This window comes from Coenobita brevimanus, chromosome 30 (genome assembly GCF_032717465.1).
Source record: "Coenobita brevimanus isolate Jiangsu-jjx chromosome 30, ASM3271746v2, whole genome shotgun sequence".
NCBI classification, from domain to species: Eukaryota; Metazoa; Arthropoda; class Malacostraca; order Decapoda; family Coenobitidae; genus Coenobita; species Coenobita brevimanus.
The window spans coordinates 29,713,544-30,001,901 of NC_136983.1; the positions used below are offsets into that span (position 1 = coordinate 29,713,544).

General features: G+C 40.9%; 1 protein-coding gene across 1 annotated transcript; it reads right to left on the reverse strand.

Moving 5' to 3' along the window:
* Window positions 1–43,675: 43,675 nt before the first annotated feature.
* Window positions 43,676–166,090, reverse strand: LOC145395275 (synaptic vesicle glycoprotein 2B-like). Its single transcript, XM_080268955.1, has 13 exons — window positions 166,006–166,090; window positions 154,192–154,245; window positions 137,737–137,898; window positions 125,713–125,875; window positions 116,904–117,025; window positions 116,231–116,336; window positions 99,783–99,915; window positions 96,985–97,160; window positions 92,107–92,185; window positions 89,899–90,082; window positions 65,448–65,607; window positions 46,816–46,943; window positions 43,676–43,731 (listed from the first exon to the last, which is right to left on the reverse strand). Exons 1-13 carry the CDS (start codon window positions 166,088–166,090, stop codon window positions 43,676–43,678), a joined length of 1,608 nt encoding a protein of 535 aa, XP_080125081.1.
* Window positions 166,091–288,358: the final 122,268 nt, after the last annotated feature.

The window sequence follows — 288,358 nt, forward strand, 5'->3', positions numbered from 1 at the left end:
TTTGTGCATACAGCCACATACTTACTCTTTGCATCCAATTTTTTTTCTTATATATCTATATATATATATATATATATATATATATATATATATATATATATATATATATATATATATATAAAAGGATGAATAGAATGTTTATCTATTATACAGTATATACCGTAAAATATTGTCTGTGTCTAATAGACAGATGAATGCAGACGTTAATATGCAATAATTGCTCCATCCTAACTAGACGATACCAATTGTGTCTAGATACATGTCCAGTCTCTTTTTAAATATATTTATGGTACCACTCTCAATCACATTCCCAGGGAGTTTATTCCATTCGCTTACAACGGAGTAAGTGAAGAAGTTTTTGGTTGTATCAAGATTAGCCCTCCTTGCTTGCAACTTCATACCATTTCCTCGAGTTACAGTCTCGGCAATTACTGTGCATAGCTTGATTGAATCAGTATTGCTGAAGCCTTTTAGAATTTTAAAACATTTAATCAGCTGTCCCCTGAGTCTCCGTTTTCTAAGAGAGAATAGGTTTAATTCCCTGAATCCCTCGAGATATGGTTTATTCCTCAGGGATGGGATTAACTTGGTAGCCCTATGCTAGACCGCTTCCAGTATTTCTATATCTTTAATTAGGTGAGAAGCGCAAAATTGCACTGCAAACTCTAAGTGTGGCCTGACTATGCTTTTGTATAGTGGGATTACAATATCTTTGCTTTAATATGTAAAATGTCTTTTGATGAAGCCTAGAACCCTGTTGGCTTTATTGGCTGCAGAGATACATTGATTCGAACATTTCAGATCGTCTGAAATTAGTACCCCTAGATCCTTAACTAATGAGGACTTGCTAATGATTTGGCCCTTCATTTCGTAATCATACCTTTTGTTTTTCTTCCCACATTGCAGTACCTGACATTTACTTACATTCAATGGTATTTGCCATTTCTCTGACCAGCTGACAATTTTGTTAAGGTCTTTTTGAAAGCTAATTTTGTCTTCTTCAGTTAATATAGTGTTGCCGATTTTTGTTGCGTCCGCAAATTTTGAAATGAAGTTGTCTAGGCCAACATCGATATCGTTGATATACATAATAAATCGGACATAAGAACATAAGAACATTATCAGAACTCCATATTATAATTACAAATCATAATAGATAGATAGATGAATAGATAGATAGACAGCTCTATGCGAGCCTGGGAATGGGAAATGAGCTTGCAAATTACACTGAGGAAAGCTGACGATAGTGGCCAGTAAGGAGATGATGCAGTTAGTTGTCAGCAATCCACCAGTGAACAAAGCCCTAGTGACCATACACACACATACTCACACACAGGTTTTTAAACTTTCCATCCACAAGGAACACACGTGATACGTCTCCTGTTTCACCAGAATTTAGGAAAGAGAGCTCAGAAGGAGACAGGCGATAGAAGAGACAGGTCGCAGGGAGAAGGGCTTGGCAACTTGAGAGAGAGACAGAGAGAGCGAGACAGAGAGATAGCTAGCGGGACTGGACTCTATACTTCGCTCTGTGTGAGAGACTTGTTAATATTTCCAAGACAAATAAAAATAGTCCCATACTATTCTTTACCTCTCCTGTCACTACATGACAAACGGGAAAGAAGATTATCTACTACAAGCTACTCCAGTATAATAACCGCTCGTCCACAAGTCTAATATATATATATAACTCAACTACAAGTAACCACAAAGGAACCACAAAGTCTTTTATGACATTTGGTGGCAGCGGTGGGATACGGACATCGTCTCCGAATCAAAAGCAAATTTCTACAAAAGCAGGCGTGACTCTACAAGATTAGCTTCAGCTCTACAGTGAATTCCTACAAAATACAGCCTACAATGCAAATAGCCTACAAGTCTACAAAACAACTCTATAATCATCACGTAACTTCAAGCAGCAACAAGAAGAATATAAAACAAAGCAAGTAAAGAAGAGGAAAGACCAAAGCAACAAGCACACAAACCCCCACCACTCTCTCCCGCCTACCTCCATCGCTGACGCAGAGGTCAAGACGACAAAGCAAACACCAAGTCCATATTCACAACTCATCTTACTCATCTTCACTCAAGTTACTCATCGCTACTCATTCACTCACCACAGCTACCAGTGTGGGAAGCCGACGTCACCATGTGCTGAGATGACATCACAACGCGAGTCTGCCATGCCAAGCAACGTGTGACTGACACCATGCGCTTCTCACCCACTACTCATTACTCATTATTCACATAGCTCCTACTCATACTCATTTATTTTCACAGTTAAGTTGGAAATTCGACGTTCTATGCTGAGGTTTGCCTGGGACAGCTGTTAACCACCACAAGCACCAGGCCCTGGAATTTCCTGAGTAATATCGTCCATCAACACACCACTAGAATTATCAAGAGATCTTCAATCAAACCTGTATTTTTCTTCCGAGATCGACTTTTGTATCGACACACCTCTACGATCTGTATCAAGTGGGTAAAATTATACTTACTCATTTCTTCTCAGTGCTAAAATTAGCTATATTCAACTTATTTACTCATCTATTTTGCTAGGACATAAATAAACAAGAGGCGTATTTCATAACACCATATCTTAATGACAGGAATATTTTCGCCACCACCCACGTTAATACCAGATGACACAATTTGCCACAACAACAGACTCACAATTAAGAGAGCCCCAAGGCAACACACCAGATGACACACAAATTGCCACAACATCAGACTCACAATTAAGAGAGCCTCAAGGCAGCCCACCCCTTGTACAAACCTCACCACACACTAAATATCGAGAAACAAATACGGCAGTTTCAGATGATGAGTGGGAAACCACCTCTGACGTAGAAAGTGCGGACTTTGCCGCTACCTTGCACACGTATGCCAATACACTTAACAGGGTTCACCGGTCCGGTCGTACCTATTCCACCATTCCCTCACACAACGATAAACACGTCCAAGTTGAATTAACAGCAAACAGTAAAAATGGGTCAAGAAACAAATACCGCTGATCTAACAACCACACCTCACGTGTTTGTGTATCACGAGGATAAAACTGCCCCAAAATTCTCTGGCACAGACAAAGATCGCATTGATGTCATTTCATTAGTCAGTCAATGCGAACAAATGTTCATCAAGCGCCACATAATAGATGAACAAGAGAAAATTGCTATTTTTTCATCTTGCATAAGCCAGGAAAGATGTCCAGCGAGCAACTTGCTTCGCTCCGACAAGCTCCACCGTGCTAGGACATATGATGAATTTAAAACTGAATTTCTGAAGAAATTTTCTGGAGGTATGAACTTCTTGCCAGGTATAATTCCAGAATTACATAAAATTGTAGATCTTGTAAGGGAGCACACTACAAACCATGTGCTCAGTGAAATAACTGCTTTTGTCTCCACAATCAAGAGAACTTTATTAGCTACATTGGAAAATTCTAATTGGATAACAGATGCTGGAAAGATGTCCCCAGACCTCGTCGTGTACATCATTGGTTATGTAGCTGCCTTGTGTAAATTACCTGATAGGACCCTTAACCCGTCACGTCCAGAGCCTTTCCGCACCTATGACATCCCCCAGTCCTGAGCATGTTTTTGGAAAAAAAAATTTTCTTATGAAACTTCCGCTTAGGTCGAGAAACTATGGAAAATCTTGAAGAAAGTGGTCTCTGCGGTCTATAAGTGGTCTATACAGGTGCGGTTTCCCCCCGCAGGTATCGTATTCTGTAATGGGCTGGATATGCGTTAACGTTTTCTATGGTAAGGAGTAATGGGACAAACAACACACAACACCTCTACATTTATTGAATTTGTACTAATAAACAATAACAGTAACAATATAATGTATTTCAGACACATATATACGAAAAATAAGCATTGTACCATCGCGCGAGCATAGCGAGTTAGGTCCGAGTCGTATCATGCTATCTGCTAATTTTCTGTTATGAGTCTACCAATCATTTTTTCTACTTGTATACTTCTGTTTCAATGACAATTTACCAATTACAACTGTTTGTAAGTGATTTCAGATGTTTTCATTCATTTTGATGACATGCAGCATAAGTTTAGCGCACATCAGCTTAGTAAGCGCACTCACTATGACTCGTATTTCAACATACCAAATTGTTTTATCACTTTCCAATTATTTTCCCATTTACATAGAACCTTTCCCCCACCACTGTGAAGGTTTTCAATTATTTTCATTCATTACGAGGGCATTTAGCGATATGCTAGCGCCTATTCACGTAGCAACCACGATCTCAAACACTCGTGTTTCATCATCTACTTTATTTATTCACTCCAGTTATATTTTCCCACTTACATTACACACGTTTACACCCCTCCAATGCACTATACATACTTACTGCCATTATTTATTCAAGTGAGCGTGAGAATATCGCCTGAAAATACCCTCGCAAGGAATGTTACGTCATACATAATACTCACACACTTATATACTAATTCACTCACACACTTATATACTAATTATTCACTTTATCACTTGCTGACTTTTATTTTGACTAATACGTGCCTTATTCATTCGACTAAGCGTCAGGAAATCTTATCTTTATAGACACGCTATAAATAATATTTGACTTTGGAAATACATCATCATATACAATAATTTGAACTTATATTATACCCGTAAGAATGTCACATAATAGAAAATTTATAATAAGGGGCCGTATTTATTGCACTGAGCGACAGAATATCGCATCAAACAACCCTCTCTATGTAAGTTTCAACTTAGGGCAGATTTATATACTTACACCCAATGTTTGCACTTATGTTCTACCCGTAGGCACTTTATACTAATATTTGGCGATCCACATGACTGATATTTTCACAGAGCGTCTGTCTGTCGCATTTACATCATAATTTCTGCGTCCTTTCGCATTCACACCATGCTAAAATTGCAGCAACGTGTGATATTCACTAAAACATGGGTGAATACACAGACCCACGTCACACTGCACGCACTCATAGCGGGTGTCCTTCCTCTGTGTCGTGAGTCTCACCTGGGAATGACTGCACACGTGACACCTGCGCTGGGGCCTAGGTTTGTTGGGCTGGGGCGGGATAGGAGTGGGGAAATGGCGGGCGGATATTCTCTGGGGAGTGTGGGTAATAGGGGCAGTGCGGGGGCGCTGTTGGGGCCTTTCAACAGCATACTTTGCAAAGATTTCTCGTGTGAGCTCCCTCACAAACCCTTCAAAGGTTTCCTGAACTCCTGTGGTCATGGCGTGAAGGTGGTGGCAATTCAGAGCAGTGATATCTAGCAAGTGAAAGAACAGTTTTTTATACCACTTCATCGTGGTCCTGGCACACTCTACCGTCGATATCATGGAGTCTGACTGGTCCACGAGGCGCATGTTTATATTATAGTCCATGACACATTCAGGTTTCCAAAGACGACGCCTGCTCTCGCTATGGTAATCAACAGAATCAGTACGGTGCATCAAGGGCCGGTGAACCGTGGACAAGAGGCTTACTTCTCTGTTGTGGTTCCACATTGTTGCAAGGATGTTGTTTGCTTTGAAGAAGACAACCTCACTCCTTGCAAGTTTCCGCCCTACCTTGACCATGTGACGCCGGTTCACCTTTACGGTTCCACAGACTCCCGTTTCATGTCTGTGAAGATAACGAGCGAGAAGAGGGCTAGTGTACCAGTTGTCGAGATAGAGAACGTGACCACGATGAAGGTAGTCTTGTATCATCGTCTTTACCACTGCTCCAGAAAGTCCTATACTTCGATCTTCTATTATGTCTGTCTGTGCACCGGTGTACAAGACTATGTCTTGCACGTATCCAGTCCTACAGTCACACATAACAAAGATCTTGAACCCAAAACGGTGCCTTTTGCTGGGTATATACTGTCTGAATGAAATATTGCCTCTCCACAACACGAGACTCTCGTCTATGACGAGATCTCTATAGGGATAGAATGAGGATCGAAAGGTTTGCCTGAGGTGATCAAAGACCAGCCTAATTCGCCTCATTTTGTCCGTGTTGTTTGCATTTGCAGGGTCATTAGCATCATAAAAATGGAGGCGACTTAGAATTTGTTGAAACCGATTACGGCTCATCACTTGACCAAATATGGGGGTAAACATAACAGGGTCCGTAGTCCAGTAAGCAGGAATTCTATTTTTTCTTATTATACCCATCAAAAGGACAAGGGCAAAAAATAAGAACATTTCTGGAATGGAGACAGGGTAATCATAAATCATTGAATGCCTACTCCTTGTTCCCAATCTTTCACTTTCTAGCCGCTGGCCGCTTGCAAACAGGTTTGTTTGAAGCACGATCTGATCAACGAAGGCCTCACTGAAAAACAGGTGGAAAAAATCCAACCTGCTTGAATTACAGTGAATACCTGGTGCAATGCAGCCAGATCGCCCCTGCTCAGTGAAGGGGTGAATGAGGGGAGAAAAATCACTCCCATCCTCCCAATCCCACGACACAAATCCCTCGTCCCCATCACCTCCTTCGTCTGGGTGGGGAGGAGATCCTGGTTGGGGAGGTTGGGGAGAAGGAGTACGGAGGGCTTCCCCACTGTCACTCCTCTTCCCTCTGCCTTTACCCTTTCCCTTTCCCTTACCCTTACGGCCTTGAGGAACATTAGGGGGCTGTGGGGATGAAATAGTTTGATATTGGGGAGCAGAAGACGTGCTGGGGAGTGGTTCCTCCCCACCTTCCCCTTCCATTACCACACCACATGCTCTCTCATGCAACCTTGCTCGACCACGTGTTAGGGGATATTGGGGAGCATAAGACGTGCTTTGGAGTGGTTCCTCCCCACCTTCCCCCTCCCTCACAACCCCACGTGATAAGGAACACACCCGCACTGGCCCACGTGATCCACTCTGCCGCCTCACACTGCGTAGGGAGAGCAATGACTCACCCACCTCACTCTCACTTTCCCTAATCCCAGGAATGTCCATTTCACTCCCCACTCCCTCCACTTCACTTCCTACCGCCCCAAACAGAATGCTTGGCCCATACCTGCTTAGACGATGTGGTGTGCGCTCTGGGCCACGATGCGTAATCACCTCCCGCCCATACCACGTGGCAGCACGTCCCACGTCTCCGTCCTCGTCCTCGTCCTCGTCCTCGACCTCGAATTTGGCTTCCAAGGCACGCTGGGGATAGGGATATGACATACCACGTGCCTTCTTTGCCTCCTGCCCCTCTCTAGCAGCACGGTAAGTCACGTACTGCCGCTTCCTTGGTGACGGAACTTCCTCGTCACTGCTGGTGGTTTCTTCCTCCTCTGGCTGCACATAATCTTTGTCCATCTCCTCGTCATCCAGTGGGGAATCACTGTCGCCGGTAAAGGTGTCCAGGGCGACTTGAATTTCACTCTCTGAGAGACCTCTCTTAGCCATGTCTGAGCAGGACCGTGGCTACCAGGTGAGTGGACGAGTGGTGGGCTAGCGCGGGTCGCGCGGGGTCGCCGAGTGTCCCCGCCTGGTGGCAGGTAGGGGAAGGTCAGGCGAGGGTACGTACCGCAAATCAAGAGCGAAATTTGAAAATTGTCGAAATTATGCACATTGCAATTGCACGACGTACTGGTACGTCGCCGGGACTGGCAAATGCAAATCGTGGTGACGTACCCATACGTCGTCGGGATGGGGCGGGTTAAGATCGCCAAGACGATCGCGTACACCCCAGGAATGTGCTTGCTAGTCTTAATGAATGAGGTAGAGATGCAGTGCAGTAAAGCAGGTATGGTCGACACACATGCACATTCTGGTAGAATGAGGGTGCCTGAGACAGTATTAGCTGTGAAAACATCTACAATGACCCCAAACAGAGAACAAAATCGATCGCGACCAGAAATCAAGCAGGCCAAACAAGCAAACGTGACAAGGCCTCGTTCCCAGACGCCTTCCTACAGGCAGTTTCATAAGTTTTCGCGTAGCCTGAGCAGATCTCGCACCATAAACAACACTTCTTAAGGGGAATCACCTCGTAGGTCACAGTCAAGGGATAGGTCCATTCTATGTCATTATTGTGCAAAACCAGGACACACAAGGTATGAATGCTTTATCAAGGCAAAAGAGGACAAACAAAAGACCCAAGGATTTGGTCCTTACTGTAGGAATGATAGATACCAAGGGCACTGGACCAGTGATTCCAAAACAGTAGAAAAATTTGTGTCTATGTTCAAATCGGGGAAAGACCGAGTCTTGACAAAAAACGAACAAATGTAAAGAAGAACAAGGCTAAACTTCACATAGGAGGCATGTTGGGAAATGAGTGTATCTTGATACCAGCTGTATGTGAGGATCAAAACGTTTCCTTATTTTTAGATACAGGCTCTCCAGTGAACTTAATAACACATGAAGAACTAAATAGAATTCTTAAAAATAAAAAGAAAGTAACTTTTCTGGATGAAGCTGATTTAGATTTATACACAGTAGCTGGACAAGAGATTACAGTGAAGGGTATGATAAGATTAAATATCAGTTTCACAGAAACTACAAGACCATTCTCTGCATTTTTCTATATTGTTGAAAACTTAGCAATTAAAGCTCATATGTTACTGGGCTTAAGATCCATGAGAGCTGAGAACATAACTATACTCCCACAAATGAATGGAATGGACTTTGATAATGAATTCATAGAGGAAATAACTTCAGAGCCCTCACCGATTGGTAGAAGAGAGCCAAAAAGAATTGGTAATATTAAAGGCTTAAACAAAGATACACAAACAGATGAGTGTATAGATCCACTCCCACCACCAACCCCATCCTCCAGAATTAGTGACTCAGATAACAGTACTGATTTATCAATGTTTCCACCCCATCTCACTAATGATTTAGTTATACCACCTAATTCATACATGAAGGTTACCATAAAGAGCAAATTACGAAATAGTACTGTTCTTGTTTCAGAAGAATTATGTAAAGTAAAGGGATTGTCAGTAGAAAACGCATTATGTCATACGAACGACGAAGGGCAAACTCAGATATTCATAATTAATCACATGAATGGGGAAGTTCAGTTGAAAAAGGGAACTTGCATAGTTAATATTGAAAAATGTCCCACCCCTGTGAAGGAAATAGTTATAGCTGGAGTAACAAGTGAAATAAAATCTACGGATAGAGAAAGAATAAAAGAGAATTTAATTCACTCAGGTGAATTTGATGAAGAAAATGATTTGTTAACCCTGCTGGAAACACACAGGGACACCGTAGCATTGCCTGGAGAACAATTAGGGTGTACTAACTTGATTAATCACATGATTAATGTGCACCCAGAAACACCACCAATTTTCGTACCAGCTTACCGCATACCACACTCCCAACGTACACTTGCAAATCAGTATGTCGATGAAATGTTAAAACTTGGAATCATTGAGCCTTCAGTCTCCCCGTGGAATGCCCCCTTATTCTTCATGCCCAAACGAAATGGAGAAATGCGTGCGGTAGTAGATTACCGTAAACTAAATAATCACACAATCCCAGACAGATTTCCCATGCCATTGCTAAGCGATGTTCTACAGAATATTGGTCCGGAGAATAATATATTCTCGACCATCGATCTCCTAAACGGCTACTATCAGATTCCGGTATCTAAGGAGTCACGTAAATACACTGCCTTTTCAACAAACAGAGGCCATTATCAATATACAAGAATGCCAATGGGACTGAGGACAGCCCCAGGCACATTCCAGCGTCTTATGAATTACGTATTGTCCGGAATTTTAGGACAAGGAATATTTGTTTATCTTGACGATATTATAATCGCAACGAAGAATATTAAGGATCATCTCAGGAAATTAGACTTACTCTTACAAAAGCTTAGTGATGCTGGATTAAAAATTAAACTTTCTAAATGCAAATTTTGCTTTAAGGAAATAAGTTTCTTAGGCCACAAATTAAGTTCTGATGGTATTCACACCACTGATGACAAAATACAGGCAGTGAGAGATTTTCCTGAACCCACTACGACTAACGAAGTTAGACAATTTTTAGGTCTGGCTGGGTACTATAGGTCATTCGTACCACAGTTCTCTCATATAGCCTTTCCTCTATTCCAACTACTCAAAAAAGATGCTGTATTCCAATGGGAAGAAGAACAAAAAAGGGCATTTAACAATCTAAAAATTAAACTAACAAATGCACCTTGTTTAGCATATCCAGATTACACAAAATCATTTCTTATTTGTACAGACGCATCAGTTAAAGGATTAGGGGCTGTACTGATGCAGGAAGATAAAAGAGGAAAGAATCAACCAATTGCATTTGCCAGCAGACAAACAAGAGGTGCGGAGAAAAATTATTACACTACAGACTTAGAGGCACTTGCAGTGGTTTTTGCATTACAAAAGTTTCGAGATTTGGTATATGGTTACGAAATCCACTTATTCACCGATCACAAACCACTGGTGGGTATGTTTAAAGAAAAATTCCTTTCTGGGAGGAGAGCAAGATGGAAATGTACAATTGAAAACTACAATGTACAAATTCATTATATAAAAGGTAAAATGAACATAGTAGCTGACGCATTATCTAGGAACCCAAACACAATTCAGGTCGCGGCGTTAGATCTCAAAGGAAATATCCCAAACCACGAGGATATCGCAAAGGCACAAAGACTTGACCCAATATGGTCTAAAGTAATATACAAGTTAGAAAGTGGAGATGACATACAATTACCCAAACTGCATGTCCCACTTGAACAATTCACAATGGTCAATAATACATTATACAAAATTAACTCTAAACAACCAAAACGCCAAAGAATTACTAACCAGTTGGTAGTACCTAATGACATGATACCCCAAGTATTACGATTGATACACGACAGCCCACATGCAGGACATCCTGGAAAGGATAAGACATTCAACCAAGCCCAGCTATTATATTACTGGCCTTCATTACGAAAAGATATAAACAATCATATAGACAGATGCGAATCATGTGCGAAACACAAAGGATACCCAATCACACCTGCACCGATGGGTAATTACCCTGTACCACATCAACCATGGGACGTTGTCGCTGTTGATTTACTCAAGATGCCATTATCATACAATAATAACCTATACTTTTTCGTAGCAACGGATCATTTTTCCCGTTATGTCATTTTAGCTCCAATAAAAGATAAGACAGCAGAGACAGTAGCAAAGGCAATAACAGATAATGTAATATGTCGCTTTACTACCCCAAAGGTACTAATAAGTGATAATGGAGGAGAATTTATTTCTGAGATCTTACAAGAAATATGTAAACAATACAACATCAAAAAGGTTAACGTTTTGGCCTATCACCCAGCATCGAATGGGTTGGTAGAGAGACAAAATAAAAAAGTATTAGATGTGCTACGACACATTCTCAGTGAAAATTATGCAAGCTGGGATGATTGGATTCCCAGAGTAGAGGCCTCAATTAATGGGTCTATAAATAAATCCATCGGTGACACACCACATTTCATTATATATGGCACAGATAAAAAATTACCATATGAGCTCCTAGAAGGTGACAGCATGCCTATATACAATTACGATGATTACTCTAAACTCCGTTTACGTGAATTCCAGGACATTCACAAAAGAGTCAAAAAACAATTAACGATGTCCAAGGAAGAAATGACGGAGGCATTTAACAAGAAGGCAAAAGATTCACCTATCAGCTTAGGAGACATTGTTTACGGTGTCATTCATACGAGAGACAATAAATTATCCCCAAAATTTGAGGGCCCATACAGAGTAATTAACATAAAAGCAAACAAAGTTTTAATTAAGTCACTTTCAAGTGGCGAGGAGAAACAAGTTCATTTTGACCATTTAAAACGAGTTTCAAGGGAATTATCACACAATTATTCAGCCTCGGATACAACCGAACAGGTGAACGTACCTCAAGAAACCAAGCAAGAACACAACAATGATTACAAAAAGAAATTAAGGTCATATACTAAACAATCGAACATAGGTGCAACTGTTCCAATCAAATCTACAGTACATCATTTACGAGAATTAAATATCGATTTAAACTCCTTCTATAAATGAAATAGCAATCAACCGTGACGCTCATCATCACTATCATCGACCACAGCATTATAGGAAATTAATTGATTTTTTTTTTTCGGTAGGTTACGATGAAGGGACTTATGCTATGGATTCTCCTCTACATAGCAAGAGGATATGCGCACTTAGACCCCAAACATATAGTGCGACAAGGATGCCTCATAGCTCCAACGGCCACGACTACAATCGTTAAGGACGTCATGAGTACTGAAATAAGTCTAGATTACTTGTATGACTTACCTACTTATCTAGACAGACTTGCGACGCCGATGCGAACTCTGGACTTCATGATAGGAAATTATGTTTCACGAGCACATAACACCAAGGAAGTGAATGAAATGGTAAAGTTAGCAAAATGGAAACTAGAACAGGCGAAGTCAACTATGCTCGTCATGATCCAAGATCTCCCATCTTATGGAACGGAGGTACTGAGCGACAGGAAAAACATCACACGTACTCGCCAAAAGCGAGGTTTGTTCGACCTGTGTGGCGCAGTTCTCGGGAACATCTTTGGATTGGCTACAGAGGATGACCTTAAAGAAATAAACAACAAATTTAATAAGATAGCTCAGGTACTAACATACCAAGATGAATTCATCACAGGACAGAACTCAGCAATGAAGACAATTGTGAAAAATCTGAAACAAGCAGAAAACATAGCTCTCGAGAGTGTAGATAAAATAAATGAATTGGAGGGAAACGTTACACTTCTCCATCATCACAGAACATATTGACACGATTCTACTACAATTAGATAACACTAGAGATCGTTTCAGGGCACTTATGCAAGGAATTTCGAATGCTGGTGATGGCAAGATAACAATTGACTTACTCCCAGTTCATGAGCTACGTCAGATAGTTAGTCAAGGCATACATAAACATAAATTGAAGCCGTTGTTCCGCAGTAGGGAATTTATGCAATATTACCCGTATTTAGAAGCAACACTAACACCAACATCAGTGGTACTTCATGTACCATTCATCACTGAAGACCTGTTCACAGTATACCAAATACACCCCTTCCCCTATATTAATAACAACACTTTGGTCATCATCAACATCAACACAGACACCGAACTCATCATGGTCTCCAAGAGACGGGACACTGTCACTTTCGCAAGTGAATCAACGATTGAACGAAAGTGCCGCACATCCTTACATGCTGTTCATCTTTGTCCTGCGTACATTTTCACATTTCAGCCTACTGATACAGTCCCTTGAGAAATGGCTATCATCAGAAATGACAATATTCATCATCATTGCAACTTCACTTTTGCTCCAGATAAACTTGTACACCATCAACGCATTGGACACTCACAGTTTCTTTATTTCCCTCATAACACATCAGTTTACATAGTCTGTCCAGATATACCACCATCTCATACATCAGCATCAGGATTATACATAGCACCAGACTACTGTGCGGTATTTACACCAGCCATGTCTACTTTATCCACCATCAATCACTATGCCATTCTCAATCATACACACAAACATTTCCACCCACTACCTGATATGAACTTAAACATGAGCACAAGTATTAAGCTGACTTCACCTAAGTTTGAAACTATGCAGCTGATCAATGAAACAATGAAGCCCTGGGAAGATTTGAGTTTGAGTATGTTCAACCCATATTATGTGTATAGCCCAGCACCTACTGTCTTTATAATCGTCTGCATTGTAGTTGCAGTACTGCTGTTCGCAATGCACAGAATGCATGCAAGAATTGCTAATTTGGAGTCATTATTTAGTGGGGGTAGACTTAACATCAAAGTTAACCCCCCTGAATGAAGTGTATATATTTTGTATATAGTATTAATTATATATATATATATATATATATATATATATATATATATATATATATATATATATATATATATATATATATATATATATATATATATACAAAGAAGAATGACCCATGTATGGCAGACCAGTACCATTATCTTTAAATGAAATATTAATAACTCTTACCATAATCTTAATTTTAAACTATTTTTTTTTTCTTGCATGTATGCATTTCACAATAATAACCCAAGTACATACTGTATTACAGTTCAATAATTTACTTTAATGCATTTATTCAAATATGTATACAACTTGTTTAAAATGTAATATTACTGAATAATCACTTTTTACTATAAACATTATATGTATACAATATTCATACAATTATGTTACTTTTACAATATTATGTATTTCACTTAATTAGCTTATAGGTTCATTATAATGTGTATATAATATATATTAATGTTAGGACTATTAACTGTCGATGGCACGCCATTTTCGCGTGACCGAGCAGATATCAGAACTCCATATTATAATTACAAATCATAATAGATAGATAGATGAATAGATAGATAGACAGCTCTATGCGAGCCTGGGAATGGGAAATGAGCTTGCAAATTACACTGAGGAAAGCTGACGATAGTGGCCAGTAAGGAGATGATGCATTTAGCTGTCAGCAATCCACCAGTGAACAAAGCCCTAGTGACCATACACACACATACACACATACTCACACACAGGTTTCTTAAACTTTCCATCCACAAGGAACACACGTGATACGTCTCCTGTTTCATCAGAATTTAGGAAAGAGAGCTCAGAAGGAGACAGGCGATAGAAGAGACAGGTCACAGGGAGAAGGGCTTGGCAACTTTAGAGAGAGACAGAGAGAGCGAGACAGAGAGATAGCTAGCGGGACTGGACTCTATACTTCGCTCTGTGTGAGAGACTTGTTAATATTTCCAAGACAAATAAAAATAGTCCCATACTATTCTTTACCTCTCCTGTCACTACATGACAAATGGGAAAGAAGATTACCTACTTCAAGCTACTCCAATATAATAACCGCTCGTCCACAAGTCTAATATATATATATAACTCAACTACAAGTAACCACAAAGGAACCACAAAGTCTTTTATGACAACATAAGAAGAGAGGATAACTGCAGTAGGCCGGTTGGCCCAAGCTAGGTAGCTCCTAGAAGAGTAACTGAACTACTAGAATGAGATAAGGACAGCAAAGAAGAAAGCTCTCCCCTGCCCTCCAAACCCTCCAGCCGAAGCCGGCTGGAAAAAGTCAGAAAGAACACCACACAGTATAGAAAAACTGGCGTGGACATTTTACAGGAAAGTGTGAAAGGAGAATAGACACTATCATAGGTAACCTGAAAAGGAAAAATTATGAATTAGTATTGGTTATAAGATTTGCTTTTTTTCTATATCCACCCCTTATTTGTCATATGCTTATCTACCCTATGCTTGAAACTCTCAATGGAAGAGGCAGCAACTACTTTACTAGGTAGCATATTCCATTCGTCTACTACTCTATTACCAAACTAATTTCTAGCTATTTCCTTATTGAAACGGAATTTTTCTAGTTTGAAACCATTATTTCTAGTTCTATCCTGTATGCTAACTTTAAGTACCTTGCTAATATTTCCCTTATTTGTACCCTTCATTCACTTAAACACCTCAATTAAGTCTCCCCTTACTCTACGCCTCTCTAGCGAATGCAGACTTAGTCTTTTCAGTCTGTCTTTATATGACAGGTTCCGGACGTCATGTATCATTTTTGTCATTCTTCTCTGTACATTTTCTAACGAATTAATATCCATTCTATAGTAAGGACACCAAAATTGTACTGCGTAGTGTTACGGAACAGAGAAAGATAATGTACACATTAAGTGAGAATACTAAGAGTCACTACTGTCCCGTAAGTTCCAGGTTCAAAACAAAAGAGTTAGGTAAAATTACAAGTTAAAGTATAATGCTCAAACTAACAACAAAACATTCAGGTCTCATAAGGATAATGTAATGGCAAAAAACAGGTTAAATATATGGTTAACTGCAATAGCCTCTAATAACAAGAAATTAGCATGAGTAAACTTATCTAAGTCAGCCCTGTTAAAATGAGATACCAGATAATACTCAGTGAATGCCAGATATATCATTACAGATACAAAACATTATTAATGATGGCTGACAATAAGAACCTTACATAAATTACAAAAACCTTACTAGGCCTAAGAACTAACCTTATGCTACACAGTACAAGAAAAAATGCAACAACAGTTATACTCAAATTACACACAGCTGCTAGATGGTTGGAGACTTCCTGAGCACTCACAATAATAACAACTGTACAGAGGAGGACAGAGATGTGAACAAAATGAGGAGTAGATCTAAGTGGCAATAATGCAGAGACTGAGCTCATTATATAGGGGCCAACAGAGCTTGATACAACTTGTAAGAAGGACGGCAAATGAAGCCATAGGGGACAAAGAGCTGACAATCCTACTCTGAACAACAGAAAGGACGACTTACTCTACTATAACGGTAGAAGGGGGGGACTGAGGCAGAACACGCTCGTGATCAAACATGCAGCATGCTGTGCATTAAAATTACACAAAGGATGATGAAATCATAGGCTATGTAACACCTCCCCACAAAGAAAAAGAAATTTACAAAGGAAAATTCTTATTACTCTAAAACAATCTGTCTAAAGTCTAGATAAGCAATCTGCAATAACATTTTCTTTCCCCTTGACATGTTGTATGTCTAATGAATACTCCTGAAGAAGCAGACTCCATCTTGTCAATCTCTGATTTTTATCTTTAAACTTACTAAGGAATTTCAGTGGGTCATGATCGGTATAAATGACTATGGGGTCAAAACCAGAACACAAATAAAATGAAAAATGCTGTTAACCCAAAAACAAGGCCAAAAGCTCTTTCTCAATAGTTGAGTAGTTCTTTTGAGGTGGAGTGAACTTCTTACTGTAATAAGATACAGGGTGTTCAATACCCTGATCATCCTCTTGCAGCAAAACAGCCCCAGCTCCTTTATCACTTGCATCAACAGCCATCTTAAAAGGCTTAGCAAAATTTGGAGTAGCGAGCACTGGCTGACTCAATAGGATAGCTTTAAGTTTGTTGAAAGAGGATTCACACTTATCGGTCCAGACAAATTTAACTCCCTTTTTCAGTTGGTCTGTAAGTGGTGATACAAGAATTGAAAAGTTAAGAACAAATCTCCTGTAATAACCTACCATTCCCAAAAATCTTTGTAGCTCTTTCCTACTTTTAGGTCTGGGAAGATCACTTATAACCTGAACCTTAGCTCCTGGTGGTGCAACATGTCCATCACCAATTACGTACCCAAGGTACTGAACTTTAGCTTGACCAAACTCACTTTGATAAATTAGCTACAAGATTAGCCTGAACCAAACGCTCAAGAAATTTACTGACATGGCATAGGTGATCTTTCCAGTTGTCATTGAAGATTAATACATCATCAATATAAACAACACACCCTGCCAAACCCTCTGTTACAACATTCATGAGCTTCTGAAATGTGGCTGGTGCATTCTTCATACCATATGGCATTACAGAACATGCAAAAGTCTTTCCTAGTGTTACAAAACATGAGATCTCCCTAGCACGTTCAGTCATAGGTACTTGCCAGTATCACTTTAACAAATCAAACTTACTTATGAACCTAGCCTTTCCGATCTTGTCTATGCAATCTTCCACGCGAGGGAGAGGGTAAGTGTCTGTTTTGGTTATCTGATTAACACATCTGTAGTCGATGCAAAGCCGCTGTGACCCACCTGGCTTAGGGACTAGAGTGACAGGAAAACTCCACTCGCTCTGACAGGGCTCAATCATCTTGTGGTCCAACAGGTAGCCAAGCTCTTTCTGGATGAGAGGAACTTTCACTGGGTTCACACGGTAAGGAGGCAATTTAATTGGCTTTGCATCTCCAACATCGACATCATGCATCAACACAGTGGTTCTTCCTGGAGTGGCACGGAACACTTGCGGGTACTCCTGCGGTAATGCCGAAAACTCCTGCCTTTCCTCGGGAGGTAGATGAGAAAGCTTAGTCTGGAGATCATTCATGATATCAGGATTCTTCCACAAACTATCACTCAGGCTCATACTGCATGGGAGAGCTTCACTTGCAGACTCGGGTGGAACAGCTACAGTGCAGACTGGATTATTTTCGTCCTGCCTGTGATATAACTTTAGCAGGTTGATGTGACATAGTTGCTTGTTCTTTCTACGATCTGGTGTGGCGATGACATAGTTGACATCACTGAGTTTCTTCTCCACGAAATAAGGACCACTAAACTTGGCTTGAAGAGGTTGCCCATGAACCGGTAGCAGAATCAAAACCTGATCTCCTGGCTGAAAGTGGCGTAACCTGGACTTCTTATCATACCAAGTTCTCATCTTCTGAGCAGCTCCTAAATTCTCTCTCACCAGCTGTAAAGCATTGGACAGCCGTTCTTTGAACTTCATCACATACTCCAGCAGGTTGACGTCATCTTCCTCCGACAGCCAGCATTCCTTAAGTAACTTAAGGGGTCCTCTTACTTCATGGCCAAACAGTAGTTCAAAAGATGAGAAGCCCAGTGATTCATTTGGAGATTCTCTTGCAGCAAACACAACAAATGGAAGACCTTTATCCCAGTCTTTCTGATGTTCCAAACAGTATTTCTTGAGCATCGATTTGAGTGTTTGATGATATCTCTCCAATGCTCCTTGGGTCTGGGGATGGTAAGCTGAAGACGTGATCTGGGTGATGCCCAACTCTTTCAGAGACTGCTTGAAAACATATGACATGAAATTACTTCCCCGGTCTGACTGTACCTCCTTGGGCAGACCAAACTTTGTGAAGAACCCCAGCATTTCCTTAACCACGTTCTTTGCTGAGATATTTCTAAGTGGAATGGCTTCAGGATAACGAGTAGCCATATCAATTAGGGTCAACACATAAGAAAATCCTGAAGAAGTCTTAGGAAGAGGGCCCACAATATCGACCAACACACGGGTGAATGGCGCCTCAAAAGGAGGAATGGGAACTAGAGGTGCAACCTTTTCGGTCTGATTACACTTCCCCACAACTTGACAGGTGTGACAAGACTTACAATACCAGGAAACATCCCTGAAGATACCTGGCCAGTAGAAGTGTTTCAAAATGCGTGCCACAGTCTTCCTCACTCCAAGGTGTCCTGCCAAACTGGAATCATGAGCCACTCTAATGATATCCTGCCTACAAACACGAGGGATGACAACTTGATGTACAACCTCCCATTCATAGTCGGTTGATGCTGTTGGGGGTCTCCACTTCCTCATAAGTACTCCTGACTATATAATAACAAGTAGAAGCACCAGCTGACTTCCTCACTGCAAGCAGAGTTAGCAAGACCTTTGAACTCAGGGTCAGCAACCTGCAACTCAACCAACTCTTGACGAGACAAATTATCAACACTACGGGGTACTGCCTCATCTGGTGAGTGGTCCAAATTAGCAAGAAAAGTGTCAGCTAGGATAACATCATCATCATCATTATCGTCTAAGTCACCAGTAACTTTAGACTTAGCCCTAGTGACAGCACATGCAGGGAACACATCAGGGACATCACAATCTTGGGTCGCAACCACTGGCTCACTAGACAACTGAGGAGCTGGACACACTTGACTTCCACCAATATCATTTCCAAGTAAGAAAGTTACACCTGACATTGGGAGTGTCTCAACCAACCCAACCATAACGGAACCATTAACAAAACCAGACTCTAAATTCACTCTGCACAGAGGGACAGAGAAGTAATTATTCCCTACACCTTGTAAGATTACAGTTTCATCAGAGGAATTAACATTAGAGCCTAGAACACTGGTCAGCATAAGGGATTGGCAAGCACCTGTATCACGATATATTGTAACTGATTTCCTGTCATTACTGTCCAGAGGACTGACAAAACCATCAGACAGGAAATTAGCACATGAACTCTTGAGAGTGTCACCCACGTTACTGCTCAAAAGAGGAGCTCCATCATGAGAATTTAAGTTACTCCTCAAAGCAGGTTCAGTTAACTCAGTTAAAGAATTCTGGGAACTCTCAAGGGTGGACACTAGACCAATTGACTGAATATTTAAAGACTCCTTTTTGTTCACATCACGCTGTCTCCTGAAACAATCTCTCCGTAGTATGACCAAGCTTACTACAGTAAGTACATTTACTTTTCTGAAATCTAGAGGTGAAGCTGGTATTTACTTCCTGAGAAACATCATCTTTATTCTCTTTCCTGTTACCTGTACTCTGAGTAGAGGCAACGTACTTACTCTCAGCTTTCCCTTTTTCTTTAGAATATCTCTTGTGAGTGAGAACATATTCATCAGCTAAAACTGCAGCATCAGACAAATTATCTATTCTTCTCTCATCAAGATATAGGCTTACATCTTTATTAACACACCTCTTGAAGTCCTCCAGCAAAATCATCTGCTTAAATTTACCAAAATCAGAATTTACATTCTTAGAATTTAACCACTGCTCTAACAGATCTTCTTTGATTTTTGCATACTCAACATGGGATTGCTTATCTTGCTTATAAGTTGTCCTAAATTTTACTCTATAGGCTTCAGGAACAAGCTCATAGGCCTTAAGAATCAAGCTCCTAACTACATCATAATTATCAGATTGATCCTGAGGCAAAGATGCATAAGTTACTTGAGCTTTACCGGTGAGAACAGTTTGAAGGAGTACTGGCCAATACTTTTTGGGCCAATTAAAACCTGTAGGTACCCTCTCAAACAACTGAAAATACTTTGTTAAATCAGATTCATTAAAAGGAGGGACAAGTTTAACATTTTTAGCCACATCAAAATCATCAGAGCTAGATGATCCAGTTCCACCTTGTTTCATGCGATACTCATGGTCTGCCTGAATCCTAGCTAGTTCAATTTGTGCCTGAGCCTGTATCTGTGCCTCCTGAATCCGAGCCTGAGATTCAGCCTCCTTAGCATTTGCTTGAAATTCAGCCTCCTTAACACGAGCCTCCTGCAGGGCTAGCTGTAATTTAGCTATTTCAATCTGCGTTTGCTCATTTGCAGGAGTTACATTAAACAAACTCTTATTAATCATGCCAACAATTTGATATTTAGAATGATGAGAGTGAACTGCAATTCCCAATTGTTGAGCAACAAGCTTAAGTTCATTTTTTGTTCTGTTTTCTACATCACACACTGTTTGCACATTTGACAAAAAATCTTTGGCTTCATCAAGCGTAGTAATAGTAGACATCATGAATAAATCACAGTCACAAAATATCAAGCAATATCCTTATGATAATATCCTGAATATCCTGATATGAGGTCGCCAAATTTATGTTACAGAACAGAGAAAGATAATGTACACATTAAGTGAGAATACTAAGAGTCACTACTGTCCCGTAAAGTTCCAGGTTCAAAACAAAAGTGTTAGGTAAAATTACAAGTTAAAGTTTAATGCTCAAACTAACAACAAAACATTCAGGACTCATAAGGATAATGTAATGGCAAAAAACAGGTTAAATATATGGTTAACTGCACTAGCCTCTATTAACACGAAATTAGCATGAGTAAATTTATCTAAGTCAGCCCTGTTAAAATGAGATACCAGATAATACTCAGTGAATGCCAGATATATTATTACACAAAATATTATTAATGATGGCTGACAATAAGAACCTTACATAAATTACAAAAACCTTACTAGGCCTAAGAACTAACCTTATGCTACACAGTACAAGAAAAAATGCAACAACAGTTATACTCAAATTACACACAGCTGCTAGATAGTTGGAGACTTCCTGAGCACTCACAATAATAACAACTGTACAGAGGAGGACAGAGATGTAAACAAAATGAGGAGTAGATCTAAGTGGCAATAATGCAGAGACTGAGCTCATTATATAGGGGCCAACAGAGCTTGATACAACTTGTAAGAAGGACGCGCAAATGAAGCCATAGGGGACAAAGAGCTGACAATCCTACTCTGAACAACAGAAAGGACGACTTACTCTACTATAACGGTAGAAGGGGGGGACTGAGGCAGAACACGCTCGTGATCAAACATGCAGCATACTGTGCGTTAAAATTACACAAAGGATGATGAAATCATAGGCTATGTAACAGTAGTCTAAACGTGGCCTTACTAATGCTAGATAAAGTTTCAGTATTACTATTGATGATCTATTGCTCACGTTTCTCGAAATAAATCCTAGGACCCAATTTGCTTTATTTCTCACATTAATACACTGTTGCCTTAGTTTAAGGTCGTTACTAATCATAACTCCTTGATCCCTCTCGCATTCCGATTTGCTAGTTTCTTTGTTATTTATGCTGTATTTAGTGTCTCCAATGGTCTTGCTTACGTTAAGTACTTTGCATTTTTCAACGTTAAAATCCATTTGCCAAGGTTCAGACCATTTGGACAATATATCGAGGTCTTTTTGTAAGTTATGGCAATCGTCAGTCGAGTTAATGATACACCCTATTTTTGTATAGTCGGCAAATTTGCTGATGCTACTATTGACTCCTAAGTCTAGATCATTTATATATATAATAAATAATAAGGGACCGAGTACTGAACCCTGTGGTACACCGCTATAGTCTCACCAATCTAAAACCAAGGTTTGGGTGGGGTCTGGCGCTGGGTGCAGCCATGCCATACTTCCTAAACGAGCGATGAGTAGATTCTGTTATATATGTAATAGGCATCACAGATAGGTACACACATACTAATACAATATAAACGTAAGTATTCTAGCATATCAAAGGAAGGTAAACTTGTAATGCATATGGCTCTTGTACATCAATAAAGAAACGTGGCATACATATTTTACAGTGGTGCTGAAAAAAATGTAGTTACTTTTATCGACTTTCACGGTAGTTCTAAGTTGGGTAAGTAATGTAACAATTACGTTTATAATATAATTTGAAGGAATCATTAGAACATACGCTATTTTCTTAATAGAAATAAATAAGTTAAAACACTCACGAGCGGCAACATCCAGGCCCATACTGGGAGTTAATCCATTGGAGGGAGATTTAAGCTTCTGTCACGTGCTTCCACTGTTCACTTTGTTATATATATAACTTAAATTATATTTATAACTTAAATTAGTTTGTCTTTACACACACACAAAACACACACACACACACACACACACACACACACACACACACACACACAGAAGTGGGTGAAGTCATGTCAGGCCAGGTGGCGAGGTGTGAGCGGACGAACTCTAACGGTGTCAGGTCAGCCACTACCCAATCAGAGTATAGGAAACAAGGCAACGCTGTACGCCGGGAAATCCCCGGCTGGACTCCACCCAAACCTTGGTTTTAGATTGGTGAGACTATAGTTACTAATCCCCAATCCGACTTAGTTCCATTTATTAATACTTTCTTCTTTCGTCCTTTCAGCCAGGATTCTATCCATTTTAAGATATCGCCGTCTATACCGTGTGCTCGAACCTTTCTAACTAACCTTTCGTGTGGGACCCTATCAAAAGCTTTACTAAAGTCCAGATAAATAACATCATAAGCTTTATCGCTATCTACTGCCTCATAGACCTCCAAGTAGAATGACAACAAGTTTGTGAGGCAGGATCGTCCTTGCCTGAATCCGTGCTGACTTTCGTTTATAAGATTAAATCTTTCTAAGTGTTCTCTAATCTTATTTGCCAAAATTGACTCTAACATTTTTCCTACTATTGACGTTAGACTTATCGGACGATAATTCGACGCAGCTGATTTATCACCCTTTTTAAAGATGGGCACTACGTTTGCGGTCTTCCAAGCCTCTGGAACTTCTCCTGAACTTAAAGAGTCATTAAATAACGTTAAAAGTGGCTGACATAATTCTTCTTTGGTTTCTTTTATAATTTTTGCATATATATCGTCCGGACCTGGCAATTTTTGAGGTATTAACTTATTAATTTCTTTCAATATGTCCTCCTTACTAATGGTTATTTTACTAAGAATATTTTCCGTATTCTCATCGTAAATATTTGCTGCTTGAGGGACCAGGTCTAGATTTTCCTTGGTGAATACTGATATGAAATAATTATTTAGGACGGAGCACATTTCTTTATCTTCACTGGTAATGTCACCTGATTCTGTTCTGAGTGGTCATATCATATCTTTATTTTAGGTACGGTACATTTGATAAAAACCCTTGGGGTTTTCTTTAGATTCACTTGCAACCTTAATTTCATAACTTCTCTTTGCTTTTCTTATCTCCCTCTTTACTTCCCTATTTAAAATCGTGTATCGGTTACGTAAGTGTTCCTCTCCACGTTTTATTTTTCTATATATTCCTTTCCTTTGGCCTATGAGAGATTTTAATCTGTTGTTTAACCATCTTGGTTCTGAATTATTCGTTCTAAACGGTTTTGAAGGGATATATCTGTCTTGGCCTCCGTGTATTATATTTATTAACTCGTTATATTTCTCACTGGTCGAACGTCTGCTTGGTACCGATCCCTGAGGAACACCACTGGTCACTGGAGCCCAGTTTGACTCCACTCCATTTATAACGACTCGTTGCTTTCTCTCACTTAACCAGCAACGTATCCACCAATGAATATTTCCGTCAATTCCGAGTGATCTTACTTTTGTCATTAGTTTATCATGCGGCACTTTGTCAAAGGCTTTCTGAAAGTTTAAGTAGATTATATCAAGTGACCTGGTACAATCATTCATTATAAAAAGTGTATTGTAAAACTCAATTACATTTGTCACGCATGATCTCCGTGTTCTAAAGCCATGCTGGCTGTTCCTAATTACGTTATTTGTTTCTAGGAACTCAACTATCCTATCTCTAATTAATGATTCGAGGATCTTTCCCAAGACAGAGGTTAGGCTAATTGGTCTATAATTACCTGGTTGATCTCTACTGCCATTTTTATATATACGAGTCACGTTAGCCAGTCTCCAGTCTACTGGAACCTTTCCTTGTTGTAGGGACTTGTTAAAGATAGATGTTAGAGGACCACATATTACGTCCACCACATTTTTCAGTATTTTAGGGTAGAAATTGTCTGGACCGGGAGTCTTATTACTGTTCAATTTATTAAGTTTATTTCCCACTGCATTACTGCTGATATGCATATCACTTAGTGCGTTTTGGATTGACATTTGATGCTCTTCGCTGGTGTCATTGGCGTCTACTGTGAAAACTGAATTGAAAAACTTATTTAAAGTAGAGGCAATTTCCTGATCGTCCGAGATAAGAGCACCCTCGTCGCTGATAAGTGGACCAACGCCCTCCTTGAGTCTCTTATTGCCGTTAATGTAACCATAAAAAAGCTTAGGATCCGTAGAACATGTTTTTGTTATATCAATTTAAAATTGTCGTTTAGCTGTTCTAATGAGTTTTTTAACTTTTCATCTACTACTGATATATTGCCTTGTGACTAATTCACTGGTGTGACTTTTAAGCAAAGTGTGGAGACGGTTTCTTTCTTTAACTGCTCTGCTAATATCGGCATTAAACGACGCTGGTTTGTTTCTACCCTTGTTTTGTCTAGATTTCATTGGCACGTACTTGTTTTGAGCGGTCATGAATACGTGCTTAAATTCTGCCCACATTTCGTTTACATCATTAATTCTTTCTGTGTGTTCAGCTAGTGTACTCAGGGTGTCCCTTTGTCATAAAGACTTTGTATCATAAAGCAGCGACTTTGTATTTGCTTGTAGAGGCGTATATTTTAGACTTGTGGTCGAGCGGCTTTTATATCTTGTAGTAGTTTCCCCACCAGATGTCATGTAGTGACGGGAGAGGTAAAGAATAGTATGGGACTATTTTTATTTGTCTTGGAAATATTAAACAGGTATAAGAGTATAATTCCCGGGTAGCTACCTCCCTGTCTCGCTATCTCTCTCTCTTTCTGTTCTAAGGCTAATCTCCGTCTCGACCTCTCTCTAGGGTCGCTTGTCTCCTTCTGTCTAGCCTGTTCGGTGGCTAATCTCCGTCTCGACCTCTCTCTAGGGTCGCTTGTCTCCTTCTAAACTCTCTTTCCTAAAATCTGGTGTAGCAGGGGTTCCTCATGGTCTTTGTTCACGAGAGGACTGCTGACAGCTAACTGCATCATCTCCTTACTGGCCGCTGTCGTCAGCTTTCCTCAGTGTAAGCATGTTTAGCATTGCTCGATTCTCGCAGACACAACACCTTCTCATCATTTGACTTCCTGCTTCTATCTGTCTCTCTATCTATCTATTTATCTATCTATCTATTATGATTTGCAATTATAATATGGAGACCTACCACATTGCTCGGCCGCGCGAAAATGGCGTACCATCGACATTTAATAGTCATAATATATTAATACATACAACATACACATTATAATGAACTTATAAGCTAATTAAGTGAAATACATTATATTGTAAAGTAACATAATTGTATGAATATTGTATACATATATTATTCATAGTAAATAGTGATTATTCAGTAATATTACGCATATAATTGTGCAATGGTAATACTGCAAGGTTATACATTACATATTTGAGTTATCACTTTAGTAATGTCTAATATTTCACCTAACTTGTATGATGATACTGGTAATACAGAATTGTGCTATAATTGTATGACTTATAATATTGTACTAACATTGTGGTACTACATAATTGTAACATTTTATGAATTGTTACCAAATATTGTGTTAATGCATAATTGTGTTGGCCTTATAATTGTAGTTACATAAAAGTTACATCTTGTTAATGCAACTGTTTTGTCGTTACATAATTGTTACATATCGTTTGTAGGTACATAATTGTTGTTAAAGTTACATAAAAGTTACATCTTGTTAATGCAACTGTTACATAATTGGCAAAGTGTAACATAATGCAATCGTTTGTCGTTACATAATTGTTACATATCGTTTGTAGGTACATAATTGTAGTTAGTGTAACATAATGCAATCGTTTGTCGTTACATAATTGTTACATATCGTTTGTAGTTACATAATTGTAGTTAAAGTTACATAAAAGTTACATCTTGTTAATGCAACTGTCACATAAATTGGTACATATTGTTTGTAGTTACATAATTATAATATGGAGTAACAAAACTGTAATAACTGCAGTCCTAACATATGCTGCGGTCGATGATAGTGATGATGTGTCGTGCCACTTGTATGTGGAGACAACAATTTGCTTTTTTGTTTGTAGTTTACGTGGTATTTTGACTTATGTAGTAACATTTACACTTATTTTCATTTGTTTGTTATGTGATCTTACTCTGTTTCTCTTTTTTTCTTTCTTACTTTTCTTTCTTTCTTTTTTATATGTATTGATTTTCTATAGTTTGTTTTTCTTTGCTTGTGTACACTTTTTTCCATGTTGTTCATGGTTACCTAATTGCTGGCTAATTTCCTTGAGATACTTTTTTAAAGTTTAGTTTATATTGCACAGAGATTATAAAATGATATTATATAGTCCCATATTTTGTTATTTTATATAAAATATATATATATACACTATATACAGTATTAACTATACACACTGACTTGTTGTTCACCTGTACCTATCGTGAGTAATATGTGTGTCAGCACTGTGTGGAAATCATTGTCTTCACGATTGTGTTGAAGATGTTCACTCTTGCTAACGGCATTTGTGTTGGCCATTTTTTTTTTTCTTCTCTAGGTTACCTTGTAACTTAATTTGTCTGTTTCCACTAGGTAGCTTTAATTAATAAATGTTTAATACAGTTCTTTTAATTGCTCACTGAGTAACTGTGATTGTATATTTTCTTTATTACTTTGTAGATATAATTAATGTATAGTTGTATGTATGAAACACGTATTTTACGTAGGTATAAATGGTAACACTCGTTGGTAGTAAATAAATGTTATAATAAATGAATGAATATATACAGTGTAGAATATTTATTGTTGGTGATTATTTAGTGTTTGAGTTATGCAGATAACTGAAGTAAGTATGTGTATTTAAACTGTAACTATACAGCACGTTTTATATGTTTGTGCAGAAGCTTATTGTCTATCACTGTGTATTGTATAAATGAAGTAACTATGTAACTCACTAATTTTACCGTGGTGGGAATGGTGTGAGTGGTGGTGCAGGTGGTGTGTTGACTGACGTGGCGTCTGTTCAGCAAGCACGCATGATGACCTCAACTTCCCACACTGGTAGCTGTGGTGAGTGAATGAGTAGCGATGAGTAACTTGAGTGAAGACGAGTGAGTAAGATGAGTTGTGAATATGGACTTGGTGTTTGCTTCGTCGTCCTGACCTCTTCACACCTGCGTAAGCGTTGGGGGTTGGGTGGATGTAGCAGAGAGAGGAGAGTGAGGTCTGGTGGTTATGAGTTGTGAGTCGTCTCTCACTCTTCGTTTGTTTGTTTGTTTGTTTGTATGTTTTCTTTCTTTCTTGATGTATTCTTGGTCCTTTTTTCTTGTGATTTACTCGTTGTAGGATGAAGACTGCCGCTACTTGTAGGTGCGTGTAGAAGATTATACAGACGACGTAGAGTTGTTAATTGTAGTTGATTGTAGATGGCTGTAGTTCGCTTATTCGTCGTAGACTTGTAGACTATTTGCACTGTAGGCTGTATTTTGTAGGATTCAGTGTAGAACTGAAGCTAATCTTGTAGTATCGGTTGCTTTTGTAGAAATTTGCTTTTAATTCGGAGACGATGTCCGCAGATTTGCTGGTTTGTCGTTAAGCTACGTGCAAGGCGTCGAGTGATCTCTTGACCTCTGCATCAGCGTAATGATCTGGGAGACGGAGGGGGCAGGAGCTGATATTGTTGGTTGTTGTCAATCTTGATATTTTGTAGGAATTTAATGTTGATTCGTAGACGAGGTTCGTATACGTTCGCTGCTACCAAATGTCATAAAGACTTTGTAGTTACTTGTAGAGAAGTATATTTTAGACTTGTGGTCGAGCGGCTTTTATATCTTGTAGTAGTTTCCCACCAGATGTCATGTAGTGACGGGAGAGGTAAAGAATAGTATGGGAGGCGTGGGTTCGTATCCCACCGCTGCCACCAAATGTCATAAAGACTTTGTATCATAAAGCAGCGACTTTGTATTTGCTTGTAGAGGCATATATTTTAGACTTGTGGTCGAGCGGCTTTTATATCTTGTAGTAGTTTCCCCACCAGATGTCATGTAGTGACGGGAGAGGTAAAGAATAGTATGGGACTATTTTTATTTGTCTTGGAAATATTAAACAGGTATAAGAGTATAATTCCCGGGTAGCTACCTCCCTGTCTCGCTATCTCTCTCTCTTTCTGTTCTAAGGCTAATCTCCGTCTCGACCTCTCTCTAGGGTCGCTTGTCTCCTTCTGTCTAGCCTGTTCGGTGGCTAATCTCCGTCTCGACCTCTCTCTAGGGTCGCTTGTCTCCTTCTAAACTCTCTTTCCTAAAATCTGGTGTAGCAGGGGTTCCTCATGGTCTTTGTTCACGAGAGGACTGCTGACAGCTAACTGCATCATCTCCTTACTGGCCGCTGTCGTCAGCTTTCCTCAGTGTAAGCATGTTTAGCATTGCTCGATTCTCGCAGACACAACACCTTCTCATCATTTGACTTCCTGCTTCTATCTGTCTCTCTATCTATCTATTTATCTATCTATCTATTATGATTTGCAATTATAATATGGAGACCTACCACACCTTAGGCCGTTAAAATCTGCGTTTTTATAGTCCGGCATCTTAGTTTTACTTGTACATTCATTATGTAAGAGGTTCATGGAAAATCTTATGAGATTATGATCGCTAAATGCTAGATGTTCACCCACAGTGAGGCTTGAAACCATATCTTCATTTGTAGTGATAACAAGATCTAAGATATTGCCCTGTCTTGTCGGTTCCGTGACACATTGAAATAAAAAGTTATTCTTAATGAAATCTGTCATACTTTTGTCATTATTTCTGCTACTGGTAACTGAATTCCAATTTACTGACGGCAGGTTGAAGTCGCCGGCAATCAATGTTTAGTCCCCATCGAGAACTTCCTGCAAGGTACTATATAGTTCTGTGTTTTCCTCTGGAGTATGAGTAGGACGACGATAGACTGTAACAATATTTATATTCATATATTTTAAACGTAAGTTGACACAGACCAGTTCGGTGTTCTGTCCACTTAAGGTTACCTCTGTTGGGTTTAAGTGATATTTTACATATATCCCAACACCACCTCCTAGGCGTCCATTTTCTCTGCATTGATAATGAAATTTATACGAGTCTAACTGGTATTCAGATAATAAATCTCTATTACCTATATGAAGTTGTGTTTCTGTTATGGCTATTATATGACATTCTTTGACACTTAGAAGGATTTTGATTTCATTAAACTTGTTTCTAAGCCTGCGAGCACTGAATGATAATACTTTAATTTGCTCTGCAGTTGGCTTTGACTGAAGGGCTAATCCAGATACACCATCTCCCCGGGAATTGTGATTTAGTTTCTCTGCGTCAGTGAAGGGGTGGATAGGGAGGGAGAGGAGGGGGAGGGTGACTGTGCGACTGTGGGATTAGGGGGGGGGTGAGGTGAGGGTGAGGGGCGAGGCTGGGGTGATGGGCGAGGTGGGAGCGTTCCTGAAGTCCCCAGGGGGCGCAGGTGTTTCCGTCACACCTGCATTCTAGTGGATTTAAAAAACGGCCATATTTATCAATTGGCCCATCTCTGCAATTCCTTTCGCATTTAAGTGTACACAGTCTTGTCTAAAGAGGCTTGGCTTTTCAACAAATCTATTCCAGACATCATTGAAATATATGTTTTCTCTGGTACAGATTTCCTTAAGGGCTCCATTAATTTCCACTACCCTGTTCCTGCAGTAAGAATTGGAACGTAGCCTTGGCAATATACCATTCACCACGCACTTATCTGACTTATTCTTCATTGCTTTTAGAAGGGCTTCATATTTCTGCAAGATATTTTTGGTGGAAACTCTACCTCCGTCGTGTGCATCGTTTGTTCCTACATTTACTACAAGACATGCATCTCGACTGACTGGTGTACTTGCAATGTCTTTGGTGATCATGTCAATCTTGCTGTCAGGTACAAACTTCACTGATCTTTTCTTGCCTTTATTATTTGATGCAAAGGCAGCGCCCTGACCTCTTAATATAGAGTCACCAACCACCAGTGTGGTGCTCTCCCTAGTGCTGAATTTGGTTTCGTGGTTAGGCTCACTTGCTTTGTTTATATCCTGGCTTCTATGTTTAACATTCTTATGGATGACTTGTTTTACTCTGATATTTTCCCCTTCATCACAAAGAAAGGAAAACCTGTTGGATGTAGGAATTCCGGGTGTTATCTTAGGCGTTTGTTTACATATTCGTTTATTACTTACTACTTGAAATGCTTGGTCGGCTGAAGTCGTATTCAGGGGGCTTTCCTTCACTTTTTTTACTTATGCCTTGAGGTTTGCATTTTCCTGTTTCAAATCCTCAAGTGCATACCGATGACTTTTAAGTGTGTTTTCTAGATATTGAGTCGTATTCAGGGGCTTTCCTTCACTTTTTAAAGTTCTGCCTCGAGGTCTGCATTTTCCTGTTTCAGATCCTCATTTGCATACTGATGACTTTTGATAGAGCTTTCTAGATACTGAATATTCTCATTGATCAGACACATGAAGCATTTTGCATCGGGCCTTCCGAATTTCGGAAACCAATCATTGTAGAATTTGTTTCCACATGAGGGACAAGGGACTCGTACGGGGGGCATGTTGATGTTATTTACTAAGTTAGGGGAGGGGACACAACTTAAGCAAGTAAATAATTAGGAGAATTGGGGTTAAAGTTAAAGGAGATAATTAAGAAAATATATTATGGACTTCCATTTGTATAGTGGATGACCGTTGAGTCGGGCCGCACAGGTGGGCAGATTAGGCCTCGGGAGGAGAGGTGTTGTCGGGTCACAGGTCAGAGAGAGAGAGAGAGAGAGAGAGAGAGTCTGACAGAGAGAGACTGAGAAAGAGAAAGAGAGAGTAAGAACGAGAGACAGACAGAGAGACAGAGAGACAGACAGACAGACAGACAGACAGACCGTAAGAGCGAGAGAGAGAGAGAGAGAGAGAGAGAGAGAGAGAGAGAGAGAGAGAGAGAGAGAGAGAGAGAGAGAGAGAGAGAAAGAGAGAGGCAGAGAGTCTGACAGAGAGAGACTGAGAGACTGAGAAAGTGAAAGAGAGAGAAAGAACGAGAGAGACAGACAGAGAGACAGACAGACAGTAAGAGCGAGAGCGAGAGAGAGAGAGAGAGAGAGAGAGAGAGAGAGAGAGAGAGACAGACAGACAGACAGACAGACAGACAGAAAGACGACAGACAGACAGACAGACAGACGGACGGACAGAGAGACAGAGAGAGTGACTGAGACAAAGAAAGTGAGAGAGAGAGCGAGAGAGAGAGAGAGAGAGAGAGAGAGAGAGAGAGAGACAGACAGACAGACAGACAGACAGAGACAGACGGACAGAGAGACAGAGAGAGTGACTGAGACAAAGTGAGAGAGAGAGAGAGAGAGAGAGAGAGAGAGAGAGAGAGAGAGAGAGAGAGAGAGAGAGAGAGAGAGAGAGAGAGAGAGAGAGAGAGAGAGAGAGAGAGAGAGAGAGACTGAGAGACTGAGAAAGAGAAAGAGAGAAAGAACGAGAGAGAGAGAGAGAGAGAGAGTGTGTGAGAGAGAGAGAGAAAGAGAGAGAGAGAGAGAGAAAGAGAGAGAGAGAGAGAGTTAAAGAGAAAGACTTAGAGTGAGAGAGAGAGTGAGAGTTAGAGAGTGAGTGAGAGAGAAAGAGTGAGAGAGAGAGAGAGAGAGAGAGAGAGAGAGAGAGAGAGAGAGAGAGAGAGAGACAGACAGACAGACAGAGAGAGAGAGACAGAGACAGAGAGAGACAGACAGACAGACAGACAGACAGACAGAGAAAATGAGAGAGTAAGAGAATGAGAGAGAGAGAGAGAGAGAGAGAGAGTTACATCGAGTTCCATAAATACACAGACCACACAGACCTTACGGTCCCTACGAGATGGTCCGGCCTTAATACTAATATACCTTAATACTAATACAGTGCATAAGAGCAGGAGAAAAGGATAGCACAGCAGAAGGTTCTCTCCCCCACCCTCCAGACCCTCCGGCATTTACGTATAGGAAACAAGAGAGGAAGTAATACCTTGCAGGAATGAAAAACCTGAAGGAATTGTATAGGATCGGCAGAAAGTAGAATAATATTGAAAAGGAGAATTTGTGCATACAGCCACATACTTACTCTACGCATGCAATTTTATTTTTATTTTTTTTATATATATAAAAGGATCAATAGAGTGTTTATCTATTATATATACCTTAAAATACTGACTGTGTCTAATAGACAGATGACTGCAGACGCGAATATGAATAATTGCTCCATCCTAACTAAACGATACCAATTGCGTCGAGATAAATGTCCAGTCTCTTTTCAAATATATTTATGGTACCGCTCTCAATCACATTCCCAGGGAGTTTATTCCATTCGCTTACAACAGAGTAAGTGAAGAAGTTTTTGGTTGTATCAAGATTAACCCTTCATATCATTTCCTCGAGTTACAGTATTGGCAATTACTGTGAATAACTTGCTTGAATCAATATTACTGAAGCCTTTTAGAATTTTAAAACATTCAATCAGCTGTCCCCTGAGTCTCCGTTTTCTAAGAGAGAATAGGTTTAATTCCCTGAGTCTCTTGAGGTATGGTTTATTCCTCAGGGATTGGATTAACTAGGTAGCCCTACGCTGGACCGCTTCCAGTATTTCTATATCTTTAATTAGGTGAGGTGCCCAAAATTGCACTGCAAACTCTGTGTGGCCTGACTATGCTTTTGTATAGTGGGATTACAATATCTTTGCTTTTATATGTAAAATTTCTTTTGACGAAGCCTAGAACCCTGTTGGCTTTATTGGCTGCAGAGATACATTGATTTGAACATTTCAGATCGTCTGAAATTAGTACCCCTAGATCCATAACTAATGAGGACTTGCTAATGATTTGGCCCTTCATTTCGTAATCATACCTTTTGTTTTTCTTCCCACATTGCAGTACCTGACATTTTCTTACACTGAATGGCATTTGCCATTTTTCTGACCAGCTGACAATTTTGTTAAGGTCTTTTTGAAGGCTAATTCTGTTTTCTTCAGTTAATATAGTGTTGCCGATTTTTGTGTCGTCCGCAAATTTTGAAATGAAGTTGTTTAGGCCAACATCGATATCGTTAATATACATAATAAATAGGACTGGTCCAAACACCGATCCCTGAGGAACACCACTGGTCACTGGAGCCCAGTCTGACTCTACTCCATTTATAACGACTCGGTGCTTTCTCTCACATAACCAACATTGTATCCACCTATAAATATTTCGGTAAATTCCGAGTGTTCTTATTTTTGTCATTAGTTTATCATGTGGAACTTTGCCAAAGGCTTTCTGAAAGTCTAAGTAGATTATATCAAGTGACCTGGTACAATCATTCATTTTAAAAAGTGTATTGTAAAACTCAATTACATTTGTCACGCATGATCTCCGCGTTCTAAAGCCATGCTGGCTGTTTCTAATTACGTTATTTGTTTCTAGGAACTCAACTATCCTATCTCTAATTAATGATTCGAGGATCTTTCCCAAGACAGAGGTTAGGCTAATTGGTCTATAATTACCTGGTTGATCTCTACTGCCATTTTTATATATACGAGTCACGTTAGCCAGTCTCCAGTCTGCTGGAACCTTTCCTTGTTGTAGGGACCTGTTAAAGATAGATGTTAGAGGACCACATATTACGTCCACCACATTTTTCAGTATTTTAGGGTAGAAATTGTCTGGACCGGGAGTCTTATTACTGTTCAATTTATTAAGTTTATCTCCCACTGCATTACTGCTGATATGCATATCACTTAGTGCGTTTTGGATTGACATTTGATGCTCTTCCATGGTGTCATTGGCGTCTACTGTGAAATTTGAACTGAAAAACTTATTTAAAGTAGAGGCAATTTCCTGATCGTCCGAGATAAGAGCACCCTCGTCGCTGATAAGTGGACCAATGTCCTCCTTGAGTCTCTTATTGCCGTTAATGTAACCATAAAAAGCTTAGGATCCGTAGAACATGTTTTTCCTATATCAATTATAGTTTAGCTGTTCTAATGAGTTTTTTAACTTTTCATCTACTGCTGATATATTGCCTTGTGACTAATTCACTGGTGTGACTTTTAAGCAAGGTGTGGAGGCGGTTTCTTTCTTTAACTGCTCTGCTAATATCGGCATTAAACGACGCTGGTTTGTTTCTACCCTTGTTTTGTCTAGATTTCATTGGCACGTACTTGTTTTGAGCGGTCATGAATACGTGCTTAAATTCTGCCCACATTTCGTTTACACCATTAATTCTTTCTATGTGTTCACCTACTGTACTCAGGGCATCCCTTAGGCCGTTAAAATCTGCGTTTTTATAGTCCGGCATCTTAGTTTTACTTGTGCATTCATTATATGAGAGGTTCAAGGAAAATCTTATGAGAGAGAGAGAGAGAGAGAGAGAGAGAGAGAGAGAGAGAGAGAGAGAGAGAGAGTGGGAGAGTGAGAGAGTGAGAGAGTGAGAGAGTGGGTGTGAGAGTTAGAGTGGGAGAGTGAGAGACTGAGCATGAGTGAGAGTAAGAGAGAGAGAGAGAGAGAGAGAGAGAGAGAGAGAGAGAGAGAGACAGACAGACAGACAGACAGACAGAGAGGGTTGTTAAAGGTGTAGATAAACTCACAATTCCTAAGTCCATTATGAGAACTATTAGGAACTAAGACACGTTAGGCTTTTTCATTGTTCAATGAGCTCTGTAACATGGTATGCAGACCAAGCTCATCTAATGCTCGTAACTTTTCCATTGAGTTGCATTAATAGACTGAATGATTGCGTTCCCTCGCAGGTTTAAAAAGGTGTGTGTGTGTGTGTGTGTGTGTGTGTGTGTGTGTGTGTGTGGCCTTATCTGAAACTTGCCAGCACTTAACGCTGTACCTGTTGCCTGGATACACTAAGCCTCACTCATCTGGATGCAACAAATATACCTTGGAATGATGATGTGATAGTGAATACCAGTAAAATACTCGGCCACGAAGCGATAGGACCCCCAGTTCGATGTCTGAGGTTACTAAGAGACCGTTGGACATAGCACATCCTGTTCACGCGACAGTAAGCACACAAACTACACATTAAAACCAGCGGTTGCTTCCTGACAATTTACAGCATTGAAGGGACGACAACAATGGCGTGTTATTGACTTTTTTGCACCTAGAAGAACGCAATATATATACTGACTAGAAGGGGTATCCGGAGTTGCCGGGTCAAAAAGGGGAACACTCTAATCCTATTTGTTTTAGCTCAATCGTTCTTCCTACTCCAGAAAGACCATGTACACTCGTGATCACTAATCTCTGACAAGAGAGTTAGCCAAAGTCGTGGCCAGGCGTAGGCTACACAGTCAGACACACTCCACCATCGTTTCAGAAAGGATTAGTGCTTCAATGAACAATTTTCTAAGCATCACTGAAGCACTTTTGTTTCACATATTATATTACTTTCTCAAGTATTATATGCATGGTAAGAAATAGGCAAATTTGGTCATAGCTGTTATTTTTAGTCTGTGAATGAGTGCGTGATATTTGAATTTCATACCGTGTTTTATTAATCTGTTTATTATTTCACTGACCTATTTCTTGAGGCGAGCCTTTAATCGAGCTGTTGGTAGATGATACCAGAGAAATATCCACGATTGCCACAGCAACCGGCATTCACACTGCATATTCTAAGTAAGAATGCTTTATAATACATCATTGACAAAAATTTACTATTACTACTACTTTGTACTGAATGTTTTTCTCTAGAGATAACAGGCCCCGTTGCCCATAGATATAAATAAGCCTAGATGCCGCATGACACTACTTTAGATGCGTCTGCGCGGCCGCCATCTTGGAACGGTCGAGGCAGACGATGTCGTGTTCCTGACGATGATCAAAGCTAACCACTATTTACCTGGAAATGCAACAGCACTGTGCTGCTTTTGGGTGTAGAAAACGTCGGAATATATCTACAGTGACACCAATAGCAAGAGCGGCTCAACTGTTTGGTTATGCAAACGTCCCTCAGCTGCTTCTCTATCCTCCGAAAGGAGGATGGAGGGTTGCAGAAGGGGAAATTAAGCCTGCAGTCCACCAAGTTCACGTTTCAGATGAACCAGGAACCACAACCACTACCACCACAACAACAGCCACCACCATAACAACCACCACCACAGCCGCCACCACCACCACCACCACCACCACAACAACAACAACAACAACAACAACCACTACCACAAGCACCACATCCACCATTACAACTATCAACACTACCACAACAACATCACCAACATCCACATTCGCCATCATAACAACAATCACCACCAAAACAGTAATCACCAGCATCACAAAAACAACCACCACCATCACAACAACAACCACCACCATCACAACAACCACCACCACCATCACAACAACAACCACCACCATCACCACAACCACCAGCACATCAACCACCACCATCACAATAACCACCACCACAACAACAACCACAAACCACCACCACCACAAAACCACCATCACTACAACAACCACCACCACAACAAAAACCACCACCACAACAACAACCACCACCACCATCACCATCACCATCACAACAACCACCACCACCACAACAACAATCACCACCACCACCACCACCATCACAACAACCACCACAACAACCACCACCACAATAACCACCACCACAACAACCACCACAACAATAACCACCACCACAATAACCACCACCAAAACAACTACAAAAACAACCACCACCATCACAACAACCACCATCAGTACAACACCCACCACCACAACAACCACCACAACAATAACCACCACAGCAACAACCACAACAGCAATCACCACAACAATAACCGCCACCACCACCACCACAACAACCATCATAACAACCACCACAATAACAACCACAACAACAGTCACAACAATAACCACCACCACAACAACAACCATCACCAGAACAACAACCACCATCACAACAACGACCACAATAACCACCACAGCAACAACCACAACATCAATCACCACAACAATAACCACCACTACAACAACAACAACCACCACCACCAGTGCAACAATCACCAACACAACAACCATCACCACCATAACAACAACAACAACAACCAACACAACCACAGCCACCACCACCACCGCCACCACAGCAACAACGACAACAACCACAAAACACATCACCATAACAACAACCACCACCACTACAACCACCACCACTACAACCATCACCACAACCACGACCACCACCATCACCACAAGAGCAGCAACAACTATAACAACCATCACAACAATGACCACCACAACAACCACCACCACAACAAATACAGCATCCACCGCCACCACCACCACAACAACCACAACAGCAACAACAACCACAATCTCCACAACAACAACCACCATTATAACCACCATCACAACCACCACCACAACAACCACCACTAACATAACAGCAATCACAATTAACACAACAACCACCACCATCACCAACACAATAACCACCACCACCACAACAACAATAACCACCATCACCACCTCCACCACAACAACATTCACTTTCATAGTCTGAATTCGCTCTAAAAAAAAAGCCCCACTATTACATGCTTAACCGCTCCAACATGGCGGCCGCAAAGACACATAGCCACTGTACTGAAGAATGGGCGATGCCGCATCTAATCTCATTTATATCTATGCCGTTGCCATCCAGTGGGAATGGTTGCCCTATTCCTACGCGACGTGTTAGTCGCATGTCCCCTCTGGTCAAAATGTGTGCCAGTTAATGCCGTTAATTCATAAATAATTATTACGGTATATATGATGCCAGTACCCACATATAGTGCACATGTTTTTTTTTACTTCTTGGAAACTGCTAAATTGCAGACTGATTGAAGAAATGTCGGCCCCTGTCAATAAACACAGATTATTTTATTATGGAGGAGGAACTATAAGAATATGGTAATATCAAAGATATGAGGAGTAGTACGCTTCAGATCACTTGGTTACAGTTCTTTGCCCCGCCCACTAGTGCGGAGGCTGTGTTGGAATCCATGGCTCGTGTGTGGTCATAACACTGCCCGCCACGCGTCCCTGGTCAGAGATTAGTAATCATGAGTGTACCTCTTATGCTTTTGAAGAGGGATTATAAGAGGTCCAGGAACTATCTATTTCAGCTTTTGCAGACTAATGCACAGTCTTAATTTGTGCGCACTTGTTTACTATTACCGATGACTTCAAATGACATCCGACCAGTGACCTCAAATGACCTCGCAGATCAACTTCACATATCCTATGTCTGAACTGGAGGTTATGTGAGTCTCCATGTCAAAAACTGGACTACAGGGGTACTCGACGTTGCCCGGGCCAAAAAGACGAACACTACCGGTGACCTCAAATGACCCAGATCTGAATGTTGACCCCCTTAAAACCATCCTTGGGTTACCCTGATTCAGAATATATATGGGTCTGGGGGTCTCTGGCCCTTGGTTTGGGCGTGATTGAAGGACAAACAAACAAACAACGTGGATCTTTTATATATACATGGTTCTCTATTTAATTGATCTTTATAGTGTCTGAAATGACCTTTATAGTGTCCGGAAATAGTAAACGTGGCACCAAAACTTCATGGGCAGATTGAACCAACAACGATTAGGATATCGACAATAATTCTGTACACCTTAACATAACAAGGGAAAGGGATGGAATATAAATATCAGTGTAAAACTGAATTTTGGAACCAACTATAAAAACTAAAGAAAACAACTAAAAAGAAAAGGGAAATTAAAAAAGTAACATGATGACAAGCAGGTTAGAAACATTCAGAGGAGGTGAGCAAATGCAATTTCCTTTATAAAGATGATCACTCAATGCCCCGGGGGACAAACAATCATTACCAAGAAGTAAATCAAGTCGGCAGGTAACGTCCCTCCCACGACACAGCTAAAAGTGTGGAAGGTCGCACAGTATGTTTGATTTACACAGATGAAGAAGTCTCATCATATCGGACGTCTTTGGAATGATGCATGGCCTTAGCCTTCAAAAACTGACTATCTTTGTTCTGACTGCAAGTGCCTCCAGCTTAAACTTGACCCGTCTGCCAGTAACACAAACTGCAGACTGGCCTTGCTTACGGAGTGGCAATAACCGCTAACATGACAATTAGTTTACCGGAACAATTAATAAGCGGGTAAGTCCATTCAAATGAAACATGCTCCGAACCATAACCGCGTTCGAAACCGGAAAATAAAACACATGCCTCTACTGAGATGGCTGTTTTGGTGCATGGTGGCTTTGCGCCCGTTGTCTGATGGATATTCTCCAGTCATTTTACCTTTGGGGCTCTAAAATGAATAAAAGGTCTTATCCGAAAATCTTATAAAGGTGTTGTGGGGCACGAAGCCAAGGTAGCATGCACAGACACTTTCAGGCTTTGTGGCTCAAAAATAAAGGTGTGGGGTCGTGGTAAAAAAAAAAAAAAAAAAAAAAAGCGGTAATAATACGGAGATTCTCAACACCACCAATATCGAGAACTGAAAAAGAGAAAAAAGAATCTATAAATAATAATAATAATAATAATAATAATAATAATAATAATAATAATAATAATTTGTCTTTGGAATATGCAAAAACTGAGTATATCTCGTAGTGTACAGGTAGCCTGGCCACGTCCATGAGTGTCTCCGTATCATTTGCCATATGCCTGTACTACTGTATTTATGCTACCTAATTAAGTTTCCAAAGTCCTTATAACAATGACGTGTTTATTATGGGGATGTAAGAAATGATCACAGTGTCTGATAATGGTTGGACAAATTTGTTGTTCAGTTACGTGACAAATTAACGAGCTGGTTAAAAGGGCAAAGATGGACAAACGGTTTACTTAATAGCCTACATCCCTTCTCATTTCGTTCATATCTGAGAATAGAATCGACTTTTAAAATACGTAATGATACTCTCACACAATACAACAGTGGTCTAGGCTGGTTCAGGATTTTTTCTTTTTTTTCTTTCAATTTTTTCTCCCCCCTCCCCCCTCCTTTTTTTTTTTTTATAAATAATTCTGTGCTCGTATATGCTTCCGATGCTGGCTATGATGTGAAGTAGATGAAATATCTCTGAGAACTGGATCAAAGTAGAAATAGGCTACACTGTAATATCCAATATCACAGTTTTTTTTTTTTTTTTTTTTTTTTTAAATGAGGATCAACCAGTGGGAACAAAATATTAGTGCTGATATTCATTCTTAGCATGTTGTTCCTGTAGTGATGAGTGAAGAATTAAGGCGCTTACTGATATGAAGGAAGTAATACTGTGAGTCAGGGGTAGGGTAACACTATTAAGGAAGGGATATAATGATGTATTTATCTAACAACAAAGTAGGAAATCCTCACATTTACAATAATATTACATGTATAGCGTCACGTGTCATGTGGATCTTAAAGTATATTCTGTGTTCACATGGTAATGCCTGAGGGGATAACTGTAAATAGGTTGGAACTGGAAGCTATGAAATGCCTGGTTTTAACCCACGTACATCTAGAGTTATCCCACCAAATTTTTTTCACAGTTTGTTACCTCTCTCTGATGGATGGTAGCTAGGTACTGCTTCTACGAAAAGGTGTTTCTTTAAACATCTATGGAATAATTGTTATACACAAGAGATCAATAGAAAAAAAATGATAAGAAGAGGATGACTGGTAGACGACAAACATAGTTCAGGAACAGGAAGAGCGAAAATGTTACATGTCAAAATTGTAAAAGTATAGTGATCAAAATGCAGGAGAGCTCTCATTCACAAGTGATGCAAAGTTTAAAACAAGCTTAAGTTTCATCACTGCGGAATTCATTTATGACATCCAAATGGTGTGGAAATAAATATAAGTTTGCTAGTACGTAATTTGTCGTAAAATTACAGTTGGGCAAACCACTCTAATATGGCAAAATATGACTAATCACCCCCCCCATGGAGGTTATGTTTTACCCCGCGTGGGTTAGTTTGTCTGTCTGTTAGCAGGATTACTAAAAAAATTATTAACGGATTTTGATGAAATTTTGTGGCAGGGTGGGCCATGGACCAAGAAAGAAAGGGTTGAATTTGAGGGCGGCTCCAGTTCCGGATTCGGATCCCATATCCACGGATCCGGATGCGAGATTACTAAAAAAAAAAAAAAAAAAAGTTATGAACCGATTTTGATGAAACTTTGTGAAAGGGTGGGCCATGGGCCAAGGAAGAAATTATTAAAATTTGAGGCGGATTCGGATCCGAGTCTGGAGTGTCCCGCACAACGTCTCCAAAAGTTCTGAATGAATTTCAATGAAATTTTTTGGCAAGGTAGGCCATGGACCAAGAAAGAATTAATAAAATTTTGTGGCGGATCCGAATCCGGATCTTTTTTAATGGCAATGGCATTGGCTGAGGTATCAGCTCTCTGAGTACATTCAAGTTAACCATGGTTCCACCACGAATCCCATGAGACATCTAATGTAAATTTACCATGTTGGTTACGGTCTAAAATAGCTTCTGAATTACTCTTTTTCGCAACCTTTTAAACCAATTACTATAAAGTTTATATTTTATGGGGAAAAGGATTATATAAATAAGAGTTCTAATTTTCAGTGCAACGATTCCTCTAGTTTAAGGTGCAGTATAAGTGAGGCGGACGTTAGCAATGTCTGGCATGCCTCGTAATTACCTTACGTAACTGCTCCCAGTCCATCGACTGACCAAAAATCACGCCACAGGAGTGCGGTGAGACAAAAGTGGCATCATCAACTTTTCACCAACTGAAAAAATCCCACACTGGCATTTACAACACAAAGTTTAAATAAAAATGGAACGCTATATCAGTATGTATGATTGAGGAAGTGTCATGAATTCATCCACTGTGGATTAGTATTTATATTGATGACAAATTTGTTGCTTCAAAAGTACACATGGATGAGAAACACCACCACGACAGCTTGTAATAACTTTAACTTGAGACGTTTTCAAATATATCACTGCATCAGAAGACCTAAAAACAATAATACACTTCAGCTGAATAAATTTAATAGTTTGTGCGAACACTGAATTAAAATAACAATTATGTTATAAGATATCCCAGGAAGAAAGACATCACTCAGTAACTGAGTAAAAAGTGAGATAACCTAATCAGCTAAGACTAAGTCTACACAATAAGACTCTGGCAATCAAACTGAATATGATTAATATATTTATGAATAACAAATCGGTAAATACATAGCTGTTGTAGTGAATCTTTACCGATAGTGAGTTTGTGGACGTATGTGTGGAGTGTTTCCATGATGGGACAATTGCACAAGCTTCCAGCGAGGACAAAGAAGGATGAGCGGTTGGTGAGTGATCGTCTACGTACGAGTATGTAAGTGCTTCTGATGGCACTTATCAAAGGATCCTAAATGTTCTGGTGTTGTTATTCCTTGTTCTTCCATTGCTGGTACTTTTTTTAATACCACTCGTGTCAATGTAAGGCATTTGTAAAATAGTCACGCTTAATCCATTGAGCTTCTGAAACAAGGTTTATGCAAGGAAAAACACAAATCTTCAAAAAAGCCTCCTGTATATGGTCCTTGAAAATATAAGAACAACTTGATATCCATGAAAAGTGATGATGAGGCTAGTAACTGGCGAGCCCTTCTCCACACGCCTTTGAACAATCAGGATGCTTCAGTACGTAGTTGCGGTTATGATGGAAATATCATTGCAGTGCTACTCTGACTGTGTTGGGCAGCATCAGGCCACAAAAACCACCACCTGTTGGCAATAATAATGCTAAAGATTATGGATAAAATAAAATGGGTCTCCAGTGTTGGCAAATGGAATACACAAAGATTTTGTCTATTTACATTTATTTAGCTTTCAGCCAATCCGTGGTTACCCATTTTCAGGATTATAATGAGCCCAGGACTTGAGTAGTCATTTTAGATACTTATATCAAGACTGATCAGTCGTTCACTTTTAAGCTGTGTGACGGCAAAAAAACTCAACCATTATCAGAATTAAATCCTCATGTACCACACCCAGTTAATGTGGCTTCTTTATACCATTAGACCACCAGGTATCCATCTATTGGCTAGCCTACACAGGCCTCACCCGGCCTCATTAATCTATTATAAATAAAATCATAAATTACATAAATAAAAAACAAATCTAACCATAAATCAGTAACATGACTTGTGATGGATATTCGGGTGAAATATACTTACTGAGAGTGGTGAAATACCAGTTGATTCATACAATGGCTAGGATACTGGATGCATTTGTTATAAAACCATACATACAATATATATTTATTTTCCTCATGATTCATATGTTTACTACCCTTGGAAAAGGCACAATAATATTGCGCAGCTCCTATCCCTGTTCCACTCGCACAAACGTCTCTCAGCTTTGTCTCTATTCCCCAAATGAAGAATGGTGGACTGCTGCAGAAATGCAGCTATACACCGCAGTTCAGCAGGTTTACATTCAGACGAGTCAGGGGCATACCTACAACAACCACCGCCCATGATCGAAGAAAACAAACCATGTTTCCATCAGTCCCATGGTCATAAATCTCGATGGGAATATACCGAATACTGTTTAACCTCGGTTGCAAGAGAATGAAATGGCACTTACATCCACCTCGCGGCACTTAGTACCAGGGAGTTTCTATGCCCGGGCCCTTGGTGGTTTCTGCTTTTCTTCCGTCATCCTCATTATTCTTTTTTCCACCAGATATTTTCATCACGTCAAGCTCTCATTTATAGTTAGATTACGGCACGTCCAGCGTAGTCATTCATAAACAAAGTCATTCATAAACCTGCCCCACTGCTGTCTGTGGTGTATGGCGCAGCCAAACACACCTGCACCGCTCAACATGCTGGAGCTGTATGACCTATGTCTCCTGTGTCACCTAATTTCTACATCAGTAGAGATTATCCTGACATGATCAGCACAGTAACCACCGCTGGGCTGTATGGGATTATATCTGGACATCTGTAATCTAATATCATGTCAAGCATTTGACTGTTGACTGTCCTGTTAGTGCTCTACACAACACTCAAGGTGGAAAGTCCGCATATTGTTTCCTTAACTGCCAGAGTGAATCCATCAACCATGCTATTGTGGTGTGGGAGAGGCCAACCGAATTTCACTGCGACATATTCCTGTCATTACACCTTCGAAGATACCAACCTCTCACAGTCCCTGTGTTACCGGTGTTTTCATACACGGCATGACGCCTGTTACTACCACTATGAAGAAAGATGTGGGTTGTGAAGTGGCACCCATTTGACCCAATACTCCCCTGTACAACTCACTGCCACTGCTCACGCCCCCATCCATCCTACAATTGACTTGCTGTCATTTGAATTCACAGAATTGCTTCGTAAACAAATCTCACCAATTCCCAATGATGCCTACCCTCACCATCTGCACTCGTCGGAATTCTTGTTCCCAGTGTAGACGTGCCAGCATCACTGCATGAAACATGAACTGTCCACGTTGGCACTCTGCCTGTCCTACTCCTTCTAATCCTGTCACCACTTCTGCATCTTATCTGATACACCCTCATAAGTTCATCTCAACCCCTCCCCCTTCCCATACACGAAAGCAAGCTGCTCTCTCCCCGTCTCCTCCCTTATTTCCCTCACCCCTGCCCCAGTCTTTCAGCAACAAGCTGCAGCCACTGCAACAACTGCAACAACAGTATAGTCATTTCCATGATCTCAGCACAGTCGTCTATCTTTGCCTGCTTCACTGCCTGCATTGCTTATCTTCTTTCCTGCTTATACCATGTTTGTCAACCCTCGCTGCTTCTCTCCTCCTCCTCTATCTCTCTCCCCGAAATTGACTTAGCTCTCAACCTCTCATACAAGGAACCTATGTTTATGTTACATTTCCCTCTCCCTCCTCCCCTGCACTGTCTCCTGCCCTCTTCCACCCTGACCCTGCCAGCCTCTCTTAAGGCAAGTACACATACAGGACCACCTCCCTCTTCTCACTTGCCACAGATTAAGGACACAAATCTAATGGGTTGCAAATTACTCTTTCACAACATCCAATGACCTTCGCATCTCCCTAGTTGCTGTGGGCCACGAATTCATTAATCATTATGTGCTGCAGCTCAACCTGCTAGATCCTCTGAATGATTTATGCGATAATGGTTCAAGTGAAACATGTAAACATACTCTTATGTATTACGTTAATATTACTTTATGTTTTCTTTCACTACAACAGTTTTTTTATGTTCGCAGTATACACCGAAAATTTCATAAAATTTACAAAACTATCAAATAATTCTTCAAATATTTTAACTAACTACTTGCATATTTTTCTCATCATTATTCCCTAATATTTGCAATACGCATATACCATTGCAGGAGAGTCAGCACACATATTTATCTTCCCTTTTTCACAGCTTCTCATCAATGGGCGTTGGGTCATCAGACGTTACAACTTTGGAGCGCGAGTTATCCAGCTTATATCAGCTAGATTCAAACGAGTGTTGTAAATTCTGAAAAATATGTATACATGTCCCAGCACACAAAGGTTAAATGTTTGTCCACCAGCAACGGAGGAGAGGGATCAACAGGCCTATTACTGTCTGGGATCAAGCCATACTCCTCTTCTGAAGGCCCAGTATCTCTGCTTGCATTGCTTCCTCTGTTGTTAACTCTATCTGTGGCTTAAGAAGCACATTTTCAAGAAGCTTTACAAAAACAGCCACTTTTATTCTTTACTACATGAGGAGCTTGTACATATTCACTTTATAAGATTACAAGCAATATGCTATTCTAAAAATTTTCTAACACAAATGACTCTGGTAGTGTTACAGTGCAAAGTGTTGACACTGACCTATAAGGAGTGATGCCACCAGGAATAATGGAATGGCACAGTAGACGTCCAGCAGGTAACCAAAAGAAATAACCCCAGCTATGGCTCCTAATCGTCCAGTCAGGGAAATCACCGCTAGTGCCGTTGACCTTGAAATGTAAAAAGGAATTAGAATCTAAGGGCTTCAATCTGACATATTTTGTGCATATGCAAGACATGTATAATATTATGGTATATCATAATTATCATGTCTAATACACAGACCATTCAGTCTTGGTCTGTGGGTATATGATGTAGTAAAGTTAGAAAAATGAGTCAGGCTGAAAACAATCGTTGTTGGAATATGAAGCAATTCTACACGGAATTAAATTATACACAAGCGGTATTCTCAAAACTCATTATGAATATTTCGAAAGTGCTTTGCGTTATTTAACCCGTCACGTTCCAAGGTTTTCCGCCCCTCCGACATCCACCAGTTTGGAAAAAAAATTTTTTGGCTAAAACTTCCGCTTAGGTTGAGAAACGAAGGAAAATCACAAAGAAAGGGCTTACCACGGTCTATAAGTGGTCCATACAGGTGAGGTCCCCCAAGCCAGGTGTCGTGTTCTATAATGGACGTGCGAGGCACTCACGTTTTCTATGGTAAGGAATACTGGGAGAAAAAACACACAACACTTCTATATTTATTGAATTTGAACTAATAAACAATAACAGTAACAGTATAATCGATTTCAGACACATATCCATGAAAAATAAGCATTGTACCATCGCACAAGCATAGCGAGTTTGGTCCGAGTCGTAACATGCTATATGCTAAGTTTCTTGTATCAGTCAACCTATCATTTTTCTACTTGTATACTTCTGTTTCAATGACATTTTACCATTTACAACTGTTTGTAAGTTTTTTCAGATGTTTTCATTCATGATGATGACATGCAGCATAAGTCTAGCGTACATCAGCTTACTAAGCCCACTCGCTATGACTCGTACTTCAACATACCAAATTGTTTTATCACTTTCCAATTATTTTTCCATTTACATAGAACCTTTCCTCCACCACTGTAAATGTTTTCAATTATTTTCATTCATTACGAGGGCATTTAGCGATATGCTAGCGCATATTCACGTAGCAACCACGATCTCAAACACTCGTGTTTCATCATCTACTTTATTTATTCACTCCAATTATAATTTCCCACTTACATTACACACGTTTACACCCCTATACTGCACTGTACATACTTACTGGCATTATTTATTCAAGTGAGCGTGAGAATATCGCATGAAAATACCCTCGCAATGAATGTTTCGACCAACATAATACACACTTATATGGTAATTCTTCACATATATTACACACTTTACCACTTGCTGACTTTTATTTTCACTAATATGTGCCTTATTCATTAAACTGAGCGTCAGGAAATCGCATCTCTATACACACGCTGTGAATATTTGACTTAAAATATATTTCAGCACTTACAATAATTTGAACTTATACCCGTAAGCATTTCCAATAATAATAATTATATAATTACGGGCAGTATTTATTGCACTGAGCGACAGAATATCGCATCATAAAACCCTCGCTATGTATGTTTCCACTTATGGGTTATTTATACACTTACATACAATTTTTGGACTTATGTTATACCCGTATGCACTTTATACTAATATTTGGAGATCAACATGACTGATAATTTCACTGAGCGTCTGTCTGTCGCATTTACCTCATAATTCCAGCGTCATTTCGCATTCACACCATATTAGAATTGCATCAACGTGTGATATTCGCTGAAACATGGGTGAATACAGAGACCCACGTCACACTGCACGCACTCATAGTGGGTGTCCTTCCTCTGTGTCGTGAGCCTCACCTGGGAATTACTGCACACGTGACACCTGCGTTGGGGCCTAAGTCTGTTTGGCTGGGGAGGGATAGGAGTGGGGAAATGGCGGCCGGATATTCTCAGGGGAGTTTGTGCAATAGGGGCAGTGCGGGTGCGATGTTGGGGCCTTTCTACAGCATACTGTGCAAAGATTTCTCTTGTGAGCTCCCTCACAAACCCTTAAAATGTTTCCTGAACTCCTGTTGTCATGGCCTGAAGGTGGTGGCAATTCAGAGCAGTGATATCTAGCAAGTGAAAGAACAGTTTCTTATACCACTTCATCGTGGCCCTGGCACACTCTACCGTCGATATCATGGAGTCTGACAGGTCCACGAGGGGCATGTTTATATTATAGTCCATGACACACTCAGGTTTCCAAATGCGACGCCTGTTCTCGCTACGGTAATCAACTGAATCAGTACGGTGCATCAAGGGGCGGTGAACCGTTGACAATAGGCTTACCTCTCTATTGTGATTCCATACAGTTGCAAGGATGTTGTTGGCTTTGAAGAAGACAACCTCATTCCTTGCAAGTTTCCGCCCTGCCTTGGCCATGTGACGCCGGTTCACCTTCACTGTTCCACAGACTCCAGTTTCATATGTGTGAAGATAACGAGCGAGAAGAGGGCTAGTGTACCAATTGTCCAGGTAGAGGACGTGACCACGATGAAGGTAGTCTTCTATCATCGTCTTTACCACTGCTCCCGACAGTCCAATACTTTGATCTTCTATTATGTTTGTCTGTACACCGGTGTACAAGACTATGTCTTGCACGTATCCAGTCCTACAGTCACACATAACAAAGATCTTGAACCCAAAACGGTGCCTTTTGCTGGGTATATACTGCCTAAATGAAACATTGCCTCTCCACAACACGAGACTCTCGTCTATGACGAGGTCTCTATAGGGATAGAATGAGGAACGAAAGGTTTGCCTGAGGTGATCAAAGATCAACCTAATTCGCCTCATTTTATCAGTGTTGTTTGCATTTGCAGGATCATGAACATCATAGAAATGGAGGCGACTTAGAATTTGTTGAAACCGATTACAGCTCATCACTTGACCAAATATGGGGGTAAACATAACAGGGTCCCTAGTCCAGTAAGCAGGAATTCTGTTCTTTCGTATAATACCCATCAAAAGGACCAGGGCAAAAAATAAGAACATTTCTGGAAGGGAGACAGGGTAATCATAGATGATAGAATGCCTATTCCTTGTTCCCAATCTTTCACTCTCTAGGTGCTGGGTGCTTGCAAACAGGTTGGTATGGTATACAATCTGTTCCACAAATGCCTCACTAAAAAACAGGTGGAAAAAATCCAACCTGGTAGAATTACGGTGAATTCCGGGAGCAATGCAGCCAGAGCGCCCCTGCTCAGTGAAGGGGTGAATGAGGGGAGAAAAATCACTCCCATCCTCCCAATTCCACGCCACAAATCCCTCGTCCCCATCATCCCCATCACCGCCTTCGTCTGGGTGGAGAGGAGATCCTGGTTGGGGAGGTGGGGGAGAAGGAGTGCGGAGGGCTTTCTCACTGTCACTCCTCTTCCCTTTGCCTTTACCCTTTCCCTTTCCCTTACCCTTACGGCCTTGAGGAACATTAGGGGGCTGTGGGGATGAAACAGGGGAATATTGGGGAGCATAAGACGTGCTTGGGAGTGATTCCTCCCCACCTTCCCCCTCCCTCACAACCCCACGTGATAATGAACGCACCTGCACTGGCCCACGTGATCCACTACGCCCCCTCACACTACGTAGGGAGAGCAATGACTCACTCACGTCACTCTCACTTTCCCTAATCCTCCCTGCACTTTCCCTTTCACTCCCCACTCCCTCCACTTCACTTCCTAACTCCCCAAACAAAATGCTAGGCCCATACCTGCTCGTCCGACATGGTGTGCGCTCTGGGCCACGATGAGTGATGACCTCACGTCCATACCACGTGGCAGCATGTCCCACAGCTCCGTCCTCATCCTCGTCCTCGAATTCTGGTTCCAAATCACGTTGGGGATAGGGATAGGATGTTGCACGTGCCTTCTTTGCCTGCTGCCCCTCTCTAGCAGCACGGTAAGTCACATACTGTCGCTTCCTGGGAGACGGAACTTCCTTGTCACTGCTGGTGGTTTCTTCCTCCTCTGGCTGCACATAATCCTTATCCATAATCTCGTCGTCCAGTGGGGAATCACTGTCGCCTGTAAAGGTGTCCAGGGCGGCTTGAATTTCGCTGTCTGAGAGACCTCTCTTAGCCATGTCTGAGCAGGACTGTTGCTACCAGGTGAGTGGACGAGTGGCGGGTTAGCGCGGGTCACGCGGGGTCGCCGAGTGTCCCCGCCTGGTGGCAGGTAGGGGAAGGTCATGCGAGGATACGTACTGCAAATCAAGCGCGAATTTTGAAAATTGTCGAAATTATGCACATTGCAATTGCACGACGTACCGGTACGTCGCCGGGACTGGCAAATGCAAATCGTTGCAATGTACCCATACGTCGACGGGACGGAGCAGGTTAAGTTGCACTCACTGAAGTACTGACCTTCGCAAAATTCCATTCGTTTTCATTAAATTATACCACTGCCACATGATCCTACATTACCCCATATCAGGTGACTGAGACGTGGCTGAGAGTAGTGTTACATCATGACTTTTTTTCATTTTATCTTAGTGTCCATAAAATCTTACTGAAACTTAGATATAAAAAATTTCAAGTACTGTAATTAGACATAAAGTTTTAAGTTTATAGTAGTGCTGCACTCAGGTGCCTGCTCTCTCCTGTCCTCCATACTTCTTTCCTTCCATCCACTTCTTTCTTTTCTTCATTCTTTCCTTGTCCTTCTGCCTATGGGTGACTTTACACTCCCTCTTCTGTCTTTCTTTCCTTCATTCTTTCCTTATCCTTCTGCCTATGGGTGACTCTACACTGAGTGACAAGCTGAATGGTTTTTTGTACACCAGCAAACCATTTACTATGCTGGGTGGTAACCATGTAATCAAATTTTGGCGCAAGTTAACTTTACAATTCCTCTTCAGTCTTTCTTTCCTTCATTCTTTTCTTTTCTTTCTGCCAATAGGTGACTTCACTCTGAGTGACAAGCCAAATGGTTTCCTGTACACCAGGAAACCACTTAATTCCCTGGGTGGTAACCATATAATCAAATTATGGTGCCTGGTGATTTAGTGGGTGATTATGGTGCTCCAATTGGATTGAGCTGATGAAGGTTTATATCCAAGGGATGGTTAGGGTTCATTGCTCACGTAATGCCACTCAGGGATGAGTGAGGCTGGTCACTCTCATCATAAATGTCATGACCAACTTGCCTAGCTCAAGGCTTCTATGCTCCTCATGGGGCAACGGAGGATTGGATGATGATGATGATGATGATGATAATAATATATTTAATGAGTTTACTTACATACCACAACCTAACCTAGTGGTGTTGCATCAACCTGCCCATAGAAGTATGTTCTAGAACATTCTATCATATTCTGGCTTGGCCTAAGCAGCAACTCCCATAGCACATACAAATGAAAAGCCACATCAGTTATCGGATATTCTTGCTAATGATTAAATCATCTCAAGTTCAGTATATCAATACACCGTCTCCAACAAACCCCGACTAAACAAGATAAGACTCTTAGATTGTCAGGCTATTGTTATGGTGAAATACAGAGCAGTGTTACATCATACAGCAACTAAATACTGTAACTAACCATCGTGCTTGGTCTCTTTCTAGGTTTTCGTTTGTGGAGTTATTTAGTCCTGTCTTGGCACGTGCGACCCAAAAACAGCATTATGTGTGGTTGATTGGCTTTCCAACTAAAGTGATACCCCATTAATCGTCTCCCATCTTGGCAAGAAGTCTTGCAGTGGTATTTCAACTTACACCAATGCCAAAAGTTGGAAGTAAAGAGTACAGCAACACAAGTTGTTCACGAAACAGTGTGTCTCTGGGAGAAGGTGTGAATCCCTACTGTAGAAGTGCAGAATGTAATTTCTAAGTTGGAAAAGAAGGTGATGCAGTACCAGTCTATTCTTTGGAGAAAAACTCGATGACTTCCACCACAGATAAAGATAGAATATGAGTTTCAAGCGAACCTCAATGATTTATTTGATACCTTCCACATCGAGACTCTTCAGCTGGTCAAAGTTCCAGAGGAGAGGGCATTCCTCAGAGCACGATGGGAGCCAAGGAGATGAGGCTTCATAGTCGGCGTTGACAAAGTCCTAGCAGAAATAAAAGGAGTGGGGTCTTCAAAGTAACAAGTCGATGACAAAGAGAGTCCACCAAGAAAAAAAAACAAAAAAAAAAACGATCAGCGAGACAGGAGACTGTCGAGTTTCCAATCATACCTGCCGAACAGCAGCGACAGCAGCGGTGATGAAGCCAGTGATGGCAAGAGTGGTGGGACTTCTTCTACTGCAAAGAGGTTGTGCCATGCAAGGAACTTCGTTACAATGGAGCTAACTGCAGCACTTGACCATGTTAAAGAGTGACCAATCGGCATTTCATGTATTATCCGCGGCAGCTTCTGCCTCGGGTCATGAATGCTCATAGCTGGCAATCAGTTGTTCGTCAATCAGGAGATGTAGGTGAACCCAACAGAAGACGATTGTGGAGAAGATCTGGGAGTCTTTTGTAGTGACATGAGCCTAATTGTCCATTGGGATGGGAAAATCCATACAGATGATGGGTAGGAGAAGGATGATTCAACCTGTGTTCCTGTCATTGTCAACGACACAAGAGGAATTGAAAAGGTTGTTGGTGTACTGAAGATTTCTACGGGACTGGACAAGCAAAGGCTAATACTGTGATGCTGTGTCTCAAGGACTGGGAGTTCTCTGAGGTGGTCAGTATGAGCTTTGATGCGACATCTTTTAACACTGGATCAGCACTTGGTGTATGCACTCTCCTGCTGCAACAGCTGGAACACCCAGTATTTGATTTTGCATTCCGTCATCACATCTTGAAATCTTTGGCCCGACTTCTGGTCCGGATATACCCATATTCGAGTGTTTCCAGTTAAGTTGTAAAACCATCGATCAAGAGAAATTTAAGCCACTGATGCCCGTTGATCTAGATCCTGCAGTGGCCAGCACATTTTGCAGTTGCAAAGAATAAGTTGTGTCATTCTGCATCAAAGAAGTCGAAATTGCACAATCTAGAGATTATTACCATGAACTTCCTGAGTTGGTCACCATTAGCTTCGGTGAGCGTCCACCAAGGGCATCTTTCAACTTCCTCCAGCCAGGTGCCCTTCACCGTCCAAGTTGGATGGCCCACACGACCTATGGAATCAAGATGTATTTGTTCTGAGCTCAGTTTCAAATGACTGCTGCTGAGCTCAGTGGCCTGAGACAAGAGTATTGTATAACAAACCCTAATTCGATGCTCCATCAGCCATTGCTGCTCCAGCTGGAGATCTAGTATTTTTGAAAGGACTGCTCTCCTAGTCTGATTCCAGCATTGCCACGGCCCATAGCAAAAAACTTGCCAATCACCTGCAGTACCCGAGTTCAAAAGACAGCCGGACTCGCTATAACCGATAGGATGATTCCCCTCGATGTTAAGTGTAAGATGGTGGTCGCTCTGAAGAGCACATTTTGACCTAGCAGCAAAGGAAGTAATCACTAATAAGACTGTAGTGACTTCATCACATCTGACCCAAGCCTGATTATTGAGGCATTCGACATCAAGAAGGACTTCCTAGAGAGAGACATTGGTGACTGGGAGGACTCCTTCCCCTGCCAGTCAGCAAGAAAGGTAATGGGCTCGATTGCTGTTGTAAATGACTTTGCCGAGTGTGGAGTAGCTCATATCCAGGACTATAATGAAGTCATTACAAAAGACGACCAGCAACGTGAATACCAAGTGCAAGTTGCTGAGTGACATTGTCACCAATTTCCTAGCACGAACGAAGCAGGAACTCCATGTAGCCATTCCTGGATATATTTATTGCTTGTGAAACACACTCGTTTAAAATACCTTTGTGGTGTTTTATTCTTACTTGATAAATTGTTAATAAACCAGAATAACACAAATGAAGTGTTTTCGCTCCTTAATTATCCCTCTGAAAAATGTAAAATTTCCTATAATATCTATTTCAATATCGAAACCTGCAACATAGTTATCCTTCGACTCGGAGACCAAAAACCCGTTAATATTAACCGCACGTGTGACAGTAGTTAATGAAGTCGTTTGTGGACAATATTTGACACCAACCATTTTCTTATTTGTACGAACTATTTTATAAGGAAACACATTTAGAAAATTACTTTTTTGGTGTAGGTGTGCTACTGAGGACCTCCCTGATATACACTGTACCAATTACAAGTTTGATGAGTCCACTCTCTGCCCTCACATTTGTGGGCTCAGTTTCAGTAACCTTCAGTTTTTCACACTTAGATGATGAAATATTTTAATCAATATCACTAAATCCCAATATTGTGAGTACGCTCAGAAATAAGGAAATCTCCCAGTATTTCTGCCCGCTATATGAAGACTTCCAGTAGCAGGGATGACTCTGTCCTTTGATGCCAGATGCCTTGTAAATGTTTAACTTAATTGCATTTGCCGTCTTTTCCTTAAGAAAAGTTAGATCATGGGAAGGAAATTAAGAAAAAAAATATATCATCCAGGAAAATGAAGCACAGCTATGGAATTCGAGAGCACCTATAGAGTGTGTAGAAAGCAGCTAAGACTGCAACAATATACACGGAGGAAGGCCAAATGCAGAGTACATGATCCAGTTTATTTCAACGTCTCGTCCACTAGAGTTTCTTCAGGAATAACATCAGTGGACAACACTGCACACCTTGAATGGTCCCCGGCCTGACTGGTGACTTAAACACGAGTAAACAACCTTACACTACCTGGTTAACTTGGCTACATGCTCGTTAGGAGGTATGCCAATGGCTTCGCTAACATAAAGAATCCATTATTTTGGCTAATATTACATACATTTGCAACGAAGACAGACCCATAACATCTACGTTTCATGGTACTGTCTACACAATTAATCATTTTAGAAATTTTCCAGTCGGCATTATGGCCTTTGTCAAACCTATGTTTCACAATCGCATTATTCATATTGAAAAACTTCATGTCATATTTTTGTTCCATCAACTCGTTTCTCTAAACCTCGAAATGTTTCTCCAACATATACTTCATTACATCCTGACCAAGGCACGCTGTAAACTTCTGCCTGGCGTACATCCTGTCTACTCTTTTTCTTTTTCAATAAATTGCCCACTGTTACAGAACCGAATCTCATAACACTAATACCAAACTTATTTAGCGGGGGGAAACATTACTAGCTATAACGGTATTAGGAAACATGTTCCTGTTATTACATTTCTCTTCTTTCTTTTCTTGTATGAATATTTTCAGCCTTCCTCCAAACCTTCATGATAAAGTAGTGAGGGAACTTCAGCTCAGTGAAAGCATTAGAAATATTCTTATATTCCTCCTGTAGACATTCTCTCGAACATGTCCTCAAGTCTCGAAGATAAAATCCAATGACATCACCTAGTTTAGTCCTGTTATCCGTAGCAGAATAAAAATGTAATAATTTTCCTAAAAAACTTTGAACTTCAACCTGTTCTCGACTCTTAATAACAGTACATCTAGGTAAGGCAATCTCTTGTCATTCTCATGTTCTACCGTAAATTTTATACTATTTTCTGCACTATTTACCTGATCTAAAAGCCTGCTCAAATCTAACCAACGAGGAGCTATCACAAGTACATCGTCTACGTGCCTAAGCTTAAACTACCTCTTTGGGAACATGTCGTTGATGCTAGTGGTTTCTAGAGTATTAAAAATATATTAGCTAAAACTTGGCTGAGGGGGAACCCCACTGCCATCCCTGCTATAATACTAATAATTAAAAGTGAAGCAACAGTTAGAAACACAGAAGTCAACTAAACGAAAAAAAATTTTCACAGGCACAGGTAGATAATCATCATCAGCGAGTACATTTCTCAGTACATTAATGGCCTTATCAGCTGGTGCATTAGTAAATAATGAAACAACATCGAAGCTGGCCAGTTGCTTATTTCTTATGGTTAAGATTTGTATCCTGTTGATTAGATCGCCAGAATGCTTAAGGCTATTGCCATTGATGACACTAACTTTACCCGGCATTGCTTTAGCTAACCTGCCTGCTAGTTTATTTAGTAAACTTCCAATTCCAGAAACAATTGGATGAAGTGGCACGTTAGGTTTGTGTAGTTTGGAAAGTCCATAAATATATATGCAGGAGAATGAATCTTTGGCAGAAGCCTCAACATGCTTTTCCCACCAGTTTTCGAAAGAATGTTCTAGGGATAAAGAGGCAATAATTAGGTGGATGCCAATGTGTCCCTGAGTTATAGGTCTGGGGCGGGGGGGCTAGGTTTACGATGGAAGAGTTGAGAGGTAGGATGGGACTGGAGTGTATTGGTGTTGTGATGAGGGGGGGTTGGCTGAGATGGTTTGGGCATGTGGAAAGGATGGTGATGATAATTGGGTGCAGAAAATGAGAAGTGTTAATGTTGAGGTTAGGGTATAGCAAGAGGTAGATCGAAAAAGACCTGGGACAGGGTCACTGATTATGCCCTTAGGAATAAAGGACTAACCAGGGAGGCTGCCAGAGATCGTGCAGCATGGACAGCCGCCATTAGGTAACCCCTTGTGGTGACCAAGGCCAACGCGCGCAAGCATGTTGGAGCCTTCAAAAACGAAACATTATATTCCCCACTGACCTGTTCCTACGATGGACCTATTATCTCACTACCCACCCACCCACCAACCCATCCCACCTACCTTGCTGACCCATTCACCCACCTGCCCTACTCATTCTCCCACCAACCTTCCCACCCACTCACCCACCCTTCCTGCCCGCACGCTCACCCACCATTGCTGTCCCACCACACACACCCAACCCACCCCACCATCCACCCTCTAACCCACTCCACCTAGCCTGTCACCGCACACCAACCCATCCACTCAACCCTGCCAACCCACCCCACCTGTCCTGCCCACCCCACCAGTCTGTCCACACATCCAACCCCTTGTAGCTAATAATGATATGGCTGTAGAAGTTAAAACTTTACAGTAATTCGCTACCATATCTCCATCATGTTGACTTGATTAATTTTAATTACTGTAGTCCTAATGTCGGCCATCAGGGGTGCCACACTAGCATCTGTAATGCCATCATCATAATCATCATCATCATCATATCATCATCATCATCATCATCATCATCACCCGGACCTCCTTTCCCTCCCTAGGGCGGGGTGAGGAGTAGCAGCGTCCAGACAGCCAAAGACTGACCAATTCAATGGACCACGCTTCCATTCACACATCATTCAAGCCCAAGGAATCCTGGCTTCATCTGGTAGGCCAAAAGATGGGAATGCCCATCATCCACTCACTCAGTGTAGTAATGCTTTATGGTCCATACACTGGGTGACAAGCCAAATGGTTTCCTGTAACCCAGGATACCACTTACTCTGCTGGGTGGTAACCATATAATCGAGGTTTTTGGCCGGGGTAAGTGTCCCCCAGATTTCCCTATCTACAGTATTATTATCAATAAATAATGGCAACTGTAATATATACATGTAAATTCGTCGAGAGAAGTTAGAGCTGTTTATATATATATATATATATATATATATATATATATATATATATATATATATATATATATATATATATATATATATATATATATATATATATATGTATAAATATATGTATATATATATATATATATAGATAGATAGATAGATAGATAGATATAGAAAGATAGATAGATTTTTTTATAAATAACAGAACGGAGGAAGGAAAAACTGAATAAAAAAAAAAAAAAAAAACAATCCATACACCAGATTACTGGCGTCCTTCGTTCATAAAATATCTGTAACAGACTTGAACAGCTGTGGGTTGAAATTTGGAGAGAAACAACACTGGGGAAGCGAATTCCAGAGAGATGCAGTTCGAGGAATGAAAGAATTCTGAAAGGCAGAAGTTCTGCAATATGGCTGAGTGACATTCCAGTCATGAGCGCTACCAGATGCCCGTGTAGCACGAGGGAAGGCATGGAGAGGTGGCACCATGGACGCAACTTCGTCTGAGCATTTGCCAAAAAAATATCTGTAAAATAATGCAAGGGAGGCAACATTCCTTCTTACTTGCAGGGGAGGTAGTTTATATGTAATGACAGGGTTGTTAATGATTCTAACAGCTTTGTTCTGAATTTTGTCTAGCTGTCTTAATGCAACCTCTCCACAACCTTTCCACAAGGGTGAGCAATATTCAAGCTGAGAGCACACATGACTCTTATAAATTATAGCTAACTGCACATCGGCGAAGAAGTTACGGACTCTGTACAATAATCCAAGTTTCTTTGAGGCGATTTTAGCAAGTGATCTGACATGAGAGGTCCAGCTGAGGGCACTGTTAAGTGAGACATCAAGAATTTCAATACTTTTGGAGATGGGAATATTAGTAGCACTGAAGGTAATGTATGAATCTGGCAATATCTGTCTATTAGTAAACTGCATATTTTTAGTTTTACTAGCATTAAAAGAGACAAGGTTGTTTTGTCCCCATTCACTGATCGTAGATAGATCTTGATTTATGGAGATGGTTGTACTGAGTTGAGAGGTAGAGATATTAGACTTTGTAAATGGGTGTCTGAGTGTTGAGTCATCTGCATATGAGTGAATGGGATTGTGGATGACAAATAAGAGATCATTAATATGAACCAGAAAAAAGGTTGGCGCCAGAACTGATCCTTGCAGCACGCCGGCGTTAATTGAGTGGAAATTGGAATATACATCATCTACTTTTACTCTTATTTTCCTGTCACTAAGATATGAAGATATCAAAGGAACAAAAGACGTTAGTCCATAGCAAGGGAGTTTGGACAGCAGAGAACGGTGTCATACACTGTCGAAAGCTTTAGAAATATCAAGAGCTACTGCATAAGTTTCTCCAAAAAGATCAATTGATTGATGGATGGTATGAGTTAAGAGATTGAGTATGTCAATGGTGGATCTTTCGTGGCGAAAACCATATTGTCTATCACTAATTAAGTTGTTAGATTCAAGATGTTTAACAATGTGCTTATTAATTAAAGTTTCAAATACCTTACCAAGAGAAGATGTGACAGCTATTGGTCTGTAATCAGAGGGGTCAGACGAACTTCCTTTCTTCGGAATTGGGTGGATATTGGCTTCTTTCCATGAATTTGAGAATAAAGAAGTACGTATGCATAGTCTGAATAATTTAGCTAGGACAGAGGCAAGTTCAGGGGAAAACTTTTTCAAAACAATTGGCGGAATTCCATCTGGGTCTGGTGTTTTGTTGGTAGGTAAATTGTCTAGGATGGATTTTACGTATCTTGTCCGTATTCTAAGTGGGGCAATTTCGGGAGAATCAAGTTCCAGTATTGGGACATTCTGGCTGATATCATTTATGGTAGAGTTTCTGGCAAAGGTACTAGCAAAAATATCTGCTTTCCCACGCGGTTCATTTGTAATGTTGCCATCTGAAGATTTTAGTGGGGGAATGGAAGATGACATGTTAAAGTTATTATTGAAAGAATTAAGAGTTGACCAGAATATTCTATTGTCATTAGGGTTGTTAAGTAGTTTTGATGCTTGCTTTTGAAAAAAGTTTGATTTAGATAGATTTAATACAGCTTTTGCATGATTTCTAGCAATTTTAAATTGGGAGAGTGATTCAGATGTTTTTTTATTTTAAGTAAGAGTTATATGATATATATATATATATATATATATATATATATATATATATATATATATATATATATATATATATATATATATATATTTATATATATATCATCTCACCTCATCAGCCGTTTGAGTGTGCACTGCAGGACCAGCCTATCCCGACCGAAGTGGGGACGATACAGCCAATGTAGCTCTACCAAGTGGCTTAGGCTGTCTGGTAGAGATTGTACTGTATGTAGAGTTAGAAGTGCTTCTAAGTGTAAATGTAGTGCTGGAGTAGCTTTGGATGTGTGTGTAGGCTTTGAACCAAGTGTAATCAGCCCATGCAAGCCGACTGAGTGCATCAAATACTTTATAGTATGCGACACTGATTCAACTACAGCACCCCTTATGTCTGCGAAAGCAATGGGCTATGTGGCCAGAAGAATGCCCCCAAAGTTTATTACCCTGGCGGGATGCAAACCCTCGTACGAAAACGTACACTTTACCACTGTACCACAGAGGCCACATACATACATACATATATATATATATATATATATATATATATATATATATATATATATATATATATATATATATATATATATATATATATATATATATATATATATATATATATATATATATATATATATACAATAAAATCACTTATTTTTATACAAAAATAGGAGAGGAAAGTCTCAAGGGAGCTTCCTAAGTCACTGACAATTACTAGTATTCTAAACTTACCTCCTTATTTGTAGCTAAATAAATACTGTATGAAAATAAATAATATTACATACATAAAATATAATTCTTGATAAAAACACTTTTGGATAACAGTGAATTTTATACCGTACGGTAAGCATAACTGAGGAGTGTCGTAGCATTAAGTTTACATAGGATTACATAGGAAAGCAAACGCAACAAACTTTAAGGTCCTATCAAGGCTGCTTTTTACAGAGAAGACTATGACTACTAGATCTAACTCTACATGCTGAAGGATAAGGATAGTAAAGCAAGAAGGCTCCCCCCACCCCCAAACCCTCCAGGAAAAAGTGAGAAAAACCACCATGCACCATGGAAAAACTGACATGGAAATTTCACAAGAAATACTGGAATGGAAAAGTCACATTCTGCTGCATAATAAGCTACCCGTTTGAGTAACCTGAAAGAGAAAGTAATCATATAAACTAATAGTTACGTCATGACATTATAAACGGGTACGTTGAGTTAATGGGGCGTCTGTAGACATAACGAGGAAACTTTGCAGTGAGCTGTGTGGATGTTTAGGGGTTGTGCGGCAGTCTTGCCTGGCGCTTTGGTAGGCAGCAGGCAATCAGGCCATAGCTCCGTTCACTCCACTGAAACCAGGAACTCATCCATGAGGGACAAGTACACAAGTTTCCTTCTGAAGCAGTGACATCTGGTACATTAAAAATATTCTGATGGTGGTCACTTGTCTAACAGGAACCCTCAGTGATCTACACCCCATCACAGGTCAAAAGTAAGAGTAGTGACCGTTAACTCAGGGCTATCTGTGCAGATCCTAATCTGTGCTTATATTACTTTCTTTGCATTGGGGAAATTGAAAAATATATATGACAGGGTGTCTTATAGACAAAAGGGAACTGCACAGTGCACGGTGTGGATGAACAGTGAACAGAGTGGATGTTTAGGGGTGGTGTGGCAGCCTTGCCTTCGTTTTTCAGGTAGGCAGCAGGCAATCAGGCTCTAGCTCCGTTCACTCCACTGTGACAAGGAACTCTCCCATGTGTTACAAGTACACAAGTTTCCTCCTGAAGCAGTAAGCCCTGGTACATAAAAATAAAATCCCGATGGTGGTCACTTGGCTAACAGGAAACCTCAGTGATCCACAGCCCATCACAGGTCGAAAGTAAGAGTAGTGACTGTTAACTCAGGGCTATCTGTGCAGATACTAATCTGTGCTCATATTACCTTATTTGCATTGAGTAAATTGAAAAATGAATAATGACATGACACAACGCTACGTACGGGTATATTAAGTTTACGGGGTGTCTTGTAGCCACAGGGGACTGCAAAGCGCACAGGATTAACAGGGTGTGGGAAGGGGATTATCAAGCATGGGCCTATTGACCTGCCCAACTCTCTCTCTCTCTCTCTCTCTCTCTCTCAGTTTTTCGAATTAATCAAATACAGAGTCATGGTTAATGGACGTTCGCACATATAAATAGTATCATTCAACATATGCATGTGTATTACAGTTACAAGAACACTGATTCATGTAAAAAAAAAATACTTATATAAATACTTATCTGGGCGTCTTCTGTATATGGATATGAACCCAGCTACATACCTACCTACACACACACACACACACACACACACACACACACACACACACACACACACACACACACACCACAAAGCCAGCCAGAAGATAAGGCGTGTGTGTTGGGCAGTCCCCAGGCCCTGTCTTCCCTCTTATTATTTGAAACTCAGCCCACACCCCATTGACCGGGTCAATGTATGGCCCGACCTGTACTATTGGTGCAGAAATCTTAAACGCACAACGAACCTACCTACATAAGCACATAGGCTACAAACGTATACATATGAAAATGAGTGCAAATATACGTAGACGAAAACTATGTTATGAAATATACTTACAATGTAACCGATTCTTTTCAAACAATTGCATATGCATGCATACCCTTGTACAAAGCCCCTCCAGTGCAGGTGTGAGCATATATAATAAGGAGAGCAAAAATATACAAACGAGATCATACTAAATGATCTTAACTATAGTGTTCCTCCTCGTAACATAGGGTTTGGGTGGAGTCACCCCCTCCCTACACTATTGCCATGTTTCCTAACCCTACGATGTATAACGCCTGTGGTTTGTGTAGTAGGAATGATACATAAACATAACTCATACTAATATAACTGTAATGAAAGTGCTGACATGTATCAAGGAAGAATAAAACTATTCTGCATACTATATTATACGATAATAGAGAAACGTGGCATAAAAATTTGGCAGTGTTGCTCTAAAAATATTCTAATTATTATTTACTTCCCCAACACTTCTAACATTGCTAATTAATTTAGCAAGTATAACTGCAAGAAAATTTGAAGGGATAAAAGTGGGAAGAGGCGATCCTTTCATAATTAAAATAAATATATCAAACAGCTCTGGGGTGGCAGCACTCACGCGACACGTGTTTGTGTGTACGCTGTGGGAGGTCACCAACCCCCTACAGGATTTAGGCCTATTGGGGAAACCTCTATAAAAAAACGCGCCGTGACTTTTACCTCAAGGGTGGTGCGGAAATAAAGTCAAAATTATAATCCATACATAAAAATGGAAGTAAAAAACCATGGATGACACATAACAAAATCTAGCGAGAGAGAGAGAGAGAGAGAGAGAGAGAGAGAGAGAGAGAGAGAGAGAGAGAGAGAGAGAGAGAGAAATAATAATAATAATAATAATAATAATAAAACTTTATTTCCACTAAACAGTGGGTATTCTTATACATTATACAGTAGTACAGCATACAGTATGAAAGTTCTATACACAATATAATACAAGTTGATACATATGGTGGAGAATAGTGACAGAGAGGTAAATGGTTTAAAAGGTGTGGGGACACTTAGGTTAAAAATAGATCAATTAAGGGATTTAGGAACGAAGGCAGTGGGAAGGATTAAGACAGATGGGATTGTAAGATTAGGGAGTTTGAGCAATAGGGTAGAATGTATGCTCTCAATAAAAGTATAGCAATTATCAACGGCTAATTATTATACAGGTGTTGATGGTGGGGGTCTATATTTATAGGAGGTGTTGGTGGTGGAGGTATAGCGGGTGTTGTTGATGGGGGTGTTGTTGGGGGTAGGGGTATAGGGGGTGTTGGTGGCAGGGGTATAGGGGGTATTAGAAAAACGGAGATCACAAGAGGGAAACAGTGTCAAGGTCATCGCTGATGGAGAGGTCAGCTCGGAAACGTGGCAACAGTGCAGGGAGGGGGTGACTCCACCAAAACCCTACGTTTCGATCTGTCAGACTATAGGCTACATAATTTCTCTGTGATGAACTTATCTAACTTGTACATCCCATTGCTCAGGTTCATAATATCGGACTCTGTGTTCTTGATTACACTGGATTCAATGATATTCCTGTTAACAGCAGATTTGGAAGACAAAACTGAAGAGGCATTATCCCAGTCTATACAGTGATTCTCATCTCTCATACGTACAAAGAAGACATTGGATATTTGTCTTGTCCTAACACTATACTTATGTTGTTTGATTCTAGCACTAAGATCTTTTCCTGTCTGGTCTACATAAAAAAACAAAAACAAAAAAACAAAAAAAACTTGGTGCATTCTTTACATGGTATATTGTAATACGGCCACTTGAATTATCAGGTGAATTCTTAATGAACCTCTTCTTCACCGTACAAGAATTATTGAACACTACATTTACATTCCACCTTTTCATCAGTTGAGGAACTTTGAAAAATTACTCACTGTATGGTAAAATTAGGAGATTCGTTTTGTCATGAGAAGGCAATGGTATGGTCCTATAGAAGGTTTTCCTTGCTTGGTTGAAAGCTTTATCTATGAAAGTTTTGGGGTACTTTAATTTGGCTGCAATATCGTAGATGTTTTCAAGTTCCTCAGCGATGAAGTCTGCGCTACAGATTCGAAGAGCACGTGGAAACTTAGATGAAAACGCTGACAATTTGTTTTCTTCTGTGTTTCTCTCTCTGTCTCTGTCTCTCTCTCTCTCTCTCTCTCTCTCTCTCTCTCTCTCTCTCTCTCTCTCTATATATATATATATATATATATATATATATATATACACACACAGTAGTATAAGCGACCTGCTTACACACATTATCAAACAATTGAAATAGAGGTAACTATGCAGCGAAAGACATAAATTCAACCATGGCAAGATAGAGACTTGTTTTCCTGCAGTCAAACACGGAGAACATTAATATACTCTAACATCTTAGTACAAAGTACACAGTTAGTTTTGTTCGAATTCCTTACCTAAGGTAAGTAGGGAAGAGTTCAGTGGCAAGACAGGCTAAAGCTGTTGAGGAGACGGTGGACGCAGCGCCAAACACACAAGCCATGATCAGGTTGCCCACTGAACTCTTTACAAAGTAGAAGACAAACGCTGCCACGCCTGCTGTCACCATAGTGAACACTGTAAGCAACAGTCACCATTACTAAACGTATACCGACTTTGTACACACACACACACACACACACACACACACACACACACACACACACACACACACAAATATATATCCATCCATCCATCCATCATCCAATCCTAAGTTGCCCCATGAGGAGCGTAGGAGCCCAGGGCTAGGCAGATGGTCCTGACATTTAGGATGAGAGTGACCAGCCTCACTCATCCCTGAGTGGCATTACGTGAGCAATCAACCTTAACCACCCCTTGGATATAAACCTTCACTAGCTCAATCCGATTGGAGCACAATAATTACCCACTAAATCACCAGGCGCCAAAATTTGGTTATATGGTTACCACCCAGCGTATAAATGGTTTCCTGGTGTACAAGAAACCATTTGGCTTGTCACTCGGTGTAGAGTCACCCACGGGCAGAAGGAAGAGGAAAGAATGAAGGAATGAAAGACAGCAGAGGGAGTGTAAAGTCACCCGCAGGCAGAAACACGAGGAAAGAATGAAGGAAAGAAAGACAGAAGAAGATGGAAGGAAAGAAGGATGGAGGGGAGGACAGGGCAGACACCCGAAAGTAGTACTACATTGAATGAGTGGATGGTGATCGCCCCCACCACCACAAATATATATATATATATATATATATATATATATATATATATATATATATATATATATATATATATATATATATATATATATATATATATATATATATATATATGGTACGAGGGGGGGCTCATCATCCACTCACTCAATGTAGTGCTGCTCTTGGTTGTCTGCCCTTTCCTCTCCTCCATCTTTCTTTCCTTCCATCTTGCCTGCTTGCGGATTTGCTATTAAAGTTTACTTCCATTTTATCCAATTTTTTTCATGTGCTGTAGGTAAACTATTAATTTCTGTAGACGTATTACACATTTATAATAATTATAGATATAGCAACTCACAAGAGTAAAGCGTGCTTAATGTAGTGTTTTAAGTGTAAAATAATAAAAAGTTGTTGAGAAATGAGTTTATTTATTTTTTTTTTCAGATACTGTAACTACAAACTTTATACTCTCAAAAGGTTATACATACAAAAAGAAAAGATTACGTTTTCTTACACAAAAAACTATGGATTTAAACTGTCATAGGACTGTGAATGATGTCCTTTTGACGCAAACGCAGGACGCATCTTCCTGTTCAGTACTTTCGCAAGGATAGATCTATGACGTGTTTCAAACCCATACACGGTATAGGAAGCCTCTGTCACTAATTTTACACTCCTTTCAACACTGAGAATGAGACGCCAGGTCTGGAATATCTGGCTTGGCGTTAGTGTCCATGAACGACTTAATTTCCTCATCAGAAACATGTTGTGTTGTAGGTGATTCTTGTGTTGTAGGTGGTTCCATAACAACAGGGCCAGTGAGGTCAATGAGCTCATGCCAGTGTTCTGCATCCCAATTCACCCAGAGGAATTTTCTTTTCCACTTCATGGTTGCTCTTCATCCTGCAAATAAAAATTGTACTCAAATACTGTCGTTTAGTGATCAACATGCAGTCTTACACAGTCACTAATATTCATAATATTTTTCATTTTTTGAGAAATTACCTAGATAAAAATTATGCAAACGTTACCTGTGTCAGAGAGTGAGTATCGTCTGAAGCCCAAGACTCCTCATCCAGTCATCACCATCTTTCACCATGGCATAGAGGAAGTTTTTAGATAGCAGGCAGAAACCATTACCCTGAATGTTTTGCTTTACAATGCGTTTCACATCATCAAATTGAATAAGCTTCAGTCGGTTGATGGCAGAGAAGAGAAAGCGAGGTGAATCATGCAGCTTAGAGGATGTCTTTATCTCAAACCATGCGGGAGCATAAACCTGAACGATGTAATGGACCAACTTTTTCAAATTCATGTTTGGGCTGTTGTCTCTTGTGTATAGACAGAGAAGTCGTATGGCAAGAGTTAACCATCTTGCATGGTTGAGTGGACCAGTCCTCCAGACCGCCCATCTGTCATCTACTCTTCCTAATCCGATGGCTTTGTAATACTCATATAAAAGCCTCTGATTATGACTGAGATGTTTTAGTACTTCGTCTGGAATGTACCCTTCAATAATTGGAGTTTCTACAGCCTCAATCTGTATTCGAGGTTCATCATGAATATTTTCTGAGCACCTTTGACCAAGGGGCCGACTAAAGTTTATTGGGTCAGTTGTAACTCCATCCAATTTTTTGAAAAGAGCTCTCAGTGGAAGTTCAGTTTGATGAAGGGTGCAACCAATAGTGTGCAGATTCCTCTCAAGAATTTTTTCCAGTTTTACCACTAAACCACTCTTCCAGCCAGTGTTGGTTGCAGTATTATAAGGCTGTCATATTCTTACAGAATACCGAATGTCTCCTGAGCAAGAACATCACCAGTAGCATTAATAACAGGTATTGTTCTGTGGGTCAAGCAGCCATCTTCATAGGTGAAGGTGAGGTGATGTTCTGCAGCAACACACTTTCGGAGGACAGTATCCCCTTCAGGTGTGTCGGTTTCTTTATAAGTCAAGGTGTTTTCATCTACTTTTCCATACACGCCAATACAAACGAGCTGTGTCTTTGCATCTGACTCCACACCATCACTACTCTTACTTTCGCTTTAGCCCTGTCTAATTTCCTATACACTTATCAATTAGGATGTGATTGATGTTAACTTCAGGTCTCAGTAGGTGTTTGATGTCATGGAGCAAGGCATTCCCGAGAGCTGCATCCAGATTTGATGAACATTCACCTCTAACAAGCTCCATAGCATATCTGGGAAACTTCAGAAGGTTGTAGTCTCCTGAAGGCCTCTTGCTGGGCTGCCATGCATCTTCTTCCTGAAAATATGTGGAAAATAATAACCAGGGTTCGTTTTACGTACTGTTTTTATGTAGGTGTTTAATACACATTTACTTATATATTCTGATAAATGTAAATAAAAGAAAACTAACCTCAGAACTAGATGAATTACTTGTAAGTCCAGGAAACTCTGTAGGCTGTATGGAAGATCCATCTAGCTCAATATCCTTCTGAGGTGAAACATGTTGCTGTCTCTGTTTGGCCTTCCCCTCTTTTTTGGTAGCAGCTGTGTCCACTAAACACATCGGGAATGCACCCTTAGGACCTGTTTTTGATCGCTGATCTCGAAGATACGCTCTTTCTTCATGTGGCACCTTTGCAGCTGGAGGACAGACACAGATGATATGTTCTTGTGCACATTTATCTTTCTTGCAGTATACTCTTGAATCACTGCAAGGCACAATATCCAGAGAATAGGAACAGGCAGATATATGAAAGAGTTTGTCCAATTTGCCATCCAAGTTTCACTTGACGGCCGCTTTAACATGCTTGCGTTTCCTGTCTTTCACACTCATGAGTAGGTCTATAATTTTTCTGTCAATGGATTTGTCATTAATTAACGGCAATCTCGGATTCACTGAAGACCAAATGGATTTTAAGTCTTTGCTAACTCGCTGCACTATGGCTCAAAAATCTGCACCAGGGTTAGCATAATGGAGGTAATAATAGTATTGAATCAGTTGCCTATAAGTGCTCGGATCAGTCAATAATAAATCACAAGGTCTACCTCCATACTTTTCTTCGCTCTTCTTTCGTGTCAGGGGCCTTGTTTTCAATTTCGGCATTTTTCAAAACAGAAAACCTGAAACTGAATGAAAAGTGTTCTGTTAGAACATGAGATATGAATAAAAGACATGAACACCATGACAAGACATGAACAATTGACATGAAATGATGACATTTTCAGCAGAGAAATTAAAATACTTAAATCTAAATCCGCAGACACTTATTTCATCAAAATGCATTTCTTTGTGATTTTCACATATCATACATTAAACAACAACTACTCGATGTTAATTCACTTTCTAGTGCCAACTTCGACCAACCCTAATATATATATATATATATATATATATATATATATATATATATATATATATATGTACCCCCCCTACAATATGTCTACCCCCGATGTATATATGTACCCCCCCCAATGCATACATCTATCTATCTATCTATATACCTAGGCTGCTTCCCCCAAGGAAAGGGAGGTAGCCGAGACAGGACGACTCACTCTCCATTTACTCATCCATTCAAACACATTCATTCGCATCTTAGCCCCAAAGGGGAGAACGGACAGATCCTCACCGCATCACACCGCACAAGGGTCAACTGCGCAATGCAATCAGTGACATCCGCAGCAGGGCCCGACAGCAGAACTGGTTTACCCCTGCCACATCATAACAGACCCATCCCCTTACCCGCACCTGACCACTAAACTTGCTGACCTAGCACGCTTTCCCAGGGCCCCAAGCCTGGGAAGACAGCGCTATTGCGTCAGTTCTGAGCAGACACTCAAGAAGGGCAGACTATTTTTGTCAGAGCTCGTAATAAACTCCTTAACTAGCTGTTTGTTCACGGAGTTTCTATCACCAAAGTATTGCTAGTTACATTTGGTAGCAGAGTTGTTTCGGACCATCAGATTCTGACCGCCTCCTAAAATATTTAGTGATACCAACAGATACACGACGTCTCGCATCTCACAGCCTCACTCCTCCTCAGTGCCTCTCGTGGTGTAATAACCGGCTGTGCCTTCCGGGTGTACACTTTCTCTCACCAGTGCTCACCTCTCAAACAACCCCACCCACACACCTTGTTCCTGCACGCAAGTGTCACCATCGCCGACCTACGCACCTGTTTCACCTGTTCCCAGCACCTGTTCCGAACTCATCATAAATCCTGCCCCCACGATGCCACTTATCACTGTCTGCCCACCACCATTCTCTGCATTTGCACCTCAACAGCTCTACACCTACACTGTACCAACATCAGCCCTCACACCCCACCACCGGCCCCGACGCCGCCACATGTAGTCTGAATTACGTGAGCCTCCTAGGACCGCCACTCCCTGCCTGTGACTCATCGCAGCGTCTCCTCCCGTCTCGACTTAAGCCCAGCGAGAAGTTCCCCATCTTCTAAGACTCATCCAACATATCGCTCCAGTCTCGTTCCCAGCCACTCTCACGTCCGACCAGCTGTCTCTTCACCGCTGCCCCACCCCGCCCCGCCCCTCCCCAGCCCCGCTGAGCCAGCCACACCTACACGTCATACATCTCGTCAATCCCATCTCTACTGTGTAACTATAGTATTCTGCACCTTTGTATAGAGATTATCCTCGATTTTCTCTACAGATTGGATATTTTGTAACTATTCCATCTCATTTCCATTACCCCGTTTTCATCTTCACCTACGTTATTTCTTATCCATCTCATCCTTCGCCTTTTATTTAAATCCTCCATCCCCTCACCTTCATTCGTTTTCACACCTACTCATATATTACATTCTCTCATCTTTATATTGTACATTTTCACCTACATATCCATCTTCATCCCTCATCTCATCTTCCATTGCCGCATTAAATGTCATACTTTCCACATCAACCGCTTAACACCAGCCCTCTCGACCCGGAAACATCACCTGATCATACACCGTCTGCCGACTCTAACACGGTCACTCACTTACGAAGTGGCAAAGAGTACCACCGCCCTGTATCTGACACTCCCGTTTCACTTCCCGCAGACCCACTTACTACCCATCCTCCACTCGTACATCCAGATACCTCCTCCTCTACCCTTACCTCTACACTCCCTTCTTCCTCTACTCCTTCCCCTATCGTTCAATCTCCTGCCTCACTTCATACCCTATCTTGCTCGCCCTTAACTACCACTACCTTCTCTCTTTCCCACTCATCTCCTACCGCCACTTCTGCACTTCCAGCCATGGCCACCCCTCCACAGTCTATCTATCTCGACGATGCCAATCGTACCAAATTTACCAGGCAGGACCCAACTTGGTCTGTCTATGATTTCCTCAGAGAAGTCGAAACTGACATCCACAATCGGCAGATCACCGATGAATCGCTCAAAGTAGCCTACCTCATGGGTTGCTTGTACCATGGCAAATCGGACATCGGATCCGCAATCCGTGCAGGACATTTCGACAGCATTAACACCTTTGCTGATTTTCGTATGGAACTCATCAGCCTTTCTTGCCAGCATTCAAATACCACGTCTCTCATGGGTTTCATTAATATCCTAAACCAAATGGATGAGGACTTGAGGGTCCCAGCGCAACATGCCAAGCTCCGCGAAGCTGCCGCCGCCATGAAAGCAACTAGTAGCGAGATGCTCCAATTACTGGTAGGCACGAAATGGTTAGAACACAAAAATGGCGTTCCAGTGGTTTCACTCACCAACTTTGCTGACTTAATCGGTTACCTGAGATTCCTTTACTGACTTGCTCCTATACAGCAAGAGTTAGCTTTGGAAATGAGTTTCAATCCAGAAGATAAAATTATTCTGGTCACTAAAGCCCTTCATGAAAGAACAGGTTCGAACTACACGCATCAGGGCACCACCCAACCCTTGGCCTCCTCAGTGTGTAACACCTCCACTACCCCAGACCAATCTCGCTCCCGTCCCACCACACGCGGCAGACCTGCCACGCATTGTTCTCCTACTGCAGGTCGTGATCAATCTAGCGTCTGACGGAACAGACAATCTTCGATTCTTTGCTGGCACTGTGGTCATCCTGGACATCGAGAATCCATGACCTCCGACAATTACTTACAACTTATTCAACGACATCACAACCACGTCAGATTCCTAGAACCACCAGACATTCGCCTATGTGGTGTCGAAGGCTCAGAGTTTAAAGTCAAGGGAAGAGTCACCCTAGAGGTCAAACTACACAGAGATTTGCCCCCTATCCCAATTGAATTTCATGTCACTAATGACTTGCAGTATCCCGCAGATGCCCTTCTTGGTTTCTCCACCATGGCACAACACTCCATTGCATTATAACCTGCCTGTGGTAGTATAGACATTTCTGGATTCCCAGTGTACAGTATGGAATATCCCCCTCCTGTTCTTACGATCAAATCAGTCCTTCAGTTACCTCTGTCCCGATCACTACCAAAAAAGTACAGACCAGACCAAACCACCACCATCATCATCTGAGAATACAGAGATCATTCCTTTACTGACTGCGAGTAAGGACATAAATTCCTCAATGTCTACTGATACATCCTCTCAGCCTTCGGAAATGGCTCTTAACTCCTCTCCTGACAACACTATCGCTGACTCAGACATGTCTCAGTTACCTACCTCACACAGTGTGAATGATTTTCTCCAACACACAGAGACAAAACGTGCTGTAACAAATACGTGCACAATTTTGTTACCGCATGAGTTCACCAAAGACTCTGTGTTGCCGATGCAAACGAAGGAGTGGATGTACTAACACTACCTGAGACGTGTTGTGTGAATGGCTTGACTTATGAGTCAGCGTGGTGCACAGTCTTAGAGGACAGTTTATGCTACCTGTACTTGCTCAATGTCACAAATGCTCCACTAAAACTTAAAAGTGGTGTAAAGATTGGAGATTTCTTAGTATACCCAGTGGCTGTAAAGGTGTGCCAGGATTCCTCAATTCCTACTATTCAGACTGATGATAGTACGCCAATCGGTGTATGTACTATTAACTCTACGGGATCTGTGCCGACATATTCACCCAATATGCTCTCACATCTCACTTGCACAGATTTCCCAGAAAATACGCCTCAACTCCTCGACCTTCTGACCTCGTACAGAAACGTGGTTGCCTTACCCGGTGAACCGATGGGTAGAACAGACCTTGTCAAACATACGATTGAACTACTACCAGGAACTCAGCCAATTTACATACCAGCGTATCGATTTCCTCACAGCCAGAGAAAGCAGACAGATCAAATGGTACAGAACATGTTAGACCAGGACATTATTGAGCCCTCCGTCAGTCCATGGAATAGCCCACTTTTCTTAGTACCAAAGAAGGACGGCAACTTTAGACCAGTAGTCGACTATCATAAGGTCAATTCTGTCACCGTTCCAGACCGTTTCCCGTTACCCGTCCTCACTGATTTGCTAGAATCCCTTAGTGAAAATAACATAGTCTTTTCATCTTTAGACCTCCTCAGCGGGTACTGGCAGGTCGAAATGGAAGAGTCCTCTCGCCCAATTACAGCCTTTAGCACCCCTTCCGAACATTTTCAGTTTAAGAGACTCCCTTTTGGTCTGAGAAATGCTCCTTCTGTGTTCATGCGACTTATCCATTCAGTCTTCAGCATTATGATGGGACACTCTCTTTTTGCTTACCTAGATGATATCATTGTTGTGAGTAAATCCATCCCTGACCATTTTACCAAACTCCAGAAAGTCTTTGAACGCCTCCAGCTTGCAGGCCTGAAAATCAATCTCAGTAACTGTGACTTCCCGTGAAAGAAAATCAAGTTCCTAGGCCATGTCGTAGATGCACAAGGCATTCATACTAATGAGGATAAAACTAAAGCGATTATTAACTTCCCAGAACCTACCACTACCGACCCTGTACGAAGTTTCCTGGGCCTCAGTGGCTATTATCGTAGATTCATACAAGGCTACACAAAGATCGCCGCTCCTCTGACCCACTTACTCAAGCAGAATGTGCCCTTTGTTTGGACTAACGACCAGTCACAGGCTTTCCAAAAGCTAAAGACAGCTCTTGTAAATGCCCCTGTTCTAGCATTCCCTGATTATACCAAACCCTTTCTTCTCTGCACAGACGCCTCAGGCACTGGACTTGGTGCCGTTTTGATGCAACTCGATGAAGCATCAACCAAGCACGTAATAGCGTATGCTAGTCGCACTCTTACAACCGCTGAACGAAACTACAGTGTCACAGATCTCGAAGCGCTAGCGGTAGTCTGGTCTTTGAAACATTTCAGAGATATAGTCTATGGTTATCCAGTGCATATCCAAACAGACCACCTTCCACTATGTGATTTGTTCAAGAACTGCAACCTAACAGGTAGGCTAGCTAGATGGTCCGTGATCATCCAGGACTTTAATCCCACTTTTCAATATGTACCAGGCAAGTTGAATGTAGTCACAGACGCACTCTCATGTCACGTAGCAGCAGCTATAACATCACTGCAGCCTGAAGTAACTGAAAACACTACACTAACGTCAGATGTTGTTCGAAACTTTTAGCGCCAAGACCCCATGTGGTCCAAAGTCATTTATTTCCTAGAATCTGGTGATGCCTGGACCTTATCTACTCTGCCATTATCACTAGATGAATTCATGCTAGATGATGATCTCTTGTACAGGAAAACACCACTAACAAGCAAAGACATGCCCAATCGTGAAGTACGCCAACTTGTTGTCCCCACTGCCCTGATACAAACGGTTCTTCACATTGATCGTAATACCCCTCAAGCTTCCCATCCAGGTAAAGACCGATGCTTGCGCCAAGCACGTCCCAAGTACTATTGGCCAACCATGCGCCGCAATATCAATGCCCACTGTGACTCTTGCCTCTCCTGTCACCGCTACAAAGGATCAACCAGCTTACCTGCACCGCTCTTACAATATCCAATCCCATCACGACCATGAGAAACTGTCTCAATCGATCTCTTAACCCACCCCGTCCCGGCCACTTTTCGACCACTGGTACCCCCCAATCCCGGGCAATTTTCGACCTTTTTTTTTTTTTTGCTAAAACTTTCGCTTTTGGTGAGAAACATCGAAAATTCATAGAGAAATCGCTCACCTGAAGTTAAAAATACTCATTACAGGTAGGAGAGCCTCCTTACTTTACTGGGTTTTCTATCAGGCTGGCACCAAAGAAAACGAGTTCTATGGGAGGATAACTATTTCACACCACTCATAAACGGTATTAATTTATTTACTGTTACGAATTTATATGTACTACAAAAGTATATTGGTTTTCAAGCAGTAATATAGGCATTATAAGCATTGTTTCACTCACTAATACCTGACCTTTTTTTGCCACATTACCTGATCATCATTTCTAACTGTTTCTTTCTCTAATGCTATGTAAAGTTTGTCCACCACATTGTCATTGATTGGGGAATCACTCTGGCCCTGAATTTCGTACCGTGGCATGACATGGCTATACTGGCCAGGTCACTGATAACAGGTGAATTGCTGAGAAAAGGGCATGCAGGGGGGGGGAGGAGGTCATGCTGGGTAAGGCATTGTCTCTGCCTGGCATCTTGTTGAGGAAGGTGTCCCGTGTATACGTACCAAAAATGACTCGCGAAAATTGAAAATTGTGGAAATTATGAACCTTGCAATTGCAGGACGTTGAAGTACGTCCTCGGGATTAGCTGTGACAAAACGTGAGGACGTGGAAGTACGTCCTCGGGACGGCGCGGGTTAAAACTACCTCTCACGGAATCCGGCACTGAGTACTTGTTCGTAGCGGTCGACCACTTCTCCCGTTACTGTGTCCTCGTACCCCTCTCCAACAAGACCGCAAAGAGCGTTGCACATGCCTTTGTACATCACGTAATTTGCCCGTTCAGTACCCCTCATACCATTCTTACTGACAACGGTACAGAGTTCAACAATAGCCTTCTAGATGAGATCTGTCGCCGCTTTCATATCAGTAAGTGCAATGTCGTGCCTAACCATCCGGCTTCCAATGGCCTTGTAGAACGCCACAACCGAAAACTCTTAGAGTGCCTTAGACATCTAGGCTCCCATAGTTCGTCCTGGGATGACTGGATTTCCCAAGTGGCATCCTCAATCAATAGCTCCATCAATGCATCCACTGCTGAATCTCCCTTCTTCGTCCTCTTTGGTTTTGACAAGGACCTCCCATACTCTCTCTTATCCTCAAAGCCAGAACCCATCTACAACATGGATGATTATGTTAAACTAAAATTGACCAACTTCCAGACAATCCACCAGTATGTCCAATCCTCTTTGGCTTCCTCTCAGAAGGACATGCTGCAGCGCCAACATAAGTCCGCCTCTCCTATCACTATCAATGTAGGCGATCTTGCCTTTGCTCATGCCCATACGCGTTCCTCTAAATTGGATGACAAATTTACAGGGCCCCACCGCGTCCTCACTCAACAAGGCAACAAATTTCACCTCCAGGACCTGTCCACTAAAGACACCAGATGGGTCCACGTCGATGACTTAAAGCGAGCACCCCGTGGCCTTGTGTTGGAAGAGTCACTTACACAACCTCCTGACCCCCCTTCCCCTCCACACATCCCTCAATCTACTCCATCTCCACCAATTCCTCAGTCTCCTTCATCTCCATCTACACCTACTCATTCATCAACCAATCAATATTGGTCCAAACTGCGCTCTGCCCATCAACCTCTTCGAGACCTCTCCCATTAACTCTACCCTGATTTTCTAGGTACGATGTTAGCGATCTACCTGCTGGCAGTGCTGACCCTCCTGAGGTCTGGGTCAGGTCAGGACGATGGTGGAGTACGTTCCGGGGCCTTGGTCGGCTCAGGAGGTGAGGTAATGCTTATCGACGAACTAGTCTCCCTGCGCTACGATCTTGCGCCCCTGGCCGACATAGCCATTGCCCTACCTGCCTACGCGCACCAGCTCCACGGAATCAAGACCCATCTCACGGCCATCATGGGGACACACAACCCAAATCAGTATCTCTATAACCTTTTCCTACCACTCCCCTGGCAATTGCAATACATAAGTAACAGATTCACTGAGCTCAATGACACATTTTCCGTTCAGACACCCGTTGGTCGTTCTCGTGTGAAACGAGGTCTCTTCGACTTCGGCGGTGAGATTCTGAGCGGCTTGTTTGGCGTTGCTACAGCCAGTGACATTTCAGGCTTCAAATCTGATCTCGCTCATTTAGCTTCAGCCCTAGAATCCCAACGCCGAGTCATCAAAATCCAACACTCTATGTTACAGAAGCTCACGACCCACCCAAGTGAAGTCACGTCCACTCTAATCAACTTCACCGATATCTTACAACGACACCTTTCAGATCTCAACGTTATCTCTCAGTTCTTCTACCTCAACATGGATAATCTCCAATTGGCCATTGACTCTCTCCTGTCTCAAGTCTCTACCTTGGTTTGTATCCTGTTCGATGCTATAAATGGACGCGTCACTGCCGACTTAGTACCTGTCTCAGCTCTCCGTTCTGTTCTGGAATGGGCTCACTCCATCTTCGGTCTCTCCCTAGTCCTCCCCTACTCCTCCCTCGAATATTATTATCCTGTTCTCGAAGCCACTCTTCTCACCAAATACGTCGTCGTCCATATTCCTCTCCGTTCTGCTATAACCTTTAATCTTTTCCACATCATTCCCTTCCCTTTCCGCCTCAACAACTCCTTGTTACAAGTATCTGTTCCTTCAGAATTTTTCCTACTCTCCCATGATCATCTTTCCGTTGCCTTCCTTTCTTCCAAAGACCTCCAAAAATGTTCCTCCCTTACTCCGACCTCTCGTCTCTGTGCTGCCCACCTTTTTGCTATCTTCCCTAGCAGCGCTACACCTTGTGAGTCTGCTTTAGTTCGCAACCATTCCATCTACTCGGCCTGTTCCTTTGTACCAGCTCCTGAACTCCCGGTCCACCATGCTCACCTCAACCATGTCCAGTACTTCTTCTTTGCTGTTCCCATCTCTGTCACAATCATGTGTCCTGATTCCTCGGTTCGATCCGTCCCCACTAGTGGTCTCTAGAAAGCACCAGACTATTATACCATCAAATCAGAGTCCCTCATCACTTATGCCACTCGCTATCACCAAGCTGTCCGTAAACACTCCTATGACATCTTTCAACCAATCGACATGTCTTCAACCCTACCATATGCCAACATTACCATCACCTCCCCCAACTTGCGCATGCTAACATTCCTCAATGGCAGTGACTTCATTATGGATCAATTTTCTCTAGCCTTCAGCCTTTCCTGGGTTCATCCAAAAGTTGTGTTTCCCCCTGTGGTTATCGCTTTCATAGGTTTTCTACTCATCATATGTGCAGTGCATTGTTGTGTCAGGAAAATGGAACGCCGACTCCAGGAAATCCGAGTCGTTACCGGCCTAGTACGCCCTACACACGATGTAGAAACTCCCCGTACTTAGTGCCCTCACATTCAGTGACTACCAATGTCATCTGACAATTAACCAAACTGTGAACGGAACTCTTCCTATTTGAAAATGATGGTATTTCTTTAATGGATTATTGAGTGACAGTGTATCCTACAGAAACTAACACAAAAAAAAAGAGAACGGAGAACAACAAAAGAACTCTCATATCTACTCCTTGTTTATCATGTATCAAGATATTATTGTATAATCCCCATTATATCTATGTATACCTTCAACCCTTACTGGACACATACCTATTAATCCTTGTATATCTTATATGTATATATCCTTCTAATTCCCTCCTCTAAACATGGCCATGTCTCCCCTACTGCCCCTGTATCATACTTATCCCTTGTACAAACCTCCCCGACCTTGCGTTAATAATTCCATCAAACACCATATAACTCCTGGTGTCAGGAGACACCATCTCAGCTACCCGCAGGAGTAATGTAACCCCCCTACAATATGTCTACCCCCAATATATATATGCCCCCCCCCCCAATGCATACATGCCCCCACTAAACTTGCTGACCTAGCACGCTTTCCCAGGGCCCCAAGCCTGAGAAGACGGCGCTACTGCATCAGTTCTGAGCAGACACTCAAGAAGGGAAAACTATTTTTGTCAGAGCTCGTAATAAACTCCTTAACTAGCTGTTTGTACACGGAGTTTCTATCACCAAAGTAATGCAAGTTACATATATATATATATATATATATATATATATATATATATATATATATATATATATATATATATATATGTAGTGACCGTTAACTCAGGGCTATCTGTGCGGATCCTAATCTGTGCTTATATTACTTTCTTTGCATTTGGGAAATTGGAAAATATATATGACAGGGTGTCTTATAGACAAAAGGAGACTACACAGTGCACGGTGTGGATGTACAGTGAACATAGTGGATGTTTAGGGGTGGTGTGGCAGCCTTGCCTTCGTTTTTCAGGTAGGCAGCAGGCAATCAGGCTCTAGCTCCGTTCACTCCACTGAGACAAGGAACTCTCCCATGTGTTACAAGTACACGAGTTTCCTCCTGAAGCAGTAACCCATGGTAGATAAAAAAAAAAATCCCGATGGTTGTCACTTGGCTAACAGGAAACCTCAGTGATCCACACCCCATCACAGGTCGATAGTAAGAGTAGTGACTGTTAACTCAGGGCTATCTGTGCAGATACTAATCTGTGCTTATATTGCCTTATCTGCATTGAGTAAATTGAAAAATGAATAATGACATGACGCAACGCTACGTACGGGTATATTAAGTTTACGGGGTGTCTTGTAGCCACAGGGGACTGCAAAGTGCACAGGATTATCAGGGTGTAGGAATGGGATTATCAAGCATGGGCCTATTGACCTGCCCAACTCTCTCTCTCTCTCTCTCTCTTTCTTTCAGTTTTTCGAATTAATCAAATACAGAGTCATGCTTAATGGACGTTCGCACATAGAAATAGTATCATTCAACATATGCATGTGTATTACAGTTACAAGAACACTGATTCATGTAAAAAAATACTTATATAAATACTTATCTGGGCGTCTTCTGTATATGGATATGAACCCAGCTACATACCTACCTACACACACACACGCCACAAAGCCAGCCAGAAGATAAGGTGTGTGTGCTGGGCAGTCCCCAGGCCCTGTCTTCCCTCTTACTGTTTGAAACTCAGCCCACACCCCATTGACCGGGTCAATGTATGGCCCGGCCTGCACTATTGGTGCAGAAATCTTAAACGCACAACGAACCTACCTACATAAGCACATAGGCTACAAACGTATACATATGAAAATGAGTGCAAATATACATAGACGAAAACTATGTTATGAAATATACTTACAATGTAACCGATTCTTTTCAAACAATTGCATATGCATGCATACCCTTGTACAAAGCCCCTCCAGTGCAGGTGTGAGCATATATAATAAGGAGAGCAAAAATATACAAACGAGATCATACTAAATGATCTTAACTAGGCTACATAATTTCTCTGTGATGAACTTATCTAACTTGTACATCCCATTGCTCAGGTTCATAATATCGGACTCTGTGTTCTTGATTACACTGGATTCAATGATATTCCTGTTAACAGCAGATTTGGAAGACAAAACTGAAGAGGCATTATCCCAGTCTATACAGTGATTCTCATCTCTCATACGTACAAAGAAGACATTGGATATTTGTCTTGTCCTAACACTATACTTATGTTGTTTGATTCTAGCACTAAGATCTTTTCCTGTCTGGTCTACATAAAAAAACAAAAACAAAAAAACAAAAAAAACTTGGTGCATTCTTTACATGGTATATTGTAATACGGCCACTTGAATTATCAGGTGAATTCTTAATGAACCTCTTCTTCACCGTACAAGAATTATTGAACACTACATTTACATTCCACCTTTTCATCAATTGAGGAACTTTGAAAAATTACTCACTGTATGGTAAAATAAGGAGATTCGTTTTGTCATGAGAAGGCAATGGTATTTTTTCCAGAGCAATTAAAATACTTAAATCTATATCCGCAGACACTTATTTCATCAAAATACATTTCTTTGTGATTTTCACATATCATACATGAAACAACAACTACTGGATGTTTATTCACTTTCTTGTGCCAACTTCGACCAACCTTAATATATATATATATATATATATATATATATATATATGTAAACTAACCACAGGAGAAATGAAATGAGCGACAGTGAGCACTTTCGTATATCACATCTTCAGACAGAGTGAGACAGAGACATAAAGGGTAGAGGTCTTTTATGCACACCCGCAGCAGGTAGTGGCACACAGAACAGTGGATGACCTGAATTTTTACCTACGGCTTAACTTTGGGTCACCCGCAGCAGGGAGTGGAACACAACAAAGGATGACCTGAATCTAAAAATACACGTGACAAAGGAGGAGGGAGTAGGAGGGGAGGAAAGGGGAGTGGGAGGGAGGGGGGAGTGAGGAGGGTATAAATACTGCTGCTTAACTTAAGACCTAGAGGATTAATGCTTGGTGTGTCCCACACAGGTGTGACTACACCACCAGGAGATGACAGGGAACAATCACGTGTTAGTCTGGGGGATACTGCTTTAAAATTAATTCGGTTAACAATTTATCACACTTAAAGTGACCATAGCGTCATAAACCTGTCATCTAAAGAATTAGGTCGGGATACCTTAAGTGCCCTAGGTTATGGTTTATCCTTGTCTTATGGCAAGAAGATAAACCCAGTGCAGGTTGGAAAGTCCTTGTTTCAAATGGAAAAACAATCAAGTGAAAATAGTGAGATTATTCGTGGCATTTTATATGGGGGAATGTTTAGGAAAAATAACAACTCTGCTCCTAAAAGATTTGTGAATGCCTTGGACAAATTGAAAAAAGATGACTCCCTGCATATAACTACAGCTGATAAAAGCAGCGCTGTAGTAGTCATGAATAAATGTGACTACAAGGAAAAAGTGAGTGAACTGTTGCGTGACACCAACACCTACAGTGAGCTAAAAAGTGATCCAACTGAAAAACAAAGTAGAAAATTCCATAAAGAAATCAAAACTTTGCTAACAGGAAGGGATGACTTGATCAAACAGTTCTCTGTGCAAAATCCATCTGCACCATATATGTATGGCTTGACTAAAACTCACAAACCAAACAACCCCATCAGGCCAATTGCAAGCTCTGTAAGCTCTACAACATACAAGCTCTCCAAGTGGCTGGTAACACTGTTGTCCCCTGTTGTAGGCACTATCTCTGATTCATTTGTACAAAACAATAAGGATTTGGTAAGAAAGTTAAAATCTCTAAATGTCATGTACCACTACAAATTAGTCAGCTTTGATGTTAAATCATTATTCACAAATGTCCCTGTTGACGATGTTTTAACTTTCCTGCCAAGCATTCTGGGTAGTAACACTGATGGTATTCCCTCTGAAAACATCATCAAGCTAATTAAATTGTGCATTGTGAACTCTTCTTTTACCTTTGAATGTAAATTTTACACACAAAAATTTGGTATGGCCATGTGTAATCCCCTCTTCCCAGTTCTGGCAAATATATACATGGAGTACTTTGAGAAACATTTACTGATCTCCATAAAGAAGCAAAACATAGTTTGGATCCGATACGTTGATGATATCCTGTGCTTCTGGCCTAACAGTCTTCCCATTGATGAATTTCTCCTGCAATTAAATTCGTTAGTTCCATCGATTCAATTTACTCATGAGATGGAAATGGATAATGAATTACCATTTTTGGATCTAAAAGTCATCAGGGACCAAAATGTTTTGAAGACTAAGGTATACAGAAAACCTACAAATATTATGTCATATGTTCATTACTATTCAAACCATCATATTAATGTAAAAAGATCTGTGTTCATATCCAAGTACCTAAGAGCATATAGAATTTCAGACCCAGAATTTTTAGATGATGAACTAAAAATGATTCAGAGTATTGGAAAGAAGCTAAAATATCCACAAAGCATACTAACTCAGTGCCACAATACACCCAAGAAACGATTCCTTGAAGGGAAAACTAATAAGCCAGATCGCCAGAACATTCAAAGAACCCTTGTCCTCCCCTTCCATGTAAATATTTTTTGATGTTGTTCACATACTGAGGATACTCAATGTACAAGTAGTATTCAAATATGAGAACACCATCAAAAAAAACCTCATCAAGAACAGCCCTTTCAGTAATTCAGGCGTTGTTTACAAAATCCCGTGTAAAAGCTGTAACAAATTTTACATAGGACAATCTGGAAAAGATTTGGAAACTAGAATCTCACAACATAAATACAGTGTAAGAACAGCCCAACAGAGCAGTGGTTTATTTCAACACAAAGCATCCACTGATCACCAAATTGACTGGACAGGCTTCAAGATTCTAGCAAGATCAAAAAGCTTAGATGAAAGAAATGTAATAGAATCTTGTCTAATTTCTGGCACATATGAAAAGAATGTAAACATGAGCTATGGTCATTTTAAGTGTGATAAATTGTTAACTGAATTAATTTTAAAGCAGTATCCCCCAGACTAACACGTGCTTGTTCCCTGTCATCTCCTGGTGGTGTAGTCACACCTGTGTGGGACACACCAAGCATTAATCCTCTAGGTCTTAAGTTAAGCAGCAGTATTTATCCCCTCCTCCCTCCCCCTCCCCTCCTCCCTCCCCCTCCCCCCTTCCCCTCCCTCCAAGTCCCCTTTCCTCCCCTCCTACTCCGTCCTACTTTGTCACGTGTATTTTTAGATTCAGGTCATCCTTTGTTGTGCTCCACTCCCTGCTGCAGGTGACCCTAAGTTAAGCAGCAGGTAAAAACTCAGGTCATCCGTTGTTCTGTGTGTCACTACCTGCTGCGGGTGTGCATAAAAGACCTCTACCCTTTACGTTTCTGTCTCACTCTGAAGATGTATTATACGAAAGTACTCACTGTTGCTCCTTTCATTTTCTCCTGTGGTTAGTTTGCATACATATCTTCACGGTGAAGGCTCTGCATATATATATATATATATATATATATATATATATATATATATATATATATATATATATATATATATATATATATATATATATGCACACACATACGAGTATTTATCCAAGGATGAAGGAACTAAAGGCCAGGAGCCCACAAATTGTTCCCTTCAAGAAAAAAACAAAAACATGATAACAGTGAGCCCAATTCTAGATCCGTTTATTTTGAGATGCCTGGACACCCTGCGTTTGAAAGACTGAAGATCATAAATACAGACAGAAGGAGAAAGTCCGAGAGTTGACCTGTTACATAAATATAGGACTGGGAGTAAAGTTTACTCTTGACTTAGAGACATGGACAAAAAGGAATGTGAGTTTGTTGTAAGACAGGTCCTATGCACCTGCTGTAGTGGTGGAGGGATTCAAGCAAACAGTTCAGTGGGGCAGTGACCATTGGAGTAGTGATAGAAAAAAAAAGATGCAAAAGTGTGGCGAGAAGATTGAGGTTGAAGGGAGCTAGTTAGAGGGGAATAGTTAATAACAGGAAAAGCCTTTGACTCCACCTTGTTGAGATGAGCTGTATGTGGGGAACCTCCCCACGCGCGAGAGTTGTACTCGACATGGGCGAATAAAACCCGTGTATAATGTTAACAACTGTGCAGGGATAAAGAAGGCACGGAGTTGGCTTAGCACACCTAATTGCTTGGAAGCAGACTTCACTAGAGAGATAGTATGATCTTTCCAAGATAAATCCTGAGAAAATAATATCCCAAGTACGTTTAAAGATGATGTAGGATTGAGTTGGACAGTGTAAAGAATTAGAGGATACACCTGCTGAAGATTTTGTTGGGTTGATAGATTTACGAACTGAGATTCTGATGCATTAAAAATAACAAGATTACATTTAACCCAATCAGAGAGAGGAACCAAGTCAGACATTAGGTATGCCATAGCCTCAGCCTCTCTTTGTTAAAGTAGCTGCTGAGATGGGCACTGCGGGATGCAAATGGAAACAAGAAGGGTGGAGTCATCAGAGTATGAGTGGATAAGGTTAGATTACAGCTTAGAAGGTCATTCATGAATCAAAAGAAAAGAGTTGGCATAGGACAGAGTCCTGAGGAGCACTGCAATTGATAGCTCTAAAAGAATGCTGGCCGTCTAGAACAGCAGCTACAGAATGACCAGAAAGGACCCTAGAGATGAATGCACAGACAGAAGGATGGTCCCGTGAGAGGACAGTTTGAGAATTAAAGATTTATACCAGACTTGATCGAAGGCCTTGAAATGTCAAGTGTAATGGCCAAGCTTTCGCTTAAGTCCCGAAAGGAGGAGGACCAGGAGTCTGAAAGGTAGGTGAGAAGACTGAAAGTGGAGCGTCTAGGTGAGAAGATCACGAGTGGAGTTACCCATACTGACGATCAGAAAGAAGGTTTTGTTAGGAAAGATGCTTATTATTATTATTTCTTCTTAAGAATAGACTCGAAACTACTGAAACACAGGATGTTAAAGCAATTGGCCGATAGTTAGAGGGATGGGAATGGTTACTCTTCTTTAGGACAGGCTTAATGAGAGGAATCCTCCAGCAAGAAAGAAAGGTACATTTTGACAAGGGCAAAAGAGTTTACCTAGGCAGGGTGTAGGCACATAAGCACAGTTCTTCAGGAATACAGGAGGAACCCCATGAGATCCCTATGCCTTGTTATTACTGAGGCCAGTGATGGCAGAAAATATATCAGCTGAAGAAATTTTAATGGCAGCCATGAGGAAGTCAGAGAGGGGAAGTGATGGAGGAACAGCATCGGAATTGTCTAAGGTGAAATTCGAGGGGAAAGTCTGAGCAAAAAGTTTTGAAATATCAGTAGAAGAAATAGAAACAGAGCCATCAGTGTGGAAAAGAGGAAGAAAGGACTATGAGGTAAAGTTGTCAGAAAGGTTTTTGGCTAGGTGCCAGAAGGACGGGAAGTATTCAATATGGAGATTCAGAACATTTAGTACGAATGAAATTATTATTAGCAGAGTGAACCACAGACTTTCCACGATTCCAGGTAGAAGCCTAAAAAGATGTGATTCAGGGGTGGGTTGGCTCTGGTACCTTTTGTTGGCCTTCTTTTTGTTGTGGACAGCACTGAAACAAGAGTGATTAAACCAAGAGTCTTTTTGCGTTAGTTGCAGGATATGAGAAAGGAATGTATGAATCCATGCCTGAGAGAATAACCTATGTACTGCGTAAGGCAGACTCAGATGGCTCTCAGCCATGGAATCAATAATCATTCCAGGAAAAGTCAAAGAAGCACTGTCTGAGGGCCTCCCAATCAACAGCTCCAAAGTGTCACAGCCTCTACTTCTTGGGAGGGTTCACAGGCCTTAGAGGAGTGATGGAAGAGGTTAAGGTGATAAGGTTGTGACTGGAGGACCCCAAAGGAGAGAAAAAATTAACAGCATAAGTAGAAGGATTAGTTGTAAGGAAGAGGTCAAGCATGTTGGAACTCTCTCCAAGACAGTTAGGGATTTTGGGTAGCTTGCTGTTCAAACTGCTCTAGGCCATTAAGGATAGGAAAGATGTAGGCTTCTTCACCAGGTGGATCAGTGAAAGGAGAGGAGAGCCAAAGGTGGTGGTGAACATTGAAATCTCCTAGAATGGAGGTTTCAGAGAATGGAGAAATTTATAGGATGTGTTCCCTCTAACAATTCAGATAGTCGATGAATTTTTCATAGTCAGCAGATTTAGTGGATAAGTAAACAGCACAGATATACTAATAGAATGATAGGACAGCCGAAGCTAGAGAGTAAAGTATTCAGATGATTCAAATTCAGGTACATGAGAGCAAGATATGTTGTTGCGTACATATACACAAAGCCATCTTCGGCTTTGGAATGAGTATAGAGAAAGGAGGAGGATACAGAGAAGGGATTGCCATCAGTCGCCTCAGACAGTTGAGTCTCAGAGAAGAGGAGAAGGTGAGGTTTAGAGGAGGAAAGGTGGTGTTCATCAGAAAGTTGGAGATGCCACCAATGTTGCAGAAATGAAGAAGTGAGCTAGACGCACACACACACACACACACACACACACATATATATATATATATATATATGTAGAGAGAGAGAGAGTGTGTATGTGTGTGTTTATACGCAGCCCCTTTTACTCATTTTTTTTTTTTACAAAAGACCAGAAGATGAACTGAAAAAGTAGGAAAAATACATCGTATTTCAGGTGCCCCTCATTCGTAAAAAATAAAAAAAATCTTTAATACTTTGACATGAATTGTTGTAGGCTGAAGTTTGGAGGGAACTAATCTGGAAAAGGAAGTTCGACAGAGAAGCGGTTCGTGGAATAAATGAATTCTGTTGGGAGAAAGATCTGCCGTATGGTGGTGTGACAATTAAGTCTTGTGCCCTACAGATGCCCGTTTATCGCGGGGGAAGGCGTGGAAAGGTGGCATAATGGAAGCAACTCTGTCTGAGCCTTTGACATGAAAGTAACTAAAATAATGAGACGCAACATTCCGCCATACTTGTTGGGGAGGTAGTTCGTTTTTAATTGCTGGGTTATTTATTATTTTCATAGTTTTGGTCTGATTTCTGTTGTTTTAGTGCAACCTCTCCACATCCACTCCAAAAAAGTGAGCAATATTCGAACTGAGAGCGCAGATAACTCTTGTAAATTATGAGCTCTAACTGCTCGTCAGTGAAGATGTTAATGATTCTGTACAATAATCCAAGTTGCTTTGAGGTGGTTTTAGCGAGTGAACTAACGTGAGAGGTTCAACTGAGGGTATTGTTCAGAGGAAGATCGAAAATTTCAATTCTTTTAGAGATAAGAATATTGGTTGCATTGAAGGTAATATAGGAATCAGGCAATTTCAGTCTATTAATAAATTGAATACATTTGGTCTTCCAATTAGTAAACGAGACTGTTATTTTGTCCCCATTCAGTGATCTTGATTAAGCTTTGATTTATGGAGACTGCTGTGCTGAGTTGGGAGTTTGAGATATCACACATTGTGAACTGGATTTTAAGTGTGAAGGAACTGTGAAGCTTTGAGCCGTATGTAAATGAGTGAATGGATATCTGGGTGACAGACATGAATAAAGAACGGGGTTGGAGCCAGGTCTGAACCATGTGGCAAGCCGGCATTAAGTGAGTGGAAATTGGAATATACATCATTTGCCTCTACCGTTTATCTTTCTGTTGCTGAGATATGAAGAAATCAGTGGAATAAAAGTTGATAGGCCGTAGCAAGGAAGTCCGAATATTAGGGAACGGTGTCACACTCTGTCAAAAACTTTCCAAACCTAAAAGGCTACTGCATTGGCGTCTCCATGTTGGTCAGTTGGCTGATGGACTGTATGAGTACCGATACTGGGTATATGAACAGCTGATCTCTCGTGGCGAAAACCATACTGTCTGTCACTAATTAAGTTGTTGGGTTCAAGATGTTTAACAACGTGCTTATTAATTACAATCCCAAATACTTTACCAAGAGAAAATGTGATAGCAATTGGTAGTAATCAGAGGGATCCGAGGAGCTTCCTTTCTTTGGAATTGGATGGACGTTGGCTTCTTCCCAAGAATTAGGGAATGAAAAAGTACATATGTATAATCTCAATGTTTTAGAACAGGAGGAAGTTCTGGGGAATACTTTTTCAAACTACTGGAGGAATTCCATCTGTAGCAGGAGCTTTGTTGGTTGGTAAATTGTCTAGGATAATAATTATACGGAAAGAAGATAACCAAGCCTTTAGGATGGAATTTAATTAACTGATTTTGAGTCTCACATGGTGATATTGCTCGTACAAAAGATTCTATTACATAGGTAATTTTAGGGAACAAATAACAAATGGAAAACAGAAGTAACAAGATGGCACCAACAGATTCTTAAAGTGAAATATGTACATCCATGATCCATAAGGTCTCTTTAGCTGCTGTCTGTATCACTGGCTGAAAGGAAGCCATAATAACACACTGAGAGAAAATATCATGTTGTTGATCTAAAGTGCTTCTAGTTTGCACGAGCAAGCGTCATTGTGAACTGTTCCTTGTGTAATCTGTACCCGCCGACCGGTTCCTGAAGTCGTAACCTCTAGTCTATGGCCTTCACTCTCTGGGCGGTGGGTGAGGGGGAGGCAGTGCTTTAGAGACAAGTTACCTGGCGGTGGGTATAGCAATGTGTCGAATTACCGCCTTAATATTGCAGATTGGTATTAGTTTAGTGTGAAACCCTGGCTACACTTTTCCTCCTGTCATATGCTGGTCAGAGGGCGAACAAAAACAATAACTTACGAGTGCTGCTGTGAAAAAAAGAAAATAGACATTTGGGTTAATTAATTTGAGAATAAATCACTGGACACGCTGTTCTTAGTTATACCAATTCTTTAAAGTCTTTCTCAATTTGCTTTCTTCATCCTACCATACTCAATAATCAGGAGCAAAAAGTTTAGTGATGATGAAGATAGTGATGATGACTAGATGTATGGATGGATGAGACAAGTTAAGGACGAAAAAAGACGTGCCTTGTAGAGCAGTGTGCACTTTCACACTTATAATGATAGCACCTCATTATCCTGTCTTTGTTGGGTATGATTTAGGAAATTAGAAAGGAAATTGGGAAGTATAAATGGTTTTCATCGAAGTACCTAGCTATAATCCATCACACATCCAGTCATTCATCACACATCCCGTCATTCATCACACATCGCTCATCACGCATCCACTGACTCACCATACAGGCCTATGAAATTCTCAGATCAGTTTCAATACCTGATGTGCCAAATAAGAGCAAAACAGTAAATGACAACGAACCTAAGAAGAATCTTGCCCCCAGTTTGTCCATGCAGAAGATGGTCCACAGTCTGGCGGGAAGTTCTGTAGCGGCTAAAATGAGAGTGCTATACAGTGTCCCTATGTGGACAGGAGGCTCTCCGGTGTTGCAGTGAGATACTTCTGTCTTATTGCCATAGTATGCTCGCAACTCACACACGCTTACCTAACCAAAAGAAAGAATGCACACCAGGATCAATATACGATAATTAGATATAATGAAAAACCCATAATCAAGCAACAAGAAAAGAAAAATGTAAGAATTTACGGCATCAACGGAGATTATCATTAATTACACCTGTTTTTTGAAGTTCTCGACTCCATCTCACAGATAACGCCAACCAAACTTAAAACACCTTCATTGACATGCTGCTATTCATTACTTAAAATCGTTGACTTCAGTAGCGTTGGCCCATTTACTGAAAACCAGGTTAATAAAAGTGTATCTATTTACTTCACAGAGACTAAGAAGAGGCTCTGCATTATATTGTGTTGGATAATGCTGAACATTACAAGGCACATAATACAGGCAAGTGTTCATGAAATTAATGCTAAGTATGTCAAATACGTCAACAACATTTTGAGCAGAACATAAAAAAATGTTTATTAGTCTGCTTTTGTTGTTAACGTTATTTACTGCATCACAGTACAGTACGGTATCACTCTGTCAACTCTATCGCTGTTAGAAATTCATCTCCTGTGGTGAAACTCTGGTCACTAGAGTCACAGTCTAACAATTTTAAGTTTATGAAATTTTCGGAATCCGGTAGGAGAGAAATATCAAATTTTCTTATTTCTGAGCCATGGGGACTTAGTACACTCATCACAGCCTTCCCAGTCAGTGCCAGTATCTGCTCTGAAGCCGTCCCACTGTACCACAACTGATTAGAGTTTTGTGTAGATTAAACTTTCACCTTGACATAACTCATCATAGCAGAAGCATACCCTGCAATAAGAGACATGACGCCCGAAGTGTGCTTCAGCCTCACCAGTATTATACATTAATTTTATCAATCGTAGTAGCCTCGTCAATAGAAGATGCTAAAAGGGCAGCAATCGCTGCAGCAAACTCGCAGAGATTGACAATATTGTTGCAGCCAGGTCAGTAATATATGTAACTGTTGTTACTGATCTCGCCATAGTTAGGTCGCCTCACGTCAGAGGGCGCAACTATACCGATCCCAACCCCCCGTTACCCCAACACTAATGACAACAAAGATCTCCGAGAAGCTTAGGACGTTCCAAGGCCGCATCTGAAGTACAGTACCTTCCGAAGCTCAAGATGAGTTGAACTTCGGGCTCGCGTTTCCGGCAAGGAGCTAGAAGTATCCCACGAAGGATTTGAAACAGCCATTTCATTGCATTTACAGTAGAAAGTTGCTTTTTCAAACAAGGCAAAGAACTCACCTACCATGGGTTTCTAGTTTTATCTGTGGCCTGCCCTATCAGTGTTCTTCCCTCAGGTAAATCTTGGTCAGACAGAAATTATATTTCGGTCCTCCTTTTTACCATTCGTTAACACTATTGTTACCCTGCTTCACAATTGTCAACAGTACGTTACAGTCTATGCTGTTTATCCTTAAAATGTGCTAATGTTAAATTAGCTGAAAAAGTGGTAAACGGTACTCAGTGGAAAGCGTATTTAGAAGCACATGAGAAAAAAGTTTATTCCTCAAGCAAAGGCACTGTTACCTGGAAGACTTCATGGACAAAACAGAAACAAATAAATCTGGGGACAATTAATATACCTATATTATGTAGTCTGATAATCTTTTGGTAGAACACTCAAATCAAGGGTGACAATAGTGCATCGATTCGAACCGTCAGAAGTAAGTGAAGACTTCTGTCACGCAGAATACTACTTAGACTCACAGGTCGATTCTTATACCTACATCAAACGAGCTAAAGCAACCTAGTACGACCTCCAAACGGAATATTTGGGACTAGTTGTTCTACCGACTTAGCCACGAAGTACGAACACAGCTGGCAAGATAAACAGTTACAGATGACGTTAAACCTACTGTGAATAGCAAAAAAAATAAAAGCGAAAGAAGAGCCTATTTAAAAATACCGTGGAAAATTTACATACGAACGTTAGGGATGAAGCCTAATTGTGAGTTAAACAGCTGAAGGTTATGAGAGAGAAACCAATGCTGAAAGAAGAATAGGAAACTTTAGTGCTCATCTTACCTTAGCATCGGGGTGGTCATTATAGAACTGTATCAGCCGATTGAACAGCTCGGGGAGCCACATCAACAGACCATACAGTCTGTAACATAAATATCAAATATTGTACCATCCTTCCACTCCTGTGTAGCTTTGTCACATAATATAACCAACTGTGAGACCATCATAAAAACAAATACTTTGCACTTAAACACGTCACTAGAAAGGCAGACTAGCCATAAGCTTTTGCGTCTGGAAGAAGTTTGTGTGTGTGTGTGTGTGTGTGTGTGTGTGTGTGTGTGTGTGTGTGTGTGTGTGTGTGTGTATGTGTGTACTGTCAGGTCTATCCCACAGGTGTAGTATGAACAGTTCAGCTAGATATATCACAAAGCTGATGGCTTATGCTTATGAGGTGAAATATTTATTGGCTTCACTGTTGAGGGAGTTAGATGCAGTCCATTACGCTGATCACTTAACTGGTAAATTTTCTGCCAATGGTCGTGTTTCTCCTCGGTTGGAGCTACGACTGTGACGAGAATGAAGATGGCGACTCTCCTTCCTGGTTCTAGATCCTCTGCAGCTTATCGATTTGTGTAAGGTTCACTGCATGATTTAACTTTTCCCGCTTAGGAAAATTAATAGCCATATATAACATTTCTTTTGACAGACACATATCAGGTACGTACTTGTCGAGTAAGAAGTGCATGTGAGAATCGAAGTGTGGTATTAGTTACGTCTGGGTCAAAGTGGTCAGTCGATCATAAAGTATCGAAGCACCTTCCTCGTGAAACAAGCTGACACCACAACCAACGGATACTGCAAAGTGCCTGTTGACCCTTCATATATCATTGGCTATTCATGTATCCCAGCTTCATATATCATTTACTATACTGGACTTGTTTTCATCTGAGGGAACTAGGTCACTCTCACAACTTGAATACTGAGTCATGGTTGAAAGGAATCTGATGAGTCTGTTATGAGGTACGAATGGGTCACCTTGGTTACGAGTCAAAATTAACCTCCAGTCTTACTTCATTTGGCCAGGAACTGAGTTGAAAAAGGTTAGGGAGCTTTGTCACGCGAGATTAAACAGACTAAAGTAACATTTTCTATATAGCACATAGCAGTATCGTTATTTTATGCAGATTCAAATGAAAAAATATTCTTGCGACATCTCGAGCTGTTTTCCTGTTCTAATCAATGGACCAGAGATACTTTTTTTTTTTTAATGCCAGGAAGAAGGAACCAAAGGCCAGGGACCTGCGCATTACTCCCTCCAGGAAAAAACAAAAACAAGATAACAGAGAGCCAAATTCAAGATCCAGTCATTTCGACATACCTGGATGCACTGTGTTTAAAAGACTGGAGATCGTAGGCAGTAAGAAAAGCAGAGAGAGACAGTTCCAAAGTTGACCTGTTGCATACATGAAGGATTGGGAATGCCGGTTAACTCTAGCATTAGAGAGTGGGACTGAAAAAGGACGAGAGTTTGTTGCTAGACGGGTGCTACGTGCCCGTCGTAGTGGTGAAGGGATGCAAGCAGACAGTTCAGAGGATCAGTGACCAATGAAATAGCGATAGAAAAGAGATAAAAAGGCAAAAGTGCAACGATGGGACAGAGGTTTAAGGGAGCCAGCAGGAGGAGGAGAGTTAATGAGAAGAAAAGCCTTTGACTCCACCCTGTTGAGAAGAGCTGTGTGTGTGTGGGGAGCCTCCCCACACATGAGAGTTCTACTCTAAACAGGGGCGAATAAAACTCGAGTATAAAGTCAACAACTGTGCAGGGGTGAAGAAGGCACGGAGTCAGCATAGCACACCCAATGTCTTGGATGCAGACTTTGCAAGAAAGGTAATATAATATGTCTTTTCCAAGAAAAATCCCGGGAGAATGAAACCCCAAGTATGTTTAAAGATGATGCAGTATTGAGTAGGATATTGTTAAAAAATAGAGGGTACTTCTGTGGAAGATTTTGGCGGGTTGATAGATGAAAGAACTGAGTTTTTGATGCATTAAAAGCATGATTACTTTCACCCCAATCAGAGATATGAGACAAGTCAGACATTAGGTGTGCCATAGCTTAATCCCTTGTTTGTTGAAGGAACTGCTGAGATGGACACTGCGGGAAACGAATGGAAAGGTGAAGGGTAAAGTCATCAGTGTATGAGTGGATAAGGTTAGATGTACACTTTTGAAGGTCACTGATGAACAGAAGGAAGAGAGCTGGTGATAGGTCTGAGCCATGAGGAACACCACTATTGATTGCTCTAGGAGAGAACAATGGTCGTCTACAACAGCAGCTATAGAACGACCAGAAAGAAAGCGAGAAATGGAGGTACAGATAGAAGGATAGAAACATTAAGAGGGCAGTTTGGAAATTAAAGATTTATGCTAGACTCGATCGAAAGCCTTTGAAATGTCAAATCCAATGGGAATACTTTCGCCAAAGTCCCGAAAAGACGTTGACCAGCAGTCTGAAAGGTAAGTGAGAAGATGGTCAGTGGAGCGTCCATGGCTAAACCTTTACTGATGATCGGAAAGAGGGTTGTGATAGATTTTTTTTTTTTTAAGAGTAGATTAAAAACTTTTGATATACAGGAAGTTAAAGCAACTGGGCGATAGTTAGAGGGCTGGGAATGATCACCCTTCTATGGGACAGACTGAATGAGAGGACACTTCCAGCAAGAAGGAAAGGTACAAGTTGTCAGACAAAGGCGACAGAGTTTACCTACTCAGGGTGTAAGCACAGAAACACAGATCTTGAAGACAACACGAGGGACCCCATCAGGCAGATATGCCATGTTAGTATTGAGGCCAGTGACGGCAGAAAATACAGCAGCTGAAGAAATTTTAATGTCAGCCATGAGGAAGCCAGAGGGGGGAAGTGATGGAGGAACAGCACCAGACTCGTCTAAGCTGGACTTTGAGAAGTCTGAGTGAAGAGTTTTGTTTTATCAGCAGAAGAAACAGCTACAGAACCATCAGAATGGAAAAGAGCTGGAAAGGATGATGAGGTAAATTTGTTAGAAATGTTTTTGACAAGACACCAAAAGGAATGGGAAGAATTTGAGTTGGAGAGTTCAAAGCATTTAGTATGAAAGAAATAATTTTTTATAAGCTCGAAGAACAAACTTAGCACGATTCCGGGCAGAAACATAAAAAGAAGGAGATTTAAGGGTGAATTGGCTCAGGTATAAACCTTTTGTAGGCCCTCTCCTTGTTGTGGACAGCATTATAACAAGAGTGATTAACCCGTCACGTCCCGAGGTTTTCCACACCTCCGACATCCCCCAGTCCCGAGGTATTTTCGAAAAAAAAAAATTTTAGCTAAAACCTTCGCTTTTGGTGAGAAACATCGAAAATTCATAGAGAAATCGCTCACCTGAGGTTTAAAAAACTCAATCCAGGTAGGAGTTCCTCCTTACCTGACTGGGTTTTCTAACACGCTGACACCAAAGAAAACGAGTTCTATAGGAAGGTAACTATTTTATCCACTCATAAACGGTATTTATTTATTTACTTGGTACGAATTTATATGTAGTATGAGAGTATATTGGTTTTCAAGCAGTAATATAGGCATTATTAGCATTGTTTCACACACTAACTAATCACCATTCATGACCTTTTTTTCCCACATTACATGATCATCATTTCTGACTGTTTCTTCCTGTAATGCTATGTAAACCTTGTCCTCCACATTGTCATCGATTGGGGAATCACTCTGGCCCTGAATGTCTTTATTGGCCAGGTCACTGGTAACAGGTGAATTGCCGAGACAATGGCGTGAGGGGGGGAGGGAGGAGGTTATGCGGTGTAAGGCATTGTCCCTGCTTGGCATCTTGTAGAGGAATAGAGGAAGGTGTTCCATGTATAAATACGGGGACCTTGCAATTGCACAACGTACCGGTATGTCGCCGGGACTGGCAAATGCAAATCGTTGCAACATACCCATACGTTGACGGGAAGGGGCGAGTTAAACCAATTATTTTTTTTTTTTTTTAGTCACAGGATAATGAAAGGAATGTATGAATCCATGCCTGATAGAATAATCTCTGTAATGCACAAGGCAGACTCAGATGGCTCTCAGCCATGGAACCAATAATCATTTCAGGAAAAGTCAAAGATGTATTGTCTGAGAGCCTCTCAATCAACAGCTCCAAAGTGTCACAACCACCGCTTCTTGGGAGGGTCCACAGGCCTTAGTGGAGTGATGGAAGAGGTTAAGGTGATAAGGTTGTGATTGGAGGAGCCCAAAGGAGAGAAAAGATTAACAGCATAAGCAGAAGGATTAGCTGTAAGGAAGAGGTCAAGCATGTTGGAACTCTCTCCAAGACAGTCAGGGATATGGGGTAGGGTGCTGTACAAACTGCTCTAGGCCATTAAGGATAGACAAGATGTAGGCTTGTTTGCCAGGTGGATCAATGAAAGGAGAGGAGAGCCAAAGGTGGTGGTGAACATTGAAATCACCTAGAATGGAGATTTTGGAGAAAGGAGAAACTGACAGGATGTGTTCCATATTAGATGTAAGATATTCAAAGAATTTTTCATAGTAGAGTTAGGAGATAAGTAAACAGCACAGCTCTCCCTACCATCAGCTTTCCATCCACCTTGGGAGTACCGCCCTTTTTGACTTGTGCTACAGTCTTCTCTCCAGCTGAATAATAAAATAAAATGATATATAACTACCAGTCTCATATTAACCCCTTTAATTGACCATAAAAGTGATGTACTGACGAGAGTATTGGGTACATACAATATATTACTGTACTTAGTATAAACAACTCTTAATTTTTTGCTGATAAAAACATGAGAATAAATTGATTGAATATCCAAATTCAGCTGAAACATGGATAGATGTAGGCCTCAATAGAAAATCAGTATCAATACCTCCATCTACAACGTACCCAAACATCGCAGTGATGCTGATGACGTTCATAATGATGGTGAGACGAGCAAGGGAGTGGCTAAAGAGTCCCTTTGTCTGCTGCCAGGTTGACAAGAAGATTGAGAAGAACGTTTCCCAGCAGTTCCCTTTATTGTTCATGTGTGTTTTCAAACCACTATTGTTGACTGTTTTTACCTTGAAGAAATGACAGGGATGAATATCAGCAAATTATAAAGAATGTCACCAAAATGACGTAATCATACATGTTAGTAAAATTTTATACGATTTCCAAAGACTGACCTAAACACTTTCAAAGCACTACTGTAGGTCATTTTACTCTCATATTAGAGAAAACATGGCTTTGAGGAAAAAATATTTTCTATGAGATCAAAGAGAGAACAGTTAAGACAGAAACTGAATAAAAATCATTAAATCACAATGCACAGTATAGTAATGAAAGATGATTTATACCAAAAGAAAAAGCAGTTTCCTTAAGATCAATTTCCTCCTGGGATCCTATGCCTTTTGTATGTTAATTAGTCAGTGGCTGATATTTTGTCATTTTTTTATGCGAGGAAGAAGGAACCAAAGGCTGAGCCAGCAAAAGGTTCCTTCCAAGAAAAAAAAAAACACACAAATACAAACGAGAGCCAAATTCAAGATCCATTAATTTTGAGATGCCTGGACACACTGCGTTTGATAGACAGGAGATCACAGGAAGTAGAAAATACAGACAAAATGAGACAGTTCCAGAGTTCACCTGTTGTACAAATGATGGACTGGGAGTAACGGTTAACTCTTGCATTAGAGAGTTTGACAAAAAAGGGATGAGAGTTTGTTACTAGACGGGTGCTATGCACCCGTCGTAGAGGTGGAGGGATGCAAGCAGACAGTTCAAAGGAGCAGTGACCATTGAAGCAGCAACATAAAAGAGATAAAGAGCCAACAGTGCGGCGAAGAGACAGAGGTTGAAGGAAGCCAGTAAGAGAAGGAGAGTTGGCGAGATGAATAGCCTTTGACTCCACCCTATTGAGAAGAGTTGTATGTGGGAAGCGTCCCCACACATGAGAGTTGTACTCTACACAGGGGTGAATAAAACCCGTGTAAAAAGTCAACAACTGTGGAGGGGTAAAGAAGACACCTAGTCGGCTTAGCACACCTAATCTCTTGGAAGCAGATTTTACAAGTGATGCAATATGATCTTTTCAAGAAAGTCCCATGTGAATGAAACCCCAAACATGTTCAAGGAAGATGCAGGATTGAGCTGGATATTATTAAACATTAGTGGGAACTCCTGTGGAAGATTTTGATGGGTTCATAGGTGTAAAAACTGAGTCTGATGCACTAAAAACAACCAGATTATTTTTACCCCAGTCAGAGATACGAGCCAAGTCAGACATTAGGTGTGCCATGGCCTCATCCCTTGTTTGTTGGAGTAATTGCTGTGATGGACATTATGGAAACCAGATGGAAAAGTGAAGAGTGGAATCATCAGCATACGAGTGGACAGGATTAGATGTACAGCTTAGAAGATCATTGATGAATAAAAGGAAGAGAGTTGATGATAGGACAGAGCCCTGAAGAACGCCACTGTTGATAGATCTAGGAGAAGAACGATGGCCATCTACAACAGCAGCTATAGAACGACCAGAAAGGAAGCTATAGATGAAGGCACAGATGGATGGATAGAAACCGTAAGAGGGCAGTTTGGAAATTAAAGATTTAGGCCAGACTCGATCGAAAGCCTTTGAGATGTCAAGTGCAATGGCAAAGCTTTCACCAAAATCCCGAAAGAAGGATAACCAGGAGTGTGAAAGGTAGGTTAGTGGATCACCAATGGAGCGCCCCTGATGGAGCCCATACTGACGATCAGAAAGAAGGTTGTGATAGGAGAGATGCTTTAAAATTTTAATGTTCAGAATAGACTCGAAAATTTAGAGACACAGGATGTTAAAGCAATTGGATGACAGTTAGAGGGTTGGGAATGGTCATCCTTCTTTGGGACTGGCTGAATGACAACAAACTTCCAGCAAGACGGAATGGTACAAGTTGAAAGACGAAGGCAAAAGAGTTTACCTAGGCAGGGAGTAAGCACAGAAGCACAGTTCTTGAGGACAACAGGAGGGACTCCACCAGGCCCATATGCCTTTTTAGTATTGATGTCAGTGATGGCAGAAAATACATCAGCTGCAGAAATTTTAATGCCAGCCATGAGGAAGTCAGAGGGGGAAAGTGATGGAGGAACAACACTGGAATCGTCTAAGGTGGAATTGGAGGAGAATGTCTGAGCGAAGAGATCTGCTTTTTCAGTAGAAGAAACAGCTACAGAGCCATCAGAATAGATAAGAGGAGGGAAGGATGACGAGGTAAAGTTGTTAGAAAGTTTTTTTGCAAGGTATATATATATATATATATATATATATATATATATATATATATATTTATTTATTTATTTATATGTAATCTGTAGACGGTTTTATCTTAGAAAAGACTTTCTGAAGTCTATCTATAGCCAGATGCATTAACTCCGGAAGGGGAAGCCACGAACAAAGCTCCTCCCCGTCACGTAGCTTTCCTTCGTCAGGTTGTCCTTCCTCCAGCTCACATATTCATTTTCAGTACTGTACCACTCCACCACAACATTGTCTAGTTTTTGCATGAATGTATTAATGCCGTCATCGTAGTAATGGGGCTAATCATTTCAGTTCGATGGCGTCATTCGTAGTGTTACTGATATCACGCGACTTACTGGAGACATGTTGTATGGGGTAGGATGAATACGAAAATCTGATTGTAAACGATATCATAAAAACTTACTGGATATGTCAAAGGAGAGTTGTTGGTGTTCATTGTATACATCCTCTTAAGAGTAGCCAGTGCTTCCTCTTGTTGACCTTTCAGTAGCAAGAACATCGGGGATTCTGGCAGCCAAATCACCAGAATGGCAGTACTGTAAGAGATGCACAGGATTACATTAAAACTAATGCATGATGGTGGGCAGATATCAACCAAATCACGACACCTCATCATTTATGTAGGCAACAGATGTCTTGATACAAGAAGGTAAGGGACACCTTTGATAGCTTCACCCAACCCTGCACTAATGTGGAAGACGAGGGTGGGCGAACCACAGAAGTCACAGCCACTATAAACTCTGGTCCGGGGTAAAGGTTTACTACTGTGCAAAGCTTCTTGTGCATACGTTATAACTATGGCTCTGTCTTCCCTAAGGGTATTCCTTCCCCTGAGGGTAGTCATCAGAGGGGGTCTCACGTGCTTAAAAGGTGGTTGGAGTAAACGCCTACTAATATGCAAAATTTCGTGTCCCTAGGTTAAAAACTATGGCCGTGCATATTGACTTTGCAGAGAACCCTGGGGGCCACCCCATCCTTTTTAAGGAGTGCTTTCTTGTGGTTCTGCCCTTCCCAAAACGTGGTCGGGGTGAACACCGATCAGAATGCAAAATGTATATGTTCTGTGGTTAAAAACTTTGGTCGTGCAGAACGACTTTTTCAGAGTCCACATGGGGACAACTGCCCTGTGTGAGGGGGTGCTTGGGGGTACCACCAGGCTTATAACCTGAAACGATTAATGCCCAAACATTGTGGAAAAAATTGTGTTCCCAGGTATTAAACAGCCGTCAATGATGAACTACTCCCACCCCCATGGCTCATTTGTAATTTAAAAGCAAAGTCCTCCCTGTTAGAGAATATTTTGCCATGACAGGCACACAGATTTACGTGGCAGCCTGCACTAACACACACCACCTCGGTCATTATCTACAGAACCACAAAACACAACTGGGCACATAAGATTTAGGGCCTAGTTGCCCCGCCAGTTGCATGTCAGTCAATCATTCAGTCAGTCACAGGAGTTAGCGTACAAGCTTCAAGATTTCCTGAGGTCATTCGAAGACAATGAATAATTTTATGATCATAAACTGGATTCGTAACCGTTTTTTTTTTTTTTTTTTATGTGTCCAACTCTGGTTATAGAGTAAACATTATTTAAATGTGAATAATGGTAATGGGACAAAAATTCACTTTCACTTCGCTGTTCCCAAACCTTATATTACTGAGAAGGTATTGTTTGGACTGATGATCGTAGTATAGTTATTCATGATTCTTTAGCTTATTCTCAGGAAAAAGTATCAAGCAATGCAAAGTACAGAAGCTGGTAATATGGGGTGAATATTAATTATTTCTACCATTATCCCCATTCATATTTGAATAACATTTACTTTATAACCTTTGAGAGTCCGACATATCTATATTACAATGATCCGATATCTGTATGCTTGTCTGTATTACAATGATCTGATATCTGTATCCTTGTCTGTATTATAATGATCTAATATCTGTATGTCTGTTACCATAACACAGCAAAAACGGTGCAACGTAGCGTCTTTTGTTAGAGCATTGTGTACAGTTAAAGTGCTCTAACTTGAAGAATAAAACAATTTCCGGTCCAATCAGGCCAACGGCTCCCAAGTTATGACTTATTTCTGACCTCTTGACATCGAGCAGAGGCCACCAAGGGCGGTCTTTAAGCGAGTGTTCATAAAATGTTGATGTCTTAGAATGCCTTGTGGACCCATCTCCTGAAGATTGCACATCAGCTCCTCGGACACCCTGTATATATCTATCTACTTATCTGTCTGTCTATCTATAGATCGATCGATCGATCTATACGTCTATCTGGATAGTTAGATAGATAGATAGACAGACTGACAGATGTTCCGATCCTTTTTTGACCCATTAGGAGAGTAGGGAAATAACAGAGGAATTAGTTGGAGAAGAACAGGGAGGCGTTAGGAAGGGAAGAGGTTGTGTAGATCATATATTCATTCATGGACCTTTAGTGAAAAAGATTCTAGAGAAGGGAAATAAGTTATATGCAGCCTTCATGGATTTGGAGAAAGCATATGACAGGGTGGATAGACAAGGAATGTGGAAAGTATTAAGAATATATGGAGTAGATGGGAAGTTGTGGAATGCTGTGAAGAGTATATATGATGGTGCTAAGGCTGCAGTGCGTGTGGATGGTGAACTGAGTAAATTTTTCTCTTGAAGGTTGGGTTGAAACAGGGATGTCATGTCTCCCTGGTTGTTCAATCTGTACATGGATGGGGTAATAAAAGAGGTACAAAGTAGGGCAGTGGATGTTGGAGTGGTCCTAGTGACAGAGGATAGTGTTTGAAAACTCCCTGTTCTGTTGTTTGCAGATGATACTGTGTTGTGAAGTGAAGACGAAGGGGAGCTGCAAGGCTTGGTGGATGAGTCTGAGAGAGTGTGTACGAAACGGAATCTAAAGGTGAATGTAGGAAAGAGTAAAGTGATGGTCGTTGAGAGAGGTGAAGTCAGTGAATGTATAGTGAGGTTGGATGGTGAGGAAATGGAAAATGTGAGTACTTTTAAGTACTTGAGGAGTGTAATGAGTAAGGATGGAAGTTTGGAGGGTGAAGTGCTTGAAAGGGTACAACAAGGAAGAAAGGTTGCTGGTTCCTTGAAAGCAGTGATAAGAAACAGAGAAGCGAGCATGGAAGTGAAAAAGTTACTACATGACAGTATTGTGATATCAATTCTAACGTATGGAAGTGAAGCTTGGATGTTGTTGGAAGGACACAAGTCAAGAGTGAGAGCAGTGGAAATGAGTTATTTGAGAGGACCCTGTGGAGTCACATAGAGAGACAGGCTGACAAGTAAGGATATAAAGGAGCATTGTGGTGCAGATGTGGATGTGATAGGAAGCGTTAGGAGGAACACACTGAGGTGGTTTGGCCATGTGGAGAGGATGGAGGGTGAGAGACTGACGAGGAGAGTGTATGTGAGTGAGGTGGAGGGAGGGGAGAGGGAGGGGGAGGCCAAGGATGAGATGGAGGGATGGAGTGGAGAGGTATATGAGAGAGGGGTGTGTGCGTTGGGAGCAGGGCAATGAAATGGAGGGGGACAGGGCGACGTGGAGGCGATTTGTTTGTGGTCACCCCGTACGGGATTAAGGTGTCTGGCAATAGATAGATAGATAGGAGAGTAAGGGCTTGGGTTAAGCTGGGCAGTCCCGATATTTAAGGGGAGGATGACCAACCTCACCCGTCCCTGAAAGGCAATATATGAGCAATATATTTAAACTACCCTTCGAATATTAACCCTTACAGACTTAGTCCGGTTGGAGCACCTTACCCGACTAAACCACCAGGCGACAATTGGTTCATCAACCATCATAAAGTCACTTGAAGGCAGCACTACATCGAACTTGAAAGCACTCCCAGGTTCTCGGGCCCCGTGAGGGGCCGGGGGGATATGCGGTGGTTTGGCCCCCATGCTGTCCTCCTCCTCTTCGACAGCCTCTGGAGGGTAGACCCACGACAAAAACGCCACGGCTAGACGAGAGAGGCACCCAAATTCTCGCTGCAGCCTCCACAAACCCACAATATCTGCTACACTACATGGCAACACACCCACACACACCAAGGAACATCAAAACAACATCCAGCACGAGATATCATACACAATTACTGTCGTCTCTCGCCCTTCGCCTGCCTCAGACCAGCTTCCAGAAGTATATCCATACTCAAATCACTCACCGCCCCATGCAGTCTATTAAAGACAACACACAGCTGCATGCACGGCCTCCTGATATCCACCCTTCCGAATCCTATCTCCCTTGTCAGGACAGGGTCCATCTGGCCAGGCTGAGATGTGGGCATCATCCAGCCCTCTTAAGTAACCAGAAGAGGCTGGATGACTCCGTCGCTGACTCATGTCCAGAATACAACACAGCACCCCATACTATTAAGCACATTGTGGAAGACTGCATTGCACACAATCACCTACGCCAACAACACAACATACACTCCTTGAGAGCTCTGTGGGAAAGCTCGGTCTCTGCCATGGCCTTCATTAGGGACTCGGGGCTGTTCGACAAGACTGTCAAGGGAACAACTACTACTGCTACTACTACTTGAAAGCACTAAGACTGCGCATACCTCCGCCAATACCACTGCCATTAAAACGGATCCGGATCCGTGGAGATATTGTGTGGAATACATAGGATCCGGATCAATCCCAAAATATAATCAATTGTCCCTTTCCCCATGGCCCACTCTTCTGCAAAATTTCATTGAACATCATTAAATTTTGGAATATCGTGCAGGCAAACAAACAGACAAACATGAATGAATACAAAACCACCTCCAACTTCGTTGGCGGAGCAAATTAGTGGATGACTAGAGTCCCATTTTATCATATCAGTGAATGAAAAAATCAATATAAATAAATAACATATATAAATAAGTAAATATATACTCAAATATATCTATCTATCTATCGCCAGACGCCTCAATCCCGTTCGGGGTAGCCACAAACAAATCTCCTCCACGTCGCTCTGTCCCCCGCCATTTCACTTCTGCTCCCAACTCACACACCCCTCTCTCATATACCTTTCCACCCCATCCCTCCATCTCATCCTCGGCCTCCCCCTCCCTCTCCCCCCTTCCACCTCACTCACATATACTCTCTTCGTCATTCTTTCACCCTCCATCCTCTCCACATGGCCAAACCACCTCAGTGTATTCCTCCTAACGCTTCCTATCACATCCACATCCACACCACAACGCTCCTTTATATCCTCATTTGTCAGCCTGTCTCTCCATGTGACTCCACAGGTTCCTCTTAACCCGCCCCGTCCTGACGACGTATGGGTACGTTGCAACGATTTGCATTTGCCAGTCCCGGCGACGTACCAGTACGTCGTGCAATTGCAATGTGCATAATTTTGACAATTTTCAAATTTCGCGCTTGATTTGCGGTACGTACCCTCGCCTGACTTTCCCCTACCTGCCACCAGGCGGGGACACTCGGCAACCCCGCGCGACCCGCGCTAGCCCGCCACTCGACCACTTACCTGGTAGCCACGGTCCTGCTCAGACATGGCTAAGAGAGGTCTCTCAGAGAGCGAAATTCAAGTCGCCCTGGACACCTTTACCGGCGACAGTGATTCCCCACTGGATGACGAGGAGATGGACAAGGATTATGTGCAGCCAGAGGAGGAAGAAACTACCAGCAGTGACGAGGAAGTTCCGTCACCCAGGAAGCGGCAGTACGTGACTTACCGTGCTGCTAGAGAGGGGCAGGAGGCAAAGAAGGCACGTGGTATATCATATCCCTATCCCCAGCGTGCCTTGGAAGCAGAATTCGAGGTCGAGGACGAGGACGAGGACGGAGCCGTGGGACGTGCTGCCACGTGGTATGGACGGGAGGTGATTACACATCGTGGCCCAGAGCGCACACCACGTCGTATGAGCAGGTATGGGCCTAGCATTCTGTTTGGGGAGCTAGGAAGTGAAGTGGAGGGAGTGGGGAGTGAAATGGAAAGTCCTGGGATTAGGGAAAGTGAGAGTGACGTGGGTGAGTCATTGCTCTCCCTACGCAGTGTGAGGCGGCAGAGTGGATCACATGGGCCAGTGCGGGTGCGTTCATTATCACGTGGGGTTGTGAGGGAGGGGGAAGGTGGGGAGGAACCACTCCAAAGCACGTCTTATGCTCCCCAATATCCCCTAACACGTGGTCGAGCAAGGTTGCGTGAGAGAGCACGTGGTGTGGTAATGGAGGGGGAAGGTGGGGAGGAACCATTCCCCAGCACGTCTTCTGCTCCCCAATATTCAACAATTTCATCCCCACAGCCCCCTAATGTTCCTCAAGGCCGTAAGGGTAAGGGAAAGGGAAAGGGTAAAGGCAGAGGAAAGAGGAGTGACAGTGGGGAAGCCCTCCGTACTCCTTCTCCCCAACCTCCCCAACCAGGATCTCCTCCCCACCCAGACGAAGGCGGTGATGGGGACGAGGGATTTGTGTCGTGGGATTGGGAGGATGGGAGTGATTTTTCTCCCCTCATTCACCCCTTCACTGAGCAAGGGCGATCTGGCTGCATTGCACCAGGTATTCACTGTAATTCAAGCAGGTTGGATTTTTTCCACCTGTTTTTCAGTGAGGCCTTCGTAGATCAGATCGTTTTTCAAACAAACCTGTTTGCAAGCGCCCAGCGCCTAGAACGTGAAAGATTGGGAACAAGGAGTAGGCATTCAATGATTTATGATTACCCTGTCTCCATTCCAGAAATGTTCTTATTTTTTGCCCTTGTCCTTTTGATGGGTATAATAAGAAAAAATAGAATTCCTGCTTACTGGACTAGGGACCCTGTTATGTTTACCCCCATATTTGGTCAAGTGATGAGCCGTAATCGGTTTCAACAAATTCTAAGTCGCCTCCATTTTTATGATGCTAATGACCCTGCAAATGCAAACAACACTGATAAAATGAGGCGAATTCGGTTGGTCTTTGATCACCTCAGGCAAACCTTTCGATCCTCATTCTATCCCTATAGAGATCTCGTCATAGACGAGAGTCTCGTGTTGTGGAGAGGCAATATTTCATTCAGACAGTATATACCCAGCAAAAGGCACCGTTTTGGGTTCAAGATCTTTGTTATGTGTGACTGTAGGACTGGATACGTGCAAGACATAGTCTTGTACACCGGTGCACAGACAGACATAATAGAAGATCGAAGTATAGGACTTTCGGGAGCAGTGGTAAAGACGATGATACAAGACTACCTTCATCGTGGTCACGTTCTCTACCTCGACAACTGGTACACTAGCCCTCTTCTCGCTCGTTATCTTCACACACATGAAACGGGAGTCTGTGGAACCGTAAAGGTGAACCGGCGTCACATGGTCAAGGTAGGGCGGAAACTTGCAAGGAGTGAGGTTGTCTTCTTCAAAGCCAACAACATCCTTGCAACAATGTGGAACCACAACAGAGAAGTAAACCTCTTGTCCACGGTTCACCGCCCCTTGATGCACCGTACTGATTCTGTTGATTACCATAGCGAGAGCAGGCGTCGTGTTTGGAAACCTGAGTGTGTAATGGATTACAATATAAACATGCGCCTCGTGGACCAGTCTGACTCCATGATATCGACGGTAGAGTGTGTCAGGACCACGATGAAGTGGTATAAGAAACTGTTCTTTCACTTACTAGATATCACTGCTCTGAATTGCCACCACCTTCACACCATGACCACAGGAGTTCAGGAAACATTTGAAGGGTTTGTGAGGGAGCTCACACGAGAAATCTTTGCTAAGTATGCTGTTGAAAGGCCCCAACAGCGCCCCCGCACTGCCCCTATTACCCAGACTCCCCAGAGAATATCCGGCCGCCATTTCCCCACTCCTATCCCTCCCCAGCCCAACAGACCTAGGCCCCAGTGCAGGTGTCACGTGTGCAGTAATTCCCAGGTGAGATTCACGACACAGAGGAAGGACACCCGCTATGAGTGCGTGCAGTGTGACGTGGGTTTGTGTATTCACCCATGTTTTAGTGAGTATCACACGTTGCTGCAATTTTAGCATGGTGTGAATGCGAAAGGACGCTGAAATTATGAGGTAAATGCGACAGACAGACGCTCTGTGAAAATATCAGTCATATGGATCGCCAAATATTAGTATAAAGTGCCTACGGGTAGAACATAAGTGAAAACATTGGGTGTAAGTATATAAATCTGCCCTAAGTTGAAACTTACATAGAGAGGGTTGTTTGATGCGATATTCTGTCGCTCAGTGCAATAAATACGGCCCCTTATTATATATTTATTATTATGTGACATTCTTACGGGTATAATATAAGTTCAAATTATTGTATATGATGATGTATATTCTAAGTCAAATATTCATAGCGTGTCTATAAAGCTAAGATTTCCTGACGCTTAGTCGAATGAATAAGGCACGTATTAATCAAAATAAAAGTCAGCAAGTGCTAAAGTGAATAATTAGTATATACTGTAAGTGTGTGAGTGAATTAGTATATAAGTGTGTGAGTATTATGTATGACGAAACATTCCTTGCGAGGGTATTTTCAGGCGATATTCTCACGCTCACTAGAATAAATAATGGCAGTAAGTATGTACAGTGCATTCTAGGGGTGTAAACGTGTGTAATGTAAGTGGGAAAATATAATTGGAGTGAATAAATAAAGTAGATGATGAAACACGAGTGTTTGAGATCGTGGTTGCTATGTGAATAGGCGCTAGCATATCGCTAAATGCCCTCGTAATGAATGAAAATAATTGAAAACCTTCACAGTGGTGGAGGAAAGGTTCTATGTAAATGGGAAAATAATTGGAAAGTGATAAAACAATTTGGTATGTTGAAATACGAGTCATAGCGAGTGCGCTTACTAAGCTGATGTGCGCTAAACTTATGCTGCATGTCATCATAATGAATGAAAACATCTGAAAACACTTACAAACAGTTGTAATTGGTAAATTGTCATTGAAACAGAAGTATACAAGTAGAAAAAATGATAGGTTGACTCATACCAGAAACTTAGCATATAGCATGTTACAACTCGGACCTAACTCGCTATGCTCGCGCGATGATACAATGCTTATTTTTCCTATATATGTGTCTGAAATCCATTATATTGTTACTGTTATTGTTTATTAGTTCAAATTCAATAAATGTAGAGGTGTTGTGTGTTGTTTGTCCCATTATTCCTTACCATACAAAACGAAAACGCATATCCAGCCCATTACAGAATACAATACCTGCAGGGGGAAACCGCACCTGTACAGACCACTTATAGACCGCAGAGACCACTTTCTTCATGATTTTCCATCGTTTCTCGACCTAAGCGGAAGTTTTAGAAGAAAAAAAAAATTTCCAAAAAGGCTCGGGACTGGGGGATGTCATAGGTGCGGAAAGGCTCGGGACGTGACGGGTTAAATAACTCATTTCCACTGCTCTCACTCTTGCCTTGAGTCCTTCCAACAACGTCCAAGCTTCACTTCCATACGTTAGAGTTGGTATCACAATACTGTCATGTATTAACTTCTTCACTTCCATGCTCACTTCTCTGTTTCTTATCACTGCTTTCAAGGAACCAGCAACCTTCCTTCCCTGCTGTACCCTTTCAAGCACTTCACCCTCCAAACCACCATCCTTACTCATCACACTACCCAAGTACTTAAACGTACTCACATTTTCCAATTCCTCACCATCCAACCTCACTGTACATTCACTAACTTCACCTCTCTCAAAGACCATCACTTTACTCTTCCCTACATTCATTTTTAGCTTCCGTTTCTTACACACTCTCCCAAACTCATCCACCAAGCCTTGCAGCTCCCCTTCATCTTCACTCAACAACACAGTATCATCTGCAAACAACAGTACAGGGAGTTTCCAAACACTACCCACTCTCACCAGGGCCACTCCAACATCCACTACCCTACCTTGTACCTCTTTTATTACCCCATCCATGTACAGATTGAACAACAAAGGAGACATGAAACATCCCTGTTTCAACCCAATCTTTAAAGAGAAAATTTCACTCAGTTCACCGTCCACACACACACTACAGCCTTAGCACCATCATACATACTCTTCACAGCATTCAACAACTTCCCATCTACTCCATATATTCTTAATACTTTCCACAATCCTTGTCTATCCACCCTGTCATATGCTTTCTCCAAATCCATGAAAGCCACATACAACTTCTTTCCCTTCTCTAGAAACTTTTCCACTAGAGATCTAAGAATGAATATCTGATCTACACAACCTCTTCCCTTCCTAAAGCCTCCCTGTTCTTCTCCAAATAATTCCTCTGTTCTTTCTCTCTGTCAATCAGTATGCTACCATATACTTTTCCTAATATACTAAGAAGACGAATGCCCCTATGATTACCACACACTTCTTTTTCCCCTTTTCCTTTGTACAAGGGAATAATTATACCTGACTTCCAATCCTCCGGGACTCTACCTTCCTCCCAGGCCAATCTGCACATCTTCCACATCCATTCTACTACTATCTCTCCCCCATGCTTCAGCATTTCACCACACACTCCATCAATTCCTGGGGCTTTCCCCAATTTAACTTTCTTCATTGCTTCCATAACTTCTATTCTATTGATTTCTTCCTGTCTTCTCACCTCCTTCCTTCTCCCAGCCATTCCCCAGCCACTTATACTCGCATTACTTCCATCCTCTATGTTCAACAATTCCTTAAATTGTTCTTTCCATCTGCTCACTTTTTCTCCCTTCTCCACTAGCAATCTACCATTTTTTTCTTTCACTCCCCTGCTAACTTCACTTCCACCCTCTCTTACTCTCTTCACCTCTTTCCAGAGCATTTTCTTACAGTCCCTCCATTTTACACTCAAATTCCTTCCAAATTCCTCATCCACTCTCTTCTTCCTCTCTCTTACTAATGTTTTCACCTCTCTCTTCCTTTCTACATATAACTCTTTCTTCCGCCTTTCAACTTCTTCCACGCCCCTATTTCTCATCCATTCATTGTGTGCTTTCTTCTTTTGTGCCACAGCATGTCTCATCTCTTCATTCCACCACTCTGTTCCTTGCACCCCCTTCCATCTTCTCTTCATCCCACACACCACATCACATGCTGCACATATTTCTTCTGTGAATATCCTGCACACACCTTCCACATCCCTCATCTGCTCCAATTCATATTTGCCCAATCGTTCCTCCACTTCTCTCTTATATTCTGCCTTTTTCTCATCTTCTTGTAACCTTTCCACTTTCCTTGCAAATACTCCTTCTTCCCGTCCTTCCCTTCTTCTATTTCTCCTTCTTATCTGGATCTTGATTCTGGCCACCACCCAATAGTGGTCAGAAAGTCCACTCCCTCAACATCTATAAGCTCTTGCATCCATTAATCATCTTCGCATCCTTTGATCCACACAAACATAATCAATCATTGCCTTCCTTTCATTCAGTTCACCACCCACCCTTCTCATCACTCGCCATGTATACCTGTGGATCATTTTGTGCCTGAAAAGGGTATTGGCTATCACCAACCCCCCTCCTAGCACAAATGTCCACTAATGCACTGCCATTCTCATCTATCTCATCAGGCACACCCCACTCACCCACTATTCCATCCACTTTCACATTCCCTACTTTACCATTCATATCACCTATCAAAAACACTCTCTCATTCCTTCTAAACTTTTCCATGCACATTTCCATATTATTGTAATTATAATAAATGGTACTGTGCTATGAATGATAATTAACCTTTTAAGATAGTGTTGGTGGGCTTGCTGGGAATGGAAGGTGGTATCCAAGGCTGTAGTTAGTTCTACTGGGTCCCCGGAGGATGGCTGCTGGCGTCACTAGCAGGTAATGGCTGTTGCTCCTCCTCAACCTCCCTCATAAATCCTTCGAAATCAAACCTCCCTCATAAATCCTTCGAAATCACACTCAGAATCACTATCTTCGTCCACAGCCATGGAAGGTCCTGCTTCTGCCTGTCCTAGCACTGTAATCCTCGGGAAAGTGCATGCTTCTCACACTGTTGCCAGAGCCCCGTCTCGTGACTGTGGAAAGTGATCGCTGTCGCTGACTCGGTAGAGAATAAGGAGAAGCAACTTTGTTTATAAACTGGTATGCACGCCGATGAGAAGGGTTTCAAAACGATTGATATTTATTCTAAAATATTAATATGTATTCAGTGTCAGGCTAAATGTTCAATGCTGTAGTACGATACATTCTCTGTCGAGTCGCCTGGGTTTTGGTCACACTGTTTTGCCCATCGTATCTCGCAAGGAATCCATCCAGATGAATTCCAAATGCCCGTGGTATCGTTGGCAATTTCACCACGTTACCGTTCCGATTTACCATCGTATCCTTGGCAAACCTGGTATGAAGTGCCGTGTGATAGCCTTCGGCTGCCAGGATCTTGTCTTAGTTTTTTATTATGATCACGTTGGCTTCATTCATGTCGTAGGCCTAGGCAATGTCAACTTTCCTCTCCCTTTCTTCTTCCTCTCGATGCTTTCTAGCTTGGTGGCCTGAGGGAGGTGCCGACGCTTCTTGGGGTTCTCAGAAGGCTTCCTAGGCATCGTGAGCAGGGTAAAATGCAGTAACAAGGGCAGAAAATGCAGCAAGAAAAAAGCACCTTCCAATGCAATTATGCGACTGAGTGGCTCTGTGGCGGGAGAAATGTAAACAAAACATCACGTGACACCAGAAGCGTTTTTAATTGGGCGGCATCACGATCACGTCACGATAGCGGGCGGGGAAGGCTACTTGATCAGAAGTTTTTCATTGGCTATCATCATCATGGGAATGTCCAGTATGGCCGTGTTGGACCAGGGGTGATCGTGCTAGAGTGAACTCTGCAGATTTGGCCCACTTCTCGGAGCTCTGTGCGTGTTATGCTAACACACTCATGTTGCAATAATTAAATCGTATTACATAATACTAATTAATTGCTCACCGTGCTGGACTCGAATCTTGTTGGATTAACGAGTGCTGGACGCGAGGGTACTGTGTATATATATATATATATATATATATATATATATATATATATATATATATATATATATATATATATATATATATATATATATATATATGACAAGACATGATGTGTTCACATTGGTTTGCATTAGTGATTTTAATGCCAATGTTGGCAGTAGTAGGGATGGCTTTGAAGATTGTATGGGTAAGGAGGGTGTTGATATGAGAATCGAAAATGGGGTGCGATTTGCAAGCTTTTGTTTGGCAAATGACCTTACGATTGGTGGAACTATCTTTCAGCATAGAAAAATACCTAAAACTACTTGGATTTCACCATGTGGTAAATACTGCAACCAGATTGACCACATTGCAATTAGCAGAAGGCATAGGAGTTATAGGCAAGATGTTTGCGTAAGAAAGAGGTCTGATATAGGTAGTGATCATCAACTTGTTGTGTCAAAGATTAAAATAAAACTAAAGAGAAACGTTAATGGTAACTGTGCAGGAAGTAAAAGATGTGATTTTGATGAGCTGATAAATGATGAGAACACGAAGGAAAAGTTTCAGTGGAAATGTAGGAACAGGTTTCTAGTCCTGCAGACTTCGATGGAATCTGAAGACAATGATATTAATCAAATGTGGAGAGATGTTAAAGAGGTTCTGCATGATAGTGCTAAGGTTACTATGAAGAAAAGGGGAAAAGCGAGAAGGAAAAAGTGGATGTCAGATGAAATATGGAATGCAATTTAGAAAAGGAAAGAGGCGAAGTTGAGAAGTGAAGAACAACATGTTGATGGCCAGGTAGTTGAAGTACTTAGAGCAAAGTTCTGGAGTTTACATGCTGAAGTAAAAAGACTCGTTAAACGTGATACGAGGAGACTATATGATGAAAAGGCAACAGAGACAGAAATTAAGCGAAGTAAAAGCGAAGGAGTTTGAAAGGGTGTGTGAGAGGAGAAATTTGAAAGTAAATGAGAATAAGAGTAAAGTGATGAAGTGTACGAGGTTGATAGATGGTAGGGGGATGAATATAGTTTTGAATGGTGAGTTGCTTGAGGAGGTAGATTGTTTTAAGTATCTAGGGTCACATGTTGCTGTGGATGGAAGAATAGATGCAGAAGTGAAGTTTAGAATAAATGAAGTAGGAAAGGTGCTGGGAGGAATGAAAAAAGTGTTTAAATGTCGTTCGCTTAGAATGGATGTAAAGAGAAGGCTGTATGAGGGTGTTGTGGTACCGACTGCATTATATGGGGCTGAAACATGGAATATGGCTGTAGCAGAGAGGAAAAGGTTGAATGTAATGGAGATGAGGTGTCTGAGGAGTATGTGTGGAGTGACGCGTATGGATCGGGTGCGAAATGATGAAGTGCGAAGGAGAACTGGAGTTGTTCGGGAGATGGCTGGTAGAGTTGAGCAGAGGGTGTTGCGATGGTTTGGGCATATGGAGAGAATGGATAATGAGCGATTGGTGAAAAAGATAACTAGATCTGATGTGAGAGGTGTAAGGCTGAGAGGAAGACCACGAATAGGATGGAGGACAGTGTGAAGAGAGCGCTGGATGCGAGAGGGATGTCTGTTGAGCAAGGAAGAGTGGCTGTGCGTGACAGAAATAAATGGAGAGAAATTGTGAATAAATAAGTGATGACGCAGCCCTGAGGGGATATTCTCCCGCATTTGGTCTGATCAGCTAGTCAGGTCAGGTGCGGGTAAGGGGATGGGTCTGTTATGATGTGGCAGGGGTAAACCAGTTCTGCTGTCGGGCCCTGCTTCGGATGTCACTGATTGCATTGCGCAGTTGACCCTTGTGCGGTGTGGTGAGGTGAGGATCTGTCCGTTCTCCCCTTTGGGGCTAAGATGTGAATGAATGTGTTTGAATGGATGAGTAAATGGAGAGTGTGTCGTCATGTCTCGGCTACCTCCCTTTCCTTGGGGGAAGCAGCCTAGGTATATAGATAGATAGATAGAAAAATGACGGTCAGAGCACAAGGGCAGCGTATCAGGCTATAAAGGAGTTAACTGGGAGTGAAAAGAGAAAGAAGGAAATACCTGTACAAGATAGAAATGGTAACTTCTTGACTAAAGACTGGATTTATAAGGAAGGTGGAAAGAGCATTTTGAATCTGTTCTAAATAAACCAATCCCAGCTGAAGAGGGTATTTTGCCAGCCGAGAGAGATTTGCAGATAGAAACAGGGGATATAATCTTGGAAGAGGTAGCACGATCTATAAAGGAATTAAAGAATTTTAAAGCCCCAGGAAAGGATGGAATATTTCCTGAAATGCTTAAGGTGGAAAATGGCGAGTTGATGAATGCGCTTTTGAAACTTTTTAATGTGGCTTGGGATAATGGTGGAATTCCAAAAGAATGGAAAAATGGAGTGATTATAAAAATACCAATAAAAAGGAGATTTAAGTGTGTGTGGAAAATGGAGGGGGATAACTTTGACACTTGTAGTTGCAAAAGTCTTTTCCAAAATCTTGTTGAACAGAATAGAGCCAGTAATTGATAAAATTTTAACTGAAGAACAAGCAGGATTTAGAAAGGGTCGAGGTTGTAATGATCAGATTTTGATTGTAAGGCATCTAATGCAACAAGCTAATGAGATGAAAATGTTTTGGGGATTTTGAAAAGGCGTTTGATAGTGTTTCACATGGAGCCATGTTGAATATTATGAGATTCTATTGTATACCAGAAAAGTTTGCAAATATTATTAGAAACCTGCATGAATTTACTTTTTGTAAGGTAATGGTGGGTGGTTCTTTGAGTGATCCATTTGACGTTAGGCCAGGAGTGATTCAAGGAGGAGTTCTTTCGCCTTTGGTGTTTGTTTTGGTTATGGATTATGTTATGAGAAAGGTTGTAAGGAGAACAGATGCAGGAATTAAGTGGAAAGAAAATAAGAGGCTGATGGATTTGGACTATGCTGATGATATTGTACTGGTTTGCGATAGTATTTACGAGATATAAAGGGTGCTTGATTGTCTGGTGGAGGAAGAAGAAAAAGTGGGATTGGTATTAAATTGTGGAGAGACTGAAATTATTAATATGAAGGAGGAGGACCAATTCGATTGTGTGATTGGGAATAATGTGGTGAAAACTGTAGAGAATTTTAAATATATGGGAACGATTGTATCATCTAGTTGATAATTAAACAATGAAATTGAGGAGAGGATTAGACAGGCTTGGCAAGCTGTTGGAATGTTGATATCTGGAATAATAATATGCTTTCGGTACATACTAAAGTAAAGTTTGCAAGTCCATGGACTGGTCAGTTTTAATTTACGGGCATGAGTCATGGTACAGTACAACTGCAACAGATCAGAAAGTTTTAGGATCTGAGAATAAAATACTGAGACGGATACTTGAAGTAAAGTAGCAAGGCAGAGTTACAAATGAAAGAGTCAGGGATATTACGAGAGTGGAACCAGTTGATGAATATGTTAGACTGTCTTGCTGCAAATGGCTGGGGCACATATATAGAAAAGAAGGCAGTTTAATCCAGGATGTGCCAGAGTGGACTGCTAGAAGAAGAAGAGGCAGAGGTAGGCCGTGGGAAACCTGGTTGAGGACAATGAAAAGAGAAGCAGGAGAGAAGTGTTGGTGGGACCTGAAGGAGCTGGCAAGAGACCAATATTGGTGGAGAGAATTCATCGAGGTCCTGTGCATTCCGTGGGGTGCCACAGGAACTGATTGATTTGACATTTGTTTCTTTAGACATGAAAATGTGCCACCACTACTCCAAAATCGTAGAATACTTTCTATATTTTGTTGTTGTTGTTGCACTTCACTGCTGCTACTGGTGAACTTGGTGAAAAGGTATAAAATACTCTTTTAAGGTAGTGTTAATGTTGATAATGGTATTCATTATACTCTGTACGCTGGGAATATCATAAACACAGTCTATGTGGGTTCATTACCTTTCCTTAAATGAAACAAACACTTACATGAGGGCTGGGAGAGCACAGACGGTGAGGAATATCCGCCAAGAGTTGTAGGAAAAACTGGCATTTACAAATCCAGTATCATATGGAATGGTCACCAACGCAAACACTGAAAATTCAAACAATAATAATTCACATGGTAATCCAGAGACCAAAGTACATTGCACTTGTCGGGACATGAAAATTCTTCTACCAGATACAGTCATACTGTAATATAACCTTATGAAACTCAGAAACTATGTATAAACAGTATTATTCACAACAATAACTCGAATAGCTATTAAATGAGGTACATGTGAACCGTGAAAAACAAAAATATCTTTGACGATTCCATAAATCTACGTAATTACGGTAGAGGGGTAGCACAACACTGCAACGATCAGCGGTTACTGAAGTACGTGTATTGTGCTGTTTCGTATCAATCTTTGGAAAAATAACTACATTAGGTAACCCACTTATCTAAAGACACTAGAATGCACTAACCAGCCTTCCTCCACCCCACTGCATAATAACTTCACCAAAATAACCGTCCTTCACTATTCACTTGCCCTACGTTACTAGAGTCTCCAAACCAGTCTTTTTACAGTCGCTGCCTTAAGTCGCTAGATGCCTTATTCAGGCTACTTTCATTCAACCTCCCATATTAATCAGATCCCACTAACCAGCAGCTGCGTACCTGTCCCAAGAATTTTGCCAACCATCAAGAAACTGCCAGCGAAACTCAAGGCTCCCCCTCGCCGATGGGATGGCTGGAACTCACTAAGGTATGCGTACGTCACAGGGATGCCGCCTCCGATACTACACACAGGGAGTGATGGGATGCCTCAGACAGGTGAGCTTATGGAAAATCTCAAGTGATGAGATTATGGAAAATGCATTAAGTGGAGAAGAAGTTTTTCTTTTTCTTTTCTAATTCCTGTCGCAGCCAGTTATATGTAAGTTAGCTTAGCTACAACAGGCCTAGTATTAGCAAACCAGGTCGCTTCTGGCTGGCAGGGCATGAAAGAGATAGGCAATGGATGCAGATTAGGGTGTGGATGATGATGTTCAGATGGCCTGGGACATAAATGATAGAAGGGTATGAATAAAGGGTTAAACGCAACAGACTCGGAGAGACTGAGAAAGGAATCCTGTTGGTGACTAACATTACATTCTCATACTGGTAAATTTTGATGGTGAAAAGGATTTACATTCCTGCTTACCAGTATGAGATTATCTTATGAAGAAATACAGCTGGCACTGGTTCTCCAGGTGAGGTTACTGGGTTTTTCTGTCATGGTTACCAATGACAAACAACAAATACTGAACTATAGATCTGTACATTTCTACTGTATGACTGTGAAATGTGAATCTGTGTGATATTCGGTAATTTCATAATGTGTTGTTGAACTATTGTCAGGCACGGCGTTAAAAGAGGCAGGGTATGATATACCGTATTTTATATCTATCTATCTATCTATCTATCTATCTATCTATCTATATATATATATATATATATATATATATATGTGTGTGTGTGTATATATATATGCCTATATATCTTAGTGCTACTGTACTGCGTCCATCCATCCATGATCAATCATCCTGACGTTTAAGATGAGAGTTACCAGCCTCACTCAACCCTGAGTGGCATTACGTGAGCAATAAACCCCAACCATTCCTTGGATATAAAACTGCACAGGCTCAATCCGATTGGGTCACCTTCTTCAATCTTTTTACAATATTCTGGAAAACAGGTAAAGTACAGAATTGGCAAGATAATGACTGTATAATGCAACAACGGCTTACATGTGGGATAAGGTCATAAGAATAACAAATGTTACAATGTAATAATGAAAACTAAGCCAATAATTGTATGCAATTACAATTTATTTTATGGCTATAAGAGCACTAATTATGAAAAAAAAAAAAAAAAATGTGGCTGAACACGAGGAAAAGGCAGGACATTTTAGCTAGTTGCTGGCATTAAACCAGCCAAGCTGGCAACACTTACCAGCTGACGAAAACAACGAAAGTCTCTCTCTCTCTCTCTCTCTCTCTCTCTCTCTCTCTCTCTCTCTCTCTCTCTCTCTCTTTTGTCATTACAGAGTTTAATAGTATATTAAATTTTACATCTGGAGAATTTTTAAAATTCCTCCCGGACGAAGATTTTGACAACTAAATGCAGGACATGTCCAGGAAATGAGGGACGTATGACAACCCTATATATATATATATATATATATATATATATATATATATATATATATATATATATATATATATATATGTGTGTGTGTGTGTGTGTGTGTGTGTGTGTGTGTAATTCACCGAATGGGTCAGAATAACGTGATGGTTGTGATCATCAGCATTTTACCTTCCCGGAAGAGACCTGGGAGCTCATGTAGTCCGATCTAAAGGCAAAGCCTTGACCTTCACACAAGTACACACCCATCCTCTTGCTCAAGGAGGACAGTGACCACCCGCTTCGTCAGTGGAACTTTTCACATCCCGAGCAAGGCGCGAACCCCCGTCTTAGCAAATGCTAAACGAGAGCGTTACCACTGAGCCAGCGAGCAGAGTGTGTGTGTGTGTGTGTGTGTGTGTGTGTGTGTGTGTGTGTGTGTGTGTGTGTGTGTGTGTGTGTATCTTTCTATCTATATAGCTATCTATCAATCTATCTATCTATATACATCTGGATACAGTATACTATGTGTGTATAAATATATAACTCTATATATAACTATATATAACTATATATAACTATATAACTATATATATATATATATATATATATATATATATATATATATATATATATATATATATATATATATATATATATATATATAACTATATATAACTATATATATATATATATATATATATATATATATATATATATATATATATATATATAACTATATATATATATATATATATAAAACTATATAACTATATATATATATATATATATATATATATGTATATAACTATATATATAACTATATATAACTATATATATATATATAACTATATATATATATATAACTATATATAACTATATATAACTATATATAACTATATATATATATATATATATATATATATATATATATATATATATATATATATCTATCTATGTACAGTCGTGGTCATAAATAATCACCTATCATTCGGTACCCCTTGCCTCAGGCTGCCTCCTTTATGCGCGGCAAGTCACAGTGGAGTAAGAGGGGCTGAGAGGGAGGGGCCAGAGTGAGAAGGGAAGGTGGGTGGGGGGACGAGTGATAGTGCGAGGTTGGAGTAAGGTAGGGAAGGAGGGGAGGTAGAGGAGAGAGAATGAAATGCGAAGTGGTTGGTGGTCACATTATTTGTCTATTTTCTTTCATTCAGGGCATGATAAAAGAGTCAATATTCGGTAGATAATGCTGCATTGAAGTTTCGAATACTTGGGTGCTGTTATAAATTATCAGATAACGGAGGAAGTGAGAAGGAAATTGTAAGAAGAACTGGTATTGCTAAAGGAGCTTTCGAACGAATGAGAAAAAATTAACTATATTGATATGAGGACACGAATAAGAATGTTGAAATCTTTTGCCTGGTCACCGCTATTATACGGGTGCGAAACGTGGACAGTAAAGAAGAAAATGAGAGATTACAAGCAGTTGAGGTATGGTTTTTGAGAAGAATGATGCGAATATCAGGGATAGAAAAAGTAACAAATGAAGAAGTTCTGAGAAGGGTAGGAATGGAATGAGAAATGATGAAGACTACAGTATAAGGAAAAGACAGATGAAATTTTTGGGGCATTGTTATAAGAGTAAAAGAACTTGAAAATGACTGTTTACATGGAAGAATAGACGGAAGAAGAGCAAGAGGAAGACAACGATTAAAGTATTTGGATTGTATAGGAAGCGATTTACATGAAAGAATCAGCAATGTGGAGTTAATCAGGATAGCTGAGGATAGAGGAAGATGGCGCTCCATGGCCGCTAACGTCACAAGACCGGCACGTCGGTAAAAAGGTAAAGGTAATGCTACATATCTTGTATAGCGGCGTCCGATAACAAGCTTTAGATAGGTGGTGATATCAACTGCTGGCTCGTGAGAGAAATATACTGACATGACAGATCAAACATTAGTGCAGAACCATCAAAACTGTGTGGGCACAGATTGTCAAAGCGTGGGGGCCAGAGAACGAGAGGACACAGACCCGCCTCCTCCAGTGCACCACGGACGAGTGGGAGCTGTTCAGACGAAACCAGCAAACCATCAACAACATTGTTTCCTCGCAGCCGAGAAGACTGTAAGAGGTTATTATCCCCTACACCGCGGGCATGTTTACCGATGTTTTGCGTGTGCCGCGGGGTTATTCGGGCTCCGACAGACTCTCAAAAAATATTTGCCAAAAATCAGTTATTAGTCCTAGAATATTAAAATTACATATGCTTATGGCACATACCTTCAGCTTTCTCCTGGAATGTTTGTTGAGCCTTCGTCCGTTACCGTAGGACTTGTGGAGACCTCTGAAGTTGGGTAACGAAGTCTCCACTTTACACTTCCTGACAACCAGTAATATGATTACCACAGCCAGATATTAACACTATAAACACTACTTTATGATTTTCAAGTAGTTTGGGATCCATACTCCAAAAAAAAACCCACTGTGAAAGCAATGAAAATTATGAGCGCTTCTGACCGTCGCACTTGCGCTAGTTAGCTCTTGGTACTCTCTCATTTATTATTCATAAAACCCCTCACACTTTATATTTTTATTACTATATAACACTTATATATATCTACAGTCTTTATCCATAAGTTTCCTTCAGTAGTATTAGTTTATTGTCACTGTAGGGATTCAATTTTTTTCAGTAAAATACGTAGCATTCACTTTCTCATCCTGTATACTAGCATTGAGAGTGAATGTCACTTTCATCTTCACTCTCATAACTCATAGTATTCAGACATGCTAGAGTGAAACTTTCACTTTCATTACTCCTAGGGTATATACTCGTATTCTTATAATAATACTCATTTACATTTCTATTTACGTTCTCTATTTTATTTACGTTATTTACATTTCTATTTTATTTACACTGTGTTATGCACTGTCACTTGAAGTAACTTATAAAACTATTTTCCATTGTTCACGTATATTTACTTTCATGACTTTCACTTGCTGTTTACACATTATTTACACATTATTTACAATTCTACTTGCACTGTTTTACTCAATAGAAAGATCGTAGTCACTCTTTTATGAAGATCGTAGTCACTCTTTTATCAATTGTCAGCCCTTTACCTCTTTCCACACGAGGTTTAGTAGGGGGTAAAGGTCACAGGACCCTTTGAATGGGGGTGAAAAGTCCCTGAAGCTAGCAAGAGCGAACTGACGTACCTCCACTTTGGAAGATGAGAGTAAACTGATAAGGGAGGGCCGGGGTAGAGGCCTACTTAGGGGATATTCAGTGTTACCAACGTTAGCTCTTGAAACAGCTATGTATAGCACTGAAATGATTGGCAGGAAATCTAGACAATACATTATAAATTAGGTAGTTCCAGGTGAATGTAAATATCACTTAGGCTTCTCCCTTCCCTCCTTATATGTATATTTATTACGAAAATAGATTATATGGCATATTTCAAGGGGAAAAAAACAGCGATAATTAGCGAACGAGTGCACGTGAGGTGTTGTCTGGTGATAATTAGCCAATTCCAGGTGTATGGCACTCTCACTTACCTGATTTCTTTCTTGTATATATTATTTGGTATAAGAATAGGGCATAGGGCTTATTTCAATGGATGAAATCAGTGAAAAATTCCAGGGAAGATTTACTTAGCATAGCACGGCCGGGCAGGCGAAAGGATAGGGTAATGGAGGGGGGGTAGGGAGGGGAGTCAAGAACGGGGAGAAATGGCTAAATTGTCAACAATGGATGGGAGTACAGATAAGATTAGGAGTGCTGACTAATGTTGGACATTGGCAGTGCTGATAGATGATACAAGCCCCCACTTGGAAGCCCGGATGAATTCAAAATAACACAGAATCACAAAAGCGATGCCCCGCGGTATGATACCTTGCTCCCAAGCATCACGAAAGTGACGCCCCGCGGTTAAGGGGTTAAGAGGCAGGAGGCCACTGGACTACTTACTAAGGCTTTCCTTGTTGCTTTGGTTTTACCAATGTCGGTAAACATTGACACAGATATATTTGGGGAGTTTGGGTAGGATTTGGTTTCATTTTCCTTCTAACATTTTTGAGAGATATCGTAATTCTATCCAACCATGTACACTGACATCGAATTTATCTTTTATGCACAATTATCTGGGGGTGATGGTGACTGTATAGACGAGTGTATACCGAGAGGAAGATCATATTTATTGTCCACACTGACATATCAAAGGTTGCTTATGATATTTAGTTCCAAAATTAATTACATGTAAGGGTAGAGGACGTTTCTAAATTAAGCATTACGGAAGTCCAAGCCATCCAGATTCCATCCTGCGTCCAAAGTCAAAATATACGGATAAACACAAATATCTGGCCTTTCACTAATAAATGATCTGACACATCAGTATATTTCTCTCACGAGCCAGCCCGTGATATCACCACCAATCTAAAGCCTGTTATCTGACGCAGGTATACAAGATGTAATGCAGCATTATCTACGAATATTAACTTCTTTAGATCATATCCTGAATGAAAGAAAATAGACAAATAATGTGACCACCACTTCGCATTCATTCTCCCTCCCCTCCCTCACTCCACTCGCACACCATCACTCACCTCCCACCCACCTTACTTTCTCTTTTTAGCCCCTCCCTCTTAGCCTCTCTTGCTCCGCTGTGACTTGCCGCGCATAAACGAGGCAGCCTGGGGCACGGGGTACTGGAGGATAGATGATTTTTTTATGATCACGACTGTACATATATATATATATATAACAAAAAATGTGAAGAGCCAGCCAGACAGCTTAATCGATGGTCACGTAGGTAGATTTATTGATGGATAAACAGATATAGAAATATAGATCGATGGATAGGGGTATAATCATAGAGAACAAGTATAATATTTACCCAGTCGTACGTATGCAATGCATATATCAAAATACATCTAATTTATTTTTGAAATTTTGCCTTTGGATATTTGTCTGCTATGGAAATTTCGGGAAAACTAAGATGATTCCAAACGTCTAACAAGGGTATCCTTTTACGGGGAGGTTATTGATGATGTCTACAGTTGCAATAGTGGCGCCCATGACGGCCAAAATTTATATTAATTAGAACTACCTAATTCTACATGGTGGAAACATGATGGCAAATTACCGTAGAATTTTTACCTTCTACAACCATATCAGTATTAGCTACAGTGGGTCGGGGGGGCGAACAGGGTAGGGCACATGGGAAAACAGTTCCATGTGAAGTAGGTCCATGGAGAATGTATCCCTTGGGACATGGGTCCAAGGAGGAGCATAGGTCTAATGGGTAAAATGGGACCCCGGGGGTCGTCTCCCACAGGTGGGTGGCTACCCCGGGTCCTAGGCAACGTCGATATGTGCAGCCTTAGTATTTTATCCAGCCAATGCCAGGTACCTCTATTAGTGAGTTTTTACATATATATTGACAGGTCTTTTCCTCTAAGTTTAATTCTAGAACCGAGTGCTTAGAAAGGACATGTGTGGTCATTTGCGAGGTAAGTTCAAGAACTTTCTCACACATTTTGGGAGACCTATTTACCACACTGCAGAAGAGAGGAAACGTGTCATGATGACGGTGATGAGAAGCAGTTTGATAAAGGTTTCGAACATACTGTCACCAGACTGGGGAATATAGTATTAAGTCTAGTTCTGGACAAGATTTAATGCCAGCATTATCTTAGTTGCGCTAAGGTCGTGAATGCGAATTCTAACTTCACGTGACATTAATATATGCGCTCATGATAACTACAGTAGTTGCTGTGTTTTATGCAGTGTGTGCTAATGGAATGGTGAAGGATCAGTAAACATACTTTACTGAGAACAAGTAAGTCCCTTGGAACTCAACACACTTAGCCCTGGGGTCCCTCCATTGCTGGAAACATTCTGTAAAGTCAGTTTTGGGGATCACCAACAAGATCTTTATCGCATGTGTCTTTATCTCGTTTGTGCCCTCAAAGCTCGACCGTTTCAGTGGCATCTACAGTTTAGGAAACAGCCATTACTCACAGGAGAGTACTGGACCTACTGGACCTGTGTGATCATGTGTTTGACCAAAAAATCCTGGATGAGATGGGATAAGCGGGCTGAAGCATTGTCGTGGTGAACCTGCCAGTCCTCAGTCTCCCACAATTTTCGTCTCTTGCAATTTACTGCATTCTGTAGATGACGAAGAACTTCCATGTTCTACGTTTTCTTGATTGTTTGACCTTTTGGTGCGTACTAGTAATGAACAACACCCTGGTAGCTGGAAACAACACACTGTCAACATAAGCTTCCCCTTTCTCTGAACCAGCCGTGTGTAGTAACACCCATAGCTTCATCGCCAAAAGCCTGTCAAAACTTCATGATGGTTTCAGACTGTGTGTCACCAAGTTTCTGACAAATTTTGATGCAATAACATTGCTCGATTTGCTTGGTCATTGCAGCACAAAATGAAAATGCAACAAGCAAGAAGAACACGTCCTCAAACACAAGTTGCTCAGCAGCGACTGGGCTTTGTGGCAGCACGGAATATATTTGCCCATGGGCTCAATGATTCAAGGTCACGCTCCAATGAGTCACATCCCCTTGCTCCTACTGGTTAATGAGAAAAAGAATATAGTCGGATGTTTTTCGTGAAACGCAAGGAAGATGGTGTTTGAATTAATTGCTGTGAATAGTTTTATGTCTCATGAATACTTATTCCATTTTAGAAAAAAAAAAATCGGCACATATATTATGTGTAAGTCTGATTATTCATTTTCGTGCAGATCAATCAACGGTCGTGGTCACGGGTCTAAATCAAAGTAATGGGTATGGCACTAACATGATGTTTGATCCAATGTCAATCACACTTTGCTAATATACTGCGCATGGAGATAGGAAGAATTGATTCAGCTTTGGTGTAATGGATAAGAGGTCACAGCTACAAGTCAGAGTCAAAGTTCAGATGCTGTGCCAATGTGATTCCTGGGCCACGATTATGGGGGCCCCTGAGGCGGCACAGAACCCAGCTTAGATGCTTTCTAAGCGATTTCTTAGGGTTAGAGAGGATATTGCCGGGGTGGGGGGGGAGGAGGTCCCAGCTCACACAGTTGCTTCCCTTTTAGCCCTAGAGCATGAAGGGATTATGGGGCAAAATTTGTTTCTTGTATCTCAGGGACTGGTAAGTTTGTTGACGTTCAGCGTAGTAAATGGTTACCTGGAGTTCAGAAAATTATTCAGTTTGTCACTCACTGGAGCCATCAGAAGGAGACATGACAGTGAGTAAGCAGATGGTTGACGACCGAATCAAACATTACAGATAATCGGTGGAATTCCACTCACCCAAATCCACATATGAAGCGAAAGGCAAGAAGTAATCCATACGACTGGACGAGTGATGATGCCAGCCCAGCTAGCCCATTGATCAGCAGCGTTATGATCATTATTGAACGCCGGCCGTAGATGTCACCCAAGCAGCCCCAAATGAAAGCCCCGAACAGCATACCTGGAATACAGAACCATTACCATTACAAGTTCACGAAATCCTCCTTATTATTGTCAGTCGCATATATACCCTTTCATCATAGATGTAGCACAATATTATTAACTTCTGAGCACACACGTCAACTTTCCCTTAAGCACACACACACACACACACACACACACACACACACACACACCATAACTCTACGCAACCAAAAAAAATCTACAACCACTTTTGTTCTTACTATCCCAGCTAATAGTGATATATAATGTGTTCAGGAAGAAAGAGTCGTACCGTATGTAATATATTTCACATATATAAAATTAAGTGCACAAAATACTATATTTGTAGGAAGTCTGTCATCTTCGAGTAATACGGAAGTGCTTCAAGAACAAAAAACAAAATCTTAAAATAACTTGAAGTAAAAAGACCAAAATATGGTCCCATAACCTATCATGCAAAAGCACTTCCCAGTTAGAAGAGGCATTTAGAGAGTCTAACACCTGTGCACTACAATCGAACCAAATCTTTGATTTTGCTCTGTAACCCGAATTTCTTCATCCTGAACTGACACTCAACCCAGCCACTAAGATAATATCCAAACTGTAATAAAAGTGTTTATGTTGACCTTACCCCATGACCATGACCTCTGACCTATTGCTTGCAAAATGGAAATTGTACCAGGTTTAGTTCTGATCAGATCAAAACTATTTCAGTTGAAGGGCCGAAACTTTGGCATGTCCCCGTGACCTTTAACTCAGACCATTCTCAATGGTAAATCACTTTACCATTTTTTGTCCCTCAACCCATCCACTAAGTCTGCTCAAAAATCGGAATCAGACTGGCTGAACTGAACTTGTTCTTATTCTGGGATTTATGACTTTCTTCGGCTAAAAATAATCACCTGTTCCTCTGATGGCCCTCAATCGTTGTCATATTGGCGCAGTCCCATCCAATAATTTTTTCGGTGCTGATGCAAAAAACATAAGGACAGAAATACAAAACCAAACATATAAATACAAATAAAACATATTTTTCCGAGTTTTACAAACCAAATAGTAGGATTAACCCGCCCTGTCCCGTCGACGTATGGGTACGTTGCAACATTTTGCATTTGCCAGTCCCACCGACGTACTGGTACGTTGTGCAATTGCAAGGTCCCTAATTTGCACAATTTTCAATTTTCGCTTGTGATTTTTCATACATATACACAGGACACCTTCCTCTATTCCTCTACAAGATGCCAAGCAGGGACAATGCCTTACACCGCATAACCTCCCCCGTCCCCCCGTCACGCCATTGTCTCGGCAATTCACCTGTTACCAGTGACCTGGCCAGTAAAGATATTCAGGGTCAAGGTGATTCCCCAATCGATGACAATGTGGAGGACAAAGTTTACATAGCATTAGAAGAAGAAACAGTCAGAAATAATGATCAGGTAATGTGGCAAAAAAAGGTCAGGTATGGTGATTAGTTAGTGAGTGAAACAATGCTTATAATGCCTTTATTACTGCTTGAAAACCAATATACTCTCATACTACATATAAATTCATACCAAGTAAATAAATAAATACCGTTTATGAGTTGTGTGAAATAGTTACCCTCCCATAGAACTCGTTTTCTTTGGTGTCAGCATGTTAGAAAACCCAGTCAGGTAAGGAGGAACTCCTACCTGGATCGAGTATTTTAAACCTCAAGTGAGCGATTTCTCTATGAATTGTCGATGTTTCTCACCAAAAGTGGAGGTTTTAGCCAAAAAAAAAAAAATCGAAAATACCTCGGGATTTGGGGATGTCGGAGGTGCGGAAAACCTCGGGACGTGACGGGTTAAAGGTCGGACTAATTGGTACAAAGACACTGCTGTCCCAACAACAGAATTTTCAGTGACAGGTGAAAATGAGACATAAAGGTGAGGAAGTACAAGCAGAAATGTTAATCTTTGATCGGAGTTATACAATCGAGGGGACATTTTACTATTTGCATTATTTTATGATGTTCTAATTTGTTTTCAGTTTTGCAGACCTACTTATGACATCATTACCTTTGTTATTATATATTTTAGTTGACTGATGCAACAATCAGTTTACTGGATCACACTCTATTCACTTTTAACACTGAGAGTATTTTCAGTGCATTAATCTATCTATTTATCTATCTATAACCAGACGCCTTAATCTCTTATAGGGGATGGCCACAAACACCTTGCCTCCAAGTCACCCTGTCCCCTGCCATTTCACTGCTCTGCTCCCAATTCACCTCCCCCCCCTCTCTCATGTACCTCTCCACTTCATCCCTTCACCTCAACCTTGGCCTTCCCCTCCCTCTCTCCTCCTCCACCTCACTCACATACAGTACACCCTCCTCATCAGACTCTCACTCTCTATCTTCTCCACATGGCCAAACCACCTCAGTGTGTTTCTCCTAACACTTCCTGTCACATCCACATCCACACCGCAACGCTCCCTCACATCCACATTTGTCAGTCTGTCTCTCCATGTGACTCCACAGGCTCCTCTGAAATAACTCATTTCCTCTGCTCACACTCTTGACTTGTGTCCCTTCAACAACGTCCAAGCTTCACTTCCATACGTTAGAATTGGTATCACAATACTGTCATATAATAACTTTTTCACTTCCATGCTCACTTCCCTGTTTCTTATCACTGCCTTCATGGATCCAGCAACATTTCTTCCTTGTTGTACCTTTTGAACCACTTCACCCTCCAAACTTCCATCCTTACTCATCACATTACCCAAGTACTTAAACACACTCACATTTTCCATTTCCTCATCATCCAGCCTCATTATATATTCACTGACTTCACCTCTTTCGAAGACCATAACTTTACTCTTCCCTACATTCACCTTTAGATTCCATTTCATACACATTCTCCCAAATTCATCCACCAAGCCTTGCAGCTCCCCTTCACCTTCATTTAGCAACACAGTATCATCTGCAAACAACAATACAGGGAGTTTCAAAACATTGCCCTCTCTCATTAGGGCCACTCCAGCATCCACTGCGCTACCTTGTATCTCTTTTATAACCCCGTCCATATACAGACTGAACAACCATGGAGTCATGACACATCACTGTTTCAACCCACCCTTCAAACAGAAAATCTCACTCAGTTCACTGTCAACACGCACTGCAGCCTTAGCACCCTCATGCATACTCACACAACATTCAACAACTGCCCATCTACTCCATAATTATATTCGTACTACTTTCCACAATCCTTGTCTATCCACCCTGTCATATGCTTTCTCCAAATCCATGAAGGCCGCATACAACTTCTTTCCCTTCTCTAGAAACTTTTCTATTATAGTTCTATCCATCTATCTATCTATCTATAGCCCGACACCCTAATCCCGCAAAGGGTGGCCGCAGACAAAAAGCCTCCAAGTCACTCTGTCACCCACCATTTGACTCCCCTCCCCCCAACTCACCCCCCCCTCCCTAATATACCTCTCAACTCCATCCCTCCACCTCATTATAGATCTAAGAATAAAAATCTGATCTACGCAACCTCTTCATTTCCTAAAGCCTCCATGTTCTTTTCCAACTATTACCTTTGTTCTTTCCCTAACTCTGTCAATAAGTATCCTATCGTTTACTTTTCCTATTACACTAAGAAGACAAATGCCCCTATGATTACCACACACTTCTTATTCCTCTTGCCCTTGGTACAAAGGAATAATTATATCTGACTTACAATCCTCCGGGACTCTACCTGCCTCCCATGCCAACCTGCACATCTTCCATATCCATTCTACTACTATCTCTCCCCCATGCTTCAGCATTTACACACTCCATCAATTCCTGGGGCTTTCCCCATTTTGACTTTCTTCATTGTTTCCACAACCTCCATCCTACTGATTTCTTCCTGTCGTCTCAACTTCCTCCTTCTCCCAGCCATTCCCCAACCATTTATACTCATATTACTTTCATTCTCTATGTTCAACAATTCATTAAAGTTTCTCTCCAACTGCTCACTTTTTCTCCCTTCTCAACTAGTAATCTTCCATTTTTATCTTTCACTCCCCTACTAACTTCATTGCCACCTTGTCTGACTCTCTTTACATCTTTCCAGAACATTTTCTTACATTCCCTCCACATGACACTCAAATTCCATCCAAATTCCTCATCCATTCTCTTCTTACTCTCTCTCTTACTAAACTTTTCACCTCTCTCTTCCTCTCTACATATAACTCTCTCTTCTGTCTCTCAACTTCTTCCACGCCCCTATTTCTCATCCATTCATTATGTGTTTTTTCTTTTGTGCCACAGACTGCCTCACCTCTTCATTCCACAATGCTGTTCCTTGCAGCCCCTTTCGTCTTCTCTTCACCTCACACACCACGTCACATGCTGCACATATTTCTTCTGTGAATATCTTGCACACACATTCCTCTTCCCCCATCTTCTCCAATTCATATGGTATTTACCCATTCGATCCTCCACTTCTCTCTTATATTCTGACTTTTTCTCATCCTCTTGTAACTTTTCCACTCTAATTGCATCTACTCCTTCCTCCCGTCTTTCCCTTCCTCCATTTCTCCATTTTGCTTGGACCTTGATTCTGACCACCACTTGGTGGTGGTCAGAAAGTTCACTCCCCCAACCTCTATATGCTCTTGCATTCATTACACATCTTTGCATCCTTTCATCCACACACACATAATCAGTCATTGCCTTCCTTTCATTCAGTTCACCACCCATCCTTCTCATCACTCGCCATGTATACCTGTGGATCATTTTGTGCCTGAAGAGGGTATTGACTATCACCAACCCCCTCCTGGCACAAATGTCCACTAAAGCACTGCCATTCTCATGTATCTCAGCAGGCACCCCCCATTCACCAACTACTTCATCCACCTTCACATTCTCTACTTTACCATTCATATCACGAATCAAAAACACTCTTTCATTCCTTTTAAACTTTTCCATACACACTTCCACATTTGTCCAGAACTCTTCTCTCACTCTTCATGCATGATCTTGCATTGGCGCATACACACAGACAATCGTCCACATTTGTAGTCCGGTCTTCAGTTTTACCCACACAATCCTTGAGCCAGCTGGTCCATACTATCTTATATTCTCCTTCCATCTGTTACTCACAATAATGCACACTCCTTCTTTTGCTCTCTCATTCTCACCTACTCCTGCACATTTACCCCATCCATACTCCCATTCTTTCACACTCTCACCTCACCATTTAGTTTCAGTAAATCCACATACATCCACTTTCGCACCCTCAAGCACCAGGACAATCTCTCTCTCTCTCCTTCACCTTATCATTTGCACCCCTTACATTCCACGTTGCTTGAATGCTCATGCTTAAAACCTCTCTTTTTATTAATTGCACACACACACACACACACACACACACACACACACACACACACACACACAACACAAATGTGTGGATAAAAAGATGCCTAACACAAGAGGAACTGGAATTACTGAAAGAGAAGAGGGAGGAAGCAAAAACAAAAAATGAAGGAAGATCAGAAGTGGAGAAGAACACATTTTTTTTTACAAAGTAATAGGATTGCAGGTACGAAAGTGGTATATAAACAGGAGGGAATAAAAAGGAGGAAGGTAGTAGAACCATGTCATGACAAGTTTATAAACAAGATGATAAAGTTGATGTACTCAAAAGTGGATGGAATGGTATCTAATTCATTAGAGATGAATGATTATGTCAGAGAAAATGAACCACATAGAATATGCCTAACTGAAACAAAATTAACACCAAGGATATCAAATGACATACTAAACATAGAAGAATACAATATATGGAGAAGAGGTAGACTTAAAAAAAAAGGAGGAGGAATTATAATATTAACTAAGAAAAATTTAAAGTCAATGAAATAAAACTAGATATACCCTCACAAGTAGAACTGATTGCAGCAGAGATCGACACATCTGAAGGTAAAGTAATTGTAGCCAATTTGTACATGCCACCCAGATCAAACACATGGGAAAGAGACGAATATGACGACCTGGCAGAGAGTAAAATTCAGAGTTTAAGAGCATTACTACATAAAATGGAAGAGAATTCGGAAAGAATTATACTAACTGCAGATTTTAATACAAATATAAATTGGAATACTCTAGACATAATTAGCCAAGAAAGCTGTTGGGACCAAAAGCTCCTGGATGTCGTGCAAGAGTTTTTCCTAACGCAACATGTGAGGGAAACCACCAGAAAAAGAGCACTCGATGTACCCTCAGTGCTAGATCTCATATTTACTAGGCAAGAAAATGATATTGACAGTTTCATATATCACCCTCCACTCGGCAAAAGCGATCATGCAGTACTAAATTGCAACTTCAGGATAGCATATGACATAGTTAACAGCAATGAAAGTTACAAAAAGAGCCTAAACTATAAAAAGGAAATTATCAAGACCTAAAGAAGTATTTCTTAGAAGTTGATTGGGAAAAAGAGCTTAGAGGACAAGATTTAAATGCTGTATATAAAAAATTCTGTGAATTTTATGAAATAGGAGACCAGAAGTACATCCCACAGCAAAAAGAAGAAGATAAGAAAATACAGAAATGGTTCAATACAGAATGTAAAAAATCAAAAGAAAGAAGACATTTCTTGTGGAATAGATACAGAAGACACAATAGTGAAAGGGCATATAATAATTACAAACAGGCATGAAACGATTATACAAGAATAAAGAGGGAAGCCCAAAAACAGATTGAGGAGGATATAATAAATAAAAGTAGTGATCAACCGAAGCTATTTTACAGCTACTTCAGAAGCAAAACCAAAGTAAAAGATATAATACAATCCATTACGGACGAGGGAATCACCTATACACAGGAGAAAGATATTTGTGAAGCACTAAAGAATTTCCAATCATTTTTACAGAAGAAAAAAATTTTGAGAGGGATTATGTGGTACATGCGTGTCCACACATACTACCAGATATACAAATATCAGAAAAAGTAATACAGGAGGAGTTAAGTAAATTAGACAGAGGAAAAGCAAATGGTCCTGATGAAATTTCATGTTAGGTGCTACGAGAATGTGCAAAGGAGTTAAGGAAACCATTATTTTTAATTTTCAAGAAATCCTTGAGTCAAGGTAAACTACCTGATAATTGGAAGAAAGTAAATATTGTCCCCTTATTCAAGAAAGGGAATAGACAAAATCCACTCAACTACCTACCAGTATCACTGACCAGTGTTGTAAGCAAGGTATTAGAAAAGCTTATAAGAAAGGCTTGGATAAATCATCTAGAAGAACACAATATGATAACAGAAAGACAGTTTGGTTTCAGAAAAGGAAAATCATGTGTTACTAATCTGTTGAGCTACTATGACAGAGTAACAGGCACAATACAGGAAAGAGAAGGATGGGTGGACAGTATCTATTTAGATTTCAAGAAAGCATTTGACACAGTACCACACCAAAGACTTTTATGGAAACTGTACCATCAAGGAGGAATTCGAGGCAAACTGTTTTGTTGGATGCAAGATTTTCTCAAAAAAAGAGAAATGAGAACAGTACTAAGGGGAAACTACTCATCATGGAAAGAAGTGACTAGTGGAGTACCACAGGGTTCAGTGCTGGCACCAATCATGTTTTTAGTGTATATAAATGATATAAACAGTAACACTAGAAATGAGAGCTATCTAAATATGTTTGCAGATGATGCAAAAATACAAAGGAGAATTACTAACACAGACTCTTGTAAAGAGCTACAAGAAAAATTAAATAAACTTCATGAATGGAGTAATACATGGCAAATGGAATTCAATGTGAACAAGTGTCATGTAATCAAGTTTGGTAAATGTGGAAAAAGACCTGATTGGGATTATACGTTAGGAAATAAACCCTACACAAATCAGAAAGAGAGAAGGACCAGGTGTGATTATCAATAACAGACTATCTCCGGCTGACCACATCAGTGAGAAGGTACTGAACATGTATACACTGCTTGCAAATATGAGAATAGCATTCACATACATAAATGAAGACATGCTAAGAAGGATAATAACATCATTCATCAGACCAACCCTGGAGTATGCATCAGTAGTCTGGAGTCCTCATCTCAAGAAACACATAGACAAGATTGAAAATGTTCAAAGGGCCGCTACAAGATGGATACCAAGCTTAAGGGATCTAAGCTACGAAGAAAGACTAAATAAACTGAATCTACCAACACTACAGGAGAGAAGGAAAAGAGGTGACATGATAATGCTATATAAATGGATATCAGGGAAGGAGAAAATGGACATAAATGATTACTTAACATATGGGGAAGCATCAGCAAGAGGACACTGCAAAAAACTGCATAAGAAGAGAGGTGATAAAGACGTAAGGAAATTCAGTTTCCCAAACAGAGCAATTGATCAGTGGAATGCAATACCGAATGAAATAGTGTGTACCAAAACAATTCACAAATTTAAGGATATGTACGATAAATATGGTTTAAGACACGGGGCAGTACGAACTTGACCCATTCCTGTAAAGATACAATTAGGTAAGAACAATTAGGTAATTAGGTAAGAACACACACACACACACACACACACACACACACACACACACACACACACACACACACACACACACACACACACACACACACACACCACAACGCAATTTTGAATATGAATCCAATTCACTGATCACAGAACACCATATCGTACACACTGATGAAGCTATACTATAAAATAAATGCAAGAGCACAGTGTTTGCTACAGTAGTGGATGATACATCGCTTGATAAATTTCTGTTACTTTTACAGATAGAGGCGGTGGCAGAATCGGCAGAGATGTTGCCTCCAGTCCTAAAGGACCCAGGTTTGAATCCCGGCTGGGGCAGGGAACAGTTTAAGGATTTCAATTCCCTAAAAATCAGACTTTTCTGATTTACCAGATGACCTGCCTACATGTCATAAAAGTACCCCCGCTAATACCAGTACACCAGTCCTGTATGAGACAGCCCTAGCATGTATTCAATATGGATGTTGGGTGTTAGCATCAAAGTGGTGACATGTGGAGATGTAGGAGGACTACTGGGCCCCAAGGAGGACTATGGGACTTAGGAATAGGCCCTGAAGCCTTTGCCCAGAGTCGGACACGTCTATCTATCTATCTATTTCCAGACTCCTAATCACGTAAGGGGTGGCCATAAATAAATCGGCTCCATGTCGTCCCGTCCCCCGCCATTTACCGCCCTGCTCCCAGCTTGCACCCCCCTCTCTCATATACTTCTCCACTCCATCCCTCCATCTCTCCCTTGGCCTCCCCCTCCATCTCTCCCCATCCACCTCACTTACATACTATCTCCTCGTCAGTCTCTCACTCTCTATCCTCTCCACAAAGGCAAACTACCTCAGTGTGTTTCTCCTAACGCTTCCTGTCACATCCATATCCACACCACAATGCTCCTTCACTTCCTCATTTGTCAGTCTGTCTGTCCATGTGACTCCACATGTTCCTCTCAAGTAACTCATTTTCACTGTTCTGACTCTTGACTTTTGTCCCTTTAACACGGTCCAAGCTTCACTTCCATACGTTAGAGTTAGTATCACAATTTTGTGATGTAGTAACTTTTTCACTTCCCTATTTCGTATCACTGATTTCAAGGAACCAGCAACCTTTCTTCCTTGTTGTACCCTTTCATGCACTTTACCCTCTAAACTTCCATCCTTACTCATCACACTACTCAAGTACTTAAACACACTCACATTTTCCATTTCTTCCTCATCCAACCTCATGCTACATTCACTGAATTCACTTCTTTCAAAGTCCATAACTTTTCCCTTCCCTACATTCACCTTTAGATTCCGTTTCTTACACACTATCCCAAACCCATCCACCAAGCCTTGCAGCTCCCCTTTATCTTCACTTATCAACACAGTATCATCTGCAAACAACAGCATAAGGAGTTTCCAAACACTGCCCTCTCTCACTACGGCCACTCCATCATCCACTGCACTACCTTGTAGCTCTTTTATTACGCCATCCATGTACAGACTGAATAGTCATGGAGATATGACACATCCTTATTTCAATCCTACCTTTAAGTTGAGGAAATCACACAGTTCACTATCCACACGTATTGCAGCCTTAGCACCCTCATACATACTCTTCACGGCATTCAACATCTTCCCATCTACTCCATATATTCTTCCGACTTTCCACAATCCTTGTCTATCCACCCTGTCATTATGCTTTCTACAGCTTCCCGAAGGCTGGATACAACTTGTTTCCCTTCCCAAGAAACTTTTCCACTAAAGATCTAAGAATAAATATCTGATCTAGACGACCTCTTCCCTTCCTATAACCTTCCTGTTCTTCTCCTACTAATTCCCCTGTTATTTCCCTAACTCTGTCAATAAATGTCCTGCCATATACTTTTCCTATTACACTAAGAAGACAAGTACCCCTATGATTACCATATCCTACTTTTTCCCCTTTTCCTATGTATAGGGGAAAAATTATACCTGACTTACAATCCTCCGGGACTCTCCCTTCCTCCCAGGCCAATCTGCACATCTTCCATATCCATTCTAGTACTACTGCTCCCCCATGCTTCAGCATTTCACCACTACTCGATCAATTGTTGAGGCTTTCCCCATTTTAACTTTCTTTGCTTCCACAACTTCCATCCTACTGATTTCTTACTCTCTTCTCACATCCCTCAATCTCCCAGTCATTCCCCAGCCCCTTACACTCGCATTACTCTCAGTCTCTATGTTCAACTCTTTTTTAAAGTGTTCTCTCTATCTCTTCACTTTTTCTCCCTTGTCTATTAATAATCTACCAATATCTTTCACTGCCCAACTACCTTCTTTGGCACCCTGTCTAATTCTTTACCTCTTTCCAGAACATTTTCTTACATTCCCTACACTTTATACTCAAATTCATCCCAAATTCCTCATCCACTCTCTTCTTACTCTCTCTTACTAATCTTTTCACCTCGCTCTTCCGCTCTACATATAGTATATCTCCCTCTTCCGTCTCTCAACTTCTTCCACGTCCCTGTTTCTCATCTACTCACTATGTGCTTTTTTCTTTTGTGCCACAGCCTCTCTCACCTCTTCATTCCACTATGCTGTTCCCTGCACCCGCTTTCGTCTTCTCTTCAATCCACACACCACCTCACATGCTGCACAGATTTCTTCTGTGAATATCTTGCACACACCTACCACGTCCCCCATCTGCTGCAGTCCATATTTACCCAATCGCTCCTCGACTTCCCTCTTTTATTCTGCCTTTTTTCCATCCTCTTGCAACCCTTTCACTCTCCTTGCATGAACTACTTCCTCCTGTCCTTCCCTTCTTCTGTTTCTCCATTTCCTTTGGACCTTGATTCTTAAGTCCACTCCCCCAGCCTCTATATACTCTTGCATCCGTTACATATCTTCTCATCTTTTCATCCACACACACACAATCAATCATTGCCTTCCGTTCATTCGGTTCACCACCCATCCTTCTCATCACTAGCCACGTATACCTATGGATCATTTTGTGCCTGAAGAGGGTATTGGCTATCACCAACTCCCTCCCGGCACAAATGTCCATTAAAGCACTGCCATTGTCATCCATCTCTGTAGGCACACCCCACTCACCAACTACTCCATCCACCTTTACATTCCCTACTTTTCCATTCATATCTCCAATAAAAAAAAAAACACTCTCATTCCTTTCAAACTTTTCCATGCACCCTTCCACATTTGTCCAGAACTCTTCTCTCACTCTCATTGCACGATCTTGCAATGGCGCATACACGCACACAAACGCCCAAGTAAAAAATAAAAAAAAAAGGCATGGAAATATGTTAGACATTACGTGAATGAAGTTCACGCAGTGACTTAAAACGAATATTCCAAGTATATCCTTACCAATAAGTCCCACAGAAGAAAGCCATCCCTTGTCTTCTGAAGTCATATGAAGGTCACATTCTGCTGCCGGCATCAGGATGGCCACACACACGATCTCGAGGATATCACTTACGTTAGCTAAACCCATTACGGTGACCAGAATGTAATGAAACATACCGTACCCTATAAAGAGAGGAAAAAGAAGTCTGAGAACTGGAAATCACTATATTGCTGAATGGTGTGACATTTCACCACCAAATGTACAAATTATCATTACAAATTATCGGACTGTCACACAGCCTGATGAGACTGAAAGAGTAGGTGGCATTTCTTTCAGTGCAGCACTATCAGTTATCAGACCTGGCAATTCGTCACAGGGGTTCAGTAGTCAACATGCACACAAACATATTAATATTTACTCTGGATGCCTTACTGACAAAGATATACCTTGAAAATGAAGCAGTGGTAATATCAGGAATGGGGGGAGAATATACAGTACAGTTAAAAGTCTTGATATAGATAATTTTCGGATGCAAACTAATAATTCTGTATCTCGTCAGAATGTTATGTTTTCAGAATACCAGTTTCATGCTCTGTCACTAAACCACATCCACCTTCTATCCCACTTAAAGTCTTCTGATCAGTAGTTTTTTATTTTTTTTCACCTACAAACAGCAAAACATTTTGAACTGATGTAAAATATATAGTATCATTATCTTATTATATCAACTTTCATTGTTATAACTCAAATTTTTATATTCACATGGGATGCTGAGGCTCACTTCAAGGCTGCTGATGTCTCTTTCGGTATATAAATATAATGAAAAATAAATTCCAGATATTTTCTCCCCCATCCCCGCCGTGTCTCAGAATATATTGGGCTTCTGGGTTATGAGGTAATTTCATCCTTGGGTCATCATCAGCAAAGGGTACTTCAGCTTCCTACTCTCTCCCTTTACGTTGCTCTTTATGAAACACTGGGAGTATTACACATGGGCAGTATTCATCCCCTCCACAAACTGAGATTTTAAGTATCTGTGCTGCATGTATCACTGAATGGGGGTAAAACAGGGAAAGAAAGGCCAAAAATCTAACAGAATTTCATAATGTGTGTGTGTGTGTGTGTGTGTGTGTGTGTGTGTGTGTGTGTGTGTGTGTGTGTGTGTGTGTGTGTGCGTGTGTGTGTGTGTGTGTGTGTGTGTGTGTGTGTGAAAGATAGTTATACACAATCTCTCTCTCTCTCTCTCTCTCTCTCTCTCTCTCTCACACACACACACACACACACACACACACACACACACACACACACACATATCAGGGAAGGAGAAAATAGACATAAATGATTACTTAACATATGGAGAAGCATCAGCAAGAGGACACTGCAAAAAACTGCATAAGAAGAGAGGTGATAAAGACGTAAGGAAATTCAGTTTCCCAAACAGAGCAATTGATCAATGGAATGCACTACCGAATGAAATAGTGTGTGCCAAAACAATTAATAAATTTAAGGATATGTACGATAAATATGGTTTAAGACATGGGACAGTACGAGCTTGACTCATTCCTGTAAAGATACAATTAGGTAAGTACAATTAGGTAAGTACACACACACACACACACACACACACACACACACACACACACACACACACACACATACACACATTATCCTGTCGACAATTATGGTAATCATGGACAGCAAATTCTAAAGAGATGCTGCTGAGAAGAAAAGGCTCACTGAAGAGAAGACTACGATTATAAAGTACACTCCTTTATGAAAGAAAACTGTACTGAAGTTCCTCAGGGTTCAAGTTTCTATCCATCCCTCAGCTAAGGAGGTTAATCTTCAGTTCCTTTTTTTTTTTAATCATTTTTCCTGATTTTTAAATACTGATATGTCTGATAATGCAGGGTAACGTGCTATAGTAGTAAAACAGCATATATAGGTTGCTTTCATAAGTATCTAGCTTCAGTGTCCCAGCAAACTGCGATCATAACTTAGAACCAAAATATGATTAATACTATTCCCTTTATCCAACAGTGTATCATTACGCAATTAACTTCACTTTCCTCATACAGAGTATAGCTTGAGTAGAATAAACTGTATTGTAGCACAGGGAAGGAAATTGCCCGGTCTGAGTTTGGCAGCTGCAAGAGGTATGAGTATCAGTACCTTGTAACTTGTAGGTGTGAGACTCTGATATGGAATGAAAACGAAAAATCAGGAGTTACAGCGGTGGAGATGGGATTCTAAAGAGATGTGTGTGGAGTGTGGAGAGTGGACAGGATAAGAAATAATGTTAAGGATGAAAGCTGTGAAGTAAGGAAGCCTGTGGACAACAGATCTGAAGAGAGTGTACTTAGATGACATGATCATATGGCGAGAATGGACTGACGCAGGATTGTGAAAAGGGTATATCTGAGTGAATTTCAAAGGGGGAGGAGGCGTGGGAGGCCTAGCAGAAGGCAGACAGATATAGTAAACGTGTAAGAAAGAGGAGTATAGACCCTGACGAGGCTAGGGAACAAACAAGGGATCGAGCTGGGTGGAGAAATTTTGTGCGGAGCAGGAAGAATATATGGCAAAGATTAGGCACCCCTTTTTTAACTTGGCCTTCTCTGAATTAATTCTGTCTGACAGGAGAATATGAGGCTACGTGTGGGCAATTGTACCTGTCAATGGAGTCAGGATTCCGGGGGTCTGAATGGTAAATATAATGGGTGTGTGGCCAATTTCACCGGGCATGGTGTTGATTAGTTCTCCCTCTAGCATACTCTTTGCTTTTTCTGGCTATCTGTACGCGACCTCGCCAACTTCCACGTGGGGAAAAGAGACGGGATGATGATGATGATGATGATGATGATGATGATAATGACGATGAATAAAGTTTTACATTCACTTTTTCTTAAGAATCCTCTATGACACTTTCTTTTTACAAAATTAGGGAAGTCTTAATGTTTTGCTGTTCTCACATTCAGTTTACAGAATTAGATGCCATGTCGGAATCTTCTCTTTAACAAACAGCTTCGAAAATACCATTAGGTCTATGACTGTTTCTTTTTGTTTGTACATATTTCTACTAAAAAGAAAAGTATGGAATTGCCCGGCAAAAATGATCGAGCCATTACTGTCCTTAGAGTTTATGTTCAAAAGATCGTAAGCCATATCAGCAAAATTAGTAGCAAAGTATATGGTATCAAGTAATATTCCTTGTAAAGCTTAACACACACAAAAGTTTCCTCAGTGCCAAACAACGCAAAAGCAAAAATGACAAAAGTCGATGGCATTGTTCGTAAGATAAACTGATAGGCTCTTTTAATTTTCAGGACAAAAAGATCTTCCCTAGGTTGAAAAGGCCAGTAACAATAATTCCATCATAACACAACATCATACTTGAAGGGTTGGACTGGATTATTCTAAAATTTTTTTGTGCTTCCTTCCATCCTATCCTATCACCTGTTTCAGCTACATCCATTCTTTATATATATATATATATATATATATATATATATATATATATATATATATATATATATATATATATATATATATATATCATCTCATCTCATCAGCCGTTTGAGTGTCCACTGCAGGACCGGCCTATCCGACCGAAGTGGGGACGATACAGCCAATGTATCTTTACCAAGTGGCTTAGGCTGTCTAGTAGAGATTATATGTAGGGTGAGAAGTGCTTATAAGTGTAACTGTAGTTTTGGAGTGGCTTTGGATGTGTGTGTAGTCTGTGAACCAAGTGTAATCGGCCCACGCAAGCCGACTGGGTGCAAGCATACTTTATTGTATGCGACACTGGTTCCATCACAGCACCCCTTGTGTCCGCTAATGCAGTACGTGACCTGAAGTAGGCTCCCAAATATTAATTACCCTGGCGGGTCGCGAACCCTCGTTCTTCGGTGTACGAGAACGCACACTTTACAACTGCATCACAGAAGCTCCATATAAATATATATATATATATATATATATATATATATATATATATATATATATATATATATATATATATATATATATATATATATATATATATATATATATATATATATATATATATATATATATATATATATATATATATATATATATATATATATATATATATATATATATGCTAGAGAGAAGAAGGAACCACAGGCCAGGAGCCAGCAAACTGTTCCTTCCAAGAGAAGAACAAAATACAGGAGAAGGCCAAATTCAAGATCCGATCATTTCGAGATTCCTGGACACACTGCATTTGAAAAACTGGAGATAATAGCTAGCAGGAAATACAGACAGAGGGAAACAGTTCCAGAGCTGACCTTTTGCGTAAATGAAGGACTGGGAGTAAAGGTTAACTCTTGCATTACAGAGTTGGAAAGAAAAGGGATGAGAGTTTGTTGGTGGACGAGTGCTACGTGCCCGTCGTAGAGGTGGATGGATGCAAGTAGACATTTCAGAGGAGCAGTGACTATTGATCTAGCGATAGATAAGAATAAAGATGCAACAGTGAGGCAAAGAGACAGGTTGAACGGAGCCAGTAAGAGGAGGAGAGTTAATGAGAAGATAAAGCCTTTGACCCCACCCTATTGAAAAGAACTGTATGCGGGGAACCTTCCCACACATGACAGTTGTACTCCAGACAGGGGCGAATAAAACCCGTGTATAAAGTCAACAACTGTGCAGGGGTAAACAAGGAACGGAGACGGCTTAGCACACCTAATCTCTTGGAATCTGATTTTACAAGCTAGATAAGTCCCGAGTGAATGAAATCCCAAGCATGTTCAAGGATGATGCAGGATTAAGCTGAATATTATTAAACATTAGTGGATACTCCTGTGGAAGATATGTTCACTTCACCGTAGTACAGATTTCTATTGATTCTGTCACCCAAAACTCGAATGCAAGTGTTTTATTTCTCTTTGTCCCAGGTATTCTCACTTCAGATATTATCAATACTCCAATGAAATAAGAATATATGACTTTATGATTAAGGATAAGAAGTTACTAGTTAATCAGTCACACTCCTAAGGAATACAGGATGTATGGTAAAGGTAAGGTAAAGGTGAGGATGCTTAGCTGAGGTGCTCATCTCCGTATTTTAAGCCTTTGAGCCTGTAGCAGGTTTTCCACCCGATATCCTGGGATACAAGGCCACAGTATCATCCAGGTTACCACAGTTACGGTACCTCCCCTAGGTGTTACACCTGGTAAGACTTGAACTCTGGGGCTAACGGGCCGGCAGTTTTGCAGTGATGACAGGATACAGAATGGTATCCACAAACACATCATTGCACGGATTCCTACCCAAACAATTTGGTAAACTGTATGGATTTATGATGCTATATTCCTCTAAATGTGTCTGTCTGTATGGTTGGACCTCTTCCCCCAGGTAACCCAATAAAGGCAGGGAAAAAAAAAAAAAAGTGTCTGGAGGGTATCTGACCACGGAACAATTATACCAGAATTAAGGTGAATTAGTGAAGAAATGACGGCAGGGCACCAAACTGCAATCGTATTTAGAAGAAATAATAATAATAATAATAATAATAATAATAATTCATTCATTCATTCATTCATCATCCAATCCTACGTTGCCCCATCAGAAGCGTAAGAGCCCGGAGCTAGGCAAGCTGGTCCTGACATTTAAGATGAGAGTGACCAGCCTCACTCATCCCAGAGTGGCATTAAGTGAGCAATAAACCCCAACCACCCCTTGCATCAATCCGATTGGAGCTCCGTAATTACCCTCTAAACAACCAGGCACCAAAATTTGATTATATGGTTACCACCCAGCGTAGTAAATTGTTTCCGGGTGTACAGGAAACCATTTGGCTTGTCACTCAGTGTAGAGTCACCCACAGGCAAAAGGAAGAGGAAAGTATGAAGGAAAGACACAAGAGGGAGTATAAAGTCACCCGTAGGCAGAAGGATGAGGAAAGAATGAAGGAAAGAAAGACAGAAGAGGATGGAAGGAAAGAAGGAAGGAGGAGAGGAAAGGGCAGACACCAGAGAGCAGCATTACATCGAGTGAGTGGATGGTGAGCGCCCCCACCTACCACATAATAATAATAATAATAATAATAATAATAATAAAATAATAATAGTAAAAATACTACTACTACTACTACTACTACTACGAATAATAATAATAATAATAATGGTTCTAGCTTTATTTCTTGATTAAAAATTCGGTGACATCTGGAATATCCAGAAAAGTCTCAAATCTTGAGCCCAGGCAAGGTCAAGGTCACTGATCCTGTATATGTAACCTCAAGTTGCCACAGTCCATCCACCAGGTTTGGTGGCTCAAGCTTTAATCCTTCAAGCAGTATCAGATGACATCCAAAAAATCTGGAAGTCCCAATTATTCACCCAGGTGATCTCAGAGAATAAGCAGTCGATTGGAACCATACTCCCTTGTGCCCTACATCTGCCTTAAGGCTATTTTGTAGTAAAATATCAGCTTCCTAGCTAAACCCGCCCTGTGCCGACCAATTTTCCATCACTGACTCCCCCCAATCCCGACCAATTTTGGAAAAAAAAATTTTGGCTCAAACCTTCGCTTTGGGAGAGAAACATCGAAAATTCGTAGAGAAATCGCTCACATGAGGTTTAAAATACTGGATACACGTAGCAGTACCCCTTATCTTACTGGGTTTTATATCAGGCTGGCTCCAAAAAAAACGAGTTCTGTGGGAGGGTAACTATTCCACACTATTTATAAATGGTATTTATTTATTTATTTATTTGGTACGAATTTATATGTAGTACGAGAGTATATTGGTTTTCACACAGTAATATAGGCAATATAAGCATTGTTTCACTCACCAGACACATCAACATACCTGGCCTTTTTTGGCAACATTACCTGATCATCATTCCTGACTGTTTCTTCCTCTAATGTTACGTAAACTTTGTCCTCCACATTGTCGTTGATTGGGGAATCATTCTGGCCTTGAATTTCGTACCGTGGCATGACATGTCTTTACTGGCCAGGTCACTGGTAACAGGTGAATTATCGAGAAAATGGTGTGTGGGGGGGAGGGAGGTCATGTGGAGTAAGGCATTGTTCCTGCATGGCATCTTGTAGACGAAGGTGTCACGTGTAAACATACCAAAAATCACTAGCGGAATTTGAAAAATGTGTAAATGACTGACCTTGCAATTGCCATACATTTATATATGTCAACGGGAGACACAATGACAACACGTTCGGACGTATATATACATCAACGGGACGTGGGGGGTTAAGCGGTTCTTGAAATAGCGTGGCTAATTAATATTTCCGTGTTTCGGATAATATCCAAAGATCCAGTTAATGGACTGCCACCATGTTTACCGGTAGTCAAAAGAAGCTGACAGTTGTCCAGCAAAGTTGACCAAGTTTGAAGGCTCTAGGCCAAAATGGCCTTTGAAATATAGCAAGTTTAAAATGAAAATCAATATAATGATAATAATGCCAAAAACAAAGAAACTTCCCACCTGTGGGAAATTTGAATAATAATCATCATCATCATCATCATCATCATCATCTTAATCATCATCAACATCATCATCATCATCATCATAAAAGGACAAAGAAACTTCCCACCTCTGGCACGTTTTAATAATAATAATTAAAATAATAATAATAATGGCAATCAGTGCAACACATGAATCCACAATTTAGTCAAATGGCTGAATATTTTTTACTTTGTTATGTGACCTTGACTTTCACCAAACTTGTCCAAAAATCAGTTTATCAGTCTATCTATTGCCAGACGCCTTAATCCCGTAAGAGATAGCCACAAACAAATTGCCTTCATGTCGCCCTGTCCCCCGTCATTTCATTGTCTTGCTCCAAGTTCACACCCTCCTCTCTCATATACCTCTCCAATCCATCCCTCCATCTCATACTTAGCCTCCCCCTCCCTCTCTCCCCCTACACCTCACTCACATACACTCTCCTCATCAGTCTCTCACTCTCTGTCCTCTCCACATGGCGAAACCACCTCAATGTGTTTCTCCCAATGCTTCCCATCACATCCACAGCCTCACCGCAATGCTCCTTCACTTCCTCATTTGTCAGATTGTCTCTCCATGTGACTCCACAGGCTCCTCTCAAACAACTCATTTCCACTGCCCTCACTCTTGACTTCTGTCCCTCCAACATGGACCAAGCTTCACTTCCATACGTTAGAGTTGGTATCACAATACTGTCATGTAGTAGCTTTTTCACTTCCATGCTCACTTCCCTGTTTCTTATCACTGATTTCAAGGAACCCGCAACTTTTTTTCCTCGTTGTACACTTTCAAGCACTTCACCCTCTAAACTTCCATCCTTACTCATCACACTTCCCAAGTACTTAAATGCACTCATTATCCTTTTCCTCCTCATCAAACCTCACTGTACATTCACTAACTTCACTTCTCTCAAAGACCATCATCCTCCCACTTAGTGTTGTGGTACCCTGTTTTTAGGGTAGCTCTACATCGAGTGGCAAGCCAAATGATTTCCTGTAAACCAGGAAATCATTTACAACGCCGGGTGGTAACCCTATAACCAACCGACACGTTTTCCCTATGTGACAGGAAGTGGGTTGGCAGAGCCCCTCCCCGGAAAACAACTAACTAAAAATACGAACAAGAAGCCTCGGACCAGGACTGACTGAAAGATGACGACTAAGGACCAAACAAAGGACATGATACAGATGGTGACATGGAATGTAAATGGTCCAAATTATGAGGTGAAAGAGAGGGAGGTTGGCCAGGTGCTTGAGGGTGCGAAAATGGATGTACGTGGATTAACTGAAACTTCATGGGGAGGTGAGAGTGTGAGACAATGGGACTATGGATGGGGTAAATGTACGAGAGTAGGTGTGAATGAAGGAGGAAAAGAAGGAGTGTATTTTTGTAAGAAAGAGATGGAAGGAGAGTATAAGAGAGTATGAATCAGGTGGCTCAAGGATTGTGTGGGTAAGACTGAAGGTTGGACTACAAATGTGGGCGATTGTGTGCGTATATGCGCCAACACAAGATCGTGCAAGCAGAGTCAGAAACAAGTTCTGGACAAATGTGGAAATGTGCATGGAAAAGTTTGAAAGGAATGAGAGTGTTTTTTGATTCGTGATATATATGGTAAAGTAGGGAATATGAAGGTGAATGGAGTAGTTGGTGAGTGGGGTGTGCTTGCTGAAATAGATGAGAATGGCAGTGCTTTAGTGGACGTTTGTCCCGGGAGAGGGTTGGTGATAGGCAACACCCTCTGTAGGCACAAAATGATCCACAGGTATACATGGTGAGTGACGAGAAGGGTGGGTGGTGATCTGAATGAAAGGAAGGCAATGATTGATTATGTGTGTGTGGATGAAAGATTGTGAAGGTGTGTAATGGATGCAAGAGAATATAGAGGTTGGGGGAGTGGACTTTCTGACCACCACTTGGTGGTGGTCAGAATCAAGGCTCAAGTTAAATGAAGAAACAGGAGAAGGGAAGGGCGGGAGGAAGGAATATATGCAAGGAGAGTGGAAAGGTTACAAAAGGATGAATAAAAGTCAGAATATAAGAGAGAAGTGGAGGAACGATTGGGTAAATACTACATAAATTGGAGCAGATGGGGGACGTGGATGGTGTGTGCAAGATATTTACAGAAGAAATATGTGCAGCATGTGAGGTGCTGTGTGGGATGAAGAGAAAAGACGAAGTGGGGTACAAGGAACAGCATGGTGGAATGCAGAGGTGAGACAGGCTGTGTCACAAAAGAAAAAAGCATATAATGAATGGATCAGAAATAGGGGCGTGGAAGAAATTGAGAGACAGAAAAGAGAGGTATATGTAGAGAGGAAGAGAGAGGTGAAAAGTTTAGTAAGAGGGAGTAAGAAGAGAGTGGATGAAGAATTTGATTGTCAAGTGGAGGGAATGTAAGAAAATGTTCTGGAAAGACATAAAGAGAGTCAGACAGGGTGGCAATGAAGTTAGTAGGGGAGTGAAAGATAAAAATGGTAGATTACTAATTGAAAAGAGAGAAAAAGTGAGGAGATGGAGAGAACACTTTAATGAGTTATTGAACATAGAGAATGAAAGTAATGTGAGTATAAGTGGCTGGAGAATGGCTGGGAGATGGAGGGAGGTGAGAAGACAGGAGGAAATCAGTAGGATGGAGGTTGTGGAAACAATGAGGAAAGTCAAAATGGGGAGAGCCCTAGTAATTGATGGAGTGTGTGGAGAGATGCTGAAGCATGGGGGAGAGATAGTAGTAGAATGGATATGGAAGATGTGCAGATTGGCCTGGGAGGAAGGGAGAGTCCCGGAGGATTGGAAGACAGGTATAATTATTCCCTTGTACAAAGGGAAAGGGGAAAAAGAAGTGTGCGGTAATCATAGAGGCATTTGCGTTCTCAGACTCATCCATCAAGCCTTGCAGCTCCCCTTCGTCTTCATTTAACAACATAGTATCATCAGCGGACAACAGTACAGGGATTTTCCAAACACTGTCCTCCCTCACTAGGGCTGCTCCAACATCTACTGCCCTACCGTGTATCTCTTTTATAAACCCATCCATATAAAGATTGAACAACTATGAAGACATGACACATCCTTTTTTCAATCCAACCTTCAAGTAGAATTCACTTAGTTCACTGTCCATACGTACTGCAGACTTACCATCCTCATGCATACTCTTCACGACCTTCAACAACTTCCCATCTACTCCATATATTCTTAATACTTACCAAATCCTTGTCTATCCACCCTGCCATATGCATTCTTCAAATCCATGAACGTCGCATACAACTTCTTTTCCTTCTCGAGAAACTTTTCCACTAAAGATCTAAGAATGTATATCTGATCTACACAACCTCTTCCCTTCCTAAAACCTTCCTGTTCTTCTCCAACTAATTCCTCTGTTATTTCCCTAACTCTATCAATAAGCCCCTTACCATATACATTTCCCATTACACTAAGAAGGCAAATGCCCCTATGATTACCACGCATTTCTTTTTCCCCTTTTCTTTTGTAAAGGGGAATAATTATACCTGTCTTCTAATCCTCTGGAACTATACTTTCCTCCCAGGCCAATTTGCACATCTTCCACATTCATTCTACTACTATCTCTCCCCCATGCTTCAGCATTTCACCACACACTCCATCAATTCCTGGGGCTTTCCTCATTTTAACTTTCATCATTGCTTCCACAACTTCCATCCCACTGATATCTTCCTCTCTTCTCACAAGATGAATTACTTAATTCTGCTGAACCTTTAACCCTTCCAATAACTGGTTTAGAAAACGTTAAATCTGTGTGGGATAATTTTGTCCTGTGACCCTGACCTTTAAATTTTTCCCTGTGACCATGGCCTTTGAGTGATTGTTCTCAAAATCGAATCCTACAATTCTTACCGTGTCTTCAACCTTTCCACAAAGTTTGGCCACAATCAGATAAAAACTATTGAAGATGACTTTGCTCTGACACTGACCTTTGACCTATATACTTTATGCCACTGAATTATTAAATACTAATGTAAATGGCAACTAAATAATAAATTCAAGCTGCATGTGTGTGTGTCTATACATTTGCTCATTTCTCTCAATAGAACGATAATAGATATATACCTAATTCTTTTTGCATACGGTTGGGGTGAGACCAGGGGGTGTCAGAAAAATACCAAACAAATTTTTTTGTGATCGCACTCGACACGATGGCGCAAAATTGTCGGAAATCAAGACATGCAAAAATAAAATTTTCTCCTTTTTGGTCAGAAATGATCACTGAGGCCTCAGTCATGGTATGGAAAGAAAGATATTGGTAATACAAAATTTGTGATGGAAAGGCTACTAGTTAGTCACACAATTTTTGCAGACAAGCATGAGTACATTATAAGTTATTATGTACCCAACTCATTATTGTAAATAAAAAAAAAAATCCAGCATTGATCCCTAGTTTTGTACCTGGCAATGAAATTCATCTGCTTCTGGAGAAGAGCTCCACTTAACCTGAGGCATCCCATTGACGTATGACCATGTTGTAACATTATGTAATTGCCAGTCCTGTCGACGTACTGGTACGTCACGCAATTGCAAGGTGCATAATTTGCACAATTTTCAAAATTTGCGATTGATTTTTGGCACGTAGGGTCCCTCAACCTTCCTCTACCTGCCATCAGGCAGGGACACTCAGCGCTCCCCGCGACCCGCACTCACCCTTGGCTCGGTCACTCACCTGTTAGCAGTGGCCCTCGTCAGACATGCCACATAGAGGTCTCTCGGAGGAGGAAATCCAAGCCGCCCTGGATGCCTTCACAGGTGACAGTAATTCCCCACTGGATGACGAGGTTGTGGACAAAGATTATGTCCAACCAGATAAGGTGGAAACCAGCAGCAGTGATGAGGAGGTCCCGTCCCCCAGGAATCGGTGCTACATGACTTATCGTGCTGCTAGAGAGGGCCAGCCTGCACATAAACAATGTGCAACATCCTCTCGGCAGCCCCTACGTGATGTGGAGCCCGATTTTGAGGACGAGGACAAGGACAAGGACGGAGCCGTGGGACATGCTGCCACATGGTACAGCCAAGAGATTATCACCCATCGAGACCCCGAGCACACACCACGTCGTACAAGCAGTTATGGGCCTAGTCTTTTGTTTTGGGAGGGCAGAAGTGGCATGGAGGGAGTGGGGAGTGAAAGGGAAAGTGCAGGGGCGAGTATGGAAAGTGAGAGCAGCGGGAGTGAGCCATCGCTCTCCTGTGGTGGTGTGAGGCGGCGGTGTGTATCATGTGGGGCAGTGAGGGTGCGTGATGAATCACATGGGGTTGTGATGGAGGGGGAAGGTGGGGAGGAACCACTCCCCAACACGTCTTATGTTCCCCAATATTCCCAGACACGTGGGTGAGTGAGGGTGCGTGATGAATCACGTGGTGTTTTGATGGAGCGGGAAGGTGGGGAGGAACCACTCCCCAGCATATCTTATGCTCCCCAGTATTCCCAGACTTCATCCCCACAGCCCCCTAATGTTCCACAAGCCCGTAAGGGTAAGGGAAAGGGTAAAGGCCAAGGGAAGAGGAGTGCAAGTGGGGAAGCCCTCTGCACTCCTCCTTCCCAATCTCCCCCACCAGCATCTCCTCCCCACCCAGACAAAGGCGACAATGGAGACGATAGATGTCATGGAATTGGGAGGTTGGAAGTGATTTTTCTCCCATCATTCACCCCTTCACTGAGCAGGGATGCGCTGGCTGCACTGCTCAAGGAATTCACCCGAATTCCACCAGGCTGGATTTTTTCCACCTTTTTTTCAGTGAGGGTTTTGTGGAGGAAATAGTGGACCAAACAAACCGTTTCGCTAGCAGCCAGCGCCGTGAGAGTGAAAGACTGGGCACAATGAGCAGGCATTCTATCAAATATGATTACCCAGTCTCCCTTGCAGAAATGTTTTAATTTTTTGTCCCCGGTACTTTTGATGGGTATTATACGAAAAAACAGAAATCCGGCATACTGGACAAGGGACCCTATTATACTGACACCAATATTTGGCCAAATCATGAGCCGTAAACGCTTTCAGCAAATTCTAAGTCGCCGCCACTTTTACGATGCTGATGATCCTGCAAACGCAAATGACACAGATAAGATGAAGCGAATTAGGTTGGTTTTTGATCAAATAAGGCAAACATTCCGTTCCTCATTTTATCCCTATAGAGACCTTGTCATAGACGAGAGTCTCGTGTTTGGAGAGGCAATATTTCATTTCAGCAGTACATACCCAGCAAAAGGCACCGTTTTGGGTTCAAGATCTTTGTTATGTGTGACTGTAGGACTGGTTATGTGCAAGACATTGTCTTGTACACAGGTGCATAGACAGACATAATAGAAGATAGAAGTATTGGACTGTCTGGAGCAGCGGTAAAGACAATGATAGAAGACTACCCTCCTCATGGTCATGTCCTTTACCTGGACAACTGGTACACTAGCCCTCTTCTTGCTCGTTATCTACACAGGCATGACACGGGAATCTGTGGTACCGTCAAAGTGAACCAGCATCACATGGTCAAGGTGGGGTGGAAACTTGACAGAAATGAGGTTGTCTTCTTCCAGGCGAACAATATACTAGCAACAGTGTGGAACCACAATAGAGAAGTCAGCCTCTTGTCCACGGTTCACCGCCCCTTGATGCACGATGCAGAGTCCGTGGATTACCGGAGCGAGAACAGGCGCCACATTTGGAAACCTGAGTGTGTCCTCGATTACAACATCAACATGCGCCTGGTGGACCAGTCAGACTCCATGATATCCACTGTCGATTGTGCCAGGACCACTATGAAGTGGTACAAGAAGCTCTTCTTGCACCGGCTAGATATAACTGCCCTGATTTCCCATCACCTGCACACCATGACAACAGGAGTTCAGGAAACCTTTGAAGGGTTTGTGGGGGAGCTTATACGTGAGATTTTTGCCAGGTATGCGGTTGAAAGGCCCCAACACTGCACACGCACTGCCCCTACCACCCAAACTCCCCTGAGAATATCTGCCCGCCATTTCCCCACTCCTATACCTCCTCAGCCAAATAGACCTAGGCCCCAACGTAGGTGTCATGTGTGTAGCAATTCCCGGGTGAGACCCACCACTCAGAGAAAAGACACCCGCCACCAGTGGATTGAGTGTGACGTGGGTCTCTGCATTCACCCTTGTTTTAGTATCACACCTTGATGCACTTCTTATATGGTGTGAATGCGATATGACGCTGATACTCAGAAAGAAATGTGACAAACAGACGATCAGTGTAATTATAAGACCCGTAGATCTGTAAATAGTAGTATGGAAGTGGAAACGGGTGTATTATAAATGGAAAAATCTGTAAGGGCATAAATATTTTCTGAGTGGAAACCTTCCCAGCAAGTGTATGTAGATGCGCTATTCAGATGCTCAGTGGAATAAATAAGGCCCGTAAATATGTAAATATTAGTATGAAAATTGCAAACGAGTGTAATACAAGTTGAAAGTTTTGTAAGTGCTGAAATTTATTCTAAGTCAAAATATTCCAAGCAAGTGTATATAGATGCAATTTCCTGACGCTCAGTGGAATAAATAAGGCCCATAAATATGTAAATAAGAGTATACAAGTGGAAACGGGTGTAATGTAAGTGGTAAATTTGTATGTAAGTGTATGAATATTATCTTAGTCGAAACATTCAATGCAAGGGTATTTTGGTGCGATATTCTGACACTCAGTGGAATAAATAAGGCCCGTAAATATGTAAAGTGTAGTATAAGGTGGAAACGGGTGTAATGTAAGTGGGGAAGTATACTGGGAGTGAAGAAATAAAGTAGAAGTTGAAACACCAGTGGTAAAGAGTGTGCTTGCTACGTGAATATGCGCTAGCATTTCGCTAAATGCCCTCGTAATGAATGAAAATAATTGAAAACATTTACAGTAGTGGAGGAAAGGTTCAATGTAAAGAAAACAATACTATGAAAGTGATAAAACAATATGGTATGTTGAGATGCGAGTCATAGTGAGTGCACTGAAGAAGAAGATGTGCGTTATAGTTACGCTACATGTCATCTTAATGAATGAAAACAGCTGAAAACATTTACATACAGTAAAAAATGGTAAAAATGGCATTGGAACAGTATTATACAAGTAGAAAAAATGATATGCTGACTGAAACAAGAAATTTAGCACATAGCGTGTTATCACTCTGTGCTCGCACGAAGATACAATGCTTATTTCTCATATATATGTCACTGAAAACCATTATGTTTTTATTGTTATTGTTTATTAGTTCAAATTCAATAAATGTAGAGATGTTCTTTGTGATTTCTCCCAAAATTACCTACCATAGAAAACGTGAGCGCCTCACACGTCAGTGACAGAATACGATACCTGGCGCGGGGGACCTCACCTGTTTTGACCACTTATGGACCACGGTAAGCTCTTTCTTGGTGATTTTCCTTTGTTTCTCAACAAAAGCGGACGTTTTAGCCAAAAAAAAAAAATGTCCAAAATAGCTCGGGATTGGGGGGTGTCAGAGGTGCGAAATAGCTCGGGATGTGACGGGTTAATTGATAAAAATGGGAACTATGGAGGAGCTTTTACAGAGCTCCAGCAGAATCACAACTATGCTGTACTGTACAGTACTTACTTCTTACCTCAATTATGGGATCTAGGAGTTATTATCCATATGACCGCTCTTGTTTACACTTATCATTGCAGCCCTAGTATAAAATGTTCTCTTACCGTTACAACCCTAATAAGTTCTCAATCATAATTACATCCCTGCTATATAATGTTCACTCATCGTAACAATCCTTCCATATGTTTTACGCTCACAGTTACAGTACTCCTATATATTACTTATTACGACCCTGTTATACGGTAATCATTATCACAGCTCTCGTACACGATATTCACTTCCATGACACCCGTGATGTATGGTACTCACCATTACAGCCCATCCATACGGTATGGCGTTCACTAACCATTACAGCCCTGGTATATGGATTCACTCACCCGTGGCACAGAGGGCGTTGTCGTAGTCCACACCTTCACCTCCATCTGTCCCATCTGATCATAAGAAGCAGACAATCAGACATCTTATTTTGTTTTAGAAGGGGGTCAGAACGACAAACATTACTGAAGCTGAATATTTGTGATGGCAAGAGATAAGGAAAAATAAAATCCTCCTGAACATAGATAATTTATGGCCACATCACTGTAAGAGGTCATTCCCAACCTGAATATAATAGTTTGATGGTATCAAGTAACAACTAAAAAGTTATCATGATTCATAAAACTTTCGGTCTGTTTATCTGCTACCAGACATCCTAATCCAGTAAGGGATGGACTCAGACAGATCGCCTCCATCTCGTCCTATTCTCTGTCCTTTGGCTTCTCTCCCTCCAACTCACACCCCTCTCTCTTATATCTCTACTACATCACCCCGTCACATCTTTGGTCATCCTCTTTTCCTCTCCTTCTGCACCTCACTCACATGAACTTTTCTAGTTAGTTTCTCATTCTCTATCTTCACCACATGGTCAAATCATCTGAAAGTATTTCTTTTAACACTTCCAGTTACATCCACATAAACACCACAACGGTCTTTCCTCATCTATCTTTCTGTCTCTTCATGTAACTCCACATGTTCCCCTTAAATAAACTCATTTACTTTATACGGTCGGGCTTACCGCAAGAATAGGATGACGTCATTATTATATCTTCCCCACCGTTCAGTAACATTCCGCTTTGAGATGACCATTTGCAATGAATGGATTAAAACTAACATTCATTCATCTGCTCAGTGTTATGTTATAACTTTGTTTCACTTCAATGAGACGACATTCTGAAAAACCCTAGGGGATTTTTCTCCTACGGAAGTGGTTATTATAATACATATGCTGGTAGCATAATATAGAGACAGACTTGATTTGCCGTCTGTCACTCTAATTCACTCTGAATGAATACACAGCCACACTTGATTTGTTATATGTTAGTCTAATGTAACCTCAAGCGACAGTCAGTAACACTTACTTTGTTATGACAGACTGATTTTCAATACAAGGAAGCTGTATGGAGAGGCTTAATTTGCCACACACTAGATGGACATTACAACAAGATCTGTCATGCAAACTTACCTATTATTAAGAGAAACTGGGAAGGATACTAAAAAATCACAGCAATGCTGTACCTGCTGTTTGATCAAATTCCGCTACTTCCACTGAAAATGCATCTGCATCAAATTAAAAAAACTTCTTTCCATATTCATGCACATCCATGTACTGATACTGAGACAGATAAGGCATTGTTTCCTAAAATCTCCATTGCAGGAAATTTCATTGTTCACCACCATCACTGGCTCTCCTTTCCTTTCACTGATCCATCTTGTGAACAAGCCTTCACCTTTTCTATCCTTAATGACCTAGAGCAGCTTGTACAACACCCTACCCATATCCCTGGCCGCCTTGGAGAGAGCTCCAACATACTTCACCTCTTCCTTACAACTAATCCTTCTGCATACACTGATAATCTTTTCTCTCCGCTGGGCTCCTCTGATCATAACCTTATTACCTTAACGTGTCTTATCACTCTGGTACGGCCTGTGGACCCTCCAAACAAACGTCGTCTGCAGCACTTTGGAGCTGCAGATTGGGAGGCCCTCAGGCAGTACTTCTTAGATTTTTCATGGAATGATTATTGTTTCCATGGCCGAGAGCCATCTGGGTGTGCCTTGCGCATTACGGAAGTTATTCTCTCGGGCATGGAAGCATACATTCCTATCTCATATCCATTGACTAATGCAAGAAAGCATTAATCCTGTCCGCAATAAGGTGAAGGCCTATAAAAGGTATCGGAGCCAACCCACTTCTGAATCACATCTTTTTTATGTTTCTGCCCGGAATCATGCTAAGTCTGTTCTTCGCTCTGCTAAAAATAATTTCATCCGTACTAAATGCTCTCAACTCTCCAACTCAAATTCTTCCCGCTCCTTCTGGCACCTTGCCAAAAACCCTTCTAACAACTTTACCTCATCGTCCTTCCCTCTTTTCTGTTCTGATGGCTCAGTAGCTATTTCTTCTACTGATAAAGCAGATCTCTTCACTCAGACTTACTCCTCCATTTCCGCCTTAGACGATTCCGGCGCTGTTCCTCCATCACTTCCCCCCTCTGACTTCTTCATGGCTGAGATTAACATTTCTTCAGCTGATCTATTTTCTGCCATCATTGGCCTCAGTACTAACAAGGCATATGTGCCTGATGGATTCCCCCCTGTTGTCCTCAAGAACTTTGCTTCTGTGCTTACATTCTGCTTAAGTAAACTCTTTCGCCTTTGTCTCTTAACTTGTACCTTTCCTTCTTGCTGGAAGTTTGCTTTCATTCAGCCAGTCCCAAAGAAGGGTGACCATTCCAAACCCTCTAACTATCGTCCAATTGCTTTAACATCCTGTGTCTCAAAAGTTTTCAAGTCTATTCTTAACATGAAAATTTTAAAGCTTCTTTCTTATCACATCCTTTTTTCTGATCGTCAGTATGGGTTCCGTCAGGAATGCTCCACTGGCGATCATCTCATCTTCCTTTCAGACTCATGGTTATCCTCCTTTTGGGACTTTGGTGAAAGCTTTGCCATTGCACTTGACATCTCAAAGTCTTTTCATAGAGTCTGGCATAAATCGTTAATTTCCAAACTACCCTCTTACGGTTTCTATCCTTCTATCTGTGTCTTCATCTATAGCTTCCTTTCTGGTTGTTTGGTAGCCGCTGTTGTATTTGGCCATCTTTCTTCTAGATCTGTAAACTGTGGTGTTCCTCAGGCCTCTGTCCTATCACGAACTCTCTTCCTTCTTTCATCAGTGATGTTCTAAGCTGTACGGTACATCTGATCCTTTCCACTCGTACGCTGATGATTCCACACTTAATCTTTCCTTTCGGTTTCTGCAACGTCCATCTCAACAGTTACTGCAACAAACAAGGGATGAGGTTATGGCACACTTAATGTCTGACTTGGCTCGTATCTCTGACTGGGGTAAAAATAATCTGGTTGTTTTAATGCATCAAAGACTCAGTTTTTATATCTATCCACCTGTCAAAATCTTCCACAGGAGTACCCACTAATGTTCAATAATATCCAGCTCAATCCTGCATCATCCTTGAACATGCTTGGAGATTCGTTCACACGGGACTTATCTTCGAAAGATCATATTGCATTTCTTGTAAAATCTGCTTCCAGGAGATTAGGTGTGCTAAGCCGACTCCATGCCTTGTTTTCCCCTGCACAGTTGTTAACTTTATACACGGGTTTTATTCGCCCCTGTTTAGAGTACAACTCTCATGTTTGGGGAGGCTCCTCACATACAGCTCTTCCCAACAGAGTGGAGTCAAAGGCTATTCGTCTCATCAACTCTCCTCCTCTTACTAGCTCCCTTCAACCTCTGTCCCTTCGCCACACTGTTGCCTCTTTATCTCTTTTCTATCGCTACTTCAATAGTCACTGTTATGAAATGTCTGCTTGCATCCATCCACCTCTACGACGGACGCGTAGCACCCGTCTAGCAAAAAACTCTCATCCCTTTTCTGTCCAGCTCTCTAATGCAAGAATTAACCGTTACTCCCCGTCCTTCATTTATTCAACAGGTCAACTCTGGAACCGTCTTCCTCTGTAAATCCTACTCCCCATGATCTCCAGTCTTTCAAACGCAGTTTGTCCAGGCATCACGAAATGAACGGATCTTGAATGTGGCTGTCTTCTGTATAGTTTTTTTTTTTTTTTTTTGAAGGACCGTTTACGGCCTGAGCCTTTGGTTTCTTCTCCCTCGCCTTAAAAAAAAAAAAAAAAATCCCAAAATGTTTTTTCTCACTCTGAGCTTAATCCTGATCAGTACAGTTGACCTGATCGATCAGCCTGAAAGTCGAATAATTTCTTCCCAGACCCACAGAAAATATTTGAACCACTCTTGTTCTAATGGCGCCCACAATAAGTAGGTGGGTTTTAAAGAGAACAGTCGCTGATCTACCGCTGAATGATGCACTCCTCATGTTTGTTCCTGGAACTGCGCTAAAACCGGTTTTCGTTTTGCAAAAAATAACTTTATCCACTCGTAATGTACTGAACTAAGTCAAAGTCTTGTCACTCCCTCTGGCCCTTTGTCACGAAGCCCTTCTGATATCGTTATTCTTTCCTCCTTTACTTTTTTTTTTTTTTTTTTTTATTGCGCCCTGATGGCTTTGCAGCTAATTCTTCCAGCACGAGGCAGAATTCTTTGCTGTAACATATATATATATATATATATATATATATATATATATATATATATAAAATAAAATAAAATATAATATAATATAATATATAAATCTGTAATCTAGACAATCTCGGTACCACCACGCCATCTGCTACCCTTTCCCAAGCTGTTACTGAGATTTCTCCCTAAAATGTTCTTTCAGACCGTGTACAGGAGTAAAGTTGACCAAACTGAATGCAAAATTATCGTGGTATAAGTCTGTCCAGTGTTGCTGGAAATGTATGTACAAGATTTATTATAAGGCAAGGAATAAATCAGAAGGACCGGTGCGTTACGAACAGGGTGGCTGTAGGAATGATGGGGATGTGTGGATCAGTAGTATATGAGATGGACAGTACAGACAGTGCAGAAAGCTGTGAAAAGGAATGTAAGGTAATTGTAGCAGTATGGATGTCGAATACACTCGAAAAAAAAAAGGAGGGGGGGACAAGGAAAGTCCTGTGTGTGTATCGTGTGGAAGAAAAACTGTTGAATGTTGGTAAGAAAAATTATGATGGCATTGAATAGTAAGAGTAAGTACTGACCTAACATTAGTGTTAGTGTGAAACATGGATCATGATGTCCCCATTGCTGTTCAGTATAAATAATGATATGAATATGAGAACGATATTTAAAAATCGAGTTATGGAGAGAGGGATGGATATGGTAATGAATGTTAAAGGGTTTGGCATCTCAAATCTCAAGTACCCTAAGCAGATGATGTTGTGTTATTTTCCAGTAACGAGTAAGGGCTTTGTAGACTGATTCAAAGGCTAGTGCATGTCTGTGAACGTCGTGTTTTAAAAGTTTATGTAGATAAGAACAAGGAAATGGTCATTTATCTGTAGGTGAATCACAACGTAGGATGATCGTGAACGGTGAGAAATGCAAATTGAGGCTGTATACGGCCTAGGCACAGTGACAGAGAAGAGAGGTGCAGTTGAAGTGGAGAGTAGAGTAGTACAGGGAAGGAAGGTGGCTGGTGTTATGAAGGGCTTGATATGAAACAGGTTTGATTGTGGTGGCTGCGAAAGGCTTGTGTGGTGGAGCTTTAGTGCCCACAGCAACATATAGGTGTGAAATGGTGTGTTTCGGTGTGGCATGAAAATTAATCGTCAGGAGTAAGAACAGTGGTAAATGAGGTTAATAAGGAATGTGTGTGTAGTGAGGTGAGTGGTTAAGATAAAAAACAATTGCGTTCTTGAAATATATGCAGTATGACAGTCTGTGGCTATTATAGTTCAGAAGTGTGTGCTTAGATTACACGGTCATATGGAGAAAATGGGTGTGAATCAGGTGGTGAAGACGTTATTACTAGTGAGGGAGCGCAGCGAGCGATGCAAGCAAGCGTAGCTAAGCGATATTTACCTTACGTTCAGCTGATAAATGAGCGGCCCGACACGACCCAGCCCGGCCTGACACGACCCGGCCCGACAGAGATGGTTTTCAGAGACTATTAACTTTTCTACTATGTGAGATAGGAAAGAGATTCTTTCAGCAAATAGTAGATACATTCAATAAATTCTGTTTTTAGCTAAATATTTACTTATAGGCCAATAACAAAGAAACTAATGGGATTCCAAGCTTTCCAAGGGAATGTACCGAGGGTTTCACTTGATATGCTCCACATTGAAAAATCGGTTTAAAAAAGATCTCCTGTTTTGGCACTGTTTCCTTGCACGAATTATAACAAGTAAATATCGGATAATACGCTCACAATTTTACATAGACTTTTTTTTTTCTATGTTTATGGGGTGAAATCAGCAAGGGTGTGTGTGAGTGAGAGATAGTGCAGGAAAATAAATGTTTTAGCTCAATTATTCTTCTATTATTGTTCAGCTACCTCACAAGATATGTTGAAAGTTTACACCAAGATGAAAATTATGATGACAGGTATATGTACAAACGGTCGCTCGCTCGTCACGCGCTCACAATGAGCATTTTACTGGTATAAATGAAGATGGGTGGAGGCATTGTAGGTCAAGCAGATGAACAGATATGGTAATTGGGTGTGTGAGAATGGCAGGTATGGAAGCTGATGAGCTTAGGGAACTGACAGGAAATTGAACTGTTTACTACCCGTTTATAGCTCGATTCCTTAATTGCGGAAGGGGTGGCCACAAACAAATCGCCTCCATGTTATGCTCCCTCTCTCATATACCTCTTCAAACCTTTCCTCCATTTCATCCTCGGTCTTCACCTCTCCTCTCCCTTACACTCCGAGTCAGTCCTTCATTCTCCATTCTCTTTGCATGAACAAATAATCTCAGACTATTTGTGATGCTTTCTAACACTTCCACACGAACACCACACCGCTCCTTCATTTTTCTCCCTCTCCCTCCAAGTATTTCCACATGCTCCTCTCATACAACTTATTTCCATTGCTCTCCTTCTTGACTTCTGTTCTTCCAACAAGTTCCAAGCTTCACTTCCAAACGTAAGAGTAGGGATTGAAATACTGTCATGCAGCGACATTTTTTTATTTTCATACTCTGTTTGTAACCACTGCTCTCACTGGACCTGCAACCTTTCTTCACTGTTATAATTTTTTACGCACTTTATCCTGTAAACTTCCATCCTGGTTCATCACATTACCTATAAATTTGACAACACCCAAATTACCGTCCGGCTGTATTATCCACGCCTAGACTTCATTCTTCGCAAAGACAACACCTTTCATCTTAGTTACATTAACTTTTAGACTCCATTCCTTACATACATTTCTTAACCCATTCACCAAGTCTTGAAATGCCCACCCACCTTTTCCTCACAATGAACTATAAGGTAATTACAATGCAAGCATTTCCAAAACTTACCATCAAAAACCAAGAACACTTCAAAGCGTAATGGTTTCTTGTAACCCAGGAAACCATTATAACGCTGGGTGGTAACCATATAACCAAACAGAGTGACGTGGACTTTGCGGTATCTCTGCTATTGGGGTGGAGGAAAAAAAAAAAAACATCCACTCGGATACCGAATACAGGTCTTCAGGAAAGGAAGACCGGGGTTATGCACCATCAGTAACCTTAAACATGGGTTGATCAACAACAACAATTTTCACAGAGTGGTTACTTAACATCACTACAGTATGCCACTTAGTTACTTAACATCAGTACTGTAAATGCCACTTAGTTATGAAACACACACACCTGGTGGTAGGTGGTGGCGACCATCATCCACTCACTTGATGTAGTGTTGCCTTCTTCTTCCCTCACTTTATCGTTCTTTTTCTACAGTGTCCCGCTTTACTATTTCATTCCAACCTTCCTGTCACTTTTTTGTAGTCTTTTCACTGTAGGTGGCTCTACACCGAGTGACAAGCGTAATAGTTTCTTGTAAACCAGGAAACCATTACAACGCTGGGTGGTAACCATATAACCAAATAAATTTGTCCTTTTTGTATAATAATCAGAATTATGTATGATTTACTTTTTTGTTCTCCCTGTGTGTCAAGTGGGGTTGGTGGAGGATTAGTGCCCCTCCCTGTAAAACAATTAACTCTAAGCCCTTGGCCACCCCGTTTGGGATACATGGCGTCTGGCAATGAATGAATGAATGAAACTTCAAAGCCAGTAAAATGCGCTTTGTGAGCCCGTGACGAGCTAGCGTTTGTATATATGCCTATCACCATAAGGCACACTCTGGGACAAGGGACCACTTAACCTTGTCGAAGTGTAGCGGCCCCAACAATTGGATTAACTGTCCGGAATCTGTCCAGAGATTCTGTTATATGGAGGACAATAGTTATCCAGGAGCATCTAATTGATGGTCCTGCAGAGCTGGGATAGGCCTAGCAAGCCACCAGCTCTTATAATATTGCTCAAGATACGTATGCCGAGCCTCGGAACCCGCGGATTAACCAGTTGACCACCTCTAAGACTGCAGTACGAGTACACTTGTCTTTTCCTTTTCCTTTGTGCAGGAGGTCTGATATCAACTACTCTGGACCTCTGCCTTCCACCAAGGACAATCCCGACATCTTCCATATCCATAAATTCACTGTTTCCCCTCTAGCTTATTGCAACATTTCGCCACATACTCGTACACCATCAAGTCTTGGTGTTTTCCCCGATTTTGACTTTCTTTTATGCCTCATACACTTGCATCATACTAGTTACTTCCTCCCTTCTTGCATCTTACTTCTCTAGGCCATTCCCAACCATTCATACTTACACTGCTTTCGTTCTCCATATTAAACAGCTCCTTAAGTGCTATCTTCAAATGATCATTTTTTATCTCTTCTTCACCACAATTCTGTCATTTTTAATTTTCACCCCTCCACCACTTCCCTTACCACCCTGTCTTATTTCCTTAACCTCCGTCCAAAAATTTTCTCGCATTCCCTTCATTTTACACTCAAATTTCTCCCAAGCTCTTCTATTTTTTTTTTTTTTTACTCTCTCTCTCTTTCTCTGTCTCTCTCCTCTTCTCAACAGATGTCTCTTTTCCTGTCTCCATATCCTTCATTTCTCTGATGCCCCATCAATTAATTATGTTTATTTTGTTTTCTTTTCCACAGCTCGTTTCGCCTATGTAACCCACTATTCAGTTTCTTTCGCCTCACTACTTCTTCTCTTCACCCCACTCACTACCTCACATGCCACACAGATATCTTTTGTAATTATATCTTACACCTTCTCCATCTCTTCCAAACCATATATTCCCACTACAGATGAGCATATGGTGAGTGTTCGGCAGACCTGTTTTTATTCAATGGTTTGATAGTCATCGGACTGACTCTGGCCGATAAGTAATTTGAAGTGTTTTGGTGTGGAACGTTATGGCCGTGAGGTGGAGTCAGGATTCAGAGGCCTTAAATGGTGCGTGGATGAGAGTGTGGCCCACTTAGCTGGGCATGGTGTTGATTAGTTCTCCCTCTGACAGTTTTTTTATTTTTCTTTACTTTTCAAGCTCTCTGGACCTTACGTCTCCCCATCCTTGTGTGGCAAAACGGGGATGGGGATGACGATGATGATCATTTTGGAAAATTCCTGCCAGTGGCGTATCCTTCGCCGGTAGGGATTTGCTACCTTATACTGTGGGACACAAAATAGCTGCACTAACCATCACACCTGCTAACCAACAGACCACAAATGTTTTTGTAAAATAAATACTGTACCCATTGCTACACACAAGAATATGACTAAAAAAATTTACTTAGTGTTAAGTCTAACAAGAATACGCTAAAAATACATATAAGTCGGGCAGGCTGTTCAAAGATTTTTCATGGCAATCAAGGAAAGACTGGGAATAGGAAGGAATATATATATATTTTTTTATAATAATAACTTCATCAAGAATATGCGACAACCCTAAAGTCAGAACACATCCAATGAATGTGTCCCTAAAGTCAGAACACATCCAATGAATGTGTCCCTAAAGTCAGAACACATCCAATGAATGTGTCCCTAAAGTCAGAACACATCCAATGAATGTGTCCCTAAAGTCAGAACACATCCAACGAATGTGTCCCTAAAGACAGAACACATCCAATGAATGTGTCCCTAAAGTCAGAACACATCAAATGAATGCGTCCTTGTTCCAATTTGTAGATTGGAAAAATGGATTATAACAAATTCCATGGAACGTAAATCTAGGAGTAAGAAAAAGAAAGGATTATGTTAAGTTCTGAATGGAGGGATAATACAGAGCTTCTTGGATAAGGGAGCAAACGAATGCAGAGGATTAAAAATGCATGAATGAATGTGAGGTCACGATATACGTAGAGCAGATAATAGATGGAGAAACAGGGTAAGCAAGTGGCAACCAAGGGATGGAGTGAGAGGATGAGACGAAGCAAAAAATGGGGCAGTTACATTCGGAGATTTGCAGGGATTGTATTGATCAGGATAACAGCCAACTGGTCAGAGAGAAAACGAAGAGTGGTCCTTGTCTTGTAGTGGACTAACTTAATCTGTTGATTATGATGATTTATGGACGATATGATATATATGATATATGATATGATATATGATATGTGATATGATATGGCTTGGTATGATATTTAAAATTTGATATGATATATGATATGTTATATATGTGATACAATATAGGTATGATGATGATGATGATGATGAAAATGATTTAATGTACTGTATAATAATGAACGGTTTAAGAAATTCCTGAGGACACATTCGGTGTCCGTGGAACTATTATCTTATTAGTGTAAGATGTTTATGTGTCTTCTAACCGCCGAGGTTGCCAGTAGGGGGTATTAGCAACCTTGGTTGTATACCAGTAGCCTGCTGCCTCAGCCACCTCTACATAATGGGCACGCACCGCCATGAATCGTGTTGCTAACCAGGACCCAGCCAGCAATCAGAGGGCTCCCATCAGGTCTAAAGAGATGTTTAACACTCCTGCCTCAGCCAACCTCACGTTACATGGCAGCGTAGACACACACAAACAGGTTCTGCACGTTACTAGTCCTGCCAATATTACTTGAAACGACGACTCAGCTGAGCAGCACACACAAACCTAGTCCGGCCATGCCTATTACTGTTGTAACTTTCATTACCTTTCACTATGACTCAGCTGGACACTCCTCGTCATCACTGCCAGTCTTGCTTGTACCACCTTCGACCAGACCGGCACACCTATGCTCGAGCGTGCAGCTTTGCTGTGAACGCCAGATTATTCAAGGTAGAGAGGTGGCCTGCAGTCCTACCGGACCCAGTTTCAAATCCCGGGTGGGGCAGGGAACAGTTTAAGGGTTTGAATTTCATATAATCAGACTTTACCGATCTATCAGAAGACCCGCCGACATGTCGTAAAAATACCCCCACTAACACAAATACACCAGTCCTGTATGAGACAGCCCTAGCATGTATTCAATATGGACGGTGGGTGTTAGCCCCGAAGTGGTGACATGTAGAGGTTTATGGTATGTAGGAGCACTACTGGGCCTTGACAGCAGGCTGTGAAGCCTATGCCCAGAGTCGGTCACATGAAAAAAAAAAAAAAAAAAGCTGTGTATTTTTGAGAATTCCATAATGAGAAGCGACATAATACTTCCAATTAGTGTCACAGTTTAATGTAACATTGACATTTGATTGCCGTCGGTGAACTCAGCAGTGTCCATTCTCAATGGTATTTTATGGTATTAGTTAACATGTCCGACTACAGATAGAGTGATAGTTTTAATAAATGATTAGATAATATTTGAACATGACTATTTTACCCTTGAAAATCGCTAAACCGATGTCCGCCTGAGTGATGTTAAATCTCATTAGATCAATACAAGTGTGTGTGTGTGTGTGTGTGTGTGTGTGTGTGTGTGTGTGTGTGTGTGTGTGTGTGTGTGTGTATGAGTGTGTGTGTGTGTGTGCATGTGTGTGTGTGTGTGTGTGTGTGTGTGTGTGTGTGTGTGTGTATGTGTGTGTGTGTGTGTGTGTGTGTGTGTGTGTGTGTGTGTGTGTGTGTGTGTGTGTGTGTGTGTGTGTGTGTGTGTGTGTGTGTGTGTGTGTGTGTGTGTGTGTGTGTGTGTGTTTGTGTATGTATATGTGAGTGTGTGTGTGTGTGTGTGTGTGTGTGTGTGTGTGTTACTTACTGTGGTCCTTCACGTGGGCGTCGGGGTCCTCAGACACAATGGTTACTGTGTCTCTGCTCTCCTTGTCACAGCTTCCGTAACTCATGTCTTATGTGAGTTAGGTCCGACCACTGGCCTTTGTCTCTTACGGTGCATAAACCACAGATCCTACTGCCGATCAGGAAAAACAAGCACGATTGTTTCTATGAACTTTGCCTTATCTGACGTTTACTGATTACTTCATCTATATGAGTGAACTGCGGCAGTGAGCTAAAATGTCCATATAATGCTCAGTGGTCAACGTACATAGCTGCTGTGCTTCAGTGGGTTAAAGCACTTTAAAGGGGTGAGACCTAAACACTGCTCACATAGTACCACTCAAGGATGAGCAGTGCTGGTCACTTTCGCCATAAATGTCGGGCCTGAGTAGCCTAGACCTCGAGACGAACGTTTGTGATGAGGCAAAGAACAGAATGACAGAAAAATAGAATTTGACTCGAGGTTTACTGCGCAGCTAACGTTCAACGGCCACTTATTCTTGAAAATTTGTTTAACTCTGCAAAGCTCGGATTTCACTCGCGATAAGTAAACTGATTGGAATGTGTGTTCCACTGCGTTATAGATCTCTGAGCAGTTAACTAAAAAAAAAAACTCAAGTTCAGAACAGACACGAATAAATTTTAGAAACAGAAATGAAAAATTTGTAGTTTTTCTTGAATCTTACTAAGTGAGGCGACAATGACCACTTCTTTGAAACTGGAATAATTGGACTCATATCGGTAGATTACTTTCTTTTCCGGTTAGTATTAATGAGTCATGTGGCTACACAATATACTGTAATTTCAGGGAATATTCACCAGCCTTCACCAGCCAATACATCAATGAATACCTGTGTGATGAACATGAACTGATACCGTTTGGTTGGGAAATGAAATTCTTACTGGCCAATCTCTAGCCACAGCGCGTAGATCGATACAACCCAGACATTACGAAATCTAAAATTGCTAGTCAAACACTTGCAGCTGTGCAGAGAAATATACCTTACAGCCCAGATTTTACGTGTGTCGTCGAGTTCTTTATTCGATTATTTATTTTCTTATACAGTGAAGAAAGAAGCAAAGACTTAAAACCTACAAAGTGTTCCCTTACAATAAAAATGAAGAGCTACTCATTTCAAGTTGCCTGGACACATTGTGCTCAAAAGACTGGAGGTCACAGGCAGAGAGAAATACTGACAAGGAAAAGCAGTTCAGATTTGTCCTGCTGTGTACAAAGATGAATGAGAAATCGGTTAACTCTTCCATTAGAAAACTGGACAGAATAAGGGTGACAGTGTGTTCCCAGGCCGGTTCTACGCACTCCCTGTTAAGGGGGAAGGGTGCATACAGACAGTTCAGAAGAGCAGAGGCCACTGAAGTATCAGTAGAAAGACTTGGTATGGTAAAAATACCTTTGACTCCACCATATCTAAAAGATAAGTATGTATGGAGGCCCCATACATAAAGGATGTACTCCACAAAGGGACGTACTCTGTAAAAAAGACATAACTGCGCAGGGGTAAAGAAGGCACGGAGTCGGCTTAGTACACCTAATCTCTTGGAAGCAGAGTTTGCAAGAGATGTAATGCGATTTTTCCATAGATTCCGAGAGTATGAAACCCCAGATATTGAAAGAGAATGAATGGATGAATATTAAAGGATACTCATAAAGGACATTTTGACTGGTCGAAAATTACGGGAGCTGAGATTTTGATGGATTAAAAACAGTAAGGTTTCTCTTACCTCAATCAGATACAGCAGTCAAGTCAGAAATTAGGTGTGTCATAAACTCATCCATGAATCCTGAAGTAACTGCTGTGATGGACGTTGTGAGAAGCGAATGCAAGAGTGAATGGTGAAGTCACAAGCAAATAACTGGACAGGGATATACGTGCTGCTTGGAATCTCACTGATGAAAAGAGGGAAGGGAGTTGGTGACAAGACAGAGTCCTGAGGAACACCGCTATTGACAACTTTAGAAAAACTGTGGCCCTCTACAACACCAGCTATAAAACGACCAGAAAGTAAGTTTGAGATGAAGGTACAAATTGAACGATAGAAACATTAAGAGCAATGTTTCGAAACTAAAGATTTGTGCCAGACTCAAGCGAAAGCCTTAGAAATGTCATGTGTAATACTCAGGCATTCACCGATATCCCCAAAAGAGGACGACCAAGTATTAGAAATAATGACGAGATGTTCACCATTGGAGCCTCCCTGGTGAAATCCATACTAGATGCTGGAAAGAAGGTTATGCTAGGAGAGGTGTTTTATACACATACATACACACACACACACACACACACATATATATATATATATATATATATATATATATATATATATATATATATATATATATATATATATATATATAATATGTGTGTGTGTGTGTGTGTGTGTTCTTACCTAATTGTTCTTACGTCATTATATCTTTACAGGAATAAGTCAAGCTCGTACTGTCCCGTGTCATAAACCATATTTATCGTACATATCCTTAAATTTGTGAATTGTTTTGGCACACACTATTTTATTCGGTAGTGCATTCCATTGATCAATTGCTCTGTTTCGGAAACTGAATTTCCTTACGTCTTTATGACCTCTCTTCTTATGAAGTTTTTTGCAGTGTTCTCTTGCTGATGCTTCTCCATATGTTAAGTAATCATTTATGTCTATTTTCTCCTTCCCTGATATGCACTTATATAGCATTATCATGTCACCTCTTTTCCATCTCTCCTGTAGTGTTGGTAGATTCAGTTTATTTAGTCTTTCTTCGTAGCTTAGGTCCCTTAAGCTTGGTATCCATCTTGTAGCGGCCCTTTGAACTTTTTCAATCTTGTCTATGTATTTTTTGAGATGAGGACTCCAGACTACTGATGCATATTCCAGGGTTGGTCTAATGAATGATCTTATCCTTCTTAGCATATCTTCATTTATGTATGTGAAAACTATTCTCATATTTGCAAGCAGTGTATACATGTTCCGTACCTTCTCGCTGATGTGGTCAGCCGGAGATAGTCTGTTATTGATAATCACACCTATGTCCTTCTCTCTTTCTGATGTGTTATAGGGTTTCATTTCCTAACTTATAATCCCAATCAGGTCTTTTTCCACTTTTACCAAACTTGATTACATGAGACTTGTCCACATTGAATTCCATTTGCCATGTATTACTCCATTCATGAAGTTTATTTAATTTTTCTTGTAGCTCTTTACAAGAGTCTGTGTTAGTAATTCTCCTTTGTATTTTTGCATCATCTGCAAACATATTGAGATAGCTCTCATTTCCAGTGTTACTGTTTATATCATATATATACACTAAAAACATGAATAGTGGCAGCACTGAACCCTGTGGTACTCCACTAGTCACTTCTTTCCATGATGAGTAGTTTCCTCTTAGTACAGTTCTCATTTCTCTTTTTCTGAGAAAATCTTGCATCCAACAAAACAGTTTGCCTCGAATTCCTCCTTGATGGTACAGTTTCCATAAAAGTCTTTGGTGTGGTACTGTGTCAAATGCTTTCTTGAAATCTAAATAGATACTGTCCACCCATCCTTCTCTTTCCTGTATTGTGTTTGTTACTCTGTCATAGTAGCTCAACAGATTAGTAACACATGATTTTCCTTTTCTGAAACCAAACTGTCTTTCTGTTATCATACTGTGGTCTTCTAGATGATTTACCCAAGCTTTTCTTATAAGCTTCTCTAAGACCTTGCTTACAACACTGGTCAGTGATACTGGTCGGTAGTTGAGTGGATTTTGTCTATTTCCTTTCTTGAATAAGGGGACAATATTTGCTTTCTTCCAATATCAGGTAGTTTACCTTGACTCAAGGATTTCTTGAAAATTAAAAATAATGGTTTACTTAACTCCTTTGCACATTCTCGTAGTACCCAACATGAAATTTCATCAGGACCACTTGTTTTCCTCTGTCTAATTTACTTAACTCCTCCTGTATTACTTTTTCTGATATTTGTATATCTGGTAGTATGTTTGGACATGCATGTTCCACATAGTCCCTCTTAAATTTTTTTTCTTCTGTAAAAACTAATTGGAAATTCTTATTTAGCGCTTCACAAATATCTTTCTCCTGCGTATAAGTGATTCCCACGTCCGTAATGGATTGTATTATATCTTTTACTTTGGTTTTGTTTCTGATTTAGCTTAAAACAGCTTTGGTTGATCATTACTTTTATTTATTATATCCTTCTCAAACATTTTTTGGGCTTCCCTCCTTATTCTTGTATAATCGTTTCTTGCCTGTTTGTAATTATTATACGCCCTTTGACTATTGTGTCTTCTGTATCTATTCAACAACAAATCTCTTCTTTCTTTTGATTTTTTACATTCTGTATTGAACCATTTCTGTATTTTCTTATCTGCTTCTTTGTGCTGTGGGATGTACTTCTGGACTCCTATTTCATAAAATTCACAGAATTTTTTATATACAGCATTTAAATCTTGTCCTCTAAGCTCTTTTTCCCAATCAACTTCTAAGAAATCTTCTTTAGGTCTTGATAATTCCCTTTTATAGTTTAGGCTCTTTTTGTAACTTTCATTGCTGTTAACTATGTCATATCCTCTCCAGAAGTTGTTTTTTAGTACTGCATGATCGCTTTTGCCGAGTGGAGGGTAATATATGAAACTGTCAATATCATTTTCTTGCCTAGTAATTATTAGATCTAGCACTGAAGGTACATCGAGTCCTCTTTTTCTGGTGGCTTCCCTCACATGTTGCGTTAGGAAAAGCTCTTGCACGAGATCCAGGAGCTTTTGGTCCCAACAGCTTTCTTGGCTAATTATATCTAGAGGATTCCAATTTATATTTGTATTAAAATCTCCAGTTAGTATAATTCTTTCCGATTTCTCTTCCTTTTTATGTAGTAATTATCTTAAACTCTGAATTGGACTCTACCAGGTCCTCATATTCGTCTCTTTCCCATGTGTTTGATCTGGGTGGCATGTACAAATTGGCTACAATTACTTTCCCTTCAGATGTGTTGATCTCTACTGCAATCAGTTCTACTTGTGATGGAATATCTAGTTTTATTTCATTGACTTTGAGATTTTTCTTAGTTAATATGATAATTCCTCCTCCTTTTTTTAAATTTCTGTCTCTTCTCCATATATTGTATTCCTCTAAGTTTAGTATGTCATTGGATATCCTTGGTGTTAATTTTGTTTCGGTTAGGCATGTTATTTGTGGTTCATTTTCTCTGACATAATCATTCATCTCTAGTAATTTAGATACCATTCCATCCACATTTGAGTACATCAACTTTATCATCCTGTTTATATATTTGTCATGACATGGTTTTACTACCTTCCTCCTTTTTATTCCATCCTGTTTGTGTACCACTTTCGTACCTGCAATCCTAGTACTTTGTAAAAAAATTTGTTCTTCTCCTCTTCTGATCTTCCCTCATTTTTTGTTTTTGTTCCTCCCTCTTCTCTTTCAGAAATTCCAGTTCCTCTTGTGTTACGCATCTTTTTATCCATACATTTTTGAACTCCTCTTTTTCCATAAGATTCTTTGCATTTTTTAGTATCTCCTCCAGTGTTTACACTCTGGAAAGTCACTTTTAGAGGTCTTGTCTTGCTTTTCTCGTATTTCCCTAACCTTTTGTGTTCCTCTATGTCTTAACTACAGATTTCCTCTGATACTTCTTTCAGTAAGCTCATTCCATTTGCAATCTCCTTTTTGTCTCTTGTGATCTTGTTTTTTACTTCTTCCTCTTCTATACCAGTGATTACTATCGATTTGTTTATATCTACTGAATCTCTGACTAACTTTGGATTGTTTTGGATTATTCTTTTCACTTCCTGTTTAATGCTTTTTTCCTCCACCCTTGTATCTAAGTCTTTCTTTACTTTCACCATTTCAGCATACGTGATTTCCACATCATTTTTGTAGCTTTGCACAGCTTCATTCACCTGTGTTATCTTCTACTCAATATCACTGCTTTGGTCTATCAGACTGTTTACTTGCCTAATTGTCTCTGTATTAATTTTGAACTCTTCCATAACACTCTCGTGATTGACTACTGTACTTGCCATTTCATTCATTTTCTTCCTAAGTGTACTCAGTTCCACTGTTAGTTCACTGATGGTTGTGTCTTTCTTGTTGGCCTCCCTTCCTAGTTTTTCTATTTCTTCCTTTTGCAAGTGCATCTGCTTCTTTATTTCATCAATTTCATTTTTGAAAGCCATTTCTAGTTTGTGTACACGTTCAACTAGTCCATTGTGAGTCTCCACTTCAACCAGTTCTTGGTAGAAATCATTTTGCTTTCTACCTATCCCTTTTCTTTTCCAAATTTGCTTTACTAAAGTATGTGTCCATTTTGCAATACATGTACTTACATTCTCCGTGCAGCTGTAGTCTAAACAAACCTCAGTTGACTGAGCGCATTCTTTCGCCTCTTGGTTCTGTTTTCTGTTTGAACAAGTCTTGTTTAAACTTCTTATTTTTTTTTCTTTTAATAATGAAACATCATTTAGTCTAACCTGGTACAGAGCTTGACTCATATAAAGATACTAATTTAGGTAATGCCACTGGCCGTGCTGGTTCGGTACGGAGCGCTGACGTCACACGTCTGCTATCTCTGAATCCCACTGTGTGTGTGTGTGTGTGTGTGTGTGTGTGTGTGTGTGTGTGTGTGTGTGTGTGTGTGTGTGTGTGTGTGTGTGACAGAGACTTTTACTTGATAACCTTAATCATGGGGAAAGGAAAAATATGATATTTAAAGTGGCAAATAAGAAGAAGAGGGATAATCGGGATCTTATATGTGAGCAGAGTGTGAAGAATGATGAAGGAAGGGTAGTGGTGAACAGTGGGGATATTAAAGATGCATGGAGAAAGCATTATAGCCGGCTGTTGAATGAGGAGTTTGAGTGGGACAGGAAAGGTTTGGAGCCAGCAAATCCAGTGTTTGGCCCTTGGCCTTTGATTGACGCCGCTTCTGTGAGTGAGGCAATAGGCAGGATGAAGGTGGGGAAGGCAGCAGTTGTGTCTGGGTTGACTGCCTAAATGTTGAAGGCCTCAGGAGATATAGGGGTGAGGTTAGTCACTGAACTGATAAATATGATTATTTATGAGTGTGTTGTCCCAGATGATTGGTTGAAGAGTGTATATGTAAATGTCTATAAAGGAAAGGGTGATGCTCTGGAGAGTTGATATTATAGAGGTATAAAGCTTTTAGATCAGATAATGAAGGTAGTGGAGAAATGTTTAGAAGCTATTATTAGAGAAAGAGTGAATATTGATGACAGCTTCAGGAAGCATATATTGGGAAGAAAAGGGATCTGTATTTTGTTTTTGTTAATTTGGAAAAGGCCTTTGACAGAGTCCCTAGAGAGATGGTGAAGTGGGCAATGAGAAAGCTTGGCTTGGAGGAGTGGCTGCTTAGGGTGGTTATGGCTATGTATGTGGGTGCTCTCACCCAATGAGAGTGAATGGAGATTTGAGTGATGAGTTTTCCGTGAATGCTGGTGTGCATCAGGGGTCGGTTTTGAGTCCCATGTTTTTTTTCATGGTACTTGAAGCCCTCTCACGTGACTTCAGAAACGGACTCCAGTGGGAGAGGTATGCTGATGATTTGGTGCTGACTGCATACAACGAGAGGGAGGCAGAGGAAAGATTTAGAAAGTGGAGAGATGGTATGGGGCACAAGGGCTTAAGGGTAAATGCAGATAAAATAAAAGTGATGATATCTAGGGTTGGTGGCGGTACTGTCAATGGCGAGGGAGAGTGGCCATGTGCAGTTTGCCACAAGGGCGTGGGAAGTAATTCCATCTTGTGCAGTGTTTGTGATAAAGGGGTTCACAAGAGATGTAGTGGTATCAGAGGATGACTGCGAGATAATGCTGATATTATATGAATGGCGTGTCGGGGAGAGCAGGTGGAGATCGTCAGGCGGGAAAGGATTGAACTTGCTGGTGAGTCTCTTGAATGTGTAGAAGAGTTTTGTTATTTGGGAGACATGTTGTGTGCTGGAGGTGGGGCTGGAGCTAGTTCTGTGGCCAGGGTGAGAAGCGGTTGGAAGAAGTTCAGGGAGCTGTTCCCTCTCCTGACACTGAGAGGACTTTCACCACGTGCTAAGGGGTCTTTGTATGCAACATGTGTTAGGAGTGCAATGCTGTATGGTAGTGAGACCTGGGCAGCAAGGGAGGAGAATATTCGCAGGCTCAGACATACAGTAATGGCAATGATTAGGTGGATGTGCAGTGTGTCCCTGCGTGCAAAGTCTGGGGGGGCTGGGTTTACGATGGAAGAGCTGAGAGGAAGGATGGGACTGGGGTGTATTGGTATTCTGATGAGGAGAGGTAGATTGAGATGGTTTGGGGCATGTGGAGAGGATGTGGGATGATAATTGGGTGCAGAAGGTGATATGTGTTAATACTAGGGGTGGGGTTATGAGGGGTAGACCGACAAACACATGGGACGAGGTTATTAAGTGTGACCTCAGGGTTAAAGGACTGAACAGGGAGGCTGCAATAGATCATGCAGCATGGACAGCCATCATTAGGTGACCAAGGTCGACACATGCAATACACACACACACACACACACACACACACATATATATATATATATATATATATATATATATATATATATATATATCCAGACTCCTCAATCACGTTCGGGGTGGCCACAGACAAATAGCCTCCATGTCGCCCTGTCCCCCGCCATTTCACTGCCCTGCTCCCAACTCACACCCCCCTCTCTCATATACCTCTCCTCCCCATCCCTCCATCTCATCCTCAGCCTCCCCCTCACTCTCCCCCCTCCACCTCACTCACATACACTCTCTTCGTCAGTCTTTCACCCTCCATCCTCTCCACATGGCCAAACCACCTCAGTGTTTTCCTCCTAACGCTTCCTATTACATCCACATCAACACCACAACGCTCCTTTATACCCTCATTTGTCAGCCTGTCTCTCCATGTGACTCCACAAGCTCCTCTTAAATAACTCATTTCCACTGTTGTGCCCTTCCAACAACTTCCAAGCTTCACTTCCATACGTTAGAGTTGGTATCGCAGTACTGTCATGTAGTAACTTTTTCACTTCCATGCTCACTTCCCTGTTTCTTATCACTGCTTTCAAGGAACCAGCAACCTTTCTTCCCTGCTGTACCTTTTCAAGCACTTCACCCTCCAAACCTCAATCCTTACTCATCACACTACCCAAGTACTTAAAGATACTCACATTTTCCAATTCCTCACCATCCAACCTCGCTGTACATTCACTGCCTTCACCTCTCTCAAAGACCATCACTTTACTCTTCCCTACATTCACCTTTAGATTCCGTTCTTACACACTCTCCCAAACTCATCCATCAAGCCTCTGTGGTACAGCGGTAGAGTCTGCATTTTTGTACACGGGTGAGCCAGGGTTCGCGCCCCGCCAGGGTAATAAACTTTGGGAGTGTTCACCTGGCCATGTACTGCATTGGCAGACGCAAAGGATGCTGTGGTTGAACCAGTGTCACTTTTTATAAAGTATGCTTCCACCCAGTTGGTTTGCGCGGGCCAATTACACTTGGTTCAGACTACACACATATCCAAAGCCACTCCAAGACTACAATTACACTTATGAGCACTTCTAACCCTACATACAATCTCTACTAGGCAGCCTAAGCCACTTAGTAGAGATACATTGGCTGTATCGTCCCGACTTCGGTCGGTATAGGCCGGTCCTGCAGTGGATACTGAAATGGCTAATTATGATGGTGATATATATATATATATATATATATATATATATATATATATATATATATATGTGTGTGTGTGTGTGTGTGTGTGTGTGTGTGCCTTTTCTAACTCATCCTAGGCTATTTAATGGATTTGAATTAAGCATTTACGAGATGCAGAGGGTGCGTGATTGTCTGGTGGAGGAAGGAGAAAAAGTGGGATTGGTATTAAATTGTGAGAGACTGAAATTATAAATATGAAGGAGGAGAACCAAACCGATTGTGTGATTGGGAGTAATGTGGTGAAGAATGTAGAACATTTTTAATATCTGGGAACGATTGTATCATATGATGGTTCCTTAAACAATGATACTGAGGAGTGGATTAGACTGGCTTGGCGAGCTTTGGGAATGTTGAAATTTGTTTGGAATAATAATATGCTTTCGGTATATACTAAAGTAAAAATTTACAAATCCATGGTTAGACCAATTTTAATTTATGGGCATGAGTCATGGTACAGTACAATTGCAACAGATCAGAAAGTATCAGGATTTGAAAATAAAATACTGACAAGGATTCTTGGGGTAAAGTGGCAAGATAGACTTACAAATGAAAGAGTAAGAGATATTACGAGAGTGGGACCACTTGATGAATATGTGAGACAGTCTCGCTGGAAGTGGCTGGGGCACATATATAGAAAAGAAGGCAGTTTAATACAGAATGTGCCAGATTGAACTGCTAGAGGAAGAAGATGTAGAGGTAGGCCGAGGGAAACCTGGTTGAGGACAATGAATACAGAAGCAGGAGAGGAGTGTTGGTGGGACCTGAAGGAGATTGCAAGAGACAAGTATTGGTGGAGAAAATTCAACGAGGCCCTGTACATCCCGTGGGGTGCCACAGGAAATGATTGATTAATTGATTGATTGATTGAAAATTCTCCGGTGAGATCGTCTGGTTACTCTAAGGGTCTTTGACAATATGCAATTTTCCAGCCATGATTTTTAGGAGGATCTGCCTTCTTACCAAAATCTCAGGAATAATGAAAGAAGGGAAGATATGGTTTTGTTCTCTTAGTATATCACGGACAATGGACTCTCATCCATAATGCTATATTTGAGAAACGTGATCCCCCAATGATTCTTGGGGGTCAGCCCCCTCCCCCAAATACACAAAATTAGAAACAAGGCCATGCGAGCACATGGATTTCAGTGAAACTTCTCAGGTCAGTTTCTTTGGTTCCCTGATAATGTTCTCTGCTATATACTCGTATAATTTTCCATCACAATTTATGGGGGAGTCAATCTTCCCTAAACAAGATACATAATAGAAGGAGGAGGGCAGATATCAAGTACATGTTGTAGAGTGGTGTCCCATTCACTAACTACTACTACTACTACCACCACCTCCGCCACTCCTCCTCCTCCTACGACAACTACTACTATAACGACTTATTGTGTGTATCCTGCCAGGGACATCATCCCTTTACATACGCCACTACTGCGATCATGCAACTTTTGTATCGGAATACTACATTTCTTAAGACCCAGTAACATTATTTTTTAACTCTTTTATTTCATTATGCATATCGCAAGTTTGGGTATGAAGTTTTTATTTTCCCTAGAATTCACAGGAAGAAACTGCACATCTAGTTTATTTTGAAACACATTTTCAATATGCTCTGTATTTGTAGCTCCGATTACTTGGTTTCATATACTTTCAAGCATAGAAATATATACCGATGCTAACAAGTATATTAATACTGTAGATTCACTTTCATGGTGCCTCTGGTACTTCCCTGCTCGACTTGAGACCAAGGCTCGTTTATATCCTTTAGTACGTTGCTTGTGCAGAGTATGACGATATTGGAAAAGATTCTGTAACACAGAGGAAGGCAGGAAGGTGCAATAATCAAATAAATTACTTGGGAAAAGATGCTAATGAGCTTTGCTACCCGACAAGAATACGGGCCTAAGTTCAAAGTGGGAAGAGAGTGGTCACCTTCATGTTAAATATATCTGGCTTGGAATCAGTACAACTCTGTTAAGAAACCTGTACAGCACCTAAGATGGAAGGCACATCAAAAATCCGTACTGCACATCGAAAATTTGTACTGCATATCCAAAATTCGTATTACACAAAAAAAAATTGTACTGAACAAAAAATTAGCACTGAGCATCAAAAATTCGTACCGAGCATCAAGAATTCGTACTGCACGTCAAAAAATAGTACTGCACATTAAAAATTCGTACTGCACAAAAAAAAAAAAAAAAAATTCGCACTACACAAAAAATCGTGGAAAATTTGGCACTGCACCCAAGATGGAAGGCACGTCAGGTACAGTTCTCTTCACATATTCGTACCGCATCCAAAATGGAAGGCACATCAAGCACAGTTCTTTTCAGAGAGTCGTATTGGTCCCCACATGGAAGTCACAAGCCTTGGTCCATATTCTGGTGTCATATGCAAGAGTGACTTTATGCAGGAAGTTACCGATCCCTTCTCTATTTAGCCTAAATTAATCTAACCTAATCATACCTAACCTAAACTAACCTAACCTTATCCTTGATCAACCTAAGTAGGCTAAACCTAAATTAAACTAACCTTAATTCACAAAATGACTGATTTCGCAATCTGCCTGTAACAAACATATGTATATTTATTTATCTAATATACTGTAGCACTAGCCGTGTGTATGTGTGTGTGTATGTGTGTGTGTGTGTGTGTGTGTGTGTGTGTATTGGGCAGTCGAAACTACACATTAAAATCTCACCAAAATTGGCAAAAAAATCGCAAAAATTTCACTGATGTGAAAAAACCTGGTCCCATAACGATTGAAAAACTTGTACTATAATTAATGAGCGATCACATTTTGACCAAAAAACGCTGCTCCCGAAGCCCGGCATAAGATCTCCGTAGAATTTTTTGCCCATAGGAACAACTAAAACTACAGCAGGAGCAAGTGCAAGGGCCCCGAAGGGCCTACGAGCACTTGTGTATATCTATATGTAGACCTACTGTATAGTTACCTATAGGTCGATAAGACATCCAACTATTTCCCTGACACATATATTTCATAAAATGTTCCTGATAACTGGCACAATACTTCAGATAACATGTGGGTACTTTCACCCAGCAACAAAAAAGGGCACTTGGCGTATGCGCACTGAGTGGAATGGCAACTTCCAGCATAAGTCACTCCAAGCATATGACACCGGGACGACAGTACTGCTGCCCAGAGTCACAATCACGGTAAGAGGAGATAGTGCAACTGATAAAGGCAAGTTGATTTCATTATTTACATAGGCATTTGGAAATACTAATGCTGATTAACAAAAGATATAAAATATGTTGAATGTCCCGTTGTGCTGTTATAATAAAAAAGTATTCAAATAAATGAATGAGGTCAGATATGAATCAATATATAAACTATTAGCTGAACGCTGTCCCAGCAAAATGCTCGCTCCCTCGCGCGCACACACACACACACACACACTGATAACAGCTTGCTTAATACCATTATAAGACTCATTCTTAACATCGCGCCTGAAAACACATAAACTGGTTATACCTCATGCACTACTAGCAACACAATGGACATGAACCGAAAATATACCACTACCGCTACAATTACATCATTACACTTCACACACACAATGAGCTGCCAACCCACCACTGCCATCACTACCTTTCTTCACACCTAATCAGTGTGCTACTACCACTACCACCATCGTGTACAGCAAAGCAAGCAGACGAAATCTGTTATGCCACAACTCTCACCAGCACTGCACACCACCTGTCGCCCCACACTAGACACAAACACTTGGAAGCAGTTCGGTGACTATTACCATCCTTCAAAATACAGCAGATCAATAAATAATTTACTTTTCACCAACACTCAACAAGGTAAATAGAGCAGTTCAAAAGTAAACTCAGTAACTGAGACCCAAATATAAGTAAACACTTAATATGGGTCACAAAAGTATCAGTGCACAATATGCGCGAAACATTCAGGACCACAGAACGAAAGTCACTGAAATATTAGTGTCCGACCTACCACAAGCTGGTAACCCTGATGTAGGGAAGTGTCATATACCGCCAATTATACTCGGTTCCACGGAGACTGACGCACTGATTTTGCCAGCTGAGGACAGGCGGAATTGGTAACACTGCGCCGTGTCCCCCGGCGATGATTGGTCAATCTCCATCGTGTTTGAACGTACGCCAAATTGAATTTGTATTCCTACCAACCTCCTCATTTATTTGTAAGATACAGAATTATACAGCTGCAGATTAATGCAATCGTATAATTCTGTATCTTACAATCTTTAGTGATAAATATGTCCCTTGTTATTTATTAGAGATAAACCTGAACGACACTGATAACAAAACTAAGACGCTACTGGACGCATACGGACAACAGTTAAGGACAGAAGCAAGCCTAATGATAAATATAATTTATTTGTTTATATTGTCATTTCACTATGATTAATTTCGTTCACACTTTACGCGGTTTAATTGTAGCGGCATGGTGTACAAGTATTATTTTCTCACGGGGTTTGGTTTTATCTTTCCTTTTTTCCGTCGTTAACAAATATTCGGTTCATTCTCCAATAATGCAGTCCATTACTTTCCGGGTCTCTCTCTCTCTCTCTCTTTCTCTCTCTCTCTCTCTCTCATGATACTTATGAAATGGCTCAGGAAAATAAACACCAAACGTATTACCGTAAGAAAAAAATTTACTGAATCTGACTATGAATACAAATAAAATGATGTAGCTTTGTAAAGCTACTGTTACCTATGAAGGTATTGAAAATGTGTGTTTATTGAGAATAGCATGTATTGACCCCAGTGAGATTGTGTGCGTGTGTGTGTGTGTGTGTGTGTGTGTGTGTGTGTGTGTGTGCTAACACAAATCATAATTAAGCTAAGCTAAGCATAACTAAGGTAAGGTTGTATATTTAGGTCTCCATATCACTTTCCTCTTCATTGGGATCGTCCACACTACTTTCGTCAGATGCCACATTAATTACAAAATTTTCAGCATAATGATCTTGTGCAATGTCCTTGGCCCTGAATTCAGTCTCAATTTTTAGTGTGTGATCGATGCATTTCCGCCAATGATCAGATGTTTGTTGATTGCCACGTAGGCTATTTGGTCAACTCTCTTCAGGCACTGGTTACAATTAGAGTTTTTCTGCTTCACATCAGTTTTCACCTGTGCCCAAATGAGTTCAATGGGGTTCAGCATGCAGTGGTAGGGAGGTAGTCTGAGTGCTATATGTCCGTGACGAACTATCTGATCAATTTCGTATTCTTGCTTTGACTTGTGTTATTTACAGATCTGAAGTAACTGTACTTTAGTAGCAGAGGGATCATGGGAGATGTTGTTTGAAGCTAACCACTGTAGTAGTTCATCTTTTCTGCTGTTGGTTGTTGACACTTTACAGGTGATTTTTTAATAGTATGGTGCATTGTCTAAAACTATTAGTGATCCTTCATTGATGTTGGGAAGTAATTGTTCTTGGAACCATATCTTGAACCGTTCATGGTCCATTGCATCATGGTAGTCCCCCTTTGACCCATTCTTGGACTGGAACATAAAAAGAGCTCCAGGTATGAAGCCTTGGTGACCACCAGCATGAATTTTGATCAATCTGGCACCTCTCCCTGCCTTATGTTTAGGGCCAGCTGTTCCGTCTGGATCAGTCCAACAACGCTCAAAGCAAATGTTTTGGTTGACCCATGTTTCATCCAAAAAGACCACCGGACGGGGATGGGAACTTGCTCTGTTGTTGTTCATTTCTCGAAGGTATTCTTTTCTGGCTGACAAAATGTCTTTCCTTTCCATCAAAATTTTTCTTCCACTTTGCACCTTATACTGAAATCCCAATTGTCTTATTATTCTAAATAATGAAGTTCGACACCCCTTGAAACTGATAGGAGGCTCCTGGACTTTCTTTGATAAAGCCGAAATCGTTGGCAGTTCACCTCGTCCATAAAATGCCAGCAGCTCTCGTCTGATGCATCCTTGGTCAAAACTGTCCAGATTTCCTACGATGGGTGATGGTCGTACACGTTTAGGTGGTGAACACATTATACCATTAGGCGACTTAGAAGCCTCAGCTATTATCCTCTGGATAGTTCTGTAGCTGACTCCAGTTGCTTTTGCTGTTTTCAGTGTCACTTGCAGTTGTGTTTCACACAGACCTTCCCTCGTAAAAAAATCGGTGAACGTTCAATATAATATTTCGACTCTGACTTCCATATTTGTGTGGGGACCGTTGGAACTTTTTGTCAGGGCCTGTGTGTTGCTCTGTACTTGCAGTGCAGGTGGCGGTAGTAGTAGTGGTAGTGGTAGTAGTAGTAACAGTGGTGGTAGTAGTAGTATTACTACTTGTTGCTGTTGTAGTAGTTGTTGTTGGTGTTGTTGTTGTGGTGGTGGTAATGTCATGCTGGTTCCATGCGTGTTGTCTAATGCATACCTGCCGACAAATCTTTATTTCAGGCAACACATCCTAAGCAGGAATATATTAAAAATAAACGAAAAACCTACAGATGAACCCGTCAATCGTAAAGATTATACTATATATAATTTCATACTTCTAACAAGTATAGGAAACCTATGCAATACTTGACTCTTGTGCTGCTTTCTGTTATAGTATAGGTCATCAATTATGCAGTGTTTATGGCACTATTTTAAAAAGGATTTTGGACAGTCAAGTCTTTTGACATGATTATTACAACAGCTTCATAAATTTTAAAGGATGTTTACGTAATGCCTATATAACACAACTAAGCAAATATACAGATATTTTTTGCTCCTTTCTGTTATCCTACCAGGGCTACCTAAGTTGAGCAGGCGTTTGCAGCTAGCCTACAGGCCATATTCGGCAGCTATCACGTTCGCAAACATGGCCTACTGTCTCGCTCGCTGTTACTTCTACACCAGCACTGCTATTAACTGATTGTACTAATTCGTATAATCGCTCTTCCTTATTACTATTTATTATCAACAAGTAATGGAACTACAACCCACGATGAATATTAACACGACGGGAGAGTGCAGAAAGTATTTGCTTGAGAACAATTTTTGAATTATGAACTGTACATAGCATCATCACACATTACGACTAAGTTAGGACTAAAGTTAGAACTAAAGATACCAAAAATTCTTACAGTAGATGAGGAAATGGAGGGCATGGTGTAGACTGTGACAGTGTAGTAGTAGTGGGAAAAACATTCGAGCCTTCAAAGGACCTACGAAACCACCTTGCTCCAAACGTCTGAATTCCCGCGACAATCACCAACACTTGTCCATATGCGTCAAGTTGTGACTTTACTTAGTTTTGTTATCAGTGTCGTTCAGGTTTATCTCTAATAAATTAAAAGGGACATATTTATCTTTAAAGATATCATTGCATTGATATATATCTTTATAATCCTGAATCTTACAAATAAATGTGGGAGGTGGTAGGAATACAAAGTCAACAGGGCGCACGTTCAAACATAATGGAGATCGACCAATCAGCGCACGAGACCATCGAGCAGTGTTACCAATTCAGCCTGGCCTCAACTGGCACAATCGCGCGTCAGACTCCGCGGAAACGAGTATAGTAATATCCTTTTGCAAACATATAGCAAATGTTATGTTTATATAAAAGAACATTGTTCAGTCACGAGCAAGGCCATTTAAATCCGAAACCATAGAAATGTCGCCTTACACCCCGAGGATCCTTAGAGTATATTGATGCCTCTCTACCTACCAAGTTTCATGCCTTTACGACAAACTGTCGTGAAGGGAGTTAAGGAATTTTACAAAGAACTGTATGCATCAAAGACAAGAGTACTAATAGCTAACTTTTCAGTTGACACAAGTGAAATACCCGAAGTAACACCAGACAAAGGAAACATTTCGCTTAAAAATCTACAAAAAAGTGAAGACCCCAGGAAAAGATGGCATAGTGGCAAATTTACTGTCGGATGCAGGAGTATAAGTACAAAATAGGCTCTCCCACTTATTTACTCAATTTATAAAAAAGAAGAAAATTCCCAAAACATGGTGTAATGCATTATTTGTTTTACAAAAAAGGGGATTCAAAAGATCTTAGTAACTATCGACCCATTAGCTCATTATCAGTTATTTACAAACTCTTCACTAAAGTCTTTACGAACAAAACATCAAATCTGGAAGAAGCCAACTTCGTGAACTGGCAGGATTCCGAAGCGTGTATTTGACTACTGATCATCTACACATAATAAACCAGTTAATTAAGAAAGCTATAGAATATAATAACCTACTGTGGTTAGGTTTTGTTGATTACGAGAAGGCTTTCAACTCAGTGGAACACCCCTGCCTAGCAATCATATAATAATTGCGAAAACAAGAAGTAAATAAGAGCATTGTAAAACTGATCGAAAACAATTATATGCCGTGAATTAATGTCATAATCTGAAAATTTTGTAAACCATTCTAAGAAGACTGATAAGTTCAGAATATGACGTTATTATTGGTTTCTAGTCATTTTCCCATGCTTCATTATTATTGAGGTAAAATGTATCGATATTAAATTTATTTCCTGATCATACTCCTCTGTCTAATTTTTCGGTGACTTGAAATTCACAGGTTGGTGGAGTTTTAAGACATTACAGGATTCATATACAAGAACAAACAGTTCTATCATATGGATACTCTCTCTCCTCTCTCTCTCTCTCTCTCTCTCTCTCTCTCTCTCTCTCTCTCTTTTTTCTTTTAACTTCATTTCTTTTAGCTGGATGCCGGATATTTCCGTATTTCTTCCAATCTGTCTCCCGCCAGAACATGATTACATTGCTGAGAGTGAATGTGATGGTGATATTAACAGTTAAGATGCGGCTGAGGACTCGAGCAGACATCACTCATTTTATTAAGGTGAGCTGAGCCATGAGGGGTTGGGTAGTGCATTGTTGACCACTACCATTTCACAACAAGAACAACCCCAGTAAGATTCACAAGAAAGTCAGACTCTTTGCATCAGTTTTCTTTACATGTTGTCTATGTTCATCCAGATATCATGGTTGTAACACTGACATTGTAGGTTGTTTTCAGGAATTCGCCTTAAAAAATTTGACAAAATTAATGATCTTAGAGCAGTGTTTATCAAACTTTTTCACTTCTTTCCCCAGTTGTGGGGATCTTAATTATCATCATCATCATCATCATAGTATCAGGACCATTTATGGCCTTGCCCACAATACTCCTGCCCTCAATAAAAAATCGCCATCATCATCACCTTAAATAATTACTAAATAATTATCATCAGCACCATTATCAAGTACTTTTATTGCCCCTGCATTTCCTCTGCAGTACCTAAGAAATACAGCTACGCTTATAATTCTATAACAGTTGATAAAAAAATATATCAGTCAGTCAATTATCTGTGTCTCCGACTAGCAATAAACTACACAGTCCATTCATGAGGCCACACAATCCTCCAATATGCAATAGACATGACACTTTCACATGTCAACACTTCGACACTAACATCAATCGGCCACAGTGAATACATGGTAAGGTGGTTGCACTGAGAACTGAGCTGGTGGTACTTGCGGGAGTGTTCCTTATAAGATATCGATGAGTTTCGCTGTTGATCTGACTCTATTAACGAAGTAGGACCGGTCTCACAATCTGGAGGACAGCAAACCAACATTCTACTTGACAACTACCTCGTCCCCACCTACACCGTCAACCCCTTCAATACATTGATATCAAAGGAGAGATTTACCGAACTGGAAATGTTACCTAAGGCCTTATTAACCCCATACACGCTTATTAAACAAGTACAGGTAGATTACTCGTTATGTAAGAGACAAATAATTCTCTTTGTGCCACTCATGAAGCCGATAATCCAGTTATGTATGGCTACCTAATCTATGACACACACACACACACACACACACACACGTTTTTCGTTTAGTATGTTATTTTTTCTCATTTTCCTTTTTATTAAGTGATAAGTCTCCGTACATTTTCGTATTCATTGTAATGAAACATTGATGTTCATGGAGATCAAGAAAACATTATAGGCATTACACACTATACTATTTTCACCTTAACTCGGCCTAGATTGTCGTCCTCTTGCAGTTTATTTCATGTAGCTGAGTGACAGAAAAAGACAGTGCTGCAGCTCACCATCCTTTCCACATTTCTTCACAGTGGCTAGCATCACATTCTAGTGTTAATCTATTGTTGCAACTCAGCATTCAAGATGAAGAGATAGAAATGCTAGGCCACACTGGAGTAAAAGGAGTATAGAAAGGGGATACTGTACTGGATGTTGTAATCAATAACTGTTACATGGGTCGTTATCATTTTTAAAATTTTAATTTAGAAAACTTAGACTACTGTATTTCTGTTATGCTTGAAAATTACGGGTACTGAACTAAATAAGTTTTGCAGAATTGAGAGAGGAGACTGGATCGAAGTGAAGGAAAAATGAATGAGGATAATAGAACAAAGATGAAACGGGGTGATGAAGAGAAGAAATATTGTGATAAATTTCTCATTTCATATCGATTGTGTGCGTGTATGCGCCAACGCAAGATCGTGCAAGCGGAGTACGAGAAGAGTTCTAGACAAATGTTGAAGTGTGCATGGAAAGGTTTGGAAGGAATGAGAGAGTGTTTTTGATCGGTGATATGAATAGTAAAGAAGGGAATGTGAAGGTGGATGGAATAGTTGGTGAGTGGGGTGTTTTGCCTGCTGAGACAGATGAGAATGGTAGTGCTTTAGAGGACATTTGTGCCGGGAGGGGTTGGTGTTAGCCAATACCCTCTTCAGGCACAAAATGATCCACAGGTATACGTGGCGAGTGATGAGAAGGGTGGGTGGTGAACTGAATGAAAGGAAGGCAGTGATTGATTATGAGTGTGTGAATGAAAAGATGCGAAGATGTGTAATGGATGCAAGAGCTTATAGAGGTTGGGGGAGTGGACTCTCTGACCACTCCTTGGTAGTGGCCATAATCAAGATCCAAGTAAGATGGAGAAATAGAAGGGAAGGACGGGAGGAAGGAGTAGTTGCAAGGAGAGTCGAAAGGTTACAAGAGGATAAGAACGAAGGCTCAACAAACATCCCAGGGGAAAGCTGAAGGTATGTGCGATGTGCATATGTAATTTTAATACTATAGGACTAATAACTGATTTTTGGCAAATATTTTTAAAAAGTAAGTCTGAGCGCGAATGTCCTCACGGGACGCGCAAGGAGTGCAAAAACAACCCCGCGGTGTAGGGGTTAATAAAATTGTGATAAAATGGAAAATAATTGCTAAAATGATAATTAAAAAAACAAAAACAAAAAGAGACACTTGGTGGGTTGGTTCCACGTGCTGTGTCCTGGGACCACATACAAAGTTTAGTAGATATAACTTTATGAATATGGCAGAATACATCATTAAGGTTTGGGGTCCACCGGGACCCCATCAGCCTTCCGTGTAACTTGGTAACCCCTGGACCACGAAGGAATAAGTAAATTATGAACCACTGCAGATTACATAGTAAAAGTGTAGTACTTTGTTCGTAAATTTGTAGGATCAATGATGACAACACTAAAATGCAGCCAAAGCAATAGGAAATTATATGAATACTATTTTGATTATTTTTGGTTATGTTCATAGACATACTTGTTCTTCTTGCACCTTTTCCTTGGCGCTATTTTTCAAATTACATGGATTTATTATTTTCATTTAATCAAGTTTATTGTAGGGATAATTCATATCTTATACATGAAGATATTAATGTGCCATATATAAAGGCAGAATGGAAAGGAAGAAGAGCTTGAAAACTATACTTTCTAATGTTCATGACAATGGTTTTTTACCTTTACGAACTTTAGAGGATGTTCCTGTGGCACTGTCCTGTGAAAACAACACGTACTCGATGTTCCAAAATCTGAAGAGAAACATTAACATGATATATGATTTCAAGATAGGTTGATATTGACTGCATTCTCAAAATGCTGTCTCAAATTTTGGCCAAAGATTGAAAGAAAAACCCCAAACTTTGCTGCTCATATTTAGGACACCTGCACCGGTGAAGGAAACCTGTTCATAGCAAGGCAGTTGTCAGTCACCAGTAGAATAGAACTAACTTTCACTCTCTTGCCATTCAGAATACTGTACAGTTACACGTATTGATTCCTAAAGTGCTGTTTACTGTTGACTAACATGTCAGTGAAGTCGAAATTAAATGTTAGTAATTTACGTACGAGTATGTTTTGCACCGGGAACTGTAACATTTTCATTAGTTTATGACAAGGATTATCAGCAGTTTCACGAATTATTAGCTCAATGATTTTAGTTTCTACATCTTTTTAGCACAGAAAATTATGTAGCTTTGTCATCTCTAAGTGACCAGTTTAGTACTTTCTTGCTTTTTTTTTTTTTTTTTTTTTTTTACCAAAAAGAGAGGAAGTGTAGACCACATAATAATTTGTTTGCAGGATTTAGAGGTAGAAGAGAATTAGAACTGGCCTCACCTCCCTCAAAAAAAAAAAAAAAAAAAATCTGTCTTAGCTATGGGTGTAGAAAATGTGATGTTTTAGACAAAATTTAAAAGCTAAGTTTTCATCAAAAAATTATTTTTTTTTTTTTTTTTTTTTTACCCGCCGCATGCCAGTGCTGTTTTAAAATGGTGTGACGAAAATCAGCAGTCAGTGCCAGTGCCATTTTAAAATGGCTTAAAATTAAAAAATTCACTGTGACCGCATTTTTAAGATTCGCAGGTAAAACTTGGCAGGCCTGTATGGTAACTGTTCCTCTACCATTCCCCAGTCGGTCAAGGCCATACACCCACTAGCTCCCCCCCTCACGTTCGCTCTACCTCACTCTGCCTGTGTGCCTCGCCCAGTGCTGTACGTTGTGAAAGCATGTTATAAATTAATATTTTCACGTAAGTGTAGGGACTATACAGTGAAATCAAGTTTTAAATATTTTCTTGTAAGTGTAAGGACTGTCTATAGTAAAGTCAAGTTGTAAATACCTTCTTGCAAGTGCCAGGTCTGTACGTAGTGAAGTCAGGTTGTACCTATCTTGAAGTGTGATACAATGCATTCACAGTGAGCGGGACACGCAAATTGTGACAGATGTTGAAGTAATAAGTAATTAGAAAAGTGTACTGAACATTGCTATATCTTTCCAGCATAAATATCTGAGTCTACCTTTCATAGAAAACGGCTTTCACTCACTTACGTGGTGAGCGTGAGAGAATGGGAATATCTGTATATGAGTATGCAGGACAATAAAACCCATTTCCGAATTTCGTTGAGTATTTTAATGGTGAAATTCGTTGTTTTCACATCAAAATCTATCATTTTTTCCCCCAAAAAAAGTCAAAAAATGGCCGGCACGGTGGGAACCCATAGGGCTAAAAATAGCTGGCACCTGGCAGGTTAAGCTGTGCGTTGAAAACTCACAATTGGTTACAGGAAAATGATGTGCAATTACACAGAAAACACAGACAACATACATCCATTCAAAATAACATTATTAAATGGACTCTCTCTCACTCTCTCTGAACTGATTGTTTGCAGTATTAAGAGTTTCAGAATGGAAACATTATATTTCAGCAGTTCTCGCCCTTATCTTGGTTGTTTCTTGTTTTAGAGTTACACACATAATATAGTGGAATTCAGATGCACAAGGAGTCTCAGTGAAGATCAAATGATGCTAAATATTTTGAAACAGTTTTTCACTTCAGGTTAACTTTAAGCTCTCTGTGACACCCACGTTCCGACCAACATAGATGACGACCTTACTTGTTTTCATAAATTTTAGTATAAGAATTTTTAGCATCATCATGAATTATTAGCATATTGAGTAAACTAATAAAATACCGGGTCAGTGATGTACTGTACACTGTGGTGTCAGTGGTGTTAGATGTGTGGATGGTATACTTGCAGTAAGATGACCAGGGGAGAAATGTGAGAAGGAATTTGAAAAGCAGAGTATAGAAGAGACAAAGGGGACTTTTGGCGGTTGTTTTGCATGTGTATACAGTGAGGAAGAAAAACTGCTGAATGCTTTAGGCAGTTTTGTGATGGTGGCAAAGCAGGTGCAAAAGTAGACTGAAGTTTGGGTGGATGGTTCAGTATTAGTGCTGGAATGAGGTTCCGGCTTATGATGGAGATTCAAGAAATTTATGTTTGGTCTTTTAAGAGAGTTCAAAACAAGAGATCCCAAGACGATAGTAAGGCTGTTGATATGTCATGAGAGATGGAATAATTTGTGTCTGTTTATACTGTATGACGGTATTGTTGCTACTTTTCAGTAGTGAACAGAATATTGGCCAACGAATTTATAATTTTCTTATAATATGTGATTAGCGAGGCATGATAGTAAACGTAGATAATGTATTTTATTTTTCCCGAAGAAAAAAGTAGTTCGGAGTGTGAAGATTTGGTGAATGAAAAGCGATTGGAAATGATATAGCAATAATTTAACAACGTTGATGATGTTACATAAGATGTAAATGTATTAAATACGTGAAGAATAGAGGAGTTCAAACAGAAATATTTAATGTTCACATCTGCGAATTTTGCAGCGGCTCGTTAAAATGTCATGGTTGCCATAAATCAAGAAAGAGGGCATCGGAACTGAAACTAATAAATAGTACGGAGTATGTGGCCTGTGTAGCTTCAGTGTAGGGCATCATACGAGTCAAGGAGTAACGAACTTCATTGATCAAAGGGTAAAATGAATGTCCATACCTTCTTGGTACTGTAGCCAGCAAGAGAAAGTGGATGAGTCTAGAGTGGGTGAGTTAGAGGCAATAAAGAAGAGTGGAAGGCCAGGAAGTTGGATGGTTACTATAAATGAATGTGTGAATAAGTGATATCGACGCCGATGACTGAAGTATGTATGGAACGGCACAAAAAATTGATTGTATTTAATAATAATAATAATAATAATAATAATAATAATAATAATAAAAATAATAATAATGATAATAATAATAAAAATAATAATAATAAAAATAATATTGTCATTATTATTATTACTACTACTACTACTACTATTACTACCTCCGCGAAGGAGGTTATGTTTTCACCCCTGTCCGTTTGTTAGTTAGGCAGTTGGTTGGTTTGTGAGCAAGATTATACAAAATTACTAGCCGGATTTCCACTAAACATGGTAGAAGAATGGGCCTTCGCCCATAATAGATTCCATTAAATTTTGGTGTGGATCCAGATAACGGTGTGGATCGAGGTTTTTTTTGTTTTGTTTACTCTACAATTGTATGATAGGACGTTTTTCGACATTTTCGTAAATTTTTCAGTGAATATTGCATGGATGTTGATGGCGGAGATATGCGCTCTACTGAGTGCCATTCTAGTTATTATTATTATTATTATTATTATTATTATTATTATTACTATTATTAACGTGGCGGTAAGTAAATTATTCTTTGACCCACAAGTATAATGACGGATATTTTGTGGGGGCTGGTTGATTTATGAGGTGGAGCCAAGAAGTGAAAATGTTTCATTGAACGAGTGCAAGGGTATGTGGCCCATTTCACATGTATAATGACGGATATTTTGTGGGGGCTGGTTGATTTATGAGGTGGAGCCGAGAAGTGAAAGTGTTTCATTGAACGAGTGCAAGGGTATGTGGCCCATTTCACTGGGCACTCTGTTGATAGTTCTTTCAGTACTGTGCTTCCTGTTCATGTTGCTATATTCCTCACTCCCATTCTGTGCCGATTAGTTTTAACCCGTGGCGTATCGTCGATGTGAATTACCGTCCACACGTTTTGTCACTGCCAATCCCATTGATATATATAAATGCGAATCAATTGCAAGGTCCCTAATTTGCACAATTTTCAATTTTCCTGAGTGATTTTTGGTATGTATACACGGGACACCTTCCTCTACAAGATGCCAGGCAGGGGCAATGCCTTACCCAGCATGACCTTCCTCCCCTGCATGCCATTGTCTCAGCAATTCACCTGTTACCAGTGACCTGGCCAGTAAAGCCATGTCATGCCACGGTACAAAATTCAGGGCCAGTGATTCCCCAATCAATGACAATGTGGAGGACAAACTTTACATAGCATTAGAGGAAGAAACAGTCAGAAATGATGATCAGGTAATGTTGCCAAAAAAGGTCAGGAATGTTGATGTGTTTCATGAGTGAAACAATGCTTATACTGCCTATATTACTGTGTGAAAACCAATATTCTCTCGTATATAAATTCGTAACAAATAAATAAATAAATACCGTTTATGAGTGGTGTGGAATGGTTACACTCCCATAGAACTCGTTTTCTTTGGAGCCAGCCTGATAGAAAACACAGTAAGGTGAGGAGGTACTGCTACGTGTATCGAGTATTTTAAATCTCAGGTGAGCGATTTCTCTATGATTCTTTGATGTTTCTCACCAAAAGCGGAGGTTTGAACCCCCAAATTTTTTTTCAAAAAATGTCAGGTTTGGAGTGAGTCAGAGGTGGAAAAGTGGTTGGGATGGGGCGGGTTAAGATGATGGTGATAATACCCGAAGATTTCATTCAGATTACAAGAGAAATCAATGTGACAGGGTATGATGCAAACTCCATAAACTCCTTTAGGGTGATGCTATGTTCTTTATTTTATTCTGCCTTCACCGCAAACTTTTATTCAGCCTAAAGGAGACTTCTCGGTATGATAAGATTAACAATACCTCGCTGAGCTTTATCAATGAGAAAGATAGTGACTACTGACAGTCAGTAATACGCTGTGGACCTCGAGTGCCTTCATAATTATGCACAGGAAACACGGTGAAACCCGAATGAACATAATCATAGTTCGTTTTTGGGTGGCAAACAGGCGGCAACCGAACGTATTGTGAACCTTTTCGCATTAAAATGGGGAAAAAGTAGAGAGAAACATTTAACTGAGTGTACGTGTGAATCAAGAGAAAGGAAACCCATGGGTATCATTATAAACATTATTATTATGATTATGATGATGATGATGATTATTATTATTATTAATGTTGTTCATTTTTTATTATTTTTATTATCCACTTACTCAATGTAGTGTAGCCTACTTCTTCACACTAATGATAATCTACGTATCTTTAGCCAGATGCTATAATCAGGTAAGGAATTGCCGGTTGTTTCTGACTTGGTTTACTGGGAAGGGCACTATAGATAACCCACTTATGACACGTAGGAAACACGTATTTGTTTGTTAAATGGTTACCACCAAGCCCTGTAAATGGTTTCCTGCCTTACAGGAAACTGTTAGGAGTGCCAGTCAATGTAAAGCTACCTGAAGCGGTGTTAGGACTCCATATTATAATTACAAATCATGATAGATAGATAGATAAATAGATAGATAGACAGAGCTCCAGGCAAGCCTGGGAAAGGGAAATGATGTTGCAAATTACCTGAGGAAATGTTGACAATACACAGGAAGTAGCAAGTCAGGGGATGATATAGGTAGTGTGTCAGCAAGATAGCATACGAACATAGCCTAGTGACCATACACACATACTCACACACAGGTTTCTAGAACTTTCCAACCAGAGGGTAACACACGTGACACGACCCCTGCTACACCAGAATTTAGGAAGCAGAGTTCAGAAGGAGGCTAGCATTAGAACCGACAGGTAGTGGAGAGAGTGAACAAGAAGAGGGGTCCAACTAGACTTACTTAGTGTATTCAGTCTCTGTAATACATACACTACTAAACTCCAAACATGTGACTTCAGAGGGATGAACTTCTGAATCAGATCACAAATATGAATCACACAAACCTACACCTAACCCAGAGTCTGCAACATCCTCTGTATCATCATCCTGTCCCACTGATTCTAATCTTGAACATTCGAAGCCTCTAACAGTATTAAATTCCTCACCTGTACCACCTCCTAACTTCAGTCTTGCAAAATCCAAAGATGCCTCGTCTGACTCAAGTTCTAAATCTGAAACTTCTAAACGTACTTCAGACACAAAACCAAGAACATCACAGCCATCTTCAGTTGCTTCAGATTCTAAACCCTTATCCTCTAAACCTACATCTTGTTCAACAACCAAACTTGAATCCTGTAAACAGACACCACGGTGTTCAAGCACCAAACCTGAAATTCTCAGTGCAATATCTACTTCACATTCAAAGCCTACAAATGAGTCGTATTGACGTCATTTAATTGATCAGTCAGTGCGAAGAAATGTTTATCAAGCGTTACTCGATGAACAAGAGAAAATTGCCATTTTTTCAACTTGCATAAGCCAGGAAAGATGTCCAGCAAGCAATTTGTTGAGATCAGATAAGCTCCTTAAGGCTAGGACATACAGTATGATGAATTTAAAACTGAATTTCTGAAGAAATTTTCTGGAGGTATGAACTTCTTGCCAGGTATAATTCCAGAATTACCTAAGATTGTAGATCTTGTAAGGGAGCACACTACAAGCCATGTGCTCAGTGAAATAACTGCTGATGTCTCCACAATCAAAAGAACATTGTTAGTTACTTTGGAAAACTCAAATTGGATAACAGATGATGGAAAGATGTCCCCAGACCTCTTCGTGGACATCATTGGTTATGTAGCTGCCTTGTGTAAATTACCTGATAGGCCCTTAAGATCGCCAAGACGATCGCGTACACCCCAGGCATGTGCTTACTAGACTTAACCCACACCGTCCCAGCGACGTGAATTAACGTCCGCACATGACGTGCACTCATGTCCTGCCGACGTGAATTAACACGGCAACATTGCAAGATCCCTAATTTGCACAATTTTCAATTTTCGCAAGTGATTTCGCAAGTGATTTTTGGCATGTATACACAGGACACCTTCCTCTATTCCTCTACAAGATGCCAAGCAGGGACAATGCCTTACACCACATAACCTCTCCTCCCCCCCCTGCACGCCATTGTCTCGGCAATTCACCTGTTACCAGTGACCTGGCCAATAAAGACATTCAGGGCCAGAGTGATTCTCCAATTGATGACAATGTGGAGGACAAAGTTTACATAGCATTTGAGGAAGAAACAGTCAGAAATGTTGATCAGGTAATGTGGGAAAAAAAGGTCATGAATGGTGATGAGTTAGTTAGTGAAACAATGCTTATAATGCCTATATTACTGTTTGAAAAACCAATATACTCTTGTACTACATATAAATTCGTACCAAGTAAATAAATAAATACTGTTTATGAGTGGATAAAATAGTTACCCTCCCATAGAACTCGTTTTTCTTGGTGCCAGCCTGTTAGAAAACCCAGTCAGGTAAGGAGGTACTCGTACCTAGATCGAGTATTTTAAACCTCAGGTGAGCGATTTCTCTATGAATTTTCGATGTTTCTCACCAAAAGCGGATGTTTGAGCCCCCCCCAAAAAAAGGTCCATAAATGTCGGGACTGAGGCGTACCACTGCCCAGAAAACGTCGGGATGGGGCGGGTTAATGAACGAGGTAGAGATGCAGTGCAGTAAAGCAGGTATGGTCGATACACCCGCACATTCTAGTAGAATGAGAGTACCTGAGACAGTATCAGCTGTGAAAACATCTACACCGACCCCAAACAGAGAACAAAATCGACTGCGACCAGAAAGCAGGCAGAGCAAACAACTAAATGTGACGAGGGTTCGATCACGAACACCAGGCTACAGGCAGTTTCATAAGTTTTCGTGCAACCCCGGCAGTTCTCGCGCCACAAACAACACTAAATATGGGAAGTCACCTCGTAGGTCACAGTCAAGAGATAGGTCCTTTCTATGTCATTATTGTGCAAAACCAGGACACACAAGGTATGAATGCTTTATCAAAGCAAAAGAGGATAGACAAAAGACACAAGGATTTGGTCCTTACTGTAGGCATCATAGATGCCAAGGGCACTGGACCAGTAACTGCAAAACAGTAGAAAAAACTGTGTCTATGTTCAAATCGGGGGACGACCAAGTCATGACAAAAAATGAACAAACGTAAAGAAAAGCAAGTCTAAAATTCACACAGGAGGCATGTTGGGAAATGAGTGTATCTTGATACCAGCTGTATGTGAGGATCAAAACGTTTCCTTATTTTTAGACACAGGCTCTCCAGTGAACTTAATAACACAAGAAGAAATAAAAAGAATTCTTAAAAATAAGAAGAAAGTAACTTTTCTGGAAGAAGCTGATTTAGATTTATATACGGTAGATGGGAAAAAAATTATAGTAAAAGGTATGATAAGGTTAAATATCAGTTTCTCAGAGACTACAAGACCAATCTCTGCATTTTTCTATATCATTGAAAACTTAGCAATTAAAACTCATACGTTACTGGGCTTAAGATACATGAGAGCAGAGAACATAACTATACTCCCACAAATGAATGGAATAGATTTTGATAATGAATTCATAGAGGAAATACCATCAGATCCCTCACCGATTAGTAAAAGAGAACCAAAAAGAATTGGTAATATTAAAAGCTTAAACTTAAACAAACATACACAAACAGATGAGTGTATAGATCCACTCCCACCACCAGCCACAGCCTCCAGAATTAGTGACCCAGATAACAGTACTGCTTTATCAGTTTTTCCAACCCATCTCACCAATGATTTAGTTATACCACCTAATTCCTATATGAAAGTTACCATAAAGAGCAAATTACGGAATAGTACTGTTCTTGTCTTAGAAGAATTATGTAAAGTAAAGGGATTGTCAGTAGAAACCGCATTATGTCAGATGAACGACGAAGGGCAAACTCAGATATTCATAATTAATCACATGAATGGGGAAGTTCAGTTGAAAAAGGGGACTTGTATAGTTAATATTGAAAAATGTCCCACCCCTGTGAAGGAAATAGTTATAGCTGGAGTGGCAAGTGAGATAAAATCTACGGATAAAGAAAGCATAAAAGAGAATTTAATTCACTCAAGTGAATTTGATGAAGAAAATGATTTGTTAATCCTGCTGGAAACACACAGGGACACCGTAGCATTACCTGGAGAACAATTAGGGTGTACTAACCTGATTAATCACAAGATTAATGTGAACCCAGAAACACCACCAATTTTCGTACCAGCCTACCGCATCCCACACTCCCAATGTACACTTGCAAATCAGTATGTCGATGAAATGTTAAAACTTGGAATTATTGAACCTTCAGTCTTCCCGTGGAATGCCCCATTATTCTTCGTGCCCAAACAAAATGGAGAAATGCGTGTGGTAGTAGATTACCGTAAACTAAACAATCACACAGTCCCAGACCGATTTCCCATGCCATTGCTAAACGACGTTCTACAGAATATTGGACTGGAGAATAATATATTCTCAACCATCGATCTACTAAATGGCTATTATCAAATACCGGTTGCAGAGGAGTCACGTAAATACACTGCCTTTTCCACAAACAGAGGCCACTACCAATATATGAGGATGCCGATGGGACTGAGGACAGCCCCAGGCACATTCCAGGGTCTTATGAATTACGTATTGTCCGGAATTTTAGGACACGGAATATTTGTTTATCTTGACGATATTATAATTGCAACGAAGAATATTACGGATCATCCCAAGAAATCAGACTTACTCTTACAAAACCTTAGTGATGCTGGTTTAAAAATTAAGCTTTCTGAATGGAAATTTTGCTTTAAGGAAATAAATTTCTTAGGCCACAAATTAAGTTCTAATGGTATTCACACCACTGATGACAAAATACAGGCAGTGAGAGATTTTCCTGAACCTGCTACGACTGACGAAGTTAGACAATTTTTAGGTCTAGCGGGGTACTATAGGTCATTCGTACCACAATTTTCTCATATAGCTTTTCCTCTATTCTAACTACTCAAAAAAGATGCTATATTCCAGTGGGAAGAACAAAAAAGGGCATTTAACAATCTACAAATTAATCTAACAAAGGCACCTTGTTTAGCATATATGGATTACACAAAATCATTTCTTATTTGTACAGACGGATCAGTTAAAGGATTAGGGGCTGTACTGATGCAGGAAGATAAAAGAGGAAAGAATCAACCAATTGCATTTGCCAGCAGACAAACAAAAGGTGCAGAGAAAAATTATTGCACTACAGACTTAGAGGCACTTGCAGTGGTTTTTGCATTGCAAAAGTTTCGAGATTTAGTATATGGTTACGAAATCCACTTATTCACCGACCATAAACCACTAGTGGGTATGGTTAAAGAAAAACTCCTTTCTGGGAGGAGAGCAAGATGGAAATGTACAGTTGAAAACTACAATGTACAGATTCATTATATACAAGGTAAAATGAACATAGTAGCTGACGCATTATCTAGGAACCCGAACACGATTCAGGTCGCGGCATTAGATCTCAAAGGAAATATCCCAAACCACGATGATATCGCAAAAGCACAAAGACTTGACCCACTATGGTCTAAAGTTATATACACGTTAGAAAGTGGAGATGACATACAATCACCCAAACTCGAACAATTCACAATGGTCAATAATACATTATACAAGATTAACCCAAAACAACCAAAACGCCAAAGAAATACTAACCATTTGGTAGTAACTAATGACATGATACCCCAAGTATTACGAACGATACACGATAGCCCACATGTAGGACATCCTGGAAAGGATAAGACATTCAAACAAGCCCAGCTGATATATTACTGGCCTTCTTTACGAAAAGATATAAACAATCATATAGACAGATGCGAATCATGTGCAAAACACAAAGGATAGCCAATCACACCTGCACCGATGGGTAATTACCCTGTACCACATCAACCATGGGACGTTGTCGCTGTTGATTTACTCAAGATGCCATTATCATACAATAATAACCTATACCTGTTCGGAGCAACGGATCATTTTTCCCGTTATGTCATTTTAGCTCCAATTAAAGATAAGACAGCAGAGACAGTAGCAAAGGCAATAACAGATAATGTAATATGTCGCTTTACTACCCCAAAGGTACTAATAAGTGATAATGGAGGAGAATTTATTTCTGAGATCTTACAAGAAATATGTAAACAATACAACATCAAAAAGGTTAACGTTTTAGCCTATCACCCAGCATCTGATGGGTCAGTAGAGAGACAAAACAAAAAAGTATTAGATGTGCTACGAGACATTCTCAGTGAAAATTATGGAAGCTGGGATGATTGGATTCCCAGAGTAGAAGACTCAATTAATGGATCTATAAATAAATCCATAGGTGACACACCACATTTCATTATATATGGGACAGATAAAAAACTACCATATGAGCTCCTAGAAGGTGACAGTCTGCCCATATACAATTACGATGATTACTCTAAACTCCGTTTACGTGAATTCCAGGACATACACAAAAGAGTCAAAAAACAATTAACGATGTCCAAGGAAGAAATGACGGAGGCATTTAATAAGAAGGCAAAAGATTCACCTATCAGCTTAGGAGACATTGTTTATGGTATCATTCATACGAAGGACAATAAATTATCCTCAAAATTTGAGGGCCCATACAGAGTAATTAACATAAAAGCAAACAAAGTTTTAATTAAGTCACTGTCAACTGGCGAAGAGAAACAAGGTCATATTGACCATATAAAACGAGCTTCAAGGGAATTATCCAAAAATTATTCAGCATCGGATACAACCGAACAGGCGAACGTACCTCAAGAAACCAAGCAAGAAAACAACTATGATTGCAAAAAGAAATTAAGGTCATATACCAAACAATCAAACATAGGTGCAACTGTTCCAATAAAATCTACAGTACATCATTTACGAGAATTGAATATCGATTTAAACTCCTTCTATAAATGAAATAACAATCAACCATAACGCATATCATCACTATCATCGACCACAGCATGACCATATTAGGAAATTAATAGATTTTTTTTTCGGTAGGTAGCGATGAAGGGACTTATGCTATGGATTCTCCTCTACATAGCAAGAGGATATGCGCACTTAGACCCCCAACAAATAGTACGACAAGGATGCCTCATAGCTCCAACGGCCACGACTTCAATCGTAAAAGACGTCATGAGTACTGAAATAAATCTGGATTACTTGTATGAATTACCTTCTTATCTAGAAAATCTCGCTAAACCGTGCGAACCCTGGACTTCATGATAGGAGGCTATGTTTCACAAGCACATAACACGAAGTGAATGAAATAGTGAAGTTAGCGAAATGGAAAATAGAACAGGCAAAGTCAACTATGCTCATCCTGATCCAAGATCTCACATCTTATGGAACGGAGGTATTGAGCGACAGGAACAACATCACACGTACTCGCTAAAAGCGCGGTTTGTTCGACCTGGGTGGCGCAGTTCTTGGGAACATCTTTGGATTGGCTACAGAGGATGACCTTAAAGAAATAAACAACAAATTTAATAAAATAGCTCACGTACTAACATGCCAAGATAAATTCATCACAGGACATAACTCAGGAATGAAGACAATTGTTAAAAATCTGAAAAAGGCAGAAAACATAGCTCTCGAAACTGTAGATAAAATAAATGAAATGGAAGGTAACATAACACTTTTCTAACACTTCTCGATCATCAAAGAACATACTGACACAATTCTACTACAATTAGACAACACGAGTTCGTTACAGGGCACTTATGCAAGGAATTTCGAATGCTGCTGATGGCAAGATCACAATTGATTTACTCCCAGTTCATGAGCTACGTCAGATAATTAGTCAAGGCATACATAAACATAAATTGAAGCCTTTGTTCCGAAGTAGGGATTTCATGCAATATTATCCATATTTAGAAGCAACGCTAACACCAACATCAGTAATAGTTCATGTACCATTCATAACTGAAGACCTGTTCACAGTATACCAAATACACCCCTTCCCCTCTAAAAATAACAACACTTTGGTCATCATCAACATCAACACAGACACCGAACTCATCATGGTCTCCAAGAGACAGAACACTGTCACTTTCGCGAGTGAATCAACGATTGAACGAAAGTGCCGCACATCCTTACATGCTGTTCATCTTTGTCCTGCATACATTTTCATGTTTCAGCCTACTGATACAGTCCCTTGTGAAATGGCTATCATCAGAAATACCAATATTCATAATCACTGCAACTTCACTTTTTCTCCAGATAAGCTTGTACAGCATCAACACATCGGACACTCACAGTTTTTTTATTTCACTCATAACACATCAGTTTACATAGTCTGTCGAGATATACCACCATCTCATACTTCAGCCTCAGGATTATACATAGCACCAGACTACTGTGCGGTATTTACACCATCCATGTCCACTTTATCCACCATCAATCACTACGCCATCCTCAATCATACACACAAACATTTCCATCCACTGCGTGATATGGACTTACACATGAGCACAAGTATTAAGTTGACTTCACCTAAGTTTGAAACTATGCAACTGCTCAATGAAACAATGAAGCCCTGGGAAGATTTGAGTTTGAGTATGTTCAACCCATATTATGTGTATAGCCCAGCACCTACTGTCTTTATAATCTTCTGCATTGTATTTGCAGTACTGCTGTTCACAATGCACAAAATGCATGCAAGAATTGCAAATTTGGAGTCAGTATTTAGTGGGGGTAGAGTTAACATCCAAGTTAACCACCCTGAATGAAGTGTACATATTTTGTATATAGTATTAATTCTATCTATCTATCTATCTATTGCCAGACGCCTCAATCCCGTTTGGGGTGGCCACAAACAAATCGCCTCCAAGTCGCCCTGTCCCCCGCCATTTCACTGCCCTTTCAAGCACTTCACCCTCCAAACCTCCATCCTTACTCATCACACTACCCAAATACTTAAACGTACTCACATTTTCCAATTCCTCACCATCCAACCTTGCTGTACATTCACTAACTTCACCTCTCTCAAAGACCATCACTTTACTCTTCCCTACATTCACCTTTAGGTTCCGTTTCTTACACACTCTCTCAAACTCATCCACCAAGCCTTGCAGCTCCCCTTCGTCTTCATTCAACAACACAGTATCATCTGCAAACAACAGTACAGGGAGTTTCCAAATACTATCCTCTCTCACCATATATATATATATATATATATATATATATATATATATATATATATATATATATATACATATATATATATATATATATATATATATATATATATATATATATATATATATATATATATATATATATATATATACAAAGAAGAATGACTCATGATATAGAAGAATGGCATAACAGTAGCATTATCTATAAATGAAATATTAATAACTCTTACCATAATCTTAATTTTAAACTTTTTTTTTCTTGCATGTATGCATTTCACTACAATAACCTATGTACATACCGTAGTACAGTTAAATAGTTTACCTTTAGTGCATTTATTCAAATATGTATACAACTTGATTAAAATGTAATATTACTGAATCATTTTAATTTACTATGAATATTATATGTATACAATATTATAATCAATATTATGTACTAATAGATTAGCGTATGTCAATGATGATTGTTGTCGGAGGACCTTCAGTGGCGTGGCCGAGCAATGTTAGGACTCCATATTATAATTACAAATCATGATAGATAGATAGATAAATAGATACATAGACAGAGCTCCAGGCAAGCCTGGGAAAGGGAAATGATGTTGCAAGTTAACTGAGGAAATGTTGACAATACACAGGAAGTAGCAAGTCAGGGGATGATATAGGTAGTGTGTCAGCGATAGCATACGAACAAAGCCTAGTGACCATACACACACATACACACAGGTTTCTAGAACCTTCCAACCACAGGGTAACACATGTGACACGACCCCTGCTACACCAGAATTTAGGAAGCAGAGCTCAGAAGGAGGCGAGCATTAGAACCGACAGGTAGTGGAGAGAGTGAACAAGAAGAGGGGTCCAACTAGACTTACTTAGTGTATTCAGTCTCTGTAATACATACACTGCACAACTTTAGATTTTCTCTGAAGATAATAAATCAAGATAAACTCCCTGTATTCATCTTTAATTCCTACTACAAAAATTGAGAGTTATAGTGGAAAGAAGAGTACTAAAAAGCGACAGGAAGATAGGAGAAATAGGAAGACAGGAGGGCAGACACAGAAAAATAATGATAAAGGTGAAGAAGTAGGCAACACTACATTGAGTGAGTGGATAATAAAAATAATAAAACATTAATAATAATAATCATCATCAGCACCATCATCATCATCATAATCATAATCGTAATAATAATGTTTATAATGATACCCATGGGTTTTCTTTCTCTTGATTCACACGTACGCTCAGTTAAATGTTTCTCTCTACTTTTTCCCCATTTTAATGTGAAATGGTTCACAATACATTCGGTTGCCGCCTGTTTGTTACCCAAAAACGAACTATGATTATGTTCATTCGGGTTTCACCGTGTTTCCTGTGCATAATTATGGAGGCACTCGAGGTCCACAGCGTATTACTGACTGTCAGTAGTCACTACCTTTCTCACTGATAAAGCTCAGTGAGGTATTGTTCATCTTATCATACCGAGAAGTCTCCTTTAGGCTGAATAAAAGTTTGCGATGAAGGCAGAATAAAATAATGAACATAGCATCACCCTAAAGGAGTTTATGGAGTTTGCATCATACCCTGTCACATTGATTTCTCTTGTAATCTGAATGAAATCTTCGGGTATTATCACCATCATCTTAACTCGCCCCATCCCTACCACTTTTCCACCACTGACTTCCCCCAATCCCGACCATTTTTGGAAAAAAAATTTTGGGATCAAACCTCCGCTTTTGGTGAGAAACATCAAAAAATCATAGCGAAACCACTCACCTGAGGTTTAAAATACTCGATACAGGTAGGAGTACCTCCTCACCTTACTGTGTTTTCTATCAGGTTGGCTCCAAAGAAAACGAGTTCTATGGGAGTGTAACCATTCCACACCACTCATAAACGGTATTTATTTATTTATTTGGTACAAATTTATATGTAGTATGACAGAATATTGGTTTTCACACAATAATGTAGGCAATATAAGCATTGTTTCACTCATGAAACACATCAACATACATGATCTTTTCTGGCGACATTACCTGATCATCATTTCTGACTGTTTCTTCCTCTAATGCTATGTAAGGTTTGTCCTCCACGTTGTCATTGATTGGGGAATCACTCTGGCCCTGAATTTTGTACCGTGGCATGACATGGCTTTACTGGTCAGGTCACTGGTAACAGGTGAATTGCTGAGACAATGACGTGCAAAGGGGGGGGAAGTCATGCTGGGTAAGGCATTGTCCCTGCCTGGCATCTTGTAGAGGAAAGTGTCCCGTCTATACATACCAAAAATCACTCACGAAAATTGAAAATTGTGCAAATTAAGGACCTTGCAATTGATTCGCGTTTATGTACGTCAACGGGATTGGCAGTGACAAAACGTGTGGACATTAATTCACGTCGATGGGATGCCACGGGTTAAAACTAATTGGCACAGAATGGGAGTGAGGGATATAGCAACATGAACAGGAAACACAGTACTGAAAGAACTATCAACAGAGTGCCCAGTGAAGTGGGCCACATAGCCTTGCACTCGTTCAATGAAACACTTTCACTTCTCGGCTCCACCTCATAAATCAACCAGCCCCCACAAAATATCTGTCATTATACTTGTGGGTCAAAGAATATTTTACTTGCCACCACATTAGTAATAATAATACTAATAATAATAATAACTAGAATAGCACTCAGTAGACCGCATATCTCCGCCATCAACATCCATGCAATATTCACTGAAAAATTTATGAAAATGTCGAAAAACGCCCTATCTTCCAATGGTAGAATAAAAAAAAAAAAAAAAATTCCTCGATCCACACCTTTATCCGGATCCACACCAAGATTTAATGGAGTCTATTCAGGGTGAAGGCTCATTCTTCTACCAAGTTTAGTGGAAATCCGGCTAGTAGTTTTTGTGTAATCTTGCTCACAAACCAACCAACCGTCTAACAAACAAACGGATAGGGGTGAAAACATAACCTCCTTTGCGGAGGTAGTAATAGTAGTGTAGTAGTAGTAGTAATAATAATAATAATAATATTATTATTATTATTATTATTATTACTATTATTATTATTTTTCTTCTTATTATTATTATTAAATACAATCAATTTTTTGTGCAGTTCCATACATACTTCAGTCATCGGCGTCGATATCACTTATTCACACATTCATTTATAGTAACCATCCAACTTCCTGGCCTTCCACTCTTCTTTATTGCCTCTAACTCACCCACTCTAGACTCATCCACTTTCTCTTGCTGGCTACAGTACCAAGTAAGTATGGACATTCATTTTACCCTTTAATCAATGAAGTTCGTTACTCCTTGACTCGCATGATGCCCTACACTGAAGCTACACAGGCCACATACTCCGTACTATTTATTAGTTTAATTTCCGATGCCCTCTCTCTTGATTTATGGCAACCATCACCAAGGTTGTTAAATTATTGCTATATCAGTTCCAATAGCATTTCATTCACCAAATCTTCACACTCTGAACCACTTTTTTCTTTGGGAAAAATAAAATACATTATCTACGTTTACTATCATGCCTCTATCTATCTATCTATATATCGCCAGACGCCTCAATCCCGTTTCGGGTGGCCACAAACAAATCGCCTCCACGTCTCCCTGTCCCCTGCCATTTCACTGCCCCGCTCCCAACTCACACCCCCCTCTCTCATATACCTCTCCACCCCGTCCCTCCATCTCATCCTCGGCCTCCCCCTCCCTCTTCCCCCCTCCACCTCACTCACATACACTCTCTTCGTCGTCTCTCACCCTCCATCCTCTCCACATGGCCAAACCACCTCAGTGTGTTCCTCATAACGCTTCGTATCACATCCACATCCACACCACAACGCTCCTTTATATCCTCATTCGTCAGCCTGTCTCTCCACGTGACTCCACAGGCTCCTCTTAAATAACTCATTTCCACTGCTGTCAATCTTGACTTGTGTCCTTCCAACAACGTACAAGCTTCACTTCCATACGTTAGAGTTGGTATCACAATACTGTCATGTAGTAACTTTTTCACTTCCATGCTCACTTCCCTGTTTCTTATCACTGCTTTCAAAGAACCAGCAACCTTTCTTCCCTCCTGTACCCTTACAAGCACTTCACCCTCCAAACCTCCATCCTTACTCATCACACTACCCAAGTACTTAAACGTACTCACATTTTCCAATTCCTCACCATTCAACCTCGCTGTACATTCACTGACTTCACGTCTCTCAAAGACCATCACTTTACTCTTCCCTACATTCACCTTTAGTTTCCGTTTCTTACACACTCTCCCAAACTCATCCACCAAGCCTCGCAGCTCCCCTTCGTCTTCACTCAACAGCATAGTATCATCTGCAAACAAGAGTACAGGGAGTTTTCAAACACTATCCTCTCTCACCAGGGCAACCCCAAAATCCACTAGCCTACTTTGTACCTCTTTTATTACCCCATCCATGTACAGATTAAACGACTATGGAGACATGACACATCTCTGTTTCAACCCAACCTTCAAAGTGAAAAATTCACCTAGTTCACCATCCACACGCACTGCAGCCTTAGCACCATCATACATACTCTTCACAGCATTCAACAACTTCCCATCTACTCCATATATTCTTAATTCGTTCCACACTCCTTGTATATCCACCGTCATATGCTTTCTCCAAGTCCATGAAAGCCGCATACAATTTCTTCCCCTCTTCTTGAAACTTTTCCACTAAAGATCTAAGAATGAATATCTGATCTACACAACCTCTTCCCTTCCTATAGCCTCCCTGTTCTTCTCCAACTAATTCCTCTGTTCTTTCTCTAACTCTGTCAATAAGTATCCTACCTTACACTTTTCCTATTATACTAAGAAGAGAAATGCCCCTATGATTACCACACACTTCTTTTTCCCCTTTTCCTTTGTACAAGGGAATAATTATACCTGACTTCCAATCCTCCGGGACTCTACCTTCCTCCCAGGCCAATCTGCACATCTTCCACATCCATTCTACTACTATCTCTCCCCCATGCTTCAGCATTTCATCACACACTCCATCAATTCCTGGGGCTTTCCCCAATTTAACTTTCTTCATTGCTTCCGCAACTTCTATCCTACTGATTTCTATCTGTCTTCTCACCTCCCTCCTTCTCCCAGCCATTCCCCAGCCACTTATACTCGCATTACTTCCATCCTGTATGTTCAACAACTCCTTAAAGTGTTCTCTCCATCTGCTCACTTTTTCTCCCTTCTCCACCAGTAATCTACCATTTTTATCTTTCACTCCCCTGCTAACCTCACTTCCACCCTGTCTTACTCTCTTCACCTCTTTCCAGAACATTTTCTTACAGTCCCTCCACTTTACACTCAAATTCCTTCCAAATTCCTCATCCACTCTCTTCTTACTCTCTCTTACTAATCTTTTCACCTCTCTCTTTCTTTCTACATATAACTCTCTCTTCCGCCTCTCAACTTCTTCCAACTCCCTATTTCTCATCCATTCATTGTATGCTTTCTTCTTTTGTGTCACAGCCTGTCTCACCTCTTCAGTTCACCACGTTGTTCCTTGCACCCCCCTCCGTCTTCTCTTCCTCCCACACACCACATCACATGCTGCACATATTTCTTCTGTAAATATCCTGCACACACCTTCCACGTCCCCCATCTGCTCCAGTTCATATTTGCCCAATCGTTCCTCCACTTCTCTCTTATACTCTGCCTTTTTCTCATCCTCTTGTAACCTTTCCACTCTCCTTGCAACTACTCCTTCCTCTCGTCTTTCCCTTCTTCTATTCCTCCATCTTACTTGGATCCTCATTCTGGCCACCACCAAGTAGTGGTCAGAAAGTCCACTCCCCCAATCTCTATAAGCTCTTGCATCCATTACACATCTTCGCACCTTTCATCCACACACACATAATCAAACATTGCCTTCCTTTCATTCAGTTCACCATCCACCCTTCTCATGACTCGCCATGTATACCTGTGAATCATTTTATGCCTGAAGAAGGTATTGGCTATCACCAACTTCCTCCCAGCACAAATGTCCACTAACGAACTGCCATTCTCATCTATCTCAGCAGGCACACCCCAGTCACCAACTATTCCATCCACCTTCACATTCCCTACTTACCATTCATATCACCGATCAAAAACACTCTCTCAATCCTTCCAAACTTTTCCGTGCACCCTTCCACATTTGTCCAGAACTCTTCTCTCACTCTGCTAACACGATCTTGCGTTGGTGCATACACACACACAATCACCCACATTTGTATTCCAACTTTCAACTTTACCTACACAATCCTTGATCTAAATGATCCATACTGTCTTATGCTCTTCTTCCATCTTTTACTCACAACTATACATACTCCTTCCTTTGCCCTCTCATTTTCACGTACTCCTGCACATACACCCCATCCATACTTCCATTCTCTCACACATTCTCCTCTTCATTTTGTTTCAATTATTCCACATACATCCATTTTCGAACCCTCAAGCACCTGGACAATCTCGCTAAGCACATATTATAAGAAAATTATAAATACGTTGGCCAATATTCTGTTCACTACTGAAAAGTAGCAACAATACCGTCATACAGTATAAACAGACACAAATTATTCCATCTCTCATGACATATCAACAGCCTTACTATCGTCTTGGGATCTCTTGTTTTGAACTCTCTTAAAAGACCAAACATAAATTTCTTGAATCTCTATCATAAGCCGGAACCTTACTCCAGCACTAATACTGAACCATCCACCCAAACTTCAGTCTACCTTTGCACCTGCTTTGCCACCATCACAAAACTGCCTAAAGCATTCAGCAGTTTTTCTTCCTCACTGTATACACATCCAAAAGATCCGCCAAAAGCCCCCCTTTTCTCTTCCATACTCTGCTTTTCAAATTCCTTCTCACATTTCTCCCCTGGTCATCTTACTGCAAGTATACCATCCACACATCTAACACCACTGACACCACAGTGTACAGTACATCACAGACCCGGTATTTTATTAGTTTACTCAATATGCTAATAATTCATGATGATGCTAAAAATTCTTATACTAAAATTTATGAAAACAGGTAAGGTCATCATCTATGTTGGTCGGAATGTGGGGTGTCACAGAGAGCTTAAAGTTAACCTGAAGTGAAAAACTGTTTCAAAATATTTAGCATCATTTGATCTTCACTGAGACTCCTCGTGCATCTGAATTCCACTATATTATGTGTGTAACTCTAAAAAAAGAAACAACCAAGATAAGGGCGAGAACTGCTGAAATATAATGTCTCCATTCTGAAACTCTTAATATTGCAAACAATCAGTTCAGAAAGAGAGAGAGAGTCCATTTAATAATGTTATTTTGAATGGATGTATGTTGTCTGTGTTTTCTGTGTAATTGCACATCATTTACCAGTAACCAATAGTGAGTTTTCAACGCTCAGCTTAACCTGCTGTGTGCCAGCTATTTTTAGCCCTATGGGTTACCACCGTGCCGGCCATTTTTTTACTTTTTTGGGGAGGAAAAATGATAGATTTTAATGTGAAAACAACGAATTTCACCATTAAAATACTCAACGAAATTCGGAAATGGGTTTTATTGTGTCCTGCATACTCATATACAGATATTCCCACTCTCTCACACTCGCCACGTGAGTGAAAGCCGTTTTCTATGTAAGGTAGACTCTGATATTTATGCTGGAAAGATATAGCAATGTTCAGTACACTTTTCTAATTACTTATTACTTCAACACCTGTCACAATTTGCGTGTCCCGCTCACTGTGAATGCATTGTATCACACTTACTTGAAGATAGGTATAACCTGACTTCACTACGTACAGACCTGGCACATGCAAGAAGGTATTTACAACTTGACTTTACTATATACAGTCCTTACACTTACAAGAAAATATTAAAAACTTGATTTCACTGTATAGTCCCTACACTTACGTGAAAATATTAATTTATAACATGCTTTCACTACGTACAGCACTGGGCGAGGCACACAGGCAGAGTGAGGTAGAGCGAACGTGAGGGGGGGAGCTAGTGGGTGTATGGCCTTGACCGACTGGGGAATGGTAGAGGAACAGTTACCATACAGGCCTGCCAAGTTTTACCTGCGAATCTTAAAAATGCGGTCACAGTGAATTTTTTAATTTTAAGCCATTTTAAAATGGCACTGGCACTGACTGCTGATTTTCGTCACACCATTTTAAAACAGCACTGGCATGCGGTGGGTAAAAAAAAAAAAAAAAGAGGTAATTTTTTGATGAAAACTTAGCTTTTAAATTTTGTCTAAAACATCACATTTTCTACACCCATAGCTAAGACAGATTTTTTTTTTTTTTTTTTTGAGGGAGGTGAGGCCAGTTCTAATTCTCTTCTACCTCTAAACCCTGCAAACAAATTATTATGTGGTCTACACTTCCTCTCTTTTTGGTAAAAAAAAAAAAAAAAAAAAAAAAGCAAGAAAGTACTAAACTGGTCACTTAGAGATGACAAAGCTACATAATTTTCTGTGCTAAAAAGATGTAGAAACTAAAATCATTGAGCTAATAATTCGTGAAACTGCTGATAATCCTTGTCATAAACTAATGAAAATGTTACAGTTCCCGGTGCAAAACATACTCGTATGTAAATTACTAACATTTAAATTCGACTTCACTGACATGTCAGTCAACAGTAAACAGCACTTTAGGAATCAATACGTGTAACTGTACAGCATTCTGAATGGCAAGAGAGTGAAAGTTAGTTCTATTCTACTGGTGACTGACAACTGCCTTGCTATGAACAGGTTTCCTTCACCGGTGCAGGTGTCCTAAATATGAGCAGCAAAGCTTGGGGTTTTTCTTTCAATCTTTTGCCAAAATTTGAGACAGCATTTTGAGAATGCAGTCAATATCAACCTATCTTGAAATCATATATCGTGTTAATGTTTCTCTTCAGATTTGGAACATCGAGTACGTGTTGTTTTCACAGGACAGTGCCACAGGAACATCCTCTAAAGTTCGTAAAGGTAAAAAACCATTGTCATGAACATTAGAAAGTATAGTTTTCAAGCTCTTCTTCCTTTCCATTCTGCCTTTATATATGGCACATTAATATCTCCACGTATAAGATATGAATTATGCCTACAATAAACTTGATTAAATGAAAATAATAAATGCATGTAATTTGAAAAATACTCGTAGCGCCAAGGAAAAGGTGCAAGAAGAACAAGTATGTCTATGAACATAACCAATAATAATCAAAATAGTATTCATATAATTTCCTATTGCTTTGGCTGCATTTTAGTGTTGTCATCATTGATCCTACAAATTTACGAACAAAGTACTACACTTTTACTATGTAATCTGCCGTGGTTCATAATTTACTTATTCCTTCGTGGTCCAGGGGTTACCAAGTTACACGGAAGGCTGATGGGGTCCCGGTGGACCCCAAACCTTAATGATGTATTCTGCCATATTCATAAAGTTATATCTACTAAACTTTGTATGTGGTCCCAGGACACAGCACGTGGAACCAACCCACCAAGTGTCTCTTTTTGTTTTTGTTTTTTTAATTATCATTTTAGCAATTGTTTTCCATTTTATCACAATTTTATTAACCCCTACACCGCGGGGTTGTTTTTGCACTCCTTGCGCGTCCCGTGAGGATATTCGCGCTCCGACTTACTTTTTAAAAATATTTGCCAAAAATCAGTTATTAGTCCTATAGTATTAAAATTACATATGCACATCGCACATACCTTCAGCTTTCCCCTGGGATGTTTGTTGAGCCTTCGTTCTTATCCTCTTGTAACCTTTCCACTCTCCTTGCAACTACTCCTTCCTCCCGTCCTTCCCTTCTATTTCTCCATCTTACTTGGATCTTGATTATGGCCACTACCAAGGAGTGGTCAGAGAGTCCACTCCCCCAACCTCTATAAGCTCTTGCATCCATTACACATCTTCGCATTTTTTCATTCACACACTCATAATCAATCACTGCCTTCCTTTCATTCAGTTCACCACCCACCCTTCTCATCACTCGCCACGTATACCTGTGGATCATTTTGTGCCTGAAGAGGGTATTGGCTAACACCAACCCCCTCCCGGCACAAATGTCCTCTAAAGCACTACCATTCTCATCTGTCTCAGCAGGCAAAACACCCCACTCACCAACTATTCCATCCACCTTCACATTCCCTTCTTTACTATTCATATCACCGATCAAAAACACTCTCTCATTCCTTCCAAACCTTTCCATGCACACTTCAACATTTGTCTAGAACTCTTCTCGTACTCCGCTTGCACGATCTTGCGTTGGCGCATACACGCACACAATCGATATGAAATGAGAAATTTATCACAATATTTCTGCTCTTCATCACCCCGTTTCATCTTTGTTCTATTATCCTCATTCATTTTTCCTTCACTTCGATCCAGTCTCCTCTCTCAATTCTGCAAAACTTATTTAGTTCAGTACCCGTAATTTTCAAGCATAACAGAAATACAGTAGTCTAAGTTTTCTAAATTAAAATTTTAAAAATGATAACGACCCATGTAACAGTTATTGATTACAACATCCAGTACAGTATCCCCTTTCTATACTCCTTTTACTCCAGTGTGGCCTAGCATTTCTATCTCTTCATCTTGAATGCTGAGTTGCAACAATAGATTAACACTAGAATGTGATGCTAGCCACTGTGAAGAAATGTGGAAAGGATGGTGAGCTGCAGCACTGTCTTTTTCTGTCACTCAGCTACATGAAATAAACTGCAAGAGGACGACAATCTAGGCCGAGTTAAGGTGAAAATAGTATAGTGTGTAATGCCTATAATGTTTTCTTGATCTCCATGAACATCAATGTTTCATTACAATGAATACGAAAATGTACGGAGACTTATCACTTAATAAAAAGGAAGATGAGAAAAAATAACATACTAAACGAAAAACGTGTGTGTGTGTGTGTGTGTGTGTGTGTGTGTGTGTGTGTGTGTGTGTGTGTGTCATAGATTAGGTAGCCATACATAACTGGATTATCGGCTTCACGAGTGGCACAAAGAGGATTATTTGTCTCTTACATAACGAGTAATCTACCTGTACTTGTTTAATAAGCGTGTATGGGGTTAATAAGGCCTTAGGTAACATTTCCAGTTCGGTAAATCTCTCCTTTGATATCAATGTATTGAAGGGGTTGACGGTGTAGGTGGGGACGAGGTAGTTGTCAAGTAGAATGTTGGTTTGCTGTCCTCCAGAACGTGAGACCGGTCCTACTTCGTTAATAGAGTCAGATCAACAGCGAAACTCATCGATATCTTATAAGGAACACTCCCGCAAGTACCACCAGCTCAGTTCTCAGTGCAACCACCTTACCATGTATTCACTGTGGCCGATTGATGTTAGTGTCGAAGTGTTGACATGTGAAAGTGTCATGTCTATTGCATATTGGAGGATTGTGTGGCCTCATGAATGGACTGTGTAGTTTATTGCTAGTCGGAGACACAGATAATTGACTGACTGATATATTTTTTTATCAACTGTTATAGAATTATAAGCGTAGCTGTATTTCTTAGGTACTGCAGAGGAAATGCAGGGGCAATAAAAGTACTTGATAATGGTGCTGATGATAATTATTTAGTAATTATTTAAGGTGATGATGATGGCGATTTTTTATTGAGGGCAGGAGTATTGTGGGCAAGGCCATAAATGGTCCTGATACTATGATGATGATGATGATGATGATGATGATGATAATTAAGATCCCCACAACTGGGGAAAGAAGTGAAAAAGTTTGATAAACACTGCTCTAAGATCATTAATTTTGTCAAATTTTTTAAGGCGAATTCCTGAAAACAACCTACAATGTCAGTGTTACAACCATGATATCTGGATGAACATAGACAACATGTAAAGAAAACTGATGCAAAGAGTCTGACTTTCTTGTGAATCTTACTGGGGTTGTTCTTGTTGTGAAATGGTAGTGGTCAACAATGCACTACCCAACCCCTCATGGCTCAGCTCACCTTAATAAAATGAGTGATGTCTGCTCGAGTCCTCAGCCGCATCTTAACTGTTAATATCACCATCACTTTCACTCTCAGCAATGTAATCATGTTCTGGCGGGAGACAGATTGGAAGAAATACGGAAATATCCGGCATCCAGCTAAAAGAAATGAAGTTAAAAGAAAAAAGAGAGAGAGAGAGAGAGAGAGAGAGAGAGAGAGAGAGAGGAGAGAGAGTATCCATATGATAGAACTGTTTGTTCTTGTATATGAATCCTGTAATGTCTTAAAACTCCACCAACCTGTGAATTTCAAGTCACCGAAAAATTAGACAGAGGAGTATGATCAGGAAATAAATTTAATATCGATACATTTTACCTCAATAATAATGAAGCATGGGAAAATGACTAGAAACCAATAATAACGTCATATTCTGAACTTATCAGTCTTCTTAGAATGGTTTACAAAATTTTCAGATTATGACATTAATTCACGGCATATAATTGTTTTCGATCAGTTTTACAATGCTCTTATTTACTTCTTGTTTTCGCAATTATTATATGATTGCTAGGCAGGGGTGTTCCACCGAGTTGAAAGCCTTCTCGTAATCAACAAAACCTAACCACAGTAGGTTATTATATTCTATAGCTTTCTTAATTAACTGGTTTATTATGTGTAGATGATCAGTAGTCAAATACACGCTTCGGAATCCTGCCAGTTCACGAAGTTGGCTTCTTCCAGATTTGATGTTTTGTTCGTAAAGACTTTAGTGAAGAGTTTGTAAATAACTGATAATGAGCTAATGGGTCGATAGTTACTAAGATCTTTTGAATCCCCTTTTTTGTAAAACAAATAATGCATTACACCATGTTTTGGGAATTTTCTTCTTTTTTATAAATTGAGTAAATAAGTGGGAGAGCCTATTTTGTACTTATACTCCTGCATCCGACAGTAAATTTGCCACTATGCCATCTTTTCCTGGGGTCTTCACTTTTTGTAGATTTTTAAGCGAAATGTTTCCTTTGTCTGGTGTTACTTCGGGTATTTCACTTGTGTCAACTGAAAAGTTAGCTATTAGTACTCTTGTCTTTGATGCATACAGTTCTTTGTAAAATTCCTTAACTCCCTTCACGACAGTTTGTCGTAAAGGCATGAAACTTGGTAGGTAGAGAGGCATCAATATACTCTAAGGATCCTCGGGGTGTAAGGCGACATTTCTATGGTTTCGGATTTAAATGGCCTTGCTCGTGACTGAACAATGTTCTTTTATATAAACATAACATTTGCTATATGTTTGCAAAAGGATATTACTATACTCGTTTCCGCGGAGTCTGACGCGCGATTGTGCCAGTTGAGGCCAGGCTGAATTGGTAACACTGCTCGATGGTCTCGTGCGCTGATTGGTCGATCTCCATTGTGTTTGAACGTGCGCCCTGTTGACTTTGTATTCCTACCACCTCCCACATTTATTTGTAAGATTCAGGATTATAAAGATATATATCAAGGCAATGATATCTTTAAAGATAAATATGTCCCTTTTAATTTATTAGAGATAAACCTGAACGACACTGATAACAAAACTAAGTAAAGTCACAACTTGACGCATATGGACAAGTGTTGGTGATTGTCGCGGGAATTCAGACGTTTGGAGCAAGGTGGTTTCGTAGGTCCTTTGAAGGCTCGAATGTTTTTCCCACTACTACTACACTGTCACAGTCTACACCATGCCCTCCATTTCCTCATCTACTGTAAGAATTTTTGGTATCTTTAGTCCTAACTTTAGTCCTAACTTAGTCGTAATGTGTGATGATGCTATGTACAGTTCATAATTCAAAAATTGTTCTCAAGCAAATACTTTCTGCACTCTCCCGTCGTGTTAATATTCATCGTGGGTTGTAGTTCCATTACTTGTTGATAATAAATAGTAATAAGGAAGAGCGATTATACGAATTAGTACAATCAGTTAATAGCAGTGCTGGTGTAGAAGTAACAGCGAGCGAGACAGTAGGCCATGTTTGCGAACGTGATAGCTGCCGAATATGGCCTGTAGGCTAGCTGCAAACGCCTGCTCAACTTAGGTAGCCCTGGTAGGATAACAGAAAGGAGCAAAAAATATCTGTATATTTGCTTAGTTGTGTTATATAGGCATTACATAAACATCCTTTAAAATTTATGAAGCTGTTGTAATAATCATGTCAAAAGACTTGACTGTCCAAAATCCTTTTTAAAATAGTGCCATAAACACTGCATAATTGATGACCTATACTATAACAGAAAGCAGCACAAGAGTCAAGTATTGCATAGGTTTCCTATACTTGTTAGAAGTATGAAATTATATATAGTATAATCTTTACGATTGACGGGTTCATCTGTAGGTTTTTCGTTTATTTTTAATATATTCCTGCTTAGGATGTGTTGCCTGAAATAAAGATTTGTCGGCAGGTATGCATTAGACAACATGCATGGAACCAGCATGACATTACCACCACCACAACAACAACACCAACAACAACTACTACAACAGCAACAAGTAGTAATACTACTACTACCACCACTGTTACTACTACTACCACTACCACTACTACTACCGCCACCTGCACTGCAAGTACAGAGCAACACACAGGCCCTGACAAAAAGTTCCAACGGTCCCCACACAAATATGGAAGTCAGAGTCGAAATATTATATTGAACGTTCACCGATTTTTTTACGAGGGAAGGTCTGTGTGAAACACAACTGCAAGTGACACTGAAAACAGCAAAAGCAACTGGAGTCAGCTACAGAACTATCCAGAGGATAATAGCTGAGGCTTCTAAGTCGCCTAATGGTATAATGTGTTCACCACCTAAACGTGTACGACCATCACCCATCTTAGGAAATATGGACAGCTTTGACCAAGGATGCATCAGACGAGAGCTGCTGGCATTTTATGGACGAGGTGAACTGCCAACGATTTCGGCTTCATCAAAGAAAGTCTACGAGCCTCCTATCAATTTCAAGGGGTGTCAAACTTCATTATTTAGAATAATAAGACAATTGGGATTTCAGTATAAGGTGCAAAGTGGAAGAAAAATTTTGATGGAAAGGAAAGACATTGTGTCAGCGAGAAAAGAATACCTTCGAGAAATGAACAACAACAGAGCAAGTTCCCATCCTCGTCCGGTGGTCTTTTTGGATGAAACATGGATCAACCAAAACATCTGTGTTGAGCGTTGTTGGACTGATCCAGACGGAACAGCTGGCCCTAAACTTAAGACAGGGAGAGGTACCAGATTGATCAAAATTCATGCTGGTGGTCACCAAGGCTTCATACCTGGAGCTCTTTTGATGTTCCGGTCCAAGAATGGGTCAAAGGGGGACTACCATGATGCAATGGACCATGAACGGTTCAAGATATGGTTCCAAGAACAATTACTTCCCAACATCAACGAAGGATCACTAATAGTTTTAGACAATGCACCATACCATTCAAAAATCACCTGTAAAGTGCCAACAACCAACAGCAGAAAAGATGAACTACTACAGTGGTCAGCTTCAAACAACATCTCCCATGATCCCTCTGCTACTAAAGTACAATTACTTCAGATCTGTAAAAAATACAAGTCAAAGCAAGAATACGAAATTGATCAGATAACAGTTCGTCACGGACATATAGCACTCAGACTACCTCCCTACCACTGCATGCTGAACCCCACTGAACTCATTTGGGCACAGGTGAAAACTGATGTGAAGCAGAAAAACTCTAATTGTAACCAGTGCCTGAAGAGAGTTGAGCAAATAGCCTACGAGGCAATCAACAACATAACATCTGAACATTGGCGGAATTGCATCGATCACACACTAAAAATTGAGACTGAATTCAGGGCCAAGGACATTGGACAAGATCATTATGCTGAAAATTTTTGTAATTAATGTGGCATCTGACGAAAGTAGTGTGGACGATCCCAATGAAGAGGAAAGTGATATGGAGACCTAAATATACAACCTTACCTTAGATATGCTTAGCTTATCTTAATTATGATTTGTGTTAGCACACACACACACACACGCACACAATCTCACTGGGGTCAATGCATGCTATTCTCAATAAACACACATTTTCAATACCTTCATAGGTAACAGTAGCTTTACAAAGCTACATCATTTTATTTGTCATTCATAGTCAGATTCATTAATTTTTTTTCTTACGGTAATACGTTTGGTGTTTATTTTCCTGAGGCATTTCATAAGTATCATGAGAGAGAGAGAGAGAGAGAGAGAGAGAGAGAGAGAGACGCGGAAAATAATGGATTGCATTATTGGAGAATGAACCGAATATTTGTTAATGACGGAAAAAAGGAAAGATAAAACCAAACCCCATGAGAAAATAATACTTGTACACCATGCCGCTACAATTAAACTGCATAAAGTGTGAACGAAATTAATAATAGTGAATTGACAATATAAACAAATAAATCATATTTATCATTAGGCTTGCTTCTGTCCTTAACTGTTGTCCGTATGCATCCAGTAGCATCTTAGTTTTGTTATCAGTGTCGTTCAGGTTTATCTCTAATAAATTACAAGGGACATATTTATCACTAAAAATTGTAAGATACAGAATTATACGATTGCATTAATCTGCAGCTGTATAATTCTGTATCTTACAAATAAATGAGGAGGTTGGTAGGAATACAAATTCAATTTGGCGCACGTTCAAACACAATGGAGATTGACCAATCATCGCCAGGGGACACGGTGCAGTGTTACCAATTCCGCCTGTCCTCAGTTGGCAAAATCAGTGCGTCAGTCTCCGTGGAACTGAGTATAATTGGCAATATATGACACTTCCCTATATCAGGGCTGCGCTGATACTTTTGTGACCCACATTATGTGTTTACTCATATTTGGGTTTCAGTTACTGAGTTTATTTTTGAACTGCTCTATTTCCCTTGTTGAGTCTTTGGTGAAAAGTAAATTATTTATTGATCTGGTGTAATTTGAAGGTATTGTCCCTGCCTGGCATCTTGTAGAGGAAGGTGTCCCGTGTATACTTGCCAAAAAACACTCTCGAAAATTGAAAATTGTGCAAATTAGGGTCCTTGCAATTGATTTGTGTTTATGTACGTCGATGGGATTGGCAGTGACAAAACGTGTTGACGTTAATTCACGTCGACGGGACGCCGCGGGTTAAGGTTAGTTTAATTTAGGTTTAGCCTTCTTAGGTTGATCAAGGATAAGGTTAGGTTAGGTTAGGTAAGGTATGATTAGGTTAGATTAATTTAGGCTAAATAGAGAAGGAAACGGTAACTTCCTGCATAAAGTCACTCCTGCATATGACACCAGAAATATGGACCAAGGCTTGTGACTTCCATGTGGGGACCAATACGACTCTCTGAAAAGAACTGTGCTTGATGTGCCTTCCATTTTGGATGCAGTACGAATATGTGAAGAGAACTGTACCTGACGTGCCTTCCATCTTGGGTGCAGTGCCAAATTTTGCACGATTTTTTGTGTAGTGCGAATTTTTAATGTGCAGTACGAATTTTTAATGTGCAGTACTATTTTTTGACGTGCAGTACAAATTCTTGATGCTCGGAACGAATACTTGATGCTCAGTGCTAATTTTTTGTTCAGTACAATTTTTTTTTGTGTAATACAAATTTGTGGCAGCAGATGAGAGGTGGGGTAGGCGGCTGACAGAGAATTTTCAACAGAATAAGAAAATGTTTTGGAAGGAGGTGAAAAGGATGCGAAAGGGAGAGTCTGGGAAGGAAGAACGAGTAAAAGGAGAGGATGGAAGGATGTTAATTGAGATGGATGCAGTAAGGAAGAGATGTGCAGAGTATTTTGAAAGATTGTTAAATGTAGAGGAGGAAAACGTGGCTGAGATTGTGGCAGATAGAAGGGTGCAAGGAATAAATGTGTTGGGAGAGTTGAATGATTCTTTGATCACGAAGGAGGAAGTGGAGAAGGCAGTAAAGGAGATGAAAACAGGGAAAGCTGCAGGTATGGATGGGTGTGCTGTGGAATGCCTGAAGGGTGGTGGAGTGACTATTGTTGACTGGTTAGTAAGATTATTGAATGTGTGCTTTGAGAAAGGTATGGTGCCAATTGACTGGGCAAGTGCTTGTGTGGTCCCGTTGTATAAAGGCAAGGGTGATAAGTATGAATGTACTAGCTTTAGGGGTATAAGTCTGTTGAGTGTTGTAGGTAAAGTGTATGGTAGAGTGTTAATTATGAGAGTTAGAGAGGGTACAGAGGGAGTGATTAGTGATGAGCAGTGTGGCTTTAGGAGAGGGAGGGGATGCGTTGATCAGGTGTTTGCTGTGAGACAAGTGTGTGAAAAGTATTTAGCGAAAGGCAAGGATGTGTTTTGGGCATTTATGGATTTAGAGAAAGCGTATGATAGAATTGATAGGGAGGCTTTGTGGACTGTTTTAAGATTGTATGGACTTGATGGTAGATTACTAAAAGGGGTGAAAAGTTTTTATGTAAATAGTAGAGCGTGTGTAAGAGTGGGAAATGCTGTGAGTGATTGGTTTCCCATGAGAGTGGGGCTGCGACAGGGATTTGTGATGTCGCCTTGGTTGTTTAATATTTACATGGATGGTGTTGTAAGGGAGGTGAATGCAAGAGTTTTAGGTGGTCTGAGTCTGGTAAATGTTGATGGAGGAGAGTGGAATCTGAAGCAACTGCTGTTTGCAGATGATACTGCATTGGTGACTGATTCAGAGGAGAAATTGAGACAGTTGGTAGAGGAGTTTGGAAGGGTGTGTGAAAGGAGGAAATTGAAAGTAAATGAGAATAAGAGTAAAGTGATGAAGTGTACGAGGTTGATAGATGGTAGGGGGATGAATATAGTTTTGAATGGTGAGTTGCTTGAGGAGGTAGATTCTTTTAAATATCTAGGGTCATATGTTGCTGTGGATGGAAGAATAGATGCAGAAGTGAAGTTTAGAATTAATGAAGTAGGAAAGGTGCTGGGAGGAATGAAAAAAGTGTTTAAATGTCGTTCGTTTAGAATGGATGTAAAGAGAAGGCTGTATGAGGGTGTTGTGGTACCGACTGCGTTATATGGGGCTGAAACATGGAATATGGGTGTAGCAGAGAGGAAAAGTTTGAATGTAATGGAGATGAGATGTCTGAGGAGTATGTGTGGAGTGACGCGTATGGATCGAGTGCGAAATGATGAAGTGCGAAGGAGAACTGGAGTTGTTCGGGAGATGGCTGGTAGAGTTGAACAGAGGGTGTTGCAATGGTTTGGGCATATGGAGAGAACGGATAATGAGCGATTGGTGAAAAAGATAATTAGATCTGATGTGAGAGGTGTAAGACTGAGAGGAAGACCACGAATAGGATGGATGGACAGTGTGAAGAGAGCGCTGGATGCGAGAGGGATGTCTGTTGAGCAAGGAAGAGTGGCTGTGCGTGACAGAAATAAATGGAGAGAAATTGTGAATGAATAAGTGATGACGCAGCCCTGAGGGGATATTCTCCCGCATTTGGTCTGATCAGCTAGTCAGGTCAGGTGCGGGTAAGGGGATGGGTCTGTTATGATGTGGCAGGGGTAAACCAGTTCTGCTGTCGGGCCCTGCTGTGGATGTCACTGCTTGCATTGCGCAGTTGACCCTTGTGCGGTGTGATGCGGTGAGGATCTGTCCGTTCTCCCCTTTGGGGCTAAGATGCGAATGAATGTGTTTGAATGGATGAGTAAATGGAGAGTGAGTCGTCCTGTCTCGGCTACCTCCCTTTCCTTGGGGGAAGCAGCCTAGGTATATAGATAGATAGATAGACAAATTTTGGATATGCCGTACAAATTTTCGATGTGCAGTACGGATTTTTGATGTGCCTTCCATTTTAGGTGCTGTACAGGTTTCTTAACAGAGTTGTACTGATTCCAAGCCAGATATATTTAACATGAAGGTGACCACTCTCTTCCCACTTTGAACTTAGGCCCGTATTCTTGTCGGGTAACAAAGCTCATTAGCATCTTTTCCCAAGTAATTCATTTGATTATTGCACCTTCCTGCCTTCCTCTGTGTTACAGAAACTTTTCCAATATCGTCATACTCTGCACAAGCAACGTACTAAAGGATATAAACGAGCCTTGGTCTCAAGTCGAGCAGGGAAGTACCAGAGGCACCATGAAAGTGAATCTACAGTATTAATATATTTGTTAGCATCGGTATATATTTCTATGCTTGAAAGTATATGAAACCAAGTAATCGGAGCTACAAATACTGAGCATATTGGAAATGTGTTTGAAAATAAACTAGATGTGCAGTTTCTTCCTGTGAATTCTAGGGAAAATAAAAACTTCATACCCAAACTTGCGATATGCATAATGAAATAAAAGAGTTAAAAAATAATGTTACTGGGTCTTAAGAAATGTAGTATTCCGATACAAAAGTTGCATGATCGCAGTAGTGGCGTATGTAAAGGGATGATGTCCCTGGCAGGATACACACAATAAGTCGTTATAGTAGTAGTTGTCGTAGGAGGAGGAGGAGTGGCGGAGGTGGTGGTAGTAGTAGTAGTAGTTAGTGAATGGGACACCACTCTACAACCCGTACTTGATATCTGCCCTCCTCCTTCTATTATGTATCTTGTTTAGGGAAGATTGACTCCCCCCTAAATTGTGATGGAAAATTATACGAGTATATAGCAGAGAACATTATCAGGGAACCAAAGAAACTGACCTGAGAAGTTTCACTGAAATCCATGTGCTGGCATGGCCTTGTTTCTGATTTTGTGTATTTGGGGGAGGGGGCTGACCCCCAAGAATCATTGGGGGATCACGCTCCTCAAATATATCATTATGCATGAGAGTCCATTGTCCATGATATACTAAGAGAACAAAACCATATCTTCCCTTCTTTCACTGTTCCTGAGATTTTAATTTGGTAAGAGGGCTGATCCTCCTAAAAATCATGGCTGGAAAATTGTATATTGTGAAAGACCCTTAGAGTAACCAGACGACCTCACCGGAGAATTTTCAATCAATCAAACAATTAATCAATCATTTCCTGTGGCACCCCACGGGATGCACAGGGCCTCGCTGAATTTTCTCCAACGGTCCCACCATCACTCCTCTCCTGCTTCTCTTTTCATTGTCCTCAACCAGGTTTCCCTCGGTCTACCTCTACATCTTCTTCCTCTAGCAGTTCACTCTGGCACCTCCTGTATTAAACTGCCTTCATTTCTATATATGTGCCCCGGCCACTTCCAGCGAGACAGTCTCACATATTCGTTAAGTGGTCCCACTCTCGTAATATCTCTTACTCTTTCATTTGTAAGTCTATCTTGCCACTTTACCCCAAGAATCCTTGTCAGTATTTTATTTTCAAATCCTAATACTTTCTGATTTGTTGCAATTATACTGTACCATGACTCATGCCCATAAATTAAAATTGGTCTAACCATGGACTTGTAAATTTTTACTTTAGTATATACAGGAAGCATAATATTATTCCAACTAAATTTCAACATTCCCAAAGCTCGCCAAGCCAGTCTAATCCTCTCCTCAGTATCATTGTTTGAGGATCCATTAGATGATAAAATCGTTCCCAGATATTAAAAATGTTCTACATTCTTCACCACATTACTCCCAATCACACAATCGGTTTGGTTCTCCTCCTTCATATTTATAATTTCAGTCTCTCACAATTTATTACCAATCCCACTTTTTCTCCTTCCTCCACCAGACAATCAAGCACCCTCTGCATCTCGTAAATGCTTAATTCAAATCCATCAAATAGCCTAGGATGAGTTAGAAAAGGCACACACACACACACACACACACACATTCACACACACACACACACACACACACACACACACACACACACACACACATATATATATATATATATATATATATATATATATATATATATGAAAAATGTTGATTAGTTCTGGTAAACAAATCGGGGCCCTCTTTCTGGGCACCAAAATGTGAGAAATGTTAAATGTATCCAAGTCGGTATCCCTGCCGGGACACCGCTATGCAAGAATTTTCTCGCTACACAACTCGTAGGTCGTTACTCTTCCCTAAAGTTGTCTAAGTAAATCAAACAAGTCTCAGAGTTAGGTGATACGTAAATTAAATTTAACTCACCTACAATACTATCTTCTATCTTATCTCTTCGCTAGTCCCCCCTTGAATTGGCCAATTCGTAAAGGTTACTTAGCTATATGAAGAGGGAGTGATCGTTAACCGATGACGATGAGGCTGCCTGGTATCGTTGCTTGGGCAAGCAAGCGTCCTTATGGTGTGTATGTACAGTCGTCAGCATAAATTCGCTGCAAGTCTACTAGTGTGATGCGAGTCGTTTTGTCTGGCAACAGTGTAAAGGGATGAGTTGTCACATACACTTTTATACACTTTAACGATGTTTTTTTTCAAAAGTGGTACTAGAGACTACCTAGAGTACAATTCTCTGTATACCGTAATTGATTAGCATAAAAAAGTGCAAAAGTTGACAGAATGTTATGGAACGACTTATGAGCGTAATACTCTGGTATTCTTCATTATAACAATGTGTAAGATCCCTTCCCCTCTCTCCCCCTTACTCCTCCTGATGTCCCCCCCACCCCTCCCTCTGCCTCCTATCCCCTACTCACTTTCATGCCTCTCCACTGTCTCCTCTCCCCACCCTCTCTACCTTCATTCATTTATCCACGGCACTAACCTGATTGGCGCATTGTAATTCTCTCTTGACTGTTTTCTAAACCAAGTCTGCCTTATTCCCAGTTACTAGCAGTAAGAGAGGTGGGCTGCAGTCCTACCAGACCCAGGTTCAAATCCCGCCTGGGGCAGGGAACAGTTTAAGGATTTGAATTTCATAAAAGCAGACTTTACCGATCTACCAGAAGACCAGCCGACATGTCGTAAAATTACCTCCACTAATATGAATACACCAGTCCTGTATGCGACAGCCCTAGCATGTATTCAATATGGACGGTGGAGGTTAGCGCCGAAGTGGTGACATTCAAAGATGTATGGTATGAAGGAGGACTACTGGGTCTTGGAAGCAGGCTGTGAAGCCTATGCCCAGAGTCGGACACATAAAAAAAAATATATATCCAAGGTTTATTATCAATATTCCTTCCTGTTCTAGTCCCATTCTTACCCTCCTCGTCTCCTTCCCACTCCTCTCCAGTTATCTTTCTGTTCTCCACCCTTTGTCACCACCAACAGCCGGGAGATACAGGAACATTGAGGTCTCGTTCTTGTGATATATTCGTTGCTAGTATTTGTTTGAGTGAGCCTGGAAGTCTGTGCCTATTGCATCATTAGGCGAAATTAAACAAACATTTGTGCCCACTCCTCCTACTTCTCGCCCTCTCTCTTCCCTAGGAAAATGTTCCCATTCTCCTCATACTGTTCACTGAATCACGAAGCAGTATCAGAATCACTAAAGTTTCGAACTGCTGCATCATGTGTGGAGTAACGAGTGGGAGAAAGAGACTGTTGCATGACACGAAACTCTCGAATGTTGAGGAGCAAAAAGGTTACAGGAATAGACAAGAAATAAAGAGTGCAGGTTTGTTACGTAGATTAGAGCTGTGGGTGATATAAGGTAGACAGGGCGGAGAGAGAGAGGAGTGGAGATGAAGGATAGCGGGAGAGGGAAGGAGGAGGGGAGGGTGGGGAGGGACAAGGGATGGATACGAGGGAGAGAACAGGAGTTTCACCACGCGACAACATTCATCTGTCGTCTTTTGCACATTTTTACGCTAATCAGATATAAAGAATATTGCATTCTGGGTGATTTATAGTACTAATTCTTACAAACACGTCTTTAAAGCATATAAAAGCCTGTGTGGCAACTAGTTCCCATACACCGTTGCCAGACAAAACAACCCACATCACACGAGCAGGCTTGCAGCGAATTTGTGCTGACGACTGTACAACCTTGCTAACTCCACGAGAGCTAGGAGCAGAGTGCGTGAATGCGGCAAGCCCCAACACCTCATCGCATTGTGGGTTGCCAACTCTTATTTAATTACAGTACTAATTACAGTTAAATTACATCACGATATGTACAGGGCAAATCTAACAAATTAATCTTAGTTCCATTTAAACTAAAGTTAAACCAAATATTCCCTTTAACTATGTAAATCTCTTAATTCCACATCTGCCTTAACAGGGGAATCTTTCCCTGCTTGCCACGTCACCTATCGCGCAGACGCAGCTTAGGTCAGTGGAAAATACCACATAATTACATGTATTTACAATGCATAGTTGTCCACGGGGGTTAAATGCAGTAGCATTTAATTCATCAATAACAAGAATTATTAAAGAGAACGTCGTTTCTGGGTTATTAAAACCGCTTGAATAATTAACAACAGTCTCTACGTCCTCTGCCTTTAACCAGGGATAACTATGATAAATTTAGAGAGCGCAACTGCTCTGGGGGAGAATATTTCCCACAGTTTTGGGGCCGGCGGAAAATGATACGTTGTATCATGTAATATGACCCTTAGCCAAGAGTTCCCTCCATAGTTCTCGAGAACCCTGTGCTGCGGCCCTACTAGGTCGCGCCTCTTGACCCATTTGATCTTCACCATTCCCTGAATCCGGAGTGGCTGCTAACTCAAGAGGTACCAGTTTATCAATAGTTTTTATACTGGTATGTCCCCTGCATTTTATTTTTACGAGTCCCAGCACCCCTTCAGAATCTGGGTGTGTGGAGATCACTTTAGCTAATGGCCACTGGGATCTTGGCTGTTCAGTCTTCACTAAGACCACATCTCCTATGTTAATAACTGATTTGTTGCTGGCAGCTTGAGCTCCATAAAACCTCTCGCGTAGGCTCAAAAGATACTCTTCGCTCCAATGTCTATTCCATGTATCCAGCACCCTTTTCAGACGTTGATATCCCTCCCGAAGGTGTTGTCCTAAATCATTAGTTTCTATGTTAGGATCATCAACTTCTTACTGAATATCCACACAAGGCATCGGATGGAGCTTCCTGCCATATAACATGTGAGCCGGTGTTAAGGCCTCTAGCGAGTCGCTAGTGTCACCTTGATAAGTCAGAGGTCTATTATTAATCCTGGCTTCAATTTCAGTTATTACTGTTCTTAAATCTTCTCTCGTGATCTTAGTTCTATGTAATGTTTTCCTCAGGCAGTTCTTGACAATACCAATCATTCTTTCGGTAAATCCATTTTGCCATGGAGCTCTTGGAGCTGTGAACTGCCATATACAATTTCGGATTCCCAGCACCGACTTAACCTTTGGGTCGTTCATTAGGTTCAACAGTAAAGGTGCTGCTCCAACGAAATTAGTTCCGTTGTCACTTATTAACTTGCCAGGACAAGACCTTCTAGCAGCAAATCTGCGAAAGACATTGAGGAATGTCTCTGAGCTTAGGTCTTCCGCTAGTTCTAGATGGACTGCCCTTGTGTAGGCACAAGTAAATAAACAAATGTAAACTTTATGGGGAGTTTCCTCACCCGTAACAGTTATAGCCCCTGTGTAGTCCACTCCTGTTATATGGAATGGCCGACTTATGCTCACCCTTTCCTTCGGTAGGGCTGGTGGTCCTGGGTAGTTATAAGGTCGCTGCTCATACCTCCTACAAATGATGCAGGTTTTGAGATATTTTTTAATAACCTGTCTACCCTTAGGAATCCAGTACCTTTCCTGAATTTGGGCTAAGGTCTGCGGTACACCTCCATGGAGAGTGGAATCATGGGCTTCCTTTATAATAAGTTGTACAAAGCATCCACTCTTAGGTAATAAAATGGGATGTTTGGTTTGGATGGGCAAGTCAGCCTTTACCAATCGGCCTCGACATCTTATCAGACCTTTTCCGTCTAAGAACAAGCCTAAATTCTTCATCAGCTTATTCCTTTTTCCAGTGTCTTGGCCTAAAAGTTTATATATTTCCCCGTAAGAATTTCTTTGTACTCTTTTCAGCCAGTATTCTAGGGGATCTAATTTCTGAAACCCCACCTTCTTATTCAAAATTCAACAACCAATTTAGTAGTATTTAGAAGTTGTCTGATTGATGAGAATCGGCTGATGTCAATTACTTCTGGCTCAGGTACTATAGGATCCAAGTTCACTACACTAACCTCGGCAATACTGTACTGTTTCTGTTCAGGCCAATCTTTAGTGAGTAACCATTTAGGACCTTTAAACCACAAGTTATCTTTGATCAGTCTCCTTACGGTTGAACCTCTCGAGAGCAGATCAGCTGGATTCTGTTTGGAGGACACATGCATGAATTTAAATTTGGAAGACAGCTCTTTAATAGTCTTCACTCTATTACGGACGAAAGGAGTTTTACTGTCTTCCTTCCCTATCCAGTAACGACAAATCTCACTGTCAGTCCATATGTAAATATCCTCAAACTGAGTATCAAGAGTAATGGTTATATACCTGGCCAATTTAGTTCCTACTTCTATGGAAGCCAATTCCATTTGAGGTAGGGTTCTTTCTTTAATTGGCGCAATTCTGGCTTTGGACATTATAATCTTACTATCCTCTTCTGTTGCCCAATAAGCTACTGCTCCGTAGGCCCTTTGAGAAGCATCACAAAATATGTGTAAGTGCGACTTCTCGTTACTGTTTATTTTCCTGGGAATACATATGCTTGATGTAGTTTCAAACTCCTTTCTAATCTGTTCCCATTGTTCCACATATGTCTCACCTAATTCAGTGTCCCAGTCTAACCTTTCTCGCCAAGCCTCCTGTACTAAACATTTGCCCCTAATAACTACAGGACTGACCAATCCTAATGGGTCAAATAGCTTGGAAACCTGACTTAACAAGGACCTCTTGGTGAGAGTGATATCAGAGAACTTAATTGGTTTCAAACTTATTACATCAGCTGTTGTATCCCAGTTAAGACCTAACACATTTTGAATTTTGGGAATGTCAGAATCTGGATAGTCCTCTTGTATTTTATTCCTCAAAAGCGGTGAATTTGTATTCCAGCTCTGTAACGGCAAATTTGCCCACCCACATTCGGAATTGGCTACTTCATAAGCCTTCAAAGCTTCCGATTCTGTATCAGCAACACCTTGCAAATTATCCATATAAAAAGCTTGCCCTATTTCTAGACATTTGGCATTTTCAAAATGATGCTTTAAAGTGTTGCAAAGTAGGAAAGGACTAGCACAAGAGCCAAAGAGCACCGATCGGAAACAGTAAGTTTTCAATGGACTATCCTCATTTTGAGGATGATGAGGCCAGAGGAACTTTGTAAATTTCCTATCCTCATCTCTCAGTACTATTCTGAGAAAAGCCTTACTAATGTCTGCTGTGTAAGCGTAAGGTTTCTCTCTAAATCTTAGTAACACATTCCCTAACTTCTCTGTTAGTGTAGGTCCAGAGTATAGGCAATCGTTCAAGCTAGCTGATCCCTTGGACGCTTTACTACTACAGTTTAATACTATCCTTATGGGAGTAGTTACTGAATCCTTCCTTACAGCATGATGTGGTAAGTAGTGTCCTTCTTTGTGGTTAACAGGGTATTCTACCTCTTCTATAAATTTATTCTTCAATTGATCCCTTATAATATTATCATATAGGATCAGATGTTCTGGTTTATCTCTCAACTTTCTTAGAAGAGAATTTAACTGAGCTTTAGCTGCTTGGTAATTTGTTGGTAACTCTGAATGGTTTAGTTTCCATGGCAATCCTACCCAATACTGTCCATCCTTAAATTCCACAGACTGATTATACAGATCCAAAGTTATCTTATCTTCAGGGGTTGGTTCCTCAGAGTGTATTCCTACACTGTCTAGGTCCCACAGTTTGTGTACAGGTTCAATGTTTTCATCCAACAAGTCATTTATCTGAGTAGGTTCTATTTCTGCACCTATTCTAGCTACCATCAATGACTGTGTGGGGGTAACAAAGACTGAGTCTACTAGTTTGGTCTCTCCTTTAACTTGGTTTGGGAAAGGCAACTGACCCATAATAAGGTTACCTCCTGGACTCTTGAACAACTGTACCTTATTCCTTTTGAAAGTCCTATGTAGGAATCTTCCACAATAATCAGAACCAATTATCATTTTTATGGGACCCACAGTATCTGATTCAACATTCCGTTTAGCCAACTTTATCCCTGAGCTTTGCAAATGATCAGAGGTTTCCTTCAATCCCTTTATGTTTATACTTGTCTCCATAGTATCAAGCACAGCTGCTGTTATACGGCATTTATATCTGCCTAATTGTATTACAGGTCTAACTAAATCAAAAGACTGAGCCTTCCTAGTTGTCAAGAATCCTGTAATGGCTAGATTTACCTTGCCGATAACTGGTAATTTTAATTTCTTCACAATGTCTGCAGAAATGAAAGTTTTCTGAGCACCCGTATCAAACAGGGTACATACCAATTGGTTTCTATTCTCAAACAATACTTTCACATCTGCTATTGGTACTGCAGCTGGCATTACTAATGGAGCATTCCCTTTTGCAATTGTCATATTGACGCTTGCAGGTTTAGGAACCTCAAATTTCATCCTAGGGCATAAAGCACTATGATGATGATCTTTTTTGCATTTAAAGCAAAGATTTAATTTAGTCTTACAGTCCGCGGCAGTATGTTCGGAGTTCATACAGATTATACAACATCCCAGTTCCTGAAGCTTCCTTACTCTAGAAGCATAATCAGGGTAGTGTTGACAAAATACACTGGAATGTTGCTCACTACAAAAGACACAAACTTTCCTGTCTTTTACCATGGAAGGTTTTGTTTCCTTAATATCCTCAGCAGGTCTATTCCTTATCTTTAATACTTTATCCTCGGCCTTTGTGCTGCTAAGGAAAGTACCTATCTCTTCTTTAGGCACATACTTAGTCTTCTCTGACTTAACCTTCCCAATCAGTTGGTTAGTGGGTTTTTTCTTTACTTCAGTCTTCTGTTTGACCTCAGTAGTGTTTAATGTTCCTTGCAAATGGTTACAGAGTTGCATCAAGCCTTCCTCTATCTCTTCACAGGAGAAATTATCCTTCCGGTACCTACCATACAAAGCATCCTTGGTTTTCGGTGGTAGCTTTAAGGACACAATTCTTCAAAGCACCCAATCTGATGTCTTAATATCTTCGTAAGTACCTAAGGCCTTTAAATTACAACTTATTGCAATTTTAAATTTTTGCAAGGAATCAAAATCGTGCCTAGGTATGGGTAATTCTATTAAAGCCCGCAATAATTGATTTATAATTTGTTCCCTGTCTTCGTAATTTTGTCTAAGGATGGTCAAAGCCACTTCATAGTTATTTTCTTCTACTGGTAATTCTTTTATCAGTTGATATGGTGTTCCCTTGACCTGTCCTAACAAATACGTAAGTTTGGTGACTTTAGGGAGATCTGTTCTATCGTGTACCAAATATTTGAACTGATCCCAGAAAGATTTCCAGTTCTGCTCCCCATCAAATTCCGGAAGCGTTATTTGTGGTAACACAGCTCTACTCTGCTGTGCCACAACTTGTGTTTCCGCGGCAGTGTCAGCTAATTCTGACTCTAGTGTCTTTACTACAGTTAAGTATTCTTCTAATTTGTCCTCAAACTTCGTAGTTTCTGACTCTAAGAGTTCCCTATTCTCAGCCTTTACTATAGCCGCTTCTAAAGTTAAGTAACTCTCTTCGTACTTACTCCATCGATCTTTCAGGATATTTAGGAGACTATTTATTCTCTCCTTGGACAGAGGTATTTGGTCCAACGACTGGTTACAATCATTTATGGCTCTAGTTACCCATCCTGCCTTACTACTAGAAGATCTTTGTAATAAAGAAACAGACATGTTGACGGAGTTCTAATTTAATAATTTAATTATAAATTCCAACCACAAATTTTACCTCAGCTTAGTAATGATTTGATTATTTTAAATTTTGAAGAGGGTAGGGATTAAATCCTCATTGTGCAAATTATCCCCTCTCCCAATTTCGTAATATTCATTACAGCTCAGCTAATTATTTAATTTAATTTTGAGGAGTGTAGGGATTAGGTCTATAATTTCAAACTATCCCCCAGGGTTATTAAACCTCTAGGGTTTTATTCCATCCCCACACTCAATTGCCAAAACACCCACTTTCCCCGAGCTCGGAATTAATTACCTCAATACTCCATAGGCCCACCCATAGCTTGTACACATAGAACTCTCCTTTCTTATGTTTTACATAATTTATAAATTTCTGCAGAACCGCTTCCCTACCATGATGGTTCCAATGTATACCATCAGATTTCAACATTGCTTGGAAGGGCTTGGCATTAAAATGTATGAAATCCCTTCCCTTCCTGGCCCGTTGCAACTTCCGGTTTACAGCTCTGCTAACTAATTTATATGTTCCATAACAAACTGGAGAGCCATATGGCAGGTTCCTTGGCTCGAGGAGGGTTATGGCTACTGAGGATTTACAAGAGCCCTCTATGGCTCCTACCACTGCTAAAATATTCTCCACAACTTCATTGACCTCCACGTCCTCATGGATATCATTTCCTCCAAGGAAAAGGACCGTACGGTCATGCTCCCAGTCTAGTACGGTATTCAGCCTTTCATCTTCAGAGAAAGCGCTTGCCGTTCCTCCCGAGCTCTATAGACACGTACGTCCACGTCTTCCACTTCAACCGAACGTGGTAGCAAACTGTGCCCCACAAAAGCAACTTTAAACACATTCAGCGTCTCGGCACACATCGGTTATCCTCACTCGGTCGGGGCACCAAAAATGTGAAAAATGTTGATTAGTTCTGGTAAACAAATCGGGGCCCTCTTTCTGGGCACCAAAATGTGAGAAATGTTAAATGTATCCAAGTCGGTATCCCTGCCGAGACACCACTATGCAAGAATTTTCTCGCTACACAACTCATAGGTCGTTACTCTTCCCTAAAGTTGTCTAAGTAAATCAAACAAGTCTCAGAGTTAGGTGATACGTAAATTAAATTTAACTCACCTACAATACTATCTTCTATCTTATCTCTTCGCTAATCCCCCCTTGAAATGGCCAATTCGTAAAGGTTACTTAGCTATATGAAGAGGGAGTGATCGTTAACCGATGACGATGAGGCTGCCTGGTATCGTTGCTTGGGCAAGCAAGAGTCCTTATGGTGTGTATGTACAACCTTGCTAACTCCACGAGAGCTAGGAGCAGAGTGCGTGAATGCGGCAAGCCCCAACACCTCATCGCATTGTGGGTTGCCAACTCTTATTTAATTACAGTACTAATTACAGTTAAATTACATCACGATATGTACACGGCAAATCTAACAAATTAATCTTAGTTCCGCTTAAACTAAAGTTAGACCAAATATCCCCTTTAACTATGTAAATATCTTAATTCCACATCTGCCTTAACAGGGGAATCTTTCCCTGCTTGCCACGTCACCTATCGCGCAGACGCAGCTTAGGTCAGTGGAAAATACCACATAATTACATGTATTTACAATGCATAGTTGTCCACTGGGGTTAAATGCAGTAGCATTTAATTTATCAATAACAAGAATTATTAAAGAGAACGTCGTTTCTGGGTTATTAAAACCGCTTGAATAATTAACAACAGTCTCTACGTCCTCTGACTTTAACCAGGGATAACTATGATAAATTTAGAGAGCGCAACTGCTCTGGGGGAAAATATTTCCCACAATATATATATATATATATATATATATATATATATATATATATATATATATATATATATATATATATATATATATCTAGATAGATATATCTATTATCTATCTATCTATCCATCTATCTATCTATATATATATATATATATATATATATATATATATATATATATATATATATATATATATGTAATGCTGGGTTGAATTAGGCTCGACTTCTCGTACCTATTTCACCCAACGTGGAGCGGGGTCCTCTTTCGAGACCGGAGCTAGTGCAATAAAGAGAGGTAGGACATAAAAACCTTCGGCAACACCATACACGTATATTACTACAGTCAGACACAGGACACTTCAGCAGACATTACATCACAATATAGAGCAATACAAAAACCTTATCTAAAATATTGTGTATCTCGCAGGATACTAGCTTTCTAGATACTAATGACAATACAACAAATCTTAGTACTAGGAGTGCAGTAAATACAGGTGCGCGCGGAGCGCGTGAGGAGGGAGGGGGGGGGTTTGTGATCCACCGGGAGGAGGTAGGGGAGACACGGAGAGTGACTTAAAACGGCGAGGAGACAGTTATGGTAATATTGAAGGATGCCCGATATTAGCAAGGGAGTTTAGGTGTTTTCTGTTGGCGAAGATTCTTTGACAAATAACTCGGATTCTTACTTTGGCTTTAAGAGCGGGAGCGAGGAATGGAGAGAGTTTTTAGGAATAGCGTGCGGAGGAGGGGAATATCGTTAATACTCGCCTTCCTTGATATTTTGGTGGAAATAGGTTTCTGTAGGCACAAACTTATTCATTACACATCTCCTAGGTATGATATGTAGACTCTCGCTTCACAACGCGTAACAAAGTCGGAATACTCGTAAATACTATTCCACCATATTACTTAAAGACTAGCCAATAGAACTCCAATAATATTTTAGTCTTTCTTCGGGTTTTAGAGATATGTCTTTAGAAAGATTCGGGGTGACACTCGCACGTATTTTCACTTTAGGTCTCAACCCACATTCTCGTCCTTCAACTGGATATTGTGTTCTGATTTACCCCAGTGGAGATTACATAAAGTTACTGCACAATACTTATTCTAAGAGAAAGGGAGTCACACTTAACCTACTTCACGATTGTTACAGGGTCGCTCGTATTTCCTCATGGAGAGAAAAAAGGACACGTCATCGGCGATCCGGTCGGACTGAGGGCGTCGTCAGGGCGGGGCGAGCTGAGAGGGCACAGGGCGACTCGCGAGGGCGTCCTCTCACGTCCGGGGGTTTCCGGACTGGGCTCCGGCGTAAGGCCCATAAGACTGGGGCCGAAGAGGTCTAGGAACCTCTGGGTCAGGTCCCGGCGTCGCGGGGGCGTGGTGAGGTCTCGCCCGGGTGTCCTAGGGCGGGCCGGAAGAGGCGACAGACTGCGGTCTCCCACGACCAGGGGCGCCGTCAGGGGAGGACTGCGGCAGCGGCTGTCACGGGGGCCCGACAGGTGTGTCTGCTCGAAGGCCATGCGTAGGGAACAGAGGCTGGGGGAAACAGGAAGGTCTCTCTGAGATATTCTGGAGCGAGACCCCTGGAGTTCAACCTCCGGTTGTGGAGACGTCCCTCTCCTCACTACACCCTGGGAGCGACCATCGATCGTCTCCACCTGGATATTGGGGGAGCGACCATTGATCGTCTCTACCCGAATATTGTGGGAGCGACCATTGATCGTCTCTACCGGAGTGCTGAGGGAGCGACCATTGATCGTCTCTACCTGAGCTTTGGGAGAGCGACCATTGATCGTCTCTACCTGGATTTTGGGGGAGCGACCATTGATCGTCTCTACCTGGATTTTAGGGGAGCGACCATTGATCGTCTCTACCGGGGGGGCCAAGGGAGCGACCATTGATCATCTCTACCTGGGCTTTGGGGGAGCGACCGTTGATCGTCTCTACCCGAGTTTTGGGGGAGCGACCATTGATCGTCTCGACCGGAGGGATAAGGGAGCGACCATTGATCGTCTCTACCTGAGCTTTGGGGGAGCGACCATTGATCGTCTCTACCTGGATTTTGGGGGAGCGACCATTGCTCGTCTCTACCCGGATTTTGGGGGAGCGACCATTGATCGTCTCTACCCGAGCACTGTTGGAGCGACCGTTGATCGTCTCAACTGGAGGGCCAAGGGAGCGACCATTGATCGTCTCTACCTGGGTGTTATGGGAGCGACCATTGATCGTCTCTACCGGGGTTTTATGGGAGCGACCATAGATCGTCTCTACCGGGGTTTTATGGGAGCGACCATTGATCGTCTCTACCTGAGGGGCGCTGCCTGGAGTATTGTTTCTGACTCCACCCCTAGCTAACTCGGTGATTCCGCCACGCGAAGGTAGTGTCTTTCACCTACGGTGGCGGCGGCGTGGTGGTTGAATGTCACAGGGGCGCACGGCCCGGGCTGACATGCGTCATTGTTGCCCGGAATGGTGGTGGCTGGTGGCGGCTACCCCGTGGGGTCCGAGTGGGGGTGTCGGCATTCTCGTGGGCGAACTCCGTTGTTTCTGGTTCGCCTCGTTGTCGGGGATACTATGGTATTCTCCGGAATATTCCAGAGTACCGTATGTGTGTCTGTTAAAGCCACACATTTCAATATATATATATATATATATATATATATATATATATATATATATCACCATCATTAACCATTTCAGTATCCACTGCAGGACCGGCGTATCCCGACCGAAGTCGGAACGATACAGCCAATGTATCTCTACTAAGTGGCTTAGGCTGTCTAGTAGAGATTGTATGTAGGGTGAGAAGTGCTTGTAAGTGTAATTGTAGTGTTGGAGTGGCTTTGAATGTGTGTGTAGTCTGTGAACCAAGTGTAATTGGCCTGCGCAAGCCAACTGGGTGCAAGCATACTTTATAGAAAGTGACACTGGTTCAACCACAGCACCCTTTGCGTCCGCCAATGCAGTACATGGCCAGGTGAACTATCCCAAAGTTTATTACCCTGGCGGGGTGCGAACCCTGGCTCACCCGTGTACAAAAACGCAGACTCTACCACTGTACCACAGAGGCTTGATGGATGAGTTTAGGAGAGTGTGTAAGAAACGGAATCTAAAGGTGAATGTAGGGAAGAGTAAGTGATGGTCTTCGAGAGAGGTGAAGTCAGTGAATGTACAGCGAGATTGGATGGTGATGAATTGGAAAATGTGAGTATGTTTAAGTACTTGGGTAGTGTGATGAGTAAGGATGGAGGTTTGGAGGGTGAAGTGCTTGAAAAGGTATAGCATGGAAGAAAGGTTGCTGGTTCCTTGAAAGCAGTGATAAGAAACAGGGAAGTGAGCATGGAAGTGAAAAAGTTACTACATGACAGTATTGTGATACCAACTCTAACGTATGGAAGTGAAGCTTGGACGTTGTTGGAAGGGCACAAGTCAAGAGTGAGAGCAGTGGAAATGAGTTATTTAAGAGGAGCCTGTGGAGTCACATGGAGACAGGCTAACAAATGAGGGTATAAAGGAGCATTGTGGTGTGGATGTGGATGTAATAGGAAGCGTTAGGAGGAATACACTGAGGTGGTTTGGCCATGTGGAGAGGATGGAGGGTGAAAAACTGACGAAGAGAGTGTATGTGAGTTAGGTGGAGGGGGGGAGAGTGAGGGGGAGGCCGAGGATGAAATGGAGGGATGGGGAGGAGAGGTATATGAGAGAGGGGGTTGTGAGCTGGGAGCAGGGCAGTGAAATGGCGGGGGACAGGGCGACGTGGAGGCTATTTGTCTGTGGCCACCCTGAACGTGATTGAGGAGTCTGGATATATATATATATATATATATATATATATATATATATATATATATATATATATCTTTTTAGTTTTTAAAGGCTCTAACATGCTTGCATGCGTCGACCTTGGTCACCTAATGGTGGCTGTCCATGCTGCACGATCTATTGCAGCCTCCCTGTTCAGTCCTTTACCCCTGGGGTCACACTTAATAACCTCGTCCCATGTGTTTGTCGGTCTACCCCTCATAACCCCACCCCTAGTATTAACACCTATCACCTTTTGCACCCAGTTATCATCCCACATCCTCTCCACATGCCCCAAACCATCTCAATCTACCTCTCCTCATCACAATACCAATACACTCCAGTCCCATCCTTCCTCTCAGCTCTTCCATCGTAAACCCAGCCCCCCCAGACCTTGCACACAGGGACACACTGCACATCCACCTAATCATTGCCATTACTGTATGTCTGAGCCTGCGAATATCCTCCTCCCTTACTGCCCAGGTCTCACTACCATACAGCATTGCACTCCTAACACATGTTACATACAAAGACCCATTAGCACGTGGTGAAAGTCCACTCAATGTCAGGACAGGCAACAGCTCCCTGAACTTCTTCCAACCGCTTCTCACCCTGGCCACAGAACTAGCTCCAGCCCCACCTCCAGCACACAACATGTCTTCCAAATAACAAAACTCTTCTACACACTCAAGAGACTCACCAGCAAGTTCAATCCTTTCCCGCCTGACAGTCTCCACCTGCTCTCCCTAACACGCCATACAAATAATATCAGCATTATCTCGCAGTCTACCTCTGATACCACTACATCTCTTGTGAACCCATTTTTCACAAACACTGCACAAGATGGAATTACTTCCCACGCCCTTGTGGCAAACTGCACATGGCCACTCTCCCTCGCCTTTGACAGTACCGCCACCAACCCTAGATATCATCACTTTTGTTTTATCTGCATTTACCCTTAAGCCCTTGTGCCCCATACCATCTCTTCACTTTCTAAATCTTTCCTCTGCCTCCCTCTCGTTGTATGCAGTCAACACCAAATCATCAGCATACCTCTCCCACGGGAGTCCGTTTCTGAAGTCACGTGAGAGGGCTTCAAGTACCATGAAAAAAAACATGGGACTCAAAACTAACCCCTGATGCACACCAGCATTCACGGAAAACTCATTACTCAAATCTCCATTCACTCTTGACTGGGTGAGAGCACCCACATACATAGCCATAACCACTCTAAGCAGCCACTCCTCCAAGCCAAGCTTTCTCATTGCCCACTTCACCACCTCTCTAGGGACTCTGTCAAAGGCCTTTTCCAAATTAACAAAATCAAAATACAGATCTCTTTTCTTCCCAATATATGTTTCCTGAAGCTGTCATCAATATTCACTCTTTCTCAAATAATAGCTTCTAGACATTTCTCCACTACCTTCATTATCTGATCTAAAAGCTTTATATCTCTATAATATCAACTCTCCAGGGCATCACCCTTTCCTTTATACACATTTACATTTACACTCTTCAACCAATCATCTGGGACAACACACTCATAAATAATCATATTTATCAGTTCAGTGACTAACCTCACCCCTATATCTCCTGAGGCCTTCAACATTTAGGCAGTCAACCCAGACACACCTGCTGCCTTCCCCACCTTCATCCTGCTTATTGCCTCACTCACAGAAGCGGCGTCAATCAAAGGCCAAGGGCCAAACACTGGATTTGCTGGCTCCAAACCTTCCCTGTCCCACTCAAACTCCTCATTCAAGAGCCGGCTATAATGCTCTCTCCATGCATCTTTAACCCCTCGGCTGCGGCAATGGTGGCGGGAGCTGTATCACTGGTGCGGCAATCCAGCCCAAAACTACCCATTTTCAACTCAACAATTCTCATATTATTAATTAAGATAAAGACAAAATAAAACATGCACAAGAAAGCTCAACCTTTCTTCTTCCCTATGAGCATTTCAGTGAAGGTCTAGGTTCTCATGTGTTGCTATAGAGATGTGTGGAAGCAAAGTCATTTTCGCCGTTTTTGCGCGGTGACTGAGGCGAGACAACCGGGAGGCACTGTTGCCTAGGCCGTCCAGGCTCGCCACTGCACCACTCATCTCTACCACCCCGCTCCACCATTTCATTTGCACTATGTTGTGTGTGTCTTAGCACTTCCATCATTATACTGAACAGTGAAAACTTATTCAGTAATGGTAAATTTCAATGAAATACAGTATTTCCTTAGCTTATTTTTTTTATTATTACTCTTATAAAATAGTCTCTTTCACTTATCAGAAAAGTCACTTTTATCCTCACTTTCATTTCTATTATTACACTTACAATTACACTTACTCAGTAATAGTAAACTTCAATGAAATACAGTATTTCCTTAGCTTATTTTTCTATTATTATGCTAATAAAATAGTCTCTTTCACTTATCAGAAAAGTCACTTTTATCCTCACTTCATTTCTATTATTACACTTACAATGAAATACAGTATTTCCTTCAATGAAATACAGTATTTCCTTAGCTTATTTTTCTATTACTATGCTTATAAAATAGTCTCTTTCACTTATCAAACAAGTCACTTTTATCCTCACTTTCATTTCTATTATTACACTTACAATTACACTTACTCAGTAATAGTAACCTTCAATGAAATACAGTATTTCCTTAGCTTATTTTTCTATTACTATGCTTATAAAATAGTCTCTTTCACTTATCAGAAAAGTCACTTTTATCCTCACTTTCATTTTATTATAACACTTACAATTACATTTACAAATAGTGAAGTTTCCTTTCAGCATCATGAAGAGATCATGAATTTTCCACAACCGGTCTGTGTTGGAGGGATATCTGTTGTCTGCGAAGTGAAGAAAACGCAGTAGTACCAAGAATCTGTCCCGTGGCATATATTTACCGAAGACAGGTGTAGGGATTAGGGCATCATTCTTCCAATAATCGCTCAGCACCTGCTTCTTGCAGTGTGGCATGAGCATTAGCAATGCCAAGAATGACATCAGGTCAGCCCTCATAATATCTTTCCACCTATGAACATGAGACCTGGGGGAGAACTCGTGCTGCTGAGTGATGAACTGGTGATATAAGTTTGTCTGGGTACAGATGAGGTCGATTATATCGTCCGTAACAAATGCCTCAAAGTAATCCATTTCTGGGACATCTGGCTGGTTTGGCCAGTCTTCTGTAACACCACTGTTACTGGCATCAAGTGGATGGATGTCAGGTGTAAAATTCCTTCCATCACTCCAAGTGAATGAAAATTGCGTGGAGCTGGTGGAAGGTGGTGGTGGAGACGGAGTGGGGCTGGTAGGAGGTGGTGGTGGAGACGAAGTGGGGCTGGTGGGAGGTGGTGATGGAGACGGCATGTGCGGGGTGTGAGGTGGTGAAGGAGATATCATCCTTGAGGTGCTAGGTTGTGGTGATATTTGCTCTGATTGTTCTCTGTAAAATTGTTTTACAAGAGATTTTACTGCATGGCTTAGTGCCATGGAAGATGCGCGGGTTGATTTTTTTTTTGTGGTGATGTGAGATGGGAACACCGGCTCCGGCAGATCCATGCACACCTTGTCCCACTCCACTCTCACCCACTTCACTTTCACTTTTCTCTTCACCAGCACTAGGAAGTATATTACCTAAATCTTGCCCTTCTTCATTGCAGGACTGTTCACTTTCTTCACTAGTATCTGTTTCACTGTCTTTATCAAATAGCAGCCCAGGGAACTTTGATGGTGTAACATACTGTTTTCGCTTCCTGCGTGGTGTAGTGACTTTAGCAACTTTTTTTCTTGCTTTCCTTTACATCTACCACTTCACTATCACTGTCACTTTCAGTTGCATGTGTATATTTACGTTTTTGTATTCGTTTCCGAACTGTAGCTCTCTCCTGCTTGCTAACACCACGCGATGTAGAGGGTATGGGAGACTTGGAACGACCACGTGATGACTCCATGGCTTCTGGGCACAAATGGGCACAAACTAGGGCACAAGAGCAACCCCAAGTACCACGGCAGAATACATAACATGCGCCCGCCAAAATTCATGGCGGAATTTTTGAAACAAAAGTGTGGATTTTAAAAGGAATGTCGCAGACAGTCGATCGGACCTTTTAAAAGGAACGCAGCAGACGAGGGGTTAATATCCCTGCTGTTCACCACTACCCTTCCTTCATCATTCTTCACACTTTGCTCACCTATAAGATCCCGATTATCCCCCTTCTTCTGATTTGCCACCTTAAATATCATATTTTTCCTTTCCCCATGATTAAGGTTATCAAGTAAAAGTCTCTGTGACTCACACACACACACACACACACACACACACACACACACACACACACACACACACAGTGGGATTCAGAGATAGCAGATGTGCGACGTCAGCGCTCCGTACCGAACCAGCACAGCCAGTGGCATTACCTAAATTAGTATCTTTATATGAGTCAAGCTCTGTACCAGGTTTGACTAAATGTTTTTTTCCTTATTAAAAGAAAAAATAATAATAAGTTTAAACAAGCCTTGTTCAAACAGAAAAGAGAACCAAGAGGCGAAAGAATGCGCTCAGTCAGCTGAGGTTTGTTTAGACTACAGCTGCACGGAGAATGTAAGTACATGTACTCTGTGCTTTTAGTATTGCAAAATGGACACATACTTTAGTAAAGCAAATTTGGAAAAGAAAAGGGATAAAGGTAGAAAGCAAAATGATTTCTACCAAGAACTGGTTGAAGTGGGGACTCACAATAGACTGGTTGAACGTGTACACAAATTAGAAATGGCTTTCAAAAATGAAATTGATGAAATAAAGAAGCAGATGCACTTGCAAAAGGAAGAAATAGAAAAACTAGGAAGGGAGACCAACAAGAAAGACACAACCATCAGTGAACTAACAGTGGAATTGAGTACACTTAGGAAGAAAATGAGTGAAATGGCAAGTACAGTAGTCAATCACGAGAGTGTTATGGAAGAGTTCAAAAATAATACAGAGACAATTAGGCAAGTAAGCACTCTGGTAGACCAAAGCAGTGATATTGAGGAGAAGATAACACAGGTGAATGAAGCTGTGCAAAGCTACAAAAATGATGTGGAAACCACGTATGCTGAAATGGTGAAAGTAAAGAAAGACTTAGAAACAAGAGTGGAGGAAAAAAGCATTAAACAGGAAGTGAAAAGAATAAACCAAAATAATCCAAAGTTAGTCAGAGATTCAGTAGATATAAACAAATCGATAGTAATCACTGGTATAGAAGAGGAAGAAGTAAAAAACAAGATCACAAGAGACAAAAAGGAGATGGCAAATGTAATGAGCTTACTGAAAGAAGTATCAGAGGAAATCTGTAGTAAAGACATAGAGGAACACAAAAGGTTAGGGAAATACGAGAAAAGCAAGACAAGACCTCTAAAAGTGACTTTCCAGAATGTAAACACTGTGGAGGAGATACTTAAAAATGTAAAGAATCTTATGGAAAAAGAGGAGTTCAAAAATGTATGGATAAAAAGATGCCTAACACAAGAGGAACTGGAATTACTGAAAGAGAAGAGGGAGGAAGCAAAAACAAAAAATGAGGGAAGATCAGAAGAGGAGAAGAACAAATTTTGTTACAAAGTACTAGGATTGCAGGTACGAAAGTGGTACACAAACAGGATGGAATGAAAAGGAGGAAGGTAGTAAAACCATCTCATGACAAGTATATAAACAAGATGATAAAGTTGATGTACACAAAAGTGGATGGAATGGTATCTAAATTACTAGAGATGAATGATTATGTCAGAGAAAATGAAACACAAATAATATGCCTAACTGACAACTACTTGGTGGTGGCCAGAATTAGAATGCAAGTAAGATGGAGGAATAGAAGAAGGGAAAGACGAGAGGAAGGAGTAGTTGCAAGGAGAGTGGAAAGGTTACAGGAGGATGGGAAAAATGCTGAGTATAAGAGAGAAGTGGAGGAACGATTGGGCAAATATGAATTGGAGCAGATGGGAGACGGGGAAGGTGTGTGTAAGATATTTACATAAGAAGTATGTGCAGCATGTGATGTGGTGTGTGGAAGGAAGAGAAGACGGAGGGGGGTGCAAGGAACAGCATGGTGGACTGAAGAGGTGAAACAGGCTGTGGCACAAAAGAAGAAAGCATACAATGAATGGATGAGAAATAGGGGCGTGGAAGATGCTGAGAGGTGGAAGAGAGAGTTATATGTGGAATGAAAGAGAGAGGTGAAAACATTAGTAAGAGAGAATAAGAAGAGAGTGGATGAGGAATTTGGAAGGAATTTGAGTGTAAAGTGGAGGGACTGTAAGAAAATGTTCTGGAGAGAGGTGAAAAGAGTAAGACAGGGTGGAAGTGAAGTTAGCAGGAGAGTGAAAGATAAAAATGGTAGATTACTGGTGGAGTAGGGAGAAAAAGTGAGCAGATGGAGAGAACACTTTAAGGAATTGTTGAACGTAGAGGATGGAAGCAATGCAAGTATAAGTGGCTGGGGAATGGCTGGGAGAAGGAGGGAGGTGAGAAGACAGGAAGAAATCAATAGGATAGAAGTTGTGGAAGCAATGAAGAAACTTAAATTGGGGAAAGCCCCAGGAATTGATGGAGTGTGTGGTGAAATGCTGAAGCATGGGGGAGAGATAGTAGTAGAATGGATGTGGAAGATGTGCAGATTGGCCTGGGAGGAAGGTAGAGTCCCGGAGGATTGGAAGTCAGGTATAATTATTCCCTTGTACAAAGGAAAAGGGGGAAAAGAAATGTGTGGTAATCATAGGGGCATTTGTCTTCTTAGTATAATAGGAGAAGTGTATGGTAGGATACTTATAGACAGAGTTAGAGAAAGAACAGAGAAATTAGTTGGAGAAGAACAGCGAGGCTTTCGGAAGGGAAGAGGTTGTGTAGATCAGATATTCATTCTTAGATCTTTAGTGGAAAAGTTTCTAGAGAAGGGAAAGAAGTTGAATGCGGCTTTCATGGATTTGGAGAAAGCATGTGACAGGGTGGATAGACAAGGATTGTGGAAAGTGTTAAGAATATATGGAGTAGATGGGAAGTTGTTGAATGCTGTGAAGAGTATGTACGATGGTGCGAAGGCTGCGGTGCGTGTGGATGGTGAACTAAGTGAATTTTTCTCTTTGAAAGTTGGGTTGAAACAGGAATGTGTCATGTCTCCATGGTTGTTCAATCTGTACATGGATGGGGTAATAAAAGAGGTACAAGGTAGGGTAGTGGATGTTGGAGTGGCCCTGGTGGGAGAGGATAGTGTTTGGAAACTCCCTGTACTGTTGTTTGCAGATGATACTGTGTTGTTGAGTGAAAACGAAGGGGAGCTGCAAGGATTGGTGGATGAGTTTGAGAGAATGTGTAAGAAACGGAATCTAAAGGTGAATGTAGGGAAGAGTAAAGTGATGGTCTTTGAGAGAGGTGAAGTTATTGAATGTACAGCGAGGTTGGATGGTGAGGAATTGGAAAATGTGAGTACGTTTAAGTACTTGGGTAGTGTGATGAGTAAGGATGGAGGTTTGGAGGGTGAAGTGCTTGAAAGGGTACATCAGGGAAGAAAGGTTGCTGGTTCTTTGAAAGCAGTGATAAGAAACAGGGAAGTGAACATGGAAGTGAAAAAGTTACCACATGACAGTATCGTGATACCAAGTCTAATGTACGGAAGTGAAACTTGGACATTGTTGGAAGGACACAAGTCAAGAGTGAGAGCATTGAAAATTAGTTATTTAAAAGGAGCCTGTGGAGTCACGTGGAGAGACAGGCGAGACGAATGAGGATATAAAGGAGTGTTGTGGTGTTGATGTGGATGTGATAGGAAGCGTTATGGGGAACACACTGAGGTGGTTTGGCCATGTGGAGAGGATGGAGGGTGAAAGACTGACGAAGAGAGTGTATGTGAGTGAGGTGGAGGGGGGAAGTGGGAGGGGGAGGCCGAGGATGAGATGGAGGGATGGGGTGGAGAGGTATATGAGAGAGGGGGGTGTGAGTTGGGAGCAGGGCAGTGAAATGGCGGGGGACAGGGCGACTTGCAGGCGATTTGTTTGTGGCCCCCCAAACGGGATTGAGGCGTCTGGCAATAGATAGATAGATAGACATGGCACATACCTTCAGCTTTCCCCTGGGATGTTTGTTGAGCCTTCTTCTCTACCGTAGGACTTGTGGAGACTTCTGAAGTTGGGTAACGAAGTCTCCACTTTACATTTCCCGATACCCCGTAATATGATTACCACTGCCTGATATTATAACTACAAGCACCATTCTATATATTTCAAGTAGTTTGGAATCAATATTCCAAAAAAAAAAAAAAAGTGAAAGCAATGTAAATTTTGAGCGCATACGAGCTTTCCTCCCGTGCTGGTTACCCGATGGTATTGCGAGGCGGAGCTGTCATTTATTTTTTAGAAACATACTCACACTTTATATTCCTAGTACTTTATTACACTTATTTATATATACAATATTTATCTATAAGTTTCTTTCAGTACTAGTAGTTTATTTCCACTCCAGGCATTCACTTTCTTGTCCTGTATACCAGCATGGAGAACGAATCTGTCACTTTCACTTTCATAACTCCCAGTATTCATTCATGCTAGAGTGAAACTTTCACTTTCAATACTCCTAGTATATATACTCGTTTTCTTATATTACTACTTATTTACATTTCTACTTACATTCTCTATTTTATTTACATTGTTTACATTTCTATTTTATTTACACTTATGCACTGTCACTTGCAGTAACTTATAAAACTATTTTCCACTGTTCAGTTATACTTACATTCATTGCTTTCACTTGCTGTTTACACATTATTTACACTTTATTTACATTTCTACTTGCACTGTTTTAGAGTCACCAGAAAGATCGTAGTCACTGTCCATCATTATCATTGATAAATTAGCCAGTTCACGTTCCACAGCAGTCTCTTAGCCCTTTACCCCGTTCCACACGAGGTTTAGTAGGGGTAGAGGTCACAGGATCCTTTGCATGGGGCTAAAAAGCAGCGGAATTGGACAGGCGCGAATCCGACGTGGTTTCACCTTGAAAGACGACAGTAAACTGAATGCTGTTGCCTAGGGGCAGTGAAGGGCTGCCAATGTCAGCGTGGTGACAGCTGCTAATATATACGCTATGAAATGATTGGCAGGAAATCTAGACAATACATAGTAAATTAGGTAGTTCCAGATGAATGTAAATATCACTTAGGCTTCTCCCTTCCTTTCTTATATATATTTTTATTATGAGAACAGGTCATACGACATATTTCAAAGGGAAATAAACAGGGGAAAATTAGCGAACGAGTGCACGTGAGGTGTGTTGCCAGGTGTTAATTAGCCTATTCCAGGTGTATGGCAGTATCAATTACCTTTTCTCTTTCTTTTATATATTATTTTGTATAAGAATAGGGCAAAGGGCACATTTCAATGGATAAAATGAGTGGAAAAATCCATTCAGCATTTGTGTAGTGCAGCACAACTGGTCAGGTGGGAGGAGAGAGTAATGGAGGGGAGGTAAGGAGGGGGGGAGTCAAGCACAGGAGAAAAATGGCTAAATTGTCAACAGTGGATGGGAGTACAGGTGACATTAGTAGAACTGAGTATAGGTGGACACTGGTAGTACTGATAGATGATACAAGCCACCAGATGAAAGCCCAGGCAAATTAAAAATAACACAGAATCACAAATGTGACACCCCGTGGTATGATCCCTTGCTCCCGAGCATCACGAAAGTGACGCCCCATGGTTAAGGGGTTAAAGTCAGAGTGTGGAAATACTGATTATACACTTATCTGAATGTCTAGTTGTCAGTATTCTTGGAACAGGTTCTCAAAATAAAATAACAAGTTCATATGTAAAGTAAATTAGCATAATCATAAAATAAAACTATCCATATAATGTTCAAATTTGGTACAACAATTTCTTGTTTTATTGTCTTGATGAGGATCTATATTACTACCACCACTTACAGTTTCAGAATTATCATCAGCACTCACAGGAGACTCAATACTACTCACGCTAATTTCACTGTCTGATCATTGAAGCACTTAATAATCATCAGCATCAGATACAGATAAATCACTATCTGAATCATTTTCTTCTTCTTGGTTATTTCTGCCACAGCCATTGAGGCATAAAACTGGTATTGACATTGTCCTAATGTTTATAATCTGAAATATCTAAAAATAATATATAAAAGAAATTAGGCACACGAAAGGCCAGGTGGGGTCCTGGCAGACCCCATTGACATTCATTCCAATGTTTCTCCTTAATTGTGCGAGATTTTTTTGCTCAAATTTAATTAGCATATAAAATAACCATCTACAATAAAAGTCATGGGAGGCCAGGCTGTGAAAGAAAAAAATAACTAAATGGCAACATTTAAAAAACATGCTGGGGTCTGCAGGGACCCCATTTGCCCACGAAGGGTTATTATAGATTATTCTTTCCATGAAGAAAATAATGCAAGGAAGAACTGAACTAAGTTTTACCATTTCAGTACTGCAACGTTACTATTGGTACTGTAAAACTTTGCCGAGATTTTAACAACTGGAGAAATTAAATTCAGAATCCATTAATCCTTTGCTACGAGAGATTCCTTTAACTTTTACATAATCATCTGGAAGGAATACCAAATATACTACTGGATTAAAGGGTTAAATTGTAATGACAAACTTTGATACAAAATGAAGACAAGAGAGATGGATACTCTAAACGAAGGTATATACAAAACTAAGAACATACAGACAGAAAGAGGAACATTCAAATACGTAACAAAACACATTACAGAATACAACAAGAGAAAACGTATAACAGGCTAGCTGGCATTGTAACACGTTGAGGAACAGCAAAAGAGCAATGGACATTCGAGGCAGGTAACTTCACACACATGAATAAAAAGACGCACACAACATTTACATGCAAAAGTCTGGAGCCATAAACGTTTCAGTACGATAATATTCGTATTTTACTTCCAACAGGCAACCTTATTCTGCATTTGGAGTGGAAAGGTCTGGATTATCTACATGACATCTCTCATAAGCCCAATAATATTACCTGAACTTGAGAGAGAGAGAGAGAGAGAGAGAGAGAGAGAGAGAGAGAGAGAGAGAGAGGGGAGGCTGGGATAGTGGCAGGCAGAACAAATCCTAGAGTACGAGAGGGAAGTTGGTCTATCGGTAGAGAATGTATAGTTAATGAGTTGGAACAGCAATCCCTTAAATTGCGTGTGTAGAATTTTGCTGACAAGTTACCTTCACAGAATACTGAGGCATTGTGATATGATAAGCCATCTAAAATGTAAGGCAGAAAAAAAATGGGATAATGGAAACTCACAAACACAAATAACGAGAGAAGAACGAAAATCTGCATAGAGTATAGCACAAATGAGAACGTGTCAGCATATAGCAGGCATTGAAGCAGATCTATATATAACATAAAACATCACGACAAACAATGAAAAACAAATTTTATAAGCAAGCATATAAGAACAAATACTTATGAAGTATCAATTCCATACGTTCCCCCTTACCCACCCCCCCCCCGGAAAAAAAAGAGGCCTACATAACTGGGCAAAGGTCACGACAAAGAAGGGAAACTGAAGCAGACACACAACAGCACTTTGGAAAAACATTGGAGGCCATCAGCTAGGCACACGGACTAAAGCGGTCAGAATCAAACATACATATGCACATTGATCGAGTGTTTAAGTCGGGTAAAAGTTGAAAGAACACATCCCATTTAATTGGACCGTGTCATGGTAATTTCGTTCTCAAAAGCCTGATACAGTAGGTGACAGGTAATGGACAACAAGGAAGAAGTCTTAAGGAAGGACATATTTTTCTTCCTCCTCACCTATGATTTGCTCACTACCTTCTTGCTCAGTTTTCGTGATCGATAGATCCACCAGCTGCTTGGGAGTAAGGTGTGCAAGACCAGGACTGGCGAGGAGTGCCAACCAGGGCAACAGCCAAAGCAACATTTTGGTGGTGTCGTCTACCCAACTGATGGCACAGCAGTCTGTGTTTCAGTTTATATAATGCTCCTGATGCCTCACTACACATGCGCTCAGCAGCCAAGTCACACATACGAACAGGTGACACCGTGCCACGCCACAGCTGTTTTCAATCATCATCACCATCATACCAGTCCTGAAAGTTTTGGATACATTCGCTCATTCTCCGTGAATCTTCGGCAAGGATTACAGAGACTTTTTCATTAACCCGTCACGTCCCGAGGTTTTCCGCACCTATGACATCCCCCAGTCCCGAGCCTTTTTGGAAATTTTTTTTTTTTTGCTAAAACTTCCGCTTAGGTCGAGAAACGAAGGAAAATCACAAAGAAAGTGGTTCCTGCGGTCTATAAGTGGTCCGTACAGGTGAAGTTCCCCCCAGCAGGTATGGTGTTCTGTAATGGGCTGGATATGCATTTACGTTTTCTATGGTAAGGAATAATGGGAGAAACAACACACAACACCTCCATATTTATTGAATTTGAACTAATAAACAATAACAGTAACAATATAATGGATTTCAGACACATATATATGAAAAATAAGCATTGTACCATCGTGCGAGCATAGCGAGTTTGGTCCGAGTCGTTTACATGCTATATGCTAAGTTTCTGGTATGAGTCAACCTATCATTTTTTCTACTTGTATACTTCTGTTTCAATGACAATTTACCAATTACAACTGTTTGTAAGTGTTTTCAGATGTTTTCATTCATTATGATGACATGCAGCATAAGTATAGCGCACATCAGCTTAGTAAGCGCACTCGCTATGACTCGTATTTCAACATACCAAATTGTTTTATCACTTTCCAATTATTTTCCCCTTTACATAGAATCTTTCCTCCACCACTGTAAAGGTTTTCAATTATTTTCATTCATTACGAGGGCATTTAGCGATATGCTAGCGCATATTCACGTAGCAACCACGATCTCAAACACTCGTGTTTCATCATCTACTTTATTTATTCACTCCACTTATAATTTCCCACTTACATTACACACGTTTACACCCCTAGAATGCACTGTACATACTTACTGGCATTATTTATTCAAGTGAGCTGAGAATATCGCATGAAAATACCCTCGCAAGGAATGTTTCGACAAACATAATACTCACACTTATATACTAATTCACTCACACACTTATATACTAATTATTCACTTTATCACTTGCTGACTTTTATTTTCACTAATACGTGCCTTATTCATTCAACTGAGCGTCAGGAAATCGCATCTCTATACACACGCTATGAATATTTGACTTAGAATATATATCAGCACTTACAATAATTTGAACTTATACCCGTAAGAATTTCCAATAATAATAATTATATAATTACGGGCCGTATTTATTGCACTGAGCGACAGAATATCGCATCATAAAACCCTCGCTATGTAAGTTTCAACTTAGGGCAGATTTATATACTTACATACAATGTTTTCACTTATGTTCTACCCGTATGCACTTTATACTAATATTTGGAGATCAACATGACTGATAATTTCACTGAGCGTGTCTGTCGCATTTACCTCATAATTTCCTGCTCCTTTCGCATTCACACCATACTAAAATTGCATCAACGTGTGATATTCACTAAAACATGGGTGAATACAGAGACCCACGTCACACTGCACGCACTCATAGCGGGTGTCCTTCCTCTGTGTCGTGAGTCTCACCTGGGAATTACTGCACACGTAACACCTGCGTTGGGGTCTAGGTCTGTTTGGCTGGGGTGGGATAGGAGTGGGGAAATGTCGGCCGGATATTCTCTGGGGAGTTTGGGCAATATGGGCAGTGCGGGTGCGATGTTCGGGCCTTTCAACAGCATACTTTGCAAAGATTTCTCTTGTGAGCTCCCTCACAAACCCTTCAAATGTTTCCTGAACTCCTGTTGTCATGGCGTGAAGGTGGTGGCAATTCAGAGCAGTGATATCTAGCAAGTGAAAGAACAGTTTTTTTTATACCACTTCATCCTGGTCCTGGCACACTCTACCGTCGATATCATGGAGTCTGACTGGTCCACGAGGCGCATGTTTATATTGTAATCCATTACACACTCAGGTTTCCAAACACGACGCCTGTTCTCGCTACAGTAATCTACGGAATCAGTACGGTGCATCAAGGGGCGGTGAACCGTGGACAAGAGGCTTACTTCTCTGTTGTGGTTCCACATTGTTGCAAGGATGTTGTTGGCTTTGAAGAAGACAACCTCATTCCTTGCAAGTTTCCGCCCTACCTTGGCCATGTGACGCCGGTTCACCTTTACGGTTCCACAGACTCCAGTTTCATGTGCGTGAAGATAACAAGCGAGAAGAGGGCTAGTGTACCAATTGTCCAGGTAGAGAACGTGACCACGATGAAGGTAGTCTTCTATCATCATCTTTACCACTGCTCCCGACAGTCCAATACTTCGATCTTCTATTATGTCTGTCTGTGCACCGGTGTACAAGACTATGTCTTGCACGTATCCAGTCCTACAGTCGCACATAACAAAGATCTTGAACCCAAAACGGTGCCTTTTGCTGGGTATATACTGTCTGTATGAAATATTGCCTCTCCACAACACGAGACTCTCGTCTATGACGAGGTCTCTATAGGGATAGAATGAGGAACGAAAGGTTTGCCTGAGGTGATCAAAGACCAACCTAATTCGCCTCATTTTATCAGTGTTGTTTGCGTTTGCAGGGTCATGAGCATCATAGAAATGGAGGCGACTTAGAATTTGTTGAAACCAATTATGGCTCATCACTTGACCAAATAATGGGGTAAACATAACAGGGTCCCTAGTCCAATAAGCAGGAATTCTATTCTTTCTTATAATACCCATCAAAAGGACCAAGGTAAAAAATAAGAACATTTCTGGAAGGGAGACAGGGTAATCATAGATGATAGAATGCCTACTCCTTGTTCCCAATCTTTCACTCTCTAGGCGCTGGGCGCTTGCAAACAGGTTTGTTTGGTATGCAATCTGATCAACAAATGTCTCACTGAAAAACAGGTGGAAAAAATTCAACCTGGTGGAATTACGGTGAATTCCTGGAGCAATGCAGCCAGACTGCCCCTGCTCAGTGAAGGGGTGAATGAGGGGAGAAAAATCACTCCCATCCTCCCAATCCCACGACACAAATCCCTCGTCCCCATCAGCCCCATCACCGCCTTCGTCTGGGTGGGGAGGAGATCCTGGTTGGGGAGGTGGGGGAGAAGGAGTGCGGAGGGCTTGCCCACTGTCACTCCTCTTCCCTCTGCCTTTACCCTTTCCCTTTCCCTTATCCTTACGTCCTTGAGGAACATTAGGGGGCTGTGGGGATGATAATATTGGGGAGCAGAAGACGTGCTGGGGAGTGGTTCCTCCCCACCTTCCCCCTCCATGACAACACCACGTGCTTTCTCACGCACCCTAGCTCGACCACGTGTTAGGGGATATTGGGGAGCATAAGACGTGCTGGGGAGTGGTTCCTCCCCACCTTCCCCCTCCATTACAACACCATGTGCTTTCTCACGCACCCTAGCTCGACCACGTGTTAGGGGATACTGGGGAGCATAAGACGTGCTTTGGAGTGGTTCCTCCCGACCTTCCCCCTCCCTCAAAACCCCACGTGATAAGGAACGCACCCGCACTGGCCCACGTGATCCATTACGCCGCCTCACACTACGTAGGGAGAGCAATGACTCACTCACGTCACTCTCACTTTCCCTAATCCTCCCTGGACTTTCCCTTTCGCTCCCCACTCCCTCCACTTGACTTCCTAGCTCCCCAAACAAAATGCTAGGCCCATACCTGCTCATACGACGTGGTGTGCGCTCTGGGCCACGATGTGTTATTACCTCACGTCCATACCACTTGGCAGCATGTCCCACGGCTCCGTCATCGTCCTCATCCTCGTCCTCGTCCTCGAATTCTGGTTCCAAATCATGCTGGGGATAGGGATAGTATATTGCACGTGCCTTCTTTGCCTCCTGCCCCTCTCTAGCAGCACGGTAAGTCACGTACTGCTGCTTCCTGGGAGACGGAACTTCCTCGTCACTGCTGGTGGCTTCTTCCTCCTCTGGCTGCACATAATCCTTGTCCATATCCTCGTCGTCCAGTGGGGAATCACTGTCGCCGGTAAAGGTGTCCAGGGTGACTTGAAATTCGCTGTCTGAGAGACCTCTCTTAGCCATGTCTGAGCAGGACCGTGGCTACCAGGTGAGTGGACGAGTGGTGGGCTAGCGCGGGTCATGCGGGGTTGCCGATTGTCCCTGCCTGGTGGCAGGTAGGGGAAGGTCTTGCAAGGGTACTTACCGCAAATCAAGCGCAAATTTTGAAAATTGTCGAAATTATCCACATTGCAATTGCACGATGTACCGGTACGTCGCCGGGACTGGCAAATGCAAATCGTTGCAACGTACCCATACGTCGACGGGACTGGGTGGGTTAAATGCTGCAGAATGTCTGTAACGTAATTTAAACAGTTCAATTAACGGGAGCATCTTATAAAATAGTCATGTTTCAGTTATTGTCTGGAAGCTTTCACGCTGCCTGATAAGAGTATAAATGTTAATAGTCGATAGAAATGGTTACCACTTATATCAATAATTATACCTTTTTAAAGGATACATTAGTATAAAGTAACATCGTTTGTTGTTATGTGCTTGAATGAATCTGATGTTAATTAGAAAAAAAGGACAGCTTTTTTATGTACAATATATAAATAACTAAATAAATGAGTAAATAAATAAATAATGGAGCTCTACTGTCGGTGAGGGGGGACCCTGATATTCTCGGAATTGTTAGCGAAATCATCACAAACTTCATAGCAAATCAATTTTAGTTCCGTTCAACGTACTCCGTTCAAAGTGTTCCCCATGGGACGCTAAACACACGTTCCAGCTCTTTTCCCATTCCTACAAAAACTTCTTATAGTCGTTTTTTCCTCACCTTGTCCACAGACTCCCACGATTGGATTTCTTCTCAGTTATCAAATCTTCCATCATCCAGTTCTAACTTAATCTTGGAGAACAAGAAAAAATCACAGGGAGCGAGATCTGGTGAGTACGGGGTGTGTGGAGCAACAACGTCGTTGTTTTTGGTCAAAACTGCTGATCTGACAACACAGTGTGTGATGGGGAGTTGTCTTGATCCAAGAACCATTTCTGGGTCCCCTAATTTTCAGGACGTCTGCGCCTGATGCTTTCACGTGGACATCTCTACATTGTAGTGTAAAACTGCTCTTTACAGTAAATAATGCGACGACGATCTTCCATGATTGCTGAATTTTCTAAATGTTTTTATCTGTTCAAAGGGTCGAAGAATGCCATGGACGTAAAGTCATACTCCAGTAGTCTTGAAACTGGGGGCAAGAGTTACCCTTCTCGCATCCCGCTGGAAGAGGAAGCTCACACCTTCCTCCTTCCTAACATTAACAAAAAAATAAATAAATAAGTGGTATTATTGAAAGAGTGAGAGCTCATTCCTTCGTGTGGGTAGGTGCGGTGAACAGTTGGTAGCCTTGATTAATTTAAACATTTAAAATCTTATTTAAGAAAACAAAAAACATGTATGACAGTTTCTGAAATTCACAGAATAATCTCTTATTCTTAGCAGTTCTTACCTCTGTCATTAATGACTAGCATTTGTTCTTGAATACTCTGTTAAAGAGTATGCATACAGTAAAGTATCCATCCACGGTGTACATCTACATTCGCATGTTGTACTACATCCACCCACAGTGTACACCTACATTCGCATGTTGCACTACATCCACCCACAGTGTACGCCTACGTCTGCATATTGCACTACAGCAGCTGTTCTCAAACCTTTCAGTATGTGACCCTATTTGGAATACTTCAAGACTTCACAACCCACAGGGTAATAAAATCAAATATGCACAGTGGAATATAAACTTCTTTACACACACACACACACACACACACACACACACACACACACACAGAAAGAGAGAGAGAGAGAGAGAGAGAGAGAGGGAGGGAGAGAGAGAGAGAGAGAGAGAGGGAGAGAGAGAAACCGGTAATATAACCTATCGTAGTTATTATGAGTATGCTAATATTGTAATAAAGATAATTACAATTTTAGTTCAGTAAATATAATACACTGAAAGCATTAGGCTTATTCTATGTCCCTGCGACCCATCAAAATTCCTCTCGCTACCAACATTTGGGTCACGACCCATAGTTTGAGAATCACTGCACTACAGCCACACAGGGTGTACACCCACGTTCGCATATTGCCTGCATTTGTTTTCGTCTCTTTGTAAATTACTAATCTCTGGAGAAACGGAGAAGACTTTTATCTACCTATTTATATAACTAGGCTGCTTCCCCCAAGGAAAGGGAGGTAGCCAAGACAGGACGACACACTCCCAATTTACTCGTCCATTCAAACACATTCATTTGCATCTTAGCCCCAAAGGGGAGAAGGGACAGATCCTCACCGCACCACACCGCACGAGGGTCAACTGCGTAGTGCAATCAGTGACATCCGCAGCAGGGCCCGACAGCAGAGCTGTTTTACCCCTGCCACATCATAATACACCCATCCCCTTACCTGCACCTGACCTGATCAGCTGATCAGACAAAATTCAGGAGAATATCCCCTCAGGGCTGCATCATCATTTATTCATTCACAATTTCTCTCCATTTATTTCTGTCACGCTCAGCCACTCTTTCTTGCTCAACAGACATCTCTCTCGCATCCAATGCTCTCTTCACACTATCCATCTATCCTATTCGTGATCTTCCTCTCAGCCTTACACCTCTCACATCAGATCTAGTTATCTTTTTCACCAATCGCTCATTATCCATTCTCTCCATATGCCCAAACCATCGCAACACCCTCTGCTCAACTCGATCAGCCATCTCCCGAACAACTCCAGTTCTCCTTTGCACATCATCATTTCTCACTCGATCTATACGCGTCACTCCACACATACTCCTCAGACACCTCATCTCCATTACATTCAAACTTTTCCTCTTTATTACACACATATTCCATGTTTCAGCCCCATATAATGCAATCGGTACCACAACACCCTCATACAGCCTTCTCTTTACATCCATTCTAAGCGAACGACATCAAAACACTTTTTTCATTCCTCCCAGCACCTTTCCTACTTCATTCATTCTAACTTTCACTTCTGCATCTATTCTTCCATCTACAGCAACATGTGGCTCTAAATTCTTAAAACACTACCTGCTCAAGCAACTCACCATTCAAAATTACTGTATATTCATCCTCTTATCATCTACCAATCTCATACACTTCATCACTTTACTCTTATTCTCATTTGCTTTCAATTTCCTCCTTTCACACACCCTTTCAAACTCCTCTTCCAACTGTCTCAATCTCTTCTTTGAATCTGCCACCAGTGCAGTATCATATGCAAACAGCAGCTGCTCCAGATTCCACTCTCTACCATCAACATTCACCAGACTCAGACCTCCACCCAAAACTCTTGCATTCACCTCCCTTACAACACCATCCATATAAATATTTAACAACCAAGGTGACTTCACACATCCCTGCCGCAGCCCCACTCTCACGAGAAACCAGTCACACACAGAATTTCCCACTCTTACATACGTTCTTCTACTTACATAAAAACTTTTCACCCCTTTTAGTAACCTACCATCAAGTCCATACAATCTTAAAACAGTTCACAAAGCCTCACTATCAATTCTATCATATGCTTTCTCTAAATCCATGAATGCCCAACACAAATCCTTGCCTTTCGCTAAATACTTTTCACACACTTGTCTCACAGCAAACGCTTGGTCCACATATCCCGTCCCTTTCCTAAAGCCACACTGCTCATCACCAATCACTCCCTCTGTACCCTCTCTAACTCTGTTAATTAACACTACCATACACCTTACCTACAACTCTCAACAGACTTATATCCCTAAAGCTAGTACATTCATACTTATCACCCTTGTCTTTATACAACGGGACCACACAAGCACTTGCCCAGTCAAGTGGCACCATACCTTTCACAAAGCACACATTCAACAGTCTTACTAACCCGTCAACAATAGTCGCTCCACCATCCTTCAGGCATTCCACAGCACACCGATCCATACCTGCAGCTTTCCCTGTTTTCATCTCCTTTACTGCGTCCTGCAGTTCCTCCTTCGTGATCAAAGAATCATTCAACTCACCTAACACATTTATTCTTTGCACCCTTCCATCTGCCACAATCTCAGCCTCCCTTTCCTCCTTTACATTTATGAATCTTTCAAAATACTCTGGCAATCTCTTCTTCACTGCATCCATCTCATTTAAGATCCTTCCATCCTCTGCTTTAACTTGCTCTTCCTTCCCAGACTCTCCCTTTCACACCCTTTTCACCTCCTTCCAAAACATTTTCTTATTCTGTTGAAAATTTTCAGTAAACCGCCTACCTCACCTTTCATCTGCTGCCACTTTAGCATCATGCACAGCCCTTCTCGCCCTGTTTCTCTTTTCCTTATACCTCTCACATGACACCTCATCATTCCTCTGCAGCCACACATCATTTGCACGTCTCTTCTCAGCTGCAGCCATACTTACTTCCTCACACCACCATTCACTTCCTTTTCTTACACCACCACCCACTCGTCTCACACCACACACCTCTTCCGCATACCCCACCACAGCACTCTTAAACAACTGCCATTCCTCCTCCACACTGCCATTTTCATGATGTTTCACTGCATTCCACTCATCTTTCAATTTCTCCTAATACTCTGTCATTTTTTCTCTTTTATCCAACTCACTCACTTTCAAAACCTCCCTGCCACACCTAACTCTCCTAGCTCTCACCCATCATTTACCTACTCTTAACTTTCCCTGCACCATATAGTGGTCAGACATACCTCCACCCTCCCCTCTCAGAACTCTCACATCCAACAATCTTCTTATTACATTCCTGGACACAACCATAGTCCATCAATGCTCTATCAACAACCCTTCCACCCTCCTGTCTCACCCATGAATACTTATAAATGTCTTTCTTCTCAAACAGGGTATATCCAATCACCATCTCTCGCTCAACGCACATCCCTATCATTAGTTCCCCATTTTCATTTTTTCCAGGCACACCATGCATACCAATTACATCTTCCACTGCTACATTTCCCACTCTAGCATTCAGATCTCCCATCATTACCACATTCACATTCGCTCCAAAACTCTGCAGACACTCATCAACATTATACCAGAAAGACTCCCTCTCTTCATCATCCCCTTCACTACCAGGCCCATATGCACTCACAAACACCCACAACTCACATTCAGATTTCGCTTTCATCCACATCAGTCTCGATGACACCTCCTTCCATTCAATCACACACTGCTGTACTTCCGGACTCACTAACAAGGCCACACCTTCTCTTGCCCTTCTTCTATCAACACCAGACAATCTTCCATTCACGCTTCCAAGCATAGACTCACCCTTCCCTTTCATCTTCGTTTCACTCAAAGCTAACACATCCAACTTTCTTCTCACAAACATTCTCCCAATCTCCTCCCTTTTAACTCCAATCGTACTACATCCACACACATTCATAGACCAAATTTTCAGGGTATGGGGATAACTCAATCCCCCATCCCTTTCTCTGGCCCGTCTCTTTTTAGGAACTAAAAAAACAGAGTACGGGGTCCCTAGTCCCCTCACCCCGCCCCTTTTAGTCACCTTTTACGACACGCAGGGAATACGGTGGCAGTATTCTTCCTAACACAACCTGGCCACAAAGTAGCAGTACCACCCCATAGTGCGACCAGATTGTGTCCCCCCCCCCTGTGATGGGGGGGGGACACAATCATTTTTTAAAACGATAAAAATATTAAACGCTTATTTTTTTCTTTACACAATGTTTCTCTCTTTAAATTAAAATTCTCATCACACGTATCATACGGTCCAACATATTCTACAGAGTTTTCTTTGCATAAGGCTACTATATTGTGATGAAGGGGCATGAGAAGCAGTGCTATGAGACTACCCCTGGATTCCGGTACTATGCTAAGGTAATCATCTCCAGTTCACAGGGGAATGCTCTCCCTTACATGTGTTAAAAAACCAAAAGATACGGATAGGGCAAGGTGAACGCCTGCCCACAGTTTAAGACTACGTTAGACCTTTACTTCAGTCGTGCGTACCATTCGTATACCTGTTTTTTTCATGGTCTGCTCCTTGAAAGTTTGGCCAAGCATTGTCATTGCCTCCGCCGCGGTTTTCCCGAGTAAACAACAATATTCAAGGCACACACTTTGCTCATTCAAACCCGCCACAGTGGTTTGAAAACTAAAATAGCAGGTCACGTGCATGAACAAAGAAAAAACGCCAGAAATTCGGACTCGTCCATCTCAGTGCGATGGAACGTAGCAGAATGATTCACCAAACCACAAGCAAAAGAGTGCGTACCGGCACAGTGGGGAACTATTTCTTTTTCTGCGCCATTGACCTATTTCGGGAATTTTGGGGTCCCCCTTGTATCTGTTTTTATATCAATATCTGCCTTCCTAAGGATAGACAGATAGATATTTATGGTGTCGGGGAAGCCACCTTCCACTCCCTGCGGTGCTGTCTTCAGGGGACTCTACATTGAATGACATAAGAAATGGTTTCCAGTAACCAAAGAAATTATTTACTACTTTGGGCGGTACCCACTTAACCAAATGACGCTTGATAGTGAAGAGTGATTGAGGCTTATTGCTAACATAACACCAATGGGGGACGAGCAAGGTCAGTCACTCTTCTTACATATCGGCACTGTATTTCTGTGGTGGTGGTGGTAGTAGTAGCTGTAGTGGTGGTGGTAGCTGTGTTGATGATGCTGGTGGTAGCTGAGATGATGATGATGATGGTGGTTGTGGTGGTATTGGTCGTAGCTGTTCAGAAAGTGCTCTCATTTAGTCATTTGGAAAAGTGCATTGCAGCACTATTGGGCCAGGAGGCTCTTGTTGTAAGTAGAAATAACACATCCCACACGGGAGTACACTAGTACAACTGAACGAGGGATGTCTGCTATGAATGTTATGCACATGAGAAATGCTGTGCTGTTATGGCTAAGAATATCTTTCTCAGTATATGAAAGCACAAATTACCAACATCTATTCGGAATACGTACTACAACCTGATACATAACTCGTGCTTGTCAGGTATCCATAGAGTGGAAAATGAAGCGCTTCCAACACGGCACTGTGTCTGTCGGTGACATGAAATTACCTAATACAATACGAGAGTAGATGTTACAATAATGGTATATATATTAACCATTGCACCCAATCGTATCCCATGGATCACCACCTGTACCAAGAAAACCGTCACAACAGTTCCTTACTCTGCCACCATATCTACCATTAACAACCCCACAAATACTACAGATCGTTTCACAGCTGGAGATGAGTCCTAATTTGAAGATTTTTTTTTTATGTTTCCGACTCTGTGCATAGGCTTCACAGCCTGCTACCAAGGCCCAGTAGTTCTCTTTCATTGCCATTCACCTCTACACATCACCACTTCGGCGCTAACACCCACCATCCATATTGAATACATGCTAGGGCTGTCTTACACGGGACTGGTGTAATGGTATTAGCAGGGGTATTTTTACATGTTGGCGGGACTTATGGTAGATCAGTAAAGTCTGATTTAGTGAAATTTAAATCCTTAAACTGTTCCTTGCCCCAGCGGGAATTTGAACTGGGTCCGGTAGGACTGCAGGCCACCTTTCTACCAACTGAGCAGTTGTTTAGTGGTCTATCTATCTATCTATATACCTAGGCTGCTTCCCCCAAGGAAAGGGAGGTAGCCGAGACAGGACGACTCACTCTCCATTTACTCATCCATTCAAACACATTCATTCGCATCTTAGCCCCAAAGGGGAGAACGGACAGATTCTCACCGCACCACACCGCACAAGGGTCAACTGCGCAATGCAATCAGTGACATCCACAGCAGGGCCCGACAGTAGAACTGGTTTACCCCTGCCACATCATAACAGACCCATCCCCTTACCCACACCTGACCTGACTAGCTGATCAGACCAAATGCGGGAGATTATCCCCTCAGGGCTGCGTCATCACTTATTCATTCACAATTTCTCTCCATTTATTTCTGTCACGCACAGCCACTCTTCCTTGCTCAACAGACATCCCTCTCGCATCCAGCGCTCTCTTCACACTGTCCATCCATTCTATTCGTGGTCTTCCTCTCAGCCTTACACCTCTCACATCAGATCTAGTTATCTTTTTCACCAATCGCTCATTATCCATTCTCTCCATATGCCCAAACCATTGCAACACCCTCTGCTCAACTCTACCAGCCATCTCCCGAACAACTCCAGTTCTCCTTCGCACTTCATCATTTCGCACTCGATCCATACGCGTCACTCCACACATACTCCTCAGACATCTCATCTCCATTACGTTCAAACTTTTCCTCTCTGCTACACCCATATTCCATGTTTCAGCCCCATATAATGCAGTCGGTACCACAACACCCTCATACAGCCTTCTCTTTACATCCATTCTAAACGAACGACATTTAAACACTTTTTTCATTCCTCCCAGCACCTTTCCTACTTCATTTATTCTAAACTTCACTTCTGCATCTATTCTTCCATCCACAGCAACATGTGACCCTAGATATTTAAAACAATCTACCTCCTCAAGCAACTCACCATTCAAAACTATATTCATCCCCCTACCATCTATCAACCTCGTATACTTCATCACTTTACTCTTATTCTCATTTACTTTCAATTTCCTCCTTTCACACACCCTTCCAAACTCCTCTACCAACTGTCTCAATCTCTCCTCTGAATCAGTCACCAGTGCAGTATCATCTGCAAACAGCAGCTGCTTCAGATTCCACTCTCCTCCATCAACATTTACCAGACTCAGACCAATGCTTCTCTGCATGAACTTCCATCAGTTTAAGTAAAGTGTCTCCTTAGTTAGTTATTCTTCTGTTAATGTACCATTCAGCATTGCACAGATCATATAACTATACGTCTATGGAGAGCATAATCACATTTCTCAGTGATAAATTAGACACACAGCGGCACGTGTGCATCATTACCTTTACGTTCCCCTTTATAGCTTACATACATTAAACAAAATGAGTTTGGGTTTCTTTGGTGGACTTTCGTGTTATTCTATATTCATTAGTTGAGATGGTGAGAGATGAGATGGAATTGTGTATAGCGGTTTGCTTGTGCAATGAATGGATTTGGCGTGATGATGCGATTGCGCATTCCCTAGCACCACGTGACTTGGCCCTTCCCAGCCTGTGATAGTGGCAGGAAGATTCACGACAAACATCTACAGAGCAGGGCTGCAGGCGTCTGTCGGGAGCTCTCTCTATCAAGCCAAACCTTCTCCAGGACTCCACTCACGGATTCTTCATTTGGGGTTTACTTCCATAGTCTTGACCAAAGCAAGGGCAATCCACAAGGCAATGGACCTGGGAATACATAGTCTGACCCCTCACTGATGGCCACTTCAGCATGGGTAATCATGTCCTCCTGATGAGTCCAGGGGGGATCTCCCTCCGCTATTACAGCCCACCAAATCTACAGGGACACACAACCCCCCCCACACACACACACGGCAAGGTGGTTCCCGTTGATAGTATAAACACACACACACCAAAGATTTCCAATTGTGTATGTATAATTAGGAGGATGTAAGGCAAAGTACCCAGCCCTACAACACACTATATAATTTTTTAGCCATGTCGGCTCATGCGCACTACACACTGATGACCAAGTAAAGTGTGGCAATGCATTGTGATGTCACCACTTTTCGGTCGTTCCCTTGTCTGTGCCATGGCTAAAACACTACCGAATTTGCGTGTAATAGAGATCGAATCTAAAGTCAATATAATGATATTCTTAGAGAACTCATAGTGTCATAGAGTGCATCTGATACCCAGCCTTATCAGCAATTGGAGAACGAAGGGTTCGTTGAAATAGTATTATCACAGATGTAAAGGGGATATTTGAATCAACTGACAGCACTATTACCAATCGTGTTACTTCAATGCAAGACCAAATTACCAGGCAAGCTAAAACCACCAGCATAGCATTAGAGATTCATAGAGAAGGTGGAACGCCGTGAGTGCGAAACGAGGTGTCCCAGAGAAAAACAGCTTGTTGGTTGATGTCTTGTCCGACGATGACGAGTTCAAGCAGATTCGGAAGTGGCGAAACAAGCAGCATCACCTCACACCGCAGGCTAAGACGCCCAAGAAACAACCATCATGAACCATGACAGGCCCAAGCTAGTGGCAGTAAGAGAGCAAATCTGAATGGAATGGAGTTTTGTATCAAGTAAACTGGGACAAGTACAATCGAAGTTACTTTAATCCAAACGGTCAAAGAAGCATAAGGAATAAACAGAGGCGGTTGTGTATAGTGGAAGCAGCACGAAAGGCCCGAGTGTAAAATGCCGGATGTGAAATTCGACTTGGAACTCAGGAACGAAAGTTATGCATGGGTGGAGTGGTTATTGATAGCTGGAACCCACAGCCTTTTTATATGAGCAACCGATATAAGTATTACTTTAGGAAACGTCAATGATGTTCCCAAGGAAGTTAAGGGACTCTTATATGACTGATCTGTTCAAATGTGGTAAAAACCTCATAATGTTGGTTTTTCTGGATATGTGACTTTTAAAAGTATTGATGGATCTGCTGTCAACAAAGGTAGAATAGAACTGCAGTATTTGTTATTTATGTACCCGTATAATTTATGTATAAGTACTAGTGTTTATCGTCGTACTAGATTTCTACTGTGTGTCTCCTACAAACTCGCCTACTTATGACGTAAACTCACTGATAATATTATGTTTTTTGTAATGAGTGGCATGAACGTCAGGTTTGGTCGGTCGATGCAGGTTGACATTCCACACTAGTAAACGCACCTGTGTATACATGAACAAGTAATACACATGACAACAATACATATGTGTTTTTGGTTCAATGTGTAAAGATAATAATTTGATTGTGGTTAATAATCTAGAGCCCACCATATCCAGACAATTTAAAACCAATGTGACACAAAAAGAATGTGAAAATGGGGAAAGCCCCAGGAAATGTTGGAGTGTGTAGTGAAATGCTGAAGCATGGGGGAGAGATAGTAGTAGAATGGATGTGGAAGATGTGCAGATTAGCCTGGGAGGAAGGTAAAGTCTCGGATGACTGGAAGTCATGTATAATTATTCCCTTGTACAAGGAGAAAGGGGAAAAAGAAGTGTGTGGTAATCATAGGGACATTTGTTTTCTTAGTGTAATAGGAAAAGTATACAGAAGGATACTTATTGACAGAGTTAGGGAAATACAGAGGAATTAGTTGGAGAAGAACAGGGAGGCTTTAGGAAGGGAAGAAGTTGTGTAGATCAGATATGAGAAGGGCAAGAAGTTGTATGCAGCCTTCATGGATTTGGAGAAAGCATATGGCAGGGTGGATAGACAAGGATTGTGGAAAGTATTCAGAATATATGGAGTAGATGGGAAGTTGTTGAATGCTGTGAAGAGTATGTATGAGGGTGCTAAGGCTGGAGGGCGTGTGGATAGTGAACTGGGTGAGTTTTTTCTATTTGAAGGTTGGGTTGAAATAGGGATGTGTCATGGTTGTTCACTCTGTATATGGATGGGGTTATAAAAGAATACAAGGTAGGGCAGTGGATGTTGGAGTGGCCCTTGTGAGAGAGGACAGCGTTCGGAAACTCCCTGTACTGTTCTTTGCAGATGATACTGTGTTGTTAAGTGAAGACGAAGGGGAGCTTTAAGGCTTGGTGGATGAGTTTGGGAGCGTGTGTAAGAAACGAAATCTAAAGGTGAGTGTAGAGAAGAGTAAAGTTATGGTCTTCGAGAGAGGTCAAGTCAGGGAATGTACATTGAGGCTGGATGATGAGGAAATGGAAAATGTAAGTACATTTAAGTACTTGGGTAGTGTGATGACTAAGGATGCGAATTTCGAGGGTGAAGTGCTTGAAAGGGTACAACAAAGAAGAAAGGTTGCTGGTTCCTTTAAAGCAGTGATAAGAAACAGGAAGTGAGCATGGAAGTGAAAAATTTATTACGTGACAGTATTGTGATACCAACTCTAACGTATGGAAGTGAAGCTTGGACCTTGTTGGAAGGACACAAGTCAAGAGTGAGAGCAGTGGAAATGAGTTATTTGAGAGGAGCTTGTAGAGTTACATGGAGAGACAGACTGACAAATGAGGACGTGAAGGAGCGTTGTGGTGTGGATGTGGATGTGATGGGAAGCGTTAGGAGAAACACATTGAGGTGGTTAGGCCATGTGGAGAGGATGGAGAGTGAGAGACTGACAAGGAGAGTGTATGTAAGTGAGGTGGAGGGGGAGAGAGGGGGGGGAAGGCCAAGGATGAGATGGAGGGATGAAGTGGAGAGGTATATGAGAGAGGTTGTCTCGAGGGTGGAAAAGCTGGTAGACTATGCAGTTTACACAGTTGGCCGCACACCAAACCGACTCTTTAAAAAATCCATAAGAAGGGGTATGGTAATAGAGAAGAGTTGTTGTGCATCATAGGTAATAATGATACTAATTTCAGTATTGACAGTGATGATGTGTTTGCTGTGAGTTTAACCCTTTCATGCACGGACTCCAAGCGAGGCATTTAATACCATCCTGTACAACACACCATGATGCACATCGTGTCAAACAAAGGAGGACACAAGTTCCCAGCCGATGTGTGTCATATTTTGTTACCCGATTCATGTCATGGTGCTCTTTACAGGTTGTTAAACAATCTAACGACTCAGACCACCTGCGTCTGAGATGATTAAATGTCGAGCTGTACTAGGGCAGCGTGGCATGTCGCCTAGATGCTGTCACGCGCCTGTTCACTCGACAGATGGGAGAGGCTGTTGTGGGTTGGGCATGGCGGGAAGGTGTTTCGCGGAATAAGCTGGCACGAGAATCTAGCACAGCCAAATTGCCCTCAAGATGTACCTCTGGTGAAGATATCCATTACAATCTGATGAGGATACTTAATCCTCCTGGTATACTCGATATTGATGTAAATAACTACTATACTATGACAGTAACGACTATCTGAGACGAACCTATCACAGCAAGAGATGTATATAGTTAGACAAGAAGAAATAACCAGGTTAAAGATTCTTGTTTTCACGGGGTGTCACCTGGAGTCATTGGGGTGTGGAATGGATTAAAACTAATACAACTTTAACATTATTTGTAAGTCTCGGTGTTACTCTGCAACTTGAAGAAGTGCAAGAATGTCTACGATAGTCAAGAGTGGTGATAGGAAATTACCAATAAATTAACATAGTAGCAAATGTCACTGACGTCATTGCAAATCTTGTGAGATAGTACTGCAAGCTCGATAATAGGGGTGGTTTGTTCCTTATCGTGAACAGGAGGGTCAACAAGAGTGTGATTTTACTAAACACATGGTTACCTTATGACTTGTGACGGACACTGGTAAGTGAAAGAAGGTCAAGCTATTTGTAAAGATTATAAGCTGCACATAAGCGTAAGGCTGATTGGCTCGAAGTGTTCTATTTCGTACACTGAAACGACTTTGATGTAGTGCGGCCATGCTATTGGCGATTGTGTACATGTACCGTGTAACAGTGTGACAGGGACATTGATGGTGACTGCCACCATTGGGATGCGACTGGGAACACAAGCCTCATGCCTGGTGTTTATTATACTTGAATGACGTTAAAAAAAATCCTTAAGGAAGGGTGTGAGATGGACGTGCTCTTGTCGTGCTACACGTCCTGGTGCTTGTGGACGACGCGGTGTTGCTGTCCACACACAAGCTTAATGAAAGAGAAGCTGTGTATTCTTACGCGATTTTGCCGCCATCATGGTATGAAAATAAATGAAAGCATATAGTTCTTAGTAATCCATTGTGGTTGTTTTATTTAACAGATCGTTTCTCACTTCTGGTATGTATAGAGATAAACGATATTATCATTTATAATCATAATTTTATGACAGTCTGGTGGCCCAATATTAATGCTCATGATTGAAAAGACTGGTTGTCTGGCCAATTATGGTTGTTAATGATACAGGTACCATATGGAGTCTAAATTGACATTTTAAGGACTCAGAGTTATGGTCTGACATAATTACCCATACTTTATGTGGTGAAAAAATATTTTTTAATGCAAGTGCAGTCATCCAGATAATGTCCAGGAATCTCAACAAGTGATTAAACATCATTTCGAATTCGATAATTACTGGTAATTCCAAATGATATGGCAATTACGCACTGGAGAGAAACATGCTGTTTAACTTTACCATTAATGCGTCTACAAATATTAAATGCAAGGAATTCTTGCTGCTAATACACTTCTAGTTTATGTTTTTATATATACACTAAATGCAGCTGTATCGGGCACTAAATTATTGAACTTCTTAGTCGTTAATAAATTAGCTTAACCATTTCACTTATCGAACTCATCATCAGTCAGTCTAGGTAATAATCAAAGGTTATAGGAATTATGTAAATTTCATAATTTCTGTCATTTATTTAACACTCTCCCCTCACACACACACACACACACACACACACACACACACACACACACACACACACACACACACACACACACACACACACAGTATTGGGTGGGTGGGGGGGATCCGTGACAAGTTGCTACGGCGGGTCTTTTAAGTTTCAAAGTTCAACTCTGGAACTCTCTTCTGCTCTCAGTATTTCTTACTTCCTATGTTCTCCAGTTTTTCAAATGCAGTGTGTTCAGGCATCTCGAAATGAACGGATCTTGAATTTAGCTTTCTGTTGGATTGCTTTTGCTTTTATTTTGCGGACCTATGGCCACTGGTTCCTTCTTCCTTTCATTAAATATATATATATATATATATATATATATATATATATATATATATATATATATATATATATATATATATATATATATATAATGGTAAAGGGAGGTCATTTTGACTGCATAATCGCAATGCCTGATGATAATGCTGTCATTACTATTCCAAACTCAATACCGTGGCGCTGGAGAGGAGCCTACACGTGGTGGCGCTGTGGAGTCAAGCTTCTTTTTATTTCCCTGCACCTCGCCGTGGGAAGGACCCTACTCCCACCCTGGCTAGGCCTTGTCTGCCACAAGGGGGCGTCGGTTCCCTGCACGGTGTATGTACTGCACTTGTCCTGTAGGACGGCCCGATAAAGCAACTGCTAATATGTGGTAGACAGGTGTACTGGGCCTGAAGGAGTGGAGGTACGAAGCAACAGCAACACCAACAACTCTAGACGGTAGGTGACCATAGGAACAAATATGGTTAGTGTTTTAATAAATGAAAAATCAGAGAATGATCAGTAGAACATTGCAATTAAAGTAGTAAAGCATTGATAATTCCGCCATATGTGTCTCCAGCAATATTTGGTATGTCAGTATCATTACAGCAGGTGTTCTGTTATTACCCAGAATCCTTGTGAAGGAACAATATTTCTATCTATCTATCTATTGCCAGACGCCTCAATCCCGTTTGGGGTGGCCACAAACAAATCGCCTCCAAGTCGCCCTGTCCCCCGCCATTTCACTGCCCTGCTTCCAACTCACACCCCCCTCTCTCATATACCTCTCCACCCCATCCCTTCATCTCATCCTCGGCCTCCCCCTCCCTCTTCCCCCCTCCACCTCACTCACATACACTTTCTTCGTCAGTCTTTCACCCTCCATCCTCTCCACATGGCCAAACCACCTCAGTGTGTTCCTCATAACACTTCCTATCACATCCACATCCACACCACAACGTTCCTTTATATCCTCATTCGTCAGCCTGTCTCTCCACGTTACAATATTTACTTATTGTAAATACAGTGAGCCAAAGAAATGCCCGATAATCGCTGCAGGTGATGGAAGTCAAAGGCTGAATACTAAGTAGTTCCATAAGTTAGAGAAAAATAAACTACATATAGAAATGAATACTTAGTTCCTCGGATGAAGCTATTTTATTTTAACCCGCCCCATCTCGACCACTTTTTGACCACTGGTACCCCCCAATCCCGACCATTTTTCGACCCTTTTTTTTTTTGCTTCAACTTTCGCTTTTGGTCAGAAACAATGGTCAGTGGCAAAGAAATTGGTCCCCGGAGTCCCTAATTACCCTAACCAGGTATGCCTTGGTCCCACCTGGCCCTGTGTTCTCCGTAGGCGGTCTGAGCCTCTAAAGTTTTCTATGGTATTATAAGTCTGGGAAACCAATGAAAGTAAATAGATATGTATTTATTACAAACATAAAAACATGTGATAAAAAAGTATATTGGATTTTATACAAAAATAGAGCAGAAATAAGCATTGTACCATCGTGCGAAACGAGCAAAATTGGGCAACTTGGTCACGATGAATCGCTAACATTCTAAAATCATGATACATATAATTTTTTTTACTTACATAATACTTCTACAATAACATTATACCATTTTACATTTTATTGAACTGTTTTTACGTATTCACAGGCCTTTTGATAACATTTAGCATAATGTTAGCGCTTATTTACGTAGTGAGTGAACTCGCTGTGACCGTTGTTTCAACTCGTATTGTGTTTTTTATACTTCCATAATACTTTTCTAATATTATTATACACTTTTCAACTTTATAGAACTGTTTTGAGATTATTTCAGGCCTTACGTAAATATATATCTTAATAATAGCGCATAATAACACACAGGGTGAAGTCGCTATGACAACTATTTCAACTTACAACCTATTTTTGTACTTATATAATAATTCTCCACTAACATTGCACATGTTTACACTTGATATAATTGATATCACATAATTTCAGAACTTACGATGGAACTGAGCATCATATTTGCGCGTACTTACACAGGGAGTGTTATCACGATATCATTTGTTTCATCTTACACTAGTATTCAACTTATAAAATTCCTTACTACTAACATTACAACAAATTCCACTGTATATAATTCCTATCACATACTTACTGACCAGAATGTGGGTGTACTCGTGACATCAATTATTACAGCTTACACTATTGTTCAACTTATACGTTTTATTCATGCTAACATTACACCCGTTTCCACTTTATTTCCTTGCTATCACATATTTACTGACCAGATTTACACAGTGGGTGTAGTTTTGATATCAATTCTTTCAACTTCCACTAATAATCAACTTATACATTACTTTTCTGAAAAAATAACCCCCGTTTCAATTTTATATTTGACTTAGCACCTACTGACTGGCCTTACCATTATAATGAGCGTCATTTCGTCTTCCCACACAGTTTCAGTAGTGTAGGAAATTATGCTGAAGGCACAACGCAACATTGCACTCGACACACTCGTATCTTGTGTCTTTTCTCTGAGTGGATGGTCTGACTGTCGAGTGCTTACATACATGGCAGCGACGCTGGGGTTTACGACGGTTTGGGTCGGAAGGGATTGCGCTGGGATAGTGGCGTCCTGCAAGACGTAGGGGAGTCTGAGCAGCCATGGGGGTGCAGGTGCGGTGTGTGGGTCTATCCTGGGCATGCTTGGCGATTATTTCACGTGCCAGCTCCCTCACAAACCCCTCAAAGGTCTCGGATACTCCGGTGGTCATTGCGTGCAGGTAGTGGGCGTTCAGGACTGTGATGTCGAGCAAGTGGAAAAAAGAGTTTCTTGTACCACTTCATCGTGGTCCTGGCACAGTCAACACTTGAAATCATCGAGTCTGACTGATCAACTTGCCTCATGTTCAGATTATAGGCCAGTACAGACTCGGGTTTCCATACATTGCACCTTCTCTCGCTACGGTGATCCACGGAGTCTGTGTGGTGCATCAGGGGGCTGTGAACAGTTGATAGGAGGCAAACTTCCCTGTTGTGGTTCCACAGGGTGGCAAAGATGTTATTGGCCTGGAAGAAAACCACCTCCTTCTTGTCAAGTTTCCTCCCTATCTTGACCATATGGCGACGGTTTCTCTTGACTGTACCACAGACTCCGGTGTCGTGTTGGTGGAGGAACCTAGCAAGAAGAGGGCTAGTGTACCAGTTGTCCAGGTACAACACATGACCACAATGAAGGTACTCTTCTATCATTGTCTTCACCACGGCCCCAGAGAGTCCTATACTCCGATCTCCTGTTATATCTGTCTGTGCGCCCGTGTACAAGACTATGTCTTGCACATAACCAGTCTTACAGTCACACATAACAAAGATCTTGAACCCGAAACGGTGTCTCTTGCTGGGTATGTACTGCCTAAAGGAAATATTGCCTCTCCACAACACAAGACTCTCGTCTATGACGAGGTCTCTGTAGGGATAAAATGAGGAGCGGAACATTTCCCGTAAATGATCAAATACCAGCCTAATTCTCCTCATTTTATTGGTGTTATTTGGATTGGCTGGATCTTCTGCATCAAAAAAGTGGAGGCGGCCGAGAATATACTGAAATCGGTTACGACTCATCACCTTTCCAAAGAAAGGTGTGAAGATGATTGGGTCAGTTGTCCAGTAGGCAGGAATTTGGTTTTTCCTTACCACACCCATCAAGAGAACCAGGGCCAAAAATAGGAACATCTCTGAAATTGTCACGGGATAGTCATACTGTTGGGAATGCCTGCTCGTGGTTCCCAAACGTTCACTTTCACGGCGCTGTGATTGTGAAAAGATATTAGTTTGTTCAACTATGCGCCCCACAAACGCCTCACCAAAGAACAAGTGGAAAAAATCCACCCTAGACGAACCTGCATTCACACCTGGAGCTGTGCAACCAGACCGCCACTCCTCAGTGAAAGGGTGAATGATGGGAGTAAAATTACTCCCATCTTCCCAGTTCCAAGTGACACCACCGTCTCCAGCCACGTCCCCATCGTCCCCTTCGTCAGGGTGGGGAGGTGAGGGTGGTGGGGGAGGTTGGGGAGGTGGAGAGCGGCGCCTCTCATCACTCGCACTTCTCTTCCCTCTCCCTTTTCCTTTACCCTTTCCCTTCCCTTTCTTACCTTTCCCCACATCCTGGGGCTGTGGGGAGGAAGTTTGGGAATATTCTGGGGCGAAAGAAGTGCTGGGGAGTGACTCCACCTCCTCTCCCCTAGGCCTACGTGCACCACGTGCTCGTGCTGCCTCCCTCACACCACTTGCCCCTTCACCCCGCACTACCCCCACACCACTCTCACTTTCACCCCGCGCTGTCGCCACAACACTTTCCCTTTCCCCCAGCAATCCCACCACACCACTTGCCACTTCCCCAGACAAAGTACTTTCACCATACCTTATATGTCGTCTCGCCCCACCTTCTGATCCTTGTGGTGATATTTTTTCTTTTCCCAACCACACGGCGATATCACGTCCTAAGCCGCCGTCATCCTCATCGTCCTCATCCTCGTCCTCATCAGATTCGGGATGGAGAGATAGCCGTGCACGTGGTTGGGGAGCAGGCTGGCCTTCCCTTGCCTTACGGTATGTCACATACCGCGTTTTTCGGGGCGAAGGGACCTCCTCATCACTACTACTTATTTCTTCCTCTGGCTGGACGTAATCGCGATCTACCACATCATCGTCGAGTGGAGAATCACTATCTCCAGTGAAGGCTTCCAGGGTGGATGCAATTTCTTCGTCTGAGAGACCTTTCCGCGCCATGTCTGACCTGGGTCACTGCTAGCAGGTGAGTGACCGAGACAAGGGCGAGCGCGGGTCACGCGGGGTCTAGGACGCTGCCCGCCTGGCGGCAGGTAGGGGAGGCTTGGGTACGTGGGCGAATCGAAAATCTCGCGCGAATTTTGAAAATTGTGGAAATTATGAACCTTGCAATTGCAGGACGTTGAAGTACGTCGACGGGATTACCTGTGACATAACGTGAGGACATGGAAGTACGTCGACGGGACGCCGCGGGTTAATGTAATGGTTATACTTGCTGATTGCCTATATTCGTATGAACTGAATACTGCTCAGTTCCTTGGTATGTTAATTTGTTAATAAATATATTCAGGCTTTTTAACACCAGTAAAAAGATGGAATTACAAGTCATTAATATTAAGAAATTCAGTGATCCCATGAAGCATAAGTAAATTTGTGGCTTACCTGCGCACATCAAAGATTATATGTATTTACGGAAAGCCTAAGGAATTATGGGCAGTTCTTAATGACTGTCATTTTCTGAACCTCCACAGACAAAATCATACATGCGGCCACAAAAACTACCTATCTATCCAAGCACATATTTATCTATCTTTTGTCCCTCTATCTGTATCTGTATTGTCTATATCTATACCTTTTCTACTTTTGTCAATATGTATGTACATCTATGTATCTATATACTTTTGTCTACCTATCTATATCTATTTGTTTGTCTATATATGTATGTCGTCTATCTGTATCCATGCATCTGTCTATCTATCTGTATCCATGCATCTGTCTATCTATCTGTCTGTATCTATCTGTATCCATGCATCTGTCTATCTATCTGTCTGTATCTATCTGTATCCATGCATCTGTCTATCTATCTGTCTGTATCTATCTGTCTATCTGTCTATCTATATACGATTTGTCTATGTAATCTATATCTATCCATCTATCTATCTATCTTTTTGTCTGTCCACCTATCCATTTATCTATCTGTCTGTATAATGTCTGTCCATCTATCTAGTTTATCTGTCTATCTATCTATCCACCTATCCATCTACCTGTCTTCACTTTGTCTATATCTGTCTATCTGTCTGTCTATCCATATATCTACTGTAATTATCTGTTAGTCTATCTGTCTAATTATCTATTTGTCTATCCATCTATTTATCTAACGGCCTTTGCCTGCCGCAGTCGAATCATCAGGTTTCCACCGTTGGCTGTATCCACGTCTGTCAACGCTTCCATATCAGTGGCAAGAAGGATGGTGGTCCACAGAAAAGGGAAGCTTCAGTCTGTTATCCATCGGGTTCATATTCAGATGATACTGGGGCCTCTACTATATCACCCAATAATACCCACAAATAGATAAACAGAGCTAAGTAGATAAGGACGGATAGACAGATAAACAGGCAGGTAAACAGTATATATATATATATATATATATATATATATATATATATATATATATATATATATATATATATATATATATATATAGGGTGTCCTGGGAGTTAAGCCCAAAACTTTGGGTATTGATATATGAGGGAATTCTAAGCAAAACATGTTAAATGAACATGTGTCCAAATGAAAACTGTTACTGAGCTACAATTACTGATGACCCTATGCGCGAAAATGGTCCCCTTCATAATTCACCCATAAGGCCATCAGTAATAATAGCTTCGTAACGGCTGAGATTTGAACATATGTTCATATAACATTTTTTGCCTAGTATTCCATCATGTATCGTTTGCCAAAGTTTTCAACTTAATTCCTAGGACACCCTCTATCTATCTATCTATCTATATGTACGTATGTATGTATGTATAATGTGTGCTCATGGGCCCTTTGGTCCTCTTGCACTTGCCCCTGTGGAAGGCTCTCACGCTGCACACTGGCTTTCTCATGCTTTCCACTCTTCTCCCCGCACTTCATGCATGTGTTATGATCATTTCAGGTAATCTGAGTCACGTTTATGTGCTGCTCTATTCTAACGTTATCACTTGGATTTTCTTCATCTAACCAATTGACTGTGTTATTTGCAGCTTCGGGAATGGAACCCAAGTTGTCCGACTGCAAGTCGGAAATACACACACAGACACATGGCTACTACTATAGTATATTTTAGTTGTAGCTATGGGCAAATAATTCTACGGAGATCCTACAGCGGACACTGGGAGTGGCGTTTTTTGGTCAGAATATGATCGCTTATTAAATATAGTAAAAAATTTTCAATCATCATAGGACCAAGTTTTTTCACCAGAGAATTTTTTTGCGATTTTTGTGCCTATTTTGGTGCGATCTGAATGTGTTATTTTGGCTGCCCAAAATACAGACACGCACACACACACACACACACACACACACACACACACACACACACACGGCTAGTGCTATAGTATATATATATATATATATATATATATATATATAGATATATATATATATATATATATATGTACCCCCGCTAATACCAGTACACCAGTCCTGTATGAGACAGACCTAGCATGTATTCAATATGGACGGTGGGTGTTAGCGCCGAAGTGGTGACATGTGAAGGTGTAGGAGGACTACTGGGCCTTGGGATAGGCCACTGCCCCCAAGAAATAGGCCCTGAGCCTCTGCCTAGAGTCGGACACGTAAAATATATATATATATATATATATATATATATATATATATATATATATATATATATATATATACATATATATATATATATATATATATATATATATATATATATATACATATGTGTATATATATATATATATATATATATATATATATATATATATATATATATATATATGTATATATATATTGACGTCTTAACTCCTTGAGGATAAATACGTTCTTACCTCTGCTTCCCCGACAGACGACCTGATGTAGTACCCCTTAACCGCGGGGCGTCACTTTCGTGACACTTGGGAGCAAGGGATCATACTGTGGGGCGTCACTTTTGCGTTTCTGTGTTATTTTGAATTTGCCCAGGCTTTCAAGTGGTGGCTTGTATCATCTATCAGTACTGCCAATGTCCAACACTAGTCAGCACTCCTAATCTCATCTGTACTCCCATCCATTGTTGACAATTTAGCCATTTCTCCCCGTTCTTGACTCCCCTCTCTACCTCCCCTCCATTACCCCCTCCTCTCGCCTGCCCGGCCGTGCTACGCTAAGTAAATCTTTCCTAGAATTTTCCACTGATTTCATTCATTGAAATAAGCCCTATGATCTATTCTTATACCAAATAATATATACCAAAAATAAATAAGGTGTGTGTGAGTGCCATACACCTGGAATTGGCTAATTATCACCTAACAACATCTCACGTGCACTCGTTCGCTAATTTTCGCTGTTTATTTCCCCTTGAAATATGCTGTATAATCTATTCTTGTAATAAAAATATAAATAAGGAGGGAAGGCAGAAGCCTAAGTGATATTTACATTCACCTGGAACTACCTAATTTATAATGTATTGTCTAGATTTCCTGCCAATCATTTCATTGCTATATATTAGCAGCTCTCACGAGGCTGACGTTGGCAGTAATGCATTCTCCCTAGGTAGGCTATCCTGGCCAACCAGTATCAGTTTCCTGTCGTCTTTCAAGGTGAAAGTACATCGGATTCGCTCCTGCTAACTTCCGCCGCTTTTTAGCCCCATGCAAAGGGCCCTGTGACCTCTACCCCCTACTAAACCTCGTGTGGAAAGAGGTAAAGGGCTGACAATTGATAGAGAGTGACTACGATCTTTCTGGTGAGTAAAACAGTGCAAGTGGAATTGTAAATAATGTGTAAACAGCAAGTGAAAGCAATGAATGCAAATATAAGTGAACAGTGGAAAATAGTTTTATAAGTTACTTCAAGTGACAGTGCATAACACAGTGTAAATAAAATATAAATGTAAATAATGTAAATAAAATAGAGAATGTAAATAGAAATGTAAATGAGTAGTATTATAAGAATACGAGTATATATACTAGGAGTAATGAAAGGGAAAGTTTCACTCTAGCATGTATGAATACTATGAGTTATGAGAGTGAAGGTGAAAGTGACATTCACTCTCAACGCTAGTATACAGGACGAGAAAGTGAATGCTATGTATTTTACTGTAAGAGAAATTGAATCCCTACAGTGACAGTAAACTACTATTACTGAAGGAAACTTATGTATAAAGACTGTAGATATATATAAGTGTTATATAGTAATAGAAATATGAACTGTAAATGTTTTTATGAATAACAAATGACAGAACACCAGCGGCGAACGATGTCAAGTGGGAAGGTCATACGCCCTCGTAATTTTCATTGCTTTCACAGTGTTTTTTTTTTTTTTGAGTATGGATTCCAAACTATTTGAGAATCACAGAATAGTGTTTCTAGTGATAATATCGGGCTGTGGTAATCATATTACGGGCTGTCAGGAAGTGTAAAGTGGAGACTTCGTTACCCAACTTCAGAGGTCTCCACAAGTCCTACGGTACTCGACGAAGGCTCAACAAACACCCCAGGAGAAAGCTGAAGGTATGCGCCATAAGCTTATGTGATTTTAATAATCTAGGACTAATAACTGATTTTTGGCAAATATTTTTAGAGAGTCTATCGGAGCGCGAATATGCCTATGGGAGCCACAAGAAAAAGCAAAACAAGCCCGCGGTTAAGGGGTTAAGGAAGATTTGTTGTAGTGAAAGGTTTAATGACGTCTATAGTTAACCTTTTCAGTTACACAAATCTCCCTTCAGCCGTTCCTAACAAGGCCATAATTTAATTTTACTAGTGTTGCTTATAGACGTATTTCTGTAGATTAGTAAGAGAAAGCTAATTATGAATGGATTAATCTAGACTGTCTCTAACTCCATTACTGCGATGTGGTTTCTTAAAACTTAACAAAGTCGTTTGGAGAGTGTATGCATACGTACACAATAATTTTGCAATCGGAGGAAAGGAATACATTAAGTCAAACGGTTTAGCAAAAATAAAGAAAAATATGCGTCACTTAATAAAAAGGGGTCTATCAGCACCACATCAGTCACCTTCCAGTACAGTTCCATTGACAACCAGGGACCACCATTTCTCACCTTGAGTCCAGTGATTTTCTTTTCTTGATTTCATACCATTTCATTCCACTTTGGAGAAAGTTTTTGAATTGAAGGGCTACATACAACCTTCCCTGACTTCTTGACTACTAATATCGTCTCGAAGTACCAAAAACAAATAAATAAAGAAAACATGCCAACAGACTGAAGGGGTAACAACAGGGGTGTCAAGCTGTTCTGCCACTGGAGGCCAGATTTATAATCACTACACAGTATATGGGCCGTGAAACATAAGGAACTCTTCACGATCACCTCTTACTATAGGGAAGTAGTACGTCATACAGTAAAATACGAAACATGAATTAAATCAGCGCTCGCACGTTGTGAATTATACTTACTTTGATCAGTCGTGCTGCCTCCTACTGCTGCTCGCTGATATTTGACACCTATTGCCACCACAGTGCATCAAAGTTTGGCACTAACAACTGAACTGAAGTAATATTCAGTATAGAATTGAGGTGGACAACAGTAAGTTTAGACCAAAGCAGAGATTTGTGGAAGACCGTCACAGAAAAGTCTTGTTCACAGGCGTATGTACTTCTGAACATTGACTTAATCTTCGGAGTCAAACATTTAATCCTGGGATGATTAGGTCCAACATATCGAAAAAATGCGCTAGCAACAACACTCAAAACTTTGTCCTTCAGCACGGAATCACACTGGAGCTCAGTTAATTCTTAGTGAAGATGTCCTGGTACCTCATTTATACTAACAGAGAATGGGTCCCCCAGAATGAGAAAATCTTTTTCAAGGTTTTAAATGTCAGCAGATCTTTCCTTGAACTCACTCATTAACATGGAAATCTTGTTGCAGTATTCTTCTGTGATGATATCAGTATGAAACTCAGGTGTGCCCAGCAGGGACATCAAGGTTCAAAAGTGTGAAGACTGCTGTCTGCTAGATGCCTTACAAAAAGCTCAAGTTCCGTCTGAAAGGCACAAATGCAGCAATAATACTCAGTCTCTGTTTAATTGCAGTGGGGAATTTTAGTATTTTGTAATATCTGCCATGAAGACTAGATGTTGAACCCATTCAGTATCATTCAGTTCATGCACATCCCATCCTTTCTGTTCCACAAACATCTGTAATTTACAGTGAAATTTACAAAATCGCGTCAGTACGAGTCCCTGACTTATCCATCGGTGTGACACGGCATTCTCCATCTGCGCTTATTTTCTTGCAAAACACAGGTGAACTGTCTGTAGTTCAGACCTTGCATGCACATGAATTTCATTGTAACAACATTCATGACATCCATCTTTAATGTTGTACTGCACATCACATCTCTATGTACAATGCAATGCACGTTTGCAATCTGATGATTGGGTTAACATCTCATAGTTTTTCCTTTATTTTTGTTACAACACCAGCGTCTCTACCCATCATTTGCAGTGCTCCTTCTGCAGTCAGACTCAGTTTGTGTCCAGTCAACACCTATTTTATCCAGTGCCCTATCGGACTCATAAAGATGTCGTCACCTGTAACTATTGTTATTCCGTTCATTGGCACCAGTTCCACTAATTCTTCATTCATGCATTTTTTCACCCACACCACGAATTAAAACTGCAAGTTAAGTTACATCACTCTCATTGGTACTTTCATCAGTTGCGACTGAAAATGCAGTAAATGACTTAACTTTGTCTTTGAGTTGACTTATCATTCTTTGATAATTCATTAATTCTTTCTGCAGGTGTACTTCTGGAGGGGTTTGTGTTTACAAATGTTTGGCGTTTTTTCCAGCCAAATATCTTCTGAAGCCATCATGATACATTTCGTTCTAAAGTTCCCTTCTGAAAATTGCTTCGATGACAGCTGTTTCATGTGCAGTCCTGCAGATTGCTTTAACTGCAGCATTATGGACTTGATGAACACTCTTAAATACTGACTGCTGTTTTTTTAATGACCACTACAACTCCTTACCTTTGGCTTCATTTAACTTTCCACTGTATATTATTATACACTGATGCTTACTTTCGCAATGCCTTCGATTTTTGTGTTCTTTGACCACAGCTACTTGTTGCTTACATGTGAGACATGCTAGTTTTCCAATAACTTCACCAAAAAGTATAAGTTTCTCCATTTTTTATGTACCACCTAATGTTCTTTGTTAAGGAAAATCATTTATTGCAAAGCCTCTGTTTTTCCTAGATCTCCAGTTGTAGTGTTAGGTGAACAAGGGTAAGGAGGAAACTGTCCACCGGTCTGGGAGGACCAAGAATCGAACTCTGGTCCTTCCAGTTATGAGGTGGATGTGCCCACCACCAACCTCTCCTAACTTACCCGGACCTTAGCAGGAATACCCTTTAACTCAGGAGTATCAAACATGCAGCCCGTGGGCTACATGCATCCCGACATAATCTCGCATTCGGCCCAAGGCTTATTTACTGCTCCAGTCTTATTTTGAGCAACAAAGCAGTGAGAGTATCCCTCATCTGAATACATTAGTCTGCTCTTTCATAGAATATCAAGTGAGGGGCATTCGCTGGGTGGAATGCTGAATCACACCTGAAGACCAAAGGGAAAACTGAAAATCTTTAATCATATTTTAATGTTTTCCTTTGGCTTCAGGTGGACTCACTGATCATCCCATGGACGCCTTCACTTGCTCAGTACTAGAACTTTTAACAAAAAATGGTGGTAGGAAGTGGCAATTTGGTTGATATTAAAAATATCCACAAAGAATGAAGGCAGCAAGTAAGAATTTGACAATAATGGAAACTATACAAAAAGTGATGGCACTGAGTAACTTTCAAACCAGTTTTAAACATGTCTACGAAAAATTAGGGTAACCAGTTATAATTTGATTAATATTTAAAACTACAGGAAAAGTTTTTAGCAGCAACTAATATTTGTATCAGTTATAGATTTTTCAAAAAAAATAGTGGTAGAACGTTACAAAGTGGTCAGTGTTAAAGATTTCCAAAAATAAAAATGATGGTAGTGCGTAAGAATTTGAGAGTTAGAAATTCCAACAAAAAATTATAGTATCAAGTATCATTCAAATCATTTAAAGAAAATTCCACAGAAAATTATCGTAGTGTGGTGTATTAAATCCATTTTTTTTCCCATAAAAAAATTATAGTAGAATGTAGCAGCATCTAAAACATTTTAAGAAATTTCCACAAAAAAATTATGGCTATGATACAGTATTTATTTTCAGTATATGCCAAATGAATCTTGTGACTAGTAAGTGAATCGTGGCCTTCGTCTGCAGTTCGATAATACTCTGCAACAACATCAGTGAAATAACAATACGACCAGGGATAGTTTACTTGTACATTGGAGTTGTATATGTGACTATGAACTTGGAGAGGGTCCAACACTTGACATACAGGTATTAGACATGAAAACTCTGACGTGCCAGTCATTCGAGTATTTGTCCTACATTGTCACTCGTTGCAGTTGGAACGTTGCTATTTTCCAAAACGGCAGTGGCCAGTGTTTTTACTCTTGCTCCCAGAATCAATTTGTCAAAGAAGAGAACAGTTGACAAAGAGAATCATGTGGTACAAAGAAGTGGAAAAATTTGTACTTTTTGCTGAAATTAATGGAAAACCAGCATGTCTGATTTGTAAGCAACAAGTAGCAGTGGCCAAAGAATACAGTGTTCAACGGCATTGTGAAACTAACCATGCATCAAAGTATAATAATATACAGTGGAAAGTTACGTGAAGACAAAGTTTGGGGTTGGAGTGGTTATTGAAAAAGCAACAGTCAGCAGTTTAGAGTGTTCTTCAAGTACATAATGCCGCAGTTAAAACAATCTACAGGACCATCCATGAAAAAGGTGTCATCGAGGCCATGTTCGGAGGGGAACATTATGAAGAAATGCATCTTGATGGCTTCAGAAGATAATTTGGCCTGAAAAACGTCAAACACTTGCAAATGCAAGCCCCTTTAGAAATACAGTTGCGGAAAGAATTAATGAATTATCAGAGAATTTTAAGTGAGCTCAAAGGCAAAGTTAAGTCATTTATTGCATTTTCAGTTGCAAATGATGAAAGTACCAATGAGAGTGATGTAACTCGACTTGGGGTTTTCATTCAAGGTGTGGATGAAAATGTAAGTAGACGGAGCTGAGGGCTGTAATTATACAGAGAAGGTTATCTGGCCACCAATCTTGATAGTGTAGTTTTAGGTTCTTGTAGTGAGATAGGGCACTTGATTATGGATCGTTAAGCTCAGCCAGAATTAACTAGTGAGACAGAGTGTCAACGATGTAAGTTACAGCACCCTCAGGTTACAAGGTTTATTGCACAAAGTCATAAAAGAGATGAGCTGCAGTTTAGTAAAGTGTGATAGTAACATTGGACCATCTCACCGGCCTTCTCTCCCCTTTCTCTTTCTAACTCCCTTCTCTTCTGAAGGGAATCTCTCGAACATTATATACAGTAGAGTGTGGGGAGGATGTGTATGGTAAATTTCCTATCACGTGGACTAAAAGGTTAGGGCTGGTTACTCCACATGTTTTGGATGCGTCATGAAATTCTTGTTCGTCTGGCCTACGAGGAAGTTTGAGATACATCGTATGGCTTAAGAATTCTTGGTGATCTGGGACAAGGGTCGTGGATATACATTTTGTGAATTGACATTCCTGGTTCGTCTAGGCAAGGGGATGTGTTCTTTAACTCTTCCTGTAGGACTTATTGTAGCAACGTTGGCTAACGGGTTTCGTGATAAGGCATCAGCAGCTAAATTTACTTTACCCTTTATGTAGTGAATATTTACATTGTAATTCTGGATTTTACATTTCCATCGTGCTCTCCTCCCAGAAAGGAGTTTTCCTTGAAACATGCCCATGAGAGGCTCGTGGTCTGTGTATAGGTGAATTTCGTGTCCGTACATGAGGTCACGAAATTTCTGTAGGGCAAATACTACTGCTAGGGCTTCTAAGTCTGTTGTACAGTAATTTTTTTCTGCTCCTTTTATTTGTCTACTGGCAAAGGCAATGGGTTGGTAGTTTCCTCGTTTATCCTCTTGCATCAGTACAGCACCTAAACCTTTGAGGGAAGCATCCATCCAAATTATGAATGGTTTTGTGAATTTAGGATAGGCAAGGCATGGTGCGCATGTAAGTTTATCTTTTAATTCATGAAATGCTAACTTTTGTTCCTCATCCCACTGGAATACAGCATCCATTTTTAATAGAATGAATAGCGGTTGTGCTATATGAGAGAATTGATTATCAAAGGAGCGTAAATAACCCGCTAGCCCCCCAAACTGTCTTAGTTCATCCGTATTTGTGGGGTCTGGGAAATTCCTTACCGCCTGTATTTTGTCCTCAGACGTGTGAATACCTTGGGCATCTAATCTATGGTCTAAGAATTTTATTTCCTTAAAGCAAAATTTGCATTTAGACAGCTTAATTTTTAAGCCAGCATCAGCAAGCTTTTGTAGGAGCTGGTCTAGTTTCTGTAGATGTTCGTCTATACTTGGAGTAGCTATAATAATGTCATCTAGATAGAAAAATATTCCTTTTCCCTGCATTCCAGCCAATACGTAATTCATCAGTCTCTGGAAAGTGCCTGGTGCTGTCTTCAACCCCATGGACATTCGTTTATATTGGTAGTGCCCTGCATTCGTGGAGAAAGCAGTGTATTTGTGTGATTCTTGCTCAAGGCTAATTTGGTAATAGCCATTGAGCAAATCGATTGTGGAGAATACATTATTTTCTGGTCCAATATTTTGTCAGACATCACTTAACAGTGGCATAGGAAACCGGTCAGGGACTGTGTGCTGATTTAATTTACGGTAATCTACTACCGCACGCATGTCTCCGTTTCGTTTGGGCACGAAACATAATGGGGCATTCCACGGGGAGACAGATGGTTCAATAATACCTAGTGTTATCATTTCCTCAACATACTGATTTGCCAGGGTGCGTTGAGAATGCGCGACTCTGTACGCTGTTATATATACTGGTGGTAAATTTATATCATAATTAATGCTGGCTGTGTAAGTGGGTGAGTCACGTTTGCACTGTGAGTGAGTGAGTGAGGACTGGGGGTTGGGTTGTGACAGCTGGTCTATGCGCCCATTTTCTTTGAGAAGTTGTACGTCGGACTCCCCCATTTCGGTTTTGTGTGTAATCGTTCTTGTGACGCTAGTTTTCCTATAATTGCTGGTTGTATTACCAGATGAAATTTCCTCTATGAATTCGCTGTCATAATTAATTCCATTGAAATGTGGCATCAATATTATATTTTGTGTTCTCACTGTGTTAAGTCCAAGCAGCATTTCTCCTCTAATTGATAATTTCTCCACTACGTAAAAGGCGGTAGTGAATGATTTTGTGGTCTCTGTGAAATTCATGTTTAACTCAATCATATCAATAACTGGTATTTCTTTACCATCCACTGTGTATAAATTTAAGTCTGAGTTTTCCAAAAACGTCACTTTTCTTCTATTTTTAAAAATTTTTGCTAACTCATCTTGCGTTATTAAATTCACTGGTGAGCCAGAATACAAAAATAATGAAATCTCTTCCTCCTCACATAAAGCAGAGACCAAAATGCATTCATTTCCAAAGAGACTTCCTATGTTGACTGTTTTTTTAGGTGTTTTATGTGCCGTCGTCTTTTGTGCTGGTACGATCTTCCCACGACCTATAGATGGATAGCATTTTTTCTATCGTTCTACAGTCTGAGGTTCAATATCCGGTGGACCTCTGATACCTGCAAAATGCCTCAAAACCTCTTGCCTTGTGCCTATCTTCTTTCGTTTTAATGTAACACTCCGATTTTGTATGACCAGACTTTGCACAATAATAACAGAGAGTGTTACCTGAGTTCGACATATGAGGTGATCTTCCATTTGATTGTCTTTGTGCCGATCGATGTATACTGGGACTTCGGCCAGACTTTTGTACCGCCTTGTTACCTGGTGTGCGGGAACGAGTCCTTGAGCTAACCTGACTGTGTACTTGTTTCTGAATTGGTCGAGATTGTCTCTGGTCCTTGCCAGGACTTGGCTTATTTATCCCTGCTACGATTTCTGACACTTTGATCCCTGTCCTGTTTGCCTGTGATGCGTCAGTCACACCAGCTTTCTATCTATCTATCTATTGCCAGACGCCTTAATCCAGTTTGGGGTGGCCACAAACAAATCGCCTCCAGGTCGCCCTGTCCCCCGCCATTTCACTGCCCTGCTCCCAACTCACACCCCCCTCTCTCATATACCTCTCCACCCCATCTCTCCATCTCATCCTCGGCCTCCCCCTCCCTCTTCCCCCCTCCATCTCACTCACATACACTCTCTTCGTCAGTCTTTCACCCTCCATCCTCTCCATATGGCCAAACCACCTCAGTGTGTTCCTCATAACGCTTCCTATCACATCCACATCCACACCGCAATGCTCCTTTATATCCTCATTCGTCAGCCTGTCTCTCCATGTGACTTCACAGGCTCCTTTTAAATAACTCATTTCTACTGCTCTCACTCTTGACTTGTGTCCTTCCAACAACGTCCAAGCTTCACTTCCATACGTTAGAGTTGGTATCACAATACTGTCATGTAGTAACTTTTTCACTTCCATGCTCACTTCCCTGTCTCTTATCACTGCTTTCAAGGAACCAGCAACCTTTCTTCCCTGCTGTACCCTTTCAAGCACTTCACCCTCCAAACCTCCATCCTTACTCATCACACTACCCAAGTACTTAAAGGTACTCACATTTTCCAATTCCTCACCATCCAAACTCGCTGTAAATTCGCTGACTTCACCTCTCTCAAAGACCATCACTTTACTCTTCCCTACATTCACCTTTAGATTCCGTTTCTTACACACTCTCCCAAACTCATCCACCAAGGCTTGCAGCTCCCCTTTGTCTTCACTCAATAACACAGTATCATCTGCAAACAACAGTACAGGGAGTTTCCAAACACTATCCTCTCTCACCATGGCCACTCCAACATCCACTACCCTACCTTGTACCTCTTTTATTACCCCATCCATGTACAGATTGAACAACCATGGAGACATGACACATCCCTGTTTCAACCCAACTTTCAAAGAGAAAAATTCACTTAGTTCACCATCCACATGCACTACAGCCTTCGCACCATCGTACATACTCTTCACAGCATTCAACAACTTCCCATCTACTCCATATATTCTTAACACTTTCCACAATCCTTGTCTATCCACCCTGTCGTATGCTTTCTCCAAATCCATGAAAGCCGCATACAACTTCTTTCCCTTCTCTAGAAACTTTTCCACCAAAGATCTAAGAATGAATATCTGATCTACACAACCTCTTCCCTTCCTAAAGCCTCCCTGTTCTCCTCCAACTAATTCCTCTGTTCTTTCTCTAACTCTGTCAATAAGTATCCTATCTTACACTTTTCCTATTACACTAAGAAGACAAATGCCCCTATGATTACCACACACTTCTTTTTCCCCTTTTCCTTTGTACAAGGGAATAATTATACCTGATTTCCAATCATCCGGGACTCTACCTTCCTCCCAGGCCAATCTGCACATCTTCCACATCCATTCTACTACTATCTCTCCCCCATGCTTCAGCATTTCATCACACACTCCATTAATTCCTGGGGCTTTCCCCAATTTAACTTTCTTCATTGCTTCCACAACTTCTATCCTTCTGATTTCTACCTGTCTTCTCACTTCCCTCCTTCTCCCAGCCATTCGCCAGCCACTTATACTCGCATTACTTCCATCCTCTATGTTCAACAATTCCTTAAAGTGTTCTCTCCATCTGCTCACTTTTTCTCCCTTCTCCAACAGTAATCTACCATTTTTATCTTTCACTCCCCTGCTAACCTCACTTCCACCCTGTCTTACTCTCTTCACCTCTTTCCAGAACATTTTCTTACAGTCCCTCCACTTTACACTCAAGTTCCTTCCAAATTCCTCATCCACTCTCTTCTTACTCTCTCTTACTAATCATTTCACCTCTCTCTTTCTTTCTGCATATAACTCTACCGCCTCTCAACTTCTTCCACGCCCCTATTTCTCATCAATTCATTGTATGCTTTCTTCTTTTGTGCCACAGCCTGTCTCACCTCTTCAGTCCACCACGCTGTTCCTTGCACCCCCCTCCGTCTTCTCTTCCTCCCACACACCACATCACATGCTGCACATATTTCTTCTGTAAATATCCTGTACACACCTTCCACGTCCCCCATCTGCTCCGAGTCATATTTGCCCAATCGTTCCTCCACTTCTCTCTTATACTCTGCCTTTTTCTCATTCTCTTGTAACCTTTCCACTCTCCTTGCAACTACTCCTTCCTCTCGTCTTTCCCTTCTTCTATTCCTCCATCTTACTTGAATTCTAATTCTGGCCACCACCAAGTAGTGGTCAGAGAGTCCACTCCCCCAACCTCTATAAGCTCTTGCATCCACACCAGCTTTACTGCAGTTTAATTCCACCTCATAAATGAAATCAAGTAAACTCATCTCTCGATTATATGGGATGGTTTTTGAAATTTTTAATATCCTGTCAGGAAGTTGGCATAGAGCTGCTATGTAGCCCATGATGTCAACGACATGCACTGGTGATATATTGCCATCCTCTGTGACCCAGTCTGAGTTTTGTAGGCTAGATAAAAGTGTCTTTTTAAATGTGGAAATATCTGCTGTAAGCTCCCCTAGATCTGAGCCTGAGTGTGCTTCCCTAAGTAGGTCTACAATTTTGTGTAATTCTGGAATTATACCACCAAGAAAAATCTTGCCTCCAGAGAATTTCCTAAGGAATTGTGTCTTAAACTCCTCAAATGCTGAAGCTCTCAACTGTTAGTCTGACCGTAACAAATTTCCTGCTGGGCATCGTTCCCGGTTTATTCTAGCTGAAAAGAAAAACAGCTATATTTCCTATATCATCTGTAATGTGTCTCCTAATGAAATACTGCTGACATTGTTCAATAAGTGTGTTTATATCAACCACGTCTTTTTCCGTACCAGAGAATGTTCGTAGTTCATTCTCTTCATGACAAATATTCACTGGAAATGGAGTGTTACTAGAATTCTGTGGAGAAGGTGCTGCACTAGTACTTGATTCATCAACATTACCCATCTTTACCATGTTTTTCTTGCAATCGTCATTTACAGGCAAAATATATATATATATATATATATATATATATATATATATATATATATATATATATATATATATATATATATATTCCCGATCTTAATACTCTATGGTCTGAGTTATAGTACAATGGAAGCAAATTTTTATAAAGTTCTCTATCTACATCTGAAATTTCTGACCAAGTGTCATCGTCATTTACTTCAGCGTAAATTGCATCTGTTTATTGTTCTTTATCTAGTGTGTGTTTTGTTTCCTGAGTCTGATTTTCCGCTTGTTCTTGTGTTTCCGATGGTATTTCGGGATTTATATTTTGTTGATCGTTTTCTGTGTTTGTGTCAGGGTATTTGTCACTGTTAATGTCGATCCTTTGGGCATTAATTGTGGAACTTTACTTAGAATTATGGGATTACACAATGAATCATATTTTACTTTTCTCTTGATTGCTTATAAAATTTAAATTATAAAACACATATGTAAGTGTAAATCTTGTAATTGTCTGTCACTGTGTAGTTTGTAATATTTATGATGATGAATATATATATATATATATATATATATATATATATATATATATATATATATATATATATATATATATATATATATATATTGCTT

Bases quoted from the DNA above. Each gene is read 5' to 3' on its own strand.
- LOC145395275 (XM_080268955.1), bottom strand. From the start codon at position 166,090: ATGAGTTACGGAAGCTGTGACAAGGAGAGCAGAGACACAGTAACCATT. The intron at 137,899-154,191 runs GTGAGTGAATCC...CTCTCTTTATAG, and splicing joins CAACGCCCTCTGTGCCACGG to GGTACGGTATGTTTCATTAC. The intron at 46,944-65,447 runs GTAAGGAATTCG...TTACATTTCAAG, and splicing joins CTCTTCCCTACTTACCTTAG to GTCAACGGCACTAGCGGTGA.